The sequence below is a fragment of the Talpa europaea genome (genome assembly GCF_964194135.1).
Source record: "Talpa europaea genome assembly, chromosome: 12".
Classification (NCBI taxonomy): Eukaryota; Metazoa; Chordata; class Mammalia; order Eulipotyphla; family Talpidae; genus Talpa; species Talpa europaea.
The window spans coordinates 90,785,598-91,039,402 of NC_140079.1; the positions used below are offsets into that span (position 1 = coordinate 90,785,598).

Sequence of the window (253,805 nt, forward strand, 5' to 3'; positions counted from 1 at the left end):
TACCATGTTCCAGACTGAGCTCACGTTCCCTCCCAGCCGGTCCTCTTTCGCTGTTCTCTAGCTCAGAGCAAAGAGCCGCCGCCTGTTCACTCTGAAGAGTCAGAAACCTAGGCATTGTTCTTGACACCTCACTCCCCATATCCATCCTTCCCTACTCCTGGTAATTTTACCTTTCTCAAGTCTCTCCATTCATCTCGGCCACCACAGACATTTCTTCCGCGCAGGCCACATCATCTCTGCTGTGGACACCTGCAGGAGGCTCTCACCTCCATCCCGCCACCTCCCCATCAAACCTGTTCTCACAGAAGCCAGGGTGAGCTTGTAAAACACAAATCCAGGGTCAGACTCTCCCTCCTCGCACCTGCTTCAAACCCACCCAAAGGCCTTCCTTTACCTCAGGGGTGAAGGCTAAGAGCCTCCCCGTGGCACTGGGGGCTCACACCACCTGGCAGCCACCTCTCAAAGTCTCCCTTCACCACCGCTCTCCCGCGTGCTCCTGGAATAGGCTACAGCGTCTCTAACCAGAGGCCTTTTCACACGCTGTGTTCTGGAAGAGTCTTTTCCCTAGTCCCCAACCTATGCATCCTCGATATTTCACCTCGAATGTCGCTTTCTCTGATGTCTTCTCCAGCGTGTTACTCTATTTCAGGTTCCTTGTGTTATGCAAACTTTCACAGAATTATGCTCCTTTGCCTGGAGCACTTAATTTAGAATGACACATTCATTAGTGATTTTTAAAAACGGGTGTCTCTCTCCTGCTAAGACTGTAATTGCCATGAGAACAGATACTGGCAGGCAAATAGTCGAAGGAGGGGAGGTGGAAGAAGGTTGAGAAACTGCGTTGGTTCTTGAATTTCTAATTATTGATCCTAGCTGCTTGGGAGAACTGACTTCACCTTCTGCTCTCGGGTTCCATGTGGTACCGCTTTCTTATCATTCCCCACCTTCTTTCCTAGGTCAGCTCCGTTAGATTTTTCAAGGCAAGCGAGAAACTCCAAGTGGAGCTGCAACTTGAACACTAATGTCGAGAGGGTGTTCTTGGGAAATCATTAAGTTAAGCAGCCCGGGGGTGGTTGGGCGACTTGCTTTTTTCTTGCGAGTCTGCAATCTTGCATTCAGAAAATGCTTTGCTTTCTGGGGAGCATCAAGATAATGTGGCGATATATAAAAAAAGCAACTAGCTTTCCTTCTGCCTGTTTTGCTGGGAGACAGTCGAAGCAGCAGTGAGCGCACGGGGAGCCCCCTCATGTCTTAGTTCCCCTGACAGTGAGTGATTAACAATGAATTCAGAGGCCAGGACCACTGGATTCTGGGGTGAAGTGTGGGGGACAGAGGAGGGTTCAGGCTGTATCAAACTAACAAGAAACAACACGGTGTGCTAGAAAGAGCAGCGGGCCCAGAGTTTCTTCATCTGCAGAGCAGAGAGGGTGTTAGCACCTGCCCGGGTGACTTTGGCCACGGGCCCAAGAGGTTCGGAAGACACAGAGGGTATGCAAGGGTGATGTAAGCTACAAAGCAGGAGAGAATTGTAGAACAGCATCAAGCCCTTCAGCACATGATACTCGAGACATTTCGAGTGTCCACTGGGGCCAGACAGAGCTGGCACTGGGGAGCCCAGCAGACAATGCTTCTCCCCTCCTTCCAATGCCCACTGCAGATAGAAGCCCCTCCACCCCGAGTGGCTTCCTCCATGGGACACCTCATCACCTGACGATTGACCTTTCTGCTTGGGGGTCTGTTCTCTCACACCCCACCCTGCCAAGAACCCACTGGATCAACTCCATGCGGGCGGGGACTCAGCCATGTTCACTGCTGGGACCCTCTTGGGTAAAATGGTGCCTGGACCTAGTAGCTGCTCAAAATGGATCTGTTGAATAAATAGACTCAAGGGCCAGCCTTAGGACAAAGGTGGTGGCCGCAGCCTGGGGGTGGCCCTGGCGCGGAAGGGAGCGTGCTGACTGGCCCATGGGAGGGGGCATCTGGGGCAAAGGAAACCTCAGCTACCACCTGTTTTGCTACAGACTTTCCCTGAACATTGTCCAGGATAAAGCCACCCTCAGGGCTTGTATGTTCGACTGCCCAGTAACCTCCAGTCTCTTCCCTGTTCAAGCCACTTTACGTTCTGCTGCCAGAGTGACTTTCCTAGTGAGCAGAGGGTTCCTCTTGCCGCCTGTTGAGACCCCTGCTGTGGCTCTGTGGCCCACGAGAACCGAGTCAAGCCCTCTTCACGGGCTTGTCACTCCTCAGGCCCTGCTCCTTGCTCACCCCCGCCTCACCTGGCCTCTCCTCCCACAGCCCTGGCACCCCCTACTTGCGCACACCTTCTCACTTCATACCCTTCTTTGTCAGTGTCGGACCTGATTCTAGAAGTGCCCCTTGTCCTTTTTGTTTGACCTGAATCCCACTCGCTGCCCCTCAGTCCCTGACAAGGAAATTGTTCCCTCTTGTTGCCACCCCGGGCCGTCCCCCATCAAGTCGCATGTCCTTCTCCTGAGCAGCCCGTTCTTGCTGGTCTAGCATTGTGCCCAGCGCCCGGCACGTAGGGAGCAGGTGCTTAATCCCCCGGGCTCCCTAAATCTCAGTGCCCAGCGTCCAGCTCTGGGCCTCCGCCCTGTCCTCCCACCCCTGTCCACCCTGGAGACACTCACCCTCACCTGCATGTCTCCATTTATTTCTCCATCTTTGGGAGAAGGGCCCCTGGCCAACCCAGGGTCCTGCTTTCCTGGTTCCCACTTGCAGTTCCCCCAAACAAGTCAGTGCTGCCTGCCCCGCGGGGAGTGTTAGCCCGTCTCCCAGGCAACAGACCGCACCACTGCAGCCCGAGGCAGGGCCAGGCACTGCCTTCCTCACCCCGGGAAGGAATGGCCAGTTTGCTGTTGAGAACAGCAGCTCCCAGCCCACTGCTTCTCCCCACCCCCACAAAAGCCCGGAGCAGAACTTGGACTTCTACTCTATTTTTAGGATCTCTGGGTCAACAGAGAGCTCTGGTTTATACCCGCAGCGCCCTTGTGTCTGCGCCTTCCTGTGGTAGGAGCTGAAGCCTTCAGCTCCTCCTCGCCAGATTCCCTGGGGTCCCCAGGCAGACGCACCCCTTGGGGGCCAGCCTCACCCACGCCTGGTGATGCAGCCACGAGCTCAGTGACCTCTCAGCCTCGGGCGCCCAGCAGCAGCATCTGGGTTGTCTGCCAGAGAGCAGCCTGGTTCTCCCGCGGGAGGGAGGTCCAGCGAGAACTGTGGCCAGGTGTGGCCAGGTGTGGCCAGGTGGCCCCAGGTGATTATGATGTAAGCGGCCCCTGTCCTGAGCTGGGGACCTCCTCAACTTATTTCACAGAGGTTATAGGCGAAGAGATAGAACCGGGGCCACCCAGCCCTGCTGGTCAGTGGCGAGGACCTGCGCTTCGTTTTTCTAACCCGGGTCATTTCTCAAATCACTGCCATCCCCTCCCGAACCTTTCACTGTGTAGTTTAGAACCCGAGCTGCTTGCCACGTGGCAGCCAGGCCCCCAGGAAGCCGCCCCCCGCCATGACTTCTGACTTCCACGCCAGAGACAAGAAGGCCCTCGCGATGGACACTGCGTCCCCGCCTGGGTCCCTGCGGGCGGCACAGCCACGGCTGACGAGCAGCAAGTGGGGGCTGGGGGGGGGGTGCCTGGAAGGAGGGCACCGCCCAGGCAGGGGAGCAGGGAGGCAAGAAGGAAGCCAGGTCAGGGTCGCGAGAGGCTGGGCACCTGCCAACACGATGCTGGACCAGCCGGGACCAGCCTTGTGCTCACCTTACCGAGGACCCGGCGGGGGGTGAGGGGGGACTGGCTGTCGCCGCGACATTTTTGGAGACATGGCAGCGGCCTTCCAGCTGCCTTCGCTCCTGGATGCACAGACACAAGCGAACCCAACACTCAGAAGTCGTCACTGCTTCTTCCCTTTGGACTCACGGACGCACATTCTGGGTGTGTCAGGGCTAGATGGACAACGCGGAGTAAGGGGTTGAGGCTGGGAGGCCAGCCGAGAGGAGAGCTGTGGTGCCGGCACCATCTCGCTCAGCTCTGGATGCAGCTCACGGGGCGGTGGAGGGGGGCGGGCGCGGGGTGCAGCGCACGGTGGGTGTTTCTCTTTCCCCTACCCTTAGGTTTTGGACGTTGTAGGGTAAGTAAATGATATCAGGCTTTTCTGCCCTCCCGCCATGAGGGTGGATGATGGCTCCTTGCGGTGCCGAAGGCAGGCCTGAGGGCGGGCACCTGGAGTAGGGTAGGTAGATGGGATTCACCTGGGCTCATAAGGGCAGCGTCGCCTGGAGAGCGAAAAGAGCGAAAGAGAGCTGCCAGGGAACAGAGCGGAAGGAGCAGAGAAGTGAAGGCCCCGAGAGAACGCCCAAGAGCCCAGAAAGTGTGAAGGCGTGCTGGGGGCTGAGAGGCCTGCCAGCCTCCCGACCCCCCAACCCCCTGGCACCCCTGCCTGCCTTGTATCTAGTAAATCCCAATAAAGCCTGAGAAAGCCACCGAGAGCTCCAGGACTCTCCTTTACCCGTCTGCTCCAAACAGAGAGAACCTGCTCCGTCCATCCCTGCCACCACAGATGGCAACTCATATCTGGCCCTTATTCAGGAGCTCTGGCCTGGCTCTGTTATCTGAAATACATTTGTCCGAATGTGTGAGCCCCACCACCCACCCAATCCGTTTTTGGAAAACTAATTCCTGAGATGACAGTATTATGAGATGGGGCTCTTGGGGTGACTAGGTTTCCAGGGTGCCCCCATGAAGGGACACACACCCTTACACTCGAGGGCTGACTGCTCCCTAACCCCATCCCCCCCCATGGGAGGATTTGGGGGTCTGCAGCCAGAAGAGGGCACTTCCCCCGCCATGCTGGCCCCATCTGACCTCAGCCTCCAGAAGTGAGAAATGGAAAGTTTGTCTAAAGTGCTGTTGCAGGGAACACTTCACGCAGGGTGAGGTTTGTTTCCGTAAGAGAAAGACACACACATAAAAGACCCCGAAGATGTGGTTTTCCCCTGAGTCCACAGCAAGCTCAGTGGGTGGCAAAACCTGACTTGAAAAGCCAGGGGGGTCAGTGCCAGTGTTTATCCCACTCGGTGTGAGGACGTAAGGGCTTGGTGCTGTGGAACATGCGGTCTCTGGGGGGAAGTTGCACAGAATGAGATTTTAATCTAGAATGTTGAATTCCAAAGCTCTTTTAAGCTTTTGATGAATATCACAGTGGCATGCCCGCCATGAGTCGTTCCTGTAACCCTCGTGTGTTGGAATTCTCATGGGCATGCGTGGTGACTTCACTAATATTTTTAGCATCTCAACCCCTCCCCCCTGCTTAAGTTGAGATAATTGACAGATAACATTTAATGAGCTTCAGGTGTGCAATCCACTGCCACACATGTGTGCACTGTGAACTGAGTTAAATTTGTCTTTTTTTAAAAAAAGATTTATTTATACAAGGATCGGGGTACAGGCCAGATGTGCGCGAGGGTGAGAGAATTCACCAGAGACAGAGGGGAGAGCAGAACAGGCAGACTGACAAAATACACTGCTGAGGGGAGCAGCGGGCGAGACAGGAGAGGTCTGCTGCGCCATGTGGGATCCTCGCCAGCCGACTGGGGTGGAATCAGTGCTGCAGAGACTGTGGACAGCTTCACAGCACTGCACTCAACCGCCTGCACCACCAGGGGAGGCCCATAAATTTGTCTTTATAAGCCCCTGACCTGTGGTATTCTGGGTTAAGCAGCCTGGAGAGACTAAAGCAGTATTACCGTGCAACATACGTTTTTAGCTGTTAATTTGTATGTTGCTTTCTTTCATTCTTTCCTGCATTTCAAGCCAGCAGCAGGCACTTCTGTTGTTTTTCTGACTTTGGAGAAGCCTGTGCTGATTCGGCGGCATGCCCAAGACAGGCCAGGATGTGCTGGGTGTCCAGAGGACAGTGGGAGCCCGTCGAGATTCTTCCAGTTAAATGAGACAGAAACCCAACTCAAACTGGCTTAAGGAAAAATGAAATTTATTTGCTCAAATAACAAAAATTCAGAGCTAGCCCTGGTTTCAGTCACGACTTGATCCAGAGGCTGAAGTGATGTGCAGAGGAATCTGTTGCCACTTCGGCTTCCTTTCTTCTGCAAGGGCTTTATCCTGGGGCAGGCACCTTATGAGTGGTTGGCAAACCTGGACACCAAGAGCACCAAACGTTACCCACAACTCAGCAACCCTGGAGGAAGGAAAATGCCTCTTTTCCAGCAAAGTCCCAGGCTTGGCTTGTTCCCATGACAAGATGTTCCCCAACCAACTGCTATGTCTCTGATTGGCCAGACCTGACTGGTGACCAGTCATGGAGGGTGAAGTTAGTCCTATTTTTTTAGGGGGGCCTGGGTGTATGGGGACATTCATACTAGGCAAATGTGCCCTTCAGGAAAGACACTGAGGATAGTCCCCAAGAGAAATCAAGAAATCACATGAAAATTACAGGAGTACGGCCTGCTTATCTTGGCCGCAACACTTTGGTGACATGACGAGACTTCAGAAGATGTGGGTCCTTGTGCATCCAGCAGAGTCCACAGGCACAGGGGTTCCCAGCTCACCATGCCCACGCATGGGCTGGACACAGAACTACCACGCCATTCAGCCTGGGGCATCTGATGTCTTAGCTGTAATGACTGTAGATACTGACAAATGACAGGCGTGGCCTTCCTGTTTGAGCCATGATCCTCTGCATAACCCCAATCACCAACAGACTAACAAGGTAGAAGGCGTTCAGTTGCTATTTTTTAAAAAAGATTTATTTATTCATGCATACAAGAACCGGGGTACAGGCCAGATGGGCAGGAGGGTGAGAGGATTCACCAGAGACAGAGCGGGAAACAGAACAGGCAGACTGATGAAACACACTGCTGAGGGGAGCAGCGGGCAAGGCAGGGGAGGTCTGCTGCGTGTGTGGGTATCTCCCTGGCTGGCTGGGAATCGAACCCGCGCTGCAGAGGCTGAAGACAACTTCACAGTGTGGCGCTCAACCTCCTGGGCCACCAGGGGAGGCCCCCAGTTACTATTTTTTAAGAACTTATGTGGGGGTAGGGGTTAGCCTGTTTGGGAAAATTTCCCAGGGTACCAGTAAATCAATGGGTGACATCATCTAGTTCCCCAATTAAGGAAGTTAGCACAGTGAGGAATGCAGGAAGTTTGACAATGGGGGGAATGATGGGAGATTAAGCACAAACAATTACTCACATACCTTGTTTTCCTCTTTCAACTAAATATGTAACATTCACAAGTCCTTTCTAACCGGGCCTACCTTTCTGGCTGGCTGCACTCCATATCCCGAAGCAAACCATAGATTTAGCTGCTGGTGTCTGAGCCAGGGACTCAGGCAACTGGGACAAGCTATTTTTACTTTCTTCCCACTAGCCAATGGGGCGATGTAGGCCAGCAGTTTTCCTTGATATGAAGTTAGGGAAACAAAGTTTGAAGCCCAGATCCATCAAGGTCTAGTCACAAAACCTTGGGTAAATTGTTCACCCCTCGACCCTTAGCTTTCTAGTTTGTAAAATATCCCTCGCACTGACCAGGAGGAGGGCTGATGAAGATAACCTAAGGAAAAGCACGTCTCATGAGTGTTATGTTTCCCCATGTGCTTATAAATGTCCCCATTTCTTAACCACTGTGCTTTAAGAAATAGGAATTACCTTAATAGAGTAGCTGATACCCTCTAGTTAGAATGCCAGGCCATTATATTCAGGGAGTTCCAGTCATTGAAGGCCTACGTTCACACAGTAACATTATTTGTAATAGCAAAAACTTGGAAACCACCTACATGTACATTAACAGAAGAAGCTGTGTGTACACACACACACACACAACACACACACACAAATGAGCAGGACACACCCACACATACATATGTGTATAAGTGATCTATTTATATATATAATATACATATAAAAGCACATAAAATATTGTAAATGTTGCAAAATGTCTGGAAGAATACCTGATAAACTCTTATACAGATGTGTTTATTGTGATGAAAAAATCAACTGGTGCCACTTTAGGGCCATGGTAGCTTCCTGGGTGAACAATTTATCCAAGGTTCTATGACTAGACCTTGATGGATCTGGCCTTCAATAGCACTTAGGACAAGAAAGTTACAGGTGACCCTGAAAGGAGATGTGAGGTGAACCCCTGGGGGGCACGATCAGACAGCAACACACAAGTCCACTTGCTACTAACTACATCAGTAAAATATGAAGATGAAGTAACCAGACGCTTTGAGGTATGTAGATTATCCACCTCCCCACCCAGCACTTTTTTGGATAATGGAATTATGGAAAGGATTTTCTCTGACTGGATCTACCACTGCATCTTCATTTTACTAGAGGAAAAAAAAACAATGGAAAAGTTTTATTTTTTATTGAAAAGAATACTTGAATTTGCTTAGACCAACTAAATATTGAAGCAACATGAAGAGTGCCAGAGTCAGGACACAGCATTTATCTCACTGACTTGCCTGACAGATAATAAATGGAGGATGACTTAATAGTGACCATATACATTGGCGACAATATATTAAAGTGCCATAAAATGGCCAGTTGGGAATAAACGACCACATCTAAAATAAGACCAAATCTTCGTGTCCATTCCTTTCGGCAGAAACAATTAAAACCATCCCCGCAAAACCAAGTCTTTGCAGAGCATACCAAATGTATGGCTTCAAGATGGCAGAAAACCCACAAGCTTCCAGAAAGTTCTCTCAGGATCAATAGGGTGCTTGTAACATCCTGGTCCTCTCTGAATACGTATCGATATTAGAGTAGTGTATATTCAGTAGGGGAGGCTCTTGAGTCCACAGTGGAATCCTAAGGGGGTGTCACTGAAACTGGTGCCTTATAAAGGCTGATGTAGGCAAGTCTCTGGTCAGAAAAAAATGTCACAGAAACCATGTTGGTAGACAGATGACCAGGCCTTTCTCAGGAAATAACTTCATAATTCTCCTCTATAACCCAAACCCAAACTCAGTTATGGCCATCAATTCATAGTGAAACAGAGTGCCAGGTCTTGAAGGGACACAGAAGCCACATCCCTTGCATTTGCAAGTTTATAATCAAGTTATAGAGGTGTGTTTAATAATAGCAGCAACTAACATTTGAATGTTTACCATGTGCCAGGCACTTTCCATGCTGTATCTCATTTAAACCACCACTAACCAACCACGAGATAGGTGCAGTTAGTCCCATTCTGCAGATGAGAAACCCAAGGGTCACCAGGGTTACATGATTTTTTTATTAAGGGTCATGTAGCTGGAATTGGGGAAGTCTTGAGTCTGGGCAGTCTCTTCCCCTCTAGGAAGTTCAGTTTCAAAGGTGTAAAAGAGAAACCACAAAAAATTAGGTATTTTTCAAATACGGGAGAGATTTGGGGAAACTTCCAGAAGCAGTACAGACAGTCGTGAACGAGAGCAGGTGCAATGGAAGGAGGGAATAGAAGCTGGTTTGCCAGTAGAAAGAAGAAAGGGTGGTGGGAATGAGAACCCGAAGCAGATGAGGAAGTGTTCTCCAGGAGGCTACGCTAGAGGATTTCCTTCTGCAGACAGTGGGAACGACAGGAACTCCAGTAAGGAAACTGTGTTCTTTTTTGTGTTAAGGTTGTTTTGGCAGAAACAGCTGGGATGGATTGAAGGAGATGGAGATTGGTTGAAGAGACTGGCTCACAGGGCTATGGAACGTGACTTGCCCTAGGTCACAACTAGTCAGTTGTCACACAGTTTTCCGTGTGTCGAATCTCTGCTGAGACTTAGTTGTGCGGCTTTGGGTAAGTTAGTAAGTCTATGTCCTTGGTTTCTACATCTGAGAAATGAAAAGAGCACTGGAATTCTCTTTTCAATTTCACTCAGTCTGAGTCTCACGAAACATTCCCTGTTGAAATTGAGGGGCCTCCCTGGTGGCACAAGGGGTTAAGCACCACACTATGAAGCAATCCGCAGCCTCTGCAACATGAGTTCAATCCCCAGCCCAGCCAGGGAGCAACCCACATGGCGCAGCAGACCCCTCCTGTCTCGCCCACTGCTCCCCTTAGCACTCTATTTCGGTCAGTCTGCCTGTTCTGTTCTCTGCTCTGTCTCTGGTGAATTCGCTCGCCCCCCCCCCCCACACCTCTGGCCTGTACCCCAGCTCTTATGTGTGTAAATAAATAAATCTTTTTAAAAAAGAAAAGAAATTTAATCTTGGGTGATCTTAGTCTGTAGAATTGGGCTTTTAGAAACCTGAAATGGGCTTTAAATACAACCCCAGAGCTTTCTTGCTGGGAAAAGAACCAACAGCCTAAAAAATAATATAGCATTATGCTTCTATCTTTAATACCATTTATAAATAACTTTTATTTTGTTGCTGGGTAACTGTGACCCAGAAGAGTTGACTTTGCATAAAAGGAACGCACAGTACTTAAATCTTGGTGTTTTTCCTGTAATCTTTTCATACAGTGGCTGGAATAGAATTGATGGGAGACTAAGTCAAAATAAAAGATTTTTGAACCTATACTATTGTTTTAAAAGCCAGTTTTATCTATTCCCAAGGTATTACCAACGGAAGAAAATGTTTTCCTTTTCTCTTCGAAGTTCAGTATAGGCTACCACTCCAACCCGTCAATTCATTGTTTCCAGAAAAATAACTTCAAATACCACTGATCTCTTAGAAACCAGAATATTTGGATTACATATGATCAACTCATTCCTACTTGCTTGGAACTTCCCAGCTACGGCACTGGAACTTTTATGCCCTGCGAAACCCCTCAGTTTCAGGCAAACCTGGATGGCATCTCCTGGTTTCCCATGAAGCTCCTGGAAGAGGCCACGTAAAGACAAAACAGCAGCAAATAGGGTTTTATTCGGTCACCAGTTCTTAGCCGGGGCTGATCCCGACACCTTCCGAGAGGGCCACCGCAAGCTGTGACGGCGCACTCGGCGAGCCAGAGACCCTGAGCCCCTGGGCCTCTGCGCGGCTCCTGCAGCCGGCAGTACGGTGCAAAGACTGAAGCAGGGGCGAATGAGCCGAGGTCTCCGTGTGAGGGAGAGCAAGGTGGTGGCTGAGGGGCCCCGGCACAGCACCCCTCTCCTGGGCCATGGAAACACGATGCTTAAGAGTCATGTGTGCAGCCTGGTGGCGCAGCGGTTGAGCGCTGGGCTGCGAAGCCGCCTCAGCCTCTGCAGCGCCGGCTCAATCCCCGGACACCGGCGAGGGTCCCACACGGCGCGCAGACCTCTCCTGCCGCCCGCTGCTCCCCTCAGCAGTGTACTTCGGTCCTTCTGCCTGTTCTGCTCCCCGCTCTGGCTCTGGTGAATTCTCTCCCCCTCCCGCACTTCTGACTGTACCCAGTGCTTGTATAAATAAATAAATAAATCTTAAAAAGAGTCATGTGTGCAGCCTTCTATGGCCGAGTGACTCCTCTCATTGATAAAGAAGACCTAACCCCTGTTCTGGAATATTAATGGCATCTCCTCTCCGGGGTGGGGGGAGACTAGAGTGGAAGTGGAAGGGAAAAGAGGAGGCCACCCCCTTGGATGATATTAACAAACCAAACCATAAGGCATGAAGTGTGACTGTCCAAATGCATGAAGACTCTAAGAAACCAATTTTTGAAATAAAATTTTTAAAATCAAAGCTCGTTTCAAAGTAATAGAAGCCTTTTTAGTTTCTTTAGTAGACAATTTATTTTGATAAACTTGCTCAATAACAAAAATACAGTGAAGAAAATTATGTTCATTTTATACAGTTTGTATTAACAATTTGTTTTGAAACTATTAATCGAAAAATGTTATAACCAATTAGAAAACAATTCTTAATAAAGTCTGGGGTAATATACAGACCTTGATCACAAACTTGAAAATCTCTTTGAGGTGATACAACCGATCTGTCCTGTGCAGGAAGCCCAACCCACACAGGTCACTTTTGTCCTTCATATATTTTTATCCTTCAAAAATTAGTTCTGAAAGACACCTTACTATTTTGAATTGTGATTGTAAATTTAATTTTGAAAAAAAAAAAGATTAAAGGGGGTTGATAAAACAGTTACTATAATCAGAGTAACTTGTGGCTAGCAGTCTTTAAATAAAGACAAAAATAAATGCAACATGTTCTTCCCATGAAGCCCACGATGCAAAATGAGAGCCCAGCGTCCATCCAGAGCCAGCTGCCCGTGCTTCTCAGGGCTTTCCTCTAGAACAAGAGAGTGCATGTCACCAGGACTAGTTATTATTCTGCTTAAGAGATTAAACAGTGAAAATTCACAGAAAATCAAGTGGGGATATCAAAGCTTTAGGCAAAAGGGTAAAAAAACCAATGGAGTGTTTTGGTCACCTAGAACATGAAAAAGAGGATAGAAAAAAAAAAAAAAAAAAAGAACCGCCCTTCAAAAACAAAACAAATGGAACGGAACAGAGTTTTATAAGTGAGAGAGTCAGAAGAATTCCAACCACACATTAACCACATAGAACATGGATTACCTTTGGAAAGAATCATACTGAAATGTTGGCTTTTAATGAACTGAAGGTTTTTCATGTTTACAGATGTTCAGGCATGTTCAATAGGAGCTTCCAAAAATTTCCAAACTAAGTCTTGTGCAAATAAAACCTACAGATAGTTTTTAGCAGATTTTACAGTGATGCTCTTAGGTATGGTAATGCACACACTCTAAAAACAATGTAACAGACAAAGGTTTGACAAATGATTGCACCATATGACAGTATTTTATATACAGTTTACAAGAATATGATTTCCTGCTATTAATACTGTACTACACATAGTACTTATTATAGTGACCTCTTAAAAAGCAACTGCTGACAGTTGTCTATCTTTTCACTTACAGGATTTATAGAGTTTTTATATGAATGAATCCGTCGCAATGTTTGGTCTGGAAGAGTACAAAGGTTTGACTTCACATACTACTTGATGGGACGGTTTTAATCCTGGATGAGAGTGCTGACTGGCTAGAGGGAGTTTTCCCTCATCAGCCTGCTCTGCACTGGACCTCCACGACAATGATGAAATTAAAGACAATTTAACAGCTTGGGTAACAGATACAAATAAAAGCTTAAGTTTTGTAATCTTATATGCAATACCACTGTAAGTGAAAGAAGTAAACAGCGGGGAAATTTTTAGCAGCTGAGAAACTTTCTCTCCCCATGCTCATGATCCAGTTAAAAATACTTTGAGAAACTATTTACAATAAAACTCATCTTTTGGAAGAGAAGAGCTCTTGGTCATATCATAACTTAATTTGAACCATACTTTGCTAACACTTCATCTCAGTGGCATAATGGCGACGACCCAAGTTTTCCTTCCAAGGGACCCAGTGGCCTGTGGACCAACCAAATCACGATGGGGGTGGGGGCAACCCCAAATGTCCATCGAGCAGGCCCGTCCAGTGGTATTCTTGGAATTGGCTAGACGTCATAATACTTGGGGGTAAAGGTCTCCCTCAGGCATCTCCCAAAAGCTTGTTTGACCCGGGGGAAGAACGAGCGTGACAATCCCCTAACACTCAAGGAACGCATCACCGGGCGGTGCCTCTGCCCTTGACTCCTGCATGAGCCGAAACACTGCGATTTTCTTTTTACGATGAAATACTGCCCGATCCCCAGGGGCCCAGTGTGCAATGCACCGGGCTCTTGCGCCTCAGACTCCGAACGTCTGAGGAGGCAGCCCCATCTCTGAAGTGATCGCACTATCACTTACAATCTAGCGTTGTAAGAAGAGTGCATTTGTTGGTGGGGAGCATGAACTACCCAGGCATCTAACTCTACCGCCAGGGACGGTTTGGGTCGTTGTTGCACCGTGAAGAAGAAAAACTTAGCCCCACTGCCATGAAAGCCCCTCTGCCCCACACTGCAAACAGGAGATTATCTATAGTGTTCGCCTGGAAAACAACTGAGCACTGACATGGAGGCAGGGAATGTGGAGAAGAGAAATGCTGTATTTAAAACTACGTGTGGGTTCAAAGTTAGCTGTAATGCTTATTTTAGGGAAAAAACAAACAAAACAAACACAAAGCTGTGGATTTACAACAGCCCCTTAAAGTAAATGCAAAAAATGTTAGGCCCTAGCAAACAAGGCAGGTAACATATAAAGTAAATATTGTATTGCTCAGGTTTTTGGTAAAGGAGATGTATTACTAATGCTTACAGATGAAGAGAACATAAATTTAATTTTCATAGCAGAATGAAGTTAGTTTTGTAAGAGCCAAAATACTGTAAATTGATATTACTAGTGAACTTTGCATTTATGTAAAGTTGTGTGCTCGAACATATAAAATGCATTATTAATGTAACAGACCAAGTCAGTAGAAAAAGAAAACCTCTGTACAACAGACAACAGTCTCCAATAATTTAAATAGTGTCAGATTCCCCCCAAATTATAAGGTTTGACATGATCTTACCTTCTACTATCATATACAAATAAATTAACCCTACAAAGAATTTTAGCTTAACTTAAAATTGCACCTAGAAAGGTATGGGATTATTTGTACCTATTACAAAAACCTGTTAAAATCAAGGGCTGCTACAAAGAATGAGGTAAACTGAAGACTCTCTCCACTATGCAGCCTTCAGATAAATGGCTTTTTTTCTATTGAGTTCTAGGTTTGCACACCACAGTGTTTTGCTAGCAAAGCATTCAGAATTCTCTTCCAGGAACTGTTTGCATGTGTGTGTATATAAATTTACACACACATACACACACACACACACTCATATATACACACTGTATACTGCATCAGCAAAATATATATATTATATATATATTTATATAAATATAAGGAACATTTCCCCCCCACCCCAACAACATGTTTCTTAGTGTTTGATTTTTTTTTTTTTTTGTACACAGGGAATAGGGAATTCAGAATTTTTACATACATTTTAGCAAACAAGTTTTGATCTATTGGCTTCTTGATGCATTAATGCAACGGCAATCCATTTTGGTGCCAAAGGCTCATACCATTACAAGGAAGCTGTGAACACTTATTTCTTAGGCGTTGAAGCCAGCCCCACAGGAACTTCTCTTGCATCCCTCTGGTCCACCACGTTTCATAAATATTTAGACTTTCCCCCCCTCAAATGAATCATTAGACGTTAAAAACGCAACAACAGAGTCACAAAGGGCCACATGCTTTTCAGTATAAAGCATTCTCCTTCACTGGGTTGCTATCACAGTGCAGACCTGACTGCCTGAATATGCTCAGGAGATTTAGTCAATATTGTCTGTATTTGGTTATGGAAAAGGCTCTCCTCTATTTTTGTTTTTAAATCCAAAGTGCATAGTGAGAACAAATCAAAGCATTTTTTTTTTTCTTTTCAACATCAGTTTCATCTCAGCATCTTCCTGTGAGGACACTCAGATGCCTTGCCTTTGCCCTCCCCACCCTCCAAAAAATAAAAAAATAAAATAAAATAAAATAAAAAATAATAGAATCAAGCAATTTAGACATTCATCAGCCTGGTAAACAAACTTTGCCGGCAAATAGAAGTCCTACTATTGTAAAGAAAATTGATAAGACAAAAAGTACATAGGATGACCCAACTACTGTGTTGTTGGGTAATTTATAAGGTTGACCTCCGACTTCATTGATGTAAAATCCTATTGGAAATATTAGGGCAGCCATACAGAAAAGGATCACTGTAAAACAAACCAAAACACAACATTAGTAACATGATTTGGTGATTAAGAAAACAATGAAAATCTGGCACAAAGGAGGTTTACAAGAAGACTTGTGGATTGGTAGCATGGTCAAACCTTGTCAAGAGATTGTACATATTACAGATCGAATACTATCCCAAAAGCCTAACAATTAAATACAGTAAAAGCTGGGTTTGTCTTTTATATACGTGTTAGGACAATTTCAAATTATCAGCACTAAGAATGGTCTCCAAACCTACTAAGTAACTCCACATTTTATTTCTGTCCATTTAAAATAGTGATTGCGAACATCAGTTAGAATCAAATAGGAGGTAAGTTCTGGCTCTGCTACTTCTTAGCTGTGTGACTGAAGGCTTCTGGTTCCCTTCTTAAAATGGGGCAAATATTAGAAGAAGGAACAAAACAATGTCATGTTCCTAGCACAGTGCCAAGTTGATAGTAAGTCCTGAATAATGTTGCCTATCATTGCCATCGTTATTATTTTGTCAATTCTCAGCTCCTACTCAATTGGTTAGAAGGAACTGGACAAAGGCACATGCGAATACACATACCATTTGTCGTACTCTGATTCTGTCTTACTCTGATTTACAATCGTCCAGTGGAAAGAACGTCAGACTGGAAGGACTAGCAAACTGTAGAAGCAGTTGTCTCCTATCATGGACAATATTCTCCCTCATCCCCCAAAATAATCTTGTCAGGTTTTTGAATACAGAGGGGTCAGGCCGGGTAGGGCAACCTTTTTTGAGTTATGTACATAAACACAATGAGATAGTATTTGCTAAAATATTTCTAGAATGATATCAGAAAACCCAGCAGAACTAATTCTACGGTCGACTGTTTTAGGAAATCGCACGCTCTCCTGTACTCTTCCTAACACAAATTACATATATATAGGCCAATTTTTCAAAAAAAATACTTTATGCTTTTTGAAGGCACATTGGTCAAATGGCTATAGTCCTTTAAATTTCTTTGGAGGCAGAAACATTTTTTTGGTGTGGTATGAAGACAGATTGCCCTAGTGATTGCACACAAAGAGCTGAAGATTTCTATTATCTACTGAATGAGAAACATTTTCCAAGTTAGACCAATCCCCATGGATATTGAATCTTAGTTAAATATTCCAGCTGACACTAGCCTTATTTTTTGTGTGTGTTAGCAAAGTTTCATTGCAGAGTCCTTAAAAGTGAATTAGGAATCTTTTTCTTGATGGAATGGCTCCAGATATATATGAAAAATAACATTTTCTTACGCAATATATTAACTTAGAAAACATACTAGCACTCTTGTTGCATTTTCACCATGTAGGTGGGTTATTTTATATCATACAAACATAAAACCTATTTCATTGTGGGCAAACAACTACACCAAATACTGATACATAAGCAACTTGGATTCTTTCAAATACCTACCATATAACAATGAAAAATTCAGGAATTAACTAGTAGGTCTTTTGGCCTTTCTGTTGTACAGTCAACAAAAAGTAACTCTGTGAGTGCTGCCGATGCCTGTTTATCAAGTGTTCTCTGTCACCAATTTCTAGTGGTTCTTAGGCCTTAATACGTTTGGTAAGTGATACCAAACCATGACCTAAGTAGTTATATACAAGTAAAAAAAACAATGGGAAAAGATTATTTTTTTAAAAACAATTTGTTTCTTAATGCTCACTAGCCTAGTCTTAAGGTACATTAACTACAAGTGCTTTCAATGCGTAGATATTAGAGCCAACTACCCTGTCAAGTGATGTGCCCTTTTCTATTTTCTCTGTAAAATAAAAATCTCCCCTTTCTAGTGGAATAATCTCTTAATGACTATATTTAAAATAGTTTTACTATTTCACAAGAGTTAAATCTTTCCAAATTGGTTAGGAAAAGCTTTATCAAATTTTAAGGAAGCAATGAAACGGCTATTCAACTTAATCTTGCTTCTGAAGGAACGAGGTTCTCCATACTCTCTGCGAAATTTAATGCGGGTGGGTACGTTTTCTCTTAAGCTACTGAGACCAGTGAAGTGATTTTAGATCTTAAAATATTTTTAATGCTGATGGCATCTATTATCGTTTTGACAACTAATGTCTGGGTCTTAAATAAGCCTGTAAAGATATAACTTCATTTCCTCCATGGTATATTTTGGTGGTGAGAGTCAGTTATCAGGTATGCTGGCAGATGAGGGTGTAAATTAGGGTGGCAAAGAAAAGCACAAAGGTCAGATTGAGGAAAAAGACACACCTCTGTTTCCCTGGCCCCCAGAGTAAGCTCCAGCGTGCAGACCCATTAGCAAATGTGACCTCACGTTCTTACCAAACCTACTAAAGAAAAAGTACATTTTCAAGGGCTGAATGAAACACTAGGGGGAGCCCAATCTCTCTCAGGGCCGCACCCCAGTAGACTAGCTTGTTCTTGGTAACAAGAACAATGTATTTGATGAAGCTAAGAGATCAGAGTAATAAGTACGCGTACATTCCCATACATATGACACCTCTGGTAGGAAACCCCACAAACTGGGAACAGCTGCCTCTAGGAAAGGGATATTGGATGGTCGGGCAATAGGACCGCAAATGAGACTCACTTTTCATGGTGACCTTTTTGAAGGCTTTGAATTACATGTTATCTACATAGTTCAGTAATATAAAAGTAATACATATCATTATTTTTAAATCTTGGAATACTTAACTAAAAAATAAAGGATAAACACATTGCATTTGGGGTAGTTACCTGTACTTAAATATTCTCTGTCGAAGGGGAATGGAAAAACACAATCCTATTTCTTTACCTTTCTTGGGTCATAAGAACCAATGGCTCACGCGAGCATCTTATTGCTTTCTTTGACTTACGCTACTTGGCTAAGTAAGATGGTAGATTTTCTGCATTCAGGGCACACATGCATTCTTAGATTGCAACTAAATCCAGAAATTAAAGCCTTCTTTGATTATATTTTACTTCCAGAAAGTCTATCTGAATACATGATGTCCCTGCACTGAAGACACAGATTTGGATTCTTTTTTAGCTCCGGGTGGGCCCTGCTCCCCGCAGCGTTGTGTACCCCCGCCCTGACTGTCTCCACCAGAGCTTTCTGGGGATCTGACTCCAACCAGACCATCGGCTTCTTTCACTTTTCTTAACAAGGGTGGAGACTTTTTATGTCAAAGGCAAACTTGATTTAAAATTTTAAATTAAGGGAGATATGGAGACAAAAAGAAAGCAGCCAGAAACACAAACATAAAAGAGTTTCAGAGAGCGAGACAGGGAGAAATGGGTCCCTATAGTCTTTAAGGGTTTTAACATGAGTTTTAACATGAATGGGAATACATAGGTTTCTGCTTGTCCCTATCATACCACTTTTAAATGGAAGTAAGCTAAGTTATAACATTAATTTATTAAAACTTAGGCAAACCTGATAGGATTTTAAAGCACCAAATCAGAAGTCAGACCCCAGAGTACTGGCATGTCGCTCTCCTGACATGCTCTCCTGACATGCTCTCTGACCTGCGGAGCAGGGTGTCCCAACAGCACCCCATTGCCATTTCAGACCAGATACACCTCTGCTGTGGGGGCTGTCCTGTGCATTTGGAAGATTTTACCAGCCTTCCTGGCCTCTGTTTACTAGATGCCAGTAGCACCCCCCCTAGTTGTGACAATCAAAATGTTTTTAGACATTGACAAATGTTCCCGGAGGGGCAAAACTGCTTTAGACAGAAAAAAGCAAGAAAGCAGAATTATCTTTCGTGTGCATTTTTGCTTCTTTTAACTCGCAATAAGCCTTTGATGTGCTCTGGAATTAAACCAATTTTGCAAAGTACCAGAGAATGTGTAATATATACCTATATCATACCCTTAGGCATAACTTAATGAAATAAGAAATGTTGAGAAACAACTGTTAAATAACCAAATGTGTTGATTTTTTCAGTGGTTACATAACTCACAGCAGACACTCAAAATCAGTGACATTAGAAGTTAAATCACCATGTTCATCTAATTTATATTCTGCTATATTTTCATCTAGATTCATATTTATTGGATAGAAGATACCAAAACCCTCAAGAAGAGAAAAAGACTCAGGTTAGGGGGGTAGTTCTGAGTCATAGACCTGGAACTTTCATGCCACAACGTGAGAAAAATAATTCATTGAAATAACATTTTATACAAAAGCAATTCAAGCTTTGACATCCTGGTCTCCAGGTGAAATTCTGAAGAACCGGTGGGACTGTGCAGTCTGTGTGACGGCCACGCCAGTGGCGCTCTGGGTGACAGGCGTCCTGACAACTGATCTTGATTCACTTCATAAAAACACCAGCTGGGTGCCTTCTAGACCAACCGGGCAAGCATGGGCTACTTACTTCCAGTGAACGCTATCCACCGAGCATATTTTGTAGCTTCTCTTCGCCAGTGGGAAGCCACCAGCAAACCACAAGTGACAGTCAATGAAATGATTCCCATGATGATAAAAAACAGTGTAGTGACCCACTCGGGGGGAAGTCGAGGTGGGATGCACGTCCGGTCTCGTCCGTGGATTGTCTGACACTGTCGCACGAGGCCCACGGTGAGTGCTCCTGGAGAGATGCGAAAGGTGGAGCATTTAGTGTGTTGGCACGCCCAGGGGTCAGCCCCCTCCACCGCCAGTGTGGTCCTTAAATCGTACTCCTCCCAGCGAACTTAATGCCACTGAATCCTACTTCCCCGCATTCTGCTGAGGATCACTTTGTAGTGCTACTTGGCTTAACACATCAAGTGAACTAAAAAAAAAAAAAATCAACTCACGAAGGCTATATAAAGCACAGCTCGTTCAGACATTACTGCACAAATGCTTTTCTGAGTACCTGTGTCAAATACTGTTCTAGGCTCCAGAGAAAAACAAGATAGATAAGGTTCCTGAACTTGCTGAGTTACACACTAGCAGGAAGAACTGGAACTTTCCTATTCCCAGATCTAATCATTGTATATTCTTTTATTTTGGTTGAGGAGAAAAATGCTTTCCAAAAAAAAATGAAGGCAAACTTGAACTACACACCTAATCATAATATGCAAGTAAAATAAGTGGATTAAATACTGGAACCAGAATGTTATGAAAGTGAAAAGGTCTAAGAATATTTAAATATCATTAACTACTTTCCAGCTATATTCAGGAAACTGTTGGAATAACCAGCAGGTCCCCTGATTTGGTGAACTCAACAGTTTCTGTACAACACGCCCATGTTTCTGCTGCCGAGCTGTCACTGGTGGCTTCAGCAGCAAAGCAGAGAGGCATTAGTGGTGACTTTTATTGTGCCCCCTTCCCTGCTTAAATAACATCAAAGTGATTTGTATAAGGCATCAAGTGCCACTTTCACATGAACATGTAAACCCAAGGAACATGTCAAAGCCAAGGAACCTCTCTATCAAATCTAGGTGAATTCATCTGCAGAACCTTAGATGAGGGAGGTGAAAGAATAATTATTTTATCCTCTTCCTGACTTAGAAGACTGTTGCTTTTGAGTAGATGCTTTTTACCCTCCCTTTTAAAATTGAGGTCACCCTGTTACATCACTGCGGGTTTTAGGCTCACACGCCACCCCCAGCGCCACCCCCAGAGCACCGTGATCCTTCCCCACAGTCCCTGCCCACACCTCACCCTCCCTCTGGAACCTCAGCTTTGCAGTCAGAGTCTGAGGGAGTGCTTGGCTTCTGTTTTGTTGCTCCTTTGCTTTGTTTTTTTTTTCCCCTTTCAGAGCAACTGCAAAGGGAAGACAATTGCCAAAAGGAGGAGAAAAAAATTTCTAAAGCCACTGAAAATGTAACGGATTTTTTATCTTTTTTGGTCTTAGTTATTTCCTCAATATGAACAAGACAATGATGTTAAAGTCACAGCCAGTAGGAGCCACAAACCAGTGCCTTTCCTGAAGACAGTCAGTAAAATCCTCAGGGCCTTCTGGGAGCTGCCTCAGTGGAGGAGCAGGGCTGGATCCCCTAAGAGGTGTAAGTGTGGGGAGGGGATGCTGAGGGAGTGGACTTCCCTGCAGCTTGTGTTTTGCTACTGGTACATTTTTAGAAACAAAGCAAGTGTTCAACAAAAGTAAAATGGAAAGTCAGATCTGCTCTCAAAATTGTCTTTTTCCCCCCTCTAATGCTAACTGGAACTTCATCAGGAGAATGGAAGAAAATGCTCAAGTAAGCAAGTTGTGGCTTTTTCTCTCAAGTCATCTAATAATTAGGCCCATCTTGTGATCTCTGCGATGTGTGCAAACAGCACTATCACTGCAGGGTCCCCTCTGGGGACAGGGTGGAGACAGGTAGGGGTGGAAGAGGGACAGAAAGTGAGCAAACCTTCACACTCTTCCTTCTGGCTGCTGCTTGGAACTGAGTGACTTCACAGGCCAAAGAGAAGTAAATTAGTTCAAGTTTTTGACACTCAATTATTTGACACTCAATTGCTAACCTTTAAAGTGTTTTGGTCACTGCTTGACACCAGAAAAGGGGAGAGGGTGGGAGTGAAGGGGCAGGAGGGGTTGCACAATTGTTCTTAAATTGGAAAGTCTAAAAAGTTTCCTTGAAAACTTCAGGGAGAGGAGGTACCTTATGATAAAGCATTTTATTGTAATTTTTTGACACAAAGAAGGCATTCACAGCAGAGCTCAAGAACTCCCAACAGGAAGCTATTCCTGATCCATCCACAGAAGATGTCTAACAAATTGCCCTCCGCAGTCACTACCCTGTTTATAAAACTGTAAGAACAGACAACAGGCAATGAAAGACCCCGACAAAGTGCAATATTGTGGATTCTGAATACACACCAACTTTCTTCACAACTTAAAGTACAAAGAAAGTTTCACTGGTAGTGCTCGTGGACTTAGATTTACATTTGAGAATTATTTTTTCTCAAATATTTAAAACTGTAGGTTCAATAAATCATTACTAAAATCTTCAGGAAAAAAAATATATTATTTTTTTATGCAGAAGAGCTGGGGTGCAGGCCAGAGGTGTAGGGAATGAGAGGATTCGTCAGAGACAGAGTGGGGAGCTGAACAGGCGGATCCACTGAAATCCACTGCTGAGGGGAGCAGCAGGGGAGACAGGAGAGGTCTGCTGCGCCATGTGAGTCGGCTCCCTGGTTGGGAATCGAACTCAGGTCTTAGTGGTGATAGTGCTGAGACTTAACCCCTAGGCCACCAGGGAGGCCCTCCATCAACATTTTTTGTGAATACCCTACGATGCCTCTCTTACTTTCTGTCTGTGGACAGGGCAAGCAGCATTTGAGCTCCCCTAACTGAATTTTCTGTGGATTGTTAAGCTTTCTGTAGATCGTTTTTCCCTCCTCCCCTGATTGGCTAAGTGAACACAAGCAGAGCAAATGATGAAAATGATACACACACCTCCTATAAACCAAATGGAGGCAACTGGACAAAGATTCAGCCTTGAAAAGCCAGTTATGCCCCTGTTTTTACAAAAGTCCGTTTCACCACAAACTAAGACCAAATATTCAGCAGCTACATTCTGGAAGAAAAGAAAGCTAATGCTAAAGGACAGCCGAAGGAGCACTGGATGTAAGACGATTCCTAAGTGCACTCCTCAGCGTCTCTCCCGTGCTGAGCACTGCTGGAGTCACAGATTTCACTTTCAGTGACAATGGACTTTCTTTAAATAACCTGTACAGGGACTAGTGCAAACAGTGGTCAGTTAATGATGTCACTACAATTCATTTTCTTGAGTAAGAAGCTCAGTCAACATAATTTATATCGTAGTCATGTATTTTCTATAAGCAATCTGGAGGGGAGGGTTCTAGAAAGGTAAGTTGCTAAGTCTTGTAAATTTAGATACCGGTAGTATGCCAACTTTTACCAGGTCTTTAGATTCTGAATTTCCCTCAAAGAATTATCTCCTGTCTATAGCTTCAAATCCATCACTCAATTTGACTTCGATGCAGATGCACTTCCAGTCACTGACCCCTATTTCCTCCCAAGCATCCATTTCCTTTTGTCTCCACTTCATTCCCTACCCAGCGTTCTCTCAATACCCTCTATATTCTCTGAAGGCACTTAGTAGGGACACACAATCACAGACCCAATTTTAAGGCAGTTTCTTTTAACCCCAAACAAAAAATGAGCTTTTCAGGAGGGAATGGAACCTCCTACCCCACTGGAAACCCCAGAATGGCCTGCAGCAGTGGACACAAAGCAGGAATTAATAAGCATTTGGTGAACTTAAATGAATTAAAAACAAGCTAAATTAAAAATCACGCTGCATTAAATTGGTTGGCCTATAAAACTGTCTTAGTGTGAGCTCCTGAAGCAAGCGAGATGCATAAGCTCAGTCACTCACTCATTTTTCTTTTATCCAACAGATCTTTTGCCTCTTGAAGGGGCCTGTAATTCCATTCCCCAAACACCAATCCATCTTTACCCTGCAGCTGTTTCCTAGGTAACCAATCAGCCAAATAAAAGACTTGCACACAATAGAAAAAAGGAAATCAAACTGGGAACTATAGCATCCCACGTGCCTCTCAGTATCTCACCTGTGTAGCATCGCACACAAAAGGGAGGCATAATGAGTCCTACCCCGCTGAGTGGGGATCTTAACTAAAGAGGCTTTTGACACTCATCACGCGCAGATGCAGACGCTGCCAAACACGCCGTGTGAGCGCGGCTGCCGCCACAACGAGGGTGATTAGAAGGCATGTCATTACTACATGGAAAAGCTGTGTCACAGGAACCTGACACGGAGGGGTTAGAAAGCAGAGACGTGCGCACACCCACTGCATCTGTCAGAGCCCATCACCAGGGCAAGCGCTGCCGCCTCAGCCGCGGGAGGGCTTCCCCACGCACACCATTGAACGTGAGCAAAAACGTGAGCAAAAACGGAGAGGTTAGCATTTGCTCTGGCCTCTCCCACCTTCTCAGGTTTTCTCCCCCGATTCACAATGCTTTTCATCTCATGGGCTCAGGCTGTCAGCTTTGGGGAGTGTCATCCCTGCTGTGGGTCTCTAGTGCCAAGACGCCCCCAGGCTCCAGGGAAACCGTGCGCCCCACCCCAACACAGACCTTTAGCGAGCTCTTCCCAACAGGGTCTGCACCCCAGCAAGGGGGTTTTCCAATTTAACTGAAATAATGGAGTTTCCTGTTTCACTGACAGGTTGGCTGAGATTTTGGAGAATCATGGGATGGGTAAGGTTAGGGGATTAGAAGGGAGCCCCAAGGTAGCCCCAAGGTAGCCCCAAGTGACAGGCACTTCCCGGGGTCAGTCATACCCTGGCAATGAGTAGCACAAGCACATCTATAGGTACCTAGAAAACGTCACATATTCATTTTTTTCCTCTAGAAGCACTGATGGTGGTGAGTTTTGATTAGCTATGCTTTGGGGTTCTACCACAAGATACGGATGCGTACAGTGAACTAGAGTGAACAGGCGAAACAAGCAACCTTGATTAATCCCAGTGTCTGAAAACCTGAGTAAGACAATAGGTTTAGGCCCATCACTAGGGTCCACCAGCCTCTCCCCCGCCTTCCTCTCACCTGTTCTTCCAGCTCTCAGCACGCACTCAGTGGCTCCTACTTCTCTGCAACACTGTCCTGCTGTCTTTACTCCCTCCCCTACCCAGACCAGAGCCCTGGAGCCATTGTGCTACAACCCTCACCTGGCAAGAGCCATAACCCTGACACCGAGTGGTGACCCAGGAAATCCTGCCTCAGAGCCGGGGATGCCACTGCACACCCTAAATCTCAACCTCAGGACCAGGAGGACCGCGCAGAGACCACCTGAGTTTCTCTAAGTCCGAGCTCGGCCATTCCTGCCGTGGCTATTTCAGGTTTGCCCACTCGCGCCAAGTATCAGCAGCGCCCCCACTTCTCACTTTCAGTAGGTGCCTGTGTCACTACGCAGAGCAACACAGGTCATCCTGTCAGCCAACCTGCAACCCATCTGTTGCGTTCATTCCAGTCCGGCTTGTCCTGTTGTAGACCCCACCCCCTCTCATTTTTTTTTTTTAATTTAGGATATATACACCTAATTTTTTTCTTTTTAAAGATTTATTTATGCATACGAGAGCTGGGGTAAAGGCCAGAGATTGGGGGGGGGTGTCAACCAGAGGATCCACCAGGGACAGAGTGGGGAGCAGAACAGGCAGACTGACTGTAACACACTGCTGAGGGGAGCAGCGGGTGAGACAGGAGAGGTCTGCTGTGCCATGTGGGTTTCTCCCTGGCTGGCCGGGGATTGAACTGGAGCCACAGAGGCTGCAGATTGCTTCAAGGTGCGGTGCTTAAACCCTTCCACCACTAGGGAGGACCCCCTCTTACTTCCTTGCCCAACATTATTTTTTTTTTTAAGATTTTATTATTTATTTATTTATTTATTTATTTATTTATTTATTTATTTATTTATTTATTTATACAAGCACTGGGTACAGTCAGACGCGCGGGAGGGTGCGAGAATTCACCAGAGCCAGAGCGGGGAGCAGAGCAGGCAGAAGGACCGAGGCACACTGCTGAGGGGAGCAGCGGGCGGCAGGAGAGGTCTGTGCGCCACGTGGGACCCTCCTCCGGTGGCCGGGAAGCAGCCGGGAATCGAACCGGCGCGGATCGAACCGGTGCTGCAGAGGTGCGGGCAGCTTCACAACCCACTGCTCAACCGCTGCGCCACTGGGGAGGCCCCCAACATTATTTTCCACACTGGAATGCAAAAGTGTTTGAATATGCTCATCTCCCCTGACATAAAACGAAGCCGCCCCCGCTGCGCCCCGTCCCCCACCCCTCAGCATCACCACACTGGTGTCTGCCTGCTCGGCCTCTCCGTCAGCAGCTCCTGACTCCATTTCTCTAAGTCTCACATGCTCTTCGGCCCACTACAAACACATTTCCTTAGGTGTGGGAGACTCTTTCCGTGTTTTACTGCTTTTCCTTGTGCCTCTTTTAGTTTTTCCTTTTCCATTTTCCACACTTTTCCTCTGCCTTCATCAACATCTGGTGTCTTTATGGATCTTTCTTGCATTTGATTTTTCTTCCAGACTCAAATGGCCTATAAAGGTAAAGATGCTTCTGCTTTTTCTCCTTTTCATATTTGATGCTCAAATTCTTAAACTCACACACACATCAAGCCTTCATATACGCTACTCCCTCTGCCTAAGCTACTCTTCTCCAAACTGCTCCTCGCTACTACCTGTGACTCCAGATTCCAGTTGCAGTCACTTCTAGGGAGTCTTCTTTGGCAACCCCTTACACCTCTATTCTGGGTTAAGAGTGTGTCCTGTATGCCTCACAGTCTCCATGAAAACACTACAAGTTTTTTGTCTTTTTATTAAATCTGGGGGCTGGGGCAGTCCATGAGGAACTCCCAATTTTTAGCTGGTCAGAAATGTGGGTACCCTGGAGGAACCCCCCAAGCTTGTGGCAGGGTCTGAGTTTGGGGCAGTCTTATGGAGGTCTGAGTCTTTAACTTGTGGGGTCCATGCTACCTCCAGGTGTTCAGTGCCAGAACTGAACTGCACTGCAGTGCGCCCCGCGGAGTTGAAACAACACATTTTTACACAAAAAGTGGAAACAACCCACAAATACCCACCAGCCATTTAAAAAAACACAATGGAATAAATATTATTCAGGAATTTTTAAAAAAGAACTGATACTCGCTACAATCTGGATGGGCCTGGAGAACACTGTGGTGAGTAAAAGGAGCTAGACACAAAAGGTCACATAACATATTATCCAATTGATATGAGATGTACAGAAAAGGCACAGCCCTAGACAAAAAGGTTTGTGGACGCCAGGAGCTGAAGGAGGAGGAAATGGGGGATTGAGGTCTCATCTTTATGGGGTGATGCAAATATTCCAGAACAGAGATTGGTGGTGGTTACATAACAGAGAGACTAGACCGTCAGGGGACCGTACACTGGAAAATGGCGAATTTTATCTCAAAAACAAACAAACAAACAAAAAAACCCAACTCCAACAGCGTACCTTTACCAACTTAGTTTTAAAAGTGTACCAAAACACCGCTCCTCCAATATTCCCTCTGTGCTCTTCTTTCCTTCTGGACTATTATCATGCAGATTTAACTCATATACCATGAACTCATCAAGACAGTTTTACAATCGTTTTATTTGAGTCATAAGGTCAAACACACAAATACTGCTTTTATATTCATGTTCTCCTGTGTAGTTATCTTACTGGGGCTCTACTTCATGTGGATTCAAAACTGCCTCGTGTCCTTTTATTTCAGTCTGAAGACTCCTTTCAATTTTTCTGATAGGACAGATCTGCTCAGGATGGATTTTTTCATTTTGGTTTATCTTAAGCAGTCTTAGTTTCTCCTTTTTTAAATTTCCCCCTATGGGAAAAAGTAACATCTTTTGTTTTTAGAATCTGGTTCTTCCCACTGAAAGAAAAGTCTCTACGTGGCCATGCTAATGCTGTTTAAGTTGCCAAGCTCCTTTGTTTTCAAAGGGGCAGTTTTGCTGGGCACAGAATTCTAAGCTGGCAGGCTGTCCCGTGCGTTCTGACTGTTGCAGCACTGCTCGCTGGCCTTTAAGGTTCCTGATGAGAGGCCAGTTCTTAATGGTATTGAGGCTCCTTTGTCTATCAGGATTCATTTTCCTGTGGTTTTCAAGATTGTTTTTGATTTTGGATTACTTGACTATGATGTCTTAGGTGTGGGATACTTTGAGTCTACCCTACTTGTAATTTGTTGAGATTCTGCAACATGCAGATTAAAATTTTACATTGAATTAGTAGAGATTTTGTCATTATTTTTTCAAATATACCCTCTGCCTCTTTTTTCTCTCCCCCCTCCTGGGATTCCCAATAAATGTATGCTGGAACACTGAAAAATGTTCCACGTGCTCTATTTTTGATTATTTTTTCTTTCTGTTGTCCAGATTAATCATTCCAATAGGTCTGTTTTCAAGTTTGATTTTTTTGCTATATTTTCATTCTATTTACTGTACTTTTCAATTTGAGAACTTCCATTTCCTTTTTATAATTTCACCTTATTAAATAGTCTGAATAGTCTGCATGGGAAACATTGTTTTCTTATTTTCCCTTAATTCCTTATATGTGGTTTCCTTTATTTTGGGAACAAATTTGTAATAGCTGACTTCAACTCTTTGTCTAGTAAGTCTAGTCTGGGCTTCTGCCTGGGCAGTTTCCATTGACTGCTTTTATTTTTTTATGATCAAAGGCCATCTTGTTTCTTTGTGTTGCTATTTTTAGTTCAAAAATTAAAATATAAAGTAATACAAAATTTTACAAAGTATTTAAAAATTTAAAATAATCTGACAACTATGGAAATCATATTCTCCCCTTCCCCAGGGTTTGTTGTTTTTACAGTTTACTGATTTTTCTGGAATAGTTGTGTGAAGTTTGCGTTTACTGTTTTGTGTGACCTCTGAAGTCTCTCTCCATTAGCTTAGCATCCTGTTCATGGCTGGAAGGAGAGTTCTATAAATGCCTTGAATCGTTATTTCTCTCAGCCCTTGTTGAGGGGCTCTGTCTGTTGTATATTTTCAATGCTCCAGCAGGCAATTTACAACTCTGTGTTAGCACTCATTTCTTGCTTGCACTGAACCTCAAGATCAGGTAGGGGTAAGAGATTAGGGACTACAGGTCTTTCTTGGCTTATGGATAGCCCTGAATGTACATGGTTGTCTAATTCCTAGGAATATACTGAAGTTTTTCCAAGACTCTTGCAGGCAGCCTGTGCCCTGTTTTTTCCTTTATGGTTTTGGCTTCAATGGAAGACCAAGTCAGGTACTTAAAATGTTAAACAACAACTGCTGATAGTTTTTAACAAATGCCCTGGGGATAGGACAAAATAAGCTCATGATCTGGTCAAATAAAGAGATTTTCAGACAGATTCAGTAACTCTGAGGATGGGTTGTCAGAAGCACCAAACCTTTTGCTCCTCCAGTGGTCTCTATGCTGCTGTTTTTCACAGCTGTCACAGCTACAAGGTCATCAGCTGGGGAGAGGGGAAGGTGACCTGCACATTCACCTTCCACAAAGCTCACTGCTTGTACCACTGTCAGATGACTTTCTTAAACACTCCTTGAGTTGTCTAATAAGCCTTATTTTCCAGAGTTCTGAAGAGGCTGATCTGACAGTTTTCATTGCATTTAAGGAGGGGCAAATTTTCAGAAGCCCTTGATACTTTGATACCCCAAATGCTAGACCCAAAATGTCACAATTTGAATCTCAGCTTTGCCACACTTGGTCAAGTTACTTAATCTCCCTACTCTGACTTAGCCGGAACATAAATATGACCTCTCATGTAGGTTTTTGTGAACATTTAATACAATGAGATCATATCAATAGAGCAATGGGACTGTGAGCACTACATAATACATGTTTTTAAGGAAATTCAATTTTTTTGTTTTCGTTAAAAAATACATATAGGAAAGTAGTAGACACAATAATTTAACACAATAGTAAATTCATGAACTCACTTTCCAAAATAAAAAGGCTGAAATTTGATGGTTGCTCAGGCTGTTCTCTGCCCAACTGCTTTAGTGTGTCACTCAGGTGGAAAGCCTGAGCAGGAGGCAAGTTCAGACAAGCTGACATAAAAGCTTGGGGGAAAGATTGTACAGAATTTGCAAAGTGGGGAACACTAGAATTGAGAATGCGTTGCTAATTGAATGAAATCACAAAGTATTTTGTTAGATAGCAAGTAAAGAAAAATGATGATTAAACTTCCTCTTTAGTTTGATTTTACGTTTCCCTTAAATCCTATTGTTTATTCCTATTTAAAATAAACTATTATCAGCTGCTGTAAGTACAACAATTCAGAGGTCATATTTCATTTTAAATTGATTAAACCACACCTAACATGTCTTCTCATTATAGTTTATTCTATCAGTTTTTGTTCCATAAACCTAGCCTTGGGTCTAATTCTATAAAGACATTATCATAAACTAGCAGTGGATCTCTATTTAAAATTCTGCTTTATTGACAATTACAGTGCAATATGGCACCAGAAACTGTCCTATTACTCTCCCCCTCACTGACGTTCTTAACATGTAATGCATGAAAAAGTCATTTAAGAAAAGCCTGCCACAGTTTTTAAATTCTCCATACAAGATATGAAAAATAATGCAAGGTTTTCTGTCACACTGCTACGAGTGGACTTCTCTGGATGAGGCCTGGAGATGGATGGAGTGGGAATAGGATTGAGAATTCTTTTACTTTTTATTCTGATTTATCTGAATAAATTCACATTATTCTGTCTTTTCAAGAAAAAAAGGGCATTCATTCACTTCGTATTTTAAAATTCTAAAATAATATATAGAATATCAAAAAATTAATCTAATTGCGTTTATATTACACATTGTTAAATCTTATAATCATGCATAAATTTAAGCATATTCTCTGATCAAAAAGAAATTAGAGAATGTCAGAATAATTAGGGTAAACTAAAGTAAATTGGTACTAAAATGGAATTTAAGTTACTGTGTCTGCATTTTCCACTTCATTTCAGTTAGGCTACCATGGAGGAAGTCTATCAATCATACCAGGAGACTTACTGTTTCTTCCTTGACTGGACAGAACAAACCCAGAATAGGTTTGATGCTTATCTCACCGAGAGATTAATTTCCAAGTTTTATATGTAGGAGTCAACTGGCTTAAGATAGATGATCATGATAAAGAGAATAGAAGCAAACACATTTGACAGGTCAAATCATCTTTGTAGGCAAAAAACGTACTGCAGAATTATTTGCAAAAATATTTTAACGAGAAGGCTGAATATTATTTATTCCATGGCCTTCAATCACAGAAAAGGTTAATTCACAGACAATGATTAAGAAGTAAACAAGTAATGCAGCAGATAAGGATCACTTTCAACACGCAACACTAGAGGCCCAAGGCCCTCAGTCATAACAGAGGTGGAAGGGATGTCGGAGACAATCCCGGGTTTGGAGGAAAAGAGGTTCAGAGAGGTAAGAAGTGCCTAGCAGTGTGGGGCCCAACACCCAGGTTCTCCATTCCTCCTTCCTAAACCACCGGGTGCTGACTTCCTGCACACCATTCACCCAGTAGAAGAAATGAGAAGTGTTCCTAAACAACCTCCAGAACATTCAGATTCATATCAGAGCAGATTCCATCACAACTTCGTGAGCACAGTGAGGGTGAGTCACTGAAGATCAAAACAACATACGAAGTGGGAGACTCTGTCTTTGGGTCCTTCTGTCAGTGCACAGGAGTGAGTTCTCACTCTAAAATACAGGCTCCTCCCTACCAGCCACTCTTAACACTTCCCATAAATGTTCAAGGAATAACCCAATCCCAGCTCATCCTCCTTAAAGAAATATCCCAATTTGTCTCAAGAACAAAGATTTCCTGCTTCAAGCTCTCGTGTCCTCTCCAAGGAACCCTGGTTATTTTTAGCCAACTCTCCAACATCACAATGGCACTCATATTTGTCCTATTTGCAAAATCCAGACAATGTGCACCACTACCTCCTTAGCTAGGCACTTACAGAGCATGTCAAAATAAATAAGTGACTTTCCCAAGGGAAACAAGGGTTTCTATTGTAGAACAATGGTTCTATTGTATAATCTTTAGGTCTGTCAAAATAACTGTTCAGCGAGTTGATATTCCGCTATTAAACAATGCTAAATCATCTCTTTTTAATAAGTACAGTAATCCTCTGATATAGAATCAAATCCTGAACTATTTAGTCAATTACCCATCGACCTAACTGGGAGACGATGTATCACAGTGGCTAGAATTCAGGCTCTAGAATCTGATGCAGATCCAAGGCCCACCATTTACTGGTAGTGAGAGTTCAGGCCAATTACTTAACCTCTGTGTGCCTCAGTTTCCTTAACTGTAAATAAGGGAAACAACAAAATGACCTCATAGTGTTGTGCGGCTTAAGAGAGGGAATGTATGTAAAGCACTTAAAACAGACGTCTGGTAGAGCAACAACTTGATAAGTGCTGTTAGTGAGATATCTGGTCCTATTTCACTGGAAGGCTGTACTGTAAGAAAGTAAACATACCCTGTGGGATTTTAATTTTCCTCTTAAATTTACTGTGCTTATCTTTCAGCTCCTTGCTTTCATGGGTTTAGATGAAAAAACCTCAAATTTGTGTTCAATTTATGCAGAGTTAAAATGAATTAGAGTAGTATGAGTTTAGTCCTGCAAATGTGAGAAAAGCAAGTTTAAATGAGAAGGGAGAGTATTCTGTGCCATTAGGATGGTCCCTCAACTACAGGAGGGAATGGGTGTAAGAGCAGAGGGCCCTGGAGAAAGAACAGTTCTGATTCTGACAGCTGCTCTTCCACTTAGTCTTGAAGAGGAGCTTGTATTTTCACTGTAGTTACATTTGGCTTCAGATTGAAGATGTAAGGTGATACCTCCCTCAATTCTCAACATCAGAAAACACTACCTTAACTTTACAGAAATACATAAAATCAATCCCCCACTAATGAGCTTACATTTGTGGTAGATGGGATCTCCTGAGCAAGGACATGGTGGTCTAAAGAAACCGTATGTTAAAGAAAGTCTCTGTTGAATTTGAGGAGCCTGGCACGATGCCAGGAGATATTCCTGAATTTTCTGTCCAAGTCTGGTCATTACGCTGCTCTACACCAAGCTTTCATTCATTCAGCAAATACTGAGCACACACTCTGTGCAATACAATGTGGGGATTATAAAGAAGAACACAGACCTGATCCCTCTATTTCCTGAGCTTGTAATATATACAGGGAGCCAAGATGCACATTCATGGAAAGTTAAAAAGTGTGGTACGAAGCAGGATATGATCTAATGCCAAGAGAATTGGGCAGCCCAGTGAGACACAGAATCTGGAGATACGCACCCTCCCTCCAGGCACACTATTCATGCAATTTTGAGCAAGAAATGACTTCTTTAGGTTTACTGCCCCACTCTACAAAGGACAATTAACCCTTGAACACTACGGGTAGGACTGCCTGGGCCCACTTATGTGTGGACGTCTCCATCCAGGGGTTCTGCATGCACAGCTTCCACCAACAGCCACGCCTGTCAGTGGAATCCGAGGTGGAGGCGATGTATGCAGAGCCAACTATAAATGGTACGTGGATTTTCCACGGTCCAAGACGTCGGCAGTCCTAACCTCCAAGTTGTTTAAGGGTCAACTATTTTCTAAAGGGCTCCTGAAAACACTCAGAATTATTTAGTTTTATTGTGCTATAATTTGGATGCCGTTTTTATGTGCACAATTCAGTGAATCTTGACAAAGGTATGCAGCTATCTTGGTGATAATACAGAATGTGCTTCTTATCACAAAGTTTCCTCACGCTCCTCTGCAGTCAGTGTTGCCTCTCCCCCAGCTCCATCAGATTTTCTTAACTGGCTTTTGAAGGACAAATGTTTTAAATTTTGACAGAGTCCAGTTTCTCAATTTATCTTTGCATGACAATTTAGCAGCAACGGGGGCATACTTTACTGTCACAATCCTAAATTGAAACTTAGGCAATAAGGAACTCCATCAGACAGGACAGCAGAGTAATAAACTTTCACTTGTAGAGGGGTGCATAAGGAGATTCCTGACGGCTCACGATGAAAGTCTGCCAAGGAGTAGTCAATATCCAACACATAATATGCCCTCAATAACCAATGTTCTTTTTCCAGATTTACTGAGGTATAACTGACAAATAAAATTGTATATATTTTATGTTTGATGATTTAATATGTGTATACATTGTAAAATGATTACCACTTTCAAGTTAATCAACATCCATTGTCTCAGTTACTTTTGTGTGTGATCTCTTAGCAAATTTTAAGTATATAGCTTTATATCTCTTAGCAAATTTTAAGTATACAGCATTATAAACCTTAGTCAACATACTGTCTATTAGATAATCAGAACATTTTCCTCTTATAATTGAAATTTATACCCTTTCATCAACATCTCCCTATTTCTTTTTTTTTTTTTTTAAAGATTTATTTATGTATGCACACAAGAACTGGGATGCAGGCCAGAGGTGCGGAGGAGTGGGGGGGTGAGAGGATTCACCAGAGACAGAGTGGGGAGCAGAACAGGCAGATCTACTGAAATACACTGTTGAGGCTCGGAGCAGCGGGTGAGACAAGAACATCTCCCTATTCCCATTATGTTTCCCACCAGACAAAGTGATTTCAAGCCCCTGGCAACCACCATTCTGCTGCTTCTATGCATTCAATTTTTTAGATCCCACATGTAAGTGACACCATACTGTATCTGACTTCCTCCGTCTGGCTTTTTTCACTTAGCATAATGCCCTCTGTGTTCATCTGTGTTGCAAATGCCAGGATTTCCTTCCTTTTCAGGTTGAATAATATTCCACTGTCCATATACACATTTTCTTTATGTATTTGTCTACTGACTGCTACTTGGGTTGTTTCTATATCTTGGCTATAAGTAATGCTACAGTAGTGAATATGGGAGTACAGGTATTTTTCAAAATACTGATTTCTTTCCTATGGGTATACTTAGAAGTGGGGTTACTACATCATATGGCAGTTTTAATTTTAATTTTTTGAGGTGCTGCCGTACACTTTCATTAACGGTTGTATCCATTTACATTTCAAGCAACAGGGTAGAGATTTCCTTTCCTCCACATCCTCATCAACACTGGCTATCTGTTGTCTTTTTGATTATAGTCATTCTAACAGGTGTGAGGTGATATTTCATTGCGGTTTTACTCTGCATTTTCAGATTAGGAAAAACTAATACTGTCAAAAATGTTCCTGTTACCCACAGTGATCTGCATATGAAGTGCAATCCATACTAAAATTCCAATGGCACTTTTTACAGATATAGAAAAGACACTTCTAGAATTTATATGAAATCACAAAAGACTCCAAATAGTCAAAGTAATCTTGAAAGAAGCAGCAGCTTCTTTTCAAACTATATGGCAAAGTTATAATCAAAACAGTATGGTACTGGCATAAAAACAGATACCTAGACTAATGGAACAGAATCTGGAGCCCAGAATAAATCCACACATAAACACTAAACAGGGCTTTGACAAGGGAGTCAAATACACACAGTGGGAAAAGGACAGTCACTTCAATACATATTGGGAAAACTGGTTCCATATGCAAAAAAATAAAACTGGATCCCTATGTTATGCCACAAGCAAAAAATGAATGCAAAAGATTAAGGATTTAAATGTAAATGGGAACAGTAAAACTTGTTTCTTCCAGCAAGAAAACATAGGGGTAATGTTCTTTATATATAACAAGTCTTTTGCTGAAATCAAATACCAAAATTGAAAGATGGACAAAGAATATGAATAGGCAATTCATAAAAGATGGCAAAACATTAAAAGTTTAAGTTTTAAAAAAGTTACCCTTGCTAGTGAAGAAATGCAAGCCAAAACAACATTAATATTTTTTGGCTATTAACTTGGCAACAACTAAATTTATTTAAAAAACAAAACAGATTGAGGAATGCAGTAAAATATTCTCCAGTAGGATAACTTACTATATACATTCCTTAGGGTAATTTGGCAACACATATTAAAACCTTTAAAAATGTTCATACCCTTCAATCTAGTATGTATAGGAATTCAGAATATGGTGAAGGTGGCAATTCAAAGCAGCTGGGAAAAAATGTGTTAGTCAATAAACAGCACTGGCAATAGACTACAGCTGGGGAAAAATAAAGCTAATTATTTAAAATTATGAAAAAAAATAAATTCAAGATGTTTTACAAAGCTAAATGTAAAAAAGAGAACTATAAACGCAGAATAAGAAAGTCCTTTCAAACTAGGGCACAAAACCTTAAACCCTAAAGAAAAAAAAATGCACAAAATTTTCAACATCTTTACGACAAAAGAAACCATAAATACCGAAAATTAGTTTGAAAAACATTATGAGATTGGGAGAAAGTATTTACAACTATATAAAACCGTTTAAAATAGTGTATGAATACTAGAATTAAGAAAAAAACTAAAACCTTAAAACATAAAATTAATTATGTATGATCAGCTGACAACATGTGACTGACCAGGGGCTCCTAGGAGCCTACTGCTGTATTTTCCCTGGGGGCAACTGTCCAGTATTTACTAATACAGCATTCGCCGTACTTTACAGAACAAAACCACCACACACTGTCAAGTATACTAAAGTTAAATAAAAGACTAAGCTGTACCTCACTTTCTTCATGTATAAAGTGGAGATTAATGAAGAGTACCTACACTTCACGGGGCTTCTGGGAAGATTAAACCAGTTTGTTCTTATAAAACCTTAGAACAATGCCTGGCATGCAGAAGTTCTTAATAAATTAGTGATTAAGACTGAGAGGGTATGCCAGCAACGCTAACAAAATACTGCTGGCTATTTAACTTGGGACCAGATCACGAAACACATATCCTTCAATGGGCTGTTTTCGATAGAACTATTTTCTATGTTATTTTATACAGTTAACATTTCAGAACTTTTCAAACTTACCTAAACTGATCATATATTTGAGGCAAGTTCCTTGATTACAAGCTCAACTGTCAGTTTCACATTACCTCCTAGACTTTCTTTCAGATTCTGCACCTAAAACCTAGAAATAACAAATATCCAGTTTACTCTATGGTTGGGAGGGGAAAGCTGATCTTAAATAAAAACACAGCCATCTCTGGATGGGATAGGAGGAGGAAATTATGTTGGTCCTTTTTCATTTTTTAATTACTGAACTGTAATTTTCAGACTTTTCTAGGTAACCCCCAGGACATGTAGCATGAAGGCTGGAATAAAAGAGGTGTTCAGTAAATATTCATGGATAATGATAAAATATGTAAGACAAAGCAGGACTGTGTGCTGAGATAAGTGTCCACATGAGCAATGTAAAGTTACATATGTAAGAAAAGTAAGCCTTGTGGTATAAATCAGATGACAGTGAGGCCAGGGATGCAAATGTATGACTGCAGTCAACCATTAGAATGCTGTGTACCACCAAAGGTCACTGAAAACAAAACTTTAAATTTCTACTTAATTAATTTGTCCTCAGGAACAATGTGTACTTCTAAGTACTGTGAAAACCACCTAACGGCCTAAGGGAGTTAGAAGAAAACATCAGGGGCCTACATCAGGTGGCGCAAGGGTTAAGACGCAACCTATTTAGCAATCCACAGCCACTGCAGCATGAGTTCGATTCCCCCCGCCAGGGAGATACCCATGTGGCACAGCAGACCTCTCCTGACTCGCCCGCTGCTCCCCTCAGCAGTGTACAGTCAGTCTGACTGTTCTGTTTCCCACTCTGTCTCTGGTGGATCCTCTCACACCCCACACCTCTGGCCTGTACCCCAGCTCTTGTATGCATAAATAAATAAATATTTTTTTTTTAAAGAAAACATCATAGGATTAGATGAAAAACTTTGCATTTAATAAATTTCCAAGGCTGCATTTTTAATTATTGTCGGGCAGTATGCTGTTTTCAATTAGAAACGACTCAATCATCAATAGTCCTATCATTATTTTTTGCATAAAGAACATAATTAGCTGGACTATGCTACCCAAGGCAGCAAGGATTTGAGAAGGAGCACAGGGAGTGTATGAGCGATTGGGCCCGACCCTCCAATCTCCCTACTCTATGACCTCATGTTCTAGACCTGTGAGCCTAGTTGTTTGCCACACTTTGTCCCTCCTAACATGTTCGAGTCATTCTTTCTTTGTAATTCTTCTTGTTCCTTCCATATCCACAGCTATCAGTCCTGTCTACATCTTTACAGCCTAATGTTGAAATTATTCTAATAGTTTCCTAAGTAGTCTCACTCCACGCAGTCCCTCCTTGTATTTCATCCATTCAACATACTTTTACCCAAGTCTTCTATGTGCTGCCCTATTCTGAATTCTGGAACACAGAAGTAAAACAGACAACATCCATTTTCTCATTAAGTGCGTTTTAGTGAGGGAAAAAGTAAAAAAAATTAACAAGGTCATCGCAAGCAGTTGTAAGTGTTGGAGGAAGTGGTATAGGGAGGGGTTCTGGGGAGCTCCCACACGCACCTTCTAGACCCTCAGGGTGCTCAGAAAAGGCCTCTCTGAAGAAGTGATCTCTAGCTGTGACCACGCATCCCAGAGCACTCCTGGAAAGTGTTATTTCTGAACACGCGTGTTATTCCACTGCTCATGAACCTTTAAAGGCTCTGTACTGATTATAAGACAAAGGCCAGAATTTCCCCCGATTTTCCAATCTAATTTTCTAAAAATGCCCCCTAGATTCTGCTTTTTTCTTTTAAAAATTTACTTATTTATGCATATAAGAACAGGGGTGTAGACCAGAGCTGCGGGGGGTGAGAGGATTCACCAGAGACAGAGTAGGGAGCAGGACAGGCAGATCTACTGAAATACACTGCTGAGGGGAGCGGCGAGCGAGACAGGAGAGGTCTGCTATGCCATGTGGGTTTGATCCTGGCCAGGGATCAAACTCTCACCTCTGTGGCTGGTGATAGCTTGACAGCACTGAGACTTTAACCTCTGCCACCAGGGAGTCCCCCCTAGATTCTGCTTTCATTTGCATTTACTGAGTGGCAAAAAGTATCTATCTGTCAGGCATAGTGCTGGGTGTGTGGGTTTTTTCCTTCAAAGGATACCCAACTGGATACTCCCAACAAGTACTGTAACCTCCTTTTTACAGATGAAAAAGAAACAGCCCGAGGTCACTCAGCTATTAAGTGACAGAACTGAGCCACTAATAATAGGAGATGCTACTTATCAACATGTAGTGAGTGTTAAGAAACTTGTTCATCTCATTTAATTCTCATCACTGAAAGAGATATGGAGTGACGATTAGGGTACTGATATGATTAGATATGGTTATTATCAGGAAATTGAAGCTTAGAGAAGGTTATGTAATCTGCCTAAATCATTAAGTGGTGAAGCCAGGATTAAAACAGAGACATGTTTGGCTTCAGGATCTCCCAGACCACCGTGTTTATTAGTCTTGTGTGGCGCTGAGGTCTTGTGGGACAAAGCCCAACCCCGCATCAATACAATGGGCTCCTCCCACATCTCCACCCAAGCTGCTAAATTCTGCTAGAAAAAATGTGTAACCGCAAGACTGCTGTCATTAAAACACTTAGGCCCTACAAGCCTAGTCAGGCCCTGTTTATATCTGGGGAATCTTTGTTTTTCCAGCCAGCTCTTTCTCTCCTAGTCCCGGAGGCAGTTATCTCAGCCTTCTCTCTCCTCAAATTTCAGACCTAACCACCTCTAACATTACCTGTGTGGTCCTCGTATCCTTTCTTCTTGTATCTTTCCTTTTTCAGTCTATCCCTCTGCCATGCCACGCTCCTGTTCGGTCTCATCAGAATCCTTGCTCCGTCAGAATCTCTTCTCTCGGTTTGCTGTCAACCGCTCCCTCTTCACGACTCATCACCATTGAGGCGAGCCCCTTCTCTCCTTCCCCAAGCAAAATTCTGCCGCTTCCTAGTCATGTCCTGCTAGTCATTTCTCAACCCACTTTGAACGAGGCTCCTATCCTACCACGTGACCATCATTTTAATTTATGTGTAAAGCTGCTCAGTAACCTAATGATGTAGAAATTTCTACAAGGGGTCCAAATAACAGTTTCAGAAGCTTTCAGAATGCAACAGCATTTTCTGTCCAAAGATTTAAGTGTCTAAAGCGTCAAGGATATTGACTGCCAAACTACATTCCGGTGACAAAATGAAAGGAGAGGTAAATGTTTTAAAACAGGAAAGGAAAAAAATAATACAGGAAAGAATGCAGAAAAGAGAAGTTCCTCAAACCGTAAGTTCTATGATAATATGTATGACCTTAAAATGTTACAGCTTTCTCCCTAGACAGGTAAGGCCAGAAGACTACAGATGTCAACTCAAAGGGTAACAGGCAACACTGTTTCATGTGATGAATAGTACATGTACCTCACAGCCCAGGGGAAGCACACTTTTCAACTTGGAGTAATTTAAAATGCCAGGAACGTACACTAAACAACTGGCCTTTTATGACTAAAAACATGAAAACATGAATATTGTAAAAGGGCAAAGGACACAACACCCAGAGCCCGGGTGCCTGCCCAGGTGCATGGCAGTGGGAAGCCCCAAGTGGGGTGAGTGTAAAACACGAGACATGTAACCCACATCACCTTTTGGAAAGTAAAGTCTTAGAGAGAAATGAAAAATATAACTAAGATTATGTACAATATAAATGAAAAAAGATGTTTTAGAAATGTTTTGAATACAGCCTCCCTGGTGAGGCAGGGGTTAAAGACAGAGCTATCAAGCTATATCGCCAGCCACTGAGACATGAGTTTGATCCCCAGCCAGGGAGCTGACCCACGTGGCACAGCAGACCTCTCCTGTCTCGCCCACTACTTCCCTCAGCAGTGTATTTGTCAGTCTGCCTGTTCTGTTCCCTGCTCTGTCTCTGGTGAATCCTCTCACCCCCTACACCTCTGGCCTGCATCCCAGTTCTTGTATATAAATAAGCAAATCTTTAAAAAAATGTTTCAAATACCCTTCGGATATTTAGAGTATTAACTGTGTGCGCTTGATGTTAAGAACTTCTCTTTAAATTCTAAGTTTCAGCAGCTTATCCATGATATTGCCAAAATATAGACACAGATCATAACTTCTATTACTTAATGCACTTGAGTAGTCACAATAAAGAAAAATTACACTTGTGTATATGGATATATATAAGTGCATGTATGTTTGGTATAATGATTATATTATGAAAACTTGAAGATAAGGGGAAACTCCAATAGTTTCTTTGATAATGATTATTTTTATTGATTGCCAACTACATACATTGTATTTTCTGGATAAAAGTATACAGCTATTAAAATGGATGGGCACAGCTAAGGGAGAGAACTAAAACCAGTAATTTAGGACTAAAGAAATTTAATGACCTAAAAATTATAGACTTTAAAAATTAAAAGTACATCCAGATGTTCTTCCAAAAGGTTTTGGCTAGTTAGCTGTACTACAACTGCAGATTGTTGTCTGTTGCTTCAGTCAGGCAAGAATCTCCAAAGGATACAGAAATTTTCATTGAGGCAGAGGTATTGAAGGCAAGGGCTGGGGTAGCAAACAAATGAGAAGTTGAATCTTCCGCCACTGCACGAGCAGGCACTCGGCAGCTTGCTTTCTCACCTCCCAACCAGGATCTAAAATGTTTTGATTTAGGTAAATCTAGTTTTGTCCTAAGCGCTACTTAAAACTTAACATTAAAATCAAGGGCACTCATAATACATTTTTCTTTCTCCAACACCCATAAATCTGAAGGAGGTGAAAGGAGAAATAGTAACAGCTGCCACTGTATTCTGAGTGTTTACCTAGTACAAGTCATGGTCTTAAGTACTGCACAGATGTTTGTTTAATTCTCAAAATAATCCAGCCAGGTTAAATTACTAGGTACTAGCTAGAATAAAGTTGGATTAGGAAATGAACCAGGTCTGATTCATAGCTGTGTTCAAATTTACTATTTAGGAATATTTTCATGAAAGCTTAAGTTTCCTTCAATATTTGAGAGTTAAATCTTTAGAAACATCAACAAAGAGGTCTCAGAAACACACAAGTGGCACACTCCCCACAAATAGCTACTTTGGAGAGGAAATACTAAAATAATTTTTTCAGGGGTTTAGAAACTTAATTTGAAAGAATGCTGTAACACTATTTTAATTCTGTTACAAAACATTCCTAATTCTGTTACAAAACATTCCTAATTCTGTTACAAAGCAATTTTTAAAATTAATCTGACTGCCAACCTTACTTCCTTTTACAATTACTGAAATCCTTGGTCTAGATCTTCTGGACAATTTCTCTGTATAGTACACAAAATTACATTTTGGATAAAGCCATACTTTAAAGATAGATGAGGAGTGATTTTAAAAATAGAATTCCAATTTGATTCTGCTAATTCAAGAAGAGGTTCTTCAAATGCTGTAATTTTAAAAATACATTTAGAGATTTACTACACGAAGTATTTTAAGATCCAACTACATTTTTATACAATTTAATTCCTCCCAACATTCTACTCAGCAAAATCTTAAATAGCAGGTTGTGTACTTATTTACGTATTTGCTCCCTTAATCATCCTTTTTTCAAAGGACGTAGAGTTCATTTAACAACCAGTTATTATGTCTTTGTTTCACTGCTATTTTTATTTGCTGACTTTAATGAATGGATCATTTCAAAGCCACAGTTTATAAAGTACTACTGTTTCTACCATCTCTCATGTAAAAATGCAGGTCTAACAACTGCATTCTTTGTCATTCTCTCCTTACCTGTCTCACCACCAAATCACCACAAGATACCTCAAATTACATTCATTAAAGATAAACGTCTTTAAGAATGCAGCTCTGGGGCCTCCCTGGTGGCCTCAGGATTAAGTCTCTGAACTATCATCTCTATGGCCTGTGTTCGATCCTGGTCCAGGCTGTTGACCCACATGGCACAGCAGACCTCTCCTGTCTCGCCCGCAGCTCCCCTCAGCAGTGTTATTTCAGTAGATCTGCCCGTTCTGCTCCCCACTCTGTCTCTGGTGAATCCTCTCTCACACACACACCCCACTCCCTGCACTTCTGGCTTATACCCTTGTTCTTCTACAAGTAAATAAATCTTTTAAAAAAATGCATCTCTCTCAGGCTGAGTTATCAATACAGATACCCACAGGCAACCATGCCTTTGACAGCAGCTATAATGCAGGAAACTACTTAGTGGTTAATTAGGAGGAATGAAAATCAAGAGAAAAATCTGTCAGGTCATCTTACAATTTGTAAAGAAAAGGATGAAAGAGTCACATACTCCTTAATTTAGGAAGGCAGATTTCGAAAAGGTAGGCATGATTGCATGGAATGAAGTTCTTAAAGGAATGGAGACTATGAAGCTCTTGAAAATGTGGTTCTGACTAATAATTACAGATGGGGCCAAAGGAAGGAAGGAAGGTACTAAAGAAACCAGGATGGTCGCACAGGGATTCACTGGAACAGCACACTTCCACAAAACAGCAGCCACCGGGTATGGGGAACACAGTAGGGGCTTTTGAATCCACCTCCACCACCTAATTAAATAATGCTAAGCAAATCATCCCCTCTCGGAATGTGCTTCTATATTAGCAAAATGGGAGTAACATGTCTAATGAAGAGCTATTGTAATGGTTTTGCTACCTACTAAGTTCAATATTTCTTCGCAGTTCTTTTTGTCCTTAAGGCTGTATCCCATTAAGAGAATACTGTCACAGTACTATGTTCAAAAATTACTAATTCTCTTTTCCTTGGTAGTTAAATCATCAATCTGATATACAGTTAGGCTCAATGGCTTCCATTTGTATTAAGATTTACTTTCTTCGGGCATCCCCTGGTGGCGCAGCAGTTGAGCACTGGGCTGTGAAGCTGCCCGCAGCCTCTACAGTGCTGGTTCGATCCCCAGCCACGGGCGAGGGTCCCACATGGCGCGTCAGACCTCTCCTGCCGCCTGCTGCTCCCCTCAGCAGTGTACTTCATCAGTCTGCCTGTTCTGCTCCCCGCTCTGGTTCTGGTGAATCCTCTCATTCTCCCGTGCTTCTGACTGTACCTAGCACTTGTATAAATAAATAAATAAATCTTAAAAAAAAAAAAGATTTACTTTCTTCTTGTCATTTTAAATTTTATTTTAATTACATATTTTGAATATGCAAAATATTTGATATGTTCTTCCCACTGTATAGTAGTGGTGCTAATCTCTATATAAGGTAACATTAGGCCATTTGTCCTTGGACGAGCATCTGTATTCCATGATGGTGACGTTTACATCCAAAACTGCATAGCATTTCTTATCCATTTCAAGATAGCTGCCTATGATTATTGAAAAGATGATAGCTAAGAATCTTCAAAAGTTAGTCCTTTTAATTTTAATTGATGCTTACTTTAATTGACACATATATATGCCAAGTATTTTTTTACATGCCTTTTTTAAAATACAAGAATCTTTTAATTTTTCTAAATTAAATACCCCAATCCTTTGGGGTATGCTGGCCAAGGTCAAGCTGATAGGAAGTGGCACAGATAAAATCTGAATGAAGACTCCTGAGTCTGTGCTGTTCACCTCTTAACTACAATGTCAGCTACATTCTAACTGATCATATACACGTGTTCCTGTATTACGGGACCTGAATTTAAAGTGTCTCTGTCTTAACCTAAAAAATATGTATCTTGGGCCTCCCTGGTAGCGCAGCGGGTTAAGTGGGGCGCTGTGAAGCTGTCTGCAGCCTCTGCAGTGCCAGTTCGATTCCCGGCCAGTCAGGGAGAGATCCACATGGCGTGGCAAACCTCTCCTGTCTCTCCTGCTGCTCCGGTCAGCAGTGCTTTCGGTCTGTCTACCTGTTCTGCTCCCTGCTTTCTCTGGTGAATCCTCTCACCCTCCTGCATCTCTGGCCTGTACCCCAGCTCTTGTATAAATAAATAAAATCTTTTTAAAAATTATTAAAAAAAATAAAAAAATGTAACTTTAGGAAAATTACCATATCATAAATTGGAATTATTAATAAAAATATAAAGTAAGCGAATGAGTTAAATATCATAAACATTTGTAAATATTTAGATCAAATCAACTGCACCGCCCATCCACAGATTTCTCTCGTTCAAGTAACATTTATTAAACACCTTTGAGAGCTAGTGAGTCAATTTACTTTCTTTCCTAAATGCCACTGAAATGACCAAAGCAATATACATTAAAAAAAATCCTGTAACATGGGAAAATGGCAGGATATTAAGAACAAATAAGAATTACTAAAGAATTCATGGAATGTATAAAAAACAGGTTTACAGAGGAGTACATGCCTCTGCAGCCTACAATGGTCAAGCCCTCTTCCTTATCACAGAAGTGGATGGTTCTGCCCAAAAGCTCAGTAAACCCTAAGTTCAGACAAACAGGCGCTAGGCAGAGTAGAGGGCTGTGGGTAGTACCTAAGGGCTGCAGGAAAGGCGGCTGACATTGCACCAGTGTCTCTGACCACTGGACAGCTGATGACACCTGCACTCCAGATTTTATCATCAGGGTAGAAACGGCCTGAGTGATCAAGGTGAGGATTTGCACAACAGGTTCCCATACAGAGGGAGGGCACCAGGCGCAACATACAATGTATACAATATTTCAGTTAACTCTAGGATAACAAAGAGAACAAACGCAGTGGCATTAAATAGGGCAAAAAAAAAAAAAAGCACAGCAGGGAAAACCCATAATGTACCCAACCTCTCTGATAACTATGAAGCTATTCGCAACAAAGGATCATAAAATCTTAAATACAAGTGATCCACTTACAGCAGACATCGGATCAGCTATTGGTATGATTCTAAATGGTGACCGGATGACCGCTAACTACTGGATGGTAAATAGGCAGAGACGAGAAAGAGCCCTCTAAAGTTCTGGAGGTCAGCCCTATGTCAGCAACATTTCAACATATACATTTGTTTTCTGATTCCAACCCACTAAATCTTTCCTGGATTAAGAGTCCTAAAGGTAGCCTAACATGCCTGATAACATCTCTTTCAGACTTACTGCTATGGTTCTTTAAGATAGTCAATGAAAGGCTTTTTAATTGAAGTTAAACTCTCAGAGTAATTATTTGAGCTGTAGGACAATGAAACATAGTTTCTTATTTTATGAAATGAATAGGATTGGAACAAATTATCTTCTAGTTTACCTGTGATTTTATCAGTCATGCTTTACCTTTAGATCCCTTTATCTATAATTAGTTACTAGCTTCAACTAAAGAGGTCCAGTATGGTTTACACACCTAATCAGCTGGGCAATCTATGCTAGGGTCACCCAGTACCTCCCTAACACATTCAGCAAATATCAGCCACAGTAAGGAGGTTGACAGAAAGTTAATGGCTTAGTACAATCCGTCATCATGACTGGACAACACCCCAAAACACGTTACCTTTGATATGCAGGATAACATTTACACATAAACACTTAGCTATGCTTCCTGGTACTCTTTTCTCTTTAGGCATTAAGGTGGAAGAAGGCAGTGACAGGTGAGAGTCAGCACAGTGCAGCGTGTATGGTACAAATGATCTGGGCAACAAGGTCTAACACAGTGAGAGATTCTAGTTTTTGCAAAACCAGATGGCTTTTGTTGATTATATCAAGGCAACCAGTTCCAACATTATATTCTGAGCATCCAATGTGATAGATTAATCCACTTAGTAGCTTAACAACAATAGCAGTTAATATAAGTGCCTGTACTATGGCAGGTGTATCAGACATATTAACTTTAATTCTTATAGCCACCTTGCAAGGCCAGAGGTATCACCATTTACAGCTGAGGAAACTGAAGCTCAGAGCAACATGTCCAAAGCCACACAGCAGAATTTGAAGTGAGTTCTGACTTTAACCCCCATACTCTTTTCACTATAACTTTCTTAATAAAATAATTTTCTAAGAATTCAACATGTCATATACACCCACTTTTATTTTAAATCAAGCGATGAGATGCATGAAGATGAAGGAGTAGGAGAACTATTTTTGAGTTGGAGAAAAATGAAGATTAAACATCTAGGCAGGGCCTCCCCGGTGGCGCAGCGGTTGAGCGCTGGGTTGCGAAGCTGCCCGCGGCCTCTGCGGCGCCGGTTCGATCCCCGGCTGCTCCCCGGCCCCGGAGGAGGATCCCACATGGTGCGCAGACCTCTCCTGCCACCCGCTGCTCCCCTCAGCAGTGTACTTCAGTCCTTCTGCCTGCTCTGCTCCCCACTCTGGCTCTGGTGAATTCTCTCACCCTCCCGCGCTTCTGACTGTACCCAGTGCATGTATAAACAAAACAAACAAACAACTATAATAAATAAATAAATAAAAGCATGCCTCTATTAAAAAAAAAAAAATAAAAAAATAAACATCTAGGCAGTTTTTCAAGCACAAACAAAACATCTCCAGCAAAGCCTGAATTAGAAGCTAAGTTCCAATATAGGTTCTTTCTACATAAATAATTTGCATCATTTCATCTTAACTGGCATATAAAACACTGCTTTTTCCCTCATTCCATCCATCCCTTGAGGCCCTCAACAATCGGCAACCACACTAACCAGGACTGATGGCTTCTCCCTGCACTTGAATGAGAAGCCTTAAATCCAACCTCTTCTGTGTAACCTGCTACTGTGTGTTCAAAATCATTTACCAGTTACAGTTCCTCATCGCCCCTAAGCCCCCTTCTAACACACCACACGCATCCCTTGTACATTCACATACTCATGAATACTTTCTGTCTTTACTGAGTATACTCTCTCTCAGGTTCACAGGTTATCCAGCCCAGGAAATCTCCTAAACATCCATTTTCTGTAAATCCTCTTTTCTTCCTCTGACAGGGCAATTTGCAAGCCAAAAAATATTGATGACAAACGTAACAAGACTCTATATATCACAGAGAAGGAACTGCCGTAAATTATGAAGTTAAGAGAATCAGAGAAATAAGATACTTTCTTATTCCTTTTTATCTTAAAATATTTTTTTCAAAGTTGGGAAGAACTAAATGGTAGCAAGACCTTACTTTTCATAACGAAAAATCAACCACCAATGACATGTCAAAAAATGGATATGACACTACTTAATTTGACACATATAACAAGTATCATATTTGTGAAAATGAGATAAGACTACGAATACCAAATATTCTTCTCTTATGGGTTCTAGTCTTTTTCTGCTTGGATAATCTACTTTCACTTCAAAATAAAATGTCTGAACCACATCACTCTTACCCATAAATCGGCTCAACTTCCAAAACTTCTATTTCCTACTACAGGTTCAAATCTTAGTGTCAACCACACACTTTCTCTTTCCTGCCATTTGCAAGCTTGGAACAAGTGCTACTTAAGGCACAAAGATCACTAAATCACATCCCTTGTTCTTAAGAAACTTAAAAAAAACACCACCAGGAAATAGGGGAAATAACATTACCAGTAGCCATAATACATGAAAAGCACGTAAGGTGTCACCAAGGGTCACTTTAAGAGGTCAAAAAGAGTTCTTATGAAAGAGACAGTTTATATAGGCTTGGAAGATGGGCAGGACACTAAGAAGACAGACCTGGAAGAGCGAGAGAGCACTTGCAGCCTGAGAATGAACATACACAAAGAGTTAGCTATGAGAAAGCACATTACATTTAGGAAACAAAGTAACACTGGTGGAGGGGAGGAGAATGTAGACAAAAGTGGAGGGCTGGAGGTGGAAAGCTGGAGCCACAGAAGATCTGTTTGCTCTGGGGAAGAGAAAGTCCCTGAAGGCAGAGGTGAAGAGCCAGGACAGTGGAGCTGGACCTTCTGAGGTCACATCTAGGCTGTCCATGTATCAGCTGTGGCCTTAGGCAAGTTACTGTCCCACTATCTCTGTGGGGTTAATATCAACACTTACATACGGAAGTTGTAAGGATTGGATTAGTCAATACATGTGCCTAGAAAAATGTGTCACAATGTGAACAGTACACAATTACTTTCTATTATTATATTTATCCTCTAGAGAGACAAATTTAGGAGCAATATATAGAAATGGACTGAAAAGGAAATTTCCCTGCCTGCTACCTACATTTCCTCATGCCACTCCGCTATCAAGCACAAGTGCTGTCTGAGTCTTCCTGGTTATTTAAACATCCATCATTAAGCGTACCAACTTGGCCTCCTCTTCAACCACCTGGGAAAAGTGATTTCGTCACATATTTGACACTTATGTTCCATATGTGTGTGTGTGTGTGTATGTTCTATATATATGTGTGTGTATATATTCTATATAATATATATTCTATATATTCTATAGATATATGATCTTATCTTCTTAAGCAGAGGTTTTTCAATTAAAAATACTGTTTCATTTGCTTAAATGCAATCCTTCAGGACATTTAGCCCAGTTTCTTACAGAGTACACTTATACTTCAATAAGCACTTGTTCCAAGACAAGTCTGGAATAAAGTCCAGTAGTATAGGGAACACCTATGGGAAGATTTAAGGAACACTCATAATAAATTTTTATTTTATCAAAGTGGATGGTACTTTATAAATGAAATGGTCATAAATGAAACGGCCTTAAAGATCTTTGCCTTTGAAGTCAGGGGTCTGGTCAGCAGAACTAATCTGAATACAGGCTACCTGTTTTTTAAGAGAAAGTCTATCATTACAGCTTCTCAGAGGCTCAACATTCCAGGTAAAGGACCTACTGTGAATGCACTGCAGATGGGGAGACCCAGTGAACTTCTGCGCTTGCATTTTCTTACTTGACCTAACCAACTGCAATTTGCTTTACGCCTGTTTAATCTCTAGCAATAGCAATACATGGCGCCTCGTTAAACAGATCTATATTAAAAGTCAACAGCTGCCTTTCTGTTCAAAACACACAACGGCAAGTGTCAAAATGCCAAATATGACCTTTTATTTATAGCAAAGCTAGTGTAAAGAGACACACAAAAAGTACATCCTTTTCCTCCTAATGAAAAAAACAAAACAAAACAACAGAACAGTGATTCAATGTCAGTTTGCTTCAAAACGGAACTGGAGTCACACGGAAACTTCACATAAGCAAACTGTGTCTGCCGAGTGGTGTAGACATACAAGGGCATGTATTACTGACAGCAACTGTCGAACCCATGTGCATCTAAATCTTGTCAACTCTAAGGCAATTACCTCCCAAAGGGCACCTCATTCTACTTGCTCAAACATATTTGGTAAGGCTTCCCTTCCCTGTAATAGACAAAACAGTGAAAGAAACCAGTAAAGTTTAAAGAGAAATATTACTGAAAAAACCATTTTGATGGAGATACTTAGTTAGCTACCTTGATAGTGAAAGTCTTGTCTACCTTTGCTAGTATTTCAATAAAAGCTTTGTTTTTGCTTTACTTTGTCCTCAGTGTGTAGTCAATAAAGAATGAAAAAAATGCAGCCACTACACTGGACCTGTTGTTACCAAGTGGATCAGGTTCTGTAAATATTAAACTTTTTATCAGTTAGTAAGTTAGTAAGTTAGTTAGTAAGTTTATCAGTTATCAGTTAGTTAGTAAGTAGTTGGGCAAATAATTCTAGAATGTATTTAGAGGTTGAAAACAAAACATTCTGATAACTAAGATATGTCATATACATGTCATTAAAAACAGGTAAAGCTGTAAATACGAAATTTCTATCTATATATTGTTATTGCGGTCCTGTACAACTTAATCTCCTGGGTTACTTAGAAGATATAAAACAATCTCCTGGGTTACTTAGAAGATATAAAACAAAGTCACCATGTAAATAATTACCTATTCAAGTTGCAAGATTAAATTCCTATTTCTAATTCAGTAGTAACATTTCATAAACAGCAATACTTTACTGCATGTCTAAATTTCCACGGTTAAATATGGCTCACTCTTATGTATGCACTGAAGTGAGGGTGTAGGGAAAAAACAAAAACAGTTGCATTACAGACAGGAATGACAGCTACAAGAAATTTTATTCCACAAGTGAAAACTAAAATTTCACTTGTACTATTTGCCAGGTTTCCATAAAAAAAAAAAAACAGCTACCTTTCAGATTCTGGAGTGAGACTGACTCTTGATAAAGCTGTAAAGTTTTACAGACCTTTTGCTCTTAGTATAGTCTCCTTTAAAAAGAACTTCTGAACTTAATGATTTTCCCAACTTCACTAAGGTTTAACTTATAGGAGAACAAAGCCGGGATATGAACATACCTAACAATCCAAAGTGCTGAAAGGTGAAATCAAATCAAGTCTGAATGACAGACTTTTTACTGGCAAAAAAACGCTCAGCCCGAACTTGTCTAAGATGAACCGCATGGTTAGCAAATAGGGTAACTGGGATTTGACTATATGTTGGTTTAACCCCAAAACCTGTGTGTCCTCCCCACTCTGCTAAGCTGCCTTTCATGTAGAAAACCTTGATGCATTCCTTGGTCCTGTTACCACTGCAAGGACAGTGTAGTCTCTCTTCCGAGTCTGGATCCAGCTGGGTTTCAAGAATATTCAAATACAGACACAACATGTTGCTTTAAGTCTTTTTAGAACAAGACAAGATATAATAAAACAGACAATGCAAAAGCGAAAATGTTTAATTTCAGATGTTTTGATCTTTTATGATAATTACATCTAACATTTGAACATTTACTATGTATTAGACCATGTGCTAATTCCTTATATGTCATATTTCATTTCCTTACAAACATCCTTTGAGATAATTACATCATCCCCATTTTATAGCTGAAAAATTAAATTACATGCCCTATACCATACAGCTCATAAAAAGGGAATCTGAGACTCATATCTAAACACGCCTAACTCCAAATCCATGGAACAATTTAACTGCATTGCAACTCCAATACAAATCCAATATTTACTAGGAGCTGACCAGTGGCAGTGTGCGGCACAAATGACCATTACTGCTCCAGCTTTGAGAGAGGCTCTGGCAGCAAAGTGACCAGAGAATTTGAGTATGCTTTGTCTGATGAAGGCAAAGGCAGTCAATGCTCTATAATTTCTTCTTTGCATTTCCTTTTTTTTCTTTCTATTTATTCACATCTTCTGTCCATGTTTTTGCGCCCAAATTCCCCTTCTGCAAAACTTTTAGGCCTACTAACACCCTTCATCCTGAAGTGACCACTCTGTCTATAATGACCAAAAAAAAAAAAAACTTCTGGAGCAAAGGTTATAAAGGAAAGACATGCTTTGTTCGGGAAATCTAATCTCATCTTGGAAACTCTGGTGTATACTCTGAAATGCACAGTGTCATAAGAGATCTCATGCTTCAACTATGTCCCTTGAACACTGTAAAAAGACTGGTCTTTGAATTTTTATTCAAAGTTCTTATCATTTGATATGCTGAAATAAATATTACTGATGTCACTTTTTAAAAACAAATTTAAAAGAACTTGGCACCACTTACGTTACCATTATGGAGAAGTGTTATTCTTCTTGGAAGTAAAAGAGATTTACTGACTTAACTGTGGATCACTGATAAATAAAATATGGTTTCTAGAGTTCATATTGGTCCAGAGAAAACACATTCAGAGAAAACACATTCCTTTTATTTTCACCTATGTGTGGTAACGTTTCCTGAACTTGTCCTAATAGCATGTGGATTATGCACAAACTTCTGAAGACATAAGAAACAGAAAGAGCGCCCCATGTTCTGTTTTTTCCAGCTAGTAGTTTATAGGACAAGTTCCCCCCCACCGCCCCCTCCTGACTGGGACTGGATAGTTACATGTGCTCAATTTAAGATCCAGTGAGAGGAAGCTGTTTGTCTACAGTCTCTAATACCCTCTTTATCAGTAATAATATTCTGTTTCCTAATTATCTTATTGTCTCCTCCCACCCCTCACCCCAAATAGTTCAAAATATACACAGAGAAGAAGTTATCAGTTACTGAGACTCCTTAAACACACTAACATTCACTCGAAACAGGTTTTTTTTGTTTTGTTTTGTTTTTTTGTGGGACCCTCGCTGGTGGCCGGGGATCGAACTGGCGCTGCAGAGGCTGTGGGCAGCTTCGCAACCCGGCGCTCAACCGCTGTGCCACCAGGGGAGGCCCCAATCGAAACAATTTTTGAAAAATAAGAATGAAATCACTTTCAGGAATAATTATACTAATTTTGACAGACATCAGTGTGAATATGAAAACCAATTTTAGAGTGAGATTTTGAGTAGACATAAGGGAGAGAATTTCCTCCATGTACTGGAAGAGACTTTTGGGAACCATTTGAAAATCTTCATAAAAACATGAAGCAGATCTATCTAGCTGATAGGATGGTACAACACTAAATCATCATGAAATTCTTACTGTAAAAGGAAGGTGCCTCAATAAAGGTTTACCCTGATCACTTACATTTATCAGAAGTAGCTTTGCTTAATTGCTGATCTTGTAAAATCAATGTAATGGAACTAAGAAAAAAAAATTTTCACAAAAAGTTTGTCTCTTTAGGGATGAGAAAACAGTGGCAGTGAAGTAAGGAACTTAAACCAAAGGCAAACTTAAAGACTGATGCCCAAATATCTTCCTTTCCTTCTTTCGTATCTTTTGTACTCTGCAAAAAATTCAGCCAGTAAAGGCTCGTTATCTCATTTAAGTAAATAAAAGGTGTGCATAAATAAGATACAGACAGAATCTCAATGAAGCGTTGTTTTGAAGGGAGTCTTTGCAGCACCAAAACTCATATCTCATGTGCAAAACCCTGACATGTGGGGAAAATGTGGATGTGACCATTTTACAATGGCCAAATAAAAGCCTAGTATCAAATCAAGTAATGGGCATCAAAGTGCTTCAAAAACTATAATGCTCTAAATAAAATGGAAGATACTGCCACTGATGGTGAGTTCCCGTAACCAGCAGAAATTTGATGCCAGGGAAGCATAATTATGTGATTTTGCCATTATATTCACCTACCATTTAATACTCTTTATTGCATTAACAGAAACTGCTAAGGGTTCTTACTAAAGTGCCCTTCCTGCCATGAACTTTCCCCATATACACAATATCTGCTTCTGTTTCATTATATCTCTAAGTTTGTGCATAATTTCTAAGCAATTAGAACAAGTTCAGGAAACAGCATCACACATAGGAGAAAATAAAATGAATGTGCTTTCTCTGTATCTGGACCAATAGAGACTCTATATTCTGGACTAGAAACTCTACCAGTGTGAAGTGTGGTCCATAATCTGATGGTAATTTATGTCAGGATTTTAATAAATTATTCTACTCAGTTATTTGGATATTTCATTTCCTTCTGCAGTAGTTCAAGGAGGTGAGGAGGAGAGAGGTTAGAAAATGGAGGTGAGAACTTCCACATGGGGCTGACGGAGAAAGTTCAAAGCCAAGAAGGAAGACAAACTTATTTACCTTGGGTCTAGTCTGGCTACATTATTTTTAATGTTACCTTATTTTAAAGAACATCTAATTAAGAAAATGTGCCAGTTGCCAGGTCTCAGAGCAACAAGTTCTGAGCTTTAATTGAAAAACTGGGATTCTCACACCTGTTATTATAAACGAGAACAGCAATCCAACAACATCTGGCTTTCACTGACCACGTACTATGTGACAGGCACTGTTCTCAATGTTTTATGTGGATTAACTCAATCCAAATGAGTACCCAGAGAGATAGGTACTATCAATACCCGTTTTACAGAAGAGGAACTGCAAAGAGAGTGGCTGCGTAACTTGCTCAGAGTCCCGGAACTAGTAAGTGATGAAGTTTGGATTTGAATCCTGAAACTTTCCCTTAGTAGGTCACTGCAGTGGTTTTCAAACTATTTTCTGCAGAACTTGTCAGCTCCAGGAGTCCTACTTTCAAAAACACTTTTCTGTCCATTCAAAAAAGTGCCACAAAAACACCACCATCAAAACTATATAATATACCAAACGGAAGCAACACATTCATTTTTTGCTGCCAGGTGAAGACACTTTTGTGCAAATCTCTGAGAAAAACTAGTCCTGTCACCTCTGAGATCTTTGAGTTTCTTGTAACTGTTTCCCCAATTTGGAAGGAGTAACTATGCATTGGTTTTTTTTTTTTTTTTTTTTTTTAACCTCAAGACATCTGTCTGCCCAGCTAACAGATACACCACGAGCATACAAGCTCAAACAGCAGGTGCATCTTATCACAGGAGCAAAATGTTGAACAAAGGGACATATTAAGTTCTGGTGGGAACACTGCCTGACATATTTAAAGAAATATGTGTTAATCTGATTTTGAAAAGTTTCCTACCACTCTTATTATCACCCAATTTTCCACAGAATATTTCATGGAAGGGCCCTGACATCGTAAGGGCAAGGGTTAGGAAAAGCGTCTCCTCCTCCACCCACTTCAGCCACATGTCCCTGCAGATTCACTCTGGCCCCTCTGCCACTCTGCCATCCTTTCATCTTGCCAGTCACTTCTGGTCAGGCTTTCAATGCCACCACAGACCATATACTACCTGCCACTCACTGACTAAGCCATCAACTCCTCCCTAAATTCATTTACTCTTTATCCAGCTAAGATTCCATGAACCATCATTACAGTATTTTTGCCAAAACCTCAACCCCTTTGCTCTCCTGTCATTTTCCTGCATGTATCTGGCAAGCCCTGAACTTGACCATGGCCTTCTATTGCTGGCTTTCACCACACACTGGCACCACAGCCGCTGAGCCGCCTAGAGGAGGTGAACGCGCTGATGGACAGACAGGCCATACTCGTTCGTGACCATGGACTTCCTCTGTGCCGCTGGCTGGCCTGCTCTCTCTGCAACTTTTTACCTACTTTAGTTTTCTACTTCCTTCAAACCTTGGACTTCTGCCTCTCCCATCTCTGTGGCTACTCACAGCTAAAGATTTTGCCTACTAACTTGAAGGAGATATAATCATCCCATCCTTGGGCTTCCTTGGAGTATGACAGAGGAACTACCCATCCTTTTTCAGGGCTCTGAGTGCTCTTCCATGTTCTCAAGAATGTTATGCCACTACACATCACTTTCTTCTGGATACGTAACAGACCCCTCTCTAACCTCTTGAGTCCATTTTATAGCCTGTGATGCCACCTGAAACAACTGTGCAAAAGGATCCTTTCAGTTAGAACAGTGAAACCTCTTTGCCCTTAAGTGTGGAAAGTCTCATAAAAGGAGTCGCTATACACATAATTTGGATAAAAACAAGAAGTCGTGAACTTGACGTCACATATATAAATGTGCAAAGAGGTAGTGGTACCGATGCCACCAACATTTTCAGAAAGAGCCCCTAATTCCAACCCATTCCAACATTCACAATTTAAAAAAATTGTGATGTAACTGACAGATAACATTGTGTATGCTGAAAGAGTACAACATGTTGACTTGGTGCACTTATAAACTGCAGCGTGGTCACCACTCGTGCAGTGTTAGTCAACACCCCTACCCCGTGACGTCATGATGACTACATATGCTTTACAATTAAAAGCTCTGCTAAAACTGCACGAGCAAGAAAAGAAGCTGAATTTTTTAGAGTGTTATTTTAATAACCAGTAAATCTGACAGCATGATTTTGTGTTACTAGGTCTAGAGGAGGGGAAGGAGGGAGGAGGGAGGAAGCAACAAATGTCCCAGCTACAGCTTTTTTTAAGAGCTAAAAATATTACAGGATAAATACAGAACCCTAAGTAATACTTAAGAAGTAACTTTGACAGTGTAGTGATACATTTTTATAATGAATTACCCACGGAGGGAGCCTGAAATTCCCCACCCCCAATATTCCTTCATCTGCAGGGAACAAGCGCTTCGAAAACAAGCTCAACCTTAATTCCAAGCAGCTCTCTTGACAGCTGTTACAATAATTAAAGATTTGGTCTCACAGGTCTGGAAAGTGTGAGAGTGTGTGTGTGTGTGTGGGGGGGGGGCAAAGTGTGTGCACCAATGAGAGTGTGGGTGAAGTTGAGCGAGTGCGTGAGTGTGCGTGTGTGCCAGCCCCAGCCCAGGGAAATCTTGCAAGGGCATTCACCTGGGATACCCTTCAGAAAGATGCCCACCTCTTTCCTGAGGGCACCACCTCCTCTGTCGCCTACACTCGGGGGTGTTACAGCAGGCACCGCGGCTGGGCTGTCTGCAACTCTAATGTGTTATTTAATTTTGCTGCTACTACTAAGATCGCTAAAACGTTCTGCGATGCGCTGGAATGAAAGATGCTCCATAAAACGAAGTTTATTATTAGTATTATTATAGCTCCCGGCTCGAAAATAAAGCAAAATTATAACCACACGGACTTCAAAAAGAAAATCGGAAGCCACCAGCGTCTCAAACACCGCCAGGTGCGCAGGGGATGGGCGGGGGTCGCGGGCGCCCCCCTCGCCCCCCGCCAGCCCACACCCGCGCCCCCTCAGCCCCGCCGCCCCCTCGCCGCCGGGCGGGGGCCTGGGTCGGACCCGACCCCCCCGGGCCTCGGCTCGCGCGCCGGCTCCCCCGGCCCCCCCGCGGCTTCCCGTCTCCTCGCCGGCGCCCCGGTTTCCCACCGTCTCCCACCCGGACTTTCCCCTTTTTCCCAGCCCAGGACGAAGCCCGCCCTCCGCGCCCCTCCGGCCGGGGCTGCCCGCACCCGCGCCCCGCCGCCCGGTCTCCTCGCCACTTCGCCCCGCGCCCGGGGTCCCGCGCGCCCCCGCCCCGCCCGCCCGCCCGCGCTCACCCGCGGACTCCCCGGTGTTGATCCAGTCGGGGTTGGCGATGCTGGCGATGGCGAAGATATCGGCGGCCAGAAAGAGACATCCTGAGATGATGGTCAGTTTATCCATCTCCCCGCCCCGCTCCCCCCACCCCCCGAGCCCCGGGAGGCCGCGGCCTCACGCCTCCCGCCCCATGGGCCGCCGCCGGGGCCCGGAGTCCCCGCGCCGCCGCCTCGCGCCCCTCGGCCCCCGCGCGCCGCCCGCGCCCTCCGCGCGCCCGGACCAGCAGCCGCGGCGCGGCCCGCACCGCCGGAACCGCCGCGCGCCCCGGAAGTGCTCGGCCGGCCCGCCCCTCACCCGGAAGCGGAGGCGCGCGCCCCGCCGCCGCCCCGGCCCCGCCCCCCACCGGCCCCGCCGCCCCGGCCCCCGCCCGGCCCCCCCCGCCCCGGCCCCCGCCCGGCCCCCCCGCCCCGCCCCGCGCGCCCCGCCCGCCCCCCGCCCCCGCCCGACGCCCCGCCCCTCCCCGCGCCCCCCGCCCCGCCCCGCCCCGCCCCGCCCCGCCTCCGCGGCCCCCCCCCCCCGCTCCAGCCCCGCCCCCGCGGCCCGCCCCGCGCCCGCCTGCGCCGCCCGGGACCCCCCCCCCGGCCACGCCGCCCCGGGCTGTGGTCGCTACTAAACGGCAATAACGGGGCTGACGTTGCCGAGGTTGTTCGTGGCCGTTTGGCACAAGACACCCTCCGGTCCTCAGCCTGCCGCCGGGGAGACTGGGTCGGGGTGGGGGCGGCTCCCAGCCCAGGCGGCGCGCGGCCCCGCGGGGGACGCCCCGGCCCGCACAGCCGCGCCCGGCGGGGGGACCCCGCGTCCGGGCCCGGGGACCGAACCCGCGGCAGCTCCGGGCGCCTGCGGGTGCCGCGGGCCCAGCTCGCGGGGCGCCGGGGGACGGTGTCGGCTGCCGGGGAACTGAGGGGCGGCCTGGGGCGGCGACGGGGACGGGAGGGGCCGCGCGGTCTTGGGGGCCTGACCCCGGAGACCCGCGGGACCACGAGGGCGCGGGGCGGGCGGGGCTGCCGCGGCCTGCTCGGCCCGAGAGCGCAGGAGGTGGCGGCAGCCGGGCCGGGTGGGCTCTGCCGGCCGTGATAGTTTGGGTTTTGCTCCACCCGCGGCGGAGAGCGCTGGGGGGCTCGCAGCAGGACAGGACGCGGTCTCGGCTAGCCTGCCAAGGCAGGGAGGCTGCGCCCGAGTGGAAGCAGGGGATCGCGGCTGAGGCAATCCTGAAGGGGAAGGGAGGGAAACAATTTAGCTCGGATGAGAGTAGGGCTGGGGGTGTGGAATGGACAGATGTGGGTGATTCGCAGGCAGGGGAGGGGCTGAAAGAAAGGACTCAGGAACGACGCTTAAAATTTTGCCCTAAGTAAGCAGGTGTTGGTGACACTACTCAGTGTGGCAGAGGCTTAGTTTGGATGAACAAACAGAAAAAGTAAATTATGAACTGGCACGATCTGTCCGCAGGGCAGCTGACCTAGCCCTCCACAGCTGTGCTGCCTGGTGAGGTTCCCTTCTCTCCCACAGGCCAGGTCACCATTCACCGCGACTCTGCATCCAGCTCTTTCTTTCTGGAATAGTCATTCCCAGTGCAGCAAACAGGAGAGGAGACCCTCATTTCTCTTTAAACGCCCAGCCTAGGTCATCTCTTGAAAGACCTAGAAAAGTGGCACGTCTCTATTTTTGGAATGCCCACATGTCCACAGAACTCAGCAAGTCTCAAATTCCACCAAATCCAACCGCCTTGCAGAAATGTGCAGAGGGTTATCAGTGTCCCCACAAAGACTGGGTAAGGATGGACTTGATTGCCAACCTAGAGACTTTCCTGTCCAAGCACTGGTCTCTGGGGAAAGAGGAGGACTTTAAAAATATATATATTATAGCTTTTATTTTTTCCCCTGCCACAGAAATGGACACATGCTGATTTATACGTTTCAGGGATAGATATAATGTGTAGTGCATCACTGCAGGAGGTCTTCATGTTTTTTTTTTCTTTCTTTCTTTTTTTAAATACCAGAGAAGTTTGATGCAGTCATATTCTTGGCTCCTTGTCCAGTGTTTCTGTTGAAGAATCTCCAACTAAACAGTTTTAAATTCTCAAGTAATGCCCATGATGTTCACTACTGGGAAGCTGATGAGAATCCTATGGTGAAATGTGTGCCTGTTCTAACTCCAGCTGAGTGTAATGATCGCTACTTGATTCTTGGGTTTAAAAAATACAAGCATAAATTCCTCCTTCTACCAGGCAGTGCTTCCCAATCCCTCCGGCCTCTTCCTTCCACAAAAGGTTCTGGACCTAAAATTAAAACATAAAACAATTACTGTGCAGTTGAAAGAATGGAAAATAGTTTTTACCAGGTTAATGGCTATAAATCACTGCAAACAATAGACACACATCCCATCTCTTCTCAGTAACTGGACTGGGGGCAGACAATACCCTTGTTGACAGATTAAACACTCATCTGTTTTTAGCCTTTTGTCTTGTTCTTGTCTTTCATGACACATGGCGTTTTAAAATCCGAAGTCTCTCTGAGATCTATGGGACAGAATCAGTTTCCTTCTCTATATCTCAGTCTTAGGCTTCATAGAGGCAAACCAAGGGGGCTTGGGGAGATGTGGAGTGTCAGAAAGAAAAGAATACAGAATCTTGGGCCTCCCTGGTGGCGCAGGGATTAAAGACAGAGCTGTCAAGCTATCACCAGCCACTGCAGCATGAGTTCAACGCCAGCCGGCCAGGGAGCCACCACCTGCTGCTCCCCTCAGAAGTGTACTTCAGTGGATCTGGCTGTTCCGTTCCCCACTCTTTCACCATCTCACCATCCCCTCCCCCCACCTCTGGCCTACCCCAGTTCTTGTATGCATAAATAAATAAATCTTAAAAAAAAAAATACAGAACGTTTTCTAGTCCCACCTTGCTGGGGACTTGAACTCGGGAGCCATGCCACCTCCCTGGGCCTCTTTGCCCCATCTCATCTAGCAGCTTCCAGAGTCAGGCACCCTGCTTCGGTGATAGCAGCACCCCAGCCTCCCACAAGAGCAAAGCACCTGGAACTTTTCTATTCAGAGGGAGGATGAGTCATGAAGCTCCTTAAAGTAGAAAGTCCTTGGGGACCCAGAGGAACCCAGAGAAAGGCCCCCAGGAGGGAGCTATGCTCGCAGCCTGAAGTCATAAATAGTCACTCTGTGCTGTTAAAGGGCTGTGAGCCCAGGGTTGCTTCATGGTGGTGGATGGAGGTCTCCTGCCCTGGCCCACAGGGGCTACCTCCAGATGGGTCCACAGGGGAAGCCGAGGGGACAGTTCCATAGTTCTTTTTTAAGGAGTATCTTTGGCCTGCCGGGATAAAGAGCACACCGCCCCTCTTCGGGTCAAATTGACTATCCTGGCCTAGAGTGTAGTGCTTTGGTCCACACATGGGCACCTGGGGTTACTGGGATTAGGTAAAACAAAAGAGCTAAATCTATAGGTTAACAGTTTTAGCCTCGGGCTCAAATCGCCTTTAGCCTCATGGATTGGGTTTTCTTGGAGCTGACTCAGAGAGGAGAGATTATCGATCAGCACAGGAAGTTTATTAGGGGGTGTGCTCAGGATCCACTGTGGGGGAGGAGCGGAAGAGGATGGACAAAGGGACAGCGTGACTGTGGTGCAGAAACTGGAGCCTGACCCGCAGAGAGCTCTGAAGCTGGGAGCACTGGTCTGAATTGGGGTGGAGGAGTCAAACTTTTCTACCCCTGCATGGGGCCAGTCACTGGATGCTGGTGACCCCAGGAATGAAGCATCACCTTGGGGAAAGTAGCGCCTCCGCAGGACAGTTCCTAGAGAGGGCTGGCAGCTGAGACCTGTCAGGCTACAACCTTCCCAAGAACTAGGAAGTAGGCCCTCATGTCCGGAGGGGGACCCGGCAGCACAGAGCATCCTTTGCAACTGTACCCACCAGGCGATACAGATCCACTTGCTTCTTTCAGTTCTGAGACAGCACCTTCAGGTCCTTGGTGGGATCTTTTCCTGCAGGAAACGAGTAAGAGGAAGGTTCTCCGGACAAACTGCAGCTCCCCCTGTGGCAGCAGCTCATCCGGAGTCATCTCTGACATAATGGTCACCTGTTCCTCTCCTCCATGCCTCTCCACCTCTTGGATTACATGCGGGGTGACCCAGACCTCCATCCCTGGGGCATTTGAGGGCCTGGTTTGCTCGGAGCTTCATAAGGTGGGGCTGCTGCATTTGCCTACTTAATGTCAAAATAGGGCTAAGAGACACCCAGGTGGAGCATGGGGGAGCCAACCTTCCTCCTGGCCCCTCTGTACCGGCGCTGCCCACCTGCTTCCTGGTGAACACTTTGCTGCCTGCTTGCTGCTTGCTTGGCCTAAGAAATGTCTGATACATGACACTCGCCAGTACATTCCTCCCCTGGTCTCTCACAGGTGGTGAGAAATTGAACCATCTCAGTGCTTCCTGGGCTAGAGGCAACCGACCCTCACGCCTCCTGACCTGGCAAGGTCTGCATTATGGCTGCGGCAGTAGGTCACCCAGCCCAGAATTCCTTCCAGCATCTGCTCTGTCAGCACTGGCCGTTGTGGGCTGGGGTATCCAGGAAACGCTTGAGTTGCAGGGAGCTTACTAGAGAGTGCTGCCAGGACCCAGCATGCTGGGGGCAGAGGGAAGGAAGCAGGACCCTTCAGGGAGATGGTGGGTTGCCCTGTGGCCACAGCAGGAGCCCCAGGGACCAGGTAGGAGCTCAGAGGCTGGGGGGGGGGGAGCTGCCAGAGGAGCTGGGTTGAAGAAGTTGGGTTTTCACACCGAGTGGACCAGTCTCCTCCTGGGAAGGTGTGGTCTGAGATGAGGGCTCTCTTCAGCTAGCTGCAAGGATGGGGTGCAGTGGGGGCAGGTAAGTCCTTCAGCCCCACAGGGATATCTGGGCAGCACAGCAGGGTCTCCCTGGCAGTTTGAATCCCGCAGTTCCACCAATCAGGGTGACCGGGGATCCCCACGAATGACAGTTTTCTGCCTGGAGAGGGGAGGTTGCTGGACTCTGCGTGCCAGGCACTAATATGTGGCCCACAGAGACTCACCGGCTCTATGCTGGCTAGGAAAATGGAGGAAAAGCATTTTTGAGAGAATTAATTTGGCATCTGGGCAGATGTCTTGCTGGGATGTTTGGAGGAGGAGGCCTGAGGAGTCTGGTGCTGAAGACTCAGTGGTCCCCGGGCGCTCTTAGGCCATTGGAAGTAGCGGGATCAGGACTGTTCAATTCCCTTGCAGCAGCCTCTGCTACCCCAGATTCATCCAAATCCAGCTCTGCCGGACTGTCTGGGCCAAGCCCCAGAAACAGCCCCCACCATGGCAGGGACCTGCCAGGTCTCCCACGGAAATCTGCGCCCAGGCCTGGCACCCGGCGGGGTGGCTGACCCTTGGCTGGGAGCACGTATGCCTCCCTGCCTCCCACCCCACGCTCTCAGGGTCATCGGAGCAGACACGACACCCGCGCCGACCTCGCTGCGTGGTTTTTTTCTTCTTCTAGAATTTGTTTTTGACAACCATTTTGTCCTCAAATTGTCCCTCTCATCTGTTTTCTCAGTGTCCGTTCCAAGTGGATGGAGCCCTTGCCTGTCTTGTCGCGTGTCCCCAGGATCCGCACAAGCCTAGATCAGCTCCCCCTGACGTCTGGGGTGAGCGAGTGTGTGGGGGAGAGGGGATTACTTCGGCAGAAAAAAAAATAGGAAGAGTGAATGTCTCTCCTGATTGTGATTCATTTTTCCTTCAGGCCACCCTTGGCCTTTTCTCATTTCAAACACCCGCGAGCATAGCGAGGCTCCGAGGCAGTGGAAGCTGTGGCTGTGGCAATATTTAAAAAGACCCCTATTCCCGCGCAGCAGGGGCCCCTGCTCTCCCAGCTCCCGAGCAGCCGGGGTGCAGCTCCGAGACGCCCTCCTCTGTGCCTCCTGCACCCCGGGCCGCGCTCCATGGTTTGCCACGAGTGGACGACGCGAGCCAGGCCGTGTGGAGGCCCGCGCGGAAGTTGGCTCCGTCCCGGCCGGTCTCCGGACGCGGCTCTTCCCTGCACCTGCCGAGGCCGGGCCGGGGCAGCGCGGGGCTGGCCGGGCTCCGGGCGTCGCCGCAGCGCCCCCTGGCGGCCAGCGCGAGGGCGGGCCCGCGGCCCCCGGCCACCCGGGGCGGTTGACTGGGCGCTGGTCCCCGCGGGTTCCAGACGGTTGGGAGTGGGGCCTCTTCAGCCGCGACCGGCTCCGGGAGGCCCTCCCGAGCGGCCTGCCTCTCCGGGCCCATGAAGAAGGCCTTAGGGGGCAAAGGCAAAAAAGGTGAAGGGGCCGTGGGGAGAGGGTGAGGCGCTGGGGTCAAGCCTTCCTCACTGTCCTCTTCTGTAAAATGGGAGCATCACACTCTTCACCTGGTGACCACGTCGCCCACCAGCCCTGTTCTCAGCTGTAATTCCCGTGCAGTGAGAGCCCCCCCAACCCCCCCATGCCCCCCCCCAGCCCTTTTTATTTAGTGTCCAGCTCTTTGAGTTTTGACAGGCGTCTGCCCACTGTCCACCAGGCCGGCGATCAGACGTGGGACCGGCCCCTGGTGCCCGTCACCTTGTGCCACCCCCTTCTCCCCCACCCGGATGCTGACATGCCAGCTCTGTTTCCTGGAGTTTTGCGCTCTCCACAGAAAATGCCATAAGCATGGGATCATGGAGCCCGGAGTCTTTTGAGTCTGGCTTCTGTCACCGCCCCCCCATACATGCATGTGCACACTCAGGTGGGACTGATGTCCTGTGTGCCGGGAAGCGAGGCTCCAGGAGGGGCGACCTGGAGTTGCACCCACAGTTCTGAGAGGGCTCTGAAGCCCTCGGCCCTAGGGGGTGGTGGGGTTGGAGATAGGCAGGGACACTGGCCTGGAGGAAGCCGGCAGGAACCCAGGCCAGGTCCGCTGGGCTGGGGCTGGGGCTGGGCTGAAGAAATCCCTTCCTCAGCGACGGGAGCCTCCAGAACAGCACCGTGAGGTGCATTTGGCCGAGGCTTGGCAAGCAGCAGTTTGTCCTGAAGGAAAAGTGTTGCGTGTGTGTGAAATGCTGGAAAAGTGTGCTGCAAACAGACGTTCCCAGCAGCTTCCCATGCGCTGAAAATGAGAGTCCCCAGAGACATCCTCGTGAGAAAATAACTTGCTTTAAAACACTCTTCGCTTCTGTAGGAAACACCTCACCCTTCCCACTACCCACTGGCCCAGATTTCTCCCGTAGATGCTTTTTTCTACTGTCCCTTTCACCGTCTCAGCCGTGACGTGGTCGGGTGATTGGGCACCACCTTCCTTTCTCCCTTCCACACCGCACCTCGCAATCCACACCCCGCGCTGCAACCAGAGCAGCTGGCGGGAGGGGGGAGCAATTCCGAGAGCGCCTGGTGCTTGAATTCCTTCTAAGCCTTTTCCAGGAGGGTCACTTGCCCAGCAGCCGGCCGCTCTCCGCCTTTGCTCCTCCTGTCTGCCCCGCCTGGTCTCCTTTGTCTCTTCTAGTTCAGAACCGTGATTCAGTGAGCTCTGTCCTGCTCGCCTCTGCCGCAACAGTTACTGGTCCATTCCAGCTCACTTCAATCGTCGCCTGTCCTGGGAAGCCTGACCTGCCTTCCCTGCGGGAGACCGTGGCCTCTGGGGGCTCATCCTTATCTCTCCAAACTTTTCCTTGATTGCCTGTGTTACGTGTTGTAATTCAACACATATTGACGCGACTGACTGCGGTCTCCTCCACTAGGCTAGCAGCTCCACCGGGGTGAGAAATGCTTGTTTCCCAGCACACTGCCTCCATCGATAAGTGTTCATTCGAATAGATAATGACCCTGATGGGGCTCTCGCCACACGCGGGCAGCAGGCAGACTGCACAAGCCCCGCTGTGGCCCCCTTGAACTCCCACATCAGCCCTCCCGGGTGGACAGTGCATTCTGGATCCTCACTCTGCTGGTGGGGAAACTGAGGACTAGCGAGTCTGACTTGAGATCCCCAGGGACTGCTGTTTGGGCGAAGGACTGAAACAAATCCCTCTCTTTTGATTAGAACCCCAAACCAAGGTCAAGGTCGAGCCATCCAGTCACAATTTGAGCAAAACTGAGGAGACCAAACTGACTGTGGGCAGCCTGGGATTAGGCCTGATCGTCATCCAGCACGGACCCTACCTGCAGATCACCCACATCCTCAGGAAGGGGGCAGCAGCCAGAGATGGAAAGCTCAAGCCAGGTGACAGGGGTTTCCCCCGCTCCCCACCTGCCAACCCCACCCCCTCCTGCAGCCAGGGGTTCAGGCCAGTTTTCAGTGCGACCACAATGACAGAGCTGGTGTGGACGAGCCGACGGCTGTCACTTTACACAACCCTCGCTGGGGGGCACGTGATTCATGGAATTTTTACAGTAACCCTCCGGACAGGAACTACTACCCTTGTGTCCCTGTGACAGGTGAGGGCACTGAGGCTCCTGGTCCAAGTTTATACCCACCCAGTGAGTAGGATACAAACCCAGGCTTGGGGTCATTCCAGAGCATGTGGCCCTCTGTGGGCAAAGATTCCTTTTTTGTGGGTAGTGCTAACATTAACATTCAGCCCATGATCTCATTTCACCCTCCCGAGAACCTCCTGAGGTAGAGTCTGCATTAAACCACCAGAGACACCAGGAACCAGGTCTTTAGTAACTTACCCCCGGCTGCTCACACCAGAGTTCAGGAGCTTGATCAGCACTGGCCTGCTTTTCTTGACTTTGGCTACACCAACTTTTCATTCAGTTCCAGACATGTTTTCCCAGTGTCTGCTCCAGGCCTGTGCTGAGGAGCAGGGGAGACACACAGGGAAGGGGAAGGTGACAAGAAGGAAGAACTGTTCAGTGTGAGCTGCCTGAATTCGGGCCCCCGCTCTGCCACTTTCCAGTTCTGTGACTTTAGTCACCTGGTCTTTACGTTGGGGTAAAAGCACCTTTGAAAGACCTTGCTAGGATTTGCTGACATCAATTTTATGAAAGTGCTTTGAAAACCTCAGTGTTGTGGCAATCGTTGCTTTTAGGTTGTTCTTAGAGATGTTCTAGACATTTTTTTTTTAAATAAATGATTGTGGTGCAGGAGCCAGTGGACTAAACCACTGATTTGTGTCTCTGGTCACCATTGCAATCATCCCAGGAGCTTTTAAACTAAGACGTGACCCTAAGATGTGGCAGGTCATGGTTTGAAAGCTCCTCAGGTGATCCCTTTTGCAGTTTGGGTCTGAAGCTGTGGATTCAAGAAGAAAGTAGGTAGATGAAGCCATTATTATGGAACAGTTTACCAAAGCATTTTCTCCCCAGATCACTATGTGGTGTGGGGGAACAAACCGCCAGAGTTCTGGACTTTCAGGACCAAAAGAACTCCAGGACGGTCCCAGGGGCTTCTCTGGGGTCGGGTGAGAGGCCAGTGATAGCTTGAGTGGGGTGGAGCTGGCTCCCTTGCGCTGGTGGGGCTGCAGGTAGGGGCTCCTTGAGTTCTGAGGAGACTTAGATCTAGGATTTACCCATGGGGTGGAATGCTTCCTATGTCTGTGTGTAATAAATGAATCACAACTGTTTGTCCCAGGCACTTTAAGATGTTTCCACACATTTCTAATTCAATTTTTGCAAACTCCAGGAAGGGATTGAAATATAGAGGCTCAGGGAGATGTAGTACTTTATCAATACGTAGAGCTTTGGCTGCTCAGAAAGCTTGTCCCTTTGACCTGAAATGTGATTTTGATCCAGAGGAGGTCCAGAACCCCAGGTCTCTTCATGACACGCCAGTAATTTCTCTTTATTGCCTAGGTTTCAAAGACAGTGCAATTCAATCTCTTGGACAATGATGATGAAATTTTGGGAAGTGATAGTCCTAGAACCCTGCTATTTCTTTGACCCCACTACCTCCCAGCCCCTTTATTTCTCATCCTGGTGCTCTGAAAGTGTTTTCTTTGGTGTTTCATAATAGGGATTTATCTTCATTTTATGGCTGGCTTTGATGTTTGTTTATTCTGGCTAAACTATAAATTCCTTCTAGCTGGCATGGGACAATTAGTTATGATTCATTTAGTATTAATTTCTTAAGAGATCAATATAGCTTTGAAGGTAACAAGTCATGTTCTGGCACCACTCTTACCAGTGGGTATTCCCTGAACGCTGGCTGCAGGGCTGTCATCCTGCCGGTGCTGGGCCATAATGCAAGTCAAACAGATGTGGTCTCTAATCACAAAGAACTTATGGATCTCAATAGCCTAGTTGTGAGAGATGGAAAACAATAAATAAAATCTATTTTTCAATAGTGGCTTGGCCTCTGCAAAGTTGCTTTCATATAGGTAATCGAGACAAGGTTTATACAATGTGGTTCCTACAGCCTATTAAAACTGAAAAAAAAGTGTCATGAAGTTGGTGTTCATAAATCCCAAATTGGTGTTTCTTTCTGAAGGGCAGTGTTAATATCTATTGCCAGAGTAATCACATTCATACACTGACACGTTTGGTTTAAAGCCAAAACGGACAGGGAATTAGGCTCTTTATTTTCTGCCCTCTTGATAAAAAGTCACCCTTTAACAACATTAATTAAGCAGAATGCCAAGCCACAGCTTTCAGCTATAAACACTCCTTTTTCCATTAGGCAGAGAGGGCTTCCCCCACGTTGTAATTAACCTCTGTGGGGTGAACAGCTGTTGGGTACTGTGCACTCTGCAGGTTACTGGGGGCGGCGTGGGGGGTTCGTTTCATCCTGAAGCTAGCTTTCCATCCTTGGCTGATTTTACTCCCAACTTCCTTTTTAAGACCAAAGTAGATTTTCTCCACCCTTCTAAGGATTCATTTTCTTTGTTCCCGGGAACTGGTGCTTTGGGCTGGATCTAGCGTTATGGAACTCTGTCCTTGGCACTCCTTGGGGACCTCCTTCGGGAGAGGGTATAATCCCCCACAAGAGCACAGTGGGGTGCAGTACCCCAGAACACATTTCCTTTCCACTCTTCTGAGGTTGGGCTTCAGCTATTTGGAATGAGGGTGATTGAGTGGTTTCCAGCTTCCCATGCTTAGAGGTGAATGCATCCTTGGGGACTTTATCCCGCGTTTAAGTCCCCATTACCAGCTGGCAGCATCTTAGTAATAGACCTGAAGACTAAGATTTTACTTCATGTGTCTCTCTTTACAAATGCCATTTCTTCGTATTCCTTCTTCTCTTGCGGAGCTCCCTTGTAGCAGTGCTCTTCATCGCAAGCAGTAAGAAGAGTTCTGTTAAGGAACTCAACTCAGGATTTTGGGCCTGACAGAATTAGCAGAAAGTCTGGAGAATCGCATTTGAAAAATGGCAAGAAAACGAAGGGTACCTTAGCTACCTCTGGAACGTGGGTGCTCCTGCTCACCCCCTGCATCTTCTGCCTGCCCCAGGTTCGGTGACCCAGGTTGGAGCGCCCGATGACTGGTTCTAGTTTACATGCCCAGGTCTTAGCTGCCGGGGTAAGGAGGTGGGTGCAAGTGAATAATTGGTCTGACTTCCAGTTTCGAGGTGTGGGTTCTTACTGTCACCATGTGGTTTCTCTTCACACCTGCTGGGGACTCAGCTCCACAGTTGACCGTCACGCTTCCCTCCCTGCCCAACACTGCCCTAAAGTAGGGGTCTCACTGTCAAATTCCTTTGATTCAACATAATCTCTGGATACACCGCCTAATTAAAGCTTGCCAATTGTCCACTGCTGCACGCAGAATTATTTGCTCAATTAAAACCGTGCAAGGGCAGAGAACTAAAACAAAAGGCTTGGTGTTTAATGCGTTCTACTTGCTGGGGAGGGCAATGGGACTCGCTAGACAGATATAGTAGAGTAGGTTGTTTGTTCACGTTAGTATAAGTAGTTTCTCTTTAATAGTAATAACCATTCAGGGCCTCCCCTGGTGGTGCAGCGCTAGTTTGTTCCCTGGCCGCTGGCGAGGGTCCCACACACACACAAAAAATAGTAATAACCATTCATTTTCTTTGAAATAGACATTTTTAGAATCCCACAGGCTTGTTTAGGTTACAAATGGTTTTAGCTTGTCACACCAACGACTTAGAAGTGTTGTGAAGACATGCTAGAGTACCTACAGTTACACTGCTGGTGCCCTTCATTATTATGCAAAGGACATTTATGTCACTGCCATGGTCATCTTTACTAAATAAAGATTGAAACCTGGGTTTGGTCCAAAATTCACCAAAATGAATACAGGGCCTCCTCTGGTGGTGCAGCGGTTGAATGCTGGGCTGCGAGACTGCCCGCAGCCTGTGAAACGCCTGTTTGATCCCTGGCCGGCGGCGGAGAGGGTCCCACATGGCGCCACAGACCTCTCCTGCTGTGCCCGCTGCTCCCCTCAGCAGTGTATTTCGTCAGTCTGCCTGTTCTGTTCCCCGCTCTGGCTCTGGTGGGTTCTCTAACCCTCCTGCACTTCTGACTGTACCCAGTGCTTATATAAATAAATAAATCTTAAAAAAAACAAACAAAAAAACCACAAAATGAATACATAAAATGAAACACCTCACAATAAAACTAGACATGGTGTGATGCCTTTAAACCATTATCTTAATTTTATTGATACTTTTTCCTCTCCAGGTGATGTGCTGATTAGTGTAGGCCATGCCAACGTGTTAGGATATACGCTTCGACAATTTTTAAAGCTTTTGCATCATATCACCATAGGAACAGTGCTACAAGTCAAGGTTTACCGAGATTTTATTGACATACCAAACGAATGGGAAGATATATATGATTTAATTCCTGAGACCAAGTTCCCAGTAACACGGTAAGTATTTCATTTTAGGAAATCTTTGTGATGCTAGAGGATCCCCATGGCCTGTGAAGCACAGGGTCTTGGTTTAACACGAGCATTATCAAATGGACCATGGGAGAAAATTTACTAGGTTTCTAAATCTTTTTGGCAAGGACAGTCTGCAAGACAGGATGATACAGGCAAGAGCCTTGAACCTGGAGGTCAAAAGAAGCATTCCGTCAGAACTTGGCTTCTTCCAAACCTACTGCTGTTATTCCCTTTCCAAAGTCAACCCTTAACCACTTGCCTTTAATCTCATTTCCTCAGGTGTCTCATGCATTTTCAAGTTTTCTCTGGTTCCTTCTCAGTAACAGTAAAGTCCCGACCATGATAGCAAACCCTGTGTTAATTCTCTTCTCCGTGCCTCCTTCAGCCACTGACGCGTTCTTTGATTCTGAGCGTGCTGAGAGAGAACTGCAGCAGATGCTGCCATCTCTCAGGCACTCCACAACCCACGTGGTCCCGGCCTTGCTTCCACCGCTTGGTGGGAGGACTCTCTCAGGGATACCGGCAGCCTCCATGCTGTGGAGGCTGTGGAGACACCCCCAACGGACTCGTGTCTTTACTTTGCTGGGCTTCTGAGCAGCTTTAGGTGCTTCGCACTTTGTTGAAACATCATTTTCCCCAGGCTGGTGACCCCATATTCCTGATTTCTTGGGCCCCTGGGCACTTCCTCTTGGTCTCCTTTTTACTCAACCTTGTAGTTCCTCAAGGTTTAATCTTTGCCTCTACTCAATCTCCTGAGCAGTATCATCGGGGTCTGACTTTTAGTACTGTCCATACATACATTACTTCCAACTGTGTTATTTCCAAATGTGTGCTTGATTTCTCCATGCCCTCTCCCCGTAATTACCGACTTGTTTTACCTCCCATCTCGCACACTGCCCACTTCTCTCCAGCCACTACCATAACCCCAAAGTCCTCTGGTTTCCCTGCACTTACCTGTCCCCCATTTACTTCCTACACAGAAGGATCCTTTTACAAGGCAAATCTGATTGGCATACATTCCTGCTTAAAATCTTGCAAGATCTTCTTTTGTGCTCAGGATAAATGCCTGTCCAACACCAAATCAAGGGTCAAAGAAAAGCACTTAGTAAAAATGATGAAATACTATTTTGTCACCAGCAGTGAAAAATTTTGGGAAAAGCTCTCCAAATTCTTGGGACCAAGTAACACAGGCAGACATCCACAGACAGTAGTAGTAACTCTAGTAAGTCTGATGGGTGGGTGAGGGGCAGGGGGAAGAAATCTGTGCCCCATTTCCTTGTAGAACAAAATGTGCAGATCCAAGACCTAGTTTTGCATCTGCTAGTCAACACATCAGGAAAGGGGTGGGGCTGGGTGGGGTGGGGTGGGTGATAGTGACAGATACCATTTGCCCAGGAAAGGAATAGTGCAGGTTCTGCAGGCATTAAGAAAGTTCAAGAAGCCTGTACTAACTAGTGGGGAAACATCATCAAAGTTTCAATAATCAAGAAAACCAATAGTTGGGGCAAATTACAAAAGAATCTTTAAAAGCTTTTAGATTGCAACAGATAAGTGGAACAGTGAACAAAGAGGCTAGGAGGGTGTTCTAGAATTCCACATGTGTAAACCTAAAAGAGAGGCAAAGAATGATGCTCAGAAGAAAGCAAAGATGTATCAATGATTATTAGCACATGGAAAATCTTTGAGGCCTACTATCTCCTGGCTCCCAAAGAAATGGGTAATTGCTGACCCAGAGGACAGAGTTGAACCTGTCGATCTGGATGAAGCAAAATTAATGACCCTGTAAGGTCTGTTAACATTGCAGTCAGTTCAGGGTTAGGTCTGTGTAAAGCTTTCTGAAGTACTGCAAAATATGTAAGGAAAGGGGCCTCCCTGGTGGCGCAGCACTATGAAACTGTCCGCAGCCTCTGCAGCGCGGGTTCAATTCCCGGCCGGCCAGGGAAATGCCCACATGGTGCAGCAGACCTCTCCTGTCTCACCTGCTGCTCCTCTCAGCAGTGTTATCGGTCCGTCTGCCTGTTCTTCTCCCTGCTTTGTCTCTGGTGAATTCTCTCACCCTCCTGCGCTTCTGGTCTATAACCCAGTTTATGTATAAATAAATCTTAAAAAAAAAATGAAATACGTAAGGAAGAATTATGATTTGCATTTAGGAATAGAAAAAAATTTGAAGGTAGCTCTAAAAAGAGAGCAATTAATTTCAACCACACAGAAAGGCAGTGTCACAACTAAACTGTATCCTTTTACAAGTCAAAGCAGATTGATTATCAGTCATCTTATTAGGGAACAATGAATGTTTAGACCTAAGACTCCATTTCATTCACTAGTCTTTTCATTTCAGCACGAGGTCCGAGCAGTCAAAAGGTTCTTTGGCAGGCAGTGATGACAATGAAGATGTAGTTTCAGATAAAAACCTTGAGTATTACAAACAGCAGAAGCCAAAAGGGCAGCAGTCTGCAAAGAGACCAATGTCCATCTCCAGAGAATGGCACGGGTATAAAAAGAAGAGCCACACCATGAGCGTGGGGAAAGACGCACACTGTGATGTGATGCTTCACAGAGACCAGAAGAAGGAAGTGCGACCCCCCTCTCCGTACTGGACAATGGCGAAGCGAGACTTTGAAAGCTCCTCCTCCTCCGGCTCCTCGGCCTCCGACGCGTTTTGGCTGGAAGACTATGTCAAAGTTGAAAAGGACAAGGGGCAACCTGCACCGAAAGTTGCTTAGGCGTTAGTTTGCAAATTGTAACCATTTATTTCACAACATCCAGTTTTTTGTACATCGCCATGAACATTTTTTTGTGTACTGCTACATTTACAGGCACATGTGCAGACATCACTATGTTGTAAAACCTTTGGAGACCTTCTTCAGCATAATATCCACAGATGTCCCTGGGGCCTCACTGGCCTCACAAACCTTAATCTCAAATAACGTCATTGGGACTCCTTACTGAGAAGAAAGTCTGTTTTCAAAAAATGCGGCAGAGGAGCCCACTATCAGAATGTGTGAACACGGCAGAGAATTTCACTTTTTAAGGTAAGTACATTTTTATTTAGATACTTAAGCTTGCCCTTTTTGCAAACTTCAAGTACCCTACTTAGTACAAACAACAGAGAGAGAATTTATGGCTAGTTGTTCACATTAGAACTTGTTTCCTTTTCAGTCTACTTTTATTGAATATTGGGCTGCCAGTTAATTACCTGAAAGAGACAGGATAGAAAGACAAAGGAGGGCCTCCCTGGTGGCGTAAGGGGTTAAGACACAACCTATGAAGCTATCCGCAGCCACTGCAGCGAGAGTTCGATCCCCTGACCAGCCAGGGAGCTACCCATATGGTGCAGTAGATCTCTCCTGACTCACCTGCTGCTCCCCTCAGCAATGTACTGCCACCAATCTGGTCAATCTGCCTGTTCTGGTCCCTACTCTGTCTCTGGTGAATACTCTCATCCCCCCACACCTCTGGCCTGTACCCCAGCTCTTGTATTCATAAATAAATATTAAAAAAAAAAAAAAGAAAAAGACAAGGGAGAGGAAGGTGAGAGAAAAATAAAACTACCATCTGAAGATAAATCAGACATAGAAGCAACAGGAATGAATATAGGAGATGACTAGTAGAGAATTTATATTTTTCAGAAATAACTACTATAAAAAAACCAAAAAGGGGATAGAACCCAGAGCATTTAATTATTCTTATCCAAAATGACAGATTTTAAACAGGTTTTATCTTAAAAAATCACCAACAATATCGGACTATTTACTCAGTCACTTAGTCTTACATTTTTAAATTTCTGATGATTCTGTACTAAATCATGACATTCCTGTTCTTTATAAAACCATCTAAAGCAAAGACCACAGCAATGAAATAGTTGTTGAGAACTGATTAGGAAAAATGCAAGAAAAACATTTAAGTAATGTTTTATTGACTTGAGGTCAACTGGGAATAATTACTTGCATTTAAGATATTTTACCTCATTGGAAATAAAAGGATAAATGTTGTATTTAGAGACTTTTGACTTCATGTGTTTGCTGCTCTGGTTGAGAAAATGCTCAGCTCTTGGGCTTCAGTATTACAGTTCATCAAGAAAAGGTGTATTTGCCAAATTTCCACTTGCTGCCATTGACTTCTGGCCAGAAACAAATTTCTTTGCAGCCTTCAAGGAAACATACACAAAAGACATAAAGTTAACAGAAATAAGAAAATGTATTGGTAAATAGGTAAACTTATTCTGTTTCTTTCAAGAGCTGATGGTGATTTTGTGACAGCCTCTTGTGAAAATTAACTACAGGAGAGGGTTGGTGTTTTATTTTAATTTGTGACAATACAGGCAGAAAAGCTCAGCTGTTCCTTTGATTGTTCCAGTATATGTGTGACTGAGCAAGTGTGGTGCTCTAGATATGAGGGTATTTGTTAAGTAAGGGATCAGGAAAATAGGGCAGAGTGGGCCTCAGGCAGGGCTGTACCTTCCCACTTCTGGGCAGGTACAGTTGAGGTCTACCAGGACAGACAGTCGAGGTCAAAAACAGATTGTTCATTTAAAAGCTGAACTTTATACCTTAGTGTCCTTTACACCACTACTTCAAGGTTAAAGGCTGGTTGTTTAGGTTTAACAAGAGTAGCAGCCCCTGTGTTCCCTCAGGGTGGCTGTTTCACATGAAGAGGGGTCGGAGAGGCAACTGGACTGGATTCACATAATGACAGTTTATAAGATAAGGACAGCGATTTGGCGAGTAAGTTATGATGAACCTAAGGGCCAACTAAAATCAAGTCAATGTTACTATCTTAAAAATAGCCTTGTCTCTTTTTCTATCCCCACACGAGGAGGAGCTGTTAGTGAGAAGAGGGTGGAGACCTCTCTAAATGGAAGAGGAGTTCTCATATTTCATTACAGAAAGGACTGGGAAAATCCACAGACTCTGGATTTATTCTGTAGTCATGTACTTCTTAAACGCATCATAGAATAAAAAGAGGTATAAGACATAGTTCTTACCCTCAAAACAACAATCTTGTAGGAAATAATAACATGAAAAAAGAGTAGGAAAAACAGGAGATTGCCATAAGAAAATCTTGAGATGCGGGGGTTGTGAAAGACTGGCAGGACAGATTATGGGGAGTGAGGAGGAAAAAGCATGAAACTTGATTATTAGGTTGAATCATATGAAACTGCCAAATTCTGAATGGTCCTGACCATCAAGAATTTAAACTGGTTCAACCTGAGAGTAATTCAGTTGAACGCAGAAGGTACATATACCCTCAGTTGACCAGGAAGTGGTTTTGCAGATCTGATGATGACAGAGAGCCCTCCTGCTGCACCTAACAGCATGGGAGTAACAGACACAGACCAAGGAAGCGAGCGGATGAGTTCCTTCTGAAACTGAATCATTAAGGCGAAGTTAAATCGTAAGTTTACGTTTGCTTACCTTTATGACATCTGCGTCAGCTACTGAGTCAATCTGCTGAAGGACTGTGGATGGTGGTGTATATGAACCAGCGACTAGAGCCTGGCACCCGACTTCATCCAGGAAACCTTCAGAAGACTCCACCGACATCAAATATCCAGCTTTCAGCTTGTTCCTGTCCAATAAAAGGTGTGTGACTAAGGCAAAAGCCAGCTTTAGAGAGCAGGCGATTTTAAAGTATGCTCTCAAACTCTTAAACATGTGAATATGTGAATTAACAGCTTTGAAATCTTAGTGTTAAAGCCCTCGTTCTACTGCTTCAGTTCACCAAATGTTTTATTATTTACATTGTCATTTAGAAAGTTGTCAATACAAGATAATGCTGAATTTCAACAGACTGGCTTTTGATTTTGGAAGGGAATTTAGATCTAGTTAAAACTATTTTAATGTGAAATTCTTATTAGTAAACTAACTCTTGCCTCCTGATACTTTTTTTTTGGTGCTAATTGTAGACATTTCTATTAAAGAAAAATAACTTTACAGGCCCATAAAGCATTGTCCACTCATCATAATGTTGTATGCTGTCTTTGTATTTCTACTCCCCCACCCCATTTCTATGCTTGGATTTGTCTCACCGAGGGTAGGGTATGGAGAATGCAGGAGAGAAGAACAGTATAGTCTTATAGGTCCCTAATAGCAACACAAAAGCAAATTGAAATAAAAACAAAATCCAATTCATAATTCTCCCAGAAGGAAACTGGTTTCAATAAGGTACTTGAGTTATTTCACTCTCAAAATCTTTTCTTTTGGCCTCTGCTGTAAGACTTCCATTTAAACATAATTACAATTTAATGTAGCAATTTTGCCATACTGTCAACTTAATTTAAAAATGATTTTACCGGCAATAAACCAAGAAATTATTGGTTTGTCCCGTCAACAGTGACATCTTACATTTTCTTTTTCACTAAGGAAGACTAAACACTTTACAAGAAAAAGTACCAATTCCGTCAAAATGGCAGAAAACAAACACATCTTGACATTACTAATCTGAATTCATTTTCTACATGTTGTTGTACCTTATAAAAACTGTGCTACACATTAATACATTTTCTTAAATTAGGTTTCAAACAGATTTTTCTTCAGTAAATTCAGTGTTTCATTTATGCTCATATTTTGTTTCTGGTGCAATCATGCAGAACTGCATCCAATCAATTCTTGGTTCCATGTCTATAACATTTAATTTATTTTGTTGTATTTATTCAAGAGAGGCAATTTTTCAGTGTGTTCAGTATAACGAAAGCAGTAATACTAATGGGAACAGAAATGACTAGTAGGCTGGTCCGTCTGGGATTATAATCCGCCCTGTCACATTTCCCCTTTGGGCAATACTAAATAATCATGAAGACCGTCTAATGATTCAGTTTGAATTGCCCTAAATAGATGGAGTCAAATTTCAGTCTTTTAAACTGCTCTATGAAAATGCAACTTGATTCCTAACTCTGTTGTATCTTTGAGTGGAACCCCTGGAACTCCTGAGTTCAGAGGAGGTACTGGCACTTTCAATCAGGACAGGGGGAACTTAAAAATCAGCAACTTACTTTAATAAATTACTTCAATCTTTCAATCAGAAAAAAAACACTTTTAACAAAAGAAATCTTTTTTTTTGGTTTGCTTTTTGAATCAGTAAAGAGGAAAAAAAGAAACTGCCAATATCTGTGGTAGAACAAAACCTCTCGTATACTGGCAGTGTGTTGATAAACTGGTATGAATTTTTCACAAAATAAAAATAGTATATAGAGCATGCACATTTTAATACAGAACATTTCAGTGTAACGTTATAATGACTCATCTGGGAATCTATGCTAAGCAAGCTGGGAATCTATGCTGCATTCGTCTCTGGGTATGCACATGGGGGTGGATTCATGGCTGTCCCCACCCACGACCAAAATTCAAGGGTGCTCAAGTCCCTTCTATAAAATGGTGTAGTATTTGCAGGTAGCTTACACACATGTCCTACATACTTCAAATCATCTCTAGATTACTTATAATACAATGTGTATATATACTCTAATACACACTTGGTAATATAATGAATACAATGTAAGTAGCTGTTACACTGTATTGTTAGGGGATTAATGACAATAAAAAAAGTCGGTACATATCCAGCACAGATGCAAGTGTCACAGGCTGATCTACAAAGCACCTATTTTGACCTACAGTTGGCTGAATCTGCAGATACAGAACCCTGGGACATGGAGGGCTAATTATAATTACAAATACCAAATGTTTTATGCCCAAAGAGACCCCTTGTGATTTGTAAAGGATAAACTGCAGAAAATATCCAAATATACTTTTTAATAGATCAATCAGTACTGTTTATGACAATTTTTCAGTAATCTCAATATATGGAGTCATTACGATAATGTTAAAAAAAGAGGAATTACTGGGTAGGGAATAAAAGATATTTTTGGCTTTAATGTTTGTAAATTTTCAAATTTCTACAATAAAATAGGACATAAGTATAGATATAAAATATTAACAATTATGTTTCAAAATGCATACAAATGGTGAAGCAATTAAGTAAAAGTTAACAATTATATCTCTAAGTGGTAGGGTATGGGTGTGTTTCCCTTCCCTTTTCTGTACCTTTCAATCCTTTTGTGTTTATATTACAACACTGTTATAACTAAAAAGAATACAGTATTCAATTCAATGGAAATAGAAAAACTGCTAATATCGGAACTTACTTGGCAGCTTGGACATCTGCATTGGAAAGGTTTCCTTGAGCAATTGTTTTCACCTGATTATAGGCAGCCTTGATAACCTGGGATAGATAAATAAAAACTGGTCATTTTTGGGCGGGGGGTGGGGTGGTGAGGTGGTGGGTGGGGGTGGCGGCAGGAAGTAGATTTATTGGTGGGTGTGACCAAGGATGGGGCAGTCTAAGGTGCACATAAGGGCATGTATGCCACTTGTCCAGAGGTCACAAGAGGGGTGTTTTTTAACCTCAAAGCATCTGGGATGAGCCACAACAGAGAGTTCTGGTAAGTTGTGGCATTCAAAGATTGTGTATTTTAATGAAAAACAAGTTAATGTGGAAAAAATTTGTGAGAATTGATGACTTTATAACTTACATCTCCAGCAGCTGTAGCCTGTGAGATAGTGTAAATCCCAAAAAGCCCAGAATCTGAGTAACTGGCATTAAAAGCAGAAACCTGAAATATAATAAAAGCCTACTGTAAGTCATTGTACCAGGTAAATCAGGGAATACTTTTCCTAAGGTTATCTAGATAAAAACTTGTTTCTTCATGGTGTAAGCAAAATAGATTAATATTTCATTTAACCAGTTCTGTCAAGGACTGAAGTGTTGTATAAACAGATTACCTCAAAACTATAATGGCTTTCATTTTATTCATTTGAACTTTTCCAAAATGGATTGCTCACTTTCCTTTTTGTTGGGTATTCTTTAACTTTTGTTTGACGATTAAAGGTTAATGCAAGTATTAATTTGTGAACATTACTATAGCTGCCATTTGCCTCAGTGGTATAAGCTGTGGGTTTTGACAATAGGCAAACCTGTTTTCTTCCTTCTGCTGTTGGCAACTACTTTTTCACCAATGTGCTTTCACTTTTCCTATAGACTAAAGTCAAAGGGTTAGGGAAAAGTATTGGCTCAGTGGAGGTTGTTCAGCTGTCCAAAGTAACAAGTTTGGCCTCTGGATAACAGAGTGTGCAGTCTAATCTGAGCAGAGTTTAAGTCCTTAAAGTGAACATGACTACTCAGTATAGTGTTTCTGTGGACTTTTCATAAGGATCACCTGAGTTAACTGAAAATACAGACTTTTGGGATACTGGGACAGATCTACTCACTCAGATCCTGGGAGTTGTAATCTGGGAACCCACCTTTTAAACTAGTGTTGCAGGTGATTCTCATATATATATTAAAGTTTGAGAATCATTAGTTTGGCCCATATAAAGCCTAAGAAGAAATGCAGTTCAATTACTTAAGTTTAATAATAATTGGTACTATCCTATTCACATTCCAAATTTCTGGCCCCTTTCCACTAAGATCTGGTATAAGACAAAGATGTCCACTTTCACCACTACTATTCAACATGGTACTAAAGTCCTTGCTGGAGAATTAGGCAAGAGAAGGATATCAAAGGTATCTAAATTGGGAAAAAGAAGAAAAGCTATATTATTTACAGACAACATGGTAACATACACAGCGACCTTTAAAGACTCCATTAAAAAACTAGCAGACTTGGGCCTCCCCGGTGACGCAGTAGTTGAGCGCTGGGTTGAGAAGCTGCCCTCAGCCTCTGCAGCGCCAGTTCGATCCCCGGCTGCTCCCTGGCCACCGGGTGAGGGTCCCACATGGTGCGCAGACCTCTCCTGCCACCCGCTCCTCCCCTCAGCAGTGTACTTCGTCAGTCTGCCTGCTCTGCTCTCCCCTCTGGCTCTGGTGAATTCTCTCACCCTCCCATGCTTCTGACTGTACCCAGTGCTTGTATAAATAAATAAATACATCTTAAGAAAACCCCAAAAAACTAGCAGACTCAAAATCAAGTCTGGCTATCTCTTCAGTTTAACAAAGATTTTCTTTTGTGTTCATCTTAAATTTTAAGAGTATATTTTCGGGACTAAATCATGAACAATCAGCTTTGGAAAACAAAAAGAAAGAGATCAATTGCCTAGACTCACATCAAATGGCTGGTTGACTCCCTTGGCGACAGCCTGGTACAGAGAGCTGGTGGCATTGCTGCCTCTCTTGACGTGTGGTCCAGCACCCAGGACATAGTGGAGGACACTAAAGGCATTTGCTTCTGCACTTCCTATGGCAGCACTTTCTGCTACAACAGCAGCATGCACGAGACTATCTCCAGTCTGTTCTCGAATTTCAGCTGGGGCCACGTAAGGAGAGAGTGAAGAAGAAAGTGACTTGGTCATCAGTAGTTTTATTCTTTTGCATTCTCGTTAACACAGAATGAACCTGCTCAAATCAAGCTTTTCTGTGGCCTAGCACTCTCCCCAGGCCATCCTGCCCTTCCCCCATACAAAACATGTTTAATATACAATACCCAAGCATCTAGTTCTTTCCATCTACATTGAGACTCTTTTGCTAGTAAATTATTAGGCCTATTCCATTCCAATATGCTATTTATGGTGGGGAGGGAGAAAGAAGAAAAGAAACTTCCTTCTGATAAACTACCTCATAGAACAAAATTCTTACCTCCACGGTATTTGGCCTTAGCACCAGATAAACCAAGCCCACCTCTCATGTTGAGAAACTGTTCAGCAACTTGCTTTAGAACAGGATGACTCACACCTATTTCAACAGAAACAAAAGTAAGCTAGAACCAGAATTTCTATAACATAATTCTAAAACATCTACGGCTTTAAAAATATTACAGCTATAAACAGTAGAGTCCCTCATCACTCTTGCAGATATCAATTTATATACATTTACCTAAAACTTTTTCTATGCATGTATTATTACTATTCTCATTTTCTTTTTCTTATTTTAGAATGGTGTTATCTATTGATACTGTTTCTAACTTGTTTTTTGTAATTTACATTTCAGTGAGTGGTCTATATCAAGCATTTAGTGATTACATGGCTGTCCCAATTTTTATTTAACCAATTCTTTTTTGATGGACATTAGCATGTTTCTAAAAGTTGGCTATTCAATAATATTGCATTGTGCATCAAAGAACAATATCAAGAGTGAAGACAACCCAACAAATATTTGCAAGTCATATATCTAATGAAGATATAGTATCCAGAATATATAATGAATTTATAATAACAGTAAAAAAATGGGCAAAGGACTTGAACAGACATTTTTATACAAATGGCCAAAAAGTACACACACAAGATATTCAATGTCATTAGAAGTTAGGGAATTACAAACTAAGACCATACTGAAACAGCACTTTATACTGACTAGTGGTTACAAAGATAAATACTAACAAGTGTTGGGAAGGATGCAGAGAAATGAGAAACCCTGTGCAACACTGTTTGTGGTAATGTAAAATGGTATATACAACAGCTTGGGAAACCCCTGGTTCTTCAAGTGGTTAAAATAGTTAAATGGAGAGTTACCACCTCTCCTGGCAATTCTACTCCTAGGGATGTATGCAAAATCATTATATACAGGCATTCTAACAAAAACTAAAACATGAATGTTTATATTCATAATAGAAGGTAGAAATGACTCAAATGGATAAATACAAAGACGGTATGGAATATTTTTCCATCAGAAAAAGGAATGGAATACTGGCATATGCTACAATATGGATGGACTTTAAAAATTTATGCTAAGTGAAAGAAATCAACTACAAAAAGCTATGTGATGGATAATTCCATTTATATAAAATGTACAGAATGGTAAACGCTATAGAGCCAGGAAGTAGACTAGTAGTTAAGGAAGAGGTGGAATGGGGAGCATAGGATGAGTAGGCTAATGAGTATGGGATTTCTTTTAGGAATGATGAAAATGTTCTGAAATTAAATAGTGGTGACAACTGCATTAACTTTATAAAGATAATAAAGACCATGGACCTGTACACTTTGAAAGGATGAATTATACTCAACCAAGCTGTTATTTACAGAACAAATGAACAGAAAAACAGTAATGCAAATAATATGCTTGTGCAACTAGTTTGTAAATGACCAAGTTTTTCTGTAGGATGAATTCTGAAAGCGAAATGCTGGGTATTAGAGTATAAACATTTAGAATTTTATTAACTTCAAATAGATAATAACTACAAAAATGTTGTATCAGTCTCATTGCTACCAACAATCTCTGAGAGTGCCTACTTCTCTACACCTTGCTTAACACTGGGCAGTGTCAATTTTTCAATTTTTGCCAACTTCAATCTTTTTTTCCAAGATTTATCCATTTATACAAGAATTGGGTACAGGCCGGAAGCGCAGGAGGATTCACAAGAGACAGAGCAGGGAGCAGAATGGGCAGATGGATCAAAGACACTGCTGAGGGGAGCAGTGGGCAAGACAGGAGAGGTCTGCTTTGCCATGTGGGTTTGCAACCTGGCCAGCCGGGGATTGAACTTGTGCTGCAGAGGTGGCGGACTGTTTCACAGTGCAGTGCTTAACCCCTTGCCTCACCAGTGAGGCCCCCTCAGATTAAAATTTTTTTTAATCTTTAGTGAATATGACCATTTTTCATAAACATAATTGGCTACACACACACACACACAGAGTCCTCACGAATTGTTTGCTTATATCCTTTGCCTATTTTCTATCAAATTGTACTTAAAAAACTTTTGCAAAAAGTTTCTGTGCTTACAGAAATTTTCTCCTTAGGTTTTGCAAATACTGTAACAAATTTAGAGCCAGTGGTTTACAAAGTTAAATGCTGGACTCTGCTTTCCACAAAAAAGACTAACAATTAAAATTCTATCACATCCTACCTTAAATTCTTAAATTTTATTCAATCCTGTGTTCAGAATTTAAAAGAGTACTTTTAAAGAAGCAAACTGACATTCAGTGAATTCCCAACTTACCAAGTCCAATCAAAGCCATTCTTGCACTTGTAAAATGGTTCTGAACATAGAAATGTAACTGAGGAAATTAAAAATATGTATTAGGTTATGATGGTACAAACAGAAAAAGTTGTAAGAACATAAAAATGGAGTTCAGCATAAAATAAATACTTAGGCTTAAAAGTTGCTATAAGGGGTTACTCAGTGCTGAATTATACTGAGATTTTACTTTAAAAGCTATTGCTTCAAAGAAGTAGACTTTAATATGGTGACTGGTTACATAACTGGTTACATTTTGTGAGTATAATGAAAATGAATAAATTGTACACTTAAAATAATTAATTGTATGGTATGTGAGTTACAGCTCAATAAAGTTTTAAGTGTGCAAGATATTTTCTTTTCCTTCATTTTTTTTGGCCTTTGTTTTATGAACTGTCTATAATGATATATCCCTTCTAGTAAAAACTTTTAGTTGAAAGATATTAAAAGAATGTTCAGATATAAGTTTAGATAGAAAGCAGGCTGATGAAAGCCAGCAAGTGATTTACTTAAATTAGAAGATAAAGAAAAAACTAGCAGAAAAACTTGAAAATAACTTTTCAATTTAATGTGAAAACAAATTATTTTAAAATGCAATGTGTACCTCTTCTGGTGTCACTTTTCCAATCCTATAATCAGGACAATACAAGGAATTAGCCAAGGCATTTTTGTAAGCTGCAGTATGCAAATTTTCAATGACATCTGTAAAACAAGAAGCAGTTATGGAAATGTAATTTAAATAAAGACAACAGCATTTTTAGGTCCTAGAAGCATCTGACTATAATTACTTTGGTTATCTCATGGCATTCACACATTAAATAAGAGGACTTGAGATTTATTATCATTTAGCCTCTAGCAACTTTTAAATTTTTAACAGTTGAATGTGCTGAGAAAACGAGATTATACTACAGCAGCTGCTAGACGCTCGAGTCAACCGAACACTTTTAAATTTTTAACAGTTGAATGTGCTGAGAACTGAACACTTCTCTAACTCGAATCTACCTGGTATCATCTGAAAAGTGTAGTGGCCTGGGTTTCAGGAAGTTTGAATCTAGTTACAGTTCTGCTACTACATGTCATGTGACCTTGGAGAAGTCATTCAATCTGAATTTTACTTACGTCAAAATCCACTACCTACATAATGAGGGAGTTATGAGATGTGAAAGTCTCAGTCTGAGGCCACATTACTTGCTTTCTGGGGTCAATGCACTCCTGACTGGTGCACTGTCCCTGCATTCCTGCTTCAATGCCTTTGCTTGAGGTATGTCCCTTACATTTTTCAACGTTGGGGCAATATCCCAAGGCAGGCACTGTGCTAAGTGCTGGAAATAGAGACAAGTCAGATATAATGCTTGCTTTCAAAATGCTGAGAAGGAAAGACTGAAAGAAGGTACTTTGGGTGTGAAGTCAGCGGTATATCAAAAGTGCAGGAGGGGCATAAGGCAAAGGCATCGGAACTAGAAAGGAGTAACTGGTAATATCTGGGGTGAATCTTACAGAACGAGTAGGTGTTTCCCAGGATAGTGATGTGGTAATGCCATTTCAGGCATGGGACACAGATAGCAAGATAAAGTATGTTACTACATTGACTCAAAGGGGAATGGCAGTTGGGAGGGAAAGAGGTACGACAACAGGGGGTGGTGTGTATAGGGAGGTCATGGAAGTTCACATATATGCTAACTTAGGGAGTCTGGACTTCAGTCTATAGATAGGATGATGCTTTTAAGGGATTTTCCCAGGACTTTCCTGTCAGGAGGATTAACATAGTGGCAATGTAGGAGATGGGTTGAAGATGTTAACTTGGAGGCAGAGATGCCAGACAGCAATTATCCCAGCACAAAGGATGAGAGCTATAGCCTCAATGCTACCAGTGGGGAAGAAGCCACTCTGGACAAGTAGGTCATCTTTTATACAATTTTTCCTTTCTAGTTCTCTGGTTTTTTTGGTAGATGTCCAGAAGCAATAAAGATCATACACACTGTAAAAAGTATCACCATGAAACGTGCACTAACGGGAACCACTGTGTTCGAAGACCCTCTCCACACAGGCCTATATTCCGAGTGAAGTTTACCCCATATCAACCCCTGTAGCTGCTCATCTGCTTAGACCAGGATGTCTCTATCTGCATACTTTTGCTTCTACTATAAGCTAAATGATTTCCAAGAATCAGTAGAAGTCACTTACAAATTTGTTTTGCCAGTTCGGAATTGTCAAGATTATGATTAAGCATTAAATACATAATATGAATAAAAAAAGCTCATTTTTAAAAAATTAAGTCACTTGCTTTGGAAAGATCTAATAAAAGTGAGCTAGCTGAACCAATAATAGCAATTTGTAACCATAAACAGCAGCAGCAACAGTCAGCTACAAATTTGGTGTAAGCTAAACAGCTACTGAAAAAACACCAGGGGGGAGTAATAGGAAAAATGCCTGTGATTCTATAATCAGTTTACATCCTATCAAACTGGGCAAAATTTTGGAAAAAGTTTTTGATTCCAAGTAAAAAGAAAATCAACAGTAGTTTTGTCCTCTACAGATCAATCTTCTCACAGACCCAGTATCTTAGAAACACTTGAATATAATCTGAATATGTACTTACGAGCCTGTGGATTCTGAAAAGCCACAGCTTTGTCAATTTTTAGTTGAGGCTGAAGGGCAGCAACTTCCCAAGGACGAAATTCTGGTGCTGTGGTGACATTGAGCAGGAACTCCATTAGAACATCACTATAGAAAACATCAAGACGAGAGGAATTCAACATTTTCTTCTTCTAATTTTTTAAATATTTATTTATGCATAGAAGAATTGGGGTATATGCCAGAGGTGCAGGGGGTGATTCACCAGAAACAGTGGGGAGCAGAAGAGACAGATCTACTGAAACATACTGCTGAGGGGAGCAGTGGGAGAGACAGGAGAGGTCTGTTGCACCATGTGGGTAGCTCCCTGGCTGGGGATCAAACTCAGGCTGCAGCGGTGATAGTGCTGAGACTCAACCCTTGGGCCACCAGGGGGGCCTGGAATTGAACATTTAAAACCAGCATCCATTTTTACATAACTGTAATTTTTTTAATATCAAACTTTCCTCCTTGTGTAAAGCACAGTGTTCTAAGCAGTTTGTGAATAATCCAAACCCCAGGTAAGAGATCATAATGTCACATTAAAAACTAGAAACAAGCAGCTTAGTATTTCTTTAAACTTGAAGCCACTTACACGTCATCACGCAGGCACTCCACCGTGTAAGCCATGTTCTCCCTTGTTGAAGTCACACTGAGTCGGAAACAAATGACAGAGAATTCTTTAAGTAAGAAAAATAAGCTTTGCCTTATATCTTTATTATATCTTGTTAGATCAACCCATTCCTTTGGAAGAAAATTTATGAAAGTATAAATAACAAAAATATATGCTTGTCAACAAAAATTTAAAAAAGTATTTTGAATATGAAAATGTAAAGTAATTCAACCTTATAAAGAAGAAATCCTGACATATGTGACCTGTGGATGAACCTTGAAGATATTATGCCAAGTGAAATAAGTCAGTCATGAAAGGACATATGTTGCCATATTCCATTTACATGAGCTACTCAAAACCAGACAGGCGGAGCACAGGATGGTGGTTGCCAGGGACTGAAGCAAGAGGGCAATGGGGGGGAAGCGTTTAAGAGGAAGAGAAGGGGATGATGAAACACTCTGGAGGTGAGTGGAGGTGATGGCTGCCATAGAACTGGGTGCTAAGAATGGTATGTTTCACATTGTGTTTTACCACAACTTGAAAAGTTGAAGATCTCTGTGTTCCCTTCCTAGGTTAATTCCCTCCCTCACTCTCCCTTTAGAGATAAATATAACCATAAGTACTACATATTGCTTTAAAAAATTATAACTGCTTCAAACCTTAATAAAATATTGAAGTTTGTTTTACCATAAAACACTTAAAAATATTTGTCCTTTCTGTTAAGTTGAAAAATAACTCAAGTTCATTCCTTAGCTGTTGGGCAGCAGTGTCACTGAGAGTTTAGCATACTTTAATCCATTTTCCTTCTTTAAGGGCTTTTAGATTGCTTCCAGTCCTTACAAAAATAAAGAATATCTTTGGCGTGTGTATGAAAAACTGTTAGTTTGTGGTATACACTCTTTTTCACCATTACTAGACAGTTCTTGATTCTTTCCTAAGTAGTTCTAATTTATACTATAAACACAGTAGGAAAGATTCTCCCTCTCCTTTAACACTGCCAGCACATAATGTATTTTTTATTTCATGGGTATGAAATGGCATCACATTGTTATAACAAGTAACGATCAGTCTAGTTTCCTCTTCTGGGGGACAGGCTATTCCTATCCTTTGTCCACTCATTATCTTTTCAGTTTATTCTAATTTGTAGTTATTTTTCCAAATAAACCTTTCCATGTTATGTGTTGCAAATATCTACTCCTAGTTAAATTTTTACTAAAAACCACAAACATGCTTTACATGTTGATACAAATTCATCAGTCTTTCCTCCTAATGCCTTAAGAAATTCCTAACCACCTTCACAGCAGAGAAAAGTTCTTGCCCAACAGAGTATTTTTTGGTGTTTTACTATTTCCTGTTACTTATTTTTAACAAACCTTAATTTACCACCGACTGCTTCAATTCCACGGGTTATCTTGAAAGATGAAGCTCCTTTTGTAGTCTTGAAAAAGAAAGAACAATTATTTTTAGTAGTTTTTTAATGCCAAATTTAACAAATACACTATATCAAAATTTAATGTTTAATTTTCATTAGATTCAAAAGGAACTTTACCTACTGGATACTTTTTAGTTTAAAAATTATAAAACAAAGTTACAAAAATTATAAAACAAGTACAGTCTTTTATATAAAGTATATTTAGGTAAAAATTCCATCATTAAACGCAAGCTTACTAGATTCATTCGTCTACTCTGAAGCTTCCATATGGGAAAGAGTAATTTCCTTTCAATTTTTGCTACTTAAAATTTCTTATTTTTAGTATTTTCTTATGTTCTCGGACTACCATTCAGATGGACACTAATCCTCTGTGGTAGTCTATGTTTTCCATGTTATGTTAGGTGGTACTGGGTTGAATAGTGTTCCCCAGATTCATGTCCATCCAAGAACCTCTGAATGTGGCTTTATTTGGAAACAGTCTTTGCAGACACAAACATTTAAAATGAGGTTATACTGGATTACAGAGGGCTTCAGAGCTATTATGACTGGAAGAGTCTAGTAGGAGGGGAATTTGGACACAGAGACACAGAGAACACGCGACAACACAGGCCGAGACTGGAGTGATGCGGGATGCAGCTGGAAGCCAGGAAAAAATACCCAGGATTGCTGAAAACCACCAGACGCTAGGCAGAGGCAAGGAAAGATTCTTCTACGTCTTTGGAGAGAACATGGCTCTACTGACACTCTGCCTGCGACCACTAGCTTCTAGGACTCAGAGGATAAATTTCTGTTTAAGCCACTTAATTTGTAGTATTTTTGTCACAGCAGCTCCAGAAAGCTAATACAGGTATGTTGCTTATAGTTTTTTGTTTTTGTAGGACCAAGATACTAAAGCATCTGTAAACATACTTAGGCAGTAGAGATACTTACCAAAGTGGATGCAAGACGAAGCAAGTGAGAGGTTCCTAAACTGTTGGGGTCCTCATATCTGCTTCCTGCTTTTATGAACAAACCAATTTTTGATGCAGGAGCATAATTTTCCAGAGAAGCAATCACTAAACCATTTGGTAATTTGGTAAACTGTATTTAAAAAAAAAAGTAGAGACATGATTAATATCTTCTTATTACCAAGCACAGCGAAAGTACATGTGGCTTGAAACGAGCAACTCAGTGGGACTAACCTCAAGGTCCTGAGGATGTAGAGGCGCTGCCGCAGGGGCAGACGTGGCTTTCACTTTGGGCGCGACTTTGAGGGAATAAAATCTCTAAACACAAAAAGGAGGTTACATAAATATTTCACAAGAACAGTGCATTATATCCTAGTGTGTCTAAGCAACAAAGGGTGTTCCTCTATTGAACTAAAAGAACTCCATGGGTGGCTGTAGCTGATTAACTTATTAAACCACCAGTTTACTCAATCTTGGACCTCTATTTATTTGTGATTTGTAGCCCTGGAAGAAATACTGAGTTCTACATGCTCTTTCTTTACATTGTAAAGATTATTGTATTTGTTTTACGCTTATAAAAGCTTCAGGTGTTTTTTTCTAGCGCTAATAATACACATAATAATACTAATAATTTGATTATTTTAATTGGAATTAAAAAATGTGTAGATTGCCATAGCCATACCCTTTTACAGATCTTAGCATTACTCCTTCCCTTATCCACCCAAAGAGTCTAAGTCTATTTTCCAATTGAAATGCTGTCATCTTTAGTAATCACCAAAAATGACAAAGTTTACCAAGGAAAACTTCCTTCCAGCTTCCAATATTTCCCACAGTAGTGTCACCCTCTTAGGTGCTATACTAAGACTATACAACCAAAGGTTTTATTTTTTTTAAATAAAAATTTGTATTATGTTGAGATAAACAACAGCTTCAGCCACAGCAGATTCTCCATATATAATATGCAGCCACTGAAAAGGTAAAATGATCCTTTCAGACAATGGATCTAAAATGCATAACAATTCAGTTTTTTGTTTTCTTTTTTGGCAAATGCTATACAATGCCACAGACTTCCTTCTGATTATGCCTACAACTCATGAGGTTACTAGCAGAGATGTTAAGAGTTAATAATAACACTTGGTACTTCCAAGATCAAATGAACACATCTCCGCAGTTTCCTGAGGACCCACTCAGGGCTACAGTGGCCCTACTCTGTGCTGTCCAGCAGGGCTGTTTTGTGCTATAGGGGCACAGCAGTTCAAATGTTAATAATTTACAGTTACATTGGCAAAGGACATTTACGTGCCTGCACAGTGACACTTTGCTGGTTATGTGTTTCCTATAATTTGTCCCATTCAAATCAGTTGCAGAGAATTATCCTAGTAATTGTTATGCAATTACTAGATCGTTTTACCAATATGTATAAATATACTGTGTATACAGAGTGCTCTATAATTACAAACATAACAACTGCTTTCACGTTTACTGCAATTTGCTTACATTGATTCTCTTCAACTGTTATCCTTGAGTTTTTCCCCTACTAGTTGGGGATGAATGGAAAGGGGTAGTAGATTTTGGAGTCTTTTGCCAGCTCAACTAGGCTGCCTTCAAAGGGTTGTTAATCATCGGTTTGTCTAGAGTGCCAGGAAAGGTAAGATCATCACAGCCAAATTGTGGCCATCTATTTAACCCACAGTATATTTATTTAAACCTCACATACAGGGAAACTCTATTTCCTGCTCTTTTTGCCCCTCAGTAACCCAACTGCTACTGGAACTTGAGACCAGCTAATTCTTTGTTGTGGGGGGCTGTTTTTGTGCATTGTGGTTTATTTAGCGGCACCCCCGGCCCATCCACAGATTGTTACAACCAAAAATGTCTCCAGATATTGCCAACTGGTCCCTGGGCGCAAAACTGGCCCTGCTGAGACTTTTAAAAGTGTTTCCCGCTCCGCAGTGAAAGAACATTAACACCTGAGGAGTTTCCCCTGAGTGACAGCTGCATCTCATCTGGGCTTGGAGGAGGCGCCTGAAGGGGACCTCTCAGAGGGCGGGCGCATCAGGCGTTAGACGGCGAGGACACCGAAATTCCAGGCACAGTTACAAGCGCTCCACAGGCATCAGCTCATCTTTCATATCGTTACTCATAAGCCCACTAAGTCTCTGGGGAAAGGGATGCTCCGTGCGGGGGCGTCCTGCCCCCAGGTTTGTGGTCTCCTCAGCCTTGCAAGCGCAGCATTGACCTTCAGGCGTCTCTCCAGCGAGTCGCTTCGCCTCCGATCTCCAGCCCGCGCACTCCCTGCAGGTCCCGGGCGGGAGGGCGCCTCTGCCTGCAGCGCGAGCCGGGCCCGCGATGCCCGGGCCCACCGGCCCGCCCGGCCCGCGGGCTCAGCTGAAGGGCAGACCGCCTCCCCAGGCCCCGGGCCCTCCAGCCAGGCGGTGCGTCCCGTACCGCCTTGCTGGCAAGTTCCTCCCCAGCCCTTGCCCAAGCCCGCCGGCGGTGCTCACCGAGAGGGACCCGGCTTTCGTTAGCAGCTTCATGGCTCAAGATTGCTCTGACCCTCGGTCACGGCCGGCTTCAAGGAAAGCAAGATGGCGGCGGCCGGGGGGAGTTTCCCAGCGTGCCCCGCGACGCCCTTTCCCACGCCCACGGCGCGGGGGGACTCTCTAGGCGGCCTGCGCTCGACTGCTCCCGGGAGGAGGCTGGGCCGGCCCAGGTCCTCCCAGCCGCAGGCGGCGGGTCGCGTGGTTTCCTGTCAATACTCAGGATAATCAGGACGCCCCTTCGGATCCTCTTCCTGCCCGGGTGTCCACGCTGCAGTCCCTTTCCGACCGCGATTAAGAGAGCCCAGCACAGCTCCCCCGCACTTCGCATGGGGACCCTGGCAACTAAAGGGGCCCTCTGTGGGATTTGTACTCTGGGGCGGGATGCGTAGACAGTGGCGCTGTAGTTCTGCAAGAAAAACGAAAATGTCCTGGAGCGAGTTGGCGAGCGAGAGCCTGGTGAGCGGGAACCTGCATCTTGAGAGTCGGGACGGGTGCTCCAGGGGGTGTCACCCCAGAACTTCCCTTGCACCAGGCACCTGTGCTGCAGTTAAAGCGCGTCCCTGGCCTTCAGGGATTTAGTCTCGCACCTTGCTAAATAGCGTGGCTGGGAAAACATTAATGTCATTTGGGAGTTTGTTAGAAACGCAGACTCCAAATTCCCTACTGGATCAGAAATCTGCATTTTTTACAAGATCAGGTGATTCCGAAGCACACTCACGCCCCCGAAGGGACAGGTGTGGGTGTGGCAGGGCGTAGACAAACATGTGCTCTTTGAATTTCTTCCCGTACAAGGGCTCTTAACATGATTAGACGTGACATCTGACTGTCATTAAGAATCTGGCACTGACCCGTTTAAGGGCAGTCCGGGGCACCCTAACTCGGCCTGTACCACACAGTAGAAAGTGGGGGACTTGCTCTAGTGGTGCAGGTGATTTAAGTTAGCACATGAATGAACAGTTACATCTTAATGCTTAATATATATAGTAAAACAATTATTATGGCAAGTCATGCAGGTAGAGTTTCCTCTTTAAATACATTTATAAAAGGACATTGGTTAAACATCATTAAGTGGGTTAGCTATAAGGAATAAAGAGATAAGGCAAAACTCAGGAAGGTGTTATCCCAACGGACAAAGCTTGGGAAACATTGTTCTGATCAAGTCACCCAGTTGTTCTTCACGATTTTCAGGAAAAACTTCAAACGCATTAACATGGCATGCAAACCTTTTGTCTCCAGGACTTTTTAATCACATCCCCCAAATTGGCTGCATCCCTGGGAGTCCAGTCTTTGGAACTGCACACACATCCCTATTTAGAACGTTCCCTTATATTTATTTCCATTATAGCACCACTACATAACAAAACATATGTGACCCAAATAAAAAATTCTGTTCAAAATGTAGAATCTGATACATAATTCCTATCAGCTACATAAATAACATACTAAGTTTATTCAGTGTTCTGCAACATTTAAAATTTCCTAGTAAGCTTTATACAGTGAGTTTGCACTTAATGGCATCAATAGGTTCTTGGAAACTGCCTTTTGGTGACATCACCTAAAATTTCGCTGAAACCCCTTTGAAGGAAGGTTTATTTTACGGGTCTGCGGTACCAGACTGCCATCTTGTGGACAGGTCTGTCATCTCAGCATCATCCCACGCCCTACTTAGCGCCATGACTGGGACTTATGATGTGTGTGTAGTTGTGAAGCAATGCCACTATTAACAAATATATGTGGTGTTGGCAGGTGTGTGCTTTTCACCTCATGTCTTTCAGCTCCCAAACTATCCTACATGGCTAGTTGTATTTACATAACTACAGTAAAGGAGGAGGTTGGCCTAAGAGCTCCAACTCTGTGTCGTCGCTTTCTGTACTTTTGAAGAGTTAAGGCTTGAACTTGGAAGCCCCCATAATGTGAGAGAAGCAGTAAGAGAGCTAAGAATGGAGGACACAGAAGGAGAAAGTGGGTGACCAGGAAGGTAAAAAATAAGGCAAAGGGTGGGAAGAAGAGCTTCTCAAGATGAGACTCCAGATTGCTTCCATCTGTTGCTTATTAAAACAGTTCAAAAAAAAAATCTCTTTTCCTTTTTCACAATGCCCATTACCCAGTCTCGCATAACAACGAGGTGTAGGCAATGAAAGCCTTGGAAGTTTCTCCAGGTTGTCTTACTCATTTCAGTTTTCTGCCATAACTCTAGCATTTTATTGCAGAAGAAAATGAGGTGCTTGAAATTGCTTTGTGTAAAAGGCATGGTCCTGGGAGTGCAGCGTACAGAGCAGACATGGAAGAGGCAGATGGGTGCACTGCCTGGAAGCTCTAATGGTTAGTTTTCTTAACGTGGATTCAAATTGGACTCCCTGGAGCCCAATGCCCTTCCCTGAGCTGGGGGTGATGGTGCACACATGTTGAGGAGGGTGGTGTGGTGTGGGGTAATGTTAAAGGGCAGCTATGGTGGGGTCGAAAAAGACCAGGAAAATGGCTTGTCCTTGCACTTGGAACAGCACCTGGGCATGGTTGGGCCAGAGGCATTAAACATGGCTCCACCCAGGCAAACGCCACCTTAGTCTAGACTTCCTTCTCCCGTCTCTGAAATTTACTGCTTTGTTTTGATAATTTCTGTGTTCATATTTTATTCCCCGTAACCAGATTAGAATAATAAAATTCTGTCTTTGAGCCAAGATTCCAGTGTCTTCTGCCAGTATTCACGAGACTGTGGTAAATTAATTGGCTAATTTTTGAAAACTTGTAAGTAGGGTAAAATCTCTGACCCTGTTCAATTCTTGATCACATGTTAATCTTAATCTCCAAGATTAAATTGACTTCTTCAAGGATTCAATTTGTGTAGAGAGGGAAGAAGGGGTAGGGGCAATGTGTGCTCTAAGTATGTAGATGCACGCATCATTCTAAGAAAGCCATGACAGTCACTGGTTGGGACTGAATCTCATACATTTATTTTTGATCAATATCTATCTATATTTATCAATATTGGCAAAGGTCAGGAAGATTTGTTCCAGTGTTATCTGACTGACGGAATAGTCTTCTAGGTTGAATAGCACTTTCGCTTTCTCCAAAATACTAAATACCTTGAAGAAAAAAAAGTAAAACTGGTGGTGTAACCACTGCAATATCCCCAGATAAACCTTTCCCTACCCCAGTGTTCCCTAGCTCCTCCCAGTGACAAAAAGATACAGAAGCAGGAAGTTAGAAAGCAGAAGGAAAAGATGATTAGGGAAAAAAGGAGGAGGCGGTAGTTCTTCATTCCCTTTCTATTGATGGGTATGGACTAATAATAGAATTTAGGGTCAGAAATCTCAAGCAAACTATCGTTGCCTTTGAAAAGTAACTTAAGTTTCTTCTCCTCTGCCGATGTCAGGCCCATCCCACATGCCTGAATCCCAGTGCTTCCTTTCAGTCCCCTATTAACACAACATCAAGAGGGAATGATTTGTACAATTACCTTTCCCCAGCAAATCTCCTTGCTGGGAATGTAGAAGCCAATACTTCCTCCCTGGTCTTGGTTTAACATGTTACCTAAGAGAAAGATTTGACAGGTTAGTATCAGAGAGGGTCTAGTATTTGGTAGAGTTTAGTAAAATTCCCAAATAGTTTTCATTCCAATTATGCTCACCAACAGAAGAGATAATATATGCAGTTAGCACAAAAGACGACATACTACCAAAGCCCATTCTCTTTAGTGTATGTGACTTTTTCAAATGTTTCAACAGACTTACTTCCACGTGAAATGTGGTCTTAGTGTCTTGTAGCTGGTAAAAATTGCCAAGGGTCAGGTGATCCACTTCAGGGATGGAAAAATTGATAGCTCACATGCTCACTTTGCCAAACCTGACTCTATAGAACTCTGTTTATAAACATTGTCCTGTAATTATGCTCAAGTGGTTTTTTTCTCCTTTCAGTTGTGTACATATTAGAATTGTGAACTACAGCAAACATACAAAAAGTGTATGGAACATAATTGTATGGATTAGTGAATCATACTAAAGTTAACAAACATGTAAGGGACACTTACCTACTGTAGAATCACCTGTATGTCACTATCCAGATTCCCTCCCTCTTAAAAGATTTTTTTTTTTTAAGAGGCATGTATTTTTATTTATTTATTTGTTTGTTTGTTTGTTTGTACATGCACTGGGTACAGTCAGAAGCGCGGGAGGGTGAGAGAATTCACCAGAGCCAGAGCGGGGAGCAGAGCAGGCAGAAGGACCGAAGTACACTGCTGAGGGGAGCAGCGGGCGGCAGGAGAGGTCTGCGTGCCATGTGGGACCCTCCTCTGGTGGCCGGGGAGCAGCCGGGGATCGAACTGGTGTCGCAGAGGCTGCGGGCAGCTTCGCAACCCAGCGCTCAACCGCTGCGCCACTGGGGAGGCCCTTAAAAGATTTTTATGGTAAGAATTTCTTTGCTATTCTTTATGGTCTTATTACCAAAGAATGGGATCTAAATATTAAACTTTGGTTCTGCTTTTTTTGGTATGTCATATGAGTACAATCAGACTATAGTATTTTTATGCTGCTCTTGCTCATTACATTTTATATTCACCTATGTTGTTGTGTGTAGTTATATCTCACTTGTTTTCATTACTGGAGTTTTCAGTGTGTGACGCTCCTACTGATGGTGTGGTGTCCAGTCTGTCAGATGGCCCCAAATGGTCCCTACCTCCTAGAAATCAAAATTGCCTTATCTCCTCCCATAGTGAATAGGGCTGACCTGTGCAACCAGTGGGTTATTGCTCTCTCTAGGATCATGTGATCTAAGGGAAGTCAGCTATGACGTTGTGAGGACATTCAGGTAGTCCTTCAGAGAGGCATACCGGATGAGCAACTGTCAACACTGCATGAGGGAGTTATGTTGAAAATAGGTCCTCTAGCTCCAATGAGCCCCAGATGATTGAAACCCATCAACAGCTTTACTGCAAACTCATGACAGACCCTGAAGCAGACCCCACCACCCCCAGCTATAAATTTCTAAACCATGGAATTGTGACTTGAAGTGTTTATTGTTTTAGGCCGCTAAGTCATTTGGTCACTTATTATGCAGAAGAGCTAGCCAGTGCAGATTTTGGTTTGGGGCTATTTATGTACAATTTTGTTTTGAACTTTCTCCACTTACCTTCTGGTGCTTACAGGAAATCACTTTCTAGGAGGAGAAGTGTTGGGGCAGAATACTGAGCAACACTATCATTTGCATGTCATGCCCAAATTTTTCAAATATTTTTATATTCTCAGTAGCCATCTGTACCAAGTCTTGGTGTGGTCAGTTAAAACATTCTATCCATTTTTATGGTTATGTGGAGGCATTTCACCGGAAGTTTTAATTTGTATTTCCCAGATGATTAATTATATTGAACATCTTTTTATATGATTATGGCTTATTTTTTTAATCAAAGATAAAAAGTAGTGACTTAACCTTAATAATTTATGAAGAATGCACATGACCAGGTTTATAGTACTGGTTGATTCCTCCAAGAGACTGGTGAGAAGCTTTGCTATTTAGAAAAAGGTTTTTAAAGCATAGTCAGGGATAATAATATAGAATAACTATTTAAAAAATGTCCAATATAAAAACTCAGTGCACATCGGTAACTCATAGGAAAAAATTACTGAGGGAACACAACAGATCAACACACAACACTTAACAACTGTGATAAGCCAGCCCTACCTATATTACCTGGGAAAGTTTTTGCAATGAATGATTTGAAATCTTTTAGTTTATCTGTATTATCAGTCTTCATTTTTGCTGTCAGAGAGTATATGTTACCAAGCTTGTTCCTGAGGTGCTGAGGGCTTCCCAGGCACTGGAACTTCCCCTTTACCATGATGGCCACCCTGGTGCAGAGGGCCTCACCTTCTTCCATGCTAGGGGGGCAAAAGAGAGATGGATGAAGTGGGAAAATTCCATATTTCATAAAGAGCCATAACGACAAGGCAGCATTTGCAGTAGGGGAGCTTGGCATTGCAGAGGATCACCATTAAGCCTGTATTTGGGAAGCGAGATTTTAAAATTCATATCGGTTGGTTCCTAAATCTAGAATAGGAACAGCTCCCTAGCTTTCTATCTTCTGTAAATTCTGGATTCCAGAAAATGCTTGGGCTAAAGCCAAGAATCAGCCTCTACCCACAGTCCCTCCTGTGTAGCTGTTATATTTAGACAGGTTCATGCACCCATGTTCCTGGTGCCAACCAGCTCCCTCTTCAACTCTTCACTCTCACCCAAGTCATACCTGTGGGAACTTATGACGATAGCTTTGCCATTTCTACACATCCAGGTTACTGTGTCCCAGAGCAGGTGCCGAGCGACGGGGTCCATGCCTGTGGACGGCTCATCCATGAAGACCACTGAGGACTTTCCCATTAGAGCAATGACAGCATTCATTCTACGTTTTGTTCCCCAACTTTATCACCAGAGAAGGAAAGACAAAGTGGAGGAGGCCGAAGAAAAGGGTACATACATTAATTCACAGGACAGAATGAGCTCATATCTAGGATGCTGATTTGACATGACTGACAAAGCAGCATGTATATATACACCTGCATGTAATTTTATATACACCTGCAACTAATTTTAATTGAAATGAATTTTTTTGGGTAATTTATTTAGGAATCCTCATTGGTAAAGTACATTTGTTTGGGGGAGACAGAACCATAGGGAGATAGGGATGAAAGTGGTTTTTTTTTTTTAAAGATTTATTTATTTATGCACACAAGAGCTGGGGTATAGGCCAGAGATGTGGGGCGTGAGAGGGTTCACCAGAGTCAGAGTGGGGAGCAGAACAGGCGGATCTACTGAAATACACTGCTGAGGGGAGCAGCGGGCAAGTCAGGAGAGGTCTGCTGTGCCATGTAGGTAGCTCCCTGGCCGGCTGGAGATCAAACTCATGCTTCAGAGGCTGTGGATTGCTTCATAGTGCGGTGCTTAACCCCTTGCACCACAAGGGAGGCCAAAAGTGTTTTTTTTTTTTTTTTAATTTTTATTTTTCTTAGTGCAAAAGCTATAGCCTGTGTCTACACAAGGTTGACTTCACACAAGTGGCATCTGCCGTATTCTGAACAGCTAAACCCTGCCAGTACAGTAAACTTTTTCAGTCACTGCCTCTGTGTGTGAGGTTAGGTTGTGTTTGCAGCCATTCATTTTAAAACAGAAGAAACATATATTAGAGCTTAAAAAGTGCACCAGCATAATGTCTCACCTGTATGTGGAGGAAAGCTGGTCAGCATGGGGTTCCAGGTGCATTGAATGCAAAAGGACTTCCACATACTTGGAAATGTTGGGCTCAGGGACCCCCCGAAGCCTGGCATACATGGTCAGCAATTCTCGACCTGTCATATGGCTCAGCGTGGGGTCAGGTTGAGGACAATAGCCAATTCCTAAACTATCCTGAACCAAGAAGGAAGTCATAAACAGTAGACCCAAGTTAGAGATTCCGCTGAATATACAGTTCACACCTCTGATACAGAAAACTTGAAGTTTCCTAGTCCATGCGGCTAAGAAAGTTTGCTATGCATCGAACTCCCACTAAGGATTATCTCTTTTCTAATCTAAAGAAATTTTACAGTTGAAGCCTACTGTAGTAAAACAGAGCACTAATATCACTAACTGGAATTTTAAATACATATCCATTATGCACTATTATGTAACCAAGATAGATTTTTGTTAGATGACATTGCCTATTCAAATATTAGGAAGGAGCCATTCAAGGAAATCGATTAAAGTAATGCATAGGATTTCACTTCCAGGAATGGGCCCGTAAGTTCTACTAGACCAGTCTTCCTACAGATAACAATAAGACCAAAGGCGAATATCCCAAAACATAAAAAACTCATACAACTGAAAACAAAGAAACAATCTGATTGAAAAATGGAAAAATGGGTTGAGGATCTGCTCAGCCATTTTTCCAAAGAAGACACAGAGATGGTCAACAGATTTATAAAAAAGGTGTTCAGCATGAGTAATCATCAGAGAAATGCAAATAAAAATCACAATGAGATATCACTGCACACCTGTTTGAATGGATATTATAAAAAAGACAAATAGCAAATGGTTACCTCCTCCCGGAGGGTACCAACTTAGCAGTTAGGACTGGAAATACCTTTTTGACATTTTCAGAGATGTTAGTGCCATGAATAAACACAGCTCCGGAGGTGATGGTCTCCTCTCCAGTTAACATTTTGAATATAGTGGTTTTTCCAGCTCCATTTAATCCAAGTAATCCAAAGCACTCAGACTTTTTGACTTGAAGGGAGATATTTCTTACAGCCTTTACAACTGGACACTTATAATAAATCTGAGAGACAAAATCCCCACAATGTACTGAATCACTGACATGGGTCAACTACAACTATAACCTCAGACCCCAGTGGACTGCTACCTGTGGACAGTTTCACAAAGGCTCTTGCCCCACCCCTTTGTATTCTATTGTACCAGAACGTACTAGATTCCACAGAAATTCAATGGATCAGTCACATAGCAGCTCCTTAAATAACACATCAGGTCTTTTGGCTCAACATTGTTATGTTGATGAGAAAAAAAAAAACAATTCTGGTTAATAGTGACAGGGCAAGGACATTATTCATGGAACTTCTTTAATTATATGTCCTTTTGCTTAAAGTTGCATATTCCAAGAACCTATCCATGACAATTAGTGAGAACTTAATACACTACTAATAAATTCTGAACCGAGATGGTGAGCAAAAACTTGGGGCAATATTATCACTGGATGGTTTTACCTTTGTCACTTCTTTAAGAAGCAGTGGAGTACTCAACGAAGGAGACAGTGCCAGGACTTTATTCCTTTCCCTTTCTACATCATCATCCTCGTATACTGTTATGCTGCTGGACAATACAGCCTGTATTTTTAAGACAAAGATCACGGATGTGAATACATGTTAGCTATCTGGTTTAAAATTGAGTAATTTTTTTGAAAGCTCACCTGAGGGAGGAATCTCAAGCTACCACAAAATGTTTGTGTAATTTCTAGAGCCTTCCCATGGATTTCCCGAACTCTTAGACACAAGTTAATTCTTGACTTGCTTAGCTTTGGACACTATAGGCATGGAAAAATTTTTCTACAGTTCTTGCCAATAACATGGACACTTCATGGAAAACGAAAGCTGCACTGATGCCACTAATTATCACTAGTTTTACCTGTTTCGATTAAAATATATTCAAGAGACTTAAGATCCAAGTGAGGAGAAGAACTTTTTATTTTTTCTGAGGGAAGCACTCTGTATAGATGATTATTGAGCTGAGTTTGAATACTAACATGGACTTACTGAGAGAAAGAAGGTAGTGTGTGGATGGAAGAAAGACCTTAGTGGAATGGGAGCTTAGTGAAAGAAATGTGGGAATAAGACGACATGACATATTTTGGGGATAGTGGTTTGTATTGCTTGAGCAAGTTTTGCTGATGTGAATTGTCAATTTTTTGCATCAAGTGCTTTTCAGAATTGTTAAGAAACTTACTGAACATGCTAAACAAAGTTTGTTGATTACATGAGGTTGTACAGGAGTGGTAAATGTGAACATTCTTGCACTGTTTTCAGTCTTAGTGGGAAAAAATTCATTCTTTCATCATTATGTTAACTGCAGGTTTATATATAAGTAGATGATAGTTATCAGATTGAGATAGTTCCTTTTGTTCTCCAGTTTGCTGTTTTTTAAAAAATTGTAAATGGATGCTGAATGTTGTCAAATGCTTTTTTACACAATAATTGATATGAACATGTGGTTTTACTTCTTGAGATTATCAGTGTTATGGGTAACATTGATTTATTTTCAAATATAAAGCTGACTTTACATTCCTGGAACAAACCCTACTTGTTCTTGGTATAGTATTTATTTGATATATTCCTGGATTCTATTTGTGACTATTTCATTGAGGATTTGTGTCTCTGTGCTCATGAGGGATATTAGTTTCTTATACTTTCTCAGGTTTTGGTATCAGACTTCAGACAATGAATTGGGAAATGGTTCTATATCTTCTATGTTTGTGGAAGAAATTTTGTGGACTTGATACTATTTCTTCTTTAAGTTTTTGGTAGTGATATTATCTAGGCTTAGAGTTTTCTTTACTGTGATTTGAACCATGCATGGAGTTTAACTGAATTAGGACTATTTATAGTTTGTTTCACTCTGGAGTCGGTTTTGGTTTTTTTGTGTGTGTTTTTAGGAATTGTTTTATTTCATATAAGGTACCAAATTTATGACTATAGAATGGCTTTTAATTTCTGTGGTTCTGCAGTGATATTCCTACACTTGTCTTCATATTGGTCATATATGTTGTCATCTCTCTTTACTTCATGGTCACTTCAGTTAGAGGCTAATTAATTATGATCAGTTTTCAAATAATTAGTTTTTGGTTGTATTCACTGATTTTTCTCCATTGTTTTTCTGTTTGCAATCTCATTTTTTTTGTTGTTATTTTCGTTTACTTACTTGTGTTTGCTTTGAGTTTTTTTTTCTAATTTATTGAAAAGGAAGCTTAGTTATTGACTCAAGACCATCTTTCATTTCTAATATAAGCATTTAATGCCAAAAATTTCCACTAAAACAAATTTTGATATGTTGTATTTCATTTTCATTTAGTTCCCTTTGACGGATGGATTACATAGAAAGGGTGCTGCTTTATTTTCCAATCCGTAGAGATTTTCCTCTCCTATTTCTGTTATTGCTATGCAGTTTAATTCATTATGATCAGATTACATACTCTGCATTATTTAAATTCTTTTAAAATTGCTAGGTGTCTGTCTGAGTGAAGTTCCATATGTACTCTTATTGGGTAGAGTGACATATATATATATATATATATATGATCTCTCTCTCTATAAGATCTATCTATCTATCTATCTATCTATCTATCTATCTATCTATCTATCTATAGGATCTAGTTGGTAGATGGTATTTCACAGATATTTTATGGAATTTCTGTCTTTGTGTTTTGTTGATTACACAGAGAGTAATTTGTACATTACCAAAACCACTGTGATTGACATGTTGTTTTGCAGGGGAGCACTGTATATTTATTTCATCTAAAGAGGAAGTATGAATCTTAAAGAAGAGGGGTGTGGGCTTCTGGTGACTTACAGATTGCTTACAGCATAAAGAACCAAGAAATTCTCTAGAACTTGATGTGAAGTTCACAAAATGTGAAAATTTTGTGCATGGATGTTGGTGACAGGTTAGAGAGGGTATTGAACATGAAAAAGGAGTAAAGGACAAGTCCAAGATTTCTCTGCTGAAATGTTAATGTTAATGATAGAGGTAACACGAGAAGGTGCATGGGCAATGAAAGAAGAGGAAATGAAGATGTTAAGCGAAAGAATGCTTCTTCTAAAAGATTCTTTATTGTTTATTAAATGCTAGGCATGATGCACAGATATTCAGTCTTCTTAATATTTAATAGTATTTAATAGTCCACTTTTTTTCATTTGTATAGTGGAATTATTTGAAGAAATAATCACTAAATTTTTTTTAACCTGATGAAAAACAATGTGTATATCCAAGAATTTAAAATGAACTGCAAGTGGATTAAACACAATGAGCCACATTAGAATCAAACTATAATAAGTTAAAAGAAAATCTTGAGGTGACTAGAGAAAAATGACTCATTAGATACCAGGATAGTACCTAAGAGAAAGAGCTGACTTATCAAGATGTTTGTATTCCATGCCATAGAAACAATGGAATCTAAAAGATAATGATGTGATATTTTCAATGAGTTGGAAAAAAATCTATCCAGCAAGAATTATATATTTACTATCTTACTTTTTATGGTTCATGAGCTATCTTCTATCTCTCATTGATAATTTTGGCCTTTTCTCATTTTGGGATGTTAAGAAAACCAAGATTGCACTTTGGGCTTAAAATAGCACAGGGAATTAAGTTTACTTTGGTTTAGGGATACCAAGGCTTACCAGACTAGTTCATTAGATTACTATGCAAAGTTTGATTTTTAAAAGATTCATTTTACTGATTTACCATTGGTTTATGGTACTATATAAATTTCTGAAGTATAGTTCACACCTTGGTGTGCACACAAACCTTGCTGCACCCACCACTAAAGTTCCAGTGCCATTTTTCACCACCACACTGACTCTCTCTGCCCTTCCTTTATTCTCCTTCCCCACAAAATCTGAGCCCTTGGCCTAAGGCAAGTATTATTCCTTTATTTGGACTTGTCTTTAACATTAGGGTCAGTGATAAAAAAGGGAACAGTTACTCATATTCTCACATTATTATCATGAAATCTCCCTCCTTACTCACTATACTTTTTTTTTTTAAAGATTTATTTATTCATACAAGAGGTTCAGAGGAATTTATGGCCAAGATCTAGAGCCACTCTAGAACAGAAACAAATTTGGGATGAAGAGAAGTTATAGAGACAGATGAGGTGGTTTTCTGCTTAAAAAGATGGACCAGTAGGGATTCAATTACTAAATGAATGGACCATTAAAATATTTTTAAAAATCCTAAGTAAAACTCTTATTTCATGTGTGAAATTATGAGAGCTAGATAAAGCAGTAATTATTAATCTGAGAGGTAGAGACAATGAACCTGTATAATCCTACAAGGCTTTTAAAAAGTCAATTCTATAATTACAATCGAATATATCTCCAAGACAGTACATGTGCAAGATAGTACTTTCTATCATAGCCCACCCATTACAAATGGATTATTAATTTATTGGCAGAGGATTTAAAGTTTAGAACCTGAAACCCAAATTAAGAAGAAAAACTTGTGATTCAAATCAATCCCAGTTATATTTTTGGTATATAATTTTATGCTGCTTTCCTTATCAAGCAATAGAAGTAATAATATGTAAATTCTTATATTCTGACCTAACACTGAACTTCCTTTGGATTGTATCTAATGTCCATATTACTCACCATCTTTCTTTTCAGGTACATGTTGTAGGCCTTAGATATAATTTTTTGAAAGAAAAAATTTTTCAGGCTCCAGAATGCAGTCTCCAGAAACAAAAGCAAGAGGAGATAAAAGAAGCCCATGGCAGCCAATGTAATCAAAAACTTTGCAATCCCATTTTCTTCAAAACCATAGACACTGTTGTTAATAACTGAGGATAATAAAAGAGACAGCCTTACTTTAAAAGCTGATACAAAGTCTAAGATGACACCAAATATTAAGAATATGGATTTTAAAATAAATGGTATGTAAGATTCAGTAAAGGATAAAATATGGAAAATAAGTGTCTTAGTATCTTTTATGTTTCTATTTCATTTTATGTTCCCTGATATTTAAGGGTATTATAGTTTTTACCAATTTTGATAGGAGACAACCTTACTACACATTTAATGAATTTCAAGGTGAAATCTTTGTGAACAGAATGCTTAGTAATAAATAGGCAAACAAAATAAAGATATTAATGACTTATCTAACATTATTACAGGTCATAAAGAAGATCTTAAAGTTCTTTAGGGTGAGAAAAATTTTATTCTATAACTAGGAAAATTTTAAATAGTAAAAGTATTAATGGCAATGCATGTAAGGAAGAACACAAAGAATAGTTTAAAGGTCAAACGGTGAATAATTTAAATAGCCAATAATTTTGACCCTACCTAATAAGTTAAGACAAGCTGCTAAATTCTGGATATATGAGTTAGAGGTATTTCTGAGATGGAAAGATAACAAAAGCACTCTCATTTTCAGAATTCTGTTTTGACTGATTTGTGTCAGTATTTATTTGCTTGTTTGTTTTATTACAAATAACATAAAATTTGCCTTTTAAAAATGCACAATTCAGTGGCACTGAGTACATTCACAATGTTGTACTACTACCTAGGTTCATGACATTGTCATTACTCCAAAAGAGAACCTACTATCTCCTAACTAGTCATAACTTCTTTTCCTCTAACCACTGGCAATCACTAATCTACTTCTGTCTCTATGGATTTGCCTGTTTTGGACATTGAATATAAATGGTATTCTACAATAAAAGGCCTTTCCTGTCTGGCTTCTTTCACTTGGGGTAATGTTTTCAAGGTTCACCCATGTTGTAGTGTCTATCAGTAATTCACTTCTCTTTACTGCTGAATATCTCATTCTATGCATATACCATGCTTTGGTAGTCACTTATCAGTGGATGGACATCTAGACTGCTTTCATTTTTTCCTAAGGTAAAAAGCTATTATGAATAATGCTGCTATGAACATTTGTGTACAAGTTCTTATTTAAATCCTGTTGTCAATTCTTTTGGGTATATACTCATGAGTGGAACTGTTGGATCATGTGATGATTCTATATTTAACATATTAAGGAAGCACTAATAAATGAAGGTATCAATTTCTCCACATTTTCACCAAACCTTTGATTCTTTCCATTTTTAATTATAGCCATTCAAGTGGATGTGAAATGACATCTTGTGATTTTGCTTTGATCTTTTCTAGGACTGATATTGAGCATATTTTCATATGCTTACAGGCCATTTGCAACTCTTTTTGGAAATGCAACTATTCAAGTGCTTTGCCCATTTTAAAGTTGGGTCGTTGTGAGAATTCTTTGTACATTCTAGGTAGTAGACTCTTACTGGAGATGTGGTGTATGAATGTTTTGTCTCATTCTGTTAATTATTCACTCACTTTGATAGTGTTCTCTGAAGCATAAAAACTTTACATTCTGCTGATATATATCGTTAATGTATTTTTTTTCTTTTTTGAGCTTTAGGAGTCACATGTAGTAAATTACTGTCAAATCCTAGCTCATAAACATTTACCCCTATATTTTATTAAAATATTTTTTATAATTTTAGCTCTTATATTTAAGTCTTTATTACTAGTTGTTTTACACATGATGTGAAGTAAAGGTTCAACTTCATTCTTCTGCAGATGGATATCTGGCTTTCCCAGCATCATTTGTTGAGGAGACAGTCTCTTTTTTTCCTTATGAAATGATTTTGCAACCCCTGATGATTAACTGACCATACATATATGATTTTACTTTTGGAGTCTCAAAAGTTTATTCTTCTGGCACTACAACACTGTTTTGGTTTCTGTAGTTTTGTGGTAAGTTTTGAAATTGGGAAGCGTGAGTCCTCCAACTTTGCTCTTCTTTACCAGTATCATCTGCTATTTGTGATTTGCAATTCATATGAATTTTAGATTTTGCTTTTCTATTTACATTAAAAAAGCCATTGTGAATTTTGATAGGGATTACATTGAATCTAAAGATCATTTTGGGAGTATTATCATTTTAACAATATTGTCATTTAACCCATGGATATTTCATGTCTTTCCATTTGGTTAGCCATTATTTAGTTTCTTTCAGCAAGGTTTTGTAGTTATCAGTATTCCTGTTCTGTACCTCTTTGGTTAAATTCATTCTTAAACATTTTATTCCTTTTGATGTCATTATAAATGAAATTGTTTTATTTTCTCTTTGTTCACCATGAGTATAGAAATCCAACAGATTTTTGCATGTTGGTCTTATATCCTGCAACTTTTCTGAAGTTGCTTAATTAATTTATTTAGGTTTTGGTGCAGATTCTTTAGGATTTTCTATACACCAGATCATGCCATCTGAAAATAGAGATTGTTTTTTCTTTCCTAACTGTATACCTTCTTGTTTAATTTCTCTCAGAATAACTTTCTTTATAATATAAAATATAGTGGTAAAAATGCCCTAGGCATCATTGTCCCATTTCTGAGATTAGGAAATAAGCTTTTAGTCCTTTACCACTAAGAATGATGTTAGCTGGGGATTTTCACAAATGTCCTTTACTGTTGGAGAATTTACCTTCTATTTGTCACTTGTTGAGTGTTTTTTAATATGAAATGATGATGTATTCTGCATCAGTAGAGATTTTTATGTTTTTTCCCTTCATTCTATTAATGTGGTCATATGTCAAATCCTCATTCCGTTCATGGGAGAAATTTTACTTGGTTGATAATCCTTTAATGTGCTACTGGATTTGGCTTGCTAGTATTTTTCTGAAGATTTCTACATCTATATTAAGGGATACTGGCCTAGAGTTTTCTTTACTTGTGATGGCTTTAGATTATCTCTTGAAGATACCATATAGTTGGGTCACTTAAAAAAAAGGTATGCATAATGAATGAAATAATCATTTAAAAAAAAAAGACACCATGTTGAATGGGAGAAAATGCTTGCACATAATACATCTGACTATGGACTGATATCCAGGATCTAGAAAGAAATCATATCACTCAATCAAAAAAAGGGTAGAAAAGCTAGATAGATACTTTTCCAAAGAAGAGATGCAGATGGCTAACAAGAAAATGCTCATTATCACGGAAATGAAAATCAAAAATACAATGAAATGTAAGCTCACACTTGTTTGAATGGCAAAAAGTCCAGAAACAGATATTGGTGAGGCTATAGAGAAAAAGGTACCCTTGTACACTGTTAGTGAGAATGTAGACTAACTCTGCCTCTATAGAAAACAATAGACCCAGCCCTAGGTATCTGTCTAAAGAATACAAATACACTAATTTGAATGGCTATATGAACTCCTATTGTAGCACCATTTACAATAGCCAATTTATGTAAACAACTTTAGTGCTCAAAGACAAATGAGTGGATAATGAAGATGTGGTATAAAGAAAGGACCAGATGACATCAGAGAAGGTTCTCTGATTTATTCCTGGGAGGATAATCTGAGATGTATCCAGAAGGGTACCAAATACAGAAGGAACTGTGACCTGGGGTGAAACTGGAATACCTCTTAGAGATCAGAGAACAGAATGGACTATTCCAGAAGGGATGCTAAAGAAATTCAACTCCAACAAAAGGATGGAGAGAGACGCCTGGAGGCAGTAGTCTGGAGTGGGACTCTGCCCTGCAAACTTTAGAGTTATACTCCTCTGTTTGGCCAGCCGTCCTGGAGATGGGAATTTCAGACTGACCTTGTGAAGCATGCTGAAAACACATAGACTGTACTCTCAGGACTAGAACCCCAAAAGGGAGGGCTACCAGTGATGCTACAAATATGAGCCAGAACCCTATCCCCAGTTCTCATCAGTGACTGGGTCTCTCCGTTACCTGACTCAGTCTCCCCTATATATGACATATAGAATTCCAAACATCTAAAATCATATAAAGCTGGGAAAAGCTAAAAACAAAAACAAAAAACCAAGGCACCTCTAACTGCAAACCTCTAACACACTGCTAAGAATACTTAAAAAGAGTTCCAATCTCTAAAGCAGCAAAGTGGGCAGATGGAAAATTACAACACATGGCACTTTGAGTCCTCAAGGGATTACATCACTGCAAAGGAGAGAACACATCTCCAGATTCCAGTCACAAAAATATAGAGGAGCTTTTTTTCCTATCAGAGTTCAAAACTGCTATGATAAGGAAATTCAAAGAACTGAAGAAAACACAGAAAAACTGATCAAAGATATATACAAAAACTCAGAAAAAAACAAATAAATGTCCTGAGAAATAAAATAATGAAAAGAAGATAGAAACTGAAGCTGTAAATAAGAAAATAATGGAGAAACTGGATGTAAAAAGATCAATAGGAGAAAGTGATGAAAGCAGGATAGACCAAATGGATGATCAAATCAATGACCTTAAAGATGGTAATGCACAAAGCATCCAGGTAGAAGAAGAAAGACATATACAGAGAGGAAAAAATGCACACACATTTTAAGAATTATCCAACACCTTATTCCAAAAAGGGAAGAGAGAGACAGGGAACAGAGAACTTATTCAAAGAAATAATAAAAACTCCTCTTATAATGGGGAGGGAACTAAACATACAAGCTCATGAAGCTAAAATACCTGGTTACCTAAAAGTAATGAGACCAACATCGAGACACATAGTTGTGAAACTTCCACGAGTTAAAGACAAAGACAGACTATTGAAAGTGGTTAGCAGAAAGAAGTACAGCAAAACCAGCAACACAGGCCCACATCAAAAAATAAGAGCTCAAATAAATAATTTTATCTTTATCTTAATGAATTAGAAAAAGATGAATAAACAAAAGCAAATGTCAGTAGAAGGAAGAAATAATATTAATCAGAGCAGAAATATATGAAATAGAAATAAAAAAGACAGACCAAAAGATCAATGAAACCAAAAGTTGTTTCTTTGAAACATTAAAGAAAATAGACAAATATCTATGCACATGAAAAAGGAGAAAAATAAATAGAATCAGAAATGAAAGAGAAATTACAACAGACATTTCAGAAGAAGATCATAAGAAATTACTATGAACTATTAGAAATGGGAGGTAGGATGGAGGAGAGCACAGTAGACTATGGTGGTGGATTATGGGTGCTTCAGTGGTGGGAATGCTATAGTAACTACATCCAAGGTGGGGAGGAATTCTATACTGTCAAAACACTACCAAGGATATAAAACAGTGGCACTTCAATAATTAAAAGAAATAGACAACTTCTTAGAAATATACAACCGTCTGAGACTGAATCAGGAAGAAACAGAAAACCTGAACAGACCAATTACATTAAGGAAATTGAAACAGTAATGAAGAAGTCTCCCTTTCCTTCTAGCCCTACCCCCCCGCCCCTGAAAAAAAACCACCCACAAAAGCCCAGGACCATATAGCTTCACTTGTGACTTTTACCAGACCTTCAAAGTTGAATTAATACCTGTCTTTCTTAAAGTGTTCCCAAAAGTTGAGAAAGAGGGAATGCTTCCAAAGACACTTGATGAGGCCAATGTTAACCGGATACTCAAACCAGACAAGGACATCACACAAAAAGAAACTATGGTCCAATATCCCTGATGAACATAGACAAAAAAATCCTAAACAAAATCTTAGCAAACTGAATTCAACAATGTATTAAAGGGATCATATGTCCTGACCAATGGGATTTATTTAGGGGTGAAAAAGGATGGTTCAACATCCATATATCTAGCAATGTAATTCACCTCATCAGCAAAAGAAAAGAGAAATCACATGATCAAATCAATTGATGCACAGAAAGAAATTGCTAAGATTCACTATCCATTTATTATAAAATCCCTCAAAAATGGGGATAGATGGGACATACCCCAACATAATAAGGTCATATATGACAAACCCACAGCTAAAATCATTCTCAATGGTGAAAAATGAATATTAGCAAGTGGAACAGACACACAGATAATTAGTTTTATTCCAGGGATGTACAGATGGTTTAATATTTTAAAGATATATTAATATAATTTTACCATATTGATACATGAATGGCAAAAGCCACATGATCATTTCCTATGGTCATAAAAAGTATTCAAAAATCTCCCTCCATAGCAATTTTTAATAATAGAACCTACCAAAAGTATAATGAATATAATAGTTTATGGTGAAATAACTATTTATTTAAAAAAATAAAATGATGTACATATTTATATAAATCCCTGATAAGAAAAAGGATAATGTCAATGACTGGAAATCAGAATAAATGAATTTTAAAGAAAAATACAAACTACCCTTTTTACTCTCTGGGTGAGTCACAGAAAGAATAAAACAGTAATTGAAGTGGTTGATACCTACCTCTCAGAAACACCCTAGCATGGGAAATAACACACTTCTCCTCATTGACAAAATTCTTGCAGTGTTCTTAATAAAAAGAAAAGGTGTCAGTCACTCAAGAAAGATATAAAATAGGAAGAACAGTGATGACAGTCTAAAATAAATGGTTTTAAAGGATGAATAGCAACAATGTCCATTTTTTCATCACTGAGCTGCTATTATATATAAAAAAAGATCTCAAGAAAAAAGATGAGACAGCTTTGGCTTTACAAGTTTAATTCTCTCAAGGATCAAATAATCTCTGTGACTTGAAGATTTTCAAAGAGTTTCCACTTCTAAATAGTCAGGCACAGACATTTTCTTCTCTTTCCTAAATTAACTTTGGAATGACATTAGAGATATAAAAAAGAGTGTAAAATCCATAACAACATGGAGAATGAGGTGGGGGGAAGAATAGGAAACAACTTAAAATTTCATTGAGTTTCTAAGAAGTGGGAAAGATAACTTAGTTGTGATGAATAACTTAGTTGTGATGAATAGCTTAGTCGTGATGAATAAACCAGAGAAGGAAAAACTGCCACCCTAACAAAGTGCAATAGAGGTTCTTAATGCAAAATTTCTAGTTATGGTTTTGTGAAATTATATTTAGGTATTTAATAAATATGCTACATAGGTTTATCTCTCTTATAATAGCCATATAAGCCTCCATTCTGTTCTTTAAATGTAAAAAATTGTTCCCTGACTTGAGGCATTTGCTCAGCTCTTCCATCAATCTGAAGTATTATTATTCCAGATCTTCACTGGCCAGTTCAAATTCATTCATTCAGTCATCAGAACCAATAACATTCTGTGGAGATGTCCTTCCTAAGTATTCTATTTGAAGTGGTCTGAGTTATTTTAAATTATTCTGTTTCATTACCTCATTTATTTCCTTCATTTCTTATTTCTACCTGTAACTATGGTGCTTATTTACTTACCTTTAAATCACCTGTCACAATTCTTAGAATGTAAGCTCCATGAAACCAGGGACCTTGTCTATCTTCTTCAATACTGTATCAGTATAGGAGGTATAGCAGTCAAGCAGTGGGAGTTCAAGCAGGAGAAAACATAAAAGATTGAGGAAAAGTGATAACAAATGAAATTACATTTTCCTAGCAATAAATGAGGACAAGAGCCTTCAGGTTGAAATGGTCATCAATCAGTAAGCAGAATTAGGGGGAAAATATCCATGCCTGGACAGTTCATAGTAAAATTATGCAACACTGAGAATAATGGCTTTCTGAACATAAAAGTTTTCAAAAGAATAGTGTATTTTCAAAGGAATCAAAATAATATTTAACACTGGATTCCTCTTAAGCAATACAGTTTAACATCAGAAAATCAATTAACTTAATACTCCACATTCAAAGAATAAAGGATAAAAAACTGACAAAAAACAAGAATGGAGGCATCACATTCTGAGACTTCAAGTTATACAACAAAGCTATAGCAATCAAAACAGTATGGTACCAGAATAAAACTACACACACAGATCAGTGGATTAGAACTGAGTGTCCAGAAATAAGTCCAACTTATACGGACAATTTATGATAAAGGAGCCAAGTGCCTAAATGGAGAAAGCAATTGTCTTTTCCACAAGTGGTACTGGGAAAACTGGACAGCCATATGCAAAAGAATAAAACTAGGCCCAATTGCTTACACCACTCAGAAAAATTTATGCAAAATGGATTAAAGACTTGGAATATAAGACCTGAAACCCTAAAATGCACAGATGAAAACATAGGCACAACACTCCATGACACTGGTTTCAATGATCTGTTTGTGGACTTGACCATAACAGCAAGGGAAACAGAAACAAAATAAACATCAAACAAAGAAGCTTCTGCACAGCAAAAGACACTGTCTTTAAAATGAAAATATAGCCTACCAAATAGGAGGAAATATTTGCATATTCTACATTGGACAATAAACTGATATCCAAAATCTACCAAGAACCATACAACTGAACAAAAAGGAAGATAACCCAATCACAAAATGGGCAGAGTTGCTAAACAGATACTTCTATAAAGAAGAGATACAGATGGCCAACAAGTACCTGAAAAAATGCTCATCATCACTGGTCACCAAGGACGTGCAAATCAAAACCACAGTGAGGAACCACCTTACCCTGTGAGAATGACCCATATCAAAAAGCAAGTGTTGGAGAAAAAAGTACCTTCTGTTGTTAGGAATGTAGACTGGTCCTGCCCTTATTAAAACCATATGGTCATTTCTCAATATATTAAAAGTAGATCTATTTTATGATCCTGCAATGCCACTAGCCAAAGAAGGCAAAAACAGTCTTTCGAAGAACTATATACACTTCCATGTTTGTTGCAGCATTATTTACAATAGCTGAGTTGTGGAAACAACCTACATGTCCAAAGACAGTTGAGTGGATTGATAAGATATGGTATTAATGCATAGTCAAATAGTACTCTGGCACAAAAAAGATGAACTCTTGCCATTTGTGACAATATGGTTGGGACTGGAGGGGATTATGCTAAGCAAAGTTAGTCAGGAGGAGAAAAACAAATACCAGAGATTTCACTTACAAATGGAATATAGAGAAACAAAAGCAAACCAAAAGAGAAAAATAACAAAGCCTATAAATCTGACTGTAGGACTGAGGCTACCAGAGGGGAGATGGGGCAGTGGAGAGCAGTGTGGAGGGGGGCTTAATGATCTATGGCAGAGGATTATGGGTACCTTGGTGTTGTACCAAATGCATCTGAAGCATTGTAAATCTATACCTCTGACTCATATGTGATGTTGTATACTAACTTTACCTATGTAAAAAAAACGATATTATTTAAAATGATGAATAAATAAAATTAATACCGGCAACTATGATCTGTAAATAACTACTCAATGGAGCTGTTTTTAAAAAGCAAAGAGAGGAATTTATGGTTCAAAGATGATGCAAACCAATATGTGACTTAATTTTTGTTATTCAGAGACTGTAACACAATATAATCCATTTAACCCTAATAAGTATATTTCACTGTGCATTGATTTAATGAGACTGTTAGATTTCTATTTATGTGACCACAGATACATTATTTTGTTCTAGAATGGATTACACACACAGAGTAAATATGCTTGTTATTTCTCAGTTTTTAGAATCAGTTTGAGATAAGAAATCAGCCTAACTTACTGAAAATTTAATAAACTGACTTGCCTGTCCTTGAATTTGGTCTGTGAGTTTGCCTTTCTTTTTTATCTGTGTGGCATTTAAAACCCATGTGTCTCAGTTTAAGGAAGGAGAAAAGTTTCTGCATTTATAAAATTGGGATAATAATAGCTAACTTGTAGGTGATTCAAAATGATATACATAAATCTGCTTTCATTTGGTAGGTGGTGACCAGTAGCCACAGATACTCACCCGTTTTATTGCAATTCAAACTTTCAAATTGCCTGCTACACATATTTTTCAACTCATAGTCATCAAAGAATCTGATGATACACATTGCAAAGTTGTAACTAGGAAGCACCATTAATATATTATTTACCACTGTTTTGGTTATTTCACTAATGTCACGATCTGTGATTAAAAAGATAATAGATTAGCTTCAATTAGAAGAAAGTAACAAACCACCCATAAAAACAAACTTCTCAAAGAAGATAAAACCATGCTTAGAGAATCACCAATACAGCAGATGATCTTTGAGAAAATACTTGTTATTGAGTAACTAAGTCTGTTCACCTTGATAGCTTGCAGCATGGACTTGTCAACTATAGAATTCGAGAAGTCTTGTTAATGAGTGTTTCCTTGGAACTTTCTTTCTCCCTCTTTATGTGTGAAGTTTGCTATTAACAGAAGAAACAGAAGAAGCAATTCTTCTGTTTCCCATGCAGCTTACAAAGAAAAATCTTGGGATTCTGAATTTCACTTTGTTTTCAGCCTCTGTGTTCTCAAATTTCTTGTCAAATCAATGAGATTTTAAAAATTTGAGCAATTTTTTCATCCAACATATATTGAATGGATGGTGAATCACATATCCATTCTCCATCCTTCTGGACTTGGAAGTATCCACTGAATTGCTCATTGCCAAACCCAATAGCCTGTGTGCCAATGTCTTGCATTTGTCCAGGGGTTTCTTTGCTCTCTGGCTGCTGGTTGATTTAAACCAATGGGAAGCCCTGACTGGAGAGAGGGGCATTTCACCAGTATGTTTCCTTGGTGAATTTAAAGCATACACTTTGTACATAAATTTTGTGTTTTTTTTATTACATTTCATGAAAAAGTAATAATAAGAAATACATTCTTTTTTTAAAAAAGCTAAGCAGATGCACTATGGTGGTAATCCTTGGTACAGAGACCCTAATGTTACCTCAGTTAAAAATGAATTAAGGGCCTCCCTGGTGGTGCAAGGGGCTAAGCACCACACTATGAAGCTATCCTCTGCCTCTGTAGCACGAGTTTGATCCCCGGTCTGCCAGGGAGCAACCCACATGGAGCAGCAGACCTCTCGTGACTCGCCCACTGCTCCCCTCAGTACAGCTTCCTGTTCTGCTCCCCACACTATCACTGGTGAATCCTCTCACACCCCCACACCGCTGGCTTGTACCCCAGCTCTTTTATGCATAAATAAATAAATCTTTAAAAAATGAATTAAGAAAAAAGCTAAGCAAATTTAATATTTCTTACCTTATAGACCTGGTGACTATGGTATGAAAAATGGAAAGATTATAAATGCACATACACCTTATGGACGTCATTAAATAATTAAATTAAAGCATTTGATGCAACAAAGGTTTTTGAAAGATTCTTTCTCATAGTGTTTTCTAGTCTATGAGAGCCCACTAAAAGAGTATTCTTGAAGAGTTCTGTTTTGAATGTTTTCTATAGGGTGAAAACAATGGTGGTATATGTTGCAATGGAATTTTGGCTACCTGACATCAGTGAGAATAATGGGATCCTAGAAAGCAGTAACCAGGCGTCAGAACTTAACTATTAGAGACAAGGCAAGAACCATTTACAAAATAAGCAACAAGGAGAGAATAGTAATCAGATTTTTTCAACCAAAGGAGTGGAGTTAGCTATCTAAATGTTGTGTCTCTTGCAGACAAATTATAATCCCCCCTCCCCCACAAATTAACAGGTCTAGAGGCTTATGAACCTCACTCTAGAAGTTTTTAATGTTAGAAATTGGAATTTCAAAAATCTGTAGTAACTAGATTTAAGATACAAACACAAACAAACAAAACCCAAGCAAATCCTGTCTGTAAAAAATCACCAACAGAATCAACTTCTCTTTAAATTTCATAATCAGAGAAGAAAGATGTGGGGAACCTATCCCTGGAATCCTGCTGCACCCAGGCATGAAGATAAAGGAAACTGGCTTAACGGCTGTATTTGCTGCAAATTTTGTTGTTTCCTTTTGAAAAATAAAAATCTCATTAGAGCTCAAGATTATGCACTTCATTAAGTTAGGGAGGAGTTGCACATAGGACCTTTTATTTTGTTATTTTAATTTTTTTGTTAAGATAGATTATTCTTCTCTCCCCCAACTACCCCCCCCCCCCCCAAAGCACACATTTATTGAGGGCTTGCTAGCGTGGCGCTTACTGCACTTTGTTAGAATTGAACAAGCTAGGGCCTCCCTGGTGGTGCAAGGGGTTAGGTCTCAGCACTGGGAAGCTATCAGCAGCCACTGCAGCAGGAGTTCAATCCCCTTAACCCACATGGTGCAGCAGACCTCTCTTGTCTTGCCAGCTCATAGGACCTTCTAGCAAAGGGCTGTTAAGATGTGTAACTGAAGGGCCAAGTCTCAAAGGGGACAGAGGGGTCTTTTTAAAGGAGAAAGTGTTCTGCACTCTCCCTGCCCCTTTCTCGCTTCCTTTCCTCTTTCCAGCCTTTCTCCCCAACCTCACTCTCACATACCCACATCAGTAAATGCCGATTTCCAAAAAGCATAGGTTTTCAGATTTCTGGAAAGTAAGTACTTAGCAATTAATACTTATATCCTCAAGCTCTTTTATCCTCATTTATTTACTATATTTTCCAGAGACAGAGAGAACTGTGTGACATTCTTACCATAGTGCTGCATTATGCTGTGGATGAGGGTACTGAAGACAGTGGAAAAGTAGCTAAAGAGGGTCAGCTTGATGTAGGCGGCAGCACCACTAGAAAACAGGAAGCTTCCAAGATAGATGAGAGGGATAGCAGACCAACTATATAGCATAAAAATCATCATTGTGTCCAGAAAGTGGTAATTTTCAACAAATGCATCCACTCTGCAGTATTTGAACACACCCTGAGATATGGGATAGAGACAGGAGCAAGGTGAAGGCCCTGCGCAACCAGAAATCATCAGAAGACGTAGAACACAGCAGGCACTGCCTCCTTCGGAGCACAGTCATATCATTACGTACACCATTTTACCCCCCTTAAATAAAAAAACCTTTTAGGAACAGAATGACTATATTTCCCTTTTCTGGGTTTTGTTTTTACTCCTACATGGAAGTGTTACCTTTTAATTTATTTCCCCCCATGACTAAAGCCAAAGCAATTCTGTTTTCCTTAAGTCCAGAGAAAGTGACCTAGGAAACAGACTCATTCCCTAAAGATATTTCCTGTGGTGGCTGTAGTATATGGAGCCTCTCTTCTACCTCTCCTCTCATTAGAACCCTGCTGGATCTACTCTGTACCCTACCCCCCTTTATAGCAATCTCAGCAAAAACTAATGGGCTTCCTCATTCATTTGTTTCTCATTCCATTTGACAAATATGAGAGGGACAGCAGACCAACTATATAGCATAAAGATCATCATTGTGTCCAGAAAGTGGACAGATAGGTTAGGAAGAAGGAAATCTCTAATATTACTAAAGAGAAGAATTTTTCAGAAATTTATATGATAATAATTGGTAATTATAGTTTTCCTAAAGATAGCAGGGTTGCTCCCTTCCAGCAATTCTAAAATTAATTAGCAGGACCACTAATATTGGAAAGAAGAGTTAAACTAGGAATAGCTTCTTTTACAACCCTGCGATACTCTTGGAAGTAGTTTTTGTAGTTAAGCAATAGTATTTAAAGAAAGTCTATGTATAAAATCAGTGATCTTAGGTGAATGAACCGTAACAGCTATAAGTATACTTGGTTCCCACACTAATTAAAGGCATGGAAAAAAAAAAAAACAGTAAGCACAATCAGGAGGAAATAGCAGGTAACCTAGGAGCAGCTTTGTTTCAAGACATATGATGCATAGAAATGTCTCAAGTTAAAATTTACTTCAAAGAAAATTTAAATTTCTACTTGGATACACACTTTATTTTTTAGGTAGGGTATGACTCAAGATGGTAAAAGTGTAAATTATCCCCATTATTCTAAATAAAAACGACAGGATTTTTTTTGAAAATAGGTAAGGTGATTCCAAGGACTATGTGTAAACAAAAAAAAAAAAAAAACATGTGAAGGTAGCTGGGAAATTCTGCAGAAGATTATGGGGGAGGTGAGGAAGGTCAGTATGTAAAAAGCAAATGTATTATGAAACTACTATAATTTAAACAGACTGGCAGTGGCACATCACAGATGCATCAATGCAACAGGGTAACAGAATACACAATATGCTTAAATGCATATTGCTAGTTAATATACATCAAAAGCAGTGTTTCAAATCAGTGGGAAAAGATTCATTATCAAACAAAAAGGATGTTAGTTTTCAGATATATAGAAGATTATAAGAAACAACTATGAAAACCTATATGCCAACACATTGGATAACTTAGAGGATAGTTTCTTAGATGCATACAAACTTCTGAGACTGAATCTGAAATAGAAAACCTGAACAGATCAATTACAAGCAAGGAAACTGAAACAATAATCAAAAGTGTCACCGAAAACAAAAGCCATCATTAGAAGCTTGCTCTCTGTACTACTTCCTCAATGTCTAAAATTGGGCATCTGAGTCAAAACCAGTTCTGCTTTGCAGTCTAGGTATCTTGTATTTGAGCTATGAATGTGTGTGTGTGTGTGTGTATGTGTATGCAATAAAAGGAAGCCTCATTTAGGTCATGATTCTAAACTGTGTGCTATAATCCAACTTAAAAGACTAATTTGTCAGTCAGTTATATAGAGATATGCATATTATACATCTTTGGGGGTACATGTTCACACCTATGTATACATGCTTTACTTACCCACTTCCCTTATTTCTTCCTCCCTCTCCCACTAATCCCTCTAGTAGCCAGTGTCTTTTTTCACAGAGATTAGAGAGTTCAGCATTGGGAATTAGTGGACAGTGGTTTATCTACAAAAATTGCAAGAGACAAGTGGCAAATAATAGCTCTTATTCTTTTAAAGTAATTTTTGTGCCAGAACAAATATATGGTAAGTCAACTCAAGAAAGGCTTTTCAAATAAAAATATTTTTCCCAATTTTAAGAATATGAGGGAAAGCATTTCTATAATTAGGTTTTCACAATGTATTCTCTGGCATAATACGACATAGTCGCTTGAAATCTGTATTATTTTAGGATACAATTAGTTGAACAGGAGTGTCCTGTGGGTGCTGTAGGAAAACAAGCTTTCATGCACCTTCAGCCAACACTCACCAATAGTAAGCAGCAGGGAATGAAGAAGCAGATGAGATCCCACAGCAGAGCAGCAAGCCAGTAAACAAGCACATAGACTCCACTCACAAACTGGATGTGCTTTGCCTTAGAGGTTATCTCAGCCACTGTCTGAAGGCAGAAGCTACCAACCAAAACAGCCATGCCAAAAGTCAAACCTAACAATATATCTAGTCCATTTGCATGCCTACAGAAGATGAAATGAAAGATGAAATAAATGGAATAAAAGCAGAAAATGATTTCAGTAACTATTTTCCAATATAAGGGGATATGTTAAGGCTCAATTCCAGCAAAAGAAAAATCATACATACACTATTTTAGAACCATAAACAGGGAGAGGTTGAGGCTTGTTGGAAATTCTAATGGAAGCATTAGGGCCAGAAAGCGTCATAAAAAGAATGTTGTCGAACACCGCCAGGGATGTTGCAGGTGAATGGTATGCCTCGTTGTTGAACCAAATAGTAAATACTGTTTTGTTTTTGTTAACATTAACTGAAAATGCAATAATAGAGAAGTCACGGCACTCTTTATTTTCCAATATATACTTTTCTAAGTTACCTAGAATAAAGAAAGAAACTGGTCAGTGAATCATCCTGTAATGAATCATCCAATATTTACTGATAGTAGAGAAGATCAAAACAATTTCCTGTTATCTCTTCCTTTTCCAATTTCCTAGAAATGGATGTTTCTAATCTTTCCCTTTCTCCTCAAGAAATCTACCCTATCACTAATTTCTTCTAGTAATCTCACCATATAGTCCACAACTTGAAAAAAAAAACAAACCCTGTAAATTACTTAGAATTTCTTGCTCTATTTTTGTCTTAAACAAACATTGCCTGTTCTATTTTTTTTCCAAAATTGTTTTGGTTATTGTAGGGTCATTTCTATTTCCATATGTATTTTAGCAGTGATGTGTCCATTTCTGCAAAAAAGTCTGCTTGAATTTGACAGGGACTGCATTGAATTTATAGATCAATTTGGGGAATATTGCTATCCTGGCAATATTTAGTCTTCTAATCTTCGTACTGTTTCTAGTAATACCCTGCAGTGATGGCTTTCCCCCCAAAGACCTGAGTCCTGAATCAAATCCAATAGCACCAATGTCCTGAGAGTGAATTTTTTCAGAGGACTGCTACTTCAGCCAGCAAATAGACAGTGCTTGAGGGATGATGCTTTTAACAGAGTTCCAAAGAGATCACTCCTTCCCATTAATTGTGAGACTAATGGCTTTTCCTGGCAGCCAGACCACTGAGCTGAGGAGGGGACTAAAGTTAAAATGCCACAGACTGTGTAGATTTTGTAGAGATTAAGTATTTCCTCCCCCCCAAAACAGACATGCTTTAGTTCATTCTGGTGCTTTTACATTTTATTTTCTAGCATCCTAAATTAGTTGATTAATAAAAAATATTCCCAATTTTTGGTGGGAGAGTGGGTTTTTTCCACTGTACCAAAAATTCAAATTCTCCATAAAGGTAAGCAGTGAACAAATTAAGAATAGTTGCTACCTTCAAAAAATAAGTTCCGAGTCAGTCTAGTAAGTCTTCAGCTGCTTATTTTCCAAATGGCCAATATACTAGACTTAAGAACCCCCTTCAGCTCCTAGAACCAACATTCAACTGTGAGAGCTTAGAGAAACATTTTTGTATTCTGATCAGAATAAAAATCCTGTATTAAGTTTCACAACAATACAGTATTTTGATTCTTTTTACCTATCCTCTGAGAGGTGAGGCAAATAACAGAAAGACTACCTACAGCCAAAGTGCCCCATTAATTATAAACCTTTGTGACCAATTACATTGAAGTGCATATTTTTTTCCTTTTGATTTAGCAGAGTCCAAGACACTGGTTATTAGTAGGAAAAGAACACAAATGGGTAGCTAAATACCTTTTTCACAAGTGGCACCAACAGCTCTTCACATAGCAGCCATCTCTTTTTCGTCCCCTGTGGGTCTTACCTTGCACTTCTCGAAGCTCTTGATCCTGAAGGTTTAGAAAAATCTTCAGATTCTTTGTGAAATTCACAGCCAAATCAGAATGCCCTGAAACCGAGTAAGGCACAACTGTTCGACCATATTGACGCAAATCCATTTCTCTGCTGGGCAGTTCGTAATTCATGTTTGCAGTTTTTAAGAGATATGTAGTGACAGCCAAAATCACTGATAACTGTAGCAACATCAACTTCCAATGACGCCTAGTGAATAATGCTCTCTTTATGAGCATGGAGCAAAATTGCTGGCGGTAAAGTGGAAACTAAAAGGAGGAGAGAAACAGAATTACAATGTATGGCAGGATACTCATATTAAAATACACTAACACAAGTGCTTCAAATGTTTACAGCAGAATGCAGATGCATACAATACAAATATATCATTGAATTGAACCCCCCAAGAAGGTATGAGAAATTTTGTTTGTGGAAGGTACTAAGGGACTGCAACCCCTTGGAAAAAGACTTTATTCATTAATATATTTATAGAATTTTTGATCAGTAAAACAAAATTACTTCTAATTCTTGCATTTAATATAAAACCATCATCTTTCTCTTTTCTCCATCTAAAAGAGAGTAATCCCCACATGATTTATATATGTGTGTGTATATTTATATGTAGCATATGTATGTATATATGTAACTTTTATCATTTTCTAGGTTTTAGTACACACTGGCTCATAGTGGAAAAAAAGCTCCTAATCTGATCAACCAGTATCTTCTGATTATAACAGTCATAACTCATTGGTTTTCCTTCACAATTAGACAAAGGGAAAGCTTGTAAGAAAATGAATGAGAAATTTTCAAAGGGATGCTGAGAAAGAAGAGTGGAGAGAGCCGCAGCTGTGATCAACCATAACCCATTTCTCCTGGGGCCGTGGTACAGTTAGGTCCACATCATTGCTGAACTCCCAACACCTTTTATGTCGAGATATTAAAGTGTGTGTCTTACAGGCAACCCAAACATACTTGGTTTATGTTCTCAGTGAATATGCTCACCCCAGTATTAAATTTAATGGATGTGATTTCATTCAATTTGGAAAAAATTGGTCTCTCATAATTTCTGTACATGCTCATACTGTGCCTCATGCTTCGTCTTATTCTTTGGTGCTCCAAGGGTGGGGTTTGGAGAGATTCAACATCCTTCTGGGACTCTGCCAGCATATTGACCCTACATACACACATAAACACACACACAAAGAAAAACACAAAGCATTTAATTTTGACTATAACCTCAATCTACTTTATTTAAGGAATGTCAAACAAGGTTCCAAACTTGGAAGGCTCCTTGGTCTTTTTGACCGATTGTACAGAGGCAGCAGGATATCACTGGTCCTCAATAGACTAGTCAGAAATCTGCTGCCAAAACAGGGCAAAGTGTCAACCGCTCTGAGGCGGCAAGAGAAAAACAATGACAATGTATGTTTCATTACACTGAATTGATTTAAGTTAAAGGATTTTACCTTTAATCAAGGCTAACTCCCTCTTGGGAGTTAAACTGTTATTTATTTTATGAAATGATGGGAACATTGCATAGTTTTTTTTTTTAAAGTCCTTACATTTCCTACTGCTGCCTATATCTGAAACGAAACTGTGTGTAGATATTTGAAGAGATATACATAAATAATTATAATCTAAGAAGAAAAAGGTCACATAGAAGAAAAATATATCACCAAATACTGAGAGACAATAACGATTAATTATATCAGTTAAAGAGGTAAAACACTTGGTAGAAAATACATGATTTGAAAGGTGTGTTTTCTCTAAACTACAGAACTATCAAAATCTTTTTAATACATTGTTAGCTTTTGTATGGAAGGCAACATTAATATACTCTGAACTAGGACATTCGCAGATGGTGAGTAGATCAATGAGCTACTCTACACCCTTAAAAAACTGTAAATACAGGGATATTTGGAAACCTGCTCTAAACTGTTCTTTTAATATGTTGTATTTCATTTGCCCCCCGTTTTTTGAGCGTTTTCATCATAAATGGATGTTGAATCTTATCAAATGCTTTCCTGGCTTCTATTTATATGATCCCATGGTTATATTTTCCTTTTATTTACCTCAGTCTTTGAATGAATGCACTATCCTGTGTCCCTGGAATAAATCCTTCTTGGTGATGGTGTAAGATCCTTTGACTGCATTGTTGGTCAGTTTGCTAAGATTTTTTTGAGGATTTTTGCATTGATGTTCATCAGGGGAATTGATCTCTAGTTTTCTTTTGTCTGTTTTTGGTATTTGAGTAATGCTGTCCTTTTAAAACGTGCTTGGAAGTATTCCTTCTTCTCAGTTTTTTAAGAGTTTCAGAAGGATAGGTATTAACTCTTCTTTGACAGTTTGGTAGAACTCATTTTTGAAGCTGTCTGCTCCTGGACTTTTGATTTTTTGGAGAGCTTTGAATATTATTTCAATTTTCTGGTTTGTGATTGGTCTATTCAAGTTTTCTATTTCTTCCTGGTTCATGCTCAGATGGTTCTATATTTCTAAGAACTTGTCTATCTCATCTAGGTTATTGAATTTACTAGTATACAAATGTTCACAGTAATCTCTATTATCCTCTGAATTTCTGTGATGTCTGTTACAACTTCTTGAACTTGACTGGTCCTCATAGGACCAGAGCTCCTGGTTCTCAGTTTTGAAATCCAACCTCAGTAAAGGTCAGGTTGGACACAGTGTTCAAGTTTTAGTTTTGAAACAACTTGTTTGGGACTGAAAATGGACCAGCATGGGACCAGCACAGGATTGAAAATGGACCCATTTGATTGGAGCGCCACCAGTGACAATCAAACAGCTGGGATTGGAGCTGCTCTTCTCCACAGTGCTCATGGTATTCAGTTTTGAAGCCCAGCCTCAGGAAAGCTGGCAATCCTGTACTAGATTTCTCTAAAAGCACCGTTTACTCTCTGCTTTATGCCCAGCATCTCTATGAGCTCTGACACTGGTCCCTGCCTCTGACAAGTCTGGCACCTACCCCTTGTGCTGTTCCCTTTGGTGCTGACCAGTCTGGTGTCCAGGGCTGGCCTTCAGACTGCTGCTGCTGAGTGTTGGTGCCACTTCTGGAGAGACCTTGGCAGAAACCTTTAGCCTTCGTGTCTGATTTCTGCTTCAAACTACCTCTGCCTCTGGCCCTGTCTCTGTTTCCTTTCTCCCAACTTCTCTCACCCCTTTGTACATAAACCCTGTTGTTGCTGAATCCTAACCTGAGTTGTGTCCTGCAATTGCAGAGGTGAGAACCCAGTAACCAAGACAATTTTGCCTCCCTGCCTTTGCAGTTTCAATTTTGCAGGTATATATTGATGAGTGTCATTTTTTATTGATGATTGTTCCGTTCATCATTGTGTAGTGTCATCCCTGACTCTTTGCAATCTCCTTCAGCTTCTGTTTGTCTAAGGTCTTTGTTTATTCCTCATATATGAAGGAGGGCCTTGCAGGATTGAGTATTCTTGGTTGGTAGTTTTCATCTTTAAGTATCTTTTTTTTTTTTTTTAATAGAGGCATGCTTTATTTATTTATTTAGTTTGTTTGTTTATACAAGCACTGGGTACAGTCAGAAGCGCGGGAGGGTGAGAGAATTCACCAGAGCCAGAGCGGGGAGCAGAACAGGCAGAAGGACCGAAGTACACTGCTGAGGGGAGCAGCGGGCGGCAGGAGAGGTCTGCACGCCATGCGGGACCCTCCTCCAGTGGCCAAGGAGCAGCCGGGGATCGAACCGGCGCTGCAGAGACCGCGGGCAGCTTCGCAACCCAGCGCTCAACCGCTGCGCCACCGGGGAGGCCCTCTTTAAGTATCTTTTGATCACATCATTGTGATAAAAAATTTAAAGGCATTTTCAGTAGACTCCCAGTTAGAACTAGAGCACTTCCTATTATGACAAATATGTATTCTCTCTCTCTCTTTTTTGAAGAGTTATTTTATTTATACAAGAACTGAGGTACGGGCCAGAGACATGGGAGGGTGAGAGAATTCACCAGAGACAGAGTAGGGAGCAGAACAGGCAGACGGACCAACGACACTGCTGAGGGGAGCAGCAGGCCGCTGCCTCGCCATGTGGGTATCTTCATGGCCGGACGGGAATCGAACCCACGCTGCAGAGGCTGTGGACAGCTTCACAGCGCTGTGTTCAATCCGCTGCACCACTGGGGAGGCCCTCTCTCTCTTTTTTTAACTTTAGACTCTTAAACCCTCTGCCACAAAAGAAACATGCATTAAGGCCCAAGCTCAAAATCCATATACTCTAGGCTGAATATATGGAAAGACATTAGCATAAAACATTAAAATATTTTAAAAACCCTGCAACGTTTATTACTTTATTCCAACATATGTGAACCTTGAGGACAGTAAGTGTTATTTATATATTTAAAAATAGGGTGGGGTTTGTTCCAAATTTACAGACCTTCAGGGGTGGAATTTTTTTAAAGTTATTACTTACTTAAGGAAGACATCTTCCATGGTTGTGATTGAAGCACCAAAACTGGCAATGCCCAGCTCTCTTTGTTTATTTTCCAGATCAGTAAACAAAGCTTCAAACCTGGAAGGGGCAGAGAAAGAAGAAAACCTGTTCTAGTCTAGATACATTTTCTTCTCTTTATTTTTAATTTCATTTTACTTTCTAGTAAATGGAACTAACAAAAGGTGTGCACTTGCTTTTTACTCGTGTAATAATTTTATTATCAAATTTCCCTAATATTTTTTCAAAAAACTGTGGTAAAATATATGAAATATTGAAATTTACCACTTTATCATTTTAAGGGTAAGGGTACAATTCAAATAGCATTAAGCAAATTCACAATGTGAATGGGTGTCACCATCACCACCATTCATTTTCAGAAGTTTTTTAGGATTTGCAAACAAAAACTGTGCACCCATTAAACAATAATTCTCTATTTCTTTCTCCCCTCAAGTTCACCTTTTCTTTCTGTCTCTATGAATTTGCCTAGTCTATGTGCCTCACATGAGTAGGACTCATACAATATTTATCCCCTGTGTCTGGCCTGTTTTATTTAGCATAATTCTTTCTAGTTTTGTTCATATTGTAGCATGTAAAAGGAATTTCATTCCTTTTTAAAGGCTGAATACTACTCTTATGGATATACAACATACTGCTCATCCATTTATTCATCAATGTTCATTTGAGTTGTTTCCACCTTTTGGATTTTATGGCAAATGCTGCTGTGAACACTGGTGCACAAGATCTATTCAAGGTCCTGCTTTCAATGACTTTGAATGTATACCTGGAAGTGCAGATGCTGGATTATATGGTAATTCTCTTTCTGAGGAATTAGTATACTATTCTCCACAACAGATACTTTCCCAATAGTAATGCACAATGTTCCAATTTCTCCATTAACACTATTTGTTACTGTGTTTTTCATTTGCATTTCCCTAATCACTAGTGATGTTGAGCATCTTTTCATGTGCTTATTGGCAATTTGTATATCTTCTTTGGAGAATGTTAGTCCTTTGCCCATTTTTGAATAAGGTAGTTTGGAATTTTTGTTAGATGAAATCTCAATGTAGCTTTGTTCACAATAATATCTGGTTAACTATGGAAAATGTTTAGTATATGGTTCTTCATTGTAAGGCTTACTGTGAAACAACAAATGGAAATAAGGGAGGGATATTTTACCTTAGCAAATTTCTTCCCATTGTAACTTGAGATTGATACAAATTCTTTTTTTCTTTTCAAGCTTATTTTCTGTAAGTATTAGGGAAGGTTTATAGCTAACTGGTAAGATTTAATTTAGCTAATTGTTAAGAGTAATTTATTCACATGTGGTTCCTACATCAAATGGAAAAAAGTTCTCAAGTTAAAGAAATAGAAATTGGGCAGTGAGAAAGAATCAAATAGCTAGATGACTTGTATGGAAGTTTTGTTAATTTTGGTGTAGTTACATCATGGATTCTAAAAAAAATAAGTTTTACAAAGGAATTAACATTGTTTTAGGTTCAAAATCTCCAGAAAACATCTACTTCTTAAACACATCTACATTACCAGCGAGGAACTATCAAGCCTATGTGTGACTAATCTCAGAAATGTTCTCAAAACCCTCCATCTTCTAAATTTTCTTCATATTTTCAATTCCATTTTCATCTGACTTATCTATCTTTATTGGTTCTACTCTAACCCCACAATTCAACCTGACCCCTCTTCCTATGGCAACTTTTCACATATTTTAAAGTCACTTTCCTCTTCCTTTTGAATCTTCTTAGTAGGATCTCCTTTCACATGGTTTTTACCTGCATTCCAGACTCCATATATTCTGTGAAGGATGATGATGCTTGACTCTTTTTGGTATCAGAGTAATACTGGTCTTATAAAACAACTTGAGAAATGTTCTTTTTTTAAAAATTAAAAAAAAAGATTTATTTATTTATGCAAACAAGAGCTGGGTTACAGGCCAGAGACACGGAGGGTGAGAGGATTCACCAGAGACAGAGCAGGGAACAGAACAGGCAGATTGACTGAAGTACACTGCTGAGCAGAGAGGTGGCTGAGAAGGAGAGGTCTGCTTCGCCATGCGTGTTTCTCTCTGGCCGGCCGGGGATTGAACTTGTGCTGCAGAGGCTGTGGATTGCTTTAGTTCGGTGCTTAACCCCTTGCACCATCAGGAAGGCCCAGGAAATGTTTTTGTATCTCATATTTTCTAGAAAACTAAGTATAGAATTACTGTTTTTTCTTCTTAAATATTTGGTAAAATTCATCAGTGCAGCTCTCTGGTCTGGGAGTTTTACCAGTAGAATTGTTTTAAAGAACAAACATAGGGCCTCCCTGGTGGCGCAGTGGTTGAGCGCTGGGTTGTGAAGCTGCCCGCAGCCTCTGCAGCGCTGGTTCCATCCCCAGCTGCTCCCCGGCCACCGGAGGAGGGTCCCACATGGAGCGCAGACCTCTCCTGCCGCCCGCTGCTCCCCTCAGCAGTGTACTTCGGTCCTTCTGCCTGCTCTGCTCCCCGCTCTGGCTCTGGTGAATTCTCTCACCCTCCCGCGCTTCTGACTGTACCCAGTGCTTGTATGTATATATGTATGTATGTATGTATAAATAAATAAATCTTAAAAAATATTAAAAAAAATAAAGTACAAACTTATTTCTTTAGTAAAGAGCTTTTCAAGTTAGATATTTCTTCCTGGTCAGTTTTGATAATTTCTCTTTCCAGGATTGTTTTTTACATTTTATTTGTCACATTTATTGGTATATATATATATATTCTCCTGTTGTTTAATATGTTATCTGTAGACTATATACTGATAATACCTTACTCATTCTGAATATAGGTAATTTGTGTCTTTTCTCTTTTTCTTTCTGATCAGTATGACTAAAATTTTATTAAAGCACTCTTCTTCTCAAAGAATCAGTTTATGACTTTGTTTAAAAAACCTCAAGTTCACAATTGTTAGCCACATTTTATAGATTAGAATATAGGTAAGTAGGATTGTAAGTGTTGTTTCTAAGTTTCTTCCTCATTGTTTTTTCAAGTAAAAACATGTAAAGCTTTTAGAGCTGTGCTCAGCACAAAGCAGATGAATGGTTAAGCATTTAAAGTCTTAGAAATAACCAAGAAATTCTTATCACTTTTTTCCTACTGTAGTAAACTACTCTGTAAGTTAGTTTTCTCTTTTGTCACTGTACATTTCCTTAAACTTCACTTACCATACCTAAAACTTGTACACTATGAACATATTGCCATTATATATCCCTTATTAATATTAGGAAGCTGTAATCACTGGGTTACAAACCCCCTTTCTTCCCACTCTAAAAAAAAACAAAACCCTATAGAGCCTCCCTGGTGGTGCAGGTGGTTGAGTGCAGCGCCATGAAGCTGTCCGCAGCCTCTGCAGTGCCGGTTCGATCCCCTCCAGCGGCGGAGATACCCACATGGTGCACCAGACCTCTCCTGGCTCCCCCGCTACTCCCCTCAGCAGTGTATTTTGGTCGGTCTGCCCGTTCTGTTTCCTGCTCTGTCTTGAGTGAATCCTCTCACCCTCCCGCACATCTGGCCTGTACCCCGGTTCTTGTATAAAAATCAATAAAACAAATCTTAAAAAAAACCATATATAAGGGGGTTGCAATTGTATGGGGAATATAAAAATAAAAAAAACCTATAAATAAATATATCAAATAAGCCTTAATGAATTTAAACTTAAGAGACAATCCTCTATTTGGTGATAAGTCTTTAAATGTGTACTTTTCAACTCTAGCTGGCAAATGACACCTATAACTGAACACATACCTCATTAGCAATATGCTTACTAAACCTGCTAAACCTGGAAAATTGAATTTCTCGTCACCCAAACCATTGCAAAACTCTCTGAACTTATACCTGTGTTTATACTCTTTTGGTAGGATAAACGATAATTCAGTTCCAATATTGTGCTCCAAAGTGGCATTGGGGACATGGCGGTGAATCACGGCAGCGATCTCTGCTGCATCACAGGTCGGCCCCCTCTCCATGACTATGTGATATCCAACACCTGGGAGGAAATATGTAACAGAACAAATGAAGCGATTTTAAACATTTTATTCTCCTTGTAAGACTGAATTTGACTTGCCATAGTTCATATTATCTAGTCCACAAGGAAGAAGTGGTATGTCAGAAGATATTTTGCTACGAATCTAAGAGGCTTACATGAAAACTTCAAAATGGAAGTTCCAAGAACACTGAACAAATGGAAGTTCCAAGACACTGAACAAATAGCAACTTAATAATACTCTTAGTGACTAATAGTTAATGTAGACATCTAGATACAGAACACGTACAAAGAAAGGCCCTGTTATGGGGCTGTTAATGTTTTGGAAACTGTAACCTCAATAGATATTCACCTATTATCATTGATTGTCCACTGTGTACTGGGTTATAATCTAGGTCCTGAGGATAAAGCTGTGAAAAGGAAGATAAAAATTCCTGCCCTCATAAAGAACCATTATATTTAATTGGTGCTTTGTCTATAAAAAAATTCTTTTCTAGAATTGGGAGAAAACATCAGTGTTTTTAAATATAAGCATTTCAAATGGTCATTGATTTGCATTTTTTTTTAAGATTAGTTTTAGCATTTTTTTAAGATTTATTTATTTATGCATACAAGCACTGGGGTACAGACCAGAGGTGTGGGAGGTGAGAGGATTCACCAGAGACAGAGTTGGGGAACAGAACAGGCAGACTGACTGAAATACACTGCTGAGGGGAGCAGCGGGGGAGACAGGAGAGGTCTGCTGCGCCATGTGGGTTACCTCCTGGTCAGGGATAGAACGCATGCTGCAGTGGCTGCGGGTAGCTTCATAGGTTGTATCTTAACCCCTTGTGCCACCAGGGAGGCCCCCATATGTTTCTTATTAAGATTTTTAAAAAGTGAATAAAAGATCTTAAGCATAATTATCTTAGCTGATAATCTGGTTTATTCACTTGCTTTATAGTATAAATGTCCCAAAGTATTACGATACCTTAGTAAAATTAGTGAACGTCATTAGAAATTACTTTAAATGACTTATTTATCCAAAGCATACCTGTTTAAATTACATGGCTCATAATCCATGCTCACCCAATTCAGATGGTATAAAACTGTGTTGTAATGGGTATAAAACCCCTTACAAGTAAACCACAGAAACTGAAACCTGTAAGGTGACCATAAACTTTGAACAACTGAATGGTTATATAAATATGACTGACTATAGATAAATTTTTTATAGATACAGGCCCCAGTTTTATATTTTATAACATATAGAATATTAAATAAGACATGTAAATACTAAGTAACCAGTAGAAAGAAAATAAAGTGAGTTGAATAAACTCAAGTACTAAATAAATGATGAAGCAATGCATCCGAATTATCTCCACTTACTTACATATCTTCCTAATTTGTATTAATTCCTATTACTGTAGTTTTAGCCTGCAACAATTTACTGTTTAATATATCAGAATGTATGTCAGGATATCAGTATATCTTATGAAGCCATACATATAATTATCAAATTCAAGGACTGTTTTGTTTCATGTATATGATTACTTCATTCTGTATTACATCCTTATTGTTAATTGCTACAGATATTGTTAATTGCTACAGAGTTACCTCACCACACTGGGGATTGGATATTGGTTTGGCAAGTGAGAAATTAGGATCAGAGACGATTGCTTTCTCAGCTTCTTCTCTTCATTAACCAATATATCACTCATCAAAAGAAATCTAGTTGGAGGCACAACTGCATTCCAGGAACAGAGAAAAATGTTAGCAGATATAAAATGGGGGAAATGTGCATGGCCTTTTGTTGGTTGGATAAAAATATTTTCTGAGTCTGAAGGTGTATGTTGGAGAACAAGTGATAAGCATATATAGGGAATATCCATGTTGCAAAGAACCTTAAAAACCAATTAGAATATTCGAGATGTAATTTATAGGATAGCAGATATCACTGAAGTTTTGGGTATACAGACAAAATGTAATGAAAATCATGTTAGAAGAATATTACAGCATCAGCACCCTAATAATTATCAAAGGGAAGGATACCATATATTTTTTTCAGGAAGACTGCAGAACCACAGCACTGCAGGGACCCCTGGACCATGATGGCAATGCGGTCACCCAGGATGTCAGCTTCATCCATGTAGTGGGTGGTCAGTAAGATGGTCCGATCGGTTTTATGTTGCTGAAGGAGATTCCAGGTGACTCTCCTTGAGACTGGATCCATGCTTGATGATGGTTCATCAAGTATTATCACCTAAAAGGCAGAAGGACAATTCAATAGCCATTAATAATTGATGTTACACTATTTATGTGATAATCTGCTAATTAAGGGGAACACATATACACCAAGATACATAATCTACACTAAAAAGGTGGTAAAACTCTAGAAAAAAATTCCCAATCATAGCTGAATCAAAAATGAAAATTCTTGGGCCTTCCTGGTGGCACAGCGGGTTGAGCACTGTGCTGTGAAACTGTCCGCAGCCTGCAGCACAGGTTCAATTCCCGGCCAGCCAGGGTGATACCCACGTGGTGTGGCAGACCTCTCCTGCCTCGCCTGCTGCTTCCCTCAGCAGTATCTTTGGTTCATCTGCCTGTTCTGCTCCCCGCTCTCTCTGGTGAATTCTCTTGCCCTCCCGTGCCACTGACCTGTACCCCAATTATTGTATAAATAAATCTTTTTAAATAATGAAAATTCTTAAAAACAAATTAAAATTAAAATAATTAATGACAAAAATGAAAATTCCCTTGATGGTCATTGGCAATGTTTCTCTAGTTTCATATCAACATAGAGGTTTTTATCAGCTGAGTTTTCTAGATAAACTGACAGGAACCCATTTTAAGTATAACTCCCCCCTTCCCCCTCCCTCTCTCTCTTTCAATCTCTTTTGTACTACCTTGGGGTTCCCTATAAGTGCTATGATGATGGAGAGTTTACGCTTCATTCCTGCACTTAATGACCTTGCAAATGTATCACGTTTTTCTAGCAGGTCAAAAGCAGACAGCATGTGGTCAATTTCTGTAGAATGCAACCTTTGGTGTGTTCCTTTTATCTAAAAATGAGGAGTCAGAATTTATATGGTGCATCCAACTTCATCCTCAGAAAATTCTTTTTTCTTACATATTTGTATTATATCTTAAGTTTCTTGCAAGTATATCATTAAACCATTTCTTCCCATTAACTCCCTTTATAAGAGAGTTCCTAAAAAATAAATTCTCAGAATTTATAAAGATACGCAAAACTCATGAACAGAGGGAGAAAAGAAATACCTACAGCTTCCAATATTATGGAGTAAACACATACATCTTTTTATCTCCCACTGAATTCAATTTTAACACTGGAGAATTTTCAGAGGCAAACACCAGCAGTTAAGATTAGGAAGGAGAGCACAAGTGCCATGAGCCAGTGTGGAGTTCACGAACTTTCTTTTATGTGTCCCTTCATCTGAATTCAAATAGGCTATAGAGTGTGTAGCATGAGACTAAAGAGAAACCCTCTAGTTCTGACTTGTGGAATGGAAAAGAGAAAACTTACAAATCAAAAGTATGGGAGAGGTAATCCCATTTCCTTTCTGTTCTCTTGTGCCCCATCACACAGTAAGTTTGGTGTTATTGTAAGAGGGTGGTACCCAGGAAAAAGGGGAGTCTCCAGGTTCCCTGTCCCATCCAAAGGAGCGTGGAGCTGAGCAGGGAGGAGAGGAAGGTGGAGAGAGGAGACTGGAGAAGGAAGGAAGCAGGATGGAGAGGCAGAAGGAGACTTGGAGGAGGCATGTGAAGCAGAGAGACATGTGAAGAAACTGAGCTTGCTTCTTGGTCCTGGACTGGTTGAAACAGACGTGAGTACGAGACCCGGGGGGAGGTTAACAATGGCAGCTTTTATCTTGATTTTGATTTTGCTCTTTTCTTCCCAGACTTGTTTGGCTATTTTTGACCCTTTTCCATGGGTCCTTGCTGGAAGGTGTTTTAGACTTGTGGCAGTCTTTCAGGCCTTGCTGTGGGCCAATCCTGTTTGGCTGGACTTTTACTAACCATGAGGGGATGGGTAACTTTGGGTGCTTGATTTGAAAACTATATTCTTTCCCTTGTCTGTATTGCACACCAATTGTATTAAAGTTCTTTTCCGTTAAAGGTTTTATCTGTTTTGTCTTGATGCGATGGATGGCAGAATCTATTTACAGCAGGCAGGTTTGGGAGTTATGGGGTGCCTGTCTCCCTGCCCTGTAACATTATGAGTGGGTAAGAATGGGAATCCCACAAGAGCCACTATTCTGGGGGAGGGGAACCTTGTTCTCAGCTCAGTGGAGCCATGTCTCGAAAGGACAAAGTCAAATCCAAGCACTTTTTATCACCCTCTCTCTGTCTTCCTTCCACTTGCATGTGATATAATCATGAAAGTGGGTGATTTCTGACTTCATGCTGAGAAAGGAATCATGGGAAACTAGAAAATAGTGGGGAGATAACAGAGAGAGGAACAGGAGTATGATGCCATAAAGTTGTTTATGAACTTGTTGCTTACCCCATCATTTGCATACATGGATCTAATCCTAATTAGCATCATAAACTTCAAAAATTATACTGATGTGTAGAAATCTGCTCAGGAGTGAGCTGACCAATGGATAATACATGCATGGCAGTGACTATAATAGCACTTCAAAGACTCTGAAACTGGCACTGGAATCACTGATAAGACATAAACAAGATGTAGAATCTCATGAGGAAAACAATGGGGCTAAAAACAAAAAAGTATTTGACAAGTTCACCACCCACTTGATAAAACCTCTCAATAAAATGCAAATAAATGGAACTTACCTACATAATAAAATCATATACAACAAACTCATAGTCAACATCATACTCAATGCTGAAAAACTGAAAGCATTTCTGCTATGGTCAGGAACACAGGGATGTCCACTTTCACCACAACTGTTAAACACAGGGTTGGAAAACCTAGTTGGAGCAATTAGGCAAGAAAAAAGGCATAAAAGAAATCTAAATTGGAAAAGAAGAAGGGGGATCATCACACATTCACAGATGACATGATTGTATACACAGAGAATCCAAACAACTCTGCCAAAAAACTACCAGAAAAAATAAGAGACTACAGCACAGTGGCAAGATACAAAATCAACATATAAAAATCAGTTGCATTTCTATATGCAAACAATGAATTAAAAAAAGAGAAACTAAAAAAAAAACAAACAAAAAAATGAAGCATCAAAAATAATGAAGTACATGGAAATCAATGTAATGAAGGAAGAGATGGACTTATACATTGAAAACTATAAGACTTTGTCAAAGGAAAAAAAAAAGACACAAAGAAATGGAAAGATACCTCATGCTAATGGGTGGAAAGAATAAGCATCATTCGAATGGCCATCTTACCTAAAGCAATTTAGAGATCCAACATAAAACCAAAATCACAATAATGTTCTTTTTCAGGGAAAGAGAACAAACCATTATAAAATTTGTATATGACCACATAAGGTCCAAAATAACCAAAGCAATCTTGAGATAAAATAAGAAAAATGGAGTTACCATGCTTCCTGACTTCAAACTATACTACACAGCAGTCAGAAGTATGGTATTGGGGGCCTCCCCGGTGGCGCAGCGGTTGAGCGCTGGGTTGCGAAGCTACCTGCGGCCTCTGCGGCGCCGGTTCGATCCCCGGCTGCTCCCCGGCCACCGGAGGAGGGTCCCACATGGTGTGCAGACCTCTCCTGCCGCCCGCTGCTCCCCTCAGCAGTGTACTTCGGTCCTTCTGCCTGCTCTGCTCCCTGCTCTGGCTCTGGTGAATTCTCTCACCCTCCGCGCTTCTGACTGTACCCAGTGCATGTATAAACCAAACAAACAAACAAATAATAAATAAATAAGACATGCCTCTAGAAAATTAAAAAAAAAAAAAAAAAAAAAAAAAAAAAAAAAAGAAGTATGGTATTGGAATAAGGATGGAAGCGAGACCAATGAAACAGAATCGAAATCCCAGAAATCAACCTACAGAGATATGGACAGTTCGTCTTTCACAAAGAAGCCACAGTCATACAATGGAGAAAAGAAAATCTCTTTAACAAATGTTGGGAAACATGGGTAGCCACACGCAAAGCTGTAAAACTAGCTCCAAACTTAACTCCATATGCAGAAATTAATCAAAGTGGTTTAAAGACTGAATGTAAGAACTGATACCATAAAGCACTTAAAAGAAAACATGGAGGACACACTACTGGACATCAACTGCAAAGACGGTGGAGCAACTGGATTCTCAGACATTGCTGGTTGCGGGGGTGGGGGGTGGCGCAGAAAGGTAACAGCTGCTCTGGAAAAATGTCTGGCAGTTTCTTATAAAGTCAAATACTTGATATGATCCAGTAATCTTACTCTGAAAAAAGTGAAAACTTATATTTACACACCAGAAAACTGTCCATGAAATTCAGATCGTATTAGTCATAATCACCCAGCATAAAAATAACCTAAATATCCTTCACTTGGCATACTTTGGGGCATTTAAACAAACTGAGCAATGAAAAGAAACACACCACTTATCATTCAACAGCATGTTATTATGCGCAGTGAAACTAGCTACTCTCAAAAGGGTTACATACCATGTGATTACATTTATAGGACACTTTCAACAAATCAACACAGTATTAATGAAGGACAGAATAGTGGTTACTACCAGGTAAGAAGAGAGATGACTACAAAGGAATAGCATGAGGGAATATTTGGGGGATAATAAAATTATTCCTTATCCTGCCTGTGGTGTTGGTTAAATATGTAAAATTAATAGATCTGTATACACTAAACAAAAATGTTAAATTTACCAAATAATTAAAAAATTCTCTCACTCACCACAGAGTAGAAAAAAAGGTGTTCTGATAGTGTCAAATCATTAAACAGCAAGTCAGATTGTGGGCAGAAGCCCAAGTTTCTCTGAATCTCAATCATGTTCTTTGAGACGTCATATCCATTAATATAGGCCTCTCCTCTGGTAGGTGGGTAATGGCCTGCAAGTAAGCAGAAGACTGACACTTTGTGAAAGAATTTTCATAATGTAAAATATTGCAGATCAGCATCTCAAATTCAGTCTACTTGTGAATTACTCCAAAGCACTGGCACCATGTCCTAAAGAAGAATAGTTCAGGAAAATATCAAATGTAGGTGGTGGGAATAGCTATCTTTTAATTTCCTTGTCTTTTTGTTATAAATACTAATTTTTCTACAAGGGATATGGATAATATGGTAATAAAAGCATTCAAATAATTTGCTATATTCCAGCATATTAGCACTGCAATTAACCAGTTACTATATTTGTAAACAATAAAATACAGCTATATTTTGTAGATGCTATGAAAAACATAAAGATCTAGTATATTTAACTTTTTCCTCAGAAATTTAAGTATCAATAACAACCAGTCCAGATTTTGTGGGAAAGTATTTGATAATATATAAAAAGACTATAAAACCATTTCAGCCTGATAAATCATTTATCCTATTAAAATATGTATTCTTTAAAAAACTGAGATAATATTACTGATTGGTTAACAGTCTTAAAGGAATCCACCCTCTGCTCTGGAGAGAGCTAAATACTTACCTGTGAGGATAGATATGATTGTAGTCTTTCCAGCCCCATTTTGTCCTAGAAGAATAGAGATCTGTCCTTTATATAAATTCAAAGACATGTTGTTTACTGCTACCTTGTCACCGAATTCCTGTGAGATAAAAGAAAAACTTGGAGTTTGTCACTATCACTTATGTAAGGTGAACACCATGTTCTCCATCCACAGAAGAAACAAGATCAAATTCATGTTGTAAAGAACGATGATGTTATGAATAAGGGACAATACTTGTAGGTGAATTGAATTTGTACATTAGTCAAAATAAGTGTGACGTCACAATGGTATGTATACCTACATTTGATAAAGGAAACTGAAATCTCTCTCTAGCCTATGTATGAAGTGTATTATGTAGAGATTATGGGCTTCTATAACTTTAGCAAGGGCCAAGAAAGCTCACAGAAGTTTCCACCAATGCTCAGAAAAGGTGAACCAATGATTTCATCCACAACTCTAGTGATTCACATGAGCGTGCCTGGGATTGCTTGAGATTACAAGCAAATGCTGTCACACTCAAATACGCGCCCATTATATTTTTCAATGGCCAGTTAATAATGGTTTCTATATTTTTAAAAGTTTGCTTAAAAATAAGAAATTATCATCTCCTCCATGAGAGGAGATTAAAAGTAAACATAATTAAGGGAGCAAGTAAGACTATATTTGTAAAGATATATCTAATATTTATATGTTCTATATAACACATAGTACTTTATTGATTATGGGTAACTCATTATTAAGCAGCTCAATTATTTTCTTGGAATTCCCAGTTACAAACAACTCCATAGCACAGTATGTGACTTTCAGTGCTTGCAGGAAAAAGAGACCTTTGAAACAATACCTTGTGCAAATGTTCCATCTGGATACCTATCACCAAATTAGTAGGTTCAGTCTCAAAATACTTGTTTTTAGTGCTCCTATGGTGTGTCACTTCTTCTTTTTCCACTTTAACTGTTGGTTTTCCAAACCAGTATGAGTACTAGAAGTAAAGTGAAAATGCAAATACCAAATGAGCATTAAAGAATGAAGCCCTTTACCTGAATAACCTTCTGAACCAAGTGATAGAATCAGTGATCAGACATCCCTACGGAGAAAGGTCCACGGCCAGATGACTTCACTGAAATGTTCTAGCAAACATTTAAACATGAATTAATAACAGCTCTTCTCCAAGCCTTCCAAAAAGTAAAAGGAACATTTCCTAACTAATTCTATAAAGCCAGAATTACCCTCATCCTAAAACCAGACAAAGATATTATGAGGAAACAAACTAAAAGATAAATATCCTTTATGGATATACATACAAAAATCTTCAACATAATACAAAATACATTCAAGAGCATCCAAAAAAGAATTATACATCATGACAAGGCAGGATTTACCTCAGAAATGCCTTGTTGGTTCTCCATGTGAAAATCAATGCAATACACCACATTAATAGAACAAATGGGGAAAAGCCACATAATTATTTTAATCGATGTAAATGAAACTTTTGCCAAATTGTTTTATGACAAAAATATTAAGAAAACTAGTAACAGGAAAGAATTTTCTCAGAATTATAAACGGTGCTTATGAAAGAAAAAACACAGCTAATATCATACTCAATGGTGAAAAACTGAATGCTTTTTCTCTTAAATCAGGAACACGACGAGGGTGCCTATTTTCATCTCAGCTATTCACCACTGTACTGGGAATTTTAGTAAGAACAATGGGGCAAGAAAAAGAAATAAAATTTCTTTCCAAACTGGAAAGGGAAAAGTAAAACTATATTTGCAGATAACATGATACTGCAATCAAAAAAGTCAGAAAGTCTCTTGTTCTTCCTCCCCCTCACCCACTACTAGAGCTAATAAACCAATTCAGCGGGGATGTAAGGTCCAAGATCAACATGCAAAAATCAGTTGTGTTTTAATGCACCAGCAAAGAAGAATTAAAAAGAGGAAATTAATGATTCCATTTGCCATAGTATCTGAAAGAGTAAAATACTTAGGAATAAAGTTAGCGAAAGAGGTGAAAGACACACCTGAAAAATATGAAACCTTGTTGAAATAAATTAAAGAAGGATTAATAAATAGAAAGTTCATAGATTTAAAAAGTTAATATTTAAAATATGGCAAAACTACTTAAGATCGTAGCATTATAGAAATAACAGACAGTTGTACACAAATATTTATAGCAGCACTTTCAAATAGCCAAAACATGTCCTCCTATATGTCCAACTACAGATTAATGGATAAAGGAATTGCTTGATATACATAAATCAAAAAGAATGAAATAAATTCTGATATATACTACAATATGGATAAACCTCAAAAACATGTTGATGAAAGAAGCAGACACAATGTTCACATAATATATGATTCTATTGATATAAACATCCAGAATAAGTAAATCCAAACAAAATAAAGCTCATTAGTGACTTGGGATAGGGGAAAATTTTGGGATGATGAAAGTGTTTTGGAAGTAGATGTGTGCATGTATATTGCAAATACACTAAACACCACTGATTCATCCGTTTTAAAATGATTAATTTTATATAAAGTTTATCTGCATTAAAATTTTAATTTGATTATATAGAAAATTTTCTCAAAAGACACTGGATGACAGAGGATATTTTTTTCTGTATAAATACCAAACCCTGGTGTCTGGGACCCAGCCAGTATCACTGACAAGAAGTAAATCTTATAAGATCTTAGGAATATTTTGTCACCAGTTAATCAACTCATAAAGGCACAAAAGTCTTATATTAAAATGGATCACTATTGTTAAGTTAATCGTAAAAACTAGATACTATTTTGCTATATATTTTATCACTTACTATAAACTGTGTTGTGAAATAAATAACTCTGTAAGCATTGTATTTAGATTCAATAAATGGTAATTTTTCCTGTTTAATAAAATTTTTTAATTTGAAAACATAAATGAGGCATTATAAGGACCTGAAAATCTTTGGCTTGACTAACTTTGTGAGGTGGGTAAGGTTGTAGTATACTTTCAGGGATCATATTCTGCACAAAATGTATGATTTGAATCTCCAAGGTTTAGAAGCAGACACTCTTAAAATACTAGTGTTCAAGAGTAGGGACAAGCTGGAATTACTATAAAATGAGATCATAGTCGGGGCATTTTATCACACTGGGTTGGAATATTTTCTTGGTACTAGATACTACCTGGTAATGATAAGGGAGCATGGAGGACAAGATGCAGCTGTTTGCCTACTTTAATAGGTGTAGCCATTGAAAGGAAGCAAGTATTGAGAGCACAGATATGAAAATATTTAATTATCTACTCACTAGAATCTAAGAAACCATCACAACTTAATAGACACTTTTAAGTTTCTTTATCCTCCAACTAAATTTACTATGAATCACTCAGGTGAAAAAGGTTGCATTACAGTTTTTAATGTGTGGGGTTATCAATGTCTTGTCTGCACATATTTTATATTTGCATTATGTGGAAGGTTATATCCAGAAATGGCTGGCATTTTTAGTAGGGTTGATACATAGATGAAAAAATGGACCTGAACCTGACCTTTTGGTTTGATTATATTAGAAATACCCAAAAGGACCTCTTGCAATAACAGTAGTATTAAAACTCACCTTAAGAAAAAAGTACCATGGTTGGGGCATGCCAAACTGCCCTGGAAAGACAGTTTCTATAAACCAGGTCACAAGGCCATACAACAAAGCATCAAGTAAAAGCATTCCCATCAAATAGCCAAAGACAAGGTTATCCTCAAGACTGGCTGGTGTCCAAAGATTTTCCCACTTAACACCAATTTCTGAAGTAAAAAAGGAGATATTTACCACAGATGACAACAGTAGGGTTCAAAGGGCAAGGAAAAAAAAGGTTGAAATTTTGCCACTGTGAATTATCTATATGTTGATACCCTTAGTATGTAGGTCACACAAGAAAATGGTGGCATATGTAGCACACTGGTTTCCTCCCTCCTTCCATCAAATTCTACAAAATTTGTGTACTGACAAAGTCAGTAACTGAAACAAAAATGAATAACAAAAAGTCAAGAAAGCATCAAACCTATTAGATCCTGTCCCTCCACTTTCTCCCTCATGCTCAATTCCCACTGAAATAATCATCAGGTCACAAAAATTTGGAAAAATAAAGATGGAAGCTGACTATGAAACCGAAGAAAAAAAATAAGTTTTGCTAAGATATAGTATTGATGGAAAGGGGAAAAGAAAGTCACCACAGAATCTAAGTACTTGCATAAAATTTTATGGCTATTTTCCTTGATTTAGTAGGATGTTTTTAAAATCTTTTGCTATGTAAAATTTTTTGAGGTAATCCCAAATTTTTTTTTTTTTTTTTTGCCATAGGGTTGAGTCTCCACAAACATCTCTATTATGGATGTTGTGTATTGCCAATATTTTTCTCTATGTGTTTCATTGTTGTGGGTCTTATCTGTAAGTTTTTAATGCATTTTAATTTTTGTGCATGGAGTTAGTGAGTGTTCCAACTTCATTCTTTTGCATAAATATGTCCAATTTTCTCAGCACTATTTGATAGAGAGATTCTCCTTTCTCCACTGCATGGTCATGATGGCTCCATGATCATCAGTTAGGTACTGATATATGGATATGGATTTATTTTTGACCTTTGATTTTGTTCCATTAATCCATGTGTATATTTTCATTCCCATACCATGCTGTTTTAATTATGACTACTTTATAGCATAAAAATCAGAAACATGATGCCTACATTTTTCTTGATTTTTTTCCTTCCCCTTAGAATTCTCCCCCCCAACCCTCCAGGACTGCTTTAGTTATTTGGAACCTTTTATAATTTCACATACATTTTATTATTTTTGGTTCTACTTTCTTGAAGATTATCATTGAAATTTAAATGGTGATTTCATTAAGTAATAGTCATTTTGCCTGTATTGATTCTCCTTATCTATGAACATGGAATATCTTTCTATACTTTTATGTCTTGTTCTATATCTCTCATTTCAGTTTGCAAAAATCCTTTACCACCTTAGTTAGGTTGATTCCTTAGGTATTTCATTATCTTTGAAACAATGGTGAATGGGACCATTGTCTTAATTCTTTTTTTTCTGTATATAAAAGTGTTACAGATTGTTGTATGTTGATACCGTAACATGACACTATTAATTTGTTTGTAGTAGGTTTTTGGTGGAGTATTCCACATACAGTATCAGGTCACCTATGAGTAACATTAGTTTTCTTCTTTTTTTTTTTTTTTTTTCCACTCTGGAACTCTATTTCTTACTGTGATTGTTCTAGTTCAAACTTCTAATATTAAACAGAAGTGATGACAGAGAGCAACCTTGTGACCTTCCCTTGATTTCAAAGGGAAAGCTTTCAGCTTTTCACTATTAGATATAATATTTTGTGACTTTATTATATTGAGGTAGACTCTTTCTGTTCCCATTTTGTTAAAAGTTTGTTTCATAAATGGGTGCTGAATCTCATCAAGTGCTTTCCTTTCTTTGCATTTATTGATATATAGTTTTTATCATTCCTTTTGTTGATATAGAAAATAAAAATGGTTGGTTTACATATAATAAACAAGCCTTCCATCTCTGGGATAAATCTCACTTGATCATCACATATAATCCTTTAATATATTGTTAAGTTCAGTTCACTAGTATTTTGTTCAAGATTTCACATCATAATTCATAAGGGATATTAGTCTGTAGTTTTCTGTTCTTGTGCTGTCTTTGTCTGGTTTTGATACAGGGTGATGTATTTTGAGCAAGATGGGTATAAGTTCTTTAAAAGCTGTCTGGTCCTAGGTTTTGCTTTTATGAAGATTTTTAATTAACTATATTTACTTGAATGTATATTATTTTACAACATTTTTCATTTTTGTATAATGTTTGATTACTCCTCTCAGGTGTAATCAAGTCACCCCTGAACTGTCACCATAGTCTATGAAGATTTTGAATGCTCTTTCAATTTCCATGACTGAGATTGGTTTATGCAACTCCTGTTTCTCCCTGGTCTAGTCTTGGTAAACTATATTGTGATAGAAATTAGTCCATTTTTTTCATGGTTATCCAATTTATTGGTGTATAGTTATTTAATAGTAGTAATCACTTAGGATCCTTTGTGTTTCTCCTCTTTCATTTCTAATTTTATTTATTGCAGTTTTATCACTTTTTTCATAGCCAAGCTAGTGTTTATCAATTTTGTTAATTGTCCAGGTGGTTTTCCAGTGAACCAACTCCTAGTTCCATTGATCTTTTGTATCCTCTTGATTTCTACTTCATTTCCTTTGGCTTCTGTTTTTATTATTTCCTTCATTCTACTAACTTTAGGATTTATTTGGTCCTCTTTGTCAAGTTGTTTTAGGAATAATGTTAAGTTGTTTACTTGGGATTTTCCTTGCTTCATAATGTGGGCCTCCATTGCAACTGTCTTCCCTATTAAGATTGCATTCTAAATAAGGGACCAGGAAAATGAATATAAGAAAGTGAAAATCAAAATCAACAAAAAACTATGAACCAGAGACACTTTTTGGGGGGTGGGGGGCGGGAGGGGAGGGATTGGGGTCAGAATGGGGCGTTTGCAATTGTATGGGGGAATATAAAAATAAAATTTATTATTTAAATTAAAAAAAATAAAACCATGTGAGAAAACAAAACAAAACAAAAAAAAGATTGCATTCTATAAATTCTAATAGGTAGTGTCTTTGTTTTCATCAATCATGGTCTTTTTTTGCCTTCTGCTTTAATTCTTTCTTTAATCAATAGCTATTAAGCAGCTTTTTGTTTAGTCTCTATGTATTTGTGTCATTTCCTATTTTTTTCTAAGTTGGCTTCTAACTTTATGGAATTATGGTCAAGAAAAAATGCTTGGTACAGTTTCAATATTCATAGCTTTATTGACAATGTTTTTCAGTATCCTTTCCTTATCATTAGCGTCAGCAATTTAATAATAGTGTTTCTGTTTGGAACTTTTTTGGGCCTCTTGGATCAGGAAGTCTGTTTCATTTTCCAGAACTTTCAGTGCCTTGTTGACCAAAGTTCTAACTACTATCCTTTATGACCAGCTGTTGTCATCTGGGAGCCACAGGTTCAAGCTGACAATCACCACTTCATACAGACTGTATAATGACAGCCACCAAGACAGTCCATCCACTGTCTTCAGGCTCCCTATTTAAGGGGTGTAAAGTGTTTCACTTTCCAGATCAGGGTGCCTTGTTGCTATCCAATAGTACAGTAGCTGCCTTTGCAGGTATACCTACTATGGTGAATCCAACTATTCATTTTTCTGCTGCAAGCCTCTGAATGCTTATCCTGTAATTCTCCAGTGATATATTCTCTGCCCTGCCCACCAACTCTCCCACACCCTACTCCAGTATAGCCCTCAGTTGCAATGAGCAAGTGTGAGCCCCTCAGTCTACAGCAACGGAAAGGCTTGGTATGGCAGTCACCCCTCTCTTGGTTATACTGCTCTCGTGTTGCTGAAAACTTAAATTATAGTTTTTCCTATCTCTTTTCATGGTGTCTTCCCTCTTGATGCATGTGATAGCAATCTTTTTATCATTCAGAAGTCATTCTCTTTTTTTAGGTATAATTTGTTTGTAAATATGTAGAGAAGGCTATACCAGTGTCTTCACTCTTCTTTCATCTCACTAGACTCTGAAATAATTTAATAGTATAAAAGGTATACAAATTTGAAATACTCCTCAATTCACAGGACTGAATTAGTTAGCCTGTCACTTATCTAGTAGTTTATCTGGTATTGTGTACCCTGGAAAGTTAGCAGTATAAATGTCACTTTGGAAAAGAAGTCCATTCTAGAAAGTAAGAAAAAGAAGAATATCACCTCTCCCCAAGTCAAAAAAGAGTAATGTTGGGTGCAGAGGACAGGTACATTGATCCTAGGTTTTTATTTTAGAGAAACCCTGGAGAAATATTCAGATGGGATTACCCAACACTGTATGGTGGTGGCATTTGTATTGGCAAAGGCATATAGATAAATGGGCCTGAAGAAGTGTTACAGGCTTTTCATATCTTAAAAGTCACATTCGGACCATGCATAACTTCCCAAGTTTAAGGAAGGACAATGAGTTTCAGAAAGGGATACTGGATGGCAGAGAACTGAATGAGGATTTTGAGGCAGGGGAAATAACCAGAAGTATGTTTCTAATAGATAAGGTACCAGTACAATTTTCCAGACATAAACAGTCATACTTCAGTTTGTATGGGTTCATACAGTATCTCAGGTTAGGTACTCTACTATTTTATAACATTTTCTTACCTCCTCACCCACTGATCCACCCACACTGTCTCAACTCACCTTTCTAGGAATCAAATATCAAAGATAATATGTGGAAGGCAAATACTTACCTTTTATTTCCAACTTGAGCCAAAGATTAATCCCCAGTGACAATGCAACATTTGAGCTGAGACAAGCAGCCACCTTCTTGGTGAGGGTTATCTCTCCATAGCGTTGTGTTAGAGAGTTAAATGGATAAAAGCTGGCAAAATATAGGATGCTTCCAGTAGAAACAGCCAAACGTGCTAGAAGTCAAGAAAATATAAGGCCATTTTGAAGCAACATGCAAAATAAATTAAAATTGATGAAGTAAAAATATGCCCAAGTAAAACTACAATGACATGAGTTATCCATTATTCTCCTTAAAAAAAAATCACCTTATGGAGTATTACTGGCATATAAAAAGATGTATACATTTCTAAACCATAATCTTGCTGATATCACTCCTTTGAATTACCTTCACTTCCTACATTTAGTTTATCTACATAATAATCTTGCCCATAATCAAATCTTTTCAACTGTCTTCAAAACATAAAATCTATCCGTTTCACTACATGCCCACTACTATCACCCCAAACCAAGCATTAAATATTGCACCTGAATTTCTAACAAATTCTAGCACTTCAGCTTGGATCCTCTCTAGATGCCTGATTGACCTTTTGAAAACAAATACTTAATGAATTCTTTTGCCAGTAATAAAATTTCCCTACCCTTGCTTTAACTCCCCTCTGTTCCCTTACAGGAGACTTCTGCTCTCAGTAAAGGGAGACCAGATATTTTAGACCAATGATCTCAAAAAGGATAATTAAAACAGCTGACTGACAATATAAGAATAACACTTGACTGCAGCAGAGAGCTCAAAATTTGGTGGCAGGAGTTGGATGAAAGAAACACACAGGTACCTTGGGGCTACTTTATCCATGTGGAAATTTTCCAGCTGACGACATAAGCTGAGAAACTGAGTAGTTCTTTTGGTAACTACAGCTTTGTGGAGGTAAAAACTGGAGTTCATGACCAGGTAAGACGAGGCCCTGACCAAATCCCATGCTTTGGTTAGGAATGCTACTTTAGGAATAATGGGATTCAAGTCCACCCATATACACTGGACATATTAATTCCCAGTGTTCTCTTTACCTCCCATTTCGTGTGCAATTAATTCATCTTCTATGTTAGAATATAAGCCAAGACTAGATATGAAGTTGCTAGAAGTCACTCCCATATATGATCCTATCTTGATCAGTTAAAATAGAAATTCTGTTAAAGGAGAAGTCTTAGACTCACCTTTATTGAAGAATGTGCTAACCATAAAGCCAAAGAATATTGAAGCAATGGCATAACACATAAGAAAGACAAAGATGAAACTACTGTCACTGTAGCGAAAGATTGGCTCACTGAAAATCTATAATAAAATAATTATATTATGTAAGGTACATAGTAAGTAGTGTCACAAAAACACAAGGCAAGGGAGAGAAAATGATGGCCCCAATATTATAGATCACACTGCTCAGTGACTGAAGCTCAGTGAGATGGAAAGATCTCACTGGTGGCGCAAGTGGTTAAGACACAACCTATGAAGCCATCCGCAGCCTCTGCAGCATGAGTTCGTTTCCTGTCTGCCAGGGAGCTGCCTGCATGGCATAGCAGACCGCTCCTGACTCGCCCACTGCTCCCCTCGGCAGTGTACTTCGGTCAATCTGCCTGTTCTTTTCCCCACTTGGTCTCTGGTGAGTCCTCTCACTCCCCACGCCTCTGGCCTGTACCCAAGCGCTTGTATGCATAAATAATCTTAAAAAAAAGTTTAGGGAAAAAAAAAGTAAACCACTTCCTAGGGTTTAAGTTCTGCTCAGATATTTAGCAGGCTCTGCATTGCCATAGTGGAGAAAATAAAAGCCATATTTCATCCTCCTGGCAACTGAGGCCAGTAAGTCCACGCTGTGATTTCCTTTTTTTTTTTTAATTTTAAAATTCTTTAATTAAATTTTTTTTTATTTTATACATTTTTTTACATAATTTTTCATTTTTGCACAATGTATGCATTTTCATCTTGGTTATAGTCCCTATACAATTCCCACCCCCCTTGTTTTGATCATACCCCCTCCACTCCCCTTACACCCCCCAACCCCCGCCCCATAGTGTGTGTCTGGTTTATAGTTGCTTGTTGATTTTGATTTTTACTTTATTATAATTAGATTTTATCTGGCCCCTTACTTAAGTTTCCTAAATTTCTGCTATGAGTGAGACCATCGGTATTTTTCTTTTTCTTTCTGGCTTATTTCTCTGAGCATGATCTTTTTTCTTTCAAAGCATGCTGCAATCCATGGAGCTGTCTGATAAGCCGCTATTAACACCATGAAGCTATTGGTGCCTGAAATGTGGCTAGCATGACAAACTGTAGTTTTGGTTTTAGTTTAGTAATTTTTATTTTTATTTATTTTTTTTTTCATGTTTTAAAAATTTATTTTTTTTTCTTTTTTTTTTTAATAATAAATTTTATTGTTGTATTCCCCATACAATTGCAGCCCCCCCATTCTGACCCCAATCCCTCCCCTCCCGCCCCCGCCCCCCTAAAAGTGTCTCTGGTTCATAGTTTTTTGTTGATTTTGATTTTCACTTTCTTATAGTTATTCATTTTCCTGGTCCCTTATTTAATTTAAAAAATGAAAGCAGTGTCAAATACAGATCAAGTATTTCTTTTTTTTTCTTTTCTTTCTTTTTTTTTTTTTTTTTGTGGGACACTCGCCGGTGGCCGGGGAATCGAACTGGCACTGCAGAGGCTGCAGGCAGCCTTGCAATCCAGCGCTCAACCGCTGCACTACCAGGGGAGGCCCCAGATCAAGTATTTCTAATGAAAAATATAGTGTATGAACTGAGATATATTAAAAATACAAAACACACATTGGAGTTTGAAGAGTACAAAAAAGAATGTAAAATATCTCAATTTTTACACTGTTTGCACACTGAAATACTATTTTGCAGAGAAGGGCTAATTAAGATAATTCCCTCTACTTTTTAAAATTTCTAGTTGCTACTAAAATTTAGTATTGGGCCTCCCTGGTGGCGCAGCGTTTGAGCGCTAGGCTGTGAAGGTGCCTCAGCCTCTGCAACACCGGTTCGATCCCCGGCCACAGGGTGAGGGTCCAACATGGCGCGCAGACCTCTCCTGCCGCCCGCTGCTCCCCTCAGCAGTGTACTTCGTCAGTCTGCCTGTTCTGTTCCCCACTCTGGCTCTGGTGAATTCTGTCACCCGCGCTTCTGACTGTACCCAGTGCTTGTATGAATAAATAAATAATTCTTTAAAAAAAAAATCCAAGGTTTAAAAAAAAATAAAATTTAGTATTACATATGGGACTTGTATTTCTATTGGATTGTACAAAATCAGATACTCGCCTTGGCAAAGAATAGCACACATATCAAAAAGATGATAATGATATAAAAGAAGAAAAATGTGAGGAAATGGGCAGCCCAGATCATCCAGTTTCTAAGTCCAATTATGAGCTGGTACTCCTGTAAGATATGCAAAGGAAGTAAAATATTATGAATATCAGTTATTCACAGTATTTTCACATATATTTTTCTAACTAAATTCCCATGAAACCTGTAATATAAATGGGGACTATCACCTCCACTTTATGAATAAGAAAAATCAAGACTCAGAAAGTTGAGTGTGGGGTCAAAATGCAGTTGTTAAGGGCAACACTGACATTACAATGTATTTCTCCTGACTTTGGAAATTATTTTTCAACACTACACCTAGTGTTTTTCACTACTACACTTAGCATTGGACCAAAATGGAAAACATTTCAAATTGAACTTTGAAATACTGGGATTAAGATGTTTTTCTATTACACTGTAATTCCAGGAATTACCTTTTTTCACCGAGTTAAAAGTCAGTTGTTCTTACGCTTATTCCTTGTTGGTAATGAGTCTTTTTGTTCCCTTCTGCTTTTTTTCGAGATTTTTCTCTGTCTTTACTTCCCAGCAGTTTGAACTTACCATGTCTAGGGTGTGTGTGTGTGTGTGTGTGTGTGTGTGTGTTGTATTTATCCTGCTTTGTGTTTCTGAGCTTTGTGAACCTGTGACTTGGGGTCTACTATTAATTTTTGAAAATATTCTGTAGTTATACTTTTTTTAAGCTCCGTTCTCTAATCTCCATTTTGTGATTTCAGTTGTGTACACTGCATAATTTGATATGGTCTCTAACTTCTGTTAAGTGGCATCATATTTGTTCTTCCTGTTCTATATTTGGACTTGCTGCTACTGGGCTGTAACAACTACCCAATAATGGTTAATATGCCAAAATCATCCAATTCTCAATTAAAGAGGTCCACAGACTTAAAAATTACAGAAATGTTATCAGAATATAATTTGGATTACCTTCAATCTTTTTTCCCTTTCTGACACAATGGATCGTATAATGGAAAGTACAGTTGGTGAGAACATGAGTATGAACATCAAAGGGAGGAAAGAATTCATGGCCCAAATTAATACATCTTGAGAATAAGTTGGGTGTGGAAATCTCTGTAAGGAGATACTGATTCCATTGAACAGCTCTTTAGTGCTCTTCTGATGATACAGCATGATGGCCTTATCTAAGGCATGCTGTATAGCCAGGAACCCTTCTCTGATGTATCCTGCATGAAAAAAAACAACGTTGTCAAGTAAAGCAGACTAAGGAACCATTCAGACACACAAAGAATAAGGCAACTGAAGTAATCCATGGCTTGTCACCTACAGAATCTACATTTACTACTGTATTTTTACAGAGCTCTTGTAATCTTACCTTACGTTCCTGTTACTGAGTTAACCTGGTAAAACCTTGGTTATCCAATACTATGCTTCTCTGCATTAGTGATTAAACCCATCAAACCAGGACTTCTGCCACTCTCAGGGAGACAGTGAGGTTCATGGCAGTTGTCGCCCCTCTCCTGTTGTGTGATATACAATAAATGTCCCTTGGTTGAATCCTTGATTGGTCTCTTTACATTCCTTCCATCTTATCACTAAATCTGGACAAGTCTCTAACAGTGTCAAGGCCAACTGAACATAATTACTCTGGGAACCTATGAGTTTTTATATAGAAGTAAGGGATACTACTTCAGCTGAATCTGATTTACATTTCCCCTAAATAAAATGTATTTAACAAAAGTGGTAGGTTTCCTAAATGTGATTTATATTTACCAAAGAATGCAGGTTGAATTAAAGAGTGACAAAAACTTGGAAATGTAAATTGAAGACAGAAATATTTCAGTGAGTAACGCAGAATGGCTCCCAAGGAAAACTGCCTCGCGGAAACCAAGGTAACTATATAAAATCAGGTAAAAAGGCAGCTTGGGGCTTAATTTGTTTTTCTTTTACTAATTGCTTAAGGTTGGAATTTAGGAACATTTAAACAATAAAGGAACATTTAAAACTATGAAGTTATTTCTGAGCATTGCTTTATCTATAGCCCCCAAAGTTCACTCTTAAATGTTAACATGTCTTCTTTTCTTCCTTTTTCTTTTCTTTTTTTTTAAAGATATATTTATTTATACAAGCACTGGGTACAGTCAGAAGCGTGAAAGGGTGAGAGAATTTTCAATTGAAAATATCTTCTAACTTCTTTTGATTCTTTGACTCATGGATTATTCAGAAATGTGTTGTTTATTGTCCAAATATTTACATTATTTCTACTTATATTATTGTTATTGATCTCCAATTACATCGTCATAAGAGAGAAATACCCTGTATAATCAGTCTTTATAATTTCAGTGAGATTTGTTTCATAACAATCCAGCATAAGAGTAATCCTGGTGAAGAAATCATAATTAACAAAATGTGTATTCTATCCTGTTAAAATATTCAATTCTACAAATGTCAATCAGTTTAGGAAAACTGAAAAGTTTATTCATGTTACCTATATCTTTATAGTTTTTTAGATCATCGATCATTTTCCAAAAGAAGAATATTAATATTGCTACCTATGATTATGGAATTGTCCAATACTTCCTTTAATTCTGTCAATTTTTCTTTATATATTCTGAAGCACTGTTACTAAGTGAATACATAATTGCTGTGTTTTCCTGACCAAATAGTCCTTTGTCTTGAAATATATTTTATATGATATGTAAATATCATCCCTGGCCACCTATAGCTGTCTTTAATAAAAATGAAGACTCTCCAAGTCATTTTCTTACCTATTTTTTCCCCAGCCCTCTTCTCTCTTATTCCACAATGACTCTAATTACAACATGCATAGCATTTAGTATTTCCCCACATTTAATTGAAACTCCATTTTAAACTTTTTTGGGGTGGTTTCAGATTGAATGCAGTTTATTTTTTCCAAGTGCACTTACTTTTTCTTCTGTCATGTTCACTTGGCTATTAAATCTTTCCTGTATTTTCCAATTTCAGACTTTGTGTTTTATATCTTTTTACCGTTTTCTATTTTTCTGCTGAGATTTCCTCTCATATATATAAGTGATATGTTAGTATACAACTGTGATAATAAGTCTGTTTAAAATCTGCTCACCAGGACTTCCTCCATCATGAAAGTTTGGGTTCCTGGGCCCTAGAGAAGAATGAATAGGAAAGAGTAGGGATGTTTTCCAGCCGATGTTGTCTGGCCATGAAAGAGTCCTCTGTATCCTAAGAAAACGCAGATGATAGTTTACCTAGAAGTAGCAATAGAAAACAGGCTATGTTTAAAAATCAAACCTGAAAAGCAAATACTAGAAATAAAGGAAATCTGAGTCTAGATGGGAAACCATGTGATTTAAAAGATGAGACTCTGCTGATGTCAAAAATGATTCTCCAAGTACAACATGTGTCCTGCAATCTATCTATATTTGAAGTCCTCGCAAAATGTAGCCAGTTCATAATAACTAACTATACATATGGCCCATAAATACATGAAAAGTTTCAATGTCACACAATGAAATACATTTGGAATTACAACAGCATCATGGTGACCTAAGACATTTCTTCCATTTCTCCTTGTCAATCCAAAACTAACGGATCAATAGTAATGCTTCATCTGCTCATTGCCTCAGGATGCTGGTGAGATCCACTATTTGAGTGATGAAAGGTGGGTGGCAAGAGACACACAGAGGTGGCATTCTGGCACACAGATGGCAGGAATGCCAACCTGATCAAAGGCCCAGGAGAGTGGAGAGTAAAAATGATCAACAGACCCATGCCCCTGGCCCAGAAGAACCTTAAGGTGGCAGAGCCTGAGGTACTTCATGCCAACCAGGACCCCATAAAGGAGGGCACTTGGGAAAGCACTCTTTTTTTTTTTTTATAAATTTTATTGTTATATTCCCCATACAATTGCAGCCCCCCCATTCTGACCCCAATCCCTCCCCTCCCACCCCCGCCCCCCTAAAAGTGTCTCTGGTTCATAGTTTTTTGTTGATTTTGATTTTCACTTTCTTATAGTTATTCATTTTCCTGGTCCCTTATTTAAGTTTTCTAGATTCCTGCTATGAGTGAGACCATCCGGTATTTTTCTTTTTCTTTTTGGCTTATTTCGCTGAGCATGATCCCTTCCAGCGCCATCCATGTTGCTGCAAATTGCATGTGTTTATCTTTTTTGAATGCTGAGTAATATTCCATGGTATATATGTACCACATCTTCTTGATCCAGTCATCTATTTTTGGGCATTTGGGTTGTTAGGGAAAGCACTCTTGAGTACAACTTCCCATGGCACACTCCCCCACACCACCCCCCCACCGGGATCTATACAGGTACCTTGAAGTATATCCTATTCTATTTTCATAGCACTCTTGATATTGTTGAGTTTCTCACATCCTGAATTGCTGTTAATTTCTTATTTATAGCTCCAATCCCTTCCTTTTGCTAATTAATTTTATTCTTGTTCTCTCTGAATTTATTTTCTGTTTTTTCTTATATCTCTGAGTTTCTTTTTGATAACTATTTTGAATTCTCTGTTGGCTAGGTCATAATCTACTATGTCTTTAAGTACGGATTCTGGAGAGTTTTCATTTTCTCCTTATGGTATCATATTACCTTGAAGTGTCTGTGTATTTCACTGTCTGTGCATTTGGCAGCTCTATCATCTTTTAAAAATGATTTCTCACTTTTTGTTTGATCAGCAACATGGTAATTAGTGGTTATCATTTTCTTTTTCAGTAGGTGGTGCTATGGCTCCAATTTTTGGTTACTGCTAGCTACTTTAGGTACCGGAGACAACTTGGGGATGGTGGATAACATGCTGTTGTATCAATGGGGATAGAGAGAGGCACAGAGGGCCAGGCTGCTGCTGTGGATAAACTGTGGGAGATCTGGTATCATGTGCATGTCACAATGTAATCCCACCTCTTTGGGATCCCAGATCTATATAAACAAAATACATATTCTTCTCAAGTGCACATGGAACATTCTCAAATATGGACCATATATTAGGGTACAAAACAAGCTAGTGGTGAAAAACTGAAAACATTCCCCTAAAACCAGGGACAAGGAAAGAGTGCCCATTATTATCACTATTATTTAACATAATATTGGAAGTCCTAATAAGAGCCATAAAACATGAAAAGGAAATAAAAGGTAATTGGAAGGAAAAATGAAAATGATCATTTTTTCAGATGACACAAACTCTAGTAAACTATTAGAAATAGTGAATATAGTAAAGTGGCAGGCTATAGAATATACAAAAATCTGTTATGCTTGAATATGCAACAATAAACTAGCCAGGAGAGAAATTAGGAGAAAAAACTCCATTTATAACTGCATCAAAAAGACTTAAATACTAAGAATAAATTTAACAAAGGAGATAAGACCTATACATCAAAAACTATAGGACATTTTTAAAAATTTTATTTTTTATTATTATTTTTAAGATTTATTTATTTTTATACAAGAACTGGAGTACAGGCTAAAGGCACGGGAGGGTGAGAGGATTCACCAGAGACAGAGCGGGGAGCAGAACAGGCAGATGGACTGAAGTGCACTGCTGAGGGGAGCAGCGGGCGAGACAGGAGAGGTTTGCCCCGCCATGTGAGTTATCTGCCTGGCTGGTGGGGAATTGAACTGGCGCTGCAGAGGCTGCAGACAGCTTCACAGCGCTGCGCTCAACCTGCTGTGCCACTGGGGAGGCCCTATTTTTTTATATTAATTTTTATATTATTTTTTTAATTTTTTACATCATTGTTCATTTTTAAACAATATTTGCTTCCCCCCACCCCCTCAGGTGTAGTCCCAATATAGTTTCTTTCACCAATGCACCTGTGCACCATCACCTTAGTCACCTGTGCTCTTCCCTCCCTCTCTCTTATCCCTCTCCCTCCTCCCCCCCTGCAGTATGTCTCTGATTTATAATTGTCTGAAAAACTACAGGACATTTTGAAAGAAAAAGAAGACAGAAAGAAATGAAAAAATATTCCATGCTCATGTATTGGAAGAATTACCATCATTACAACATGATAAGATACACAGAAAATCCTAAGACTACAACAAAAACTTATTAGATATAATAAACAACCTTAGTGAAGTAGTAGACTACAAAATTAATACACAAAAAAATCTCTTCTGTGTCTATACACAACTAATAGCATAAAAAGAAACCAAGAAAGCAATTCTATTTACAAAAGAATTAAATATCAAGAATAAATTTAACTAAATAAATGAAAGATGTGTACATGGAAATCTATAAAATATTGCTGGACAAAATCCCAGAAGACACAAAGAAGTGGAAAGATCTTTTATGCTCATGGGTTGGAAGAATTAACATAGTTAAAATTGCAACAGCACTTAAAGCAATATACAGGTTCAATGCAATCCCCATGAAAATTCCAATAGCAGTTTTCACAGAAACAGAACAAAAAATTATGAAATTTGTTTGGAACTACAAAAAACTCCAAATAGCAAAAATACTTCTAAGAACCAAAGAACAAAAGTGGAGGTATTCTCCCCAACTTGAAACTATACTACAAAGCTGCAGTAGTTAAAGCTTCATGGTACTGGAATAAAAACAACACATAGATCAATTGAACAGAACTGAGAGTCACAAATCAAGCCTAACATATGTGGATACCTAATTTATAACAAAGAGGTCAAGAGCACAAAATGGAGCAAGGAAAGTCTCTTCAATAAATGATGCTGAGAAGATTGGACGGCTGCATGCAAATGAATGAAACTACACAATATCTAACACCATATGCCAAAATTAATTGAAAATGGATTAAAGATGTAAAACATACCTAAAAAAATCTAAGTGATAGAATCCTTGTCATTGCCCTTAGAGATATGTTTAGGAACTTGACTTCAAGAGCAAGGGGAACAAAAGCAAAAAACAAAAACACAAATGGAACTACTCCAAACTAAAAAGCTTCTGCACAGTGAAAGAAACCTGCATCAAAACATCAAAACCTGCATCAAAAACCTCCTATGGTAAATTCTGTGGTTCATCCCAAGAAAGAGGGTTTTTCCAAGCTTGGTTGTTACTGAACATATATCTGCTTTGAAGCTTATTCATTTCACCACCACTCTTTGTAGAAATTGCTTGATTCATCAGTTTCTCATGAATCTAGGACTTTTTATTTGGAAGATACATGTCTTCCTTTAACAGCGTAATGCAGTGGTTAAAAACACAGGCATTAAAGTTATTTAGACCTGGGTTTAAATTCTTGCTCTATGGTATACAAGAAGTTGATTTAGGGAAGGGTAATTCTTTCATTTATAAAACAGGGTTAATGATGTCAAACTAGAAGTATAATCACTATTAATTTAGAAATTTTCTAAATAAAATTTCCTCACCTGAAGTGGCAGAGGGTCATTTATATTTTTAAAGACAGAGTTAAAAACGACGACAGCCAGCACTTTAAGAGCTTTATTGTCATATTCAATGTACCTCTCAAGTTCAGTTTCTGAAGAAAATCCATGCGCTGTGGAAAGGCAAAATTGTTCACTTAAATAAAAATAGCTCATAATCCCTTCTAAGAGGGGAGACACTATTTTACATGGACAAAAGCTTATCCGAATACTATACAGTTAAAAACACTGTTTCTCAAATATTGGTATCACAATTACTTAATGGACATTTGGGATTCAAAAAAATTGATATTTTATAAATTATCACTATAATTTTAAATAAGAACCATAAGCCATATATAAAATAAATCACTGGTCACCAGGGAAGTACAAATCAAAATCACAATGAGGTACCACTACACACCACTGAGATGGCTACAGTAAAGACAGGTGTTCAGAAGTGCTGGTAAAGATGTGCAAAAGTTGGAACATTCATACAGGGCTGAACAGAATATTAAACACTCTAATAGTCTGGCTGTCCCTTAGAAAGCTAAACACAGAGTTAGTCTATGACCTATTCATTCCAGTCCTGATATATACCCAAGAGAAATAAAAACTTAGCTACATAAAACTTATAGATAAATGTTCACAGCATGTGATTTATAATAGCACAAAGGTGGAAATACCCACATGTCCATACAATGGCATATTATTTAGCAATGAAAGCTCTGAAGTGCTGATACATGTATGAACCTTGAAAATAGTATGCTAAGTCAAAAGGCAGTCACAAAAGATTACACATTGCATTTGTATAAAACTTACATAAAAGGTTTATTTATACATTACATAAAGTAATAAGCAAATCTATGGAGACAGAAAATAGTGTTTTCTTCACTCTGGTGGGCTTAAAAATTGTGGGGCAATGGCTAAAGATTGGTGATGATAATGCTATAAAACTGTGGTAATGACTGCATAACTATAAATATATTAAAAACCACTGAAATGTACATGTTAAATGGGTGAATATAGGCATGTACATTATATTTCATAAATCTATTTTAAAAGAAACAAAACAAATCAGGAGGTGGAGATCATGCCAAACTGTGCTTTAAAAAAAACTCAGTTGATGGCTCCATAGTTGTATTGAGGTAACAGAGGAAGAAATCAGTGAAGACAGATCAATCAGTATAAATGACCTAGTCTGGACAAAAGAAGAAAAAAAGATTGGAGAAAAGTTGCAAAGATCCTCAATGACCTGTGGGGCAATACAAAATGTATAGTATTTGTGTCATTACAGTCCAAGGAGAACAGACAGAAAGTCATGTGGAAAAATAACTGGGAAATAACTGTTGAAAATCCCCCAAATTTGGTGAGAGATAGAAATTTATAGATACAAAAGGCTCATTGAACCCCGAAATGAAATAAAACCACACTTCACACATCACAATCAAACATCTGACAAAGACAGAAAAAAATCTTGAAAGCATCTAGAGAGAAATGACACATTACCTGTAGGGAAATAAGGAATCAAATGATAGCATAGTTCTTTTCAGAAACCAAAGGAGTCAGAAGAAAATGGCAAATATTTTTTAAATGCTGAAAGAGGAGATATTAAATCAGAATTTGATACCCGATGAAAATATCCTCCAGAGGATGTGGAGAGAAAGGAACTCTCCTGCACTGCTGGTGGGAATGCAAACTGGTCCAACCACTATGGAAAGCTGAGTGGAGATTCCTCAAGCTACTAAAGACAGAGCTTCCATGTGATCCAGCAATTCCACTCCTAGGTATTTACCCAAAGGACACAGAAACATCAATTCCAAAGAGCACCTGCACCCCTATGTTTATAGCAGCACAATTTGCAATAGCTAAGCTTTGGAAACAACCCAAATGCCCAAAAATAGATGACTGGATCAAGAAGATGTGGTACATATACACCATGGAATATTACTCAGCATTCAAAAAAAGATAAACACATGCAATTTGCAGCAACATGGATGGAGCTGGAAGGGATCATGCTCAGCGAAATAAGCCAGAAAGAAAAAGAAAAATACCGGATGGTCTCATTCATAACAGGAATCTAGAAAACCTAAATATGGACCAGGAAAAAGAATAACTATAAGAAAGAAAAAAAATCAAAATCAACAAACAACTATGGACCAGAGACACTCTTTGGGGGGGGGGGTGAAGGAGGGATTGGGGTCAAAATCGGGGTTGCAATTGTAAGGGGAATATAAAAAAAAGTGGAAAAAAAAAAAAGAAAATATCCTCCAGAAGGGAAGTTGAGTAGAGATAATATAAGATGAAGGAAAACAAAGAGAATGCATTAGGAGATGTGCTCTAAATATTATTAAGGGAAGTCCTTCAGAAAGAAAGAAAACAGTATGAAAAGAAAACTTTGCAACTTTGAGAGTGAAAGGAGGAGCAAGTTATGGAAAATATCTGTGTAAATAGTTTTGTCTTCTTAAGTTCTTTAAATATGTGTGAATTATAACATTTTCTGGTGAAGTTTTCCATTTTGGTAGAAACAAAAACTACAGCATTGAGAGATAAATATAAAGAGGCCGATATACTTGTAAATACCTGACATTACAATGAAGTGATAAAATATTAGCTGTAAGTAGATTGTGAGTAATTACATATGCACTTTTTAGCTCCAAGAACAACCACAAATAATATGTATCAGAAATATAATCCATCTATTTTTAATTTCATCGCCCCTGCATTTGATGTGATGTCTAAGAATTCTTCATCTAAATTACAAAGATTCTCCACTAAATGTTTTATCATTTTACTCTTAGATCTGTAATCCACTTTTTTTTTTTTTTAAAGGTGAATTCTTTTTTTTTTTTTTTTTTTATAGAGGCATGCTTTTATTTATTTGTTTGTTTATTTTGTTTATACAAGCACTGGGTACAGTCAGAAGCGCGGGAGGGTGAGAGAATTCACCAGAGCCAGAGCGGGGAGCAGAGCAGGCAGAAGGACCGAAGTACACTGCTGAGGGGAGCAGCGGGCGGCAGGAGAGGTCTGCGCGCCATGTGGGACCCTCCTCTGGTGGCCGGGGAGCAGCCGGGGATCGAACCGGCGCTGCAGAGGGAGGCCGCGGGCAGCCTCGCAACCCAGCGCTCAACCGCTACGCCACCGGGGAGGCCCTGTAATCCACTTTCATATAGATTTTGCTTAAGATGTGAGGTTTCACTGTTTTAGCTATTGATAGTCAATTGTTCAGCATCAGTTGCTGAAAACATTATCTTGCGCCGAATTCTTTTGCACTGTTGTAAAAACTATTGTCTTATTTATGTAGATATATCTCTAGGTTCTCTATTCTGTTTCATGATCTGTGTGTTTATATTCCTCAACCAATATCATAGTGTCAATATATAACTACGGTTACATTTTTAGTCAAAATTAACAAGTGTGATTCTTTCAACTTTATTCTTTTTTTCTGTCTTGGTATTAGTGCCATCAAAAACAATAAATTTTACAGAAAATCTTAATTTCTAACCTTTTATACTGATGTTTAGATTCTTCTGCACATTCTCAGTGATCTCTTTTACCACATTAATATTAGAAGGCACATAAATCAATTCCCATTCGTCAGGATTTTGTAGCGAAAAAGGCAGATTACTGATGGATTGAGGAATAAAATTGTAAGATCGAGTACCATGTATCTTAGTATTTACACGGAATAGCAAAATCATCATTGGAAATGTCAGTGCTGTTAAGACTTCCAATATTAAATTAATGAAACGCCTCCTCTAGAGGAATAAAAAAATGGCATTAGTTGACTTGAGAGTACACAGTTAAAGCAAATGGTTATTCTAATATTAAGCTTCTGCCAGTTTTACTTGGGAACAGCCAGTGTTTCCTGAATTGTCTCATACCACCCTGCCTCCCCTCTCAATTTTTTATAGTTCACACTATATTTTTAACTCAGCTTTATAGATTTGCAAAAGCCACCCACAGCTCTGGAATTGATTTTCAAAAGCACACACACACAAACTGAACTACAACAAATGGGCATCTGTGGACAATTTCCATGGTTACCTACCTTTATGGTAAAATTTTTCCAGAGGAGCACTGCAAATTGCTTGAGTGTCAACAAATACATTCTTCTACAAAGAGTGTTCAATACTAGGGATGGAAGAAAGGCTGTTTAATGTTAAGTTACCAGTCAATGTGAACATCAGCAAATGGTAGGATTAATTCCTCATAATTTTTCTCTTAAATCAGGGAATAAGTAATACAAATAAACATTCCTGTTGAATACAACTAGAAGACTGAACTTTGTAGAGGTAGGCACAGCTTTTGGGGAATCTTTCCTCTTTGGGAAAGATTCTAAAGAGTCAGTCAAGAGACAAGGAAGCTGAGCAGCCCTTCTGAAACTAGCCTCATAGTGAGCCCAGCCTCATGGTGGAGTGACAAAGTTAAATCCACAAGCCTTGGTTGGGGTTGTACTAGTAAACTTTCATGGCTTTGAGCTGTCAAGAGTTAAAGTAAACCAGAAGTCAGTCAGTCACTGCAGCGAATACAAAAGAGCTCCAACATGTCTCTGCCTCTGGACTGGATTGAAGTGTCAGGCAGAAGCAAACAAACATACAAACAAAAAACCCTCTTGGGAGGAATTAAAAATATTCTAAATTATTTCTAAAAACAATTTTCCACATGTGAGCTCGAACACAATACAAAAAATATAAGAAAAAGACACAGAAAACAAGTTTACATGAATGAGAAACTATGAAACTACAAATAGAAAGGGTCCGTATGTAAGAATTATCAGCCAAGAATTATTCAAGTAAAAACATCCACTGTGTTCAAAGATAAAAAATACTGAGAATTTGAGAAGAGAACTGCAAATTATGACAATGGCGTGACAAAGGTGAAAAAAAAAAGTCAACAGAAATTCTAAAACAAAATAATGTTGTAACTGAATTGTATCTTAAAGGATAGCAGACTCAGACAACTGAAGTAAAGTTAGGAGTCCAGAAAATTTAGAAGACAATACTCAAAATGAAACATGGAGAGGCAAATGTATAGAAAAATAAATGAAAGATAAAAGTGGTATGTAGTTATAAAATGTAATGAAAGCACAGGGTTAGGGAGAGAATAAACAGAGGGAACAAGAGAAAATATCTGAAGCAATTGATGACATACATATAGCCACAGACACAAGATGCACACCAACCCCAAGCAGGATACATGAACAATTTCCACTTCAGTACATATTTAATAGTGAAAGTGCTAAAATCCAGTCTCCAGCCAGTCACCTTGCATTAATTAAACTGGTTCTTTTCGCAAAAGCTGGGTGGCTTGGCTTTTGGCTCCTGCCACCAGGTAGTGGGCCCCATTTGGCACCCAAAATACTCCATTTTAAAACTGTGTCCCATTCCCCCTTCAGTCTTTGCTTCATAAAAGAGATAATATCACCAAGAGCAAGATGACGGGGGCAGTTCTTGAGTTTGCCCCTTCCCAGGGAAAACTACAGTTGTGGGATAACCCAGGAGGAGGAAAAGCAAGACATAATTTACATTTTCTTCTCTTTGTCGTCTCCTGGGTAGTTCCTTGAGTTCTTAAGATGTCTGGCCTTCCCTCTTGAGGAAATCCTAAGCAAAGGCAACAGGCTAGAAGGGGTATCACGGAATGTGGGGGCCGTGTGGGGGACAAATCAGGCAATTATATGAGTGTTACACGTAGGTAAACTCCACATAGTATATACACAGATCCGTGTTTTGTTTTGGAGGGGAGCAGCGCGAGCTGGGGAAGGTTTCTGTGTTTGTGTCCCTGTCTGTGTTTTGGGGAAGATACGAACTTTCGGGTCCTGCGATCCAAGTGCCGAGAGGGTAGGTCTTTCAGGGCGTCCTGGAGCCCTCGCCAGAGCTGGGCGCCTTGGAGGGAGGAGAGGCGAGGGGGGGGCGGGGAAGGGGGGTGTTGAATAGGGGGTCCCACACTCACCTCTCAGGTCTCAAGCACCTACGACTTCCCGCAGGAGGGCCAGGCTCCACCTGGTGCGGCTTCTCCCAACGCTCTCCCCAACCGCCCCCCGCGGGTGGATCTGCAGTCCTGGCCTCGCGCCCTTCCCACAGGGGCGCCCCCCCTGCCAAGAACCCCAGGCGAGTGAGAGGCCAATGCACGAGCCCCGCCCCCGCCTGCGGATGGGCGCTGGCCGCCTCCTTCCACACCACGGGATGCCCTCCTCCCGCGTGATCCCTCGGGGCCCACTGCCGGAGCCCCCAGACCCTGAAAGCCCTACCTGGGTGTTCCTTCCTCCCAGGCTTTTCTCCTCTGGACACTACTGGGTGACCCCACAAATCTTCACAACCTCCTGAGCGCCCGTCTTATGATCATGGTCACCCTCGGCGTGGCAGTTAGTTGAAGAAGATTCAGAAAGTTCTACTACAGTTTAAAAGCAATGGAACAAAGAACAGCTCCTGGAAATCACTTCACTATTCACAATACCCAGCTGAACTACCATCCCCACATAGAGCAACTTCACGGACTCTTCAGCATGCGATTCAAACAAGGATCATCCCGTTGTCTGCTCATCTGTCTGGGAATTTGGTGAGGTGGTTAGATTTCTCCATCTGCCCAAACAAACATGAGACGAGCTCCCCCTTTCCACTCCAGTCTCCTTTCTTCTTAACAGAGGTGGGGCAAGAATAGGTTAAGAAAACACACTATTGTAAAATCAGCGTTTGCTTGATGTTGTTGGGCTCTAAATGTTCTTGGTGCAAGGGTTCTCTTACAAATGTAGACTATTGGTGTAAGTTTTAGAAATGACCCAACTTACCCCTTAAAATTTGATAGACGTTAGATTGTTTTTGGTATGAAATTGGTGTGTGTGTGTGTGTGTTTAGAAAAAGGAAACATGATTTGCTCCAGGCTTAATGCTCCTCTTATCCATAACTTAGCTGAAAACATAAATCTCTGCTCTTCAAGCTGTTCCAACTGATAGCACCATCATTTTTGGGTGTTTCTGTCCAAACATTCAGAATATTCATAGATAGATCCTTTTCCACCTTGATTAATGCTGCTCTGTTGTATATATAGGAGAGAAAAAAGGAATTTCTCCCTCTCCTCAAATTTGCACACTCTGGATACACAGGCCACCCAAGGAAATCTACAAAGAAGGGAAATATTTCTTTTGGAGAAACTCTTTATTGCACAAATATATTTACACCAAGATATATACACACCCAGGAATGCCCCTGGATGTCTCCAGGAGCAGGAGGGATTAGCTGAAGGATGTCCTAAGGATCACCGGTTGGAACTAAATCTCATAGTGCTTTTCCTCGTTATCATCTGGGGCCTCTGAGATGGCAAAAGTCAGGAAGACTTGTTCCAGCGTTATCTGACTGATGTAATAGTCTTCTAAACTGTACTGCTCTTTCGCGTCCTCTAAAATACCAAACATCTTTAACAGCAACACAAAGAATGTACAGTTACCATTAATGTTCTCCATTCCAGCCCTCACCCCGATGAACTTCTCTCCCCCCTCCTCCAACTCCTGCCCAGTTATTGTTGGGGGGATAAACAGCACTGGCAGGGAGATGGGAAATCAGTGAGAAAGGATAAAAGAGTGCAGGCAGGTCTCTAGCCTCATCTCTTGAGGGACATGCACTAATAATGGGACTTAAAGAGTAAAAATCAAAGCAATTAAATTCTAGGGGACCTTTGGGAAGTAACCTAAGTTTCTGCTCTTCCTACAGTGCCAGAATCCCTTACACATACTTGTAGATCAAACACTTCCCCCACCATTAGTGCTTTCTTAACACATGTTAAAAGGGCAGTGTTTCTACAATCACCTTTCCCCAGCTTAAGTCCTTGCTGGGAATGTAGTAGTTAAGGATCCTTTCATTCTCCAGCTGTAATGTACTACCTATGAAAGGAAAGATGGGACACGTGAATAATCTCACAGATTTTAAGTTGCCTACATGTGCTACATCTACTTAATATCGGACTGTCGGAAAAGTCACGATGTATTTTTTCTTTGAAAAACAGAAAAAATGTGTCATGACTTTTATGCGAACCCAATACATACAATTGAGGTGGAGTCCACAGAAATTACGGTGGGCAGCCTTTCAGGCATAAAAAATTGAGAGTTCACCTGCTCAAGCTTAAAATCCTGAACCTTCTTAAATTCTAGTATTACTGGAAGACTTTGTTCCTGAACAATATATAGTGCTGAGAATATGCACCTGGAGCGTTTCACCCTGGTTGTGTGAGTGCAGCTGTGGCACTCTCTTCATGATTACACACCATGTGAAAGAAGAAATCAAACATATAAATCACTTAAGTCAGGTCATGTGTTCCTGTTTCTCTTACAGATGTGCAAGAATCCACAGATGAAGGCTACAAAGATGGTAACCATTTTTAATGTAGAACAAATGATGTATTTATATTTATCAATGCATATTTGCAGATTATTGAACACTGGGTTAACTGTAACAAAACTGTTTTAAAATACAGTACATGTTAATAATATTAATTTAAAGCCATGTATTGTCTCCAAGATCATGATAGCCGTTTTTGTGTGTTTGAATATTCCAAGTACAGGGTTTAAGGAATTACTCGAAGCAAACACTGATGAAGCTACCTCATTTAGGTCAAGTAATAATAATCCAGCCTCTGTCTCCAGGAAAAAGCCCAACACCTTCACTGTTGTTATGGACAATTTTAAAATGTATTTTTACCTATGCATGTATCCCTAAAAATGTAGGTGGAATTTTCTTACTTTCAACTTTATTTGACTGGAATCCTCTAGTGTAGATTCATTTCTTTCTTCTTCTTTCACTTAATATTATAAGATTCCTTCATGTGGTTGCATCTAGCTATCATTCATCCATTTCCTTTCTAAATAGTAACACGGCATAGGAATAATCCATGATTTATTTTCCATTTGGTTACTGACAGACATGTAGGTTGTTGACTATCGTATATGTTGTGACTCAAATACTATATTACTTATCTCCTTGCCACAGAATTATTAAAAGCCTTGCCATGCCCCTTCCTTATGTTTATTTTTTTTATTTATTTATTTATTTTTTTCTTTCCTTATGTTTAGAAAAGAGAGGTAGGGACATAAAGAAACAGTTGTTGTTTCTATCATATAGTTTGAGAAGTGTTTATTGAATTTAAAAGGCAGAAGCAGACCTACTCCTGAAAGGAAAGAAAAACTTAGTGGTTATTGTTTGCATTTCAATACCTTATACTGGCTGAGACATCAGAAGACCATAATTACATGCTCAGTTGGAGAAAAATAACCTTGTATGGGTAATATGTGACTATAATGGAGAACTGTGTTAAAAATATGACTTTAGAGCTATAATTCATATGGAAAGCACAAATCCAAAAATGCTGTATTAAGTGATGCAAGAACTTAATGAGAAACTTTTTTTGTGAAAACTTCTCAAGATGAGCAGGCACAAGAGGTGACAGAAACAAAGCATCTAGAGGGAATTCAGTGTGTAAGACTGAGAAATATCAATACCTCACAGGAAACAGTTACCGAAGACATAAAACTTAGGAATGGTGAGAACAGCAAACATGATTTAGCACATCTTTAAGTTAACCCAACCTCAGTTACCTGGAAACGTGATTCTGATGAAAAATTTTACATCGTCTAATAGAGTCTCAGGTGCATCCATCTTGACCTGGACCTTCAGGATATAAAGGCTGCCAAACTTGTTCTTGAGGTACTGAGGGCTGCCCAAGCACACGAACTCTCCCTTCATCATGATGGCCAACCTGGTACAGAGGGTGTCACATTCCTCTAATCTAGCAAAACAAGACACCAGAGTGAAGTAGCCTACAAAGCTCTCCTTTGGAGACATTCTGTTCTTCAAACAGAGTAAGGATGTTATGGTAATTTTCAATGGGAAGTAGAATTTGCAAATCATAAAGCTCATAATTAGGAAGTGGAAATTTTTCAGATGACTAGTAGAATAACCAAACAGACATTGTGTGAATTTCCTGTCCTTTCCCTACTCTTGGTTATCTGATTCAATGAAAATTCTTAACCTTTCTATTCATTTGGATTAGTAAGAAACACACAAACTCAAGCAAGTTCACTGCCTTATATTCCCAGCCACAAACAATTCCCTTCTTAGCCACTATTACATCCCAATGAGCCAGACCTGTGGGACGATATAATGATAGCTTTGCCACTTTCACATGCCAGTTTCACAGTGTCCTGCAGCAGGCGCTGGCCTTTGGGGTCCATGCTAGATGATGGCTCATCCAACAGAACGACTGAGCGCTTTCCCATTAGGGCAATAGCAGTACTCAGCCTACGTTTGCTTCCTCCACTTCATGGTGATAGAAAGGGAGAGAAGGAAGGGGTGGGGAGGACACACAAATCAGTTATTTACAGGAAAAAGCACAAACATCAAATACTGAGTTTCAGCAAACACTTAGCCTGGATATACACAGTGATGATTAGATGTGACTTCAACAAGTAGCAGACCCAAACATAGGTGTGTGTAACAATTTGTTTTCACTTGAAACATAGGGAAATGACTTTTATGTACCTAGATCTGCAGCACTGTCAGTAGTTTTTATTTACTTGTTCATAGTGTGTCATAATATCCCAGGTACAGAAATCCCACCATAATTCAGAGGACCTACATTCCTCCTTTATGGGGAGGTAAAGAAACATCTGGACACTAGGAAGAATAAGATGCTCCTCTTTGAAGGTCATAGGCCATAGTTCAAACAGAAGTAATAATCTGAATTTCATCTCTGAAAAAGGAAGACATGGCACTGCCTTGATCTTTCTGGCATCTGGAACCTAGAAACTCACTAAATAGTTTCACAGATAATTGTGTGACGGAGGAACTTAGGTGGGCCTGTGGGCATTTATTTAAAACATCAAAAACATAGTGAGGCACCTCAGCATTAGCAGCAAAAACAAAAAGATCAGCATGACTCACCTGTAGGTACTGATAAGCTTGTCTGCATGGGGCTCCAGTTGTAGTGAATTCAACCATTTTTTCACATATGGCTGAATCTGGGACTCAGAGACTCCCTGTAATCTAGCATACATGGTCATTGTTTCCTGACCAGTCATGTATTCCAGCAAGGCATCAGACTGGGGACAATATCCAACTCTTGATTGCACCTGATTACAAGAATTGGCTTAATAAGGACCCATGCCATCTATCCCACTGAGTATTCACGGATGAGATACAAGACCTGCAGTTCTCCCGGCCTCGGCACCTTATCTGGAATGTGTTAGGTGCACTGCTGAGAGAACATGCCTTTTAACAGATTCAAAAACACAAAAGAAGTCTTAGGTTATGTTCTTGTCGTCTTACTATCTCTCTTCAAAAAATTTTTCTCTCCAGAATTTACTAAATCAATAAAACCTCAACGCCTACCATGATTCCCATTTCTCTCCAGTCATCGACCTCTGACCTGCAAACCCACGTGGTCATGCTTCCCACTTCTTAGATTATAAGAGCAGCATACCTTTTGGATATTTTTGGTGATGCTGAAACCATCAATAAACACCTCTCCAGAAGTAAGAGTCTGCTCTCCAGTCAGAATTTGGAAGGTAGTAGTTTTTCCAGCTCCATTGAATCCAAGCAACCCAAAACACATCCCTCTTTGGACTTCAACGGAGATATTTTTCACAGCCAGAATGGGTGGGCACTTAAAATATATCTAAAAAATATAGAAAACATAGTAAAGATTATCTGGAGGTCAAATCATAAGTACCTCAAGTCCCTATCAATCACTACTTAAAACAGTTTCACAAGAACTCTTCTTTTACGTGGGGAGAGTATACACAGACCCCAAAGACCCCTAGAAGACAATGCCATGCTTAAGAATGCAGCCAGAAAACAGTGGTCAATGATGTTACCTTTGTGAGTTCCTTAATAAGTACTGCAGAATTCATCATCAACAGAGGCTGCCCCAGGATTTTCTTTCTTTCATTTTGCACATCTTCATCTTTGGAGTCTCCAGATAACTCTGAGGACACTTTTTGCTATATTTTAAAGACAAGAATCACAGAAGTGGATGGTTTTTAGGCAGCTAGTCTGGGCTGGGTGACTTCATGAAAGGTATACTTAAGGATAATCTCAAATATGTCCAAGGTTTGAGTCATTTCAAGAAATATCTTACTGTGACCTCAGCATCTCCTGTACATTGACTAAATTTTGAATAATGAATAATTCATCAGGAAAGTGAGGTGTGAATTAACATGGTAAGATATGTACTTTAAATTTTTAAACCAGAATTTAAATCATTCAAGGAAATGGTTTTTATCACTTGGGTCCTCCAGAAGGAAAGTATCTCGAGAGAATAGGGAAACTCTTGAGAGGAAAAACAAAAAAATTGAGAAAATTAGAGCCAAACACTTTTCTAATCTGGGGAAGGAGGCAGACACCAGGGTATCAGAAGATTAGAGGTGCCATATTCAGATCAGCAGAAATAGACTTCAAGACAAAGAACCTCACCAGAGATATAGAGTAATGTTTCATAATTCAGCTCACCAAGGAGACATAAAATAATCTATGTTTTTTATTCAATAATTAGAGGTTTAAAAAGTATATATAGAAATAATCGATGGAATTAAGGTGAGAAATAAACATGTCATAAGAATTGGAGATTTCAAACTCCTTTTCCAGCAATTGATAGATCAATCAGACAAAAATATCAGCTAAAGTCTAGGTGATACAAGCAATATTATCAACCATTATGATCGAATTGATATTTATAAAACATTACAACCAATAAATGCAAAATATACATTTATTTCAAATGCACATGGCACATTACCCAGATTGATTACTTGCTGAGCCATGGAACAAATGTTAATGGACTCAAATAGATTGAATGCAGAGCATATTTTTTGACCATAAATGAATTAAATTAGGTATCAAAAGCAATAATACAGCTAGAAAACTCTCAGGTCTTTGAAATTGTTCTACAGACTTTTAAGTAATCTGTATCAAAAAGGAAATCATACAGGAAATCAAAATATTTTGAACACTTGAATGATAACAAGACTATAAATAATCAAACATTTTCAGATACACATGAGCACAATTCATAGGGAAATCTTTAATATTTAATGTTTATTTTAGAAAAGAAGAAAGATCTATAAGATATGGCTTCATGCTTCCCACAAGCAAACCAGAAAAAGAAGAAAGGTAAACCAAAATTAAGTAGAAGGAAGGAAATTATAAAAATAAAGACAAAAAAAATCAATGGAAGAGAAAATAGCCAATAATAGAGAAATTTCAGAGAGACAAAAGCTGATCCTTTGACATGATCAACAAAATGAATAAAATGAATGCAGTTTATAGGTAAATTGTACCTCAATAAAATTTATTTAAGCAAATATGTTTCTGTGGACATTATCTAGTTACTTGAGAGGGCGGCATGCTTGACAGGCCTAATTTTCCATTTTCCTAGAGTTACCCTTCAGCTCCATGCTTAATTACTAACCTGCTTTAATTTCCTATAGATACCAAAGCAAATATATTGATTGAAAATTAATTTTAGCTTCCACAATGTAGTCTCCCAAAACAAAAGCAAAAGAAGGAAAACAAAGCCTGTGGTACTCATCATAACCAAATACTTTGCAATCATTTCCTTTTCGAAACTGTAAATATTCCTTGAAGTATCTAAAAATGGCACAAAAAAAAAAAAGAAAAAAAGAGAGAAAGATATCTTACTATAAAATTCTGACAATTTGAATAAGGCCTAAGAATAACAAACAGGAAGAAATGTAGGATAAAATCAAATATCAGGTTAATTTGACACAAGAATTTAGAGTGGGAAAAATGATTACCCTGCTACACAATAACCACTTCAATAATGAATTCTGAAGGCTGACCTTCACGGATATAATAGATTGCTATCAATTGTGTATGTGAATGTTAATTTATTCATTGGTATGTCTAGTAGTTATTGTATGCTATAAAAACATGTCCCAAGACCTTTCAGACATGTGAAACCATCACTTGAAAATTAGAAAAAAACATTTAAGCTCAAAGGTCATGCAAAATTTTGAAAAATCTTTACCATTTTTATTATCATCTCAATAGCAGTAAAAAGCATCAGCTAAAACTGAACAATTATTTATGATTTTAAGAAAAAACCCTAACCAAACAGAATAGGAAGAAATCTCTTTAATCCAGGAAACTGGATTAAAGGGATAACTCTGAATCCCACATCTATCTCATAAGAACTGTAATATATAGGCCATAGTGAGTTTCAGTGAAAAACTGGATGTCTACTCTCACCACTTTGATTCAACTTGAACTATATGTCCTTGACCAAACAGTAAGTCAAAGGCAAGAAACAAATTTATATGGATGGAAAAGTACACTGTTCACAGCTGCTTTGAATGTACCCATTGGAAATGAAAAGTTACACATAAATTGTTAAAATTAATAAAATAATTCAGTAAGCTCATAAAAAATTAATAAAATAGTAAGCTCAATACACAAAAATGAACTCTTTCAACTGTCTTATTCCATCATCAGCAACAAACAACAAAATGACACTTCAAAAAGTGATAGGATTTATAATGGCATCAAAAGATACATAGGAATAAAGCAAACAACATATTGGCAGTACTTCTAAAGCAATAACTACTAAACATTATTAAATAAAAGGTGGAAGACTTGCATGATCTGAAAAGAAACCAGAGTATAACAGTATTAAATAAAAATAAAGATGCTCTAAGTAAATGGATGACTAGAACTAAATAAGTAATCTACAGATTGTAAAACCAAAAATCATACTCATTAAATTTCTCAAAATTATTGTAAGAAAGTAAAGCAAGCTCAATAAAAATCCAACTAGATTTTTTTTTACGTAAAGAAAAGTTAATTCTTAAATGTATTTGGAATTATAAAGTATCCAGATATAGCCATGTTCTAGTATCAAAACTTAGTACAAATTAGTCAAGATGGAGGCTGTCCTGGAAAAAGGATAGACACATGGATCAATGAAAGATAACTGAGAGATCAACCTCAAACCCATACGTGGGGACTGGGTCAATTCAATGGGGGAAACAAATACTCTTTTTTAACAAATGGGGCTGGAATAACTGGATCTCCATTTGCAAAACAAACAAGATGGAATCTTACCTCATGCTACATACAAAAATCGATGAAAACAGATCAAATATCTAACTATAACTACTAAAACTGCAAACCGCATAGGAGATAACATTGGGGTAAGTCTCTGTGCCCTTTGATTAAGCAATGACTTCCTTGATATGACAATTAAGTAGACAAGCAATCAAAGAAACAAAAGACAAACTGGACATCAAAAAGTTACTGTGCATCAAAAGACACTATCAAGGAGGTGCTGTCACATTCTCCCAAAGAAGGAGAGAAAATATTTGAAATTCATTTATCAGAGATGGTGCCTAAATGAAGAAGATATCAAGCCTAATGGCTCAAGTTAAAAATGGGCAAATATGATTTCCCCCTCAGGTATGCTGTCCAAAAATTTAACAATGATATAAGAAAAAGGCACTTCATTCAAAAGTAAATTAAAAAAAGGGGAAAAATAGGTATATAATATGAGTGGACACTTCTACAAAGAAGATCTAGGAATGAACAACAGGCACATCAAAGGTGCTCAACCTCATTTGTAACTAGAGAAATGTAAACCAAAACAATGATGAGATACAACTTCATGCTGACTAGGAAAGTTCTAGATTTCAAAAAAATGAAACATAACAATTATTGGAGAGGATATACAGAGAGTGGAAACCTCCTCCATTGCTGTACAATTGTCCTTGCTACTATGGAGACTCAGTAAGACCACGATTTTCATGTCAATAGATTTAGCAGGGAACGTTTCTTTTCCATTTTTTGTTGTTCCACCCTCTGTTTATTGTTATATGGTTTACAACTGTGTGAATACCAAGCTTCCCTTGAAGTCAACTGGCTGCTCAATGACCTTGAGATTGAGAAGCAATTGAGGCTAATTTCTAGGTAGGACCTGACTTACTGTGTATTCCTGCCCTTCTCACTCTGTCCGCTCTTGCCAATGAAAGAACATAAGCATTGAAATCCCAGTTCTGGCTTATAAAACTGTGACTTAGGGCACAACAAATATAATGAGGTTGTGAAAGTATAAAACAACATACATAAGGTTATTTGCAGTTGATGATTAGTGATCTTATTTCTCTATCTGATGGCTGCTTAAAGGTATTTCAGATTTGTTTCTGAGGCTTTATAATATTTACAAAGGGGTTTCCCCAGCCTTGTAAAATGCTTTATGCACTGAACGTGTGTCCTAACTTTCTCCTTAGAAATCAGGGCAGATTCCCTATATGTCTCAATGTATAAGGTTGTGGCTAATTTCCTAGACACTTAGGCACCCCCAAGATACTTACTTGTTTGTTTACAATATAACTGGCTAGGAGTTTGTTTTATGGAGCACAATCTCTTCTTCTGGTAGAAAGCAAAATAATAAGAGATGCATTTCGCAAGGTTGTAATTGGGAAAGAGCTGTAATAAATTAAGCATGAAGGTTCTGGTAGCACGTGACATTCTGTGTTGCATTTCTAAAAAGAAGATCAGATTAGGTTTCATTGTAGGAATTGAACTATCTCCAGGACAACAAATCCCCCAATGATGATCAAACCAAGTTCACGGAATTAAAGACCAGATGATTATCTTTTTTTTTTAATTATACATGTATTTTATTATTTTTTTGAGCATTTTTATTTTATTTGTTTTTTACGTCATTTTTCATTTTTGCACAATGTATGCATTTTCATCTTGGTTATAGTCCCCATCCAATTACCACCTCCCCTTGTTTTATCCCTCCCCCTACCCGCCCCCAGCCCCATATTGTATCTCTGGTTTATAGTTGCTTGTTGATTTTGATTTTTACTTTATTATAATTAGTCTTTTTTTTAAAGATCGATTTATTTATTTATTTATTTATTTATTTATTTATTTATTTATTTATTTATATAAGCACTGGGTACAGTCAGAAGTGCGGGAGGGTGAGAGAATTCACCAGAGTCAGAGCGGGGAGCAGAGCAGGCAGACAGACGAAATACACTGCTGAGGGGAGCAGCAGGCGGCAGGAGAGGTCTGTGCGCCATGTGGGACCCTCCTCTGGTGGCCGGGGAGCAGCCGGGGATCAAACTGGTGCTGCAGAGGCTGCAGGCAGTTTCGCAACCCAGTGCTCAACCGCTGAGCCACCGGGGAGGCCCTATAATTAGTCTTTTTCCTGATCCCTTATTTAGGTTTTCTTTGAAGAACACTAATTAATTTCCAGTAAGTTTGTTCCACTTGCTAGCCAGTGACACAGTTTGTGTTGATAATATCAGGGTTCTGAAGTCTTTTAGGTGAAGTGGGTGTCCTTTTAAGTCTTGTTGGCATATGACACAAACAGGAAACCATTACTGTCTATTATTCACATTTTTAATCTTAATTGATTGACTAAGGGAGTAAAGTAGACAAACCTTAGGATCCAACTGTAGGGGAAAATTCTGGTATATTTTTGAGTAGAAAAATCTTCAAAGAAACCAGCTGATAACTAATGTTTCTTCAAAGGACCCATTTAAACTGAATAATAATTAGAGTCTGAGTTCTCAGAGATACAAACATGCTTCATTTATAAATTGCCATTACAGAATTTTGATACTGAATTCAGTTTTTGGGGGAAGAATATGAAAGACTTTTCTAAATAGAAAGCTCATATAAAACACTTGGAGTAGAAAGCAGTGTAACCTTAAGTGCCAAAGCCATGCCAATTCTGACCTGTGTAGATCTTCACTTGATATAGAGACAGTTATTCCAGATTTAATAATTCTTGATATACTAGAACATCAGTGTTTAACAGAACTTTTCATAATTATGGAAAAGGTCTTGAGTTTCACTAATACCCACCATGTGGTTCTGACTATGGAATGAATTTTAGATAAGACTAAAAATGTGACTATGGAATGAATTTTAAATTGTATTTAATTTCAATAAATTTAAAGTCATGTATGACTTGTGTAATATCTTTGGGCGTCTCTCTGTCTTAAATATCTTCTTATCTCCAAAAAAAAAAGAAAGATCTTTTGAGATGAGGACGAGAACAGAATATCTCAATCTGACAAAATGATGACTGGCTCCTTAGGGATGGGAAAAGTCTAAAAACTGACAAGCTATGCAATTAAAAATAATTTTCATCTCGCTCAGAATGGCACTAACTCTTCAATGAGTCAATAATTCTCAGGGGCAACTGCTCCAAATATTTCTAAAATCAGGTGCAGAAGATTCCTAAAGTCATGTTGTGGAGCTACAGGATGCAGGGACAAAAAGGAGGCATTTTGTGACACTCTTGCTCTTACCAAATTCTAACATGTTGTCTATGAGGAGACCAAAGATTCCTGAAAGGTAGTTGAATAGGACAAGCTTGATGTAGGCAGAAGAGCTTGTAGTAAACAGAAAGCTCAGCAGGTACATGAGGGGAATGGCAGACCAGCCATACAGCATTAAGATCAGCATTGTGTCCAGAAAATGGTAATCTGTGACATATAAGTCCAACTGGCAGAATTTGAGCACTCCCTGAAACACAGACAGTACAGAGATATTGGAAAAGTAAAGGGTAAGTGCAAACACAATTCAAGCCAGAAATACTGGAGAAGAAAACAGTTGAGTCTCATGTTTCTTTAACATGATATTCATTAATTAAAGCAATTTTGGTATTTAAAAAAAGCTGTAGCCTAGGAGTATGAATTTAATGCCATCTCTTCTTCTGAGAGGACAGACCTGTAAATAGAGCTTTTTCCTATTTGGAAAAATTTTTACTCATGAACAAACTCAATATAGTTTCCTTCAATAATCTTAACTCTCAACTTTTCCAGAAAGAGGTGAATAGTCTTATCTAAAGATAATATTTATCTAAAGATGCTCCCTCTTATTACATAACTTACCTGTCATCTTTATTCTTTAAACTGGGTCTCCAGGTTCAAGTCCACTTCCCCAACTCCCTTCACACCACCCAAACAACTCTGGAATCGCTCTCTTAATTTTTCTGAATTAAAGTGGAAAGTCAGACAGTAAAACACAACATTGGAGGGCCCTTATTTGAATGGATGGTGGTACAGAGGAACCTATAGTTGCCAAAGGAAATAAATATCTGGAAATCTGCATCTCATTAGAGAGGAAGTACAGTTTCTACAGAAATGGCAGGGTATGTCCTTCAGGCAATTACATAATTACGTAACAGCACAACCAAGAAGTCAACAGGAAGGTTACACCTGGAATGTCATTATACAATTGATGGTGGTGTGGTGGAGGTAGCCATAGCAATAGAGACAACCAGTAAGTATAGCATAATTGAATATCCACTACCTATAACTACAGTTATTTTGTTTCTGAGCAAGCATACTACAAACAGAATAAATACAATAAGGTAGTTAAATAAAAGTGTTTTTACAAAATAAAGTTTTTTTTTTTCCCAATGAAGGGATATGAGAGACTGTTTCTACCCTGACATTTTTACAATATTTTCTAAGCTAAGGAGCAAAGATAGTTTATTGGCAGAACTAAATTTATGACATAGTTAAAGAATAGGAATTTTCCCTGGGGTGCAGAAGGCAAATGAATCCTCAAGAAACTTTTGCACTCACCAGTAGCAAGCAGCAGGTAATGAAGAAGATGATGAAATCCCACAATAGAGCAGAGAGCCAGAACACAAGGACAGGGACCCCGCTCACAAACTGCATGTGTTTTGCTTTAGAGACTCTCTCAGTCACTGCCAGGAGACAATAGCCACTGACCAAAACAGACATGCCAAACTGTATATTTAAGGCCACCTGGAATCCGTTTGTCTTCCTACAGAAGAAGGAACCAAAAAACATCTATCGGAAATTCAACATAGTAGTTTCCTATCAATAACTTTTTAAATCATATTAATAATGTCAGGTAAGGTGGAAGAAAAGCATTTAAAGTGTAGAAGTCATCCTGACAAAAATAACAACATACTGGAAATGGTATTCTTTATCATAAAAATGTGGCTGAGGTTTATTAAAGACTGTTAAGGAGGCATCAGGGCCAGACACTGCCTTGAAAAGGACGCTGTCTACCATGGCCAGGCTGAGAGCTGGTGAATGATATGCTTGGTTGTTGAACAGCGCAGTAACCGTGATTTGATTTTGCTTTTCCTCAATGGAAAATGCAACAATGCATAAGTGAATGCAGTCTTCATTTTCCATCAAGTATTTCATCAGGTCACCTAGGACAAGGAAACAATATTGATGAGTTTATCCACAATACAGATCCCCTATAATTTATGTTGGGATCAGGAGCAAATGACTTTACTTTCAACTTTCTCATGATTATCTCAAACATTTGCCCTTCTCCTCAAGCTCTCCACTTCATGATTACGTTTCCAAGACCTCTCACTTCATCGTCTACAACCTAAACTCATTTCACGGGGAAAGCACAGGCAATGTGGTATAGACTCTCTCAGTCTACTTCTCTGGCTTGTGCTGCCATGTAAGTATTTCAACTTACAGGTTTTATTACTAATCTTAAAGCAGAAAAAAAAAATCTCCTTCTGAAAAAATGGAACAAGTGAATAAAAAAAGTAAGAAGTTACCTCTTTGAAGGTATTACATGTCGAGAAAAACAATCAAACATTTGGGGACAGAGACCCTAGAAAGAACGGAAATGTGTTGAAGTGGGTCAGACATTCTTTGTTCCTCTTTCCTTTGAGGCATTTATAGATTTATGAAAGGTGGAGGGGACAAGGTTATTGTAAAGTTCATGTGAAAAAGCAGAGACATTAAAATAAATTTGAAAAACAATAATAAAGTGGGGGAGGAACCAGTCTACCAGATTGCAAACATGATATTGATGAAGGAACAGATATAAAGGTAAATGGACTAAAATAGAGAACACAAAATAGACTTACACACACCTCAGTTTTGATATAGTTGCTAAGTAATTAAATAAATATCATAATCAATCAATCATTGCTGGAACAACTGGATAGCCATAGGCAGAAAATTTAACCACGCCCCACAGCTCACACTTTATATTAAAATTAATGCCAAAAATGGACCATGAACTTAAATATAAAGTAAAAAAAACTGAAAACTTAGAAAACTATAAACCTTTTAGGATAAAATCTTTAGGATCTAGGATTAGGCAAAGGGTTTTTTTTTTTTTTTTTTTAAAGAGGCAAGCTTTATTTATTTATTTATTTGTTTGTTTATTATTTATTTATACATACAAGCGCTGGGTACAGTCAGAAGCGAGGAGGGTGAGAGAATTCACCAGAGCCAGAGCAGGGAGCAGAGCAAGTAGAAGGACCGAAGTACACTGCTGAGGGGAGCAGTGGGCGGCAGGAGAGGTCTGCGCGCCATGTGGGACCCTCCTCCGGTGGCCGGGGAGCAGCCGGGGATCGAACCGGCGTCGCAGAGGTTGCGGGCAGCTTTGCAACCCAGCGCTCAACCACTGAGCCACCGGGGAGGCCCGTTAAGCAAAGGGTTTTAAAATGACACTAAATACATGATTCCATAAAAAAAATTTTTTGACATCATCAAAATAAAAAAGTTTTTGTTCCATGTACACCTTTATTAAGATGATGAAAAGACAAACAGTATGAGGGAAAATATATATGCAACTTTCAAAAGTTCACTATAGGGCCTCCCCAGTGGCGCAGCGGTTGAGGGCTGGGTTGCGAAGCTGCCTGCAGCCTCTGCAGCGTCGGTTCGATCCCCGGCCGCCGGGCGAGGGTCCCACAAGGCGCGCAGACCTCTCCTGCCATTCCCGCTGCTCCCCTCAGCAGTGTACTTTGTTTGTCTGTCTGCCTGTTCTGCTCTCTCCTCTGTCGGTGGTGAATTCTCTCACCCTCCCACACTTCTGACTGTACCTAGTGCTTGTATAAATAAATAAAATCTTAAAAAAAAAAGTTTACTATAAAGAAAAGACATCTATTTAGAAAAGGAGAAGACAAACTCACATTTTACTGAAGATGATATAGATGTGGCAAATAAACACAAGAAAATATATCAAAACGCAAGTCAGAGAAATGCAAGTTAAAACAAGGAAATACTACTACATAGCTACCATAATGGCTAAAATAAAAAAATAGCGACAGACAACATATATGCTGGGGAAGATGTAGAGAAAGTGGGTAGCTTGTACATTGCAGATGGAATGTAGTAGGAGACTTATAAAGTTGGGTAGCTTCTTCTCAAACCAAACATGTAGCTATGATGCATGCTGGCAATTAAAATTATAATCCTGGCACTTATGCCATAGAATTGAAGACCACATGTATGCAAAATTCCAGGTGTTTGTATCTTGATTGTATGAATGTCAATATCCTGGTTGTGACCTTGTACTAGTTTTTTGCAAGATGTTATTAATGGTCTACAGGAGCTCTCAGGATTATTTTCACCACTGCAAATCTTTAATTATCTTAAAATAAAAATTTAATTAAAAATCAGATTTACTGTGAATGGTTTTACCCTCCTCCACCACCAGGGACAAAACAAAATCTATTTTCATTCTCTTCATCTATCTGTCAAATCCATCTTCTTTCCTTCGGTCCTATTTTGTTCTAGGTCCTTATCCTCTCTTGTTTAGACACTCAAAATTACATTAGAGCTGACTTTTTTTTAGATTTTTAAAAATTTATTTTTGTATATAATAGCTGGGGTACAGGCCAGAAGTGTGGGAGTTGCGAGGATTCACCAGAGACAGAGTGGGGAGCAGAACAGGCAGACAGACCAAAGACACTGCTGAGGGGAGCAATGGGCGAGACAGGAGAGGTCTGCCGCGCCATGTGGGTAGCTCCCTCGTCGGTCAGGGATCAAACCCACACTGCAGAGGCTGTGGTCAGCTTCACAGAGCTGCACTCAACCCGCTGCACCACCAGGGAGGCCCTCGAGCTAACATTTTTGACTCTACTCCCTCCCTTTTTAAATCTCTTCTCCACATTCAATTCAATTTGAATTGAATTGGGTCAGGTTCTAGAGATAAGAAAGAAGTTCTTACTGTCCCAAATCTAGATCAAGGAATAGAAGAAAAATGTATGAATCCATTAATGAAAACTTTCATTGCTACTATCTTATGTGTTATTAGGAGTTAGCTTATTAAGTCTCCAGTATTCCCATTTTAGATAAGTTTAGGAGACTGAAGCCTTGGTTTGAGGATTCAGGACCACTAGTCCCTACCGTAGGGCCTGGGTTCATGTGTTACATTACATTCAGGCCAGAACTTTAAAAAAAAGAAACCCCTCATGTATTTTGACTTTTTTTTTCAACTTAAAGGAACAAGAACATACGTCTTGTAGACAATCCATAGTGGAAGTGCCTCCACTGGTAATTGCCTCTTCATGACTAGTTGCCTTAGAGGCCACGTCTTGATTCTAACATGGCTGCCTCTATGAGACTGGTGACTCGCAGAAAGAGTGGAGCAGGCAGCCACATACACGGTTAAGACCTTCATTGCAAGAGACGCACCAGATCCTCATCCAAGAGCAGTCCTTCTTAATGAAGCTTACCTTGCACTTCCCTAAGTGACTGTTTTTCAGACTCCAGTATACTCTTAAGGTGTTGTAAGAAAATCAGAGTGATGTTAGAATTCCCAGAAATAGACAAAGGCACAATGGTTTGACCATATTGACTCAGATCCATCTGTCTGGCCTTCTCATAATGTCTACTCTGTGAAAATTTATCAGCCTCTGTGAGAAAGGCAAAGGAACCTAGAAGTGCCAATATCTGTAGCAAAATCAGTTCCCAGTTGCGCCAGTTGAACAGCACCCTCTTTATGAACATGGCACAGAACTGCTGGTGGAAGAGGGAACACTGACAGGAGAAAGAAGCATAGTGTTATTCACATTGAAGTTCATCAAGATAGACACTTCAGAATTTTATAGAGGATACATGAAGTTTATATAAATAAACACTTGGGATAGAACCTAAGCAGGACAAGATTGTACGTAATAGCATGATCTGCCTTTGTTTTGCCTAAGGCAAGAGTTGATGAACTGTGGCCTGCTTATGTAAACAAAGTGTGACCAGAACACAGCTATACCAATTCCTTTTTTTTTTTTTTAAGATTTATTTATTTATGCATACAAGAGCTGAGGTGTAAGCCAGAGGTGCGGGTGAGAGGACTCACCAGAGACAGAGTGGGGAGCAGAACAGACAGACTGACTGAAATACACTGTCGAGGGGAGCAGCGGGTGAGACAGGAGAGGTCTGCTGCGCCATGTGGGTAGCTCCCTGGCTGGGGATCGAACTCATGCTATGGTGGCTGTGGATAGCTTCATAGTGCTGAGACTTAACCCCTTGTGCCACCAGGAAGGCCCCACTTCTGTCTTGTCTATGGCTGCTACAATGTTGGGGCTGCGTGACTGCAACACAGACCATGAGGTCCACAAAACATTACATGTTTATTATTTCTTTACATTATTTGCCAACCTCTGCTATAAGGTATTTTAAAAAACTGTTTAAGGCCTCACTTTTATTTTAATTACTTCATTTATTTTCTTACACCGTTAATTTTTGTACAGTATTTGATTTCTCCCTTCTGGTGTATTTCCCGTAGTTCTCCCAACACCACAGCACCTATTATGGGGCCTTCCCTTTCCCTCCCCTGCGGTGTGCCTCAGATCGATGCTCAGCTTGTAAGTTCTGTCTTTTTCCTGTAAGGTCTGGCTTTTGATAACACAAACCTAAAATCTCAACTAGATGATTTTCCCCAGACTCTATAGAGATTCAAGAAAAACAGGTGCTTTTTAGAAGAAACAGAAAATTTGGAAGTGAATTAGAGAAATGCTGCAACAGAAAGAGACTTTGCATGGGAGGATCATACTAAGAAAAAATCCTGTAGACACTATCAACGACCACTGCAAAAACTTAAAATACTGTGCATGCGTGATTATTAAACAACTATGCCTGTGGAGGACTATAGGTGCTTCGTGGTGGGAGAGCTGTGGTGACTCAACCTGAGGGGGGAAATCCTATACTGTCAAAACACTAGTAAAGGTATGAAACAATGGTACTTCAATAATAATTTAAAAATAAATTACATTGAAATTTTAAAAATTTGTGCTCAGTGCAGCACACTCCAGTTTCAATGAACTAAGAAATTTCTGGGTTATCAATTTGAAAAAAAAAAAAATTCTAAAACAAAAACTGAGCCAAGGAGTAACAATGGTGAGAGCAGGCTTGTTTTCTGTTGTACATTATATACGGAACATGACTTCTGCATTGGGGAATTTGGTGTGGTCGCTGAGTCCACAGTAGCTGAGAACTCCACATTCTTTTGTTCAAGGATTAAGACAGAATGTAACTCCTGAGCCCTAACCAAATATACATCAGCTTCTTCCGTAAAGGTGCTTACCCCGGTGTTATATATAACTGCAGAGCTTTCAATGACAGCCGAAACATCGCTCTCATTTCTGGACATATTCCTATTCTGGTTCGTGATTGAGATTTTGTTCAGGAGGGAGGGCGGTTGAGTGTGGATAGATTGGTTACTTGTTTGTGAGTATTCCATACTACTGACCCTACATAAAAAAAAAAAAAACACAAAAATGTGCAAAGCATCTCATTTCTCAACAAGATCCCCAAAAAGCTTCTTTGGAGAATAGAGAGTTTGCTACTGATGGCAAAAGCAGTATTGGGGCAACATGGTGACCAGGGTGGAAGTGGGGTTCCCAAACACCGTCACAGAACTGCTGCCACACTCTAGTGAGGCAAGAAGAACAAGGACACTGTGATAAGTGATTACCCTGGACTCATTCACATTAAAGATTATTGTAAGATACCATTTTATAAAATTGATATTTTTTTTCAATGCTATCATAGTTTAAAAAAAAAAAAACCCCACAAAACCAAACCTGAGGTCCTTCCTTCCATCCCTCCCAAACCTGCCCCAAATCTCCCATTTTTCTAGAAGTGTGAATCTGAAAGTCTGGGGAGTTTGCAAAGGGGACTAAGATATTGTTTTTCCCCCCAAAGGTTTTTATTCTTCCTGTGCATTGTTGCTCACGTCAGGAACACTTCTTCCATGGTGGTGATGAAAGCACCAAAGTTAGCTACGCCCAGGTCTTTCTGTCTCTTTTCCAGATCAGTAAACAGAGCTTCAAAGCTGGACGAAGACATAGGAGGAGGAGCAGGAGGAGGGGTGGGAAAGAAGAGAAAATGTTAGCATCCAATGAAAAGCTTTCCTACTAAACATTCCTTCATTTTTAAACTGATTTTCCCTAAGCAGTGGGGAATGAACCCTGTATCTCTGAGGATACATAACTGGAATATATTTCCAGTTCTCTATATTTTTTTTCTTTCACTCTAGCTTATGACTAGGGTCTTGTTCCTGTTACGTTGCCTGATTCCACTGCTGCTTCTCAGAACTTCCAGATTTGCTGAATAAACAAAGTCCAAGGATGTGGTTCTTCTTCCTTTTCTTCCTTTTGGATACATTCTTCTATTTTCCAGAAAAGGTCAAGTCCTTCATATTTTTTCTTGAATATGAGAACTATTCTGAATTTGGGGAATAACCTGTAAGTACTTTTGAAAAGAAGTTAAACATATTGGAGATAGGCATTTTTACTGATGAGTATTCTTAGTTTTCATTTCCCCTTTTTAGGATGGTTATCTCAGGTAAAGTTACTACTCTTTACTACTCCTTTCAATGAATAATTTGATTAACTAGTGCAATCAAACTATCTTCCCTTGGTTCTTGTCCCTCTGGCTATGAGATGGTAGTAAAGTTTCCCTCATTAACTTAATAAATTCCCTTCTATCTGCTCAAAAATTGGTAGAGACAATTTTTACTCTACCAACTTAGCATCAGTTATCACCAATTAAAACTATAGTAAGTACCTGGCACCTCTCCTTTCAATGTAAGTGGCACTATGACTGGAGTTCTGGCTTGTAAAATAAACTCTACCCATGAAACCTGAGGAAACCAGGAAAAACAGCAATGATTTCTGTTACCTCAAAATCAATGATGTGGCATTCCCTGAATCCATACCTGTGTGAATATTCTTTAGGCAGAATATAAGATAATTCATACACATCATTCTTCTCCAAAGTAGCTGTTGGTATATGATTATTAATCAAGCAGGAGATTTCTTCAACATTGCAGTGAGGTTCCTTCACCATGACCATATGGTATCCCACACCTGATAAAATCAATTTGTAAGACTAGTAAAACAATTTTCTACTTCATATATAGACAAATCTATACTTTTTAATACTTTTTTTTTAAAGCCCACGTGGCATTCCATGGTGTGGGTGAGCTACAAGAAGATAGGGCATATCACAAATAATTTGACTTTAAGTCTAAGAACCAAACTAATAAAACATATTTTTATTGATTTTGCTAGGAACCAATAATGAGCTGGATTGTATAACGAGATAAAAGAGAAAAAAGAAAAGCCTCTGTTATTTGAACTATTGTCCTAATGACACTGAAATCTGCGGACAAGATTGAAATTCATTAACTGTATATTTATTGGATGCCTGTTATATGTAAAGCTGAAGATATATATCTATATATATATACAGATAGATAGATAGATATCAGATAAAAATCCCTGTTTCAGAGATCTGAGAAGCCTTTTCAAAGCACTTTGCATCTTCGCTAGGTGCACTGCACTCCTTTTGTGGGAGCTGGGGGATGGGGGGCGGATGGTAATAGGGGAATCCCTTGGAGCACTCTGGGAAATTGTGGAAAACACTGAAATGGCATTATGATAGCTCAGGGTAGGAAAAAAGAGCCGAGAGAAGTCACCCCGAAATACATCAGTCCCTCACTGAAATGGCCCTTGGAAGGCCACTGAAGAGGACAGAGAGTAGACAGATACCATTTAAGGTGAATAAAATTGCATGAATGGAGAGCAAAGAGGATTTGTTAGAACAAAAAAAGGTGGAAGTGGACTATAGCTCAAAGAGGACACCATAATTTCATACCTGTACAGATCCCAACCTCTGCTAAGAGCAAGGGTCTGAGGTTTAAACATAGGTGACCAGAACACATTTTTTTTCTGGGACTAAATACCAATTGCTTTAGTCTATATTGTTATATTATTCGAAATATCAGTCATACAAAAAACCATGCAAATAAGTCAGAAAATATAATCACAAACATAATGGAAAAATCAATAGAAAGCAGACATAGCAGTATTTTCCAAACACACACAAAATTATATCTCTAGATCTTGACACTAGTAAGTGGAGGCACATGATTTAACTGAAGATAATTCAAAATAACCACCATGAAGATGCTCACTAAAGTAAGAATAATGCATGAAAACAAAGTGATATTTAATAGAAAACTTAAAAGCACCAAAAGAAGTTCTATATATGGATAATACCTAAATTGAAAAATTCATTAGAGGGCTTCAAAAACAAAGTAATATATACAATTTGGGAGTCTTATATGAAAATGAAAGAAATATAGTTTATTCAAAGAAATAATGGTTGGGAACCTGCCAACCTGCAGTCAATCCAGGCAACTAGTGATCTGATTTCTATCAGCATAGATTGATTTTACATGTTCTAAAATTAATATCAATAAAACAATACAGGGAATTTTCTTTTGTGTTTGATTCTTTCCATCAATGTTTTTGAGATTAATATTCTTGTATGTATCAACAGTTCATTTTTATTGCTAATTAATTTTCCAATGTATGAATATATCACACTTTATGATGATCACTGGAGTGTTTCCATTGGGGTTATTAAGTAAATCGACTGTAAATGTTCTGTATAAGCCCTTCTGTGGACATATGTTTTCACTGTTCTTGGGTAGGAATGTAAATGCTTAATTTTATTTAAACCATGAAATTTTTTCAAAAATGTTTGTGCCATTTTACTTTTACATAAGCAAAGTCTAAAATATTTTCAATTACCACACTTGGTATCATCAGTCTTTGTAATGTTAACATTCTAATAGGTTTAAGAGGTATACCAATGGTCATTTTAAATTTAGTTATAATTGACCTGTAACGTTAATGTTTATAAACGTACATATTGTGCCAGGATCATCACAGTAAGGAAATATTTAACATCACACATATTTCTTGTGATGAGAACTTTTAAGTACTACTCCTTCAACAACTTTCAAATTTACAATCCAGTGTTTTAACTACAGTCACCAGACTACATATTTTATCTCTAGGATTTATTTTATAACTGAAAGTTTGTATCTTTTGCTCACCTTTATTCATTTCACCCTCCCACCATTCTCACCTCTGGGAAGTGCTAATCTGTAAACAGTATCTGTAAGCTTTTGGTTTTTCTTATTTTTTAGACTTTACATGTAAGTGAGCTCCATAAGGTACTGTATTTCACAGCATAATACCCTCAAAGTCCATCACTATTGTTGCTTACAGAAACAGTTCCTTCCTTTTTATAGCTGAGTAATACTGCAGTGATAAAATAACACCGAATTTTCTTTATCTATTCATTCATCAGTGGACATGTAGATTGTTCTACATCCTGATTAACGTAAATAATACAGCAATGAACATGAAGTTGCAGATATTTTTTTCAAGTTAGTGTTTTTATCTTCTTCAGATAAATAACCAAAATTTGAACTGTTAGGTCATATGATAGTTCTAGTTTTCATTTTTTGAAGAAGTTTAATACTGTTTTCCATAGTGACTGCATTATACTCCCAACTTCACTGTATGTACAAGGATTCCCTTTTCTCTGCATCCTTGCCAGTTGTTATTTGTTACTTCTTGTCCATTTGCTAGACCTAGAATATAACCATTATTTCTAAGGGCTCATGGTTGAACCTTAATAAGACAGAAGGAATCACTGAAGTTTTGGGTAGACAAAAAATTGTTAGAAAATTAATTACGTTAGAAACATCTTATCAGGGCATCAGTATCCATGAAGAGTATGTTAGAAGACTATAAATACTTCACTATCCAAAGAATGATCAAAGAGAGAGACCATATGTTTTTCTCAGGAAGACTGAAGAGCCACAGCACTGTAGGGACCCCTGGACCATGATGGCAATGCGGTCACCCAGGATGTCCGCTTCATCCATGTGGTGGGTGGTCATTAAGATGGTACGATCCTGTTTATAATTCTGAAGGAGATTCCAGGTGGTCCTCCTGGAGACGGGGTCCATCCCAGATGTCGGCTCATCAAGTATCACCACCTAAAGGCCAGAAGAGCAATTTAGGATCAACGGTAAGCATTATGGACTAATGCCACTAGGGTCTTATTAGTCATAGGCCTACTCTGGTTTTGCTTTTTAATCATGTGTCCCAATTAATCTAAGAAAATAATTTTTGACTAAAAGTGAATTAGGAATGCTGGGATAATTTTGAACCTGTGACCGTTGTTTTATACAAACTAGGTTGATAATGTGAATGTGATCCAGGATTTCATTTAGGAGGTTCCTTTTGGGGTATTTGATCTATCTCAGCTCTCAGATTTGTCAGCTGATATTTTTAGACCGGTTGTAGTGGAGATCCAGTTTCATTTTCTTTTCTTTTTACCTTGGCGCCCCCTATAAGTGCAATAATGATGGAAAGTTTGCGCTTCATTCCTCCACTCAGTGTGCTTGAAAATTCATTACTCTTTTCTAGCAGGTTAAAAGTTCTCAGCATACTGTAAATTTCTGTAGGACGCTTCTTTGGAGGTACTCCTTTTATCTGGAAAGAGGAGTCAGTGTTTACATGGTGCTTCCTACTTTATCCTTAATAACATTTTATGTCGACTCTGCTTAAATCAACTACATGATGTCATTTCCCTTTGCCTGTTTAAGAATTCATTAAAATCAATTCATGAAATTCCTAAGAATAAGGATACTGATAGTTGATAATCTACCTAAAGTGCACCAATTTGATGAGGAAAAGGAACATATCTTTGGCTCACCACACAATAGAAATAAAGGTGTTCCGATACTGTCAAGTAATTAAAAAACAAGTCCTTTTGGGGACATATGCCTATGTTTTTCCTAATTTGGATCATCTGCTTTGAGATGTCATATCCATCAACATAGACCTCTCCACTGGTAGCAGGATAGAGACCTAGAACCAAGCAGATGACATAATAGAAGCTTAGCTTTCATGAAGAATATATCAATCAAATTTTCATTAGCACCACAATAAATAAATAAAAGTATGGCTGAAGTATGCATTGGAATTAGCAGCATCTCACACAGTAGGAAATATCAACTGTTGTCTTTGGAATGTTGAAATTAAATGGATTATAGTCTGTATTTTTTGATTAATGACATGGTCTAATTTCAATGAGTATGAGTACCTGTAACCTAGATAATAAAAACACTAAAAAGCTTGTTGTACTAGAACATTTCAGCAATGCCATCACTCATTTGATATTTATAAATTATTCTTATTAACAGTCATTATAAGTTGTGCACTGTCTTAGACTATACACTCTTAAAACTTGAAAAAATCTTGACAATAAAACTTACATCCTCGAAGAATTTAGATTCTAGTTAGGGGAAGTAACACAAGGTAATCTAAGAGAATATTAAAATACTTACATAACATTTATCCATAGCTATACTGATTGGGTAAGCTTAATGGAGAAAATATTACTTTGAACCCATAAGAGGATAAAAGTGTTCAGAGGTGTGCATGATACTATGAGTGACCTTGTGTCCCAAATTACCTCTGTTGTCCTCCAGTCCCACCCAGTACCATGTTTCAGAGTTTTCACCTTTAACAATGAATTGTAATCTTATAATAATCACTTTAATATTTCTTTCAAGGCTGATTTGATGATCTATTTATTTAGTTATTTATATATTTTTGGTAAAGTTCCTTATCTCTTCTCCAGTCTTGAATAAAAGTGTGGCTGAAGTATTCCAGGTTGGAAATCTTTTTCTTTGAGGGCTTTCTGTATTTCTCACCATTCCCTTCCTTCCTACAATATTTCCAGTGAGAAGTCTGTGGATTGTCTATCAAGTGTTTCCTTATATGTAACTCTCTTTTCTCTGGATGCTTTTAGTATTCTTTCTTTGTCATTCATTTTAAGCCTTTAGTTCTCTGAACTCATTTCTCTGGGTTATGCTGATGTCTTTGTAAAATTTGACATTAGGTATCTCTCACAGGAAGTTTCTATGCCTGATTCTCCTCTAGTATGTGAGGCAAACTTTCTTGTTTCCTTTGCATGTCTCATAACATTTGCTGAAAATTTGGTATTTTATGACATATTCTAGCAACTCTTTATAGTAACAATGAATACAATGTTTGTATGAGGATACCATCTGAACACATACCTGAGAGAATGGCTATAGCAGTCGATTTTCCTGCCCCATTATGCCCTAGAAGTACAGTGATTTGCCCTCTATATACGTTCAAAGACAAGTCCTTTACTGCTACTCTCGTAGTGTTCTGTACTTGGAATACCTGTAGGGGAAATACCAGCAAATACTAACTTTTAATCTATCACTGTCACTTGGGAAAAATGAGCACTCATGTTGACTATCTAGAGAAGAAACAATGCTACATTATCAACATCATCATCAAAATGGCAGAAGGATGAAAATATAAAAAGAAAAACATATTTGAAGGTGGATTTAGCACACAGTACTATAGTATAGTAACAACATCAACCCCACATTGGGTCTGATTTTATGTAAGGTGACTTTGCTCATCTCAGAAGAGGGTGGCCAGCAACTACAATGGCCATGTTTTCAGAGCATTTCACTGAATAACTTATTGAAGTATTTCTCTTCCCCAACCTAGCCCTTAATTACTACATAATCTCCCTACTTATTTTCCTAATGGCATTTATGGTACTAACTGCTAATATACATTAGTTCACATTAGAATGTAAGTTCTTCAAGGGTGAGGGTCTTATCTAGCTTTTCACCACCATGTCCTGAGAGCCAGCAATATAAGAATGAAAAAGTGAAACAATTAAAAATATCATGCAGAAGGTACTTGGTTATTCCAAGCATTCTTATGAGTCAGGATATGAAAGTCTGAGGGGAATACTAGGAGAGTGTGCATTAAGGTGGCTCTTTGAGGCAATCTGGCAGGAAAAGCATAAGGAGAGAAACGGGGGAAGATGAGGGCAAACGGAGCTGGAGAAATGTTCATAGCCCTTGTGTTCCTTGAATCAACCCCATCCAGGCCAATTCATATTAGATGTTACTAATATTCATGAAATTGCTTGATGTGAACGGATTTCCTGAGGATCCACGACGAAGACCGAATTTTCACTGGATTGATGTAACTAGAAAGGAGACAACATGTAACAATGAAGGCAGAGAGGGCCACAAGAATATAAACACCTCCAAAACTGGCAAAATTTGCATTGAGAGCTTTGATTTTCCTGAAGCCGTGAGTAAGCACGTGAATGCAAATCGGGGTGAGAAGTGAATGTGTGAAAATACATAGGTTACCTTAATACTACATTCCTGCAGTTAATCTTAATAAAAGAATCCCACTTTGATTAATGCCTGCATGGAGGACATTAAAAATAAATGCAAAACATTTGTGAAAGGAAATTTATGTCTACATAGCCAAACCATCAAATTCAAGTAGACTCTACTTTTTAAAATGAAAGCTTTTGTAGAAGACACCATTACAATTTATAGAAAACCTGATTCTATTCTGGAGAAAGGAGAAAGATGGAATTCTATTATGTAAATTTGATTTTGACCTTTCTCAAATGAGGTAAACAGGATGGCTATAACCTTTAATTAGCATGTGGTCTTTTCCCTTGGTATTTCCAATAACAGATATGTATAATGAACTGTAAATGAAATTTCAGTCTAATCAAGAAAGAGAGATGTGAAACAATACCTTGTACAGATGGTTGATCTGGATACCTGCCACCAAATTAGTAGGTTCAACTTCAAGATACTTGTTTTCAACTCTCTTATAAATTTCCTTTTCTTCATTTTTTCCTGCACGTGTATCCCCAAACCAGTAAGAGCGCTACAAAAGAAATAAAAAATGTAATCACTGCAATGGCATTGAGAAATGAAACAAGAGAAAATGTTTAGTCTTCACTCTTTGCTTTGAGATGGACTGCTGAAAGTTTCTTGGGATGAACTGCTAGAACTAACTGGTTATTATTTGAATCTTCAAGGCATAAGAGACTACTCTATTAAAATCATAATTGTTCAGGAAGGGCAATCACTCCAAAATGAGGTCAGAGCAAACAGTAGTGTATCGCTCTGTCTGAGTGATAATCAGGGAAAATATTGAGAAGGGGAGCAGGATGTCCAAGTTCCCCAGTTTGCGATGGTCCTGACTAAGAAATGTGGGTTGACAAAGGAAATAAAGCTGCTTGTGGGTGGTCAGACTAAACCTTTGTGGGTGGTATGACTAAACCTTCTCTTATTTGCATTTATGGACGTATCTTACGTAATTTCTTTATGCTGGATATCAAGCCTCAATGAAACACTTGTTTGCAAAGGTGACAGGTTCTTCACGATTTGTAAAGTTTGGGGTGGCAGGCCATGACCTACAGACTACTGATACTTATAAGTTAGTGTGAACAGAGTAATTAGAAAGATTTAATCATCTGCTCTACTGATTAAATTTAGTGTAAAAATAACTCATGATAGATTTCATAAAACAGTGAATGGTGTTGCGTCTTTTCATAATGGAAACATTACAACTCACCAGCAAGAAGAAGTTCCATGGCTTGGGCACACCAAACTCTCCAGGAAACACAGCTTCAATATACCAGGCCACAAAGCCATACAAGATAGCATCTAATAAAAACATTCCCAGTATATAGGCAAAGACAAAGCTATCCATACTGGTTGGTGTGAAGATGTTACTCCATTTAAGTCCAACTTCTAAGAGTTAACAAGATACATTTAATTTAGTCGCCAAATGAGCCTAAAACAGCTATCTTTCTGCATTACAATTTAAGTGAAGAAAATAATGTGTTAATACTCTCTGGAGTTCACTACTATACTCAGCTACTTTCTTATAGTATTAAGTACTTAGGATACCTGCACAGGTAACCATATAAGATGCCTCCTACTATGCCACAAAAATAATTATTAATGAAACAAAATAAAATATAGTAAAAATTCAGGAAAATATCTAAGAAAAATAATAAGCAGCTCTATGGGTTAAGGTAATGGCACCTTTCTCTCCACCCCTCCTCATACTACCTGTTCAATGGAATATATAATTTTATAAAAATATCACCACTGAAAAGTAGGATCTGTGTCACTAAATAGTGGGTGGCAATTCCAGATGGGATAGGGAGACCCTAATAGACATGCAGTAAAATTTTTAGAAAGACTGGAAGTATTCAGCACTGTAGGTGGAGGTATATGGCAGTATAATTTTTAAAGAATGGTTTAATGTTATTGAGCAATATTAAAACTCTGAATATCCTGTGAGGACACAGCAACATCTACAAAGTAAATACTTACTCTCCTGTTCTGCCCTGACTAGGAATCTAGCTCCTAGTGACATTGCGACATTTGAGATGAGACAGGAAGCCAGCTTCTGGGAGAGAGTCATCTGTGCATAGTTTGAAGAGACAGTGTCAGCTGGAAAGTAGGTGACAAGAAAAAGGAAACATCCAATAGCAACAGCAAAATTTACTGCAAATAGGAAGGAAATTAAATAATTAGTTTAAGTCATATCTAAAAGCCACAAGTATCTTTATTATAAGCGTTTACTAAAATAAGCACTTCTAGAATAAAAACTTGTCTGTTTTGTTTACCAGCACATTAAAAATATTTGGCACTGATTGCTAATAAACTTGTTATGAAACTGGTCAAGAAAAAAAGAAAAGGCACAATTAACCAATGGAAGGAATAAAAGAGGATATATTATGGCAGATACTTACATGTATTAAAAGCATAAGAAAACTGTGTTAAACCAATGCTAATGCACCAGTAAATTTGAAGGCACTGAGAATCTTTCTCAGAAGGAATTTTAGACTCACCTTTATTGAAGAATGTGCTAACCATGAAGCTAAAGAATATTGTGGCAATTGCAAAACACAGCAAAAAGATGAAGACAAGAGATGGGTCACTGTACTGGATGACTGACTTAGGTTCCAACTAGGAAAGCAATCAGGAAGTCGGTTTAGTTGTCCTCTAAGTATTATCAGAGCAAAATGAAAGAAGAGAAATTAAATATCTTTAAATATCTTAACAGCTCTAGTGAAACGGATAATATTGTTCAGGGGCATGGAGTATAAACAGTTCATTAACTACAGAGGTCCCACATCTTTGGATGAAGTTGAGTGTGTCATGAGACTAAGCAGCTCTGGGTTTTTAGAATGGCATCAACAAAAGCACGTTTTCATTCCCTGGCAACCTGAATCCAGCAGGTCAACACCACACCATGCTTCTATGTTGTCCCTTCAAGTGTATTTACAGAATGTTGCAGTGAAATAGACACTTACCTTGGCAAAGAAAATTATGCATAGCAAAAGGATGATGATTGCATACAGAGAGAGGAATGTGAAGAAATAGGCGGCCCAGAGCATCCAGTTACTGAGTCCTATCATGAGCTGGTATTCCTTTGGAGTGTTAACACAAACAAAATATCATGTAAAGCAATATCATTACACAAAATGCTCTCACAAGTATTATCTAGTTTATTTCTACGACAATTAAAATGTGTTAAATAATAAAAATGATCATGTCTAATTTGCAGAGAAGGAAACTGGGGTTCAGAATGTCAAGTGAACACTAGAAATCATTGCTGAGAAAAACTAAAGAAACCCTAATTCTAAGAAAGGTACACCATTTTCATGGATCAGAAACTAAATATTTTTAAGACAGTAACACTTCAAACAGTCCTTATGAGGCAAAGAGTACCCTGATCTGCAAATAAGACAAAGACAGTATATAAAAAGAAAACTATAGGACATGGATGCAAAAATCCTCAACAGAATCTTGGCATATAAAGACACAGATAGGCTGAAGTGCAAATCAGGCAATTAATAAATCAAAAATAAATTCATATCAAATGAATCTTTGGTTACAGGAGTGATAACTGGTATTTGAACTATAAAACTTCTGGCCATAAGACAACATAAGCTCAACCAAGAAACAATTCTGGAGGAGACTTTAAGAGTCATTTAGAAAAAAAATATCAGAAATCAGAAAATGGCAAAAAAAAAAATCACAAATTCATAGTCTTAAAACTGATTTTTATCTAAATTTTGAATGTAAATTGAATCTAAATTTTATCTTCCTCAAGTCTAGTCAATTATTTCTTTGTAGCACACCTAAATCCAAGGAGAATTTAGGGCATTTAGCATTTATTTATTTATTTATTTATTTATTTTAAAGCTTTATTTACTTATTTATACAAGCACTGGGTACAGTCAGAAGCGCGGGAGGGTGAGAGAATTCACCAGAGCCAGAGCGGGGAGCAGAGCAGGCAGAAGGACCGAAGTACACTGCTGAGGGGAGCAGCGGGAGGCAGGAGAGGTCTGCGCACCATGTGGGACCCTCCTCCGGTGGTGGCCGGGGAGCAGCTGGGGATGGAACCAGCGCTGCAGAGGCTGCGGGCAGCTTTGCAACCCGGCGCTCCACCGCTGCACCACCAGGGAGGTCCGCATTTAGCATTTAAATTCTATCTAATGTTTTTGTGAAACCTCCTTCTAGAGATAAAACTAAAACACAAGAATTCCAATAAAAACAAGATTTTAGAAAATTTCCTAAAGGTTGCCGCTCACTGTTTGACTGCTTAGAATTAAAATATAATCATCTACCAAAGGTGAGTGAGCAGAAAAAATCCAATCTGCTATAAAAATTTACCCTGCAAACCCAACATTTTCTACAGAAGCTCTTTCTATCATAAGAAAAGTAGCATTACCTTCAGTCGGTTTTCCTTTTCCCACACAATGGCTTGAACAAGGGTAAGATAATTCACACAGAAGATAAATAATATCACTAGAGGGATGTAAGTATCAAACAAGTTAAAGAAGTAGTCATGATCATACATTGGGTATGGAAATCTCTGAACATAAACAGTGACTTCGTTCAACAGTTTTTCTGCAGCAACTAGATTATGATATTTCATGATGGCCTGATCCAATGTATGTTGCAGCAGCAGGAACCCCTCTGTGTAGTACCCTAGATGAGAAAACAAGGATTGCTAAGAACAATGAAAAAAACAGTTGAGCAGTACCCAGAGAAAAGTCATTGAAAGCATATCAAAGACAAACAACAAACTTGTCATAATGAGATGCTTCTCATAGTCTCCATTTTACAGAGCAATTATTATCGGTTCATTTTATAGAGCAATTATCATACATGAGTACTTTGTTAAAGGATCCTAATTCCCAGCTTACCACAGTAAAATGCTGCATGAAATTATAGAGCTGCTTTCTTCAACTTTAACCAACAGAATGAGAATTAAAAGAATTGTTGGACAGGTAAAGATCATACTTAGCATGTCTTTGGATCTGACACTATGCAAACTGCTTCTCACGTATACATTAAAAGCAAACACAAGCTCCAAAAATTCCAAAAAACACAAGCTTTTATGGAAACCCAACACTGCACTGACACCAAAAATCTTTGTCCTATTAACCTATGTGACTCCTTTACAGACTTTTATGTGATAACTTTTGTGTGACATTCTGCCTTCTTAATGGTGCCTTTTTGTTTTTAACAGTGTCTTTCATATGAGCAGAACTATTTGATTTTAATAAAGTTCAACATATTTTTTTCTTTAATGGTAAGTACCTTCTGTGTCCTAACAAATTACCGCCTACCCCACAGTCACATGAAGGTAGTCTTACAAATTTTGTGGTAGAAGTTTTATGACTTGAGCTTTAACACGAAGGTTTACAATCATGAACTAAGTTGGCATTAATTTAAGTGCCTACTTATGGTGTTATGATGTATTATGTCTATGTGCACTTAAAAGGAATGTATATTTTTGTAGTGACTGGGTATACTGTATATACATATACATCAATAAGTCAATTTGAACTACAGTGTTTTAAAAACCCAATTTGCTATTTTTCTTTATACTCATAGTTTCTGAGTGTTGAAATCCCTTATGATTGTTTTCTACTTCATCTAAATCTATTAATTTTGTATCATACAATTTGAAGCTGTTATGTGCATATATGCATATATAGTTATATATACATGATTTTAATATCTTCCTGATCAACTGACTCAATCTTATCATGCTGAAATTTCTTTTTATACCTGGTAAAATTCCTTACATTGGTATCTAGCTTTCTGATATTAATAATGTCATGATATATTTCTGATGATCAGTGTTTACATGGTATATATTTTCATTCTTTTTCAATTTTTTTAGTGTTTATAATGTATCACTTATAAACCATACTACTCAATTGTTTTCTATCCAGTCTGACAACATCTGCCCTTTATATAGGTTGTATAATCATTTAATCAAGTTATCTACAATGTTGTGTTTTAGTTTATTAGTACATCATTTATGATCCATCTCAGTCCCTTTTTCCTACCTCTTGAACTTCTTCAATTATGTTCAAAATATTCCATCTTCCCTATTACATAATGAATGTATCCCATTCCTTTTTTGTGCTAGTTTTGGTTATATATTAACTCAACATATATAATAATCCCCATGATAGCTATTAACTTTGATTTAATAGTGAATGTTTTTAACAGGTTTTTAAGGAAATTAATAAAAATGCATTATTTTATATGTACACATGTATTTACCATTTTCAGTTTTTCTCTCCTTTCTTTATATAGGAGTTTTATTACTTCTCTTTAAAAAAAAAATCCCATAAGTGTGTGGAAATTGTATGGGGACAATAACCAAGATGAAAATGCATACATTGTGCAAAAATGAAAAATGATGTAAAAAATATATAAAATAAAATCTCCCATAGCATTTCTTATAATTCTTCCCTGCTAGCAAGAATTTTAGCTTTCATTTATCTGAAAATTAATTTTTACCTTCATTATCAAATGATGTTTTTATAATGAATATACAATTGTAGGTTGATGTTTTCTCTTTATCAGAATTTTATGTATTTTCCATTGTGGACTTGCTTCTGTTGTTTCTTTTTTTTTTTTTTTTTTTTAAATAGAGGCATGTTTTTATTTATTTATTATTTATTTGTTTGTTTGTTTGTTCGTTTTGTTTATACATGCACTGGGTACAGTCAGAAGCGCGGGAGGGTGAGAGAATTCACCAGAGCCAGAGTGGGGAGCAGAGCAGGCAGAAGGACCGAAGTACACTGCTGAGGGGAGCAGCGGGCGGCAGGAGAGGTCTGCGCGCCATGTGGGACCCTCCTCTGGTGGCCGGGGAGCAGCCGGGGATCGAACCGGCGCCACAGAGGCCGCGGGCAGCTTCGCAACCCAGCGCTCAACCGCTGCGCTACCGGGGAGGCCCCGCTTCTGTTGTTTCTATTGAAAGGTCAGTCATTCTTATTGCTTTTCCTGTACAATAAATCCTCATTATCTGTAATTCTCAATTTTGCATCTTTTTAAACAAAATTTCTATTTTTATTGATTTGCCACCAGCTTACATAACTGTATTATTTGGGGAGTACAACTTCACCTCCCCATATGTGAGTGTGCCTCACTCATCCTCCACTGAAACACCAGTGTGTATCACCTTCCCCCCAACTTCTTCTCCCCACTCCCATTCCCTCTGGTAACAGAATATTATTCACAGAGCCTGAGACTTATTGTTCTGCCAGTTTGTTCTGATTATTAACATTCTGCAAATAAGGGAGGCCATCAGGAAGTGTCTATCATTTCACTTAGCATAAGCACCTCAGATCTGTTGGTCCCAAACAGCACTACCTCATCTTTTAAAGTACCTGAGTAGTATTCCCATTGATTACATATTCTACAAATTTTTATGCAGTCACCTGTCAGTAGACATTTAAGTTGGTTCAATGTCTTGGTTATTATGTATAACACTGCTATGAACATAGGAGTTATTTGCAGATTCTATATTTTGAATTTGCCTGCTTGCTAAAATTTATTTACCTCAAAAGCAATACTTAAGGGCCTCCCTGGTGGCGCAGGCAGTTGAGCACCGCACTGTGAAGCTGTCCGCAGCTTCTATAGTACGGGTTGAATTCCGGCCGGCAGGCGAGAATCCCACATGGCACAGCAGACCTCTCCTGTCTCCCTGCTGCTCCCCTCAACAGTGTTTTCAGTCCGCCTGCCTGTTCTGCTCCCCACTCTGTCTCTGGTGAATCCTCTCATCCTCCCGCGACTCTGGCCTGTACCCCAGCTCTTGTATAAATAAAAATAAATCTTTTGTTTTTAAAAGAATTATTTATTTATTTATACAAGCACTGGGTACAGTCAGAAGTGCTGGAGGGTGAGAGAATTCACCAGAGCCAGAGCGAGGAGCAGAACAGGCAAACGGACAAAGTACACTGCTGAGGGGAGCAGCAGGCAGCAGGAGAGGTCTGCGCGCCATGTGGGATCCTCGTCCGGAAGCCGGGGATTGAACCAGCGCTGCAGAGGCTGTGGGCAGCTTCGCAACCCAGCGCTCAACCACTGCGCCACCAGGGAGCCTCACACTGAACATTTTAAATGAAAAAATCAGCATCACAGTGAGTCATAAAAATTTTACCACAAAGTTAAAGCTACATGAGTGTAATTATGTGATGGCTCCTACATACAACTAGGCTATTAAGGTAAGTGTGATCAAAGATGTGCTTACCTGGACTTCCCCCTGTGTCATCTATATTTCTGGGTCCCGGAATAAAAGAAGTTGGATAGAGAGTATTTGTCATCCAGCCTTCAGGTCGTAAAAAGTTCACATGCATGTTCCTTTGGAAATTACTAAGACGCATATAATATTTGACCTACAAAGAGCAATAAGAAACAAATGATAACTATAAACAAAAAATGACTAAGCAAGAATGAGAAATAAAAGAAAGTAAAATTGCAAATGTGTGGGGTTGAGACCAACTGATGAGAACCAGGGTGAATCCGGAACATGAGGAAGAGAGCAAAGGTGCATTAAGGAGAGCAAACATGGTGGCAACTTACACAGCATTATGAATGGAGTTTTCCCTAAATAGACAACAGGCACGCAAACCAAAAAGGTGGTATTAATTTCTCTTTCTGTTAAGCCAGCCAAGTGCCCTGTGGTGAAAATCTCTCCAAAAAGTGATTGTAACATAAGAAAGAATCCCACGTGAGCACAAAGGAGGAATGTGATAAAATACAAAATGTTAAGTGTTGCATAATTTGATATTACTGATTGTGGAGAACTGAGTATGTTATGCTGGCCTAACAGGGACAACACATCAAATGGTCCAGGACAGAAGGGTCAGACCAGAGCAAAGAGTAAGGGCAGGAGAGGTAGGCAGATGCCACCAGTCTAGGTAAACATTCAGACACTCAATTATCAAGACAAAAAGTGACAGGCACTTATTACACATTTAAGAATTAAAATGTAGCCCCTGTTCCTCAAATTCTAGTCAAAGAAACATATTTACAAAACAAGCAAACAAATAAATTTACATTACAGTAAATTCAGTGATAGAAACGGGCGTGTTGATGAGAACAGGGAGGCAGAAAGCAGAGGGTGTGGCTATGTAAAGTGAATAAAAACAACGACCTTAAGGATAAGTGAGAACAAGCCAAGTGACAGGGGATTGCACAAGGGACATTATACAAGGCAGAAGAAGTGACATTTGAAGCTGCACTAGGGACATTCTGTTCCAGCTCTACATACAGTTGAGCCAACATCTGCAACAGTGGACATTGGGTCAGTAACCTGAGGGAAGATGACACACATGAAAGGCATAAGAGAATGTTGGGACAGAGTGAAAAGGTACTTATTACATACTTAAAACCAGTGGCATCCCTTAATTTTATTCCTTTGACAACCATCTGCATAGCAAATGCAGGATTTGCGCTCCAGGCCCATATCTACACCAACCGTTGGTTATTTCCTCAAATCCAGAGCCACCACGTTCATTACAATGTTCAAAGCATTGTCCTTGTCTCTCCTTGTCTGTCCTTGCCTCTTCTTCTGGGGCAGGGGTGAGGGATGGGGAGGCTGTTACTAGAATTATCCTCAGTGTCTGCATATATCTTAATTCCAATTCAGCCTGGGTAAACCTTAGCATTATATTCTAGATTTAGATCTGGCTAAACCTTTGCTTTCTAGCCTAGATTTAAATCTAGGAGAGAAAGGATGAGATGCATTCAAAAGAAAGCGGAAAGTTTTTGTGTTGTGCTCCATGCTGGTGAAGGTGCATCAGCTTGATCACATCAGGTATTTGGGTATAGGAAACGTTCACCTAGGAAACGTTCCTCCAGTTCACGACCACGTGCAGGGCAGGATAGTGCTGCCACATCAGGCAGAGTGGCAAAGGTAACATCCTTAACTGTCAGTGAGCCCCATGATTCCAATTTATAAATAGAAGGCTGGTAGGTAATAAATCAAGTGCCTTCCTCATCAGCTTAATAAAGCACGAGCTGAATAAGGGAACCGACACTGAGTTAATTAGATCTGAACTGAAACCCCTGATGTACTAAGGACATGCAGTATGATCTTGGGTAAGCACAGTCTCTCCAATACCGGCGTCTCTACCTTGTTAAATCTCTGGAAACTAGAAGAATAATTATGATGTTTCTGCATAGAACTTTCTTACCTTAAGTGGCAGGGGATCATGGCTGTTTTTGAACTCATGGTCAAAAATAAAAGCAGCCATCACTTTTCTAGCATTTTTCTCCTTCTTAACGTAATCTTCAAAATCTTTTTCTGAAGAAAAACCTTTGACTATAAGTAGAGAAAAATCTAATGAGTGAGTTGATCACAAAAGATGAAATATTTAACAATCCTACCTGTCTTTAAGATGGGAAACCACTCTTCATGGATGAAAGGCTATCAAATGTTATAAATTTCAGAACACTGCTGCTCAAACATTGGCTTAACAAATTGATGGATTTGTGGAGTACATAAACATTTTGGGAGTTGTGAAAGTTCCCATTCACAAGGCATACTCTTCTCAACTCTTGTTACACTTGTCGCCTAGGCTCCTGGCTATCACTGATTCAGTCTCACAAAGACTACCATAAAATCAGCTTCCTCTGTTGCCTTTTGTCCTGCTCATTTTCTGCACGTACATCTATAACAGTAATAAAATCACACACTAAATTAGCCTTTGTCCTAGACAGCATCTTTTCTGTACTTTCAGGAAAATGATGGAACACCTGGATTTTCATCCTCTAAGATATCTGCATTAATATGGATGTGGTGGTTGGGCATTACCTTCACAGTTGCCTAAAAATGAGTCACTTCTACAGTGTTCATAAAACAAAAGGTCTGGCCTAAAAGAAGAAAAGGATGAAGTCATGGATTCTGGAGCGGACTCTGATTCCTGTCTACCTGGGTCAACATTTTGCCTGGGAGGTAACTGGTTATTTACAAAAATGCCTCCAGGACATGTACTTGAGGCAGACACTAGACTAAAAGATACAGCGAACCCCACTGCTCCAATGCAAGCAGCATTGCCAAGGTTGACAGCTTTCATCAGTAGAAGTACCAGACATCTCCTGGTTTGTGTTATTACATATGTCCAATTTATATTCAGCCGCTGATGCTCTTCCTCTATAAATCACTCATCAACTCAGAAGAACCCCTGCCATGTGCTGGGAACCAAAATATGTAGAATATCCTCTCTGATTCAAGGAAATTAAAACAGAAATCAAAAACAGATAACAAAATTTCAAATGTTCAGAAGCCATGCATATCAAAAAAATCCTAATACCATCAAAGAAGAAATCCAGTGTAATTATAAAAGTTTGGGTAACTAAAAGTAGTCTGTAATAGACTAAATTTATTGGGATATTTGTGTTGTACACTTTAAAAATTGTTGATAATTTTGCATTTTTCTGCTTCCGCAGTTGTCTTTTTTTTTTTTTTTTAAATAAATGCTTTGAGATGGCATCAACTCTGAAAGGCTTTCAAATCCCTCAAAGGCCAAAAAAAGACTGAAAAAACACAATACTGAAATTCTGTATGTGTGTAAAGCGAAGGGGTGCTAGGGGGATGGCCAATCCTCTGACAATTTTCTCTCTAGGAGAAAGAGGTTGAGAAATTGAGTTGACAATGTGAGAGTAAATCCAGAATTTGGAATTTTAAAATGAATTCTCCATAGCTTGAGTCCTCTCTAAGGTTCTCAAATATGACTTGTGAAACATTTTTACACACACATGTTTGAATAACTGACCACCAAGTGTGCATCCAGAATGAGGGCTCATACTGTGCTGTGCCTTTCACACCCTCACACACCCACACAAGAACACCCAGGTTCAAGAAGCAACAAGAGACAAGAAAGGCTTAGTATCACAGAATTGGATCATAACCTAGAACAATAAAAATGAATCATTTAATTTTTAAATATTAATATTTTTGTTTTAGGATTTAGAAAATATTTTATATGACTTTAACTTTCATGTTTAACCAAGTCTGTAATATGATACTTACAAGGTTACTATGTGGTTATGGGGATTTCCTACAATGTTATAGTTGGGAGATTAATACCCAGTTAAAAGATTATAAGTGTGTATTCTTTGAAACAATTAAAAATGCTTTTTCACAAAACCTTATTTCTAACCTTTAAAATCGTATTGTAAATCTTTTTTCACTGTTTCAACAATACTCTTCACCGCAACACTTTTGGAAGGCACAAAAGCCAATTCCATAGGCTTAGAAGGAACGAAGTCTCCAAAAAATTCAGGCACCACCGAGAGGGACAGAGGGGAATAAATGAAAGGTCCATACATCTGTATCACCATAAATCTGCGTGTTAACAAAAGTGTCCCAGCAAATAATAACGTGAGGATGATTTCCACAAATGTAACAACGGGTCGCCGTCTCTAGGAGATGAAAGGAAAAGAAAAAAGATTGTGTTAATAGTCCTAGAGTTCCCTAATTTTGCAAAGAGCTAATTATTTTATATGAACAGACACTTCAAAAATGAAGATGGACTGATGGCCAAAAGAACAGCCTTGTTCTATAAGAACAGCAGATTTCTGAACTTTCTTTTTCCTTTCCACATGTGTTCTACAATATTTCACTATGTGAGGGCTCTTCATATTTGAAAGAGATACTTCCAACCCTAAAACTGAGAACAATAAAACAGTATAAATTGTGATCAGGCTTCAGAATTTTCCTGTTGTAGCTTCTTAACTGTTGAAAAATCCTATAGGTAGCTCAACTTACCTTTAATATGAAATTCTTCCAGAGAAGAACCATAAATTTGTTGAAGCTGGACAAATCCATTCTCCTAAAAAAACGTGGAAGTCCAACTCTATATGGAGTAAGAATTTTTAAAAGGGAAATTAATATGTGATAAAATATAACATTTAGATAAGAAAATTACTTCAAAAATTGAATTACTTAATTTTCTAACCAAGTTTAAAGGATGACAACAAGAACTAAAAAGATTTGAAATATTTGAGAAGTTGTTTATTCCTAGATTTTTAATTTATTGACATTTATTGAGCTTCTCCAGCTGTACAAAATATCAATGAGTTACTGATGCAAATTTCTAGTAGCAAATTTGACCAGCAGCTCTCCCATTACTTACCAAAATACAAATTAGGACACAACAAAAACCAAATAAATCAGCAGCAGGACCAAAAAAAAAAAAAAAAAGAAAAGAAAAGAAACAGCATGTAAAAAAAAAAATTACATCAGAACTACAGGTGCAAAATGCCACTCAATAATTTGGAAGCCTAGAAATACCTCCATTAGTAACAGTGAATCTTAAAGTAATTCAATTAAATATAATTAAATAAATATCTTTCTTACACTTAGTGGATATTTCTTAATACCTAACATATGCCATGTTGAGCGGAGGTGTACAATGAGAAACAGAACAAATAAAGTCCTTCATGGTGTGGGAGGAAAGATGGGTTATTCTGAAGTCAGGCTGTTGATTTCCCAGCTCTATCCTAACTGTGTCATTTTGAACACCTGACTTAAATTCTTGGGGCTACCAGAAAGAGAGCTGAAATCCAGGTGAAAAAGGGTAGGCTTTATTTTAGGACTTTAGCATCAATTTAAAATTCACAAGCCTTCCAACTCTGCAATTTTGCCATTCTTTTTCTTGAATTTCTCATTAGAAGAGTGGGAGGGAGTTTCACATCAGAGACAGAATTACCCCTCACTGTATTTGAAAAAGACACTCAATACTTGTCTATACATTAGCAATTAAATATCTTAAAGAGAAAAAAAGACCAGAGAGACAAATTTCATAAAGCAGAACCACAGCAAAATAAATTGTGCAGAAAGATGTTCATCAGAAAATTGTAATAAAGTGAAATAGAATGATTACAGAGATAATGGCAATCTTATCAATGAAATCCTATTGACCTGTGTCAAAGAAAAAGATAATCACTGTACATCCATGGGAAGATGATATATGGTTAAAGGAAAAAATTCCTTTTTATGTGATAAATTTTGGTCATTACACAATATGTGTTAGTAGAGGTGCAGAAAAGAAAATGGCCAGAATATTCACCGATTGTCTCTCAGGTGGCAGAAGGTGAGAGGCTTCGAATTCTTAGAATTTTGTCTGTCTATAAGATTTATGTTCTATATAATGCACTTGTATCATTTTTCTAATTTCTTCTTTAGACTGGGGGCTGGTAAGAATAAACGGTGAAGGAAAAAACTGCCTGATGCGGGGTCCAAGAACATTTTCCTCTTGCACTTCTAGTGGGTAATATTTTGAAATAGTGACAATAATTTTTCACTTCTGTATGATTGTGTGTCCCATTCCCCAATGTTTTGGGGGGAAAGAGCAAGCCAGAGCAACACATCAGCCTAAAAAGATCAAGGACAGTTATTTTAGTTTCTCTTTCAACAGTAAAACAATAGATTTGAAATAATGAACAAAGAGAAGCTGAGCTTCTCAGGGTCTTGTCATCCTATTTCCTTTGCTATCTGCCAAACAGAACTGGGGGTTCTTAGTGCAGAAGTGGTCTGACTCCAAAAGAGCCTGGTCAGAAAATCACCACATCTTGGACATCCTGTTTTTTTTTTTTTTTAAAGATTTATTTATTTTTGCATACAAGAACTGGGATGCAGGCCAGAGATTGGGGGGGTAAGAGGATTCACTGGAGACAGAGTGGGGAGCAGAACAGGCAGATCTACTGAAATACACTGCTGAGGGGAGCAGCAGGTGAGATAGGAGAGGGCTGCTGCGCCATGTGGGTCACCTCCCTGGCCGGGGCAGGGGATAAAGCTCGTGTTGCAGAGGCTGCAGATAGCTTCATAGTGCTGCGTCTTAAGCCCTTGTGCCACTACGGAGGCCCTTTGGACATCCTGTTCTTAATAATAATAAATGCACTCTCACTCCAATCCTGAAGAACTTGGATGTACCCTGGGGCAGTGTAGGTGCGGGTACAAGAACCTAACGTCTGAAAACTTTCAGGGCAACCTACTGAAGTGTGGGTCCAAAAGAACACTTGAATAATTATTGAACATTAAGCAATTACATTGTTTACAGTATTGAACTATTAGAATGAGATTTAGAGTCACCAGAGTATTTTTACTACAATTTCTTTTCAAAAACCTCTTTCTGTTTTACAACCCCCCAAAAATGTCTTCCTCAAGGACCAAGGAGTCATCCTTCCATATGTAATCATCAAGGAAGAGAAGAGAGCATCCTTATCTCATTCTCTGTGAGGGCAGGGACTAGTCCAGATGCACCGATTAGCAGACACAGATGACCTTATCACACAGAAAAACACTTGCAAACTCAAGAAAGAACTCAATTTGCCCAACCTCCACCCTCTACTCGCCCAGCACTTTCCACTAGCTCATCCCAGCCAGGTAAAACCTTCCTACCCTTTGCCTCAGCAGAGCTCAGACTAAGTTCTGAGTTCCCTAGTCTAGTAGCCTTGTATAAAATCTTCCTCAACTGTTTAACTTTGTCCATTGCAATTTTGCTTTAACAGAGAAAAACAAAACCTCACATTAGCACTTAGCTTCCCTTCTTTGCTATTTAATGAACATTTACTGTGTTCTACAATTTAATTATTACCCTCACTCGCCTACCCAGACTGGTGCAAGTAGTTCAAACATTGTGAACTGCTAACCTCCAATGGGATATTAGAACGTGGGGCCTTTGGTGGATAATTATAGCTCTTGGGGGTACAGCCCTGATGAATGGGATAATTGCCCTCCTAACACGGCTTCAGGGAGCTAGTCCACCATGAGGACTCAGGAGAAGACTGTTGTCAACCAACCAGGGAGCAGGCTCTTCCCACCCACTGAATCTACTGGTGCTTTGATACTGGATTTCCCAGCCTCTGGGAACTGTGAGAAATTTATTTCAATGATATATAAGTCACCAGTCTGTGGTAGTCTATCACGGCCAAACAGCCACCCAGGTACCCACAACAGCCAAACGGTAAACGAACTCTGGACTGGGAGGGTTAGAACCAAAGTCCTCCAAAGTCTTTACTTTCAAATACTTTGCATAACCAGAGTTAAATTCCTAAGAGTGTATTTTGCTTAATTTCATCTAGTTTGTGTGCCTATGTGTTTGGGGTGCAGAGAATCTCTTACATTGTATGACTGTGCTCTGCTTTGTGGGTCGCTTTCTCATCTGGGTTGCACCCCAGTAGGGAAAAGGCAGAGAAATTCGGAAACTCACCGCTCAAGCCTCACCTCCACCACCAACCTCTGCTGCACAGGGACTAACGCCCACACAGCCCTCTCCTCAGTCCAACGCCCTCCCCAACCGCCCGCCTCCCCCCCTCCCCCGGCAGGTTTGCCACCTCGGCCTCGTGGGCCACCAGGAACCTGGGGGAGAAGAACCCTGAGCTGCGCCCCCGCGCACGTGCCCTCAAGCAAGGCCCCGGCAGCCCCGCCCCAGCACGCCTCTAGTCCCCGCACGTTCCTGCACATGCCGGCTCCTTTCCCTACACAGGCCCCATCCCACTGAACCCCAAAGGCTCTTCAGAACTTGGGCCTTGTCCACCCCTTCTTTGCGAATGTCCAGCACCTTTATCTTGGTGCCCCTTCACTTGCTCCCCAGGTTCTTCTCTCTGGACCCGACTGGCTGACCCCCAAATTTTCAACCTCCTAAGTTCCCCTCTTACGTGTCTGGGCCACCCTCTGCAGGCCCAGTCTCTAGTGGCGGAAAATTTAAGGTGATTCAGTGGCTGCCCCCTAGTCTGGGGCTGGAGAGAGGGGGGTTGCAGGGAAATTCTATAGGTGCAGGCACCAGGGCCTGCAAATGCCTTCTGGGGGAGGGAGGAGAAAAAGCCCCCATCTGGGAAAACCCTGCACAGAGAGGGGAAACATGGTCTTTCGGGGGGAACTGTTTATTGTATAAACATATTTACAGCAGGATATATACCACACAAGAAAGGCCGCTATGTATCTGAGGGCAGAAGGGAAGATATAAGGGTCACTGGTTGGAATCGAACCATAGTTCCTTTTTTTTTTTTTTCTTCATTTACTGATGTTCTTTTTTAGAAGCAAAAGCCAGGAAAACTCGTTCCAGCGTTATCTGACTGACGGAATAGTCTTCTAGATTGTACTGCTCTTTAGCCTCCTCCAAAATACCAAACACCTTTAACAGCAACACAGAGAATGCACAGTTACCACTGCAGTTCTTTCCTCCAGCCCCCAACGGGGATGAACCTCTCCTCCCCTCCTCCAACTCCTGCCAAGTTATTTTTGGGGGGACAAAAAGCACAGAAAGGAAAGATGGGCAATCAGAACAGGTAATTGATAAACTGAGAGGAAAACGTTCTCTGTCCTCATTTCTTGATGGATGTGGGCAAAGGAACTAGAGGTAGAGCAATTAAACTCTAGGGACTGCTGAAGAGTTGCTTAGGTCTCTGCTCTACCCATAACAGCAGGCTCCCAGCTCACATGACAAATCCCATATACTTCCCCCATCATCAGTGCAATTTTAACATGTAGTATGACAAGGGCAGTGTTTCTACAATCACCTTTCCCCAGCTTAAGTCCTTGCTGGGAATGTAGTAGTTAAGGATCCTTTCATTCTCCTGCTTTAATTCACTATCTAAGAAATGAAAGATGGGACAGATGAATAATCTCACCGATTCCATTTGAAATTGCTAAATTGTTGGTAAATCAACTTTTTTTTAAAGATTTATTTATTTATTTGTTTGTTTATTTATTTATTTATACAAGCACTGGGTACAGTCAGAAGCGCGGGAGGGTGAGAGAATTCACCAGAGCCAGAGCCGGGAGCAGAACAGGCAGAAGGACCGAAGTACACTGCTGAGAGGAGCAGCAGGCGGCAGGAGAGGTCTGCGCGCCATGTTGGACCCTCCCCCGGTGGCCGGGGAGCAGCTGGGGATTGAACCGGCACTGCAGAGGCCGCTTACAGCTTCGCAGCCCAGCGGTCAACTGCTGCACCACCGGGGAGGCCCTAAACCAACTTTTTTATATATAATAAAGGAATGGATAGATGTGGTTAGTAAAAAATGGATATAACCCAAAAGCCCACCTCTTTAGTATGTTGATGTGTTTAATTTTTTTTATAAAGATATTTTCTTTTTTCAAAAAAGATTTATTTATTTATGCATATAAGAGCTGGGGAACAGGCCAGAGATGCAAGGGATAAGAGGATTCACCAGAGACAGAGTGGGGAACAGAACAGGCAAACTGATGAAATACACTGCTAAGGGGAGCAGCGGGCGAGACAGGAGAGGTCTGCTTCCCCATGTGGGATTCTTGCCGGCCGGCTAGGATCGAACCTGTACTGCAGAGGCTGCAGACAGCTTCACAGTGTGGCGCTCAACCACCTGCACCACCAGGGAGGCCCAAGGGGTGGGTTTTTTATCTTAACTTTACTAACAGCTTTATTTAGTAACAGCTTTATTATAAACTTGACTTACAAAGTCAGAATGGCAATTACACATAAACTCATTAAAAAGTTTAAGTATCTTATAGATAGGAAATTGTAACTTATAAAATGGTACAATTTCTCTTTAAATTTCAGGAACTATTCAACTAGGTCACAGATATCACTACCCAGCTTTTTGACCTTGTTAAATTCTTATTTTCTTTTTTTTTTTTTCATGGAAATGATATATTTATTGAATGCCCACCATGTGTTAACACCTTCTCATGAATTCAGTGCTCACGACAACCCCGTGATATAGAGACATTCATTATCATCTTCTTATAAATAAGGAAATTGAGACTCAGAGAGACAAATAACTTGGCTTAGCATCAAAGGTATGAACCCTGACCATCCATCTCTAAAGATTGCCGAGCTCCTCAGGTCCACTGTAATGAAATTACGGTGTCCTCTGTGCCCCATTGTACCATCAGCCCAATCCCTCTTCTGCCTGCCCAGACTTTTCTAGAGCCTGTGTTCTTTTCTAGAGCCATCTTCCTGCCTGTAGGAGAAGATGGTGGGGCGCTGGGATAGACGCCCAGCCCCTCCTTTGCCTACCGCAGAGCCTGCAGAACACGGAAGACGAGCTGGAGTGCACCATGATCTGCAGGCTGGTGAGATTCTCCAGGCCTCCATTTCTCCAAGACTCTGACAGCTGGGATTAATTTTAATGTCCATTGCCATTTTGGAACATTTTTCTTTCTTTCTGGCTATTTTTATTTATTTATTTATTTATTTTTTATAAATTTTATTGTTATATTCCCCATACAATTGCAGCCCCCCCATTCTGACCCCAGTCCCTCCCCTCCCGCCCCCGCCCCCCTAAAAGTGTCTCTGGTTCATAGTTTTTTGTTGATTTTGATTTTCACTTTCTTATATTCATTTTCCTGGTCCCTTATTTAAGTTTTCTAGATTCCTGCTATGAGTGAGACCATCCGTTATTTTTCTTTTTCTTTTTGGCTTATTTCGCTGAGCATGATCCCTTCCAGCGCCATCCATGTTGCAGCAAATTGCATGTGTTTAACTTTTTTGAATGCTGAGTAATATTCCATGGTATATATGTACCACATCTTCTTGATCCAGTCATCTATTTTTGGGCATTTGGGTTGTTTCCAAAGCTTAGCTATTGTAAACAGTGCTGCTATAAACATAGGGGTGCAGGTGTTCTTTGGAATTGATGTTTCTGTGTCCTTTGGGTAAATACCTAAGAGTGGAATTGCTGGATCATATGGAAGCTCTATGTTTAGTAGGTCCAGAAATCTCCACACAGCTTTCCACAGTGGTTGGACCAGTTTGCACTCCCACCAACAGTGCAGAAGAGTTCCTTTTTCTCCACACCCTCGCCAACATTTGTTGTTGCTAGTTTTTTTAATATGTGCCATTCTCACTGGTGTAAGATGGTATCTCATGGTAGTTTTGATTTGCATTTCCCTGATGACAAGTGATGTTGAACATTTTTTCATATGCCTGTTGGCCATTTGCATTTCCTCTTCCGAGAAGTTTCTTTTAAGCTCTTCTGCCCATTTTTTGACTGGATTATTTTCTTTGTTGTTGTTGAGTCTCATCAGCTCTTTGCAGATTTTTGTGATCAGTCCTTTATCATTAGTGTTGGGTGCAAAAATGTTCTCCCAGTTGGTGGGGTTTCTCTTTGTTTTTGTTATTGTCTCTTTTGCTGTGCAAAAGCTCTTTAATTTGATGTAGTCCCAGCTGTTTATCTTTGCCTTCACTATCACTGCTTTGGGTGATGTGTCTGTAAAGATGTCTTTGATGTGCAAATCACGTAGTGTTTTGCCTATATTTCCTTCTATATATTTTATGGTTTCAGGTCTTATGTCTAGTTCTTTAATCCATTTTGAGTTGATTTTTGTGTATGGTGTGAGGTAGTGGTCAAGCTTCATTCTTTTGCATGTAGCGACCCAGTTTTCCCAGCACCATTTATTGAACAAACTTTCTTTGCTCCAATGCATAGTCTTTGCTCCTTTGTCAAAGATTAGTTGACCATAAATCTGTGGGTTTATTTCTGGATTTTCTATTTGATTCCATTGGTCTGTATGTCTGTTCTTGTTCCAATACCATGCAGTTTTGATGATTATGGCTTTGTAGTATAGTTTGAAGTCTGGGAGTGTGATGCCTCCATTCCCTTCTTTTTTTTTCAGGAGAGCTTTGGCTATTCGGGGTTTTTTGTGATTCCATATGAATTTCATCAATAATTGTTCTATTTCTTTGAAGAATGACATTGAAATTTTGATTGGAATAGCATTGAATCTGTATATTGCTTTTGGAAGGATGGCCATTTTAATAATGTTTATTCTTCCAATCCATGAGCAGGGGATGTCTCTCCATTTCTTTGTGTCTTCTTCTATTTCTTTTAACAGTGTTTTATAGTTTTCTTTGTATAGGTCCTTTACCTCTTTTGTTAGATTTATTCCCAAATATTTGATTTTTTTTGTTTCAGTAACAAAAGGGGTGGTTTTTTTGATTTCTTCTTCTTCAGATTTATTGTTTGTGTATAGGAAGGCTACTGACTTTTGCGTGTTGATTTTGTATCCTGCCACTTTACTGAACTGATTGATGAGTTGAATTAGCTTTTCTGTGGAGTTTTTGGGGTTCTCTATGTATAATATCATATCGTCTGCAAATAGTGATAGTTTGACTTCTTCTTTTCCTATTTGGATTCCTTGGATGTCTTTCTCTTGTCTTATTGCCCTGGCTAGGACTTCCAGTATTATATTGAAAAGCAGTGGTGAGAGTGGACATCCTTGTCTTGTTCCAGATCTTAATGGAATTGCTTTCAGCTTTTCACCATTGAGAATGATACTGGCTGTTGGCTTGTCATAGATGGCCTTTATGATGTTGAGGTATGTTCCTTGTATCCCAAGAATTTCAAGGGCTTTTATCATGAATGGGTGTTGCACTTTGTCGAAAGCTTTCTCAGCATCTATTGATATTATCATATGGTTTTTATATTTCTTTTTGTTGATGTGTTGGATAACGTTGATTGATTTTCGGATGTTAAACCATCCTTGTGTCCCTGGAATGAATCCTACTTGGTCGTGGTGAATTATCTTATGGATACATTGTTGGATTCTGATAGCTAAAATTTTATTGAGGATTTTTGCATCAGTGTTCATTAAGGAGATTGGCCTGTAGTTTTCCTTTTTTGTGTTGTCCTTGTTCGGTTTTGGTATTAGTGTAATGTTGGCTTCATAAAACGTGTTTGGTATTGTCCCTTCCTTCTCAATTTTTTGGAAGAGTTTGTGAAGGATAGGCACTAATTCGTCTCTGAATGTTTGGTAGAATTCATTTGTAAATCCATCAGGTCCTGGGCTTTTGTTTTTGGGGAGGTTTTTGATTACCATTTCAATTTCGCTAATTGTAATTGGTCTGTTTAGGTGTTCTATTTCTTCTTTATCTAGCTTTGGGTGATTGTAGAGTTGTAGGAATTTGTCCATCTCCTCTAGATTGTTAAACTTGTTTCCATATAACTGTTCATAGTAGTTACTGATTATTCTTTTGATTTCTGCTGTGTCCGTTGTGATTTCTCCTCTTTCATTGATGATCCTGTTTATTTGTGCTTTCTCCCTTTTTTCCTTTGTGAGCCTGGCTAGGGGTTTGTCTATTTTATTGATTTTTTCAAAGAACCAGCTCTTGGTTTCATTGATCTTTTGGATTGTTTTTTTAGTTTCAATTTCATTTATTTCTGCTTTGGTTTTTATTATTTCTTTTCTTCTACTGGTTTTGGGGTTTTTTTGTTGTTCTTTTTCTAGATCTTTGAGCTTCGAGATTAGGTTGTTTCTTTGCGTTCTTTCTTGTTTCTTGATGTGAGCTTCTATTGCTATATATTTTCCTCTTATTACTGCTTTCGCTGCATCCCATACATTTAGGATATTGGTGTCCTCCTTGTCGTTCAATTCGAAAAATTTTTTAATTTCTTCTTTGATCTCCTCATTAGTCCAATGGTCTTCCAGTAGTGTGGTTTTTAATCTCCATGAGGTAGGAAAGTTCCTTGCCTTCTTTTTATGGTTTATTTCTAGTTTGATGCCTTCATGGTCAGAAAAGATGGTTGATATGATTTCAATCTTGGTGTATCTGTTGATGTTTGTCTTGTGCCCCAGTATGTGATCGATCCTGGAGAATGATCCGTGTGCGCTTGAGAAAAATGTGTACTCCGTTTTTTTGGGGTTTAGTGTTCTATAGATGTCTGTTAAGCCCAATTGCTCTAGGTCCTTATTTAGAGCTTTGGTTTCTTTACTTATTTTTTGTCTTGTTGATCTATCCATTGTTGATAGTGGTGTGTTGAAGTCTCCCACTACGTATGTGTTTTCTCTGATGTCTGTTTTCAGAGAGGACAACAGTTGTCTGATATATTTTGGTGCTCCTTCGTTTGGTGAGTATGTTAATGAGTGTTATTTCTTCTTGAAGTATTGTCCCCTTGATCATAATGTAGTGACCATTGGGGTCTCTTTTTATCTTTTTGAGTTTGAAATCTGTTTTATCTGATATAAGTATAGCTGTTCCTGCTTTCTTTTTTGGTCCATTTGCTTGTAGGATTGTTTTCCATCCTTTAACTTTGAGCCTATTTTTATCTTTTGTAGCTAAATGTGTTTCCTGGAGACAGCAAAAGGTTGGGTTTTGTTTCTTAATCCAGGCTGCAACTCTGTGTCTTTTTATTGAAGAGTTTAGTCCATTTACATTTAGAGTTAATATTGATATGTTAACATCTGTATTTGCCATTGTGTTTGTCTTTCCTTTGACTTTATTTATTTATTCTTTTAATAACTTTTTTTTTTTTGGCCTTCTTTCATTGTTATTCGTCCCTCTGAGGTTCTGGCTTTAGGACTCCTTGTAGTATTTTTTGGAGTGGGGGTTTAGTTGCAATGAAATTCCGGAGTTTCTGTTTGTCTGGGAAGGTCCATATTCTTTCTTCAAAGAGGAAGGAGAGCTTTGCGGGATAGAGTATTCTTGGTTGGCATCTGTTTTCTTGGAGTCTGTTGACTATGTCCCTCCACTCTCTCCTTGCCCGTAGTGTTTCTTCGGAGAAGTCTGATGTCAGCCTGATTGGTTTTCCTTTGAATGTTATCTGTTTCTTCCCTCTTGCCAGCTTCATTATTTTTTCCTTGTCCTGGATTCTTGGGAGCTTTACTATTATGTGTCTTGCTGTATTTTTCCTTTCGTCGCGGAAGTTTGGTGTTCTTCTTGCTTCTTGTATATCAATTTTCAGCTCCTTCTTCACATTTGGGAAGTTCTCTTCAATTATCTCTTTGAATATTTTCTCTGTTCCTACATCTCTCTCCTCTCCTTCTGGTATTCCTATAACTCTTATATTTCCTTTCCTCATGGAGTCAGATAGTTCCCGAAGTCTTTCCTCGTTCTTTTTCCTTCGTACTTCTCTTTCCTTTTCTGTTTTGGTTCTTTTTATTTCTGTGTCTTCAAGATTACTTACTCGTTCTTCCATTTCATCTATTCTGCTTTCATTGCTTTTCCCAGAATTCTTTAGTTCTTCCATTAATTCTTTGATCTCCTGCATTTCTTTTACTTCCCTCTTTAGGGACTCAATTTCTTTATCTGACCATTGTTTTCCCTCTCTAGGGACTCAATTGCATTCTTCTGATCGTTGATTATTTTTCCCTTATCATTGTTTTCCTTTATGACTTCTGTCAGTTTTTTAATCACGGCTATTTTAAATTCTCTTTCTGGAAGGCTCAGAAATTCTTCCAAGTTATTGTCGTTGCAATCTGGGGGCTGGTTTTCTTTTTGTGGTGTGCTTTTTCTCTGGAGAGTTGCTAGGTTGCGTGTGGTTCTTCTCCTCTCTACTGTCTGTTTTCTAATTTGCCGTATGTGTTGGGACACTGTGTTGTTGGGACTGGCCGGCATCTTGGGTGGGCTTCTCTGCTCCCCTCTGGTTCCTCCAGGAGTCATCTGTCAGTTTCAAGCAGTCTTTACTGGAGAAAGGTCCCTGTTCTAAAATGCCGATGTGGGGACACACTCCCCTGTGCGCCTGGCCTGCCCCGGCGGTGGGTTCCTGCTCCCCCTCTGGGCTTGGACTGCAGGCCAGAGGGGGTCTGGCATGGGCGAACTTCCCCCGCTCACCTCTGGCTCCTGAGGAAGCCTTCTGCAGGTAGTCTTTACTGAAGAAATGTCCCTGTTCTAAAATGGTGATGTGGGACACACTCCCTGCACGTCTGGTCTCAGGCACACTCTTCTGCGCGCCTGGTCTGCCCCGGCTGTGGGTGCTCGCTCTCCCTGTGGGCTCAGACTACTTGTTCGGAAGGGGCCCGGTGTGGGCTAACTCCCCAGCTGCCCACTAGCTCCTTCAGGAGCCTCTGCTGGCTTCAAGTCGCTAGGTGGCGCCAGAGATCTCTCCTAGAGCCCTTGGGGAGCTGATTTTCCACCCCGTGGGACAGGGAGCAGAGCGGGGATGGTAGGGTACACCTCAACGGCTTTGGGGTGCTGTGTCTGCCTTGTGCCCCACCGTCGTGGGGAACCCACGCCCCTAATTTCGTGCCCCGGGTCTCAGTTCCAAAGCCCTCAGTTCCAGGACGCGGGCTGTAGCCCAGATCAGTGGCGCGGGAATGGCGCCTTTTGAATCCCGCTTCCCTGCCTGGGCGCCTTGTTCCTGCTCACTCAGGGAGGGCCTCCGCGGTCTCCCCGCAAGCCTAGGTCGCAGGCGCGGGGACCTGGGCAGCTGATCCGATCCGGATCAGCGTGCTGCTTTCTGCGCAAGCTTACCGGGCGGCCGGGGCTGTGTGCTGGTGCTGGTCTCCTCCTGGGGGGCGGGGCTCTCTTTAATGGCGCCTGGAGCTCACCTCCGCGGCGGGTCCTGCAGGGTTCTCCACAGCTCCCGTTCACGGGGTGTGGTGGCTGAAATAGTTCCTTTCCACTCACAGTCCCACTTGCTGCGTCCGTTTTTCTTGTTGGCCGTTTTGGTTTGTTGTTTCCCTCCTCTCTGCCGGTGGGAGAGTGCCGCCTCTGTGGGCGGGGGAGGGGAGCAGGGTTCTGCGCTTCCCTCCCTTCTGGTCCTCTTTTATGGCAACTTTCTTCTTTGGGCAGTTTGCTGGAGTCGTCCGTTTATCTTCCGTGTCCCAGTTCTCACTGGGACCTGCCGCTTTTCCTCCCTATTAACTTTTTTTAATGGGAGATCTTACTCGCAGCGTCTCCTCGCCGCCATGTTGCTCCGCCCCTGTTAAATTCTTGTTTTCTTAACCACCATTTGTAGGACTAGAAGCTTCCTCTGGCCAGGTAGACTGTCAAAGTGAATGTCTTCACTAAAGCTCCTACTGCTTTAAGTACTTAATATAAGACCTTAAAGCAGCCAACATCATCATCTTCTCACCAGTATAATGCAGTACCTAAAAGTGTAGGTATTTAAAAAGTTGGAGCTGCATTCAAATCTCTGCTTTGTTATACACCAGCAGTTATGAACCTGGGCAAGCTATAATTTTCCCATTTATAAAATAAGGACATTCCCTGTATCTCATTAAATGCCTAAAACCTGAAAGTATAAGGTATTTCGATAAACTATTCTTCTCTTAAGTGGCAAACTGTCATTGCTGTTTTTGAAATCATGGTCAAATACAATAGCAGTGAGCACAGGAGCAGTTTTTTTCTGATACTTGATGTAATTCTCAAAATCTGCTTCTGAGGAAAAGTCTTGAACTGTAGAGAGGAAAATTTAAGTAAGACCCCCACATAAATGGAAAATGACTAGGGATTATTCTGATCTGTGCCACAAATGCCATAATCCTGGCATAAATCTATAAATTTTAGAACATTGTAACTCAAGCACTGACATCCTAGAATACCTGGTGGGTATTTGGGAAACACAAAATTTTTCATGTATTATACAAGTTATAGCATATTATGAATATGTATTCATTACAATAACTTTAGATTTAGGTAAACCAGAATATGGGAAACTTAATTATTTTGAAATCTACTGATTGAAAAAAGTAATTTGAAGGGAAATCAAAGTGACAAAGTTATTTCTGTGGAAAGCAAATTTCTGAAAATAACCTTAAGTTGTAGAATAAAATAAACTTTACATTTACAATTGCTTTTCTCATTCTCATTCACAAATTAATTTTTGCATGAAATTTGGAAATACACACAAAACCACACACACACAACCACAAACATACAGGAACTTTTTTTTTCTTAGAATTAAAATATTTCTATGTAAATAGACATTAAATTCTTTGATAGCCTCTATATAAGGAAACAAATAATTATTGGGAGAAATAAATAAGATTTTTTTAAAGATTTACTTATTTATGCATACAAGAGCTGGGGTACAGGCCAGAGATGTGGGGGGTGAGAGGATTCACCAGAGAAAGAGTAGGGAACAGAACAGGTGGATCTACTGAAATACACTGCTGAGGGGAGTAACTGGTGAGTCAAGGGAGGTCTGCTGCGCCATGTGGGTCAGCTCCCTGGCCAGCCAGGGATCAAACTCGGGCTGCAGAGGCTGCACACTGCTTCACGTGCTGTGTTTAACCCCTTGCACCACCAGGGAGGCCCCGAAATAAGATTTTTAAAATGTAGTGATGTGGCCCTGTTCCATGCATCTAAGTTCTCAAGTAACACTTCTGCCCTTTTGGCTCTCCAAGAAGCACCACAGTGGTCGGCAAAAACAAGCGCCTTAGGAAAGGTGGCAACAAGGGAGCCAAGAAGAAAGTGGTTGATCCACTTTCTAAGAAAGACTGGTATGATATGAAAGCACCAGCAATGTTCAGTATAAGAAATACTGGAAAAACATTAGTCACAAGAACGCAAGGAACCAAAATCACCTCTGATGGCCTCAAAGGTCGTGTTTTTGAAGTGAGCCTTGCTGATCTGCAGAATGATTAAGTTGCATTTAGAAGAATTCTGGGAAAAGCAATGAAAGCAGAATAGATGAAATGGAAGAACGAATAAGTAATCTTGAAGACACAGAAATAAAAAGAACCAAAACAGAAAAGGAAAGAGAAGTACGAAGGAAAAAGAACGAAGAAAGACTTCGGGAACTATCTGACTCCATGAGGAAAGGAAATATAAGAGTTATAGGAATACCAGAAGGAGAGGAGAGAGATGTAGGAACAGAGAAAATATTCAAAGAGATAATTGAAGAGAACTTCCCAAATGTGAAGAAGGAGCTGAAAATTGATATACAAGAAGCAAGAAGAACACCAAACTTCCACGACGAAAGAAAAAATACAGCAAGACACATAATAGTAAAGCTTCCAAGAATCCAGGACAAGGAAAAAATAATGAAGCTGGCAAGAGGGAAGAAACAGATAACATTCAAAGGAAAACCAATCAGGCTGACATCAGACTTCTCCGAAGAAACACTACGGGCAAGGAGAGAGTGGAGGGACATAGTCAACAGACTCCAAGAAAACAGATGCCAACCAAGAATACTCTATCCCGCAAAGCTCTCCTTCCTCTTTGAAGAAAGAATATGGACCTTCCCAGACAAACAGAAACTCCGGAATTTCATTGCAAATAACCCCCACTCCAAAAAATACTACAAGGAGTCCTAAAGCCAGAACCTCAGAGCGACGAATAACAATGAAAGAAGGCCAAAAAAAAAAAAAAAGTTATTAAAAGAATAAATAAATAAAATCAAAGGAAAGACAAACACAATGGCAAATACAGATGTTAACATATCAATATTAACTCTAAATGTAAATGGACTAAACTCTTCAATAAAAAGACACAGAGTTGCAGCCTGGATTAAGAAACAAAACCCAACCTTTTGCTGTCTCCAGGAAACACATTTAGCTACAAAAGATAAAAATAGGCTCAAAGTTAAAGGATGGAAAACAATCCTACAAGCAAATGGACCAAAAAAGAAAGCAGGAACAGCTATACTTATATCAGATAAAACAGATTTCAAACTCAAAAAGATAAAAAGAGACCCCAATGGTCACTACATTATGATCAAGGGGACAATACTTCAAGAAGAAATAACACTCATTAACATATACTCACCAAACGAAGGAGCACCAAAATATATCAGACAACTGTTGTCCTCTCTGAAAACAGACATCAGAGAAAACACATACGTAGTGGGAGACTTCAACACACCACTATCAACAATGGATAGATCAACAAGACAAAAAATAAGTAAAGAAACCAAAGCTCTAAATAAGGACCTAGAGCAATTGGGCTTAACAGACATCTATAGAACACTAAACCCCAAAAAAACGGAGTACACATTTTTCTCAAGCGCACACGGATCATTCTCCAGGATCGATCACATACTGGGGCACAAGACAAACATCAACAGATACACCAAGATTGAAATCATATCAACCATCTTTTCTGACCATGAAGGCATCAAACTAGAAATAAACCATAAAAAGAAGGCAAGGAACTTTCCTACCTCATGGAGATTAAAAACCACACTACTGGAAGACCATTGGACTAATGAGGAGATCAAAGAAGAAATTAAAAAATTTTTCGAATTGAACGACAAGGAGGACACCAATATCCTAAATGTATGGGATGCAGCAAAAGCAGTAATAAGAGGAAAATATATAGCAATAGAAGCTCACATCAAGAAACAAGAAAGAACGCAAAGAAACAACCTAATCTCGAAGCTCAAAGATCTAGAAAAAGAACAACAAAAAAACCCCAAAACCAGTAGAAGAAAAGAAATAATAAAAACCAAAGCAGAAATAAATGAAATTGAAACTAAAAAAACAATCCAAAAGATCAATGAAACCAAGAGCTGGTTCTTTGAAAAAATCAATAAAATAGACAAACCCCTAGCCAGGCTCACAAAGGAAAAAAGGGAGAAAGCACAAATAAACAGGATCATCAATGAAAGAGGAGAAATCACAACGGACACAGCAGAAATCAAAAGAATAATCAGTAACTACTATGAACAGTTATATGGAAACAAGTTTAACAATCTAGAGGAGATGGACAAATTCCTACAACTCTACAATCACCCAAAGCTAGATAAAGAAGAAATAGAACACCTAAACAGACCAATTACAATTAGCGAAATTGAAATGGTAATCAAAAACCTCCCCAAAAACAAAAGCCCAGGACCTGATGGATTTACAAATGAATTCTACCAAACATTCAGAGACGAATTAGTGCCTATCCTTCACAAACTCTTCCAAAAAATTGAGAAGGAAGGGACAATACCAAACACGTTTTATGAAGCCAACATTACACTAATACCAAAACCGAACAAGGACAACACAAAAAAGGAAAACTACAGGCCAATCTCCTTAATGAACACTGATGCAAAAATCCTCAATAAAATTTTAGCTATCAGAATCCAACAATGTATCCATAAGATAATTCACCACGACCAAGTAGGATTCATTCCAGGGACACAAGGATGGTTTAACATCCGAAAATCAATCAACGTTATCCAACACATCAACAAAAAGAAATATAAAAACCATATGATAATATCAATAGATGCTGAGAAAGCTTTCGACAAAGTGCAACACCCATTCATGATAAAAGCCCTTGAAATTCTTGGGATACAAGGAACATACCTCAACATCATAAAGGCCATCTATGACAAGCCAACAGCCAGTATCATTCTCAATGGTGAAAAGCTGAAAGCAATTCCATTAAGATCTGGAACAAGACAAGGATGTCCACTCTCACCACTGCTTTTCAATATAATACTGGAAGTCCTAGCCAGGGCAATAAGACAAGAGAAAGACATCCAAGGAATCCAAATAGGAAAAGAAGAAGTCAAACTATCACTATTTGCAGACGATATGATATTATACATAGAGAACCCCAAAAACTCCACAGAAAAGCTAATTCAACTCATCAATCAGTTCAGTAAAGTGGCAGGATACAAAATCAACACGCAAAAGTCAGTAGCCTTCCTATACACAAACAATAAATCTGAAGAAGAAGAAATCAAAAAAACCACCCCTTTTGTTACTGAAACAAAAAAAATCAAATATTTGGGAATAAATCTAACAAAAGAGGTAAAGGACCTATACAAAGAAAACTATAAAACACTGTTAAAAGAAATAGAAGAAGACACAAAGAAATGGAGAGACATCCCCTGCTCATGGATTGGAAGAATAAACATTATTAAAATGGCCATCCTTCCAAAAGCAATATACAGATTCAATGCTATTCCAATCAAAATTTCAATGTCATTCTTCAAAGAAATAGAACAATTATTGATGAAATTCATATGGAATCACAAAAAACCCCGAATAGCCAAAGCTCTCCTGAAAAAAAAAGAAGGGAATGGAGGCATCACACTCCCAGACTTCAAACTATACTACAAAGCCATAATCATCAAAACTGCATGGTATTGGAACAAGAACAGACATACAGACCAATGGAATCAAATAGAAAATCCAGAAATAAACCCACAGATTTATGGTCAACTAATCTTTGACAAAGGAGCAAAGACTATGCATTGGAGCAAAGAAAGTTTGTTCAATAAATGGTGCTGGGAAAACTGGGTCGCTACATGCAAAAGAATGAAGCTTGACCACTACCTCACACCATACACAAAAATCAACTCAAAATGGATTAAAGAACTAGACATAAGACCTGAAACCATAAAATATATAGAAGGAAATATAGGCAAAACACTACGTGATTTGCACATCAAAGACATCTTTACAGACACATCACCCAAAGCAGTGATAGTGAAGGCAAAGATAAACAGCTGGGACTACATCAAATTAAAGAGCTTTTGCACAGCAAAAGAGACAATAACAAAAACAAAGAGAAACCCCACCAACTGGGAGAACATTTTTGCACCCAACACTAATGATAAAGGACTGATCACAAAAATCTGCAAAGAGCTGATGAGACTCAACAACAACAAAGAAAATAATCCAGTCAAAAAATGGGCAGAAGAGCTTAAAAGAAACTTCTCGGAAGAGGAAATGCAAATGGCCAACAGGCATATGAAAAAATGTTCAACATCACTTGTCATCAGGGAAATGCAAATCAAAACTACCATGAGATACCATCTTACACCAGTGAGAATGGCACATATTAAAAAAACTAGCAACAACAAATGTTGGCGAGGGTGTGGAGAAAAAGGAACTCTTCTGCACTGTTGGTGGGAGTGCAAACTGGTCCAACCACTGTGGAAAGCTGTGTGGAGATTTCTGGACCTACTAAACATAGAGCTTCCATATGATCCAGCAATTCCACTCTTAGGTATTTACCCAAAGGACACAGAAACATCAATTCCAAAGAACACCTGCACCCCTATGTTTATAGCAGCACTGTTTACAATAGCTAAGCTTTGGAAACAACCCAAATGCCCAAAAATAGATGACTGGATCAAGAAGATGTGGTACATATATACCATGGAATATTACTCAGCATTCAAAAAAGATAAACACATGCAATTTGCTGCAACATGGATGGCGCTGGAAGGGATCATGCTCAGCGAAATAAGCCAAAAAGAAAAAGAAAAATAACGGATGGTCTCACTCATAGCAGGAATCTAGAAAACTTAAATAAGGGACCAGGAAAATGAATAACTATAAGAAAGTGAAAATCAAAATCAACAAAAAACTATGAACCAGAGACACTTTTAGGGGGGCGGGGGCAGGAGGGGAGGGATTGGGGTCAGAATGGGGGGCTGCAATTGTATGGGGAATATAACAATAAAATTTAGAAAAAAAAAAGTTGCATTTAGAAAATTCAAACTTATTACTGAGGATGCTCAGGGCAAAACTACCTGACCTTCATGGCATGGATCTTACCCGAGATAAAATGTGCTCCATGGTCAAAAAACGGCAGACCATGATTGAAGCTCATGTTGATGTCAAGACTATGGATGGCTATTTGCTTCATCTCTTCTGTGTTGGTTTTACTAAAAAAAGCAACAATCAGATTTGGAAGACCTCTTATGCTCAGCACCAACAGGTCCACCAAATCCGGAAAGATGATAGAAATCAAGACCCGAGAGGTGTAGACAAATGACTTGAAAGAGGTGGTCAATAAATTGATTCCAGAAAGCATTGGGAAAGACACAGAAAAGCCTTGCCAGTCTATCTACCCACTCCATGATGTCTTTGTTAGAAAAGTAAAAATGCTGAAGAAGCCCAAGTTTGAATTGGGAAAACTCATGGAGCTTCATGATGAAGGCAGTAGTTCTGGAAAGGCTACTGGTGATGAGACAGGTGCTAAAGTTGAATGAGCTAATGGCTATGAACCGCCAGTTCAAGAATCTGTTTAAAAATCAGACTTACAATGATGACAAATAAAAAGTCAAATTTGTGATGTTTCAAAAAAAAGAGTGCCGTAACTATAAATCCTATGTTCAAGGATTTAAAAATATCCATATTGCAAAGATGCCTTTTCTATAAAAATTGACAGAAAATGTTATTCTAATAAAAATCCACACAAAATTCTTTTCATAATTTACAAGCTGATTCCAAAATTTATAAAGAGAATGGTTGAAAAACAAAGGGGGAAGACTTTATTGGCTACCAGAACATAACAAAATTATAGTAATTAAAACACAACAAAACAAAAACAGACAATTATAAATCAGAGAGATCCTACAAGGGAGGAGGAGGGAGAGGGATCAGAAGGAGGGAGGGAGGAGCACAGGGGACTGTGTTGATGGTGCACAGGTGCATTGGGGAAGGAAATTCTATGGGGACTATACCTGGTGGGGGGGGAGAGCAAACATTGTTTAAAAATAAACAATGATGTAAAAAATAAATAAAAACATAAATTAAAAAAAAATTACAGTAATTGGGCCTCCCCGGTGTGAGCAGGTTGAGTGCCACACTGTGGAGCTGTCCGCAGCCTCTGCAGGGCGGGTTCGATTCCCAGCCAGCCAGGGAGAAACCCACATGGCGTGGCAGACCTCTCCTGTCTCGCCCGCTGCTCCCCGCTCTGCCTGTTCTGCTCCCCGCTCTGTCTCCAGTGAATTCTCTCACCTTCCAGCACCTCTGACTATATCCCAGTTCTTGTATAAATAAATCTTTTAAAAAAAAAAAGCAATTCATAAAAAAGTTTACAGTAATAAGATAGTGTCAGAGTGACACAAGGATATACAAACAGGACAATGGAATATAACAGAGAACCTAAAAATGCATTCATCATTGTGGATAGCTGATTTATAATAAAAGTGGTAATACAGATGAGTAGGGAATAAGCAGTCTTTTCTATGAACAGTAGAAATCAAATGAATATCCATATGGGAATAAATGAAACATCACACCAGTTCCTCATGAACTGTAGATGTATATGTAAAATTCCAAACAAAGAGATCCATAAAATATAACCAAAGAGTATATATTCATGATTCTGGTGTTAGGGAAAGTTTTCTAGACAGAATAAAGTGAATAATAAATACAAATGAAGAAAGTGAATTAGGCTTTATTAATATTAAAAACTGCTGTTCTTCAAAAGATACCACTAAGAGTGAAAAGGCAGGACACAGACTAGGAAAGCTGACCTGCAATACCCTATAGTTAGCAAATAAATACAGGAACAATCCCTATAAGTCAGCAAGAAAAAACAGCCAGTGTGATACAAAATGAACAAGATATTTGAACAGGCTCGTCTCACACGTATGAAAAAGGATATCGAATGGTCCATGAAGAAATGAAAATGGTCCAAATGAGATTAGGAATCAGAAAAATGCAAATTAAAAATTCAAGGATTCACACATCAAAATGAAAGTCTGAAAGTTAAATCAATATTTTTATTCACTAAATGTGTAAAGCTGTCATTAAAATTCTTTTTCTTTATTGACAAACATATATGACCTTTACCTAAAAGTTTAAGTAATTAATTTTATCCTTGCCTTTGACTAAAGTCCAGGGAACAAGTTACTTCATATTTGCAACCTGAAGATACAAAGGCAGGAGATTTCCTCTAGTTCTAAACACATGCTAGCATGGACTAAGATAAACTCCCTTTGCTTCAAACTAATAGAAATGTGGGGGATTAATCCTAGCATTGTAAGTCCTTCCTTTTCTTTCTCCTCTTTAGTTTACAACTAGTCAGACATCCACAACCAAACAAATGCACCTCTCAGCTCAGTGCACCAGGCCTCCGGAAAGTTCTATCCATCTGTGTCCACATGTGTTGGAGTGGACTGCTGAGGAAGCTGCAGAGACCGGGGAGTGGCAGAGGCAGGTGTGGGGCCGGGGTGGGGGGGGGAGAGTTAGGAGAGGGCCAGCTAAACCTTCCTGGCAGAAGAAATAAAGGATGAAACTGGTGAGTAGAGGGTCTGCCAGGCTGCATGTGCTGCAGTTATAGGCACCTGGCACTCTCTCTGAAGAGAAACCTTAAAGGTTTCTAAAGAGAAACCTAAGGAGAGAGAAAGAACGGAAGACAAGGGAAAATCAGTTTCCACATCTGGAAACCACTAACAGACTGGTGGGACCTCCCATTCAAGGATCCTCCAATTGAGCTGGGGGCACACCAAAGTCTCCAACGCTAAGCATGCACTTCCTCTTAAGGTTCCACACTCCCTTGTATTTCTTTCCACCAACATTTTCTTATGCTTATGTTCCCAATACTAGCAGAAAATAGCCACGAAGTAAAACCAAAAACTTGTGCTATGGCACCACCTCCTGGAAAACAAAAGAAAAACTCCTAATATCAACCTGTTGAATTATTAGAATACCACCTCACCAGACTGGCCCACATCAAAGGTGTGGAGGAAAAGAAGCCCCAGCACACCATTGGTGGGATGTAGGCAGGTCCAGGCCCCAAAGAAAACAGTATGAAGTTGTAAACATTTAGTACAATTTTCTGTGGATCCTGCCCTTGTCTAGAAAGCAAGACAGCAAAGGCTCCGTCCTATGTGTAAGGATCTGCTACCTGAAGGAATAAGTTAGTCTTTTCAGATTTAAAAAAAAAAAAAATAACAATGGTTAGCCTGCCTTTGCATCTCTGCAGTGTATTCACTAGTAAGGGAAAAAAATTAAAATCTCACATTGCCTTCCTCTAGGATCAATAGATCTTCAGGTCAGAGCAACTAAGAATTAGAAGAATATCTATCAAGAATAATTATACTCTGAATGCCAGTGACTCACTGTCCCTACCTATATAAACTAAATTCAAACTTGTGCTTATTAGAACAGCTTTCAGGGAGTAAAATCTGTTGGACTGCTGTCTCGGGTTCAAATCCTTACTTTGTCTAACTGTTATCTGAAACAGTTGTTCCTCAGAATATTAAAAATAGAACTATCATATGATCCAGCAATTCTACTCCTAGTTATCTATCCAAAGAATGCAAAGACACAAACTTGAAGAAATATATACACTCCTGTGTTCACTGCAGCACTATTCACACATAGCCAAGTTATGACAATAACCTAAATGCCAATGACAGATGAAAAAGAGAATGATAATTCTCTAGCAACTGGACTCAAAGACACAGAATATTGTAATCTAACTGATAAAGAATTCAAAATAGTTATGAAGACATTCAACAAGCTGCAAGAAAACTCAGAAAGGCAATACTCAAAAATTCAAAAAGACGATCTCAGGATTAAAATTAAAGGATAGAAAGAGTACTTTGCCAAAGAGATTGAAATTTCCGAAAAGGAGGTCAAACAGAGAAGAATGCATTAAAAAGTGCATTAGAAAAAGCATGAGAAATGGAGCAAATCTGACAGGACAGAGAATAATTAAATTCAAGGATAGGAATTTAGAAATGATTCAGGTGGAAGAGAAAGAACCAAGATTTTTAAAAAGTGAAAAAGCCCTATGAAAACTGTCAGATTCCATTAAATGAGCCAACATAAGATTAACCAGAAGGAGAAATGAGCAAAGGGCTCATTTAAATAAGAACTTTGTAAACCTGGGAAAAGAATTGGATATACAAGTCCACAAAGCCAAGGGAACACATTATTATCTTAATGCAAAAAAGATCTTCTCCAAGACACATTAAACTGTCAAGTCAATGAGAAAGAAGTTAAAAAACAGTCAGAGAAAAATAAAAAGTAACCTACAAAGAAGCCCTTTCAGGGTCTCTGCAAATTGCTCAGCAGAAATTCTACAGGCCAGGACAGAGTGGAATAAACTACTCAAAGTACTGAAAGATAGTAATTGCCAGCCAAGAATACTCTAATTGGCAGATATCCCTCAGAAGCTGGCCATGGAGGATAAATAAAGTGTGTGAAGCGGAAAGGCTCTCTCAAATAAACAAAAACAGGAAATTTACTTGCCTGACAAGAAATGTTGATAAGAAAGTGTACAAAGCTCTGCTTAAGGTGATGAACAGTCAGAAAATTATAAATTTTAGAATATATATGAATTAACTATAACATAAAGGTTTAGAGGGAAATAGCATTACAAATGACAATAGCAACTACAGTTTGGTAACAAAATCAGAGCATTCATTTGTGTATATTAGATAACATTATAGTATCAATTTAAAAATTCTTGGATGTAATAATTGTAAACGTTTTGCTGGAGAATGTCTTTAATCTTAGGAAATTCATGGAGTGTTTGAACGTGAATGTCACAGTGACCTCTGATGGTGACTGAAGCATGCCTTCTAAAACAAATCAATTAATTATTCCACAAAAACCATTGTAGATACAATTCCTAACCTGGAAATCTGATATTTAAATCCTTCTTCACCATCTCAGTAATACTTTTTGCCACATCACTTTCAGAAGGCACAAAGACCAACTGATAATTATCCTTCAAGGAAGGAGTGTAATAAAGGGAAAAGGCTGGAAATGAATACTGCTGTTAGTTGTTGTCTCTGTATATCTGCGTTGGAGCACCAACAGTGAAGTCATCCATAATGCCATGAGGATATCTAGGATTAAAACAATCACCTTTTGCCTCTGCAGGAGAAACAAAAGGACTGGGTTAATTAACCTCTGAATAGATATGTGTGTATTTATACTCAGTGTGTAAATATGTGTATACAATGCAAATTTATATATCCAGCTTCTTTCTACAGTATGACTGGTTCTCTGGATTGTCTTTTAAACCCTAATCTACATTTCACTATTCATTCTACTGATATCATTTAGAAGTGCTACCCTCTGTCTTGAGATAAAAGGGAAGCAACATCATAAGTTAAATGAAACGACAGAGTTAATAAATTTTTCCTTTCTTTATTCTTTGACAACCATTTTCCACATATGCCTCCACTTACCTTTAATAGGAAATTTTTCCAGAGAAGCACTCTAAAATGGCTGAACAACAATGAGTCTATCTTACCACAAAGAATGGAATTCCAACTCTAAGAAGGAAGTAAAGAGTTTTTAATTTTACGTTATCTGCCAAAATCACATAATTGATTGCCTCACTGATCTTTTCTATGAAAGATAACTAAAAAAGTCACTTGGAATAAGTGCCTGCTCCTGTTTTTATATTAATTCATTAAACTTACATTTAATGGCCTCCTGCTATGTAGGAAAACATTAGGCAATAGAGAAAAAAAGAGGAGTGATGTGCAGACCCACAGTCACAAAGAAAAGATACAAATTGTAAATGCAGGATGCCAATGATTACTGTGACAGGCTCTAAGATAAATTCTCATAAATTATAATGCTGAATGCTTAGCATCTAATATATGCTCTGTGCCACATTCTATGCTAAGCCCCAGGTGAATTCAAAATAGTCATGATCCTTTCGTCATGGTATGGGTAACAGGTCATAGCAATGGAGAACCCAGGATTTGAAATTAGGCTGAGTTCGAATCCCCACTCCCTCACAAACTGTGTAGTACTGGGAAAAATAGTAAACCAATGATGGCTTCTCCTTCACAACACTGGGAAAATTATACTAATTATCTGACAAGGTATGCAACCCGGGGTCAAACACTATTATGGAAGTAGTGACTGAAAGGCAATGTACTTTTTAAATTGTTATATCGTAAACATAACATGAAGCTTGCCTTTCTAACCATTTTAAGTTATAGCTAAGAGGCCAATCATATTCACACAGTTATGTACCGCCACCACAATCCATTTCCAGAGCCTTTTTTTCCTCTCCTCAAACAAAACTCTACGCCCATTAAATAGTAACTCCCTAGTGCCTCCATGGCCCCATTCCTGGCCACTGGCAACCAGCATTCTACTTTCTGTATGTGTGAATCTGACTACACAAAATACCTCATGTAAGTTAAATCACTTGATTATGACACTATTTGTCCTTTTGCGATTGGCTTAGCATAAATCATATTTATGGCACTTAGCATAAGATGTCTCCCAGTTTTATCCATATTGCAACATGCATGAGATTTGCCTTTCTTGTGTACCTCTTTTCACAGCTTCATAAAGTTGTCAAAATCAAAAGTGAACTTTAGAACATACAAGGGGGGAGGTGGAGGTGCTGTGTGTTGCATCAGTACTAAAAGGTGGTACATCCTTTCAGTGAATGAACAAGGAAGAGTAACCAGGGAATACAACAAGGAAGAACACCAGAAACAATTTAAGTATTCCTTAACAGTAAGTGGACATTTTTTGGAAGAAGACAATAAAAGGAGAATGCCCCAGAAAACCTGAAGGAACTGGGGAGACAGAACAAGAGGAGCTCAACCCTGATATGAGCATAAGTGGATGTCACTCTGCTTAGCATGCCAGTCACTTTGATAACTGAGCTGACCGACTGTACCCAGAAAAACACATATGGAGCACACATATTTATGTAAAAATACATACAGAACAGGAAATCTAAATTGACATTGCAATCATAGCCCACAGAGGTGGACTGGAACTTTTGGCTTAAATCTAACCAAGTAGGGTTGCCAGATAAAATACAGGCTACCCAGTTAATTTTGAATCTCCAATAAATAACCAATTTATTTTTTGGCTTGGGGCATATGTCCACTATAACATTTTGTATACTTTATGTGAAATTCAAATTCAATTGGGTATTCTGTATTTTAGTTGCTCATCTGACAACCACATAACCAGGTCAATTACCTGATAAACAAAAGTATCAACATGCATAGGTTTTAAACAGGATTTATAGTCTCATAGCTTGATATACAAATTATCAGAATACAATCCAAATCATTCAGCATATAAGAAACTACAAAAATCTCACCTTGCATAAGAAAAAAGAAAAGGCACATGTTAGGGTTATTTGAAAATGACTTAAAGGAGCTACTATTAAAATGCTCAAAGGGGCAATCATAGACAGTCTTGAAACAAATTTTAAAATTAGAAAGTATCATCAAAGAAATGGAAGATATAAATAAAAATGAAAGGGAAATTTTAGAACCAAAAATAACCAAAATGAAACATTCACTGGATGGACTCATAGCAGAATGAAGGTGAGAGAGGGAAGAATCAGTAAGCTTGAAGATAGATCAATAAAAATTATCCAAAATGAACAGAACAGGGATGGGGGGGGCGGGGGCGGGGAATGAACAGAGCCTCAGGAATATGTGAGATAACAAAAAAGCGGAAGTCTAACATGCAACTCCTTGAAATCCCAAAAGAATCATGGTAACACCAAAGGATTATAGCAAACTTCTAGTAACTGACCCCAAACAAATGGAAACAATTGAGTTGCCACACAAAGAATTCAAAGTAATGGTTCTAAAGATGATGGGAGAGCTCGAGAGAATACAGCTAAACAATTCAATGAAATCAGGAAAATAATACAACAAAAGGAAAAGTTCAATAAAGAGAAAGAAAACAATCCAACTTAAAATAACACTGAAAATAAGAAAATACTTCGGAATAAAATCAACCATGGACATGAAAGGTCTACTCACTGAAAACACTAAGATATTGATATTAATGAAATTGAAAGCACAAATAAATGGAAAGATATCCTGCATTCATGGGTTAGAAGAGTTGTTAAAATGTCCATACCACCCAAAGACAGCTACAGAATCAATGCAATTTCTAGGTTGTCAGGGGATGAGGATCCTCATCAAAGAGTAATGAGGGCAGGTTAGTAAGAGTACAAACTTTCAATTATAAGATGAAAAAGTTCTGACAGTCTGATAGATAATGTGACTATACTTGCTAATGCTGTATTGTATAAATGGAATTTGCTAAGAGAGTGTTCTCACCAAGAAAAAATAAAGGGCAATTATGTAAGGTGATGTGTTAATTAACTCGAAGGTGATGATCCTTTCACATTACATATGACAAATCATTTTGTTGTATGCTTTGTAAGTATACTACAACTTTGTTTGTCAATTATACTCAATAAAACTGGAGGGAAAAAAGGCACTAAAGACCTAAATAAATGAAAAGACATTCCCATTCATGGACTGGAAGATTTAATATCACAATGGCAATACTCCCCAAATTTATCTGGAGTCAATAAATCCCCAATTGCTTTTTTTGCAGAAATAAAAACACTGACCCTAAATTTATATGGCATGAAGTAGTCAAAACAATCTTAAAAATGAGCAAAGTTTGAGGTCTCACACTTCCTGATTTCAGTACTTTCTACAAAGTGATAGCAATCAAAACAGTATGGCAATGGAATAAGCAGAGATATGTAAATCAAGTGCAATAGAATTTAGAGTCCAGAAATAAATCCATAGTCAACAGATTTTCAACAAAAATATCAAGCTTATGAAGTGAGAAAATAATAGTCTTTTGAACAAATAGTGCTTAAACATTATATAGCCACATGTAAAAGAGCAAAGTCAGATGCTTGCATATAGACAATAAAATTTAATATACACAAAAATTAATTCAAAAGGGATCAAAACAATTTAAGAGCTGAAACAATAAACTTTTTTTTAATTTTATTTTTATATTCCCCATACAATTACAATCACCTTATTTTGACCCCAATCACTCCTTTCCCTGCCCCCCACCTCCCCACAGAGTGTCTCTGGTTCATAGTTGTTTGTTGATTTTGATATTTTCTTTCTTATAGTTATTCTTTTTCCTGGTCCCTTATTTAAGTTTTCTAGATTCCTGCTAGGAGTGAGACCATCCGGTATTTTTCTTTTTCTTTCTGGCTTATTTCGCTGAGCATGATCCCTTCCAGCGCCATCCATGTTGCTGCAAATTGCATGTGTTTATCTTTTTTGAATGCTGAGTAATATTCCATGGTATATATGTACCACATCTTCTTGATCCAGTCATCTATTTTTGGGCATTTGGGTTGTTTCCAAAGCTTAGCTATTGTAAATAGTGCTGCTATAAACATAGGGGTGCAGTTGCTCTTTGGATTTGATGTTTCTGTGTCCTTTGGGTAAATACCTAGGAGTGGAATTGCTGGATCATATGGAAGCTCTATGTTTAGTAGGTTGAGAAATCTCCACACAGCTCTCCATAGTGGTTGGACCAGTTTGCACTCCCACCAACAGTGCAGGAGAGTTCCTTTTTCTCCACACCCTCGCCAATATTTGTTGTTGTTAGTTTTGTTAATATGTGCCATTCTCACTGGGGTAAGATGGTATCTCATGGTAGTTTTGATTTGCATTTCCCTGATTACAAGTGATGTTGAACATTTTTTCATATGCCTGTTGGCCATTTGCATTTCCTCTTCAGAGAAGTTTCTTTTTAGCTCTTCTGCCCATTTTTTCACTGGATTATTTTCTTTGTTTTTGCGGAGTCTCATCAGCTCTTTGTAGATTTTTGTGATCAGTCCTTTATCGTTAGTGTTGTGCGCAAAAATGTTCTCTCAGTTGGAGGGGTTTCTCTTTGTTTTTGTTATTGTCTCTTTTGCTGTGCAGAAGCTCTTTAATGTGATGTAGTCCCAGCTGTTTATCTTTGCCTTCACTATCACTGCTTTGGGTGATGTGTCTGTAAAGATGTCTTTGATGTGCATATCATGTAATGTTTTGCCTATATTTCCTTCTATGTATTTTATGGTTTCAGGTCTTATGTCTAGTTCTTTAATCCATTTTGAGTTGGTTTTTGTGCATGGTGTTAGGTAGTAGTCAAGCTTCATTCTTTTGCATGTAGCGACCCAGTTTTCTCAGCACCATTTATTGAACAAACTTTCTTTGCTCCAATGCATATTCTTTGCTCCTTTGTCAAAGATTAGTTGACCATAAATCTGTGGGTTTATTTCTGGATTTTCTATTCGATTCCATTGGTCTATGTGTCTGTTCTTGTGAAACAATAAACTCTTAGAAGAAAACACAGCAGGAAACCCTCATAACCTGGATTTAACAATTTATTCTTACTTATGACACCAAAAGAGAAAATAAATTGGGCTTCATCAAAATAAATATTTTGAGCAATAAGCATATGATCCAGAAAGTGAAAAGACAAAGAATGGAATCAAATATTTTCAAATCACATATCTGATAAGGGTTACACATCCTGAATATATAAAGCACTCTTACAAACAAACAACAAAATGACAAACCAATTAAATAATGAAAGAATCTGTAGACGTTTCTCCAAAATATGATTTTACAAATGGCAAAAAATGCACATGAAAACACGCTCAACCTCATTAGTCATTAGGGAAATGCAAATGAAAACCACAACGACATACTATTTATTAACTAAATATAATTAAATAATTTTTAAACAGCAAATAAGTTTATTTGCTTACAGAAAACTGGAACACTTAACACACTGCTGGTGGGAATATAAAACAGTACGGTTACTATGGAAAACAGTCTGGCAGTGCTTCAAAAAGTTAAATACATTACCTTATAACCCTCCTATTCCCTCCTCTTTCAAGGGAACAGGAAAAAAAAATGATGTCTACAGAAAAACATGTACACCAACGTTCAGAGTAGTATTGTTCCGACCAGCTTAACAGTGGTGACAATCTAATAGTCGATCAACTGATGAGTGGATAAACAAAATGTGGTCGATCCAAAAGTGGGATGAGGCAGTTACACCAACAATACTCATGAAGCTTGAAAACATTATGCTCAGTGAAAGGAGGCAAACACCAAAGGCCACATATGATGGGATTCTATTTATACGAAATGCGCAGAACTGGCACATCCATAGCGACAGAAAACAGGTTAGTGGTTGCCAGGGGCTGGAGCTACCAGGGAATGAGGCGGTCAGGGCTTATTTCAGGAATGACAAAAATGTTCTCGAATACGTGGTGACCGTCGCACAATGCTGTGAGTGTAAGAAAAGCCCCAGAATTCTAATATTTTAAGATGGTGAATTTTACCTCAACTCTACAAATTAAAAATTAAAACCAAAGTTGACTGCATCTCCCCAAACCTTTCTAGCCACTAAGGTAGAACCAAGAGAAACAAAGGGCAAAATGTGATAACACCAGTTTAAATTCGACCCTAGATCTCCAGGGGAATCTTTCAGGGTTCATATTCTTTGGGGTTGGGGCAGTAGGGTCCGCTTTCAGGTCCTGTGGGGGCAGAGGACCTGGCCTCAGGGAGCCAGAGCCTTTAGGCACTCACCTCTCAGGCCTCAGTACCTGAGGAACGCGGGTCGAGGAGGTTGGGGGCCTCCCTGCAACTCTCCCCAACTGCCCCGCAGCATCCCCCGGCCTCGTGGACCCGTCTAGGGGCTTGGACCCCAAAAAGGCGGGAAGCAAGCCGGGTATGCCCGGAAGTCCTTCCCTGCGCATGCGCCCACCGCCCCGTCGGCCCAGCAGCCAAAGGGTGATTCCGCCTTTCCTTGGCTTCCGCAATATTTCACCGCCTGGCCTACCCCACCTGCCCAAGATCGAGACTGGGAGTCAGGGATCTTGGTTGCAACAGTTGTGGAGAAATCAACTCCGGAATCAAAAGAATACTGCAATAATATTTTAAATTTTTTCAAAATGAAAAATGTAAATATCAAAGCATCACGAGGAGTTCTTTAGGCCAGAACAAAAGGAAAAATCAGTAATCCTAACACGGCCTTTATTAAGATTTTGATATTTTGTTCATTTTTTTTGTGTGTTTCATTTTTCAATATTACGTTAAAAAATCTTGAGAGCGCCTCCCCTGGTGGTGCAGCGGTTGAGCGCTGGGTTGCGAAGCTGCCTGCAGCCTCTGCGGCAGCAGTTCGATCCCCGGCCGCCGGCGAGGGTCCCGCATGGCACGCAGACCTCTCCTGCCGCCCGCTGCTCCCCTCAGCAGTGTACTTTGGTCCTTCTGCCTGCTCTGCTCCCCGCTCTGGCTCTGGTGAATTCTCTCACCCTCCCGCGCTTCTGATTGTACCCAGTGCTTATATAAATAAATAAATAAATAAATAAATAAATAAATAAATAAATAAATAAATAAATAAATAAATCTTAAAAAAAAAATCTTGAGAGCCCCTTGAATTTTATGCTGGAGGTGAGGACACTCTCACCTGGCTAGTGACAGCCCTGGCCTATTGTCAGCTGCAGTGTGATAGTGTCAAGAAGTTAAGGGAAATGCAATAAGCCACTTTCTCCCCAGGACCTATCAGGGTTTAGCTGGGAACTTGCAGAAGGCATTTACACCAGAGGGTACCAGGATCCTGCAAACCTTTTAGTCTTGTCCCAGGGCAAGGTCTTGGGAGTCCCTGGGGAGAGACTGGTTATTGTCCCCTGGTTACTGTCCCCTCTATTACTAATAAGCTAATTAACATTCTTTCTATTTAAAACATTATTATTATAGTAGTTTCATTATTTTACTAAAATTTCAAATAATACTAATATACTTATTCATAATTCTTGTTCAACACCCACCAGCTAAACACTTGGAAAAGTGGTTTTATTTATGCCTCAATTCCAGAAATTGGTTCTCATATTACTACTGTTAACTGATTTTAGAGTTGAGAAAACGGGATCAGCGGGCTTAAGTCTCTTCTCCAGGGTCATACAGCACGTGCAAGTGACATATCCAGGATTCAAATATAAGCTGGCTGACCTCAGAGCCCTTGCTTAGGTATCACTAAGCACAAAGCTCCTCATCTTCTAACTGCAAGTGATGTATTGGGAATATCCAGTAAGAAAATTTAGTAACGAATTGGGATGTTAGGTTATCTGTTCATACAATGCATCACATTAATGAGTTAAAGTAGGAAACCAGTGTGATTATTTGTGTAAATCCCTAAATGTACCTAATAATCTCAACAATCATTTCGTTGGAAACTCTGAGTAAACTAAGCATAGAAAGATTTTTATTCACAATATCCCCAAAGGTGTTAACCCACAGCCCCAGCCAAGGAAGGTGACACCACAATTTCAGTTATCTGCTCTCGCATTGGATTATTTAGTGCAGGGAGGTGTCTGTTGTACAACTAGTTTTTCCACACTACAAAATCAGCTTCTAATCTAGATTCTAGATCATTGCTCTACAGTTGGTCACCAGACTTGTGCTGTTGGTTGGGAACAACCCACCAACCTCCCTACAACCACTTCTGTGACCAGCAAGCTGGAGGAAGAAGCTGCTCTTCCCACCCCCCACTCCTTTATGGTATCTTCTTTTCAAAGATGATCACAGGCTCCTGGGCTAAAGCCAAATCATCATGTTTGGCTGCTAAACTTTACTGAGCATCAGGGTAATATGACCCAAATTGAAAATGATGGAAATAGCACCCTCATATTCATGAAGCTAAATTTGCTTCTACAGAAGCTAGAAGGCGGTACAATTTTTAATACAATATATTAAATAAATAATAAAGGAGATATCATGAAATCCTCCATAGACTGGCAGTTTGACTCCTGGCACATGTAATCCCCTAAGGATTCCCTTCTACCTGCCCAGGGGTTACAAATCCTAAACCCAAGCTAACATAACTTTCATTTTGAAAAGACTGGAGCTTTGGGAACAGTTACTCTGGTTCCAACAGAACTAATACAATCAACACCAATTTTCCCCATATTTCTTTAGCGAGACCTGGATGATGCTACACAAAGCTTAAAAAGATAATTTTCAAACCAGTCCAGTTCCTGCAGAATTTGCTAAAAATAAATTCAGTTATTTCTATTTTACTAGAACTCAAATCTTTAATTCATGTTGGTAGCAAATACACCCCTGGTTTTCTTATTTCATATCTCTTCTTTTTGGTGAGCAGTTGGTTTTGCTGTTTTCTCCTCAAGAATACTGAACCAAACTGCTTACTTTATGTGGATTCCCCCCACATCTGAATGTGGAGCATTCCTGTGAAAACTTTCGTAAGCTGAAATGGCATAAAGTGAAGGACAGTTATGATTAATTTATGTATTAAATTTTTGAGTGTCGTCAGATCCAAAAAATAACTTGACAACTAGTAAGAAATGACACATAAAACCTAAATTAACTCTAATTTAGTGTGAAGCAGTTCCTGGGGAAGGGGCTCAGTGGGGCCTCTCCCCCTGCTGGGGTAGGAGCTAGGAGGATACAGCAAAACAAACAAATGCTTCAACTATCTATGATTTTTGCCTTTTGTTGTAAAACTGAAAGTCCCCTTCAGATTTCTCTAGGTTATCGAGAACAGGTACTAACGCAGGTCTTTTTTAAAAGCAAAAATGGTGTCATACAGAATTTCTAAAAGTGAGGGAGACCTTTATTTTATTTTTACCCCATTAAATGCTACCTAATAATAATTATTACTTCACAATGAATGGGCCATAAACATTTCTGTATTTCCAGTAGCCCTAGGCATGCATTTCTAAGAGGTGGCAAACTGAAACAAACAAACACAAATCAACTTTTCTGAAGTTAACTTTTGCCAACCACCACAGCCTTTTCTCTTGCATTTGCTCATGTAAGAGGTTCATTTATTACAACTACTTTGCACACTGTATTAAGTACAGTACATAGGACTTCTTATTTCATTGGTGCATATTTTGACACTTACCCATGCACTGTCTTTTATTATGATGTGACTATTTCCTAAGAAATGCTCTAATTAGCTCCCAACCAAAATATCAGGCAGCACAACTTCAGCACCGCATTCTCCTGATCTGTCTCCCAGGCTGCACTCCGGTTCATCTGTTTCATCTCACACTTTGGCGCAAGACCCATCTTTCTAAATGTTTCATCTCTGAGCATGCAACTCCTTTCCAGAGAAAGGTGGGAGGGTGGTTGGGATAAGAGACTCCAGATGGGGACAGAATTGAAAGCACAATGTATTTTAATAACCCTCTATTTCCTTTCATCTAAGATCTCCTAGCAGCAGGCAATAATTTAAGCCAAAAGAGAGCGCTGCCATCCTGTGCCCCCATCTTCAGTCTCCTCTTTCCCAGGCAGGACCACCCAAGAGCAAATAGCGAAGTTGGGGGGTGGGAGACGCCAAAGCCCTTCACGAACACGTTTTGCAAGGCCTGTGGCTACAGCTAATTATAGGGATTGAGAAAGTGAACCCAAGAAAACTGAACTCCCAGCCCCAGCTCCAATCTTGGGAAACCCATCCGGCTTTCCCACCCCGGGAAAGGAGGAGGCGGGGCGCACCACTGCTCCGCCCCCCGCAGCTGAGCGGTGACAGCAGGCGGCACCCCAGCTCGCGCCGCGCTCTCATAAGGCGCAGCTCCACGGGCGCAGCGAGGTTCCCCAGCTGAGCTTGCAAGGCCGGCGGCGACATGAGTCGGGTGCCAGCGTTCCTGAGCGCAGCGGAGGTGCAGCAACATCTCCGCAGCTCCAGCCTGCTCATCGCGCCCCTGGAGGTGGCTCTGGCCAACTTCTCCAGCCGCCCGGACGGAGGGGTCATGCAGCCGGTGCGCACCGTGGTGCCAGTGGCCAAGCACAGGGGGTGAGTGAGGAAGGCGCGCCCGGGGGCCCGAGAAACTGCAAAGCTGAAGGAGGAGGATGCGGGGGGCAGCCTGGGGGAAAGCAAGGCGAGCACCGGCTCCCTGCTAAAAACAGCTGCCACCTATTACGTGTCACCGGTCCTGCCAAGTGGACGCCCAACAGGAGTTACCTTGTTTCGTTCAATACACTTTCCAGGGAGGCAGGTGTGGATGCCTTTATTGCACTGCTGGTAAAAGGGAGACTCAGAAATGTCAAGTGACTCACCTAAGGGCATGCAGCTAGCGGATGATGGGCTGTTGTGGTTTTGCTCATCCGGAGCCAGCTGCTTCACACTGCCCTAGGGAAGGGCGGCGGAGCAGGGGAAGGGAAGGCTAGCAGACCCGGGATGGAGGAAACAGACAGGGTGTTTGGGCAGTTGATGGGGTGCGCCCCACCCCCAGCATTGGTGGGAAGAGTTGAAGCTGCTCCTTCTCTTCTTGTAGTTTCCTGGGGGTCATGCCTGCCTACAGTGCCGCAGAGGACGCCCTGACCACCAAGCTGGTCACCTTCTACGAGGGCCACACTGCCTCATCCAACGTCCCCTCCCACCAGGCCACTGTGCTGCTCTTTGAACCCACCAATGGCTCCCTTCTGGCGGTGAGCAAATCCCTGCCTGGGGTGGAGGGGATGGGCTTAGAGGTTAGATCTCCTGAGCTGGGAGGGGGAGTTTTGATTGTGACTACCCAGACCCCTCTCTTCTGTTACTGAATCCGTAACAGTGAAGGTTATGTGACTGAGTGTCTGTTTCCAGGACTTCCCCACTGTGCACAATGCACCAGCGCCCACTGCAGCTGCAAGGCTTTTTAACTGTGGAAGTAATGATCTCGCATTCCTTAGTAGTTCTTATCCCACATACACAGTCTGAGCAAACCCAGTAACCAAGGAAATTTCTCTTAGGGACCCTGCAATATGGAAGAAAAGGAGTCTTCTGTAGTCCCCGCAGCTTGTCTGAGGGGCACTTGGTGATCCATTTTAACAGCGAATGACAGTGTCAACCAATAGCAGTAGCCCACGTTTATCGAGCACTTTTTTGTGTCAGGCACTTTTCTAAAAAACATCATATATTTTAAGTTCTAATACTTGCAGACACTCTGAGGCAAGTAATATCATTACCTACATTTTGCAGTGAGGAAACTGAGCCACAGAATAGCTATGTCCAATTTACCCAGGTTCAGGTGGTTAATAAATAGCATGGCTGGACTTCAAACCTTCTCAGAAAATCCCCCTTCACATTGTGTTCTGCTGCCTTTTAACTGCCACTACTGGGCGCTTACCATTCAGTTCTCATGGCATCTTCCTGGGGAGTTTTTATTACAATAAACACGCATCCCCTGACAATTTCTGATGAGGCTCAGAAGAGGCAATTTGCTTGAGGTCACATGCTGGCTCGTGAAGGGCCCAGGAATGTCTGACTGTGGATTTATACTCAATTCCTGTGCCCTCTGGGCTTTCTATGAGACCAGTTGAGTTGTCATCAGGGATAATCTCATTAATTTCATCCAAACCTCGACTGGATCCTTAGACCCTCCTCCCTGAATTTCTGGTTCCCCAAGAAACCCAGCTATTCATTACACTATGGAAGGAGTATCTAGCGCTTCCCAACCTATGCTCATCCAAGAAGGCATCCATACTGCTTCCCAAGAGTGCTTCCCTAGGAAGGTAGGACCAGATGAAGCTTTGAAGCTAAATAATAAGCCCTTAGAGCCTTGCAATCTGCTCAACAGCCAAGTGAGTCACATCCTCACCTGCAAACAAATCAAGCGACAGCCAACTCAAATGAATGGAGAACAGCGCAAAGGATGGTGGTTGTTATTAGCCAGGTGTAAGGGGTGTGTCTGGGCAACTTCAAGTTCCCCACATGTGAGCAGGAGTGGAGGGCCCTGGAGATAGAGTTTCAGGGCCCCTCACACAGATGTCAAGTGCTTACTCTTAATTTCTCAAGTTGCCCCTTAATTTGGTGTTTTGAAAATCCTGGGGTAAGAAAAGAAAATGAGCAACTCTTATGTGAAATAATTTTTTGTTGAAGAACATTACATGCAATCATGTATCAGGTACACATCATTATAAACCAATGCCTATATTAAATCCACCACTAGAAGTCCGATTCTAGTCTTCGCCATATGATTATCCCTTTACTCCTATTTATCCATACCCCTTCCCTTCTGGTATCCATTTATTGGTCTAGCAATTGAAGTCTTTCTCCATCTGACTTATTTCACTGAGTGTCATAGCACACGAATAATGCTTGAGGGTTTCTTATGTACTGACATTTTCCTGTATGGCCCGTGCCTTTAATCCTCACACAAACCCTCTGAATGGCTGGCATTCTCTTTGTTTTCACAGGTGAGCAAACCAGTGCTTTGAGATTAAGATATTTGTTCCAGGTTGTGTTTCTTGTAAGAATGAACTGGAGCCAGATTGGCCACCTGCCTGTGCTCCTTGTAGGGCTACTATACGTCCAGGCTGCTCTTTTTGAGCTGCTTCTTCCTGCTGAAATAGCGGATAGGGGTGTCCCTTATTTCTTTTCTCTACTTTCCTCCAAGGTCATGGATGGAAATGTCATAACTGCAAAAAGAACAGCTGCAGTGTCTGCCATTGCCACCAAGGTAAGATGGGTGCTGCCTGTGCTGGCAGGTGAGCTGCTTGGGCAGGATATCTCAAGGTGGAAAGCCTAGGAGACGAGGAACTTATTTTGCTTTTCCCTTGGACAGAGCTGGAACTCCATATGCCAAATATGGGGTGTCAGGTGAACACAGAGTTCACAAAATTACTAGCTGTCATTTAATGAACATGATACCTTAGCTGTGTTATTCCTGATCTTCACATCAACCCTGCCAAGTAGATAGTTTTATCTCCATTTGCCATGGATAGGGAATGAGGCTCAGAGAGGTTATGTGAATGGACCAGGATCACACAGCTACTAACTGGCAGGGCAGAAATTGAAAACTTGACCTCTCCAACTCCCAGGACTGCTTTCTTGCTGCTGTAAACTCTGCTCCTGGTAAATCAATGTGGCTGCCCTCCTGGCTAGAGCTAGCGTCATTCAAGGAGCAGAGGGTGAACCAAAGAGCCCCAAGCTAGACCTGGGGGTGATGCAGTGGGCACTGGCGGAGCTGGACACTGTTCAAATGTTAGCAATATGACACTGAGCAAAACAGAGTCCACACGCAGAGGACCATAAAATAAAAAGCAGAATGCAGGGTTTGAGATTCTAAAAAATAATTTGCCAACAGCCCTCTTTTAGCTTAATAAGATGCTTGGATTTGTTTTAAAAATAACAAGAGAAAACACATCGTGTGTTAGAAGGATGAAAATAAAGCAGATTTGAGAATATTGGGGAGGGGTGACATTTTAAATTATCCAGAAAAGACCTCACCAAGAAGGTGGCATTTGAGTCAAGACTGAGGGAAGGCAGAGAATCATGCCCAAGTGGGGAGAAGGAAACACAAGGGATGGGGTGGTGATGTCCCCCAGCACCGGGACATCCCACAAGTAAAACCAGCATTTTTAGAGGTTAGAATTAAGAAGAGGAGGCTTAGGAAACTGAGTATCTGTGGGACCAATTGGTATATGGAATCGTTCACATTAAATGCATCAGTATGAGGCCCAGGATGCTGATTGATGAGACCTGAGCTTAAAAAAAAATGTGGGGGCCTCCCCTGGTGGTGCAGCGGTTGAGCGCTGGGCTGTGAGGCTGCCCGCAGCCTCTGCAGCACCAGTTCATTCTCTGGCTGCAGGTGAGGGTCCCACACAAAAAAAAATGTGGGATGGAGGGGAAAGTTGGAGCAGCAGAGGCCAGGTGTTCAGGCTGCCAGTGTGAAGGTCCCCTAAACACGTGATATGGGGGAAAGAATGCAAGGATTAATCTGTTAATTGCATAGGGAGTAGATGAACTGGTTTTTAAAATTACATCCAGACTCAACTCAGGAATAATAAGGAGCTCCTTGAGAAACATTTGCTGGTAACTTAGGAACTGAGTTACTCTGACAATTCTGCCTTGCTTGTGTAAAGCACTTTGGTCTTTTACAAAATAATTTCCAAGCCAACATCTTAGTGGATCTTCAGGTTTCTGTGAAGAAGGCAGAGGTAATATTCTTAGTCTCATTTTGCTCAGAAGGAAATGGAGTCTAGGGTTTCCTGAAGTCACAAAGCCCAGGTAGCTGGAAGTCTTCTTGTCCAAATCAGTAATTTGCAGCCCAAGCTATGCAGCACATCACCTGGGGAATTTTTTTAAAAATCAGATTTCCAAAATCACAGAATCAAAATTCCAGAAACTAGGTTTTTTTTTTTAAAGATTTGTTTTATTTATACAAGAGCCGGGGTACAGTCCAGATGCGCGGGAGGGTGAGAGGGTTCACCAGAGAAAGAGCAGGGAACAGAACAGGCACACTGATTGAAATACACTGCTGAAGGGAGCAGCGGGCGCGACAGGAGAGGTCTGCCGCACCATGTGGGTTGCTCCAAGGCTGGTGGGGATGGAACCAGCACTGCAGAGGCTGCAGACAGCTTCACAGCACTGCGCTCAACTGTCTGCACCACCAGGTTCAACAGAGGGATAATGCTAATATCTGAAGGGTAATACCAGGGATGCTGCTAAACAGCCTATAATGCACAGGCCAGCCAACAAAGAGGTGTCAGCAACGCTGAGGTTGAGGAGGTAGAAAAACCCTGATCTATTTCTTTAGGTAATAGCAGATTATGTGCCCATTTTGTCTCTGTTCTCATGGAGCTTACAGACCAGCACAAGAAAATAAATCTGTTAGGCAGTTAGAGCAGGGAGGGCGATGTCTAAAGAAAATTAACAGCCAACATACCCAGGATCCCAGGAAACTCTTGCCAGATCCAATGAAGCCTGGGAGAGCCAAGATCTGCTCAGAGGGGAGAAGGCACACGCCACTCCAACCACAGGCAGGTTGATAAAGCCCAAGGAGAGCAGGAAGTGGCAAAGTGGGGAAGGCAGACCCCATCCCCAACCTGCAGCTGGGGATGAGGAAACTACACCCCTGGAACACTTAGAAACTAAAAAACTAACACCCAGGATTGTCTGCACAGAATCAAAATTACACCCCAGGAAGGGGTGCAGTGAGTAGCCCATTTAAGCCAGGAGAACCCCACCTTTCTTTGCACTTTTTCTTCCCTGGACTCTGCCCACCTAGACCTCTTCTGGGGTGTATTATCTAAATAAGCTTTGTTTTGCTTTGCCTAGACATGGCTTTGAATTCTTTCATGGCCATATTCATGGATGAGGAACCCCAAAACCCAGAAACAAATCTATAATAAATAAAAGCTATGTACTGGTGAATTCTTTCAGAGAAGGCAGAAAGACTCCCCTGGAAGAGTTGACTGTTGAATCGCCCTCCAAGCACAGACACACACACACCCTCAGCAGGCGCCACAAATGCCAGCTCCACGTGCTTTTCCAAAGAGGAAAGACCGAGAAGGCACCCACAGTGGCTCAGAAATGGGAGCTTAGAAATGTAGCTGAGAATCCTGAGTTGCAACGGCTCATGGATTCCAGGAAGCTCTTAGAGGAAAGCCAGGACTCTGGGCAGTGGGTGTTGTCATATCCCTAAAATGTGGAGCACAGGAGAAAATGTGGGCTTCGGAAACTGCTATTTAGCAGCTATAGGACTCTGAACCGGCTATTTAACCTCTTGAGACTTCAGTTTCTTCACCAGAGAGAGAAAATTCAAAGGAGCATCTAGCTTGCTGGGTCAGCTAGATGACCTTTGCAGGAATAAAGGAGATCAGAGGGTAAAGCATTGACTCACACATACCAGGGGCCCCACAGAGGCTGTTCCTTCCGTCCCGCTCTACAGAGGGAAACAGAAACCACACTGATAATCTCCTCTATCCCCCAAGAGAGGGTGAGGGAGCGGAAGAAGGGAAGGGCAGATGTTACCTGAGAGCAAACTGTATCTTCCATCTAGTCAGCCGTTTCCTGGCTGCTGGCGTCTCCCTGATCTTTTTCACCTCATTTCTCTCAAATAGTTCTTGAAACCCCCTGGAAGTGAAGTGCTGTGCATCCTTGGGGCTGGGGTCCAGGCTTACAGCCACTATGAGATCTTTACAGAGCAGTTCTCTTTTAAGGAGGTAAGTCTGGGGAGGGCCTGGGGGAGAAGTCAGGGTGACGATGACTTTTGTCTGTGCACCTTGGCAACATGGCTAATACGACATGTAGACTATACATCTGTGACTCACCCAGAAGTCCTGTTGGAAGCAAAAATGGGGGGGGGGCATGAATCAGTTTTTTTTCAGTTTCTTAGTTAACAGGTACACCTGAGCACACAGTGAGCCTCCCCAGTGGAAGACTGTTAAGTCCATTGTATACATTCAGTCGTCCTTTGGGCCCAGCCACCTACTTCTCTTAGTTGAATCCAGGGGTCTTTAAGTGTTCAGGGTTAGGGATCCAGGGCCTGGTAATGACCCCCAAAGGGCAGGACACCGAAGTCCTCTCCCCTACCTCCGGTCAACCTAGGTGTTTGTCCACCTCCCCCATCATGGCTCACACCTCCTGCTGGGAGAGTTGGTGCTGCTTTTATTTCTTGTATAGGGCAGATAGAAAATATGATTTTTAATGATAAAAATGATACCTTTGCATTGGGAAATGTAGACTATAGGGAAGAAAACACAAGAAAAACAGCCTTTTGTCTGTTTTCAAAGATGAGCAGTTAATATTTTCCAGTCTTCTCTCATCAGCCTTTTATACCACTTTTAATCATGTGAGAGATACACACTCGTATGTCCTGTTTTTCCATTGGCTTTTCATTAACATGTTACCTTTCTCGATGACCTAATTCTTGTGCAATATTAGCACAATTGGCTATTAAGAAGGCTGGGATGGTTAACCATTGCCTATGGCTGAACATGTATTTTTCACCTTGGTTGATGAGGTTACTTAGAACATTTATTTCTGTACTTGGTGTATTTCTTTATGAGAGATTCTTTAGGACCTTCCCCAAACGTAGAAATCTGTTAAGCCAGCGGGGAAGTCCTGTGAGGCCCTAACCCACCCCCAGCCCCTTCCAGAGTTCTGGTTGCACCAACTGCTCATTTCTCTTGTTCTTTTCACCTGCTGCTTCATTCATTTTTCAAACCCTTCAGATCTTTCATTGCCTCGTCGCCATTTGTATTTTACAATCATGAAAACCTAGGCTGAAATAGGTAAAAAACTTCAGGAGCTGTAGTGACAGAGCAAGGATTGGTGCCAAGCCTGCCTGGTTCCTGAACTTGCTCTGCTAATCATTAAGCTATGTAGTAGCTGGTGAGCTCCTGAGACTGTGTTCCAGGCTAGAAATGAAAAAATTCCCTCCTTCCAGAAAGAGATAGAGAAAGGTCACTTTCAAATATCTGGCCAGGTGTCTGCCCAGATTAATGCTGTACCTTGATCAAATGTCTATTCTCTATGGGGAATGTTTTCAATCACCACAGCCCTTACCCTGAGTGGCTCAACTTTCCCTTGGCCCCTCCCTAGACTTGATGAAATGTAAACAGTAAAACGATCGTTGCACCCATGTGCCTCTTGTTTTCCCCAACGAAGGTGAGGATATGGAACCGCACCAAGGAAAATGCAAAGAAATTTGCAGACACTGTGGACGGCGAAGTGCAGGTCTGCTCATCAGTCCAGGAGGCTGTGGCTGGGGCAGATGTGATCATCACGGTCACCATGGCAACAGAGCCCATTTTGTTTGGTGAATGGGTGAAACCAGGGGCTCACATTAATGGTAAGCAGAGTGGCTGCATGAGCCTTGGGTAAGTGGAGGCCAGACTAGTCTCAAGGCTGGACCAAGGGACAGTGCTGGCTCATTCATGCACAATACCCAAGTTTCTTAAAGGGGATTAGAAACACATGAGCCCTAAAAACAATATTCACTCTGCAATGAATCAAAATATGCAAAAATTGCAAATTAAAACTAATAAATTCAGTCGATTATGGTTAACACTTGGAAATAGTTACCATGCAAAAGACATTTGGCATGATACATGGATGCCTTTTAATATGTGTGATAGAATGAGGGGGGAGTTCTAAATATAAGAGTGGTGGGGCCCCTGAAGATCCCCCACTGGTCCTGGGGGGGTTATGGCAAGAGCTGGTTTATATTCAATACTTACTATTTCAGGTGCTGCTCTCCATCCTTTATGTGTAGTACGTGATTTAATCTTTAAAAACCTGATAAGGTAGGAGCTATTATTTTCATGACCCCCATTTTATAGGTGGGTCAACCAAGGCATAAAGGCATTAAATAACTTGCCTAAAGTCAGAGATCTTAGGGGAAGAGCTGGGATTTGAACTGAGGCCCAATTATATAAATAATACTCCATATTATGTTGCAATGAGAAGGCTGGATTCTGGAGGGTGAGCATGAAGACTAGATTTTTTTAACCATGCTCTGGGTTCTCCGTGTTTTAGTAATAAGATAATAGCGTGAAATCAAAACCTAAATCACTGTCCATTGGCAGAAGAGCAGGCAAGAGCTAAGTGCCACAATTATGGGTCTCTTTGCAAATGTTTATGGATTCCCTACATGCCAGGTGCTGTTCTAGACACTGGGCATGCACAGTGTACCCACACTCAAGGGCACGGCTTTGTGGGTGCTCATAATCTCTCGAGATAGACAACAAACAAGTGAACAAAAAGATGAAGTAGAGAGTTGCAGCCAAAGTTCTATAAGAGAAACAAAATGTGGCATGTTTGAGGAATGGGTCAAAGTAATTGAGAATCTCAGCCTGTGTGGGACTGGTCCTAAGACGGGGGCCCAGGGGAGAGAAGAGGTGGCTTTGCTGGCAGGTAAATGGTGGGTCAGGTCAGTCTTTATGAACTGCAGGAATTTTTCTAAAAGAACTCGGGAAATTAAGGATTCTTGGTGAAACAGATAAGAGCTGAATGTTCAGCCAGACTGACTGGGTGGTTTTCTCAGCTTAAAACAGCTCATATTTTATTCTCTGAGTTTTTGTGGCTCGGGAGTCTGGGTCAGCTGGGCCGTCTGCTCATGCAGGATTAAATCAAGGTGTTGTCCAGCCTGCAGCCTTGTCTAGAGCACCGAGTCCCCTTCCAGGTGCATGTGGTTGTGGCAGGTTCCTCACACTGTAAGACGAAAGTGTCCTAGAGGCTGTCCCCCACAACCTCCCTGTCACGTGGCCCCTCCATCTTTAAAACCAACAAGGGAGATTCTCCCTCACGTAGGATTATTCTCACACTTTTCATCTCCCTCCAGGAAGGACTGACTTGGTTTTGAATCAAGACGCCTCATAATTCCTGGCCTAAGGACAAAATTGGTTTATATATTCACAGAGGCGTCAAATATACTTCAAGAAAATAGTGTGTTCCAAGTGCAGCTGACAGGGAAACAACTACCACAGATTTTACTTAATTTAGAGCTTGACTGAGGGGCTGACCTGGTGCCAGCATGCCTGCACTTCTCTCATTCTGCCCTGGACCCCACAGGCCAGGGGCTGACCTCACTCACTCTAGCCCCCACTGAAGCGAGGCCAGAGCCCAGTCTATGTCAGGCCCCTCCAGTCTGGACCACCTCCATGTGCCCAAGTGCCCTCATACAAGCCTTTGTGAACTCGCCCTGCTCAGAAGAACTGGGGGGAACAGAGCAATGGAAGAGTGTGGCCTGAGAAGCTGGGGTTTTTCCCACCAGCTTATGATTTATTTACGAGCCTCATTAGTTAGCGCTTTTGTTCTATAGAAGTCCTGACACAAACAACCTTCGAGATGGACATTTTTATACCACTCTCTTTGAAAATTGGAGTGAGAGAGAACAGCAGGAGAGGGAACAAGTGGAAATTACTGGACGGTGGTGTCAGAGGGTCTGTGAATGCTGCCTTATATTGGCATAAGGCTTTATAGTGGTTCAAAGACTAGCTGGCCCTGGGCTGGACCCAGCCAGCAGATGTGTTTTCTTTGGACCCGAGAGTGTTCTAAAAATCAAGAAATAACACATGCAAATAGATTTCCTGCTTCTTTTTTTATAAAAGGAGTATCTAACCGCGGACCTGCATTCTCACATGGCAACAATTAGCTGGAGCTGGAGCTGGACGACTGTCCGCTTTAGTAGGCCTGGCTTTCTTCTGTAGGCATCGGTCTCCACCGTTTCCAGTCCAGGCTCTCTGACCAGCATTGCCCAGTTCATTACCTGCCTGGCCCTCCAGGTTGTGCAGGTTGCAGCCTCTGTGTGACCTTAAGTGGCAGTGCCAGGAGGCTTCATTCCCTGGATTCATTATGATGATTCTGGGCTCTCCAGAGGATGTGAAAGCCTGAGGCTGAGATGGAGCCAGTTTCCTCTTTATTGGGCCTTCTCCAGGCCCCTGATGCTGGGCCCTTCTGTTATGAGTGGAGAGTAGAAGTGGCTGGGGTGGGGGATGGGAAGGATTGACAAGCAGACAGATATGCAGGAGTGTCTGGTATGACTAAGCGGCAAGTGATGTCTTTGTTATGGGTCTTTGTGAGGAGTCGCTGCTCCCGATAACTGGAGGAGAAATGCTTCCTGTGTGCTTTCTCAGAGCCCCAGATATGCTTACTAGATACCGAGCCTTGGCCAATCCCCTCACTTCTTTGAGCCTCACTTCTATGCGTCTATTGAATGGGAATCAGATGTGAAGTGTACTTGTGAGGAATATGGATTACATGTGTGATCCACATTGCAGATGGTGGGCACCCAATACATGCGAGCTGAGATTCCTCACAGTCATTAAAAATGAGACTAGATGGGAAGTAGAAAAGGGCCAAGCATTACTCCTCTGATGGCTCTTCATGGTTGCTGGCTGGGAGGGAGTTGGCCTGAGGAGATATATTCCATGTCTGGATGTCCCTACATGACCTCTGTCACCCCTGCTCCCCACCCCCTCCCTGTGTTGGCGACCATTCCCGGTCTTAGGCCTGTTTCCTTGTGTCTTAGCCATTGGAGCCAGCAGACCTGACTGGCGAGAGCTGGATGACGAGCTCATGAAACAGGCTGTGCTGTACGTGGATTCCCAGGAGGCCGCCCTCAAAGAGTCTGGAGATGTCCTGTTGTCAGGGGTGAGCCCCTTGTCCTGTGGGTTGCTGCCCCCCACCCCCCACACACACCCCACACTTGTAGGGTGGAGCTCTGGAGCATCTCCCAACCCTTTCCAACCCCCTTTCAGAATAATGTGGCTGTGATAGTGGCGATGTATGTTTCCCAGTTCCCTTTCCCTGGGGAGAGAAGCTTGATGGGCTTTTCCACTGGGCTGGGCGGTCCCATAAAGCAACAGGATTGGGAAATGGAAGCCTGTTGCCACCTGGAAAGCTTCCCAGTGCGGCCAAAGGATTGGACCGTAGTTAGTACTTCTTGGCCTCCTGTTGTTTTGTCACAGGACAGACAAGCAAGAAGGGGGGCAGCTGCCACCATGAGTGTTCAGATAAGAACAGGCCTATTTCCTCACCCAGTATCCTGGCAGAACATGGCCTGGCCACAGAGCTGCATCTCTGTGTTCACAGTGCCACACAGGCAGATGCCACCCAGCAAGGGCTGAAGGGGTCGGCGTCCTCCCTGACATCATCTGGTTTAAAAGATTTTTAAATGTACCCCTTATTCAGTTCAGGGACCCGCGCCCCCAACCCCACCGTGTCCTGGCTTTAGCAGCCAGCCCTGAGCAGACAGGAGCTCCAGGGCCCACATCACATGAGTTCATTTACAGGCTGAGATCTTCGCTGAGCTGGGAGAAGTGGTAAAGGGTGTGAAGCCAGCCCACTGTGAGAAGACCACGGTGTTCAAATCTCTGGGTAAGGGCCTTGTTTCCCCGGCTCAAGTCTCCCCAGAGGCCAGAGCAGCTTTATCCCTTGGTGGAGGCAGAATGAATCACCGGGCTCTGTCGCTGAATCATTGTGAAACCCACCATTCCCATCAATTATTTACATGTTCTATGAACTCTGGAACTGGGCGGCCGTGGATTGGATTCCCTTCTCTGTCACTCCCCGGACATGCAACTTTGGGCACCTGGCCTCCCCTCTCCGAGCCTCAGTTTCTCCACCACTTGTTACCTTGAATTTTTGTGCAAATTAAATGAGATGTAGAACAATTTGCATGTAGCACGAGTGGGCAGTAAGTCATTTAAACGAATGTCTAAAAGTAACTCAGATGCCCCCAGAGGTGGAGGCGGAGGATACAGATGTGAAAAGACAGGGAGCGCAAGGGAAATGACTGGGGGACCAATCTGAGAGAGACCCAGACAGGAAGCATTGCCCACGATCTTTGCTCCCTCCTTCCTTACCATCCTGCTTGCCGATTTGAGGAGGGCTTCTGTGGGCAGCACGGTGACCCCCTGAGTTGCTGCAGGTAGAAGCCCCACAAAGGATGGGCTCCCAGGGTTCCAGTCTGCCCCTCTGCTCAACCCTGCCACTCTGCCGGACTTCAGGAAATGACAGGCAACTGCCAGTCCTGAGTCTGGGTTTTTTTCAGGAAAAGTGATTCTGATAAAAGGTGAACCCAGTTTCTATCCATTCCAGGAATGGCGGTGGAAGATACAGTTGCAGCCAAGCTGGTGTTTGATTCCTGGTCATCTGGTAAATAAGACAAAAAACCTTGTGTTGAGGAGGATCCTACCACTCAAGTCTTGATACCACGGTTGTCCCCTAATTTCTAAATCAAATGAGGTATCCTAGTCCCCAGTGAGCTATAGTTGTGTGCTTATGTCTTACCTTAAACAGTGAGATCACCATTTGTGTTTGTAGCTGGGGAGCACCCCCATGAGCTCCTTCTGTTATGCCAGATGATAGCATTCCTCCCTTCCCCTGGTATTTCACTAACTTTTGTAATTTCAAGAAATAAAACATTTTCCAGCTCTGCAGTGCTTGCTCCAGTAACTTCTGTCTGTCACAGCAAAAAAACTGAGGGGACCGAGTGCTTCTTTTCATTCCCTGGGGGAACTCCAATGGCTGTCCATTTTTTCCTTTTTAGTAAGTTGATTTACAATTTATGTGCCAGTTGCAAATGTGCAATTCAGTGGGGTTTAGTAAATCCACAGATTTGCGTAGCCATCGCCACTGTCTAATTTCAGAACATTTTCATCATCCTGCAAAAGAAACCAGTAGCCATTAGCGGTCACTCCCCACCCCCCTTCTCACCAGCCCCTGAAAACCACTAATCTACTTTCTGTCTTTATGGATTTGCCTCTTCTGGATATGTCATAGAAAGTGAATCATACAATATGTAGCCTTTTGTTTCTGTCTTCTTAAAATTAAAATTTCAAGGAACAATGGAGCTTCCAAATTGGTCAGGACACCTTTGGCCACAAGTGGAAAAGGCCACTACTCAGATGCCCTAAACTGAATGAATGAATGAATGAATGAATGAATGAGGAAGGGAGACCATTGGCTCTGGCAGTTAGGAAGCACATGGGTAACTGGTTTCAGCTATAGCTGTATGCAGGGGTGCCAAGTATCACCAGGACCCCAGCTTACAGCTTCTGAATCTGTCCTCTTCAGCAAGCTTAGCAGAAACAGAGATTCTCTAACTTATTAGGTCCCAGAACTGAGACTCACTGGACTAGCTGTCACATGCCCAGGCCTGAGCCTAATATCATGGCTAAAAGAGAAGAGATAATCTGTACGGCTAATCCAGGGCCATGTGCCCACTCCTTGGCTGATGTATTATGCAGGGAGTTGTCTCACATGCCCCCTGAAGTCAGGACTGTGATCAGCCCATCTGGCCACCCAGCTGACCAGAGGGAAGGTGTTTCTTGTCAAAGAGGTGTTTCTTATCAAACTGGATGTTGGGTAAGCAAATCTGCTTGCCCTATAGCATCAGTGTCAAAAGAGCTATTAGGGATCCAACATGGTCAACTTACAGGTAGAGAAACTGAGGTCCAGAGATGCTTTCCCCAGGACCCCTGAATCATAGCAGAGCAATGTTGTCCTTGTCCTGCCAAAGGCCTCATACAAATCTACCCCCACCCTCTAGGCTGATTATCAGAGAAGTCAGCAGTGAAGAAACACTTGTTATTTTCCTTTGTTTTCCTACCCAAACCCCTCCTGGCAGATCATTTTCATGCTCTAGGTAACTTAGCCAAAAGTTTATCCTATTTGCTAGGCTGTCTGCAAAGAGGCCCTGGTTCTGGAGTAATACCCCCCATGTGATCTGATTCTGCACACTTCAGGGATTGTGGAGTTTTTCTGGGGTTCTTACTAGTCACAATACTAATGGATTGTAGAGAAGGCTGTGTAATGATGGGGTTATTAAAAATGCCTTCACTCATTCAGATTTCTCTTTTTTCTTTCCTTAAGAGCCCCTACAATAATGCTGTGATAGACAACTGAGCTACAACAACAATTGGCCCCCAAAGACCACACAGTCCAGAAGGGAAGACAGATATGTAAAAAGAGTTACAGTTCCATGGTGGGTGTTACAGGAGCTTTCAGTACAAGGCCCTAGCCCTGTACTGTGATGGTCTGGCACATGGTCCAGGGGGTATATCAGTATATAAAGGACAGAGAAAACTCCTTGTCCATAAGGAGTGGACATTGCAGTAGGCAATACCTGGCTTCTCAGCTAGGCAACTGGGCATAGGAGAGGTCCAATGAGCGGGCTTTCCCTACTCGTTTTACCTCTGACCATGATATTCTACAAAGCACTTCTGGAAAGGGCCCTTTTTGTTAACAATACGCCCTCTAGTGGCTTATACTTTCCTTCTATCCCAGCATTGAGTGTCATTGGGCAAATTGAGCGCAGGCAAGGGAGGCAGGCTTCGATGCTACACATTTTTCTGAGTGCCTTCTATGTGCCAATTGCTTTCCAGCACATTGCTGAAAGCAAATACAACTTCCGTTTATTCCATCACAACAAAATGCAATATTTGTAAACATAATCATTCCCCAAAGCAATGTATTTGATGATTGACAACCTTTCTGAATCTGCCCATTGACGAGGAGTGAGCCAATTGTTCATGAGCTGAGAGCATCTGTGTTTTCAAAATTTATATCCCCCATAGTGCCTCTTTAAGCAACCCAAACAGATGTGATTCAAGAAGCGTGCTGAAGATAAACAGCTGTTTTTATATCCTGCACATAATCAATGGTAAATTCCACTTGATGTGTCTGTGGACTAACACATAAAAATCCAATGAAGCGTAGCTCTTTTGCAGGGTCTCGATGTTATTATGGGATTGCCATTCAAATAATGTCAGCTGCAGTGTCGCCAGTTTCTACTGTTGAGCCTACGTGTGTTCAGACATGCAGCGAAAGTGGCATGGGAGTAAATAAAAGCTGTGCAGAGGGTGAGCATGAAAATGTAAAATTCACTTTTCTAGTAAGATCTTTCCTTCAAAGAACCTAGATTTCTTTCCTTTTCTTAGAAAAATCATACTTAGAAAAATCATCAAGTAAGTCAGTCTTTTTTACTTTCATGGTCTTTCCCTCTTCCCCCACCCTCCTACTCAGGCACTGTATTAGTCTCTTCGGGCTGCCACGAGAAACACCGCAGACTGTATTGTTTAAACAACAGATATTTATTTTCTCAGTTCTGGAGTCTGAAAGTCCAAGATCAAAGTGATGGGAGATTTGGTTTCTCCTGAGGTTTCCCCCTCGGCTGGCAGATGACCCCCTTCTTGTGTCTCTCCTCTTTATAAGGACACCAGTGACATCGAAATAGGGCCCACCCTTATGACCTCACTTGACCTCTTTAAAGATCTGGTAAGTACAAGTGAATGTGAAATGGGAGGAAGGGGGACACACTCAATTCTGTAGGGTACCCAGATGCTATTTCTCTCTTCACTCCCCCTGCCTGCCACTCTGTCTCTGTCCCCAGGCAGGAGAATGATAGACCCATTTTTGTT

The 253,805-nt window shown here is 40.3% G+C and overlaps 6 protein-coding genes and 1 pseudogene across 8 annotated transcripts; 3 read left to right on the forward strand and 4 right to left on the reverse strand.

Moving 5' to 3' along the window:
* Nucleotides 1-15,182: 15,182 nt before the first annotated feature.
* On the reverse strand, nt 15,183-57,775 carry MOSMO (modulator of smoothened; the record flags this gene model as incomplete). 2 transcript variants are annotated; one of them, XM_084250427.1, is made up of 3 exons in its annotated part: nt 15,183-15,646; nt 20,001-20,213; nt 57,670-57,775. In XM_084250427.1, 3 exons carry the CDS (start codon nt 57,773-57,775, stop codon nt 15,462-15,464), a joined length of 504 nt encoding a protein of 167 aa, XP_084106553.1. The 2 variants fall into 2 exon arrangements, with proteins under 2 accessions (XP_084106553.1, XP_084106554.1); XM_084250428.1 differs by lacking the exon at nt 15,183-15,646 and having other exon boundaries at nt 19,993-20,213.
* A 6,191-nt stretch (nt 57,776-63,966) lies between these two features.
* Nucleotides 63,967-73,200, forward strand: PDZD9 (PDZ domain containing 9; the record flags this gene model as incomplete). Its single annotated transcript, XM_084250218.1, has 4 exons — nt 63,967-64,000; nt 65,733-65,912; nt 70,273-70,462; nt 72,816-73,200. 4 exons carry the CDS (start codon nt 63,967-63,969, stop codon nt 73,198-73,200), a joined length of 789 nt encoding a protein of 262 aa, XP_084106344.1.
* A 1,340-nt stretch (nt 73,201-74,540) lies between these two features.
* Nucleotides 74,541-91,559, reverse strand: UQCRC2 (ubiquinol-cytochrome c reductase core protein 2; the record flags this gene model as incomplete). The annotated part of the gene is made up of 14 exons (XM_084251176.1): nt 74,541-74,624; nt 75,892-76,045; nt 78,618-78,694; nt 79,005-79,085; nt 80,575-80,774; nt 81,104-81,199; nt 83,400-83,457; nt 84,022-84,119; nt 86,017-86,141; nt 86,626-86,682; nt 88,017-88,081; nt 89,006-89,155; nt 89,257-89,340; nt 91,527-91,559. 14 exons carry the CDS (start codon nt 91,557-91,559, stop codon nt 74,541-74,543), a joined length of 1,362 nt encoding a protein of 453 aa, XP_084107302.1.
* A 37-nt stretch (nt 91,560-91,596) lies between these two features.
* LOC311181786 (phospholipid-transporting ATPase ABCA3-like) lies at nt 91,597-160,813 on the reverse strand (the record flags this gene model as incomplete). Its single annotated transcript, XM_084250221.1, has 29 exons — nt 91,597-91,971; nt 95,023-95,096; nt 97,248-97,435; nt 97,801-97,971; nt 98,767-98,954; nt 99,667-99,861; nt 100,304-100,423; nt 104,462-104,649; nt 117,111-117,330; nt 119,626-119,830; nt 119,955-120,201; nt 121,599-121,893; nt 122,627-122,798; nt 126,063-126,161; nt 129,949-130,099; nt 132,128-132,338; nt 132,982-133,137; nt 136,928-137,082; nt 137,670-137,787; nt 138,530-138,667; nt 141,285-141,466; nt 146,024-146,197; nt 147,234-147,351; nt 149,340-149,456; nt 150,327-150,583; nt 152,461-152,602; nt 156,709-156,836; nt 160,208-160,460; nt 160,754-160,813. 29 exons carry the CDS (start codon nt 160,811-160,813, stop codon nt 91,597-91,599), a joined length of 5,097 nt encoding a protein of 1,698 aa, XP_084106347.1.
* Nucleotides 160,814-163,969: 3,156 nt separating this feature from the next.
* Nucleotides 163,970-200,293, reverse strand: LOC311181787 (phospholipid-transporting ATPase ABCA3-like; the record flags this gene model as incomplete). The annotated part of the gene is made up of 26 exons (XM_084250222.1): nt 163,970-164,113; nt 164,505-164,578; nt 166,286-166,476; nt 166,836-167,006; nt 167,631-167,818; nt 168,169-168,363; nt 168,563-168,688; nt 170,281-170,333; nt 175,028-175,244; nt 176,312-176,516; nt 176,667-176,916; nt 180,199-180,502; nt 182,046-182,211; nt 182,697-182,795; nt 183,681-183,831; nt 186,614-186,824; nt 187,168-187,323; nt 187,547-187,701; nt 188,919-189,048; nt 190,453-190,587; nt 191,281-191,459; nt 192,572-192,689; nt 193,037-193,153; nt 194,461-194,720; nt 198,286-198,430; nt 200,234-200,293. The coding sequence occupies 26 exons, from the start codon at nt 200,291-200,293 to the stop codon at nt 163,970-163,972; spliced, it is 4,200 nt and encodes a 1,399-aa protein (XP_084106348.1).
* A 16,785-nt stretch (nt 200,294-217,078) lies between these two features.
* On the forward strand, nt 217,079-222,665 carry LOC311181281 (small ribosomal subunit protein eS1-like; annotated as a pseudogene). The gene is made up of 2 exons: nt 217,079-217,330; nt 222,113-222,665. The product of its transcript is annotated as a small ribosomal subunit protein eS1-like (transcript).
* Nucleotides 222,666-237,799: 15,134 nt separating this feature from the next.
* On the forward strand, nt 237,800-250,547 carry CRYM (crystallin mu; the record flags this gene model as incomplete). Its single annotated transcript, XM_084250519.1, has 8 exons — nt 237,800-237,969; nt 238,451-238,604; nt 240,551-240,613; nt 243,999-244,100; nt 245,548-245,731; nt 248,912-249,033; nt 249,675-249,759; nt 250,483-250,547. The coding sequence occupies 8 exons, from the start codon at nt 237,800-237,802 to the stop codon at nt 250,545-250,547; spliced, it is 945 nt and encodes a 314-aa protein (XP_084106645.1).
* Nucleotides 250,548-253,805: the final 3,258 nt, after the last annotated feature.